The following is a 288,358-nucleotide window of genomic DNA, read 5'->3' on the forward strand; positions in this document are numbered from 1 at the left end:
GACCCTCCTGCCTCCCTCTTAACCCTTGTGATTACATTGGATAATTCAGAATAATCTCCCCATCTCAAGAACCTTATTCACATTTGCAAAGTTACCTTTTGCCATGTAAAGTACCATGTCTATGAGTTTGTAGAATTAGGACATGGACATCTTTGGGAGGCCATTATTCAGCCTACTATAATTAAATTCATATATGATTTTCTCAGTCACTGGCAAATTTACAAATGCCCACTAGACCTTTTCTTCTAATTTCCCCTTCCAAGTTACTTGATTTAACAGAAAGGGTGGCTGGATCTTTATCACCTCCTTTTATAATAAACAGGTAAATAATAAGTAAACTGCTTTCCTGAGTTCTATGAGCCCCTCTAGCAAATAAATCAAACCAGAGGAGGGGATTATTGGAAACTTGGATTGATAACTGGTGGGTCAGAAACAGGTGACAGCCTGAACTTGCAGAGGCATCTGAAGTGGGAGAAGAGGGTAGCCTTGTAGGATTGAGCCCTTCATCTGTGGGATCTGAAGCTATTGCCATGCAGATAATGTAATAGTTAAATTGTAGGGTGTGCAGCTGGTGTCACAGAGAATACTTAGTGTAGGAAAAACCCCAAACATCTGGTGTCAGGATCACTGTAAGTGTGGTAATTGTGTGACGGCCAAGGTGCAGGACAAAGGGGTAGGTGAATGAATCCTTCCTACACCAGGTCTTCTTGTGTTTTACTGATCAAGTCAAACTGTTCCTAGGAATTTTTTTTTTTTCCAGGTCCTGGCAATAGATCACATGTCATTTATCACTTTGGCCATAATATTTTCTTGGTTCTCCAAGTTATTGTTGCTGTTGTTTCCTTTTCAAATTCATACTTAACCAAAGCACCCTCCATCCAGGACTAGTTCTAAGTGATGCACCCTAAACCCCACTCACTGCCCACTTCGCACTGACTAGAAATCTCTTCCAAGAGCTTTAGCTGGAGTCATTTCCATGCTAAAGGCCCCACCCCAATTCCCATACCAGTTACTCCACTAGGCAAAAATTGGATCTTATCAAAATCTTACTGCCTGGCATGTGGTATATTAAACGGATATAAAAACTACACCTTGTAGAAGTAACCACTTCTCTGAAGGACCCATCTTATAGGCAACACACGACCTGCAGTGACACTCATTCTGGCCATTCCCCACTTTACTGCCACTAACAGCTCTCCCATCGCAAGAAGTCACCAAGTGTGGCGCCTTATCTTTTTTCTGGGAGATAAATAATTCCTATCAACATTACAAAGTTAAGTGTTAATCGGGAGGAAATAAAAGAGAGAAACTGAATTCTGAGAGCCTCCAGAAAGCTGTATCATATTGCTAAAGAGCTAAATGGTGATTCTCAGGGGAGCAGAAGGTATGGGGAAATGAGAAGGAGAAAGGGAGTGCAAAGAAAGGAGCTTTTGATATATGTCTTGATGGCGTAGCATGTGTGATGAGTTTTCCTTTTTTGGCCATCCTTCCAGTTAGTGGGAATTAGTCTCAATTTTGTTAAGAGTCATCTGTCAATGGTTGTGTTAATTTTTATCTTTTTCTGTGTCTTCATAGGGATGAGGGCTACTATTCAGACGACATTTTAAACAAAAGTTCTCACAGTTTCTTTCTCTTGTAGGAGACAAGAAAGGACTGAGGAGGAAGGGGAGATGGAAGATCAAGGGGAAGAAACACCGACCTTCAAGATGGTGGAAGAGTAAGACGTGGAGATCACCTTCCTCCCCAAAAATACATCAGAAATACATCTACACATGGAACAACTCCTACAGAACACCTACTGAACTCTGGCAGAAGACCTCAGACTTCCCAAAAGGCAAGAAACTCCCCCACGTACCTGGGCAGGGCAAAAGAAAAAAGAAAAAACAAAGACAAAAGAATAGGGACAGGACCTGCACCTTTGGGAGGGAGCAGTGAAGGAGGAAGTTTCCACACACTAGGAAGCCCCTTCACTGGAGGAGATGGATGGTGGTGGTGGTGGGGGGAAGCTTTGGAACCACAGAGGAGAGCACAGCAACAGGAGTGCAGAGGGCGAAGCAGAGAGATTCCTGCACAGAGGATCAGTGCTGAACAGCACTCACCAGCCTGAGAGGCTTGTCTGCTCACCCGCCGGGAAGGGTGGGGGCTGGGAGCAGAGGCTCAGGCTTCGGAGTTCAGATCCCAGGGAGAGGACTGGGGTTGGATGTGTGAAGACAGCCTGAAGGGGGGCTAGTGGACCACGGCTAGCCGGGAGGAAGTCCGGGAAAAAGTCTGGAACTGCCTAAGAGGCAAGAGACTGTTGTTCCGGGATGTGGAAGGAGAGGGGATTCAGATCACCACCTAAACGAGCTTCAGAGATGGGCGTGAGCCGTGGCTATCAGTGAGGACACTAGAGACGGGTATGAAATGCTAAGGCTGCTACTGCAGCCACCAAGAAGCCTGTGTGCAAGCACAATTCACTATCCATACCTCACCTCCCGGGAGCCTGTGCAGCCCACCACTGCCAGGGTCCCGTGATCCAGGGACAACTTCCCCAGGAGAACACACAGCATGCCTCAGGCTGGTGCAATGTCATGCCAGCCTCTGCCGCCGCAGGCTCACCCCGCATTCTGTACCCCTCTGTCCCCCCAGCCTGAGTGAGTCAGAGCCCCCTAATCAGCTGCTACTTTAACCCTGTCCTGTCTGGGTGGGAACAGATGCCCTCAGGTGACCTACACGCAGAGACAGGGCCAAATCCAAAGCTGAGCTCCAGGAGCTGTGTGTACAAAGAAGAGAAAGGGAAATTTCTCCCAACAGCCTCAGGAGCAGCGTATTAAATCTCCACAATCAACTTGATGTACCCTGCCTCTGTGGAATACCTGAATAGACAACGAATCATCCCAAAATTGAGGCAGTGGACTTTGGGAGCAACTGTAGACTTGGGTTTGCTTTCTGCATCTAATTTGTTTCTGGTTTTATGTTTATCTTAGTTTAGTATTTAGGGTTTATTATCATTGGTAGATTTGTTTATTGATTTGGTTGCTCTCTTCCTCTTTTATTTTTAATATATATATATATATTTCCTTTTTCTCTTTTTGTGAGTGTGTATGTGTATGCTTCTTTGAGTGACTTTGTCTGTATAGCTTTCCTTTTACCATTTGTCCTAGGGTCCTGTCTGTCCATTTTTTTGGGGGGGGGCGTTCTGTTTTTTTGTTTGCTTGCTTTTTTTAGTACACTTTTTAGCACTTGTTTTCATTGGAGGATTTGTTTTTTGGTTTGGTTGCTCTCTTCTTTCTTTCTATGTTTTTCTTCTTCTTTTTATTACTATTCAACATACTTTTTTTAATAATTATTTTTTATTTTAATAACCTCTCTTTCTTTCTTTCTCTCTCCCTCTCTCTCTTTCTTTCTCTCTCCCTTTCTTTCTTTCTTTCTTTCTCCATTTTCTTCTGAACCATGTAGCTAATAGGGTCTTGGTGCTCCAGGTGGAAGTCAGGCCTGTGTCTCTGAGGTGGGAGAGCTGAGTTCAGGACACTGGTCCACCAGAGACCTCCTGCCTCCATGTTATATCAAATGGAGAAAGCTCTTCCAGAGATCTGGATCTCAACGCTAAGAGCCAGCTTCGCTCAACGACCAGCAAGCTCCAGTACTGGACACCCTATGCCAAACAACTAGCAACACAGGAACACAACCCCACCCATTAGCAGAGAAGCTGCCTAAAATCATAATAAGGTCACAGACACACCAAAACACACCCCCGGACATGGTCCTGCACACAAGAAAGACAAGATCCAGCCTCATCCACCAGAACACAGGTACTAGCCCCATCCACCAGGAAGTCTTCACAACCCACTGAACCAACTGTACCCACTGGGGGAAGACAACAAAAATAATGGGAACTAAGAACCTGCAGCCTGCTAAAAGGAGATCCAAAGCACAGTAAGTTAAACACAATGAGAAGACAGAGAAACACACAGCAGATGAAGGAGCAAGGTAAAAACACACCAGACCAAAAAAATGAAGAGGAAATAGGCAGTCTACCTGAAAAAGAATTCAGAGTAATGATAGTAAAGGCGATCCAAAATCTTGGAAATAGAATGTAGAAAATACAAGAAACATTTAACAAAGACCTAGAAGAACTAAAGAGCAAACAAACAATGATGAACAACAGAATAAATGAAATTAAAAATTCTCTAGAAGGAATCAATAGCAGAATAATGAGGCAGAAGAACGGATAAGTGAAATGGAAGATAAAACAGTGGAAATAACTAGTGCAGAGCAGAATAAAGAAAAAAGAATGAAAAGAATTGAGGAGAGTCTCAGAGACATCTGGGACAACATTAATGCATCAACATTCAAATTATAGGAGTCCCAGAAGAAAAACAGAAAAAGAAAGGGACTGAGAAAATATTTGAAGAGATTATAGTTGAAAACTTCCCTAATATGGGAAAGGAAATGCTCAATCAAGTCCAGGAAGCATAGAGAGTCCCATACAGGATAAATCCAAGGAGAAACATGCCAAGACACATATTAATCAAACTATCAAAAATTAAATACAAGGAAAAAATATTAAAAGCAGCAAGGGAAAAACAACAAATGACATACAAGGGAATCCCCATAAGGTTAAAAGCTGATCTTTCAGCAGAAACTCTACAAGCCAGAAGGGAGTGGCAGGACATATTTAAAGTGATGAAAGGGAAAAACCTACAACCAAGATTACTCTACCCAGCAAGGATCTCATTCAGATACAACAGAGAAATTAAAACCTTTACAGACAAGCAAAAGCTAAGAGAATTCAGCACAACCAAACGAACTTTACAACATATGCTAAAGGAACTTCTCTAGGCAGGAAACACAAGAGAAGGAAAAGATCTACAATAACAAACCAAAAACAATTAAGAAAATGGTAATAGGAACATACATATCGATAACTACCTTAAATGTAACTGGATTAAATGCTCCAACCAAAAGACAGAGACTGACTGAATGGAAACAAAAACACCACCCGTATATATGCTGTCTACAAGAGACCCACTTCAGACCTAGGGACTATACAGACTGAAGGTAAGGGGATGGAAAAAGGTATTCCATGCAAATGGAAATCAAAAGAAAGCTGGAGTAGCAATTCTCATATCAGACAAAACAGACTTTAAAACAAAGACTATTACAAGAGATAAAGAAGGACACTACATAATGATCAAGGGATCAATGCAAGAAGAAGGTATATAACAATTGTAAATATTTATGCACCCAACGTAGGAGCACCTCAATACATAAGGGAAATGCTAAGAGCCATAAAAGGGAAAATCAACAGTAACACATTAACAGTAGGGGACTTTAACTCTGCACTTTCACCAATGGACAGATCATCCAAAATGAAAATAGATAAGGAAACACAAGCTTTAAATGATACATTAAACAAGATGGACTTAATTGATATTTATAGGACATTCCATCCAAAAGCAACAGAATACACTTTCTTCTCAAGTGCTCCTGGAACATTCTCCAGGATAGATCATATCTTGGGTCTCAAATCAAGCCTTGTTAAATTTCAGAAAATTAAAATTGTATCAAGTATCTTTTCCGACCACAATGCTATGAGACTAGATATCAATTACAGGAAAAGATCTGTAAAAAATACAAACACATGGAGGCTAAACAATACACTATTTAATAACCAAGAGATCACTGAAGAAATCAAAGAAGAAATCAAAAATAACTATAAACAAATGACAATGAAAACCCAGTTACCCAAAACCTATGGGATGCAGCAAAAGCAGTTCTAATAGAGAAGTTTATAGCAATACAATCCTACCTCAAGAAACAAGAAATATCTCAAATAAACAACCTAACCTTACACCTAAAGCAATTAGAGAAAGAAGAACAAAAATCCCCAAAGTTAGCAGAAGGAAAGAAATCATAAAGATCAGATCAGAAATAAATGAAAAAGAAATGAAGGACACAATAGCAAAAATCAATGAAACTAAAAGCTGGTTCTTTGAGAAGATAAACAAAATGGATAATCCATTATGCAGACTCATCAAGAAAAAAAGGGAGAAGACTCAAATCAATAGAATTAGAAACGAAAAAGGAGAAGTATCATATGACACTGCAGATATACAAAGGATCATGAGAGATTGCTACAAGCAACTATATGCCAATAAAATGGACAACCTGGAAGAAACGAACAAATTCTTAGAAAAGCACAACCTTCCGAGACTGAACCAGGAAGAAATAGAAAATATGAACAGACCAATCACAAGCACTGAAATTGAGACTGTGATTGAAAATCTTCCAACAAACAAAAGCCCAGGACCAGATGGCTTCACAGGCAAATTCCATCAAACATTTAGAGAAGAGCTAACACCTATCCTTCTCAAACTCTTCCAAAATATAGCAGAGGGAGGAACACTCCCAAACTCATTTTACAAGGCCACCATCACCCTGATACCAAAACCAAAGATGTCACCAAGAAAGAAAACTACAGGCCAATATCACTGATGAGCATAGAGGCAAAAATCTTCAACAAAATACTAGCAAACAGAGTCCAATAGCACATTAAAATGATCATACAACATGATCAAGTGGGGTTTATCTCATGAAGGCAAGGATTCTTCAATATACTCAAATCAATCAATGTGATACACCATATTAACAAATTGAAGGAGAAAAACCATATGATCATCTCAATAGATGCAGAAAAAGCTTTTGACAAAATTCAACACCCATTCATGATAAAAACCCTCCAGAAAGTAGGCATAGTAAGCATATGTTGAACTTACCTCAACATAATAAAGACCATATACGAAAAGCCCACAGCCAACATTGTTCTCAATGGTGAAAAACTGAAACCATTTCCACTAAGATCAGGAACAAGACAAGGTTGTCCACTCTCACCACTATAATTCAACATAGTTTTGGAAGTCTTAGCCACAGCAATCAGAGAAGAAAAAGAAATAAAAGGAATCCAAATCGGAAAAGAAGAAGTAAAGCTGTCACTGTTTGCAGATGACATGATACTATACATAGAGAATCCTAAAGATGCTACCAGAAAACTACTAGAGCTAATCAAAGAATTTGGTAAAGTAGTAGGATACAAAATTAATGCACAGAAATCTCTTGCATTCCTATACACTAATGATGAAAAATCTGATAGAGAAATTAAGGAAACACTCCCATTTACCATTGCAACAAAAGAATAAAATACCTAGGAATAAACCTACCTAAGGAGACAAAAGACCTGTATGTAGAAAACTATAAGACACCGATGAAAGAAATTAAAGATGATACAAATAGATGGAGAGATATACCATGTTCTTGGGTTGGAAGAATCAACATTGTGAAAATGACTATACTACCGAAAGCAATCTACTGATTCAATGCAATCCCTATGAAACTACAAATGGCATTTTTCACAGAACTAGAACAAAAAATTTCACAATTTGTATGGAAACACAAAAGACCCCGAATAGCCAAAGCAATCTTGAGAACGAAAAATGGAGCTGGGGGAATCAGGCTCCCTGACTTCAGACTATATTACAAAGCTACAGTCATCAAGACAGTATGGTACTGGCAGAAAAACAGAAATATAGATCAATGGAACAGGATAGAAAGCCCAGAGATAAACCCACGGACAAATGGTCACCTTATTTTTGATAAAGGAGGCAAGAATATACACTGGAGTAAAGACAGCCTCTTCAATAAGTGGTACTGGGAAAACTGGACAGCTACATGTAAAATAATGAAATTAGAATACTCTCTAACACCATACACAAAAATAAACTCAAAATGGGTTAAAGACCTAAATGTAAGACCAGACACTAAAAAATTCCTAGAGGAAAACATAGGAAGAACAGTCTATGGTGTAAATCACAGCAGGATCCTTTTTGACCCACCTCCTAGAGAAATGGAAATAAAAATAAAAATAAACAAATGGGGCCTAATGAAACTTGAAAGCTTTTGTGCAACAAAGGAAACCATAAACAAGATGAAAAGACAACCCTCAGAATGGGAGAAAATATTTGCAAATGAAGAAACCGACAAAGGATGATCTCCAAAATTAACAAGTAGCTCATGCAGCTCAATATCAAAAAAACAAACAACCCAATCCAAAAATGGGCTGAAAACCTGAATAGATATTTCTCCAAAGAAGATATACAGATTGCCAACACACACATGAAAGAATTCTCAACATCACTAATCATTAGAGAAATACAAATCAAAATTATAATGAGCTATCACATCACAGCAGTCAGAATGGCCATCATCAAAAATTCTACAAACAATAAATGCTGGAGAGGGTGTGGAGGAAAGGGAACCCTTTTGCACTGTTGGTGAGAATGTAAATTGATACAGTCACTATGGAGAACAGTATGGAGGTTCCCTAAAAAATGAAAATAGAACTACCATACAACCCAGCAATCCCACTACTGGGCATATACCCTGAGAAAACCATAATTCAAAAAGAGTCGTACCACAATGTGCATCGCAGCTCTATTTACAATAAGCAGGAAACAACCTATGTGTCCATCGACAGATGAATGGATAAAGAAGATGTGGCACATATATACAATGGAATATTACTCAGCCATGAAAAGAAATGAAATTGAATTATTTGTAGTGAGGTGGATGAACCTAGAGTCTGTCATACAGAGTGAAGTCAGAAAGAGGAAAACAAATACATTATGCTAACATATATATATGGAATCTAAAAAAAAAAAAAAATGGTTCTGAAGAACCTAGGAGCAGGACAAGAATAAAGATCCAGACGTAGAGAATGGACTTGTGGATTTGAGGACATGGGGAGGGGAATGGTAAGTTGTGGCGAAGTGAGAGAGTGGCATGGACTTATATATACTACCAAAAGTAAAATAGATAGCTAGTGGGAAGCAGCCGCATAGCACAGGGAGATCAGCTCAGTGCTTTTTGGCCACTTAGAGGGGACGGACAGGGAGGGTGGGAGGGAAACATAAGAGGGAGGAGCTATGGGGACATATGTATATGTCTAGTTGTTTCACTTTGTTATAAAGCAGAAATTAACACCATTGTAAAACAATTATACTCCAATAAAGATGTTAAAAAAATTTTTAAAAAGAGGAAGAAACACATTGCAGCAAGCGTACTTTGAGGAATCGTGGATGTTGGGTCTTACGTGACTTAGCATGAAGACACACCTCAAAGAAAAAGACTGCTTTGGTTACTGCATATTTCCAAATTTATTTGTAAAGTCTGTAACATCATTCATTTATTTATAGCCTTCGGGTTTGCTAAGTGTTTTCTGGCCATCAGCCTGCCTTCCTTTCTAGGTCAGAATCCTTTTCTCCACAACTTAACTTACCTATTCCCAATGAGTCTATTCTCTCCTTCAACTGGATTCTTCTTCCCTGGACCTCATTATCAAGACCTTTTTTTTTTTTTTTTTTGTCTTTCCTACAGTGACAGATTCTAAGTGCCTCCTCCTTATTTCCCAGTCATTTCTAACTGACTCATCCCTGAGCACTTGATGCTCTCCATATTGTCCCTGAAGCCCCGAAGAAGATCATCCTGCTGTCACCTCTAGCTCTAGGAAAAGCTTTTTTCTTGCTCTTCATTCTTATTCCTACCCTGTTTAATCAGGCAGCTTCCAGCCAACTCCTGGCTACAAGATGCACGCATCAAAAGCTCTTCCAATTACCCTTTCAAAATTTAGTTCGCTTATATTGCTTGGGGTTGCTTTGTTTTGTTTTCCTCCAATAAATATAGAACATGCAGGGGAGGGTGATGTATTTATTTGCCACGTTCTTCTTACAGTTTTGGTTAAATTATTCTGTCTACAAGGGAAGAAAATTGCTTAACCTTCCCTCTCTAAGCCTCTTGGCTATTGAGAGCCTGGACCTTCAGAGTCTCTGTTAGATTGGCCTCAAGTGCCTAATTCTGGCTTCTCACAAGCCCCGGGTATTTAGCTCCTGCTTTCCTCAGCTTCTCTTTCTCTTGGACTCTTTTCTTCCCTGAAGAGCAGGATACAATCACCACATCTCTCTCAGTGGACTTCTAGATTCTCTACTTTTATTTAATGGTTTCATGAAGAAGCAATGAGGATTGCACTTCTTTGCAAAAGTTGACACCCAGGGCATGTTTACAATATGTTTAGAACATCTTGTTTCCATTAAACAGATATATAGCATCTTCATAAGAGCTACCACAAGTTTCACCTCTTTCTTAGATGGTAGAGAGTTGTTTTGTTCACATGGTATTGTAAATCTTAGTTTCTGGAAGTCAAGTCTCCTTAGTTCTGGCCTGGGGAATAAAGTCTGCCTAAACAGGCATGTTACTTGCTGAATTAAACTACCTGGACCCAAGCCTAAAACAGAATTCTAGGTCTGGCAAGATTCATACATATTTCTATCTAGAAACGGTCCTAATTTTCTATTCAGGAGCCAATTCCTAGATCATGTACTCTGATTTCACTATATGGAAGGCACTTCCCTACAGCCTTCAAAGATTCTCCTCCTGAGCTCCAGATAAATATACAATAACATTCTTTTTTTTTTTTTTTTTCAAACTTCAAGACTTTGCAGAGTCAGGGATGGGCAGACTGCAGACTACCCTTGAGGGAATGTAGGTTCCTCCCACCCCAGACTAATATTTCCTCAATAGATATGACCAGGAGAAGTGGAGGCAGATTTGAAGATTTTGTCCCCCAGAGCTGATGTTACCCAAAAATTAGAAAATCACCCTTCTCACATCTTCTGCAGTCATCTGAATTGGCTTCTGAACTTTAAAAGAGATTTTTGGAAATCAACATGGAGTTAATTCATTCATTTAAACAGATATATATTGGGCATCTACTCTGACAGGCATGATCTAGGTACCAGGCACATGATGGTAACAGCAGGCAGAGCCTTGCTCTTGTTCCTTAAGAAGGAGATATACAGTTAACATATTTTTAAATGTTTCATTAAATATAATAAGCACTATACAGCATTATACATAATAGCCAAAAATGGGAAACAATCTAAATTATTATCAACTGGTGAATAGAAAATCAAACTGTGGTAGATCCATACAATGAAATAGTATTTGGCAATAAAAAAGGATGAAGTCATAACACATATGGATGGACTTTGAAAACATTATGCTAAATGAAAGAAACTAAACATAAAGAACCACATATTATATGAATCCATTTATATGAAATGTCCACAAAGGGTCTATAGAGACAGTAAGTAGATTAGTGGTTGTTTGAGCCTGGGGCGGTGGGGGTGAGGATGGGGATGAGGAATGACTCCAGGTGGGCATGAGAGAAATATCCTAAAATTGAATTGTGGTGATGGTTGTACAACTCTCTAAGTTTATTTAAAATAGAAAACATTGAACATATGCTTAAAATAGGTGAATTCCTTGGTATATAAATAATACCTCAATAAAGCTGTTTAAAAATGTTTAAAAATTAATTGGGCCAATAAACTCCAGAAATGATTAGTTAAAAATAATTATTATTGCTCTAAAGGAATTAAGGAAGGGAGAGTGATAAATAAATACTGTGCATACATATGTTTCTCCTTAAATAAGGTGGCCAGTGTGGGTTTTGCTGAGGTAACAATATTTAATGGGAAATCTGAAGAGTGAGAAGGAGCCAACCACAAGAAACACTGATTGGAGAGACTCCTAGTGAGAAGGAACAGCTTGTACCAAGGTCCTGGGGTGGGAAAAACTTTGGTCTGAAGTTCATGTGGGTGGGAACAATGTTGTACAGGGCCATGAGATCCATGTTATAAGCCTAGATTCTATTCTTAGTGTAATTTCAACCCCCTGCAGAGTCTGGAGAACAGAGCAGTATGCTTCATTTTTTTTTTTTTTTTTTAGATTAACCTGAGATTGAATAGGGTAAGAGAGAAAGTGGGAAAATCAGATCAGATGCTGTTCCATAGGCCAGTAGGGAAACAATCATGTCTTGGATGAAGATGAAGATGGACAGAAATAGATGCATGTTATTTGTATGCTTGAGGTAGATCCAACCGTAGTTGCTTTAAAATTTGGGTTTTGAAGAGTGAGGTAGAGAGAGGAATCAAAGATGACGCCCACATTCTAGTTAGAGAATTCACTATCAACTTACTAAAATGAGAAAGTTGGAGGTAGGAACAGATTTGGGAGGCAGAGAATCAAGAGTTCCATTTTGGACGCATTATGTTTAAAGTGCTTCTGAACACAGGAGGAGTGGTGGAGAAGGCAACCGAAATATAGGTTTGCAAAGGAGACTGAAGTGTGGTGACCAGAGAGGCCAAAGAATACTCGGCAGGTGTGATATCACAGAATCTTATGAAAGGGAGACTTTTGAGAAAGCAAGAGCAGACAACAATGTTGGGTACTATGAGTATGGGCAAAGTGGAGGTCCATGAGCCTAACAAAAGCAGTCTCTGTAGAGATGATGGTAGAAGCCATACCAGAATCAGTTGAGACCTGAAGGGAGTGAGGATGTGGGGGTTGTATACGTAGATGATTCAAAATACTTGGACATGAATGGGAGATAAGGATATGACATTCCTTTTAAGGAAATGCAGATCAAGGGAATGTTAGTATACCTGTTAAGTTTACTTTTGGCTCCAAATGTTAGAAAGCCCCAAAACAACCACTTAAACTAGATGTCTATTTTTCTCCCTCATTAAATTAGGCAGTAAGAAGCTCTGGGCTGCTCTGGTGTCTCCTCAAACGTCAGGGGTCCAGATCCTTCTACCATATAGCTATGTCAACATCAGCATGGGAGGGAGTGAGGAAATCCTCAGGTCCTCCCATTCTGAGGATGTTTCTTGCATCTGCTTACTCATTTAAATGGCCACACCTAAGTGCAAGAGTCTGGGGGATGTCTGTTTCAGGTGTTTATGGGCTCAGCTAAAAGCATAAGTTCTTTACTCAAGGGAGAAGGGGACAGTGGATATTGAAGATCAGCTATCATCCTTTACCAGAGATATGGTTTAATTTTTGTTAGTTTGTTTGCTTGCTTTTTTTTGTTTAGGTGTTTATAACTGTGTAAAAAATTAATAAACAGAAACCTCAATTAAATAGAGTTGGAAGACCAGAAGGGGGAGCTTTCATGCCCTGTGGTAATAGCAGAGCCCAACAGAAAAGAAAGAAAGACTTCTCTTCTTCCTGGCAAGGGCTCCACCAATGAAAAGTCATGGACACTCTTTATTATAGCCCTCTCAACTTCGTTCTCCTCTCTAGGAAAGCCTTCTCCTTCTCTTACTGTGTAGGGGATGTAGCTCGCCATGGTTGCAGAGCCTGAATTGCAATTCTCCGCTGATCCCAATAAACCCAATCTTTGCTGGAGAAATATCTGGTGGTCTATTTGTTTCAGGTCAACAACTGTTTAGTTTGTAAACTGATCCAGTAAAGGAGTGCTGGATGCAGATCAATGGACCAAGGACCACAAAATCCTTGAAAGGGATGAGGGGATAGGATTCAGAACCCAGGTCAAAATGCTGGCCTTTGAAAACAGAAGGCACCTTTCATTGGTTGCAATTTTGAAGGGAAAAGATGAGACAGTGCAGATGTAGGTGAGTTTTAATACTGAAAATTATGTAAAAGATGAGAAATTCCTTACTGATGGCATCTACTTTCCAGGTGACATTTGAAGCAAGGTCAGCTTAAACTGGAAGTTTCAGGAGAGAAGAGAAGGCATGGAATTGTTTCCTGCCTTTGAGATCTAACTTAGCAGGCAGACTCAATAGAGCCTCAGGGCAGCGGTAAGAGCCCATCTGAGGCTTGGGATTTTATTCTTAGAGTAAAACCAAGGTGAGCTAGGCAGGGTCAGACCACATTAGCCAAGTGAAGCTGCTGGCACAGGTGTGGAGAAGGCAGATTAATACAAGGTGGGGGTTTGGCAAGGCAAGTACTAAGAGGTTAGAGAGCGGGAAGTTGTTACAGAAACTTGGAAGGAAGTGATTCTAATGATCATCAGCATTATCATCATCAATCAGGTCCAATAACAGCTATTTATTTATTTAATGCCTAATTTGCATAGAGCACTTTTAATTATAAGGATTGATATTTTGTAGCATCTCTGTGTTTTTCATAAAAACTATTTTTTTTTAACTTTCAATGGTTCAGAGGATGTTTTCTGTATGTATGGAATTGTTCCTAGTTTAAGTCCATTTCCCAAATTGTTATTACTATTACCTCTGAGGAAAAACAGTCCTGCAATTTCCTCATAGATCATTTTATACTCTCCTCATCTTCGACCTTCCTCCTTTGTAGAACAAACGATTCTCTAAACATGTCTCAATGTTCCATCACATAAATCATTTGGATTCCTTTTATCTGAACCCTCTCCAAGTTCTCCATCCCCTTTTGAAATGTAGGACCAAAGGCAAATGCAGAGGTTTGACTCTCCAAAGGGCCATGGTGGAGGTTTCATTTTATAAGGTGTCATGAAAAGAAAGATGGAGAAAGTGAAAAGGCTGCTCTGAAATCTGGCATGTTCCAGTCTTGGTGCAGGTTGGGTGGCCCTTAACAAGCTGCTTGAGGGTTAATTTGTGTTTCCAGTGGCAACTCTGCTCTTGAAGGCATTTTCCTAGGAGACTAAATTCCCAGGCCAACACACCTAGATGAAAATGCCATTATTGGTACCAAAATACACTCAGTGCTGCGTTGTTGGATTTTAGATTTACATTAAGAACCAAGGTTAAAAGTAAACTTCTGGGAGAACTTAACAATTCCCTTTGACATTATTCAATGGAAAAAACTATCTAAACGTGACTTACACTCAAGTTGTAATATGAAGACAGTAGGTAAACTGAAAGGGACAGGGGACAATTCCTGGCCCTTAATCACCTTATTCCAAGAGTGGTCTGCCATGGTATCTTGGACTTCTTTCTGTTTTAACTACTGCTACTACTATACTCTTCCTCATCAATTTCCTGGGAACGGTAAGAACTACTGAAACCTGTTGCTGGTTTGTTTGGTTATCATTTCTGTCATTGGGATACAATTATATTTCAAACTATTTCTGTTGGAAGAGTATCTCAAATTTCCAATGTGATTTTGTATCAAAACTGCTAATTTCCAGAACGTGTGCTTAACTGATGGTCTTCTGCAAAAGGTGGAAAACAAGTTCTTGGTTACAAGCTCAGGTTGACTGTCACCACGTTGTACAGAAGAGATGGTAGGACGAGCTCCCTGTGACACAAATCCACAAGCCCCTCCACACAAAGTCACAGGGACATGGAAGGGACCCAGGCTGCAGATCGCCTTTTCCTGGGGATCGTAAAAAAAGTAAATAAAATATGCACGTGTATGTGAAATATGTGTGTTTGTATATGTGCATGCATGTATATATATGTGTATAGAGACATGCAGCTATAATTTGTATAAATGCATATATATGTATAAGTACATGAATATATATGAATATACAATATATATAAATACATTCATACATATTATATTTATATAAATTTAAAATGCCTCTTGATTTACCATTTGATTAAAGTTTAGAGGCACTACCTATCTTAACTTCTGCATTAACTGTCCCCAAAGCAAATGAAAAGTAATATCCATAATACCCATTTCTTTAAAGGAAAAACAAGAGCCTTTTGCCATTTATTCTAAAACACTAATTTATCACCAAAGTTGTAGTCTTAAACTCACCAATATCTTTTCTACTGTACTTTTCAACAGATGATTTCTGGTACATTTGCAAAATGTCACAGATTCCCAGGTCGTGTCCCAAATGATCAGGGCACTTGCGGTACCTGGTATTTGGTTCCTAAACCCTGCTCTCCGGACTAGATGGAGTGTGTGAAGAAAAGGATGTCTCTATTTGCCTTTGTCTTTAAGAAAGTGAGTAATTGTCTCTCTCCTTGCCTAGTCCCTCCATGGAGAATTTACTGGCCCAAATTTTTAAAAAAGTTCCTACCACACTCCCATTTTCTGTAAGTGCAATTAGTTGCAGGTACAAAATTTGGAGCAAAGAGGCCTCTCGTGGCCTGTTGTGCCTGCAGTTATCCAACTGTGGCTGCAGTTTTTCAGTGCACAACTGATTGCACCCACGAAAAGAAAGGCTAAACTCTGAAAATGGGTCCCTTTAAGACAGTTGGGGGATTGCGTGCCTCTGGTTGGCAAATTGCAATCTTTTATAGAGGCACGGCCATCGCTCTGGCTCACACCGCAAATCTGAAATCCAGGTTAGGCATCTCGGTTGAGGGAGAAGCCCCCCAGGAAAGCAGGTGCAGAGCCCTTCCCCACTCCACCTTGACCTCGGTTGCACCTTGAGCTCCCGGTGGGCATTAGTGTATTCAGCATTCTGGCCTCCATCCCCTGCTTAGTTCACTAGTCACTCTCCAAAAGGGTTTGAAGAGAGAAACTCAGTCACACTGTCAATAGAACACACTTAACCAACTCTAAATTTGCTTTAAAGAGACAGATATGAAGATTGACTTTTGCAAAGTGACTCACTCCACCGTGCGTCAAAAGATGTCCGTGTGCTCCCACCTGTTATTAACTGTGGCACTGAGTCCATAAGAAAGGGTTTTGAAGGAATTCCAGTGTGAATCCGCTAATTCAATAATCCGATAACATAAATTCGAGTAATGGATATTAATACTATGTTCAAAACACACCCACAACTTTCATCTCTCTCTTTCTCAAACAGACAGAGCATGCGTTGTGAGAGGCTCCTGATGAAATAATAAAACCCAATTCCCATCTAGAAAAAAGAATCATTATAGGAGGATGCTAATTTACTTTATATGACCTTCAATTGATTATTCTGTGGCTGCTACACAAATATCACAGGAGCTATTGATCGTAAAACCTACCAAATAGATCTCTAATAGCTTTTACTGGGCAAAAATAATTATGCTTGCACTATGGTCAAACACACATAAACCAATGTGGAGGTATTAATGTATGGTATTATTACCCATCTGTCTACGAGGTATGGAAAAGACCCTTCATGGGAACACACTATGTCTAAGCCTCATGAAAGCTCAATATCCAAGCCAACAATTACAGCCAGTTACACTGAAAAATTGATTACCGTAACTAAAAGCCAGAGCTGGAAAGCAGAGGCTGCAGCTTGCTTAATAAAAGTAAAAGAATAACGAGAGAAATCCTAATTGAGGAGAAATCCTGCTGCAGTGGCTGTGTGGACGCAGAAATTGAATTTCACTCTGCTGTTGGCAGCAGAGGAACTTTTCGGAGTCAAGAGCTTTCTATCCAGCCCAGATCAAGATCAATGATCAACACCTGTAAAAGGTCAGTGTGTCTAATCAAAGAACAGATCATCTATCTCTCAAGGAAAAGTGTACAACATAATCCAGCAATGCTGCACTGCTGGCCACGGAGAGCACAAAAAGTCCAGGGAAAGAGAAACTCTAGTTCCACTTTGGTGAACAGTAAGGATTCTCTGATCATACAGAATGTGGATCTAGACGTTGGAGGGCGATCTAGGGTGGCTCAAGGTGGTCCTAAAGCAGATGAATAAAAGCCACAAACTGCAGGTGCAACTTTCTGGGAAAAATATTTTAGACTTCAGAATTCCTCAGCAAGTCTATCACATGCCCTCCATCCCTCTCCACCCCAGCCAGTATTTTATATAATAATGAAAACATAAAAATATCAATAGCAAAAACCCCCTGCTCTCAAGGTATTAAAATGAGGAATGATACATTTTTAGTACCTAGAATGAACAGACCAGAATGTGAATAGGAGTGAGTGATGGATAAGGAAAAACTATACTCAGTATCTTGTAATAACCTATAATGGAAGAGAATGTAAAAAAGAATATATATATATATATATACACAACTGAATGACTTTACTGTATGCCTGAAACTAACACAATATTGTAAATCAACTATATTTCAATAAAAATTTTTTTAAATTCACAAAGACAAGAGACAGAGACTTTGTTTACCCAATGTGGGTTCTGTGCTGTGTTTGGGGGGGAGAGTAAAGGATGAAGGAGAGGGGACACTTGTATCCCATGAAACAGAACAGAATAATACCCCATGAATCCCATTCATATATCCCGTAAAACAGAACAAAATTGGAATGTGCAGCTGGAGGACTGTGCATTCCAATGACTGGAAAGATTTTCCAAAGTACTTCTGTCCAGACCCCACCCTAGACCAAGAGAATCAGAATGTTGCTCTGGGCACTGTTATTTTCTTAAACCCCCCCAGGTGAGTCTCCTGAGAAGCCAGATTTGAGAAGCACTAACTTTGAGGAGAGACCCTTCCTAGCCCTGGGAGGTCTCTAACAAATGGCAAACCTGGAACTACCCATGTGCACCTTCCCCCTGCAGCGATATGGCTCAAACGTTTGTTTCTCTTCCTTTTTGGCATTATCAGTTCCAGTTGTTAAAGGCAGGAAAGCTGGAGTCACTGCTCTCTCTCTTTTTTGTGATTTATGATTCAGAAACAAGACAGGGGTGGAGGGTTGGGGGATGATGCTTGCTGCTGTGGTTGCTGGGATTTTTTGTTTTTGTTTTTTTTAGGAAATATGCTTTTTCTGAGAAACCTCGAAGCCTTGAAGCCACCAGCAGCACTGTCTGTTTTGTTCCAAGGCCTTGTCTGGGCGTAACTGACAACTGTATAGACACTCTTGGAACATATAAGGGAGGGGAGGGTGTCGGAAGCTGCCTTCACAGAACAGCCTAGGAACTCAGAACTACAAAGGCAAGGTGCTTGCAATACAATTAGTTTGAGTATTTGGAAAAGATTTCCTGTGATTTGAGGTTCAGCTCTTTTTCTGAATTGTTGCAATCTGTTCTCATGGCCCTTAAGATCTAGGTTAGGTTTTGTTTGGGGTAGTTTTTGCACCCTATGGAGACTAGTTATTAGTGCTTTGTTAATACTGTTCACTTAGGTCTTGGGGGAATATTGCCTGAAGCGTGCAAGAGACCATGTCGAGTTCAGACTTGACTGGCAAACTTCATACTATCACAGAAACAGACCAGAGGCAACGAATTCTATCACTTAAATGTGTTCTTCACTTACACTTGCCTCCCAAAGTTAAGCATCATAATTCTTCCAGTTTTTAGAGACTAAACCCAGTGAGGGCCCGTGGGTCCACAAACACAATCCAAAGCAGCGTGTGCATTAAGGGAAAACGAATCCCCCAGCGATCCTGCCGCCCCCCTGGCCGCCAGCGGCGGGCTCAGAGCACACACCGTCCATGTCACCTGAGCGTACCTGTCCGGTTCTGGCCTTGGAGAAAGCAAGGGCTCGCAAAGGCACCTCCAGCCCCGCAAGGCTCGAGGAGGAGAGCGGAGGGATGAGGAGGGATGCGGCGGGCGGTCCCGCAGGTGCGGCCCCACCTGCTGCCTGATTGGCCGAGGCGGCAAGCTCGGCGGCAGGGGGGTGGATGATGGACGGCCTGTCTCCCAGCCGGGGTCCGAGCGGCGGGGCGCCGGGAATGTAAATACGCGCGCTCTCCGCGCCGGCCGGCACCGAGCCGGGAGAGCAAGACGCAGGCACAAAAGGACCCGGCTTGGAATGTTTAGGTTTTGAAGATGAGTTTCTATTCTATCTCTGTGGGAGAAAGCAAAACGCACTCTGGCAAAGTGGAGGGCGAAGAACCTCGCATAATTTAGGACTGATGTTTGACAAATCATTTCGCCATCAAAACATCCCTAAACCTCCCCTTCCCAAACTGCAAACGGTTTCCAAGTCCTGTTTTTGTGGTATGTGAATGATGCCCTATCAGGATCTGAGGAACAGTATGAAATCAGACCTGAACAGTTGCATCCTCTTATCTCAGGAAATATTAAAATCATTGAAAATAGGTTTAAAAACATGGGGGGGGGGGCAATGTACTTTAGATGCTCTCTGCAGCATACAAATATGACAATTGGATATTATATGCTTAACAAAACTTTATTTCAAAAAGAATAAAATGAGATAGAAAGATGTGTTCTAGAGATATCGTTTCCACATTAGAATGTGTAAAATTTTCATAATTTGACTGGCTCTTACGTGTTTAAAAGTCATGAGCAATTTGAATGTTTTGTTTATCCTTGCAAAAAGATGACAGAGCGTGGTTTTGGTAATTTGATTTAAGAAGTGTCCTTTTTAAAACTTATTAGGCTAAGAGCAGGGATTGAAGCAGGCAGACGGATAACAGGAAAAAAAAATATGTCCTGAAGCATCATGGAAATGGGGCTGGTAGAGAGCTATTGTATCATCCAGGCTCTTCTTTGGCAACTGAAGGACGACGTGTCGGTTCACCGTGAGTATTTCGTCCTGTACAAGCTGCCGAGCCGAAGGTAATACATCTCATGTCAGGGAATAAGGCAGTCCCGGCTGAACGCTGATGCAGTCACTTCTGAGAACAATATAGTTGGAGAGTTTGGAGAATATAGTGGCTTTTTTTTTTTTTTTTTAATATGTGAGGGAAATATTATTCTTGTCTAATTGTGCTTTAGAATATAAACCACCCCCCTCTGCTTCGCCACTATCACCACCAAGAAAATGAAAGCCACGTTTAAAATAGCAGTAAGTGAGACTGAATCATGTCAGAAAGATGTGCTTTATCTCATTGTGTTGAAAAGTGAGCAGGGGGAGAAAGAACTTAGCCACATGCATTTCTCTTTTAAGTACTATATTTTAATACTATAAGTTTAGAAAACAGAAAAATTTAAAGGAACATAATAAATCATCAGGCTAATACTGATAGCATATACAAAAAAAGAAAAGAAGCAAATAAATAAGTACACACATAAATTCATGCATGTTTCTTTTTTGAATTCTTTTTGGATGCTTAAATACTTTTATAAAGGAGGAAGTACGTTTGAATCCTGTGGGATTGTTTCATATAATATTATGTCAAAATAATTTTTAATATTAGTAGAGAATAGCCCTATTCATCAATTTTAATAATAACATAATATTTCATGGAGTGTATATAAAATTTGCTTAAACATTTCCCCATTGTTGGATATTCAGGTTGCTTCTACATTTCAGTAAAGTAAATACTACAGTAAGGGACATCTTAAGGCAAAATTTACATGTTTGAAATTATTGATTTCAAATAAATTTTTAAATGGAACAAATAGACCATGCTTTATGGACATTTTGATAGTTTTGTAATAGTTTCCAAGCTACTTTACCAAAAAAAAAAAAAAAAAAAAGTTATAGCCTTCCATCCTACCAATAGGAAAATATTAGGTCACATATTTTACAGTATACTCAGTGTTACTGAGAATATTAATTTAAATATTTGGTAATTAATAGATGAAAATTATTTCTTTTTTGATTATTAATAAAGTCCTTTTGTTCCTTTTTAAAAAATTATTTTTGCTTCCCTTCTTTTGAATTTTTGGTTCCCTTTTTATTTCATTATTGAGGTAGCCCTGAAGCCCTTCACATATAAAAATAAAATATAACATTTTTATAAATCACTCTTTCATGATGTTAATTTTGAACTAAGGTGGTAACCCCTGGTTAAGATAATCATAGCACAATAATCACAGCAAGAAATCCTGGACAAAATTGGGCCAGGGTGCAGTTTGACATGATCTATTGAATTTAGGTTTCCAGCAGGCTTCTGCTATCCCTTCATGGTGGCACGTAAAATGATATTATCATCTGTGAAATTGCCCCGGAAACTTTAGGTACTTTATAGCAAATAGTATCCTCTCATTAGGAAACCCAGGCTCATTGATCTTTGTACTGCCTTTCTTTCTAGCCTGAAAATTTGTGTTGTTTTCTTAAACTGTGATGTGATTGTTTAAAAATGCCTTCATGCATTCCGGCACCTTCTGCAAGTGCACCAGTGCCCAGTAAATAAAGTAGCAGCCCATGTCCCTTTTAGCAAAAGCTATATATCTGTTCAGACTTGTAATTTGCTCCGTTTATATCCTTTGCCCTTGAACTCTGGTTATTAACGCAATGTTTCTCCAAATGATGCCATATACCTCTGCTCTGAGCACATCCACGGTGACACCCCGCAAACATTCCAAGGGCCAGGGCCAGCTGCGGAAGGGAAGAAACGACGACGGCTGAATTGTGGGAGTTACAGCGCATTACTCAACACGGAGCGGCTGTAAAACTATGACTGTTAATATTCAAATTGCGACAAGGCCATAGCCAGCCTTAGCTAATATTCCGAGGTCTGGTTGAAAAGCAATTTACCAAAGTAACTTTGATTAGAAAAGAAACAGCCAGAACGCTTCTCCAAGAAATGAACTAAAAACCCTTCAAAGGATTTGAGGCAGGTGTTCTAATTATACATCTAAAAAATTATTTGTAGTGGGTTTGGGGAGGGGAACTGTTCAGTTATGAAATGCAAATCGTATGTGTAGTGGAACTATAGACCAAATTCCTTTGTGTAAACTGTAATGAAATATACCAATTTTTTTGTTATAAGTAGTTTGCATCATAGATCTTATATAAGACAAGGGAGCATTGACTGGGTTTAATACTGTCTTCGTTTAAAAAATAAAAATTTGCTAACTAATATTGTGTGAAAGTTTGGACAGGGAGTGGGACCAATCTCCCTCTACAATATCTGTAAAGGGAATATACTGATTAACAAAATTAATAATTTAGGTATGATTGCAGAGACTGTGCAAAACCTACTTTGCAATGGAAATTGTTCCCCCACATTTTAGAAAAGGGTATTTACAAAAAGGTCCCTTTCTTTTGAAATGAGAAAGTCATACATATACAGTAACATGCCCAAGACAGAGCTTGTCCATGTTTGTCTATTTTGAAATTATATTTGTTTCAAAATAATGTTTTTAAAAAGTTTATTTTCTCAAAGCTCTTTATTTGAATAGATTTTAATAGATTCATATTGAAATGACTTTACTGCAAAAGTCCTTTTTCTTCTTTTTCTTGGCGTTATACCTGGAAGCAAATTGTTCATAGCAATGAGAATTAATTTGTATACCTCCTCCCCAAAATCCTAGGCTATGCATAATGCAGTCCACGCAAAAAATGTTGATGGGAATGAGAAAATAATATACCATCCAATATCGAATTTCATGCTGAAACATAGGCTGCCTGAAACATCTGGGCACACGTCTGTATTTTAGTGCTCTATGTGCCTTCAGAAAGGAGTAAGGAAAGAAAAACTTCTAACTACACCAATTGACAACACTACTAATTCTTTTAGACACAAAACATGATCTGAATATATTTGCATATCCAAATACACATGTGTGATTATAGCCAATAGAAAATAAATAAGCTATAGGTTCCCAGGAACACCAAACACACTCTTAATATATTAGCTGCTCCCGTTTTGGTATTATTCCCAGAGGAAAAGGAATTCTAGGTTCCAAGTAAGATGTATTAAGAATACTTTGGAAAAGTCTTTTCATGAATATAGAGCTGTCCATTTTCATCCTATTCTCACTCTAATCAACTGCACCTAAATTGAAGGAGATCTCTTACCTTTAATTAAAGAGACTGATCTAGTGATCTTAACTTGAGAACATGGTTTGTCTAAGGAACATAAAAATATAAATAAGGGAATTTTAGCATTTTTCTGAGAATTTTAGAATATCGTACTTACTGAATGAGCAGACTCATGAGGCAGACACCTTGGTTACATCATTCATCTCTGAATGCCCATGTGATGAGTACTTGATGAACGGTCCCCAGTCTGGTTTTTGAATTAAATGCATAAATGCAGCATTTGGAATGTACATCAAATGGAAATTATGAACTTTATAATATTAAGTGATTTTAATTAAATTAGATCTTGTGTTATGGTTTGCTACTGTTAAAACCTCAAGGTGTTTCTTTGTATATATTTCATTCAGAAAATTATGATTCCATTGTGCTAGTAAAACCAAGTTTGAAGAGCCTGGCTCACATGCTTTTCTGCATCGTCAGGGCTAACTGACTGCTAAAATGCACATGAGACCTAAAAACATGTACTGTGTTAGATGTAAATTCTATATAAATTTCAAACGGAAGTTATATTATACAGACCATGTATTTTGTTGTTGATAGAATGATAGCATAGCTTATTAAGAATTCTTTCAAGACATTATCGAATGTCGTGAAATTTGGTTATTTTCTACAGACTAAACTTCGGATTTTCTAACTTGCTCTCCTAAATACAATGCATTTATATACAATGCAGATTATATGTAGTATAGTTATACCAACAATAGTTTCAAACATCTAATTCCAAAATATTAAGAATGACCAGCCCTGATTCTACCCTTCATCTCATTTCCCTTTTCCTAAAGGCAACTACCTCCAACATTTCTATTGTATTTCTTCAGAATTCACTTCCATATCCGTAAGTAACATGTTTGTATTGCTACTTCTTTTTTTTTTTTTTTTTTTTTTTTTTTTTAGTTAAAATCCATCACTTTACAAATTTACAAACTGACATGTGATGAGAACTTTTAAGATCTACTCTCTTAAACATTTTTTTAAATACCTACTCTCTTAGGAACTTTCAAACATTCAATACAGAATTGTTAACTATCACCACGCTGTGCATTACATCCCCACCACACACTTTTTGACATTTATTACTATCTTTTTTATTGTCATTCTAGTAGGTGTGAAACTATATCACACTTGAGAACTTTATTTTTCTAATGATTAATGATATTGAGAAACTTATCCTGAACATATCATATATGTTGTATCATATATGACATACGATATATACACACACATATTTGTCAGTATTTTTGTAGCATCTGTTCACATCTTTTGCCCATGTTTTATTGAATTGTTTTTTTGTTTTTTTTTTTCCACACACACACCCTGTATTTTATTTTTACAAGAGATAAATAGACTGACACCAAGCATTGTACATGGATGACCACAACAAAAGCAACAATGATTGCAATTACCAAACATGAAACACACTTATACTATGTCATAATATTGACATTCAGTCCAGTAATCCTCCACTGTAACAGCTCCTTTACTTTGCAGTGAAAATTGATTTGTATATTCTTTGCCTCTGAGTCCTTGTGGGATTTTTTTTTTTTTTAATTCAGACAGAAAGTCACAAAAATTATACTCATCCTCATCAGTTCACTCAGTCCCATGTAATTAATTTCTTTTTTTTTCATCTTGATCTTTTGTTAGCACTTTTATGAGTTCATCAGTTTTTCATTAGAGTTCTGAAAATGCTTATTCATTCAGTTCAGCAGTACAGTCAGTTACCAGAAACCTGTACTTGTCAGAGTCTTTTCCATGAATTTCTTGAAGATGAAACCCTTTTATAGGAACATATTTGCAAAATCATCAGAGTACACCCAGAACTGTCTGTAAATGACAAAAGACTTAAAAATGACCATTGTTAAAGATTTGATGAAAGTTCATAATAATGCAGTTGACAAGAAAATTAGTTATTTCTGAGATATACATTTCAAAGTAATAACTAGGATTATTACTTATAACATTATACCAGAACATATAAGATTTTTAGACGTTTCCTGTAATGTCTGAAACATTTATATTAACATATTTCCATACATATTTCCATACAAATACAAATATAAGATTTTTAGAAATTTCATGTAATGTCTGAAACATTTATATTAACATATTTCCATACATATTTCCATACAAATACAAATATAAGATTTTTAGAAATTTCATGTAATGTCTGAAACATTTATATTAACATATTTCCATACATATTTCCATACAAATACAAATATAAGATTTTTAGAAATTTCATGTAATGTCTGAAACATTTATATTAACATATTTCCATACAAATAACCCAATGAAAGTTTAGTATTAGTTGTTTTGTTTGTTTTTTTATACTGCAGGTACTTATTAGGCATCAGTTTTATACACATCAGTGTATACATGTCAATCCCAATCGCCCAATTCAGCACACCACCATCCCCACCTCATCGCAGTTTTCCCCCCTTGGTGTCCATATGTCCATTCTCTACATCTGTGTCTCAACTTCTGCCCTGCAAACTGGCTCATCTGTACCATTTTTCTAGGTTCCACATACATGCATTAATATACGATATTTGTTTTTCTCTTTCTGACTTACTTCACTCTGTATGACAGTCTCTAGATCCATCCACTTCTCAACAAATGACTCAATTTCGTTCCTTTTTATGGCTGAGTAATATTCCATTGTATATATGTACCACAACTTCTTTATCCATTCGTCTGTTGATGGGCATTTAGGTTGCTTCCATGACCTGGCTATTGTAAATAGTGCTGCAATGAACATTCGGGTGCACGTGTCTTTTTGAATTACGGTTTTCTCTGGGTATATGCCCAGTAGTGGGATTGCTGGGTCATATGGTAATTCTATTTTTAGTTTTTTAAGGAACCTCCATATTGTTCTCCATAGTGGCTGTATCAATTTACATTCCCACCAACAGTGCAAGAGGGTTCCCTTTTCTCCACACCCTCTCCAGCATTTGTTGTTTGTAGATTTTATGATGATGCCCATTCTAACAGGAGTGAGGTGATACCTCATTGTAGTTTTGATTTGCATTTCTCTAATAATTAGTGATGTTGAGCATCTTTTCATGTGCTTCGTGGCCGTCTGTATGTCTTCTTTGGAGAAATGTCTATTTAGGTCTTCTGCCCATTTTTGGATTGGGGTGTTTGTTTCTTTGATATTGAGCTGAATGAGCTGTTTATATATTTTGGAGATTAATCCTTTGTCCGTTGATTCATTTGCAAATATTTTCTCCCATTCTGAGGGTTGTCTTTTCGTCTTGTTTATGGTTTCCTTTGCTGTGCAAAAGCTTTGAAGTTTCATTAGGTCCCACTTGTTTATTTTTGTTTTTATTTCCATTACTCTAGTAGGTGGATCGAAAAAGATCTTGCTGTGATTTATGTCAAAGAGTGTTCTTCCTATGTTTTCCTCTAAGAGTTTTATAGTGGCCAATCTTATATTTAGGTCTCTAATCCATTTTGAGTTTATTTTTGTGTATGGTGTTAGGGAGTATTCTAATTTCATTCTTTTACATGTGGCTGTCCAGTTTTCCCAACACCACTTATTGAAGAGACTGTCTTTTCTCCATTGTATATCTTTGCCTCCTTTGTCATAGATTAGTTGACCATAGGTGCGTGGGTTAATCTCTGGGCTTTCTATCTTGTTCCATTGATCTATGTTTCTGTTTTTGTGCCAGTACCATATTGTCTTGATTACTGTAGCTTTGTAGTATAGTCTGAAGTCAGGGAGTCTGATTCCTCCAGCTCCATTTTTTTGCCTCAAGACTGCTTTGTCTATTCGGGGTCTTTTGTGTCTCCATACAAATTTTAAGATGATTTGTTCTAGCTCCGTAAAAAATGCCATTGGTAATTTGATAGGGATTGCATTGAATCTGTAGATTGCTTTGGGTAGTATACTCATTTTCACAATGTTGATTCTTCCAATCCAAGAACATGGTATATCTCTCCATCTGTTGGTATCATCTTTAATTTCTTTCATCAGTGTCTTATAGTTTTCTGCATACAGGTCTTTTGTCTCCCTAGGTAGGTTTATTCCTAGGTATTTTATTCTTTTTGTTGCAATGGTAAATGGGAGTGTTTCCATAATTTCTCTTTCAGATTTTTCATCATTAGTGTATAGGAATGCAAGAGATTTTTGTGCATTAATTTTGTAACCTGCAACTTTACCATATTCATTAATTAGCTCTAGCAGTTTTCTGGTGGCAGTTTTAGGATTCTCTATGTATAGTATCATGTCATCCACAAACAGTGACAGTTTTACTTCTTCTTTTCCAATTTGTATTCCTTTTATTTCTTTTTCTTCTCTGATTGCCGTGGCTAGGACTTCCAGAACTATGTTGAATAATAGTGGTGAGAGTGGACATCCTTGTCTCGTTCCTGATCTTAGAGGAAATGCTTTCAGTTTTTCACCATTGAGAATGATGTTTGCTGTGGGTTTGTCATATATGGCCTTTATTATGTTGAGGTAGGTTCCCTCTATGCCCACTTTCTGGAGAGTTTTTATCATAAATGGGTGTTGAATTTTGTCAAAAGCTTTTTCTGCATCTATTGAGATGATCATATGGTTTTTCTTCTTCAATTTGTTAATATGGTGTATCACATTGATTGATTTGCGTATATTGAAGAATCCTTGCATCCCTGGGATAAATCCCACTTGATCGTGGTGTATGATCCTTTTAATGTGTTGTTGGATTCTGTTTGCTAGTATTTTGTTGAGGATTTTTGCATCTATATTCATCAGTGATATTGGTCTGTAATTTTCTTTTTTTGTAGTGTCTTTGTCTGGTTTTGGTATCAGGGTGATGGTGGCCTCATAGAATGCGTTTGGGAGAGTTCCTTCCTCTGCAATTTTTTGGAAGAGTTTGAGAAGGATGGGTGTTAGCTCTTCTCTAAATGTTTGATAGAATTCACCTGTGAAGCCATCTGGTCCTGGACTTTTGTTTGTTGGAAGATTTTTAATCACAGTTTCAATTTCATTACTTGTGATTGGTCTGTTGATATTTTCTGTTTCTTCCTGATTCAGTCTTGGAAGGTTATACCTTTCTAAGAATTTGTCCATTTCTTCCAGGTTGTCCATTTTATTGGCATAAAGTTGCTTGTAGTAGTCTCTTAGGATGTTTTGTATTTCTGTGGTGTCTGTTGTAACTTCTCCTTTTTCATTTCTGATTTTATTGATTTGAGTCCTCTCCCTCTTTTTCTTGATGAGTCTGGCTAATGGCTTATCAATTTTGTTTATCTTCTCAAAGAACCAACTTTTAGTTTTATTGATCTTTGCTATTGTTTTCTTTGTTTCTATTTCATTTATTTCTGCTCTGATCTTTATGATTTCTTTCCTTCTGCTAACTTTGGGTTTTGTTTGTTCTTCTTTCTCTAGTTTCTTTAGGTGTAATGTTAGATTGTTTACTTGAGATTTTTCTTGTTTCTTTAGGTAGGCTTGTATAGCTATAAACTTCCCTCTTAGAACCGCTTTTGCTGCATCCCATAGGTTTTGGGTCGTCGTGTTTTCATTGTCATTTGTCTCAAGGTATTTTTTTATTTCCTGTTTGATTTCTTCAGTGATCTCTTGGTTATTTAGTAACGTATTGTTTAGCCTCCATGTGTTTGTCTTTTTTACGTTTTTTTCCCTGTAATTCATTTCTAATCTCATAGCGTTGTGGTCAGAAAAGATGCTTGATATGATTTCAATTTTCTTAAATTTACTGAGGCTTGATTTGTGACCCAAGAAGTGATCTATCCTGGAGAATGTTCCGTGTGCACTTGAGAAGAACGTGTAATCTGCCGTTTTTGGATGGAATGTCCTATATATATCAATTAAATCTATCTGGTCTATTGTGTCATTTAAAGCTTCTGTTTCCTTATTTATTTTCATTTTGGATGATCTGTCCATTGGTGTAAGTGAGGTGTTAAAGTCCCCCACTATTATTGTGTTACTGTCGATTTCCTCTTTTATAGCTGTTAGCAGATGCCTTATGTATTGAGGTGCTCCTATGTTGGGTGCATATATATTTATAATTGTTATATCTTCTTCTTGGATTGATCCCTGGATCATTATGTAGTGTCCTTCCTTGTCTCTTGTAACATTCTTTATTTTAAAGTCTATTTTATCTGATATGAGTATAGCTACTCCAGCTTTCTTTTGATTTCCATTTGCATGGAATATCTTTTTCCATCCCCTCACTTTCAGTCTGTATGTATCCCTAGGTCTGAAGTGGGTCTCTTGTAGACAGCATATATATGGGTCTTGTTTTTGTATCCATTCAGCCAGTCTATGTCTTTTGGTTGGGGCATTTAATCCATTCACGTTTAAGGTAATTATCGATATGTATGTTCCTATGACCATTTTCTTAATTGTTTTGGGTTTGTTTTTGTAGGTCCTTTTCTTCTCTTGTGTTTCCCACTTAGAGAAGTTCCTTTAGCATTTGTTGTAGAGCTGGTTTGGTGGTGCTGAATTCTCTTAGCTTTTGCTTGTCTGTAAAGCTTTTGATTTCTCCATCAAATCTAAATGAGATCCTTGCTGGGTAGAGTAATCTTGGTTGTAGGTTCTTCCCTTTCATCACTTTAAGTATTTCATGCCACTCCCTTCTGGCTTGCAGAGTTTCTGCTGAGAAATCAGCTGTTAACCTTATGGGAGTTCCCTTGTATGTTATTTGTCGTTTTTCCCTTGCTGCTTTCAGTAATTTTTCTTTGTCTTTAATTTTTGCCACTTTGATTACTATGTGTCTCGGTGTGTTTCTCCTTGGGTTTATTCTGTATGGGACTCTCTGCGCTTCCTGGACTTGGGTGGCTATTTCCTTTCCCATGTTAGGGAAGTTTTCGACTATAATCTCTTCAAATATTTTCTCTGGTCCTTTCTCTCTCTCTTCTCCTTCTGGGACCCCTATAATGCGAATGTTGTTGCGTTTAATGTTGTCCCAGAGGTCTCTTAGGCTGTCTTCATTTCTTTTCATTCTTTTTTCTTTAGTCTGTTCCGCAGCAGTGAATTTCACCATTCTGTCTTCCAGGTCACTTATCCGTTCTTCTGCCTCAGTTATTCTGCTATTGATTCCTTCTAGTGTAGTTTTCATTTCAGTTATTGTATTGGTCATCTCTGTTTGTTTGTTCTTTAATTCTTCTAGGTCTTTGTTAATCATTTCTTGCATCTTCTCAATCTTTGCCTCCATTCTTATTCCGAGGTCCTGGATCATCTTCACTATCATTATTCTGAATTCTTTTTCTGGAAGGTTGCCTATCTCCACTTCATCTAGTTGTTTTTCTGGGGTTTTTTCTTGTTCCTTCATCTGGTACATAGCCCTCTGCCTTTTCATCTTCTCTGTCTTTCTGTAACTGTGGTTTTTGGTCCACAGGCTGCAGGATTGTAGTTTTTCTTGCTTCTGTTGTCTGCCCTCTGGTGGTTGAGGCTATCTAAGAGGCTTGATGGGAGTCTCTGGTGGTGGGTAGAGCTGACTGTTGCTGTGGCGGTCAGAGCTCAGTAAAACCTTAATCCACTTGACTGTTGATGGGTGGGGCTGGGTTCCCTCCCTGTTGCTGTGGCGATCAGAGCTCAGTAAAACCTTAATCCACTTGACTGTTGATGGGTGGGGCTGGGTTCCCTCCCTGTTGGTTGTTTTGCCTGAGGCAACCCAACACTGGAGCCTACCTGTGCTCTTTGGTGGGGTTAATGGCAGACTCTGGAAGGGCTCACACCAAGGAGAACTTCCCAGGACCTCTGCTGCCAGTGTCCTTATCCCCACGGTGAAACAGAGCCACCACTCGCCTCTGCAGGAGACCCCCCAACACCAGCAGGTACGTCTGGTTCAGTCTCCCCCAGGGTCACTGCTCCTTCCCCTGGGTCCCGATGCACACATTACTTTGTGTGTGCCCTCCAAGAGTGGGGTCTCTGTTTCCCCCAGTCCTGTCACAGTCCTGCAATCAATTCCCACTAGACTTCAAAGTCTGATTCTCTAGGAATTCCTCCTCCCTTTGCCGGACCCCCAGGTTGGGAAGCCTGACGTGGGGCTCAGAACCTTCACTCCAGTGGGTGGAGTTCTGTGGTATAAGTGTTCACCAGTCTGTGAGTCATGCACCCAGCAGTTATGGGATTTGATTTTACTCTGATTGCGCCCCTCCTACCGTCTCACTGTGGCTTCTCCTCTGTCCTTGGACGTGGGGTATCCTCCTTGGTGAAGTCCAGGGTCTTCCTGTCAATGATTGTCCAGCAGACAGTTGTGATTCTGGTGCTCTCGCAAGAGGGAGTGAGAGCACGTCCTTCTACTCCGCCATCTTGGTTAATCTCCTGTATTGCTACTTCTTAACAACTTCTTCCTGTTCTTCTCCTTCTTAGTATTATTTTAATTTGGGGCATTATCTATGGATTTTACACAAAAGAATATCACGATTTGTCTTTCTTTACTACCCCTGTCCCCAACTATACTCAGGTTCTTAATATTCTTAATGCAGTTAATGTTGCATTTTTTATTAATGTTCAGTGTGTAATATCACTAATAAATTCTACTGAGGGCTGTGCTGGGGAATAAAAAAACCTTTTCTTGAACATTTTCTGTTTTTCCTAGAGTGAATAATTGCTTTGTTTTTAATTTAGTTTAGTTTAGTTGTTGTTTGTTGTTGTTGTTTTGTTTTTTTTTTTCTTTTACTTACTTTCTAGGTAGTTGCCACTAAGTCGTCACTAAATTCTCTGGCAATCTCTGAATCTCCTCTCAAGACATTTATAGACTTCAGTTACTCTGTCTATGCTTTTACTCTGGAAACTTCTACCTCCCTCTAGACCAGCTGCCCTTGTTATCTGGGCACAGCTGTCATTCTGGGCTCTCCCTTCATAACTATCCAGTTGTGAGATGCTTCACCTGTCTCTTATGCTGGGTCTCCTATTTTCTGTATCTCTTTTCTTTCTTTTTCTTGGTTTAGTCTCATATATGTGGAGCACATCCTCCCTATGGCTCGCTATAAAGAGATGGGGGAAACTTTGCAGTCTAAAATTATTCTTGTTTTATACACCCTGTTAACTAGTAGTCTGCTTGGACTAGAATTCTAGGGTGGAAAATCTTTTCCTTTCCAGTTTTACAGATATCTTTATTGAGAAGCCAATTTGGGGTTATTTTTTAAAAAAATACAAATAGATGATAAGGTAATTAAGATAATCTATTAAAATGAAAATGAAAGACATAACCTCCTATAGAAGAGTTTTATTATTTTATTTGTGATTATAAAGCATTTTGTAGTTTTTGAAACTTTTTACTTAGAAATATTAAAGTACTATAGTGTATAATTTTCCACCCTTCTAGAAGATTCTAATTATGTGTACCACATGTCCTAGTGTTTGCTTAACATCACTTTAATATTTATATTCTTATTACTCAGCCATAAAAAGAAACAAAATTGAGTTATTTGTAGTGAAGTGGATGGAGTTAAGAGTCTGTCATACAGAGTGAAGTAAGTCAGAAAGAGAAAAACAAATACAGTATGCTAACACATATATATGGAATCTAAGGAAAAAAAAAAAAAAAGGTCATGAAGAGCCTAGTGGCAAGACAGGAATAAAGACACAGACCTACTAGAGAATGGACTTGAGGATATGGGGAGGGGGAAGGGTAAGCTGTGACAAAGTGAGAGAGTGGCATGGACATATATACACTACCAAACGTAAAATAGGTAGCTAGTGGAAAGCAGCCGCATAGCACAGGGAGATGAGCTCGTGAACACTTAGAGGGGTGGGATAGGGAGGGTAGGAGGGAGGGAGATGCAAGAGGGAAGAGATATGGGAACATATGTATATGTATAACTGATTCACTTTGTTATAAAGCAGAAACTAACACACCATTGTAAAGCAATTATACTCCAATAAAGATGTTAAAAAATATATTTATATTGTTTAAATGCTATTTTTTGAAGTAACATGTTATTAATTATTTCAACAATTGATTATTCCCAACATTAGTAGAGAATGTCTGACTATAAAGTGAAATAGGCAGAATGTATGACGCAAAATTGAGTTCCACATTGGCCAACAAAGCAAAAGGTGCCACACATTAAAGAAGACTAATTTCTATTATGAGGTTATTGAAAAGTGAAAATTAAAATAGGAGAAATAGATTATAGAAGAGTTATATTCAACGAGGTAAGATTTAATTAAAGTAAGTTATTCTGAATTCTACTTACATTTGCAAACTTTAATAAACTGAGTGCTAGGCCTTAAACACACTTTCTTAAAGCCTTAAAATAAAACACTACTTAGCATCGAAATATTGCAGGGACTATTCTTCTGAATATGTGATTCTCTGCATTTTACTTGAATATACATTCTACCTTTACAGTGATTTATTGAATCAACTTCCATAAATTCTAATTAATGGGAAAACTGGTAGATATCTAAGAATGCTCTATAAAATCACTTTTCCCAAGAATTGTACACAGTGAAGTTAAAATGAGAGTGGATATAAAATAAGATTTTAAAAATATTACCAACTTTAATATCATTCTCACAAGCCTCACAAGTCCAGTGCAATTTATTTCAGGCCTGTGAAGGTCAATACGAAATGACAGATTGAAATACTGTACGTGACTTGCAAAAGTCATTTTTGGGCAAGCTGTTTTCCAAGACTTAAATTAAATTAAAGCTTACCTTGCACCAAACACTTTTATTTTAACTGGATTGTGGCCTCATTTTCAAAGATGATCACTTTTATCCCTGGTTGTTAAATAGATATTACCACTGTGAAAATGAGCTTGATGGCATGTGGCAAATACTGATTAAGTGCAGGGCCTGTTCCTTGAAGAAATGATTTTTTTATCATTGGAAATAAAATGCCAATGGTTTTTTTTTTTCTCATAATTTGCAACATCTTCCTGAGGTTGTAACTGATAGAAGGAGTGTGTCCCAGTGTTTATTAACACAAGATTTGAGCCAGACATAGCTAGGTTCAAATCCCATGTCTGCCACTTATTAGAAGACTACTTAACCTATCTGTGGTCACCGGTTACCTCACATGTGAAGTGGGGAAAATCAATGGTGTTTGTCAGAATTCAACAAGGTATGTAGCACAGAGCCTGGCACAGAGGAAGCATACACATAATCTAAGAGTCGTTGTTGCTGTTGATGATTTTATTGTTGGTCTCACATCTGCATTATTATTATTTTTATTATATTTTTTATTATTAACTTTTCTACCAACTGGCATTATAATTTTAGTGCTCTGGGTTTTGTATACTGATGATATTAGAGATGAAGATCCTGAAATGACATATTTTTAACCAGATCAAACTGGTTCTCTATGCATGAGTTTCTAGCATGTTGACCATTCTAGAGCCCTTGTCACCTGATGGTGGATACCTTGAAACTTTGCAAATCTCGCTGCTAAGAGCTTTCTCTGGATGAATGTGATTTAGAGATGAGCTCTTGCCTGTTACACTTCTTGGTTAATTCTGCTTCTCCACTTTTCTTTTTAGGGTCTGCCTTCATGGCTCACGAGGAGAAATCAACCAGACAAGGGCTGCAGCCCTATCTGGCCATAGTGACTCCTTAAGGCAGACCCCTGGTACTGTTAGGGTCCTTTTCATAGGTCTCATCATTGCATGAGTCATGAGATGGATGAGCCGAGTTGACTTAATCAGTGTTGCCTAGTTTAACCTCATTTCTTCAGGCTGGGTCTAAGCTTATTAGGCACAAACTAAAAGGAAATTTTGGTCACATTTTATTAAACACTGTTTATTAAACATTTTATTAAACACTAGTTTTCAGAATAAAGAAATTTTCATTAACAATCTCTAAAAGTGACCAGTGAGATTTCTTGTTTTTAAGATTTTGGTTTTTTAAGTGCCACCATGAACTCATAGAAATATATTTGATGTTTTTAATCCAGTTATCAGATACCAAAAAAACCCATATTTATTACTAAGCATAACACGTAAACACACATAATACAAACATACATTTTGTTGAATTTTAAGGCATACACTCTCGTGTATAACTTGGCTAATCACTCCAGATGTCTTCCACAGGTCCTGTGTCTATGAAGACTAACCAAGAGTTATATTTATATTTATTAAAGTAGAAAGAAAAGCTATGTAATTTGGGCCTTCAAACCTTCAGGTCCAGATATTCGAGTGAATCTTCAGTAGTCTGAAGGTGGACAGAGATGGGCACAGCAGGCCCAGTGTCCAAATAATTGCCGGCAAAGTCTTTACCCTGTAGAAGGAACATAGGCCAGAAGAGAAGCTAAACCAGCCACTGGCTAGGAGTGGGGACCAACTTGCCCTTTCTGCCCAAGTTCTGGAGGAGACTATTTCAAAATAACAGTGATAGTAGATAATAGTTTTAAAAAATTAAAGACAATTTTTTGGAGCAGTTTTAGGAAGGTTGAAAGGAACGTACAGAGATTCCCCATATACCCCTGGCCCCATACATGCATGCCTTCCCCCATTACCAACATTACTCACCAGAATGGTACTTTTTTTTTTTTACTGAGGATTACTCTACATTGACACATTGTAATTACCGAAAGTTCATTATTTATCTTAGGGCTCATTCACTCTTCATAATGTACACTCTATGAGTTTGGATAAATCTATAATGACACATATTCATTGTTGTAACATCATACAGAGTATTTTCACTGCCCCCAACTCCTCTATGCTTTGCCAATTCATCTTTCTCACCCATGCCTACCCCTAGCAACCACTGATCTTTTTATTGTCTTCATTGTTTCGCCCTTTCTAGAATATCATAGTTGGAGTCATACGGTATGTAGCCTTTTCAGATTGGCTTCTTTCATTTAGTAATATGCATTTAAACTTCTCCCATATGTTTTCATAATTTAATGTCATTTCTTTTTAGTGCTGAATAATGTTCCACTCTCTGGATATATCACAGTTTATATATCCATTTGCCTACTGAGGGACATCATAGTTGGGGTGGCTTTGGCAATTTTTTAAAATAAGACACAATAAATTTTCCTGCATCAATTGACTCTTCCTTTCATGAAAGATTTTTCTGTAGCGTGCAATGCTGTTTGATAGCATTTTACCTACAGTAGAATTTCCATGAAAATTGGAGTCAATCCTTTCAAACTCCGCTGCTGCTTTATCAACTAAGTTTATATAATATTCTAAATCCTTTGTTGTCGTTTCATCAATCTTCACATCATCTTCACTAGGAGTAGACTCCATCTCAAGAAACCACTTTCTTTGCTCATCCATAAGAAGCAACTTATCTGTGCAAATTTTATCATGAAATTGCAGCAATTCAGTCACATCTTCAGGCTCCACTTCTAATTCTAGTTCCCTTGCTATTTCTACCACATCTGCACTAAAATCTTAAACCCCTCAAAATCATCCATGAAGGTGGGCATCAACGTATTCCATACTCTTGTGTATGTTGATATTTTGACCTCTTCCCATGAATCACAAATGTTCTTAGTGGCAACTAGAATGGTGAATCCTTTCCAAAAGGTTTTAAATTGACTTTGCTCAGATCCATCAGAGGAATCACTATCTATGGGAGTTATGGCCTTACAAAATGTATTTCTTAAATAATAAAACTTTAAAGTCAAAATGACTCCTTGATGCATAGGCTGCAGAATGGATGTTGTGTTAGCAGGCATGAAAACAACATTAATCTCTTTGTACATCTCCATCAGGGCTCTTGGGAAAATAGGTGAATTGTCAATGAGCACTAATACCTTGAGAGGAATCTTTTTTTTTTTTTTTTTTATGAGTGGTAGATCTCAATAATAGGCTTAAAGTATTCAGTAAACCGTTTTGTAAACAGATGTGCTGTCATCCAGGTTTTGTTGTTCCATTTATAGAGCACAAGCAGAATAATTTAACATAATACTTAAGGGCCCTAGAATTTTCAGAATGGTAAATGAGCATTGACTTCAACTTTGTTGCCAGCTGCAGTAGACCCTAACAGGAGAGTCAGCCTGTCCTTTGAAGTTTGAATCCAGCACTGACTTCTCCTCTTTAGCTATGGAAGTCCTAGATGGCGCCTTCTTCCAATAGAAGGCTGTTTTGTCTACATAGAAAATCTGTTGTTTAGTGTAGCCACCTTCCTTAATTACCTTAGCTAGATCTTCTGGATAACTTGCAGCAGCTTCTACATCAGCACTTGCTGCTTCACCTTGTTCTTTTATATTATAAAGACAGCTTCTTTCCTAAACCTCATGAACCAACCTCTGCTAGCTTCAAACTTTGCTTCTGTGGCTTCCTCACCTCTCTTAGCATTCACAGAATTGAGGAGAGTTAAGGCCTTGCTATGGATTAGGCTTTGGCTGAAGGGAATGTTGTAGCTGGTTTGATATTCTATCCAGACAACTAAAGCTTTATCCATATCAGCAATAAGTCTGTGTGCTTTCTTATCATTCATGTATTCACTGGACTTATACTTTTAATTTCCTACCTGACTATCGTGGCTTTCTATATGCCTTCCTCACTAAGCTTAATCATTTCTAGCTTTTGATATAAAATGAGAGACATGTGACTGTTCCTTTCACTTGAATATTTAGAGGCCATTGTAGGGGTATTAATTGGCCTGAAATTGGTTTCAATATTGTTGTGTCTCAGGGTACAGGGATGCCCAAGGAGAGAGAGAGAGATGGGGGAGCAGCCAGTTGGTGGAGCAGTCAGAACACAGACAACATTTATCTATTAAGTTCCCAGTCTTATATGGGCATGGTTTGTGGCACCCCAAAGCAATTACAATAGTAACATCAAAGATCACTGATCACAGGGGCTTCCCTGGTGGCGCAGTGGCTAAGAATCCGCCTGCCAATGCAGGGGACACAGGTTTGAGCCCTGGTCTGGGAGGATCCCACATGCCGTGGAACAACTGGGCCTGTGAGCCACAACTATTGAGCCTGCACGTCTGGAGCCTGTGCTCCGCAACAAGAGAGGCCGCGATAGTGAGAGGCCTGCGCACCGTGATGAAGAGTGGCCCCCGCTTGCCACAACTAGAGAAAGCCCTCGCACAGAAACGAAGACCCAACACAGCCAAAAATAAATAAAACAAAAAAGACCACTGATCGCAGATAACCATAACAAATATGATAATAATGAAAAAGTTTGAAACATTGCAAGAATTACCAAAATTTGACACAGAGACACAAAAGTGAGTAAATGCTGTTGGAAAAATGGTGCTGATAAATTTGCTTGATGCCGGTTATCACAGTCTTCAATTTGTAAAAGATGTAATATCTGCAAAGCGCAATAAAGTGAACATGGACTATCTCTCTGTTTATATAATTTTTCTTTGATTTTGTTCATCAGACTTTTGTAGTTTTCCTCGTAGAGGTCATGAACATATTTTATTAGAATTACGCCTAAGTATTTCATCTTTCGGGGTGCTAATGTAAATGGTATTGTGTTTTTAACTTCAAATTCCAGTTATTCATTGTTTGTATATAAGAAATCAATTGAAATTTGTATATTAATCTTATATCCTACAATATTGTTTTAATCACTTATTAGTTCTAGGTGTTTCTGTTTTTGTCAGTTCTTTCAGAGTTTCTACATAAATGATCATGTGATCTGTAAACAAAACCAATTTTTGTCTTCCTTCCCAATCTGTGTATTTTTTACTTCCTTTTCTTGCCTTATGAAATTAGCAAGGACTTCTAGTGGGATGTTGAATAGTGGTGGTAAGCAGGGCCATCTTTGACTTGTACATGATCTTAGTAGGAAAGTTTTGAGTTTCTCAACATTAAGTATAATGTTAGCTGAGGTTTTTTTTCAGATAAACTTTATCAAGTTGAGAAAGTTCCTCTCCATTCCTAGTTTAGAGTTTTTATCATAAATGGGTTAGATTTTGTCCAATGCTTTTTCTGCATCTATTGATATTATCATGTGATTTTTTCTTTTTTATCCCACTTGTATGATTAATAGTTTTTTAAAAATTTTTACAGCTTGCTCCTACATTTTACCTTTCTTTCCTATGTCACTGAGATACAATTGACATGTTACTTTGTGTACGTTTAAGGTGTACAATGTGATGATTTGAAATGTATCTTGCAAAATGATTACCACAATATGGTTAGTTAACACATCCATTGCCTCACATAATTACAATTTTGTGTGTGTGTGTGTGTGTGACAAGAACACATAAAGATTGACTCTCTTAGCAATTTCCCAGCATGTAATACAGTATTGATAACTATAGTTTCCATGCTGTACATTCAATCCCAAGAATTTATTCATCTTGCAATTGGAAGTTACACTTTGACCAACATCTCTCCACCACCCACCCCTGCAACCACTGACAACCAGTAGTCTACTCTGTTTCTATAAGTTTGACTTTCTATTTTAGAGTCCATGTATAAGAAAAATTATACAGAATTTGTGTTTCTCTGTCTTATTTTATTTAGCATAATTCTCTCAAGGTTCATCCAGGTCATTGTAAATGACAGGATTTCTTTCTTTCTTTATTTTTTTTAATGCCTGAACACTATTCCATTACATATATAATGGAATATTATTCCATATATATACATATATATATTTATATATGCTGGATCATAGGATAGTTCTATTTCTAATTGTGTGAGGAAACTCCATACTGTTTTTCATAGTGGCTGCACCAGTTTACTTTCCCACTAACAGTGCACTAGGTTCCTCTTTTATGCACATCCTCACTAACATTTATCTCTTTTTTTACAATAGCCATTCTTACAGGTGTGAGGGAATATCTTACCGTGGATTTGATTTGTATTTCCATAATGATTAGTAATTTTGAATGCCTTTTCATGTATTTGTTGGCTATTTGCCTGTCTTTGGAAAAATGTCTATTCAAGTCCTCTGCTCATTTTTTAATCAGGTTAATTTTTTTTTTTTTTTTTTTTTTTTTTTTGCTATTGAGTTTTATGAGTTCCTTACACATTTGGGATATTAACATCTTATCTAATATATGGCTTACAAATATTTTCTCCCATTCAGTAGGTTTCTTCTTCATTCTGTTGATTGTTTATTTTGCTGTAGAGAAACTTTTTAGTTTGATGTAGTCCCACTTGTTTAAATTTGCCATTTTTGATTGTGCTTTTGGTGTTATATCTAAAAACTCATTGTCAACATCAATGTAAAGGAGCTTATCCATTTTTTCTTTCAGGATTTTTACAGTTTCAGATTATATATTTTAGTCTCTAACCCATTTTAAGTTAATTCTTGTGAGTGATGTAAGATAGGGATCCAATTTCATTCTTTTGCATGTGAATACCTAGTTTTCCCAGCATCGCCTCTTGAAGAGATTGTCTTTTCCCCCTTGAGTATTCTTGGCTCCCTTTTCAAATATTAGTTGACTGTGTATTTGTGGATTTATTTCTGTGCTATCTATTCTATTCAACTGTTCTATGTGTGTGTGTTTTATGCCAGTACCATACTTTTGATTTGATTTCTATTGCTTTGTAGTATAGTTTGAAAACAGGAAGTGGGATGCCTCCATCTTTGTTCTTTTTTCTCAAAATTGTTTTGGGTATTCAGGGTCTTTTGTGGTTCCATATGAATTTTAGGATTGTTTTTTCCTATTTCTGTGAAAATAAGAAATACCTTTTCATTTGTTTCTTCTTTAGTTTCTTTCATCAGTGTTTTATAGTTTTCAGTGTACAGGTCTTTCACCTCCTTGGTTAAGTTTATTCCTATGTATTTTATTGTTTTTTATGCTATTATAAATTGGATTGTTTTTTCTTTCAGATATTTCATTGTTAATTATAGAAATGCAACTGATTTTTGAATGTTGATTTTGCATCCTTCAACTACTGAAATCATTTATTAGTTCTAAAAATTTTTTGGTGGAATCTTTAGGGTTTCTACATATATAAGATCATGCCATCCACAGATAGAGACAATTTTAATTCTTCCTTTCTGATTTGGGTGTTTTTCTTCCTTTTTCTTGCCTAAGTGGTCTGGCTTGGACTTCCATTCCTACTATGTTGAGTAGGAATGGTGAGAGTGGGCTCCCATGTCTTATGCTTGATTTTAGAAGAAAAGCTTTCAGCTTTTCACCATTGATTTTGTTATTTATGGGTTTGTCATATACAGACTTTATATGCTCACATATATCCTTCTGTTCCCAATTTTTAAGAGCTTTTATAATGGAAGGGTGTTGAATTTTGTCCAATGCTTTTTCCTGCATCTACTGAGAGGATCATATGATTTTTATTCCTCATTCTATTAATGTGGAAAATTACCTTTATTGATTTGCATATATTGAACCAAACTTGCATCCCAGGGATCAATCCCACTTAACCATGGTGTATGTTCCTTTTAATGTGCTGTTGAATTTGATTTGCTAAAATTTTATTCAGAATGTTTTCATTCATATTTTTTAGGGATTTTGGCCTAAAAATCCAAAATTGTTTCTTGTAATGTGCTTACCTGGCTTTGCTGTCAGGGTAAAGCTGGCCTCATAAAATAAATTCAAAAGTGTTCTGGCCTCTTCAATTTTTTGTTATGATTTGATTAAAATTGATGTTAATTCTTCTTTAGAATAGAATTCACCAGGGAAACCATCTGGTTCTGGACTTTTCTTGGGAGGTTTTTTTTTTTTTTTTATAAATTTATTTATCTTATTTATTTATTATTTTTGGCTGTGTTGGGTCTTCGTTGCTGCGCACGGGCTTTCTCTAGTTGCAGCGAGCAGGGGCCACTCTTCCTTGCGGTGAATGGGCTTCTCAATACAGTGGCCTCTCCCGTTGTGGAGCACGGGCTCTAGGCGGGCGGGCTTCAGTAGTTGTGGCTCGTGGGCTTCAGTAGTTGTGGCTCATGGGCTCTAGAGCGCAGGCTCAGTAGTTGTGGCACACAGGCCTAGTTGCTCCGTAGCATGTGGGATCCTCCTGGACCAGGGCTCAAACCCGTGTCCCCTGCATTGGCAGGCAGACTCCTTACCACTGCACCACCAGGGAAGCCCTCTTGGGAGGTTTTTGATTACTCAAACTCTTTGGTCTTTATTGATCTATTTAGATTTTCTGTTTCTCCTTGATTCAGCCTTGGGAGGTTGTATACTATAGGAATTTATTAATTTCTTCTAGGTTATCTAATTTGTTGGCATATAATTGTTCATAATAGCTTCTTATGATCCTTTGTATTTCTGTGGTCAGTTGTAATCTCTCTTGTTTTATTTATAATTTTATTTGAGTCTTCTCTCTTTATTCTTGGTTAGTCTAGCTAAAGGTTAGTCAATATTCTTTACCTTTCAAAAAAACTAATTTAGTTTCCTTGATTTTTTCTATTGTCTTTCTAGTCTTCATTTCTTTATTTGTGCTGTAATCTTTATTATTTCCTTCCTTTTGCTAATTTTCATCTTAGTTTGGTTATTTTGTAATTTCTTGAGGTGTAAAGTTGTTTATATGAAATTTTACTCTTTTTAAAATTTAAGTATATACCTCTATATACTTGTTAGCTTTTGTACAGCTTTTGCTGCACCACATAAGTTTTTATGTTGTGTTTTCATTTTTAGTACGGTCAAGATACTTTTTGATTTTTCTTTTGACTTCTTCTTTGGCCTATTGGCTGTTAAGGAGTACATTGCTTAATTTACATGCATTATGAGTATTTCAGTTTTCCTTCTGTTTTTGATTTCTAGTTTCATATTTTTGTGGTCAGACTAGATACTAAATTTGATTTCAGTCTTCTTAAATTTAGTAGGACTTGCTTTGTGTTCCAACATATGATCTATCCTGGAGACTGTTCTCTGTGAGTTTGAGAAGAATGTGTATTCTGGTGCTAGTGGATGTAATGTGTTGTATAGATCTATTAGGTACATTTGTTCTATAGTATTATTCAAGTCCTCTGCTTCCTTATTAATTTTCTGTCTGGATGATCTACCCAATGTTGAAAGTGAGGTATTGAGGTCCCCTACTATTATTGTATTAGTATTGTATTGAAGTTCCCTACTATTATTGTATAGACAGAAATACAAGAAAAGGACTCCCTTTGGTTCTATTAATATTTGCTTTAAATATTTAGGTATTCCAATGTTGGGTCCATATATATTTACTATTGCTATCTGATTAGTAGTTTTTAAATGGCCTTACTTGCCAAATTAGAATGTTGACAGTCAACTGTGTGCCAATTACTAATTATTTTTGTCTTTCTTATTGTTATAACTGATCCATTAAATCCAACGTCTGAGTCCCACTGACTAAAAATATATTTATAGCCCTCCTGCTAAATGGTAGATGCCATATTTTGAGCTGAAATCAAACTCAGGACAAAACCAAGGAAACATTCTCTGCCCCATAGGTCAACTCCTTGAGGGCAAGGCAAAAGATTTCTTTAGTTTTCTCTCCTCTATTCATTGTACCTTGCACATAGTGGGTGATGAAGAAGCATATTTTGAATGGGTTAACAAATAAAGCTGTGTCACATTCTTATGCTTATATGGTAACTATGATTATCAATCCACTAAGCTGATCAACAAAAATTTCTATAAAAAAATAAAGAGAAGATGTTCTAACGGTTAAGCAGTTACCTTTATAGGCATATGAGATAGAAAAGAAGGAGGGGGAAGGAAAGAGGCTTCCTCCTTACCAGTTCTTGAGCTTGGAGAAGTCATTTAATATCATATAAGAGAACAGACTGGCCTTATACTTCTCAAAATGTCACCTTTGAGGATTAAGACATATGTGGAAACATTTGGGCAACTGTCAATGCCAGACATCAGTAATCCTTCAAATGTTAGCAGCATGCCCCTGGGTACCTTGCTTTAATCACCTTCCCATCTTCCCTTCCCACTTTCAGTTCAACAAAACCTCCCTCTCCAAAAACACACACATATACAACTTTATTGAAAGAAATTATAGATAACATGGCAGACAGATGATAGTTATTATTTTTGAATAGGTCAAATTGTTCAGACCTTTCGTAGTGTGGGCAATGCAGTGTAGGCAGCCATATGCCATGATCTTCTATCTTATAAGTCTTGGAGTTGTAGTTCAAGATGACTAAAGGAACTCTCTTGTATTCATATTTGGGTAAGGCTGTCTCTACATATAAAAGCTTTAACCTGAATTGATGCAAATTAAATGCATTATATAAACCCCTGATTCAATTAAGTAATCAAAAATGTCTTCATACCTAAATGTTCTCTCTTTATCCCCTAATAAACTCCTACTTCTCTTTGAAAATTCACTGTGAGAAAATATTTGGAATGATTTGAGACAAAACACTAACATTCTAGTATACAAAGGGTTCTTACAAATCAGTAAGAAATTCCATAGAAGAAAGAGCAAAACATGAACAGTGAATTCTCAGGAAAAATAAACAGTAAATGTATGAAACAGTAACATAACATAATTATAAAACAACATGTTTATGAAACACTTGTCATAGACAAAAGCAAATAAAGAAACTAATCAATTTTTGTTCCCAATATTGACAATAATTACCAAAATATTAATAAGCAGAGTTTGGCAAGGATACATGGTCATATATTGTTGATAGGGATTGGCAGGAAGTTTTGTACTCTCAAATGTGAATGGACCCAGCAATCTCACTTCTAGAAATTTGTTGTAAAGAACTACTACCATGGGCACAGAAACATTTGTTCATGGGTATATTCAAAGTAGATTTGTCAGTAATAGTGAAACACTACAAATAGCCTCAATGTCCAATCACTTAGATAATTTATTACCTAAGTTTTGATGTGCCTGTACCATAGGACTCTAGGCATCCCTTAAAAATGCCTGGCATGGAAAGACCTCCAAGATATGTTAAGTGGAAAAAAAGACAAAAGTCAGCAAGCAATGAAAGTATGCTTATATGCAAAGAAGACTATATAGATAAATGTATATATAAATTTACCAAAGAGCACTTGGAAGGATGTATAGCAAATTGTAGAAAGCTGATATTTCTAGGGGTCAGAGGAGAAGGGGGGCATAGGGAGTCTGTGAAAGGTGAAAGGAGAGCCTCACATAAGTGTTATCCTGATTATTTTAATCTTATAAAGATAGAAACTATTCAGATATTTATAATAAAAAATAAACAACAAAAAAGTTATTTTAGTTCAATGTAATGAATTGTATCAGAGAGGTATGTTATCCTTTTAATGATGTGTAGTAGCTCTTCATATATTCTGGATAATAATACTTAGTTTAATATATTAAATTCTTCCAAACTGGAACTTGCTTTTTGTTTATGGAGTCTTTTCTTATCCATAAATGTATTATCTTTATATTGTCATTATGATAGTCTCCTAAGTTTTCTGGTACACTTCATGTACATGTAAAACTGTAAAAATAGTACAGAACTTTATTCTAATATTTCTAATATTTTTATAGTTTCAAATGAATGTACTTCTTTAGTACACCTAAATTTTTTTTTTTCTGCTGTGAAGTAGAGGGTTACCTTGAATTTTGTTTTTCCTTAAGGATCTAATCAATCATCCAATTCAAAATTTATTAAATGGTTTTCCTTTTCCCATTAATTTAAAATGTAAATTTTTTCATAAATAAATTATCATCTGCACATGGGTCTGTTTTTCATATTTTCTCTTCCACTGATATATTTTTCTATTACTTTGCGAGTACCGCAGTTTTATTATAAGTTTGCAGTATGTTTGGCAATCTAATAGAGTAAGGTCCCATTGATGTTCTTGTTTGCTAAATTTTCGTGACTATTTTTGTATATTTTCTCTTAGCATCAACATGTCATGTGCCATTAAATGTTGAACTGCAATTTTGATTTGAGTTATATTTAACCTATAAATACATTTAGGAAAATTATATCTTTATAATATTGAATTTTTCTATGTTAAATGTATGTCAAATACATCTCCACTTTCCATTTAATTAGATATTCTTTTATGTTATCAGGTAAAATTTCTTTTTATTGTTTTGTTCACGTAAGTACTTACTCTTTCTAATTAATGTTTTTCCTAGGTATTTTATGTTTTTTATTAATGTTGTGAATGATATGTTTGATTTCGATTATATTTTCTAATTGATTGTACCTGTCTCAAGAAAGCATGATCTTGTACCTGGTCACCATTTTATAGATAATATTATTCTCACTACTAGCTTTCTTATTCTTTTCTTAAATTTCTAGATAAATAATCATAGTGTCTCTAAATCATGACCCTTCTCTCTTTTCCATTTTACTATTTACTTCTCTCATTTTTTTCCCTCATTTTATTTCATTAACCAGAATCTCTAATACAGGGCTAAATAGCAGTAATGATAGTCAGTCTCCCTTTATTTTTTTGAGAGCTCTGATGGGAATGATTCTAATATTCCAGCAGTAAGTGTGACATGGACTATACATTTCTGGTAGATACCATAATTCAGATTGAGGCTTTTATTCTCTATTTTAGCTTATTTAGTGTTGTCATTGTTGTCATGTGCTTTTCATTTAAATCATGAATGGCCTTTATACAGCAGCATCATAATGTATCAGTTCAGAGAGCAAGTTTCAGAGTCAGAATTCTGCATTTCCTGCATCACTCCACCATTTAACTTTCCTTTGCCACAATTTTTCATCTGAAAAGAGGGAGAAATAATAAGATCTCCTCCACTAGGTTATTTTAAAGATAAAATGAGTTCATTAATGTTAAAGAACTTAAAATAGTGCTTGGTACTCAATGAGTAATTTATAGCACTCAATGAGTTAGTAGTATTGCACTCAATAAGTTATTTATTATTATTATTGTCATCATTATTATTACTATTATAGACCTGTTCATTTGATTTTCACATTTGTTTCATATCGTAACTTATATTAATACATTTCTTGATGTTGCACCACCTTTGCATTTCTGAGATATACCCTGTCATGATTCATTTAACGTAGTGTGGAATTGTATTCACTAATATTTTCATCTGTGTATAACAGATACTTTGGTCTATAGTTTTCTTGCTTTGTGAGTGAGTGAGTTTGTGTGTGTGTGTGTGTTTGTGATCTTTATACAGTTTTGTTGTAAGATTGTACTAGCATCATCTAATCAGTTAGGAAGATGTCCACATTATTTTGTGCATTGGGACACTTTCTATAATACAGATCCTTACATAAAGGGTCTATAGAATTCATACTAAAAAGCCTGGACTTGCTTTTAGGGATAGAGCTCTGACAAGACTTTCATATTTTTCAGTGACTGCTGATGTATTCAAGTTTCCATTTTCTTGGAGAATCTTGATACTGTGCATTTTTCTAGAATTTTTTTTCTATGATTTCTATTTTGGCATGAAGGAGTACATAGTATACTCATACAATTATTTCAAAATTTCCTCCATATCTACAGAAACTTTTATTTCTTATTTTAATTCTTTTTTGCTGTTTTTTTAAAATTCTTGGTGGAAATGGCAGCTATTTGTCTATTTTCTTGGTATTGCTGAGACTAGTGTTTAGATGTATTGCCATCTGTTTTATTTCTTAATTTAATGTAACTTATGCTTGTATTATTATTTATTCATTCTGTCCACTTTTGGGGAGTTTATAGTTGTTTACAGTTATTGAAGAGTATGCTTAGACCATGAATGTTTAAACTTTCCTGTTGTCCAATGTTTCATCATTTCTCTAATCACTCATGAGTGATTTTTGCAATGAGCCTGAATTGAGTTCCCAATAAATGTGTATTGAAATTGTTTTCCTGAAATACGAGAGGCACTGGGGATATCTTCCAGGTACAATCTGGTAAGGAAGTAGATTTTAGAAAGGAAGAATGTGGGAAAACAATCAAGGACACTCGCAGAAAAGGAAAGAAGGAAAAAGGAAGGAAAGAGGGAAGGAAGAAAGGGACGGAAAAAGAAGAAAGGAAGACTAATTACATTAGAGCGAAATAGAGACTCCTTAACGATATGCACAAGGTACTATGAAATGACAAATCTGTAACCTAGGGACAGTAGTAATTGCTCTGCTTATCTCAAAGTATTATTATAAGAAATGAGTGAATTAATATATGAGAAAGCTTTTGGAAAATCTGTACAGAAAGATTAAGTACAATAGGTCAGGTGGGTGGGATAAATACTAGATTTCCACATGCCATCAAAAATATTACCATTCTTGACATCAGTTTCATCCCTAATTATGTAACATACTTTTTAAAAATGTCATCCGGGAAATGTATACTTACCTAGTACCTAATGATTCACCTGTATATGTCTCTTCTTCTATTGAATTCTGGACTCTAAAATATTTTTCTCTACTATAAAATATTACTTCCATCTGTATCACAATCACTTAGTTACCTATTTCCTCAAGTAATCCTCTTCAAGTTAACACCAAGTTAGGTTATACTCAGTCTTATCCTGATGGTACCATTAAGGAACACCCCATGGTCACATGGGTAGCATTGACCCATGTGACCATAAGTCTCACACAAAGGGACATAATCTCTTTGGGGGACATTTTCAGAATTTAGGGAATGTGTGGCTTGCAGTAGCCCCTGGTCATTCTGCTTCTGACCCACATGCATTGAAGGACATCCACTTTCCTCTGCCTCCCTTCCCAAGTCCCTCCCCCATGTTATGACATATAATTTGATAGTTGCTACTTTGGGAACATGGTTGTAAAGAGGTAATATAGTCTAGACTTTGGATAATATATTCAGGTAACTAACCAATCAAGATCTCTAAGGTGTTCAAACAAATTCTTCTTTTTTAAACTATGTCCTGTGACCTTCTGGGAATATCCAGTTGCTTCTTGTGGAGACATCAGTTCTTCAATGTGATTTGCAATTGTATGAAGAGTGAAATATCAGGAAGTATGAATATAAGACAGGTATTGCTGTCTATAAAGTCACTCTTTCCTCCCTCTTCTTTTAAAGAATCATCTTCTTTGTAGAGACAGATATTGCCCTGTCCTGATCATGTGGTTCCAGAAGGTGCTTCCAGTCAAACTGCTCTCCTGACCAAAAAGGTAAAATTCTGATCCACACTGGGTAAATCAGAGCATCTCACTTCTTTTGTCAAAACAATTGGCTCAAGAGGGTTGTTGTAGGCAGAACCATGCCTTCCAAAGATGTTCACATCCTGATCCTCAGAATCTGTGCATATATTATGTTACATGGCAAAGGGGGACTAAGGAGCCAGTTGGAATTAAGGTTGCTAATCAGCTGACCTCAAAGTAGAGAGAATATCCTGGATTACCTGGGTGGACACAGTGCAATCACAAGGGTACATAAAAGAGGAAGAGAGAGGCAGAAGAGAAGGTCAGTGGGATGTGTTATGAGAACTCAACTCACCGTTGCTGGCTTCGGGAAGGAGTATGAACAAAGGAATGCAAGTCGTCTCTAGAAGCTGAAAACAGCAAAAAAAAAAAAAAAAAAAAGAAAGAAAAAAGAATTTTCCTCTAGAGCCTCCAGAAGGGAATTCAACTTTGCCAGCAGGTTGAATTTGGCTCAAAAAAGACCCATTTCAGACTTCTGACCTCCAGAACTACAAGGTAGTAATTTTGTATTACTTAAGCCACTAAGTTTGTGGTAATTTGTTATAGCAGCAATAGGAAACAAATACAAGGATGTTTATGTAAACCAAGCTGGGCCAAAAAAGATATTTTCCCAAGGAATTTTTAAGGTGTAGCCAGTGAGTAAAGTACAAAGTTGGGGAGATGTGAATCTGGAACTGCCAGGGCACCCTATGAGAAAGCTCGTTTGCAAGAATAAACTGAGAAGAACGGAGATAAAGGATGAAAATATCCTCCTCAACTCTCCTCTCCCCAGAATTGTGTTCTGCGGGACAATATACTCTCCTTTCTTGTATGCTAGTTTCAACTGGGGTATTCTGTAGCTTGCAATTTGTCACTTAAGAAGTCTTGAGGAGCATGGGGCCAAATGTTTATATGGGAGAGGTTTCCATCAAGCACAGTTCCAGAAGGAATGAGACCACTACACAGCTCAGAGCACCTTCAAGGAAGATATTTCCTACACATGATTGTAACAATTTTTTTAAAAATAGAAAACTATGTATGAGGCTCCTGGTCTTCTCCAAGCCCACCCCTCTCCAGTGTTCCTTGAGTAGCTCAACTCTTGGCTCATTAAGCATTGAGATATTCGAAATGCACATTTATGTATCACATAAACATGTGTAACAGGATCACCTAGTTTCTCACAAAATACCCCTTATGAAAGTTCATATACTTATTTTATTTTTATGTTAATTTATTTGATTTTTCTCATGGGCCTTCCTTCCTCTGCTTGATGGAGGGGAAAGAGACCTACACTGGAGAACAATCTGGTGATGTCAATTTAACAGCATAATTTGAACAGTTTTTTTAGACAATGTAATCTCCTTTAGATAAAATGTCCAGTCATTTGGAGATAAACCCATCCTCCTTTCTCTTCTCTGAGTTGTTGTCTGAACACTTCTTCTGTCCTCAGGGTTCAAGGAGAGATGAGGTCCCTGAGTCCTCAGTGTATCTCTGGCCTCTCCCACCAGGTTGCTGCTCTGGGCTGTTTCCTGCATAGGTGACCCTCAGCATGAAGGTACATGCCTTGGCTGCACCCTTTGTCTGATCTAACTTACAGTCTGTCTCATTCAACCTCGTCAGGCCCACTGGTGCTCCCCAATCAGCCTCACGTCATCCCTCTCACAGTGTAGCTGGCTCTTCTGAGTCACCATCACAAAATTCATCTGACCCTGCTTCTGGGCTGTGCACTTGATGGCTTGTACTTTGGAGTCACGTTGCCTCAGGTCCCAGCATGCCCCATGGTAAGCTGATTATCCCTCACTTAGTCTCCAGGAAGCACATGAGTGTTCCTCTAAATTAGGTCCATTCCAGGTGTATGGGAAGGTAGCATAGGAAAAGCAAACTATGCCCTTCATCTCTCTAACTCTGCAACCACCCAGCTTACCGTGGAATGGCAGCCCCCAAGATGCTGTGTATGAAGGCTCTGAATAACCTCTTACCAGGTCCCAACCATTGAGTTGGATAAAGGACCTCTGTCTATGATATTCCTATCAATCCATCATATAAACTTCCTTTTTTTGGCTTAAACTTAGAAGAAGGAAAATTAGGATATCTATGACTGATCTCCTTTCCCTCTGACCTCTCCCATCTTTTCTCCCTTGCCTTACAGGGTCAGACTTAATTAACGTCCCTCATGAAATTTTCTCCTGCATCCAGATTCCAGCCTCAGGCCTAAATTGTTACCTGAGGAGGGGTGGAGATGGGAGAAGAGGGAAACTAGTAGACTTTTCAAAATGTTTCACTAGCTATGCATATTTACAGTAGAATTTTATTTTATATTCACAGAAGAAATTGCATTCAATTATAAAGCACCCAGGATAAGGAGAAGAGAGTGATCCTTCTTCTTGTAAATAGCCATAAAACATACCATTTAGCATTGTTTTCAATGTTCTCTCACTTTGTTAACACGTGACCATAGTGCTAGTCATGTGATTACAAAGCACTCACAACAGGGTAATTAAAGCATCTTACACTTTCCGAGTGTGGAGATTCCGAGGGGAATCTAATTTTCTTGGACTTCAAGTGCCATGGAGTGGTCAGGAATATAGGAAGTTGGTTCTCCAGGGAGAATTGTTTTCCACGTCTTCCGAACATGAAAGGGAACAGAAAATTAATCAAGACAGTGACATTTTAAAAAGGGAGCTTTATAGAAAGTAGAGAAAGAACATGCATTGATGCTTTAATAAAAGTGTTGGGAAGCATGCTGGAGCCCCCCAAACTATGGCTCAGAATGGATGTTTCAAACACTCAATGACATACTGACAGATAAATAAGCACAAGGATAGCTCAGTAACAGTATGATTCATGTGTCTATCTTCTCTGGGTATCCAGAGATCCTATACGTGTATTGTCGGCAATTTACAGGGAACAGGATCTGAAGCTTAGAAGGAAAAAATAAAAGCTCTGAGGTCTACCTTTGAGAGCAGATGTTGAACAGATGTAAAAATTGCACCATAAGTTCTACCTTCTTAAGGTCATTTTCCTTTTCACCTTTTTCCCCATTTTGGGGGCTTTTTTGTTTTGTTTTATTTGTTTTTTACATATGAAGTTGTTTTATTAGAGACCTTTTGGGCTTATCCAACTCTGCTGCAGAGTAAGCCTGCTGCCACAGCTTTTTTTCCCGCAAGACCTCCTCAGGAGTCTGAACCAATGGCATACAGTAAGGAGCCCTTATCTGTGCCTTATTTCTCATTTGGTGCAAGTCAGACTTCACTTGATGATGTTGACTTTCTCAGGATAGGGTCAAGGCAGTTTACTAAGGATGCCCTTAGTGCAAAATCTCATATAGACACTTCTACTAAGGGAAGCTGACACTCAGTGCACACTGGGCATCCGTGCATGACTTTCTCCTAGTGCCTTTATGGAGTCTGCAACATCTGGCATGGAAGCCACAAACCAGTTGCCTGAAATGTGCAATCAAACTGGACTGTGCAAGGCAGAGCCAGAATCCCAGCTCCCAAACGCAGCAGAGAACTGAAAACAGAGGAGTGCTTGAAAACATGGGTCTGGAACTGCACCCCTACTCTGCCACTTTAGCAAGTTACTTATTCCCTGAGACTTCAGTTTCCTTATCTGGAAAATGTGGAGAATAACCTCACACTGTCAGGATTAAATGATATAATATATACAAATCAGAGTTGGCAACTCTTATAATGTCTAGTAACAACCCTGACATCTATTACTTGTATGAACTTGCCAGTTCTTCTTTGACTTTCAGTTGGAATTTATGTATTTAGCAGATAAAAATCCAGGGGGTCCAGTTAAATCTTGAATTTCAGATAAGCAACAAATAATTTTTTCAGGATAGAAAACGCCCCATGAAATATTGGGATATAACTTATGCTAAAAAATTATTCATTGTTTACTGAATACTTGTCTGATACAGGAGAATATTCATGTTTACTCACCATATTAGAGGGTGATGGTGAGGATGACATGAAAAAAAATATACATGCAAAAGTTTTGTAAATCGTAACATGTGATTCAGACACGAGGGAATGCTCTGATGATTAGTGTGGATTTTGGAGTCATCACCAATTCAGGAGCAGGTTGAGGGATGCACAGTGAAAGTCAATGAGAGGAGATTCTGTAAGTTATAGACCAGTTAACCTGTTCACCTCTTCTCAGGGGCCAAGAACCTCTGAGTTACTTGCAACAGACTGCTTTTACTCATTACTATGCATGTGTGGATCTCACTGGTAAGGAATTTTTGTACTTGGATTGAGGAGGGAAGAGGAGGGGTATGAAGAGGATTGTGCAGGGGGCTGCCAACCTTTATACAGGGAGGGTTATTTCCTTTTTAATTAAATTTCTAGACATGCAATTTGCCTTTTCCTACGTATTCGGTTTTTCATCAGCTTTTTCCTCGTAGAGTGGCAAATCACGAACAGCTTATTTCAGGAACAATCACAGGAGGGGCCATTTGGGTGCCCACTCATGCCAAAGCTGCATTTTAAGCATAACCACTCCTTCAACAGAGAATTCCAAGTGAAAAGTCAAGGTTCTAAAAATACTCAAGGAGATTTAAACTCTCCCATGTAAGGTGCATTTAGGAAATGGAAGCACTCAAATGCTTTCATTTTCAAAGAAAAGAACATAAGGTCTTTTCCATCCCTTCTCATGGGCCAAAACTAGACCGCAGAATGAAATGGGTTCCTGCATAACTCAGGCAATTTCTCAAGATATCATAAACAAAGGAGAGAATGTGACTTGTACCATTGTAATGCCCAATTTACTAGCTAATTCTGTCCCTTTCATAAAATGAATAACTCATAAGTCAAAAACTTAGTGAGATCAGTTATTCGGTAGGATGTAGTTAAAGGAAGTCTCAGTCATACACCAAATAAACAAACAATGTTGATTTTTAAACCAGTTTTGCCAGCTTCCTATAGACACTGTCTCATAGCTAGGAGATACGTGGACTAAGTAACTAGAACAACCAACTTGGCAATTTCCTACAAGATAGAGAGAAATAAATCTCTGAGGACCTTTGGCCTTTGACGCTGGAATGCAAACGCTTTGGGAGAAAAGAAACGTATGGTGAGCACGAGCTCCAAAGCCTGCGGACCATGCCATGAAAGTCCCTCCCTTGAATGAAATTGCTAATTTCCCCACTGGGAGCGGGGGAGGGGAGGGGCTGATTTTCAGCTGGCAGGCACAACAGACAGGATAAGACTCTTTGTGTTTAGACACTCGGCCATCGCATTTTATGGACACAAATTGAAGATAAGATCTAGTGATGGAGTCTCCGGCCACAGCTTGAGACCAGCCCATCAATGTCAGGTTTCGTTAAGTACCTGATGCCGACACTTGGCAGCACTTCCGGTGGAAAGATGTTCTGGCAGGGTCAGTGTCTCCAGTGAAGTTCAGACTCTCATTTGCCATAAATGAAGAAGATGGGAAGCGAGCTGTGAGATTTTTAGACTAATATTTAGATCACTGCAATTTATCTCATCTTAAGGATCAAGCTGATTGAACGCGAGCCGAGTTTGAGCTGGACTGTGTTTACAGGGCCTCCTTCCTCGGAGCTAGATGTTTAAAGAAAGAAGAAAAGCGAGAGCTGGGATTTCCGGCTGACCTTGGAACCAAAAATGGCCAATCCCAATAACAATAATAGCAAGAATAAACAAGCATGAATATTGCAATGTACTCTCTCCAGTGCTGAGAAAAATTAATTTCCTATTTGAGTCCCATTCACATAAATACTCATGATGATGTATTTAAATCCAGACTCTGTTAAATCCTAAGCCCACAGTACCTGAGCCAACAGCCTGAGTCTTGCATTTAATCGGTTACTGTAATAAACATATAAAAATTTTTTTTTTCATGAGAGGACAGAGCAGTGGCAACATAAAAGGACATCAAATGACACATCCTCCATCTCCCAGCAAATAAAAAAGCCATCAGCTCATAACAAGGCGGTGATAAAAGGTGCTGAGGCCAGTAAGATTAAGACTTTGTAATAAGGTTCGGGCGCCAAAACTGACAGCCATTTTCTTTTATATTTATCATGTCCTCACATTGGGGTGAGAAGCCATGGCTGTCCCATTGCTGGCTAGAATTTATAGCAGCTCCATTATTAGGAGATTGCAGTGAAATGGGGTAGAGGTATGGTTTTCTGAGAATGTTACGATAGCCTCCTACATTATACACTTGACAGGTTTGTCAGCTCTTAGTAACAAGCCTTGTAAAGTACTTTAATATCATTAGCACTATTTTCTTAATGTGTCTGTTCTCCTTGCAGCCTGAAAATATCATATATCATAGGCCGGAGGGTAGCCTGAACTGCTATCTCCCCTTTTCTGGCTTCTTAAATGTGATTTTATAGTAACACATAGAGTTGATATTTTAATCAAAATAATGTAGTCATTTTCCTTTATTGATTATCAAGTAAATATGTATAAATATGTAGTTAGGGGTGGGCAACCCTTTTAGAGGATATTGAAAACATATAATGAATGGCTTTCTGGGCTAATCTTGCTGCCTGCTTACTTCCGCTATGCTATGTGCCCAGAGGTTTTCCATTCTGCTCTCCTTGCCCAAAGATCTCTGGAGTTTACACATGGGAAAGAGGGACATGGGTCAGAATCAAAACCCTGGAAGAATGTTCCAGGTAGGCAAGGCCTAAATTAGTTGCCTTTGAAATGTCTGTACATACACGCCTTCCTTTGTGCAAACTAGCATAAATTACAATATATTCTGTAGCTAATGGTGCATTTCCAAAGGACCCACATTTATTTTGAAGTACAGAAATCCTGTAAGGCTTTTTCTTCCTTTCCGCGATGAGATATTGACTTACGTATGCCTATCAACAATGCTAATGAAAACCCAAAGACTCAACACTGCAAGAGTTTTATGTGTTTTAAATTTCAAAAATAAACATGTATTACTTGGTGAATGTAATAAAATTATAAACTTGGTTTAGGTCTCATGTTTAAACAGGACATACGTCTTAATAGGGGTCGTGTTTATTCTTAACACTGTAAATTTCCTCATATATGACCTTTATCATAAAATTTCAATTACTGTCAACAATAGCCTTAAATCGATACCAAAACTAAGGATGGACACACACATACACACACGATATCAAGGGAGTTTTATTATCTCCAGTAGGACCTCAAATTGTTCTATGACTTAAAAGAAGGTTAAAGTCAAATACACAGTTCAGTTCCGTGCCAGAGCTCAGAACAAAACATCAGCCTTGTGTGGGCAGTATCGATATCATGTAATTTACTACACATTGCCAAAAATGTGTAGTCAACTAGTTACTGGATGTGTGCCCTACCCCCCTACCACCACTACCTCAAATGGGAAATGAAGGATATATACAAAGGAATATTACTCAGCCATACAAAAGAACAAAATAATGCCATTTGCAGCAACATGGATGCAACTAGAGATTATCATACTGAATGAAGTAAATCAGAAAGTAAAAGACAAATACCATATGGTATCACTTATATGTGGAATCTAAAATATGGCACAAATGAACCTATCTGTGAAACAGAATCACAGACATAGAGAACAGACTGGTGGCTGCCAAGGGGAGGGGCTTTGGGGAGGGATGGAGTGGGAGGTTGTGGTTAGCAGATGTAAGCATTTATTAATAGAATGGGTAAACAACAAGGTCCTACTCTATAGCACAGGGAATTATATTCAATATCCTATGATAAACCATAATGGAAAAGAATATTAAAAAAGAATGTATATATATATATATATATATATATATATATATATATGTATAACTTAATCACTTTGCTGTACAGCAGTAATTAACACAACATTGTAAATCAACTATACTTCAATCAAAATATTTTAAAAATGTAAAAAAAAAAAAGAAGAAATGAAGGGATCTGTGGAGTACTTTCCTTTCAGTCAAAATCACTGCACCTAGCTCAGAGCCTAGCACTTAGTAGGTAATCAAAAAATATTGGTTGGAAGAGTGCATAATGAATCTATAATTTCTTCCACCTTACGGTGAGTTTTCTATTGGCCCATGGCCATCAACATGGGTTACTTGCAAGAAAAAAAAAGTATGTATCAGATGAGAGGAGCCATGACAGTTGGATCTGAGATTAATTTAGTCCATGCTTTTCTTTACTAACTTATGTAATTGCTTCTGCGTTTACAGCAAGACCATATGCAGATGCTTTCAGGCAACAGGGGAAAAAAATTTGTCTATTGACAAATAGACACCACTGGGTAATCCAAAATGCTTGTTAACAAATTATTTGCATGCATCTAAAATATTTACTTTTAACTGTTCAAAAACATGATTCCGAGAATAAACAATCCAAAAGAATTTAGACTTTTATCTCCAACTCCACTTATGGCCTTTATGTCCCTTCATTGTACGAATATCCCAACATATATTTCACAAAGTGGAATGGTTAGGTTAAATTTTGTCAAGTTAATTTTTTTTTTTCATTTTTATTAGGAGTACTTCCTTAAATTCTATATTCCCATTGCATTTGCCTAATTTAGGTGAGAAGAAGACAAGTCATACATTGTACCATCTCTCTACTCACCTGAACAAGAAGACAGGGCAGGGTCAACCCCATATTTCTGTCTATTTTTATAGTCAGTATAATAATTGCCTGTGATGGATTATTTATATAGTAACTAAGGTTGATTTTTCTTAGAAAGGAAATGATTAAATCGTGTATTTTTCAGTGGGGTCTGGTCACCACATGAGGACCTAACCTAACCTTTTTTAAGTATCTTATGCCTCTTTGTCTGAAGAAAAACAATTAATTTGATGTGCTGAGAAGTTGTCCTGTGAAAATGTTATTGCTCACACAGTCTCATTAATATGAATATGTTTTTAATATCTGTTGATATGTGACTGTTCCCCATCAGTCACGTGACTGGCTATAAAATCATTTAGTGTATTTATTGCTAGAAATCATTAAGAACTAGACTCATTTAAGTCTGTACATTTACTAAGCTTACAACATTTGATCCTATCAGAGAAAATATCTTTTGATTAAGTCTTTATGTGTAAAACAGCAGAGTAATTAGTCAAAATCATTGACTAAGGATTTATGGACAGTCATTCATGTGTCTAAACAACTCTGTAGCTTCTCTGTACTTTTGTATTGACATTCAAAGACAATATTATAATACTTAGGCCTAAAAGGAAATTTCAGCATCACCTGGTTGGTCTTCCTGAATCACTAAAGCAAGAAACAGCAAATCCAAATTTTACTGTTTGAGCTCTCCTTTCCTTGACATACACACTGGACAAGTGTTGTCATATTTCTTTTTCCCCAGGTCCAGATGAGGGAAAGGTGGGCCCTTGATCAGCTCTCTGTATGTCTGCTGTTATCATTTATCTCCCCACCTCCATGTTTGAGGTCCCAGAGGCTGTATGACATTTCATTTGCTCAGAGCATTCTGGGCAGAGTCCTGGCCAAGCATCTTGACTCAGTTTTTAGTGTTCCACAGCAAACACTAATATTAAGTTAACTAGCTAAGAACATTTTAGTTAAATGCAATTATACTCATAAGACTTTAAGACAACTGATTGTAAAATCAAAATGTCACCTTCATGATTCAATGTCCCTAGATTGAATTGTTTTTCAGTGAATATGCTCACTATTTTGACTTGGTGAGTGGATGTTTCATTCACTGTTGAATGGACAATATGTTGATGTAACCATTTTGGAAAACATTTTGACATTATCAGGTAATGTGGAAATACGTGTACCTTCCAACATAGTTATTTGACTTCTAGATGTATACCTTCAGAAATTCTTATAAATGTGCTTAGCAGTACTCAAACTAGCCTAAAACTGGAAACAACCCAAATTTTCATCAATGGTAGAATTAAAAAATAAATTGCGACATGCTCATACAATGGAAACTATACACTGGAATAAAATAAATGAACAGCTATGTGTATGACCATCAGTGAACCTCAAAAGTTAATGCTGAGTGAAAGCACAAAGACAGAGAAATATATACACATATGATTCCATTTCCATAAAAAAATTTAAAAATCAAATAAATCTCATACTGATTAGGGATTCATATGAAGGTGAAAACACTTTAAAGGAAAAGGAGAGAATTATTACACAAAATTCAGGATAGGGGCATGATAAGTAGATGGGCTAAGGAATGGGTATATGATGGAAGAGGGTAAAGAGGGGTAAAGATACTCCTTACTGCTCTGGTCATGTAATACTTCTTAACCTTGGAAGGTAGGTACAAGTGTGTTTTTTAAAAACACCAATTATTTAAAATGTACACTTCTAAATTATGCATCTTTTGAACATAAATTTCAAAACTCAAAATAGTAACAGTAGATAAATAAAAGGAGAGGAGAGGTTGGAGGTGGCTTCAAATACACCTCTGTTTCTTTCTCTTGCTTTCACTTAAAAAAAAAGACTCTGACACAACCATTGAGTTGTCCTTGGTGTAGGTAAAAATGGGTGGCGCCCCTCTAACTTGTGCATTATATGTCACAAACAGCAATATATTCTGTAGCGTATCAGCTTTAAATCAAAGCTAGACAGAGATTATTTAATATACATGAGAGTTATATGAGATCTCGTGTGTTCTGTATAATACTCTCCATATACGTTTAATAGTTAACAATATGCCTGAGGATTATGATTTTAAATCAATTATTCAGACGTTGAAGTTAGCCAAGTGCAGTCCATTAAAATGCCCATTGTTTTATGTTCCTGTCTCTTTTTAAAACAATTTTCAAAGACTAAATCAGACACTTTAACCACTATCATCCCATTTCCCCCAGATGTGTTCATGATGTAACTTGAAAGTCACCATTGTTGTATAATTTTAGGAGATTTAGATAAATCATACTCTCACATGTTAAAATTGTAAATACTGTTTGAATAGTTTTTACCATTATCTTATTGTCCAACAGGAAATAGAAGGAGGTGACAGACACTCCATAATGTTTGCTGAACAACTCACAGAGAACAATGAAGGGCACACAGAGCATAATATCTCCTTTTGTCCTCTCTCAATAACTCTATAAGTTTCATACTACATTAATTATCCCCTTCTTACAGAGGAGAAGACTGATGCACAGGAAATATAAAGACTTGGCCAAAATAAGTGGCTATGCTCAGGTTTGAACTGTGGGTGGTTTGTCCTCTCTACCATGCTGATAAATTGCCCTCCATCCCATGTGAATGGGCAAGATTATTACTCCAATTTTGTACATGTTATGTATGTACGTATATGGGAAAAGGTCTACACAATGTTTAGTGTAGTTTGTATCCATCATTAAATTATTTTGCAAATTCTCATTATGAGTAACATTTACTATAGATAAATTATGCCCACATCAGGCAAATAATATTGACATCTTTTTAAGTTAAAGGCATCAAAGAGTTTTTAATAGAAACTGTAAAATATTTCCTTTAAAACATTTTTTAATCTCCCACTGCCTGAGTGAGACTGACATCTCTAGGAGATGATTGTCACATGCATATTTCCATTTTTCAGCACCCTTCGTGATCACACCAGGCTGGTAATTAGTAAGATAAAAATTGCTATTGGATAATGCACCATTTCAACTGTCATCCTGCTGGATTGGGGGAAAAAGTGATTCTGTAAAATGAGAGCCCAATGGTGAGGTTGTATTGACTTTTATGTCATGTTTGTTTCACTTTACTAGTCAAAACAAGTTTCCCAGCTCTTCCTGGCCCAGAAGGTTCCGTTTGCTTTATGAAAATGAAGCTGTCTTGTTTTCTGGTTCATAAATCATTGTCAAGCGGAGCTAGATAACAGAAACAAGTTCAGATTCCAAAATGATTATCCTTAGAGATGATATATTAAATACACAGAATTCAACTTGATTTTCATAAGCCATGTTGACTTTGCAGAACTAAGGCTACAGGGGAAAATTATCTCATAGGAGGAGGTGTGAGAGCTTGCAAAATCTAACCAGGTGGGAATGATGGGGGAGGGAAGGAAGCGCATCTTCATGTACAAAGACATTTGTGCTTTCTCCCATTTTCTCTCCATTATTTCCCTGCTGTCATTCCTTTAAGCATCTGGGTGCCTATTTCTTTTATTTCTTTTATTAACAATATAGGAAACATCTTTAGAAAAGAAGAGACTCCTTTTTTCCTCCATTATCTGCCACTTCTTTTTCATCCTCTTCTCTGAATAGAATGATATTTTGTAAAATGCTTCTTCTACCTCTTTATATTGAAATTACCCTGGTTGATACCCTTTATATTGAATTACCAAAGGTTTGAGTTGTACCTTTGGGGTATCATAGCCCTTGCAGGAGAGGTTTTCTAATCTCTCATCAGAGCCAAATCAGGGGCTGTGGAAGTGGAATCTGGAAAAAGAAATCACAGTGGAATCAGAAAGAATCACAGAAATGCCCAGAGATTGAGTGTCCCTGTGACAACTCACAAAGCATGTGTCTTGTACATACCTTGTCCTGAATGTGCTGAGGCTGACTTTTCCTCTGAATGAAGAGTTCAGACCTCCAAGCAAACTCAAGTGCCTTTCACTGAGAAAGAGAAATATTTCTTCTGTGTGAAATGTGTTTTACCTCCCATGTGACTTCGCAGTTCCTATTGGAGCTTCAAATCTCATTACGTGTCCCTCCCTGAGAACGCTTTCTCTCCCCCGCCCCAGCCACAATCCGGGGTCCTGTTTCTCTGGGCGTTCCCTCAGAGCACTCCCTTCACTGCTCCCCCTTCATACTTATTACGGGATGATCAAGAATTCACTACATTATTACTTTTTAAACTGTTTGTTCACACACCATGTAGTAGGTTTGCATTACATTTTTGGAGACAGAGAATAAAGAGAAAGAGACATGTACATGAAGCTATTCCAAATCCTGCATAAAACTTGATCTAGCAGGGGATTTGGGTGGAAATTCAAGTTGTAGTCAAGATTTAATTCTCTCAATTAGGTTTTCTTGCTCAGAACAGAAGGCAACATTCTCCAAAGAGCAAAATAACAGAAAACTGTCATGTATTTCCTGTATTATGAAAAAGAACTTTCTCTGCCTACCAAGACAAATCTTTGATTTTCTTAAGATAAGACATAGCTAGGAAAGGAGATTAGCTCTGCCACCAGGCCCATAAATACTACAAACCTCCATATTGGGGTTCAGGGACCACCCCTAGGAAGTTCTAATTTTGTATTACCTGGCTTATCTGATTGCTTTATTCTTTATTTACATATCTAGTATTTTTACTATTTATAGAGCAGGAAAGCAAAGTAAGGAATTGGAAAGTTATTTTAAAACTATGCTAAGTGCATATTGACTAGCTGGGATCTTCACCTCAAGGTGTATTCTCAACAATAGGCTTGGAAACCTATAACATAGAGGTAATTATCTCAATTCATCACTTCAGTGAACTTGCAAAAAAAAAAAAAAGAAAAAAGAAAAACAGCATTTTATAAGCTAATGGCAAAATGTCCACTTGAACTTGAACTTTGAGTCTTCCAAGACACTTAAAATTTCCAGGCAGTTGGTTAACACATATGGAATTTGCACATTTTATAAATATTTAGACATTTGTAAATACAATCTTGTTTTATACACCACTGTTGAATAGCACGGGTGCTTTGCTCTTTAGGAAGAGTGTTCTATGGAACAATCAATAGCAAAACCCTGCATGGTTTATTTTCTATTATGTATACCTTACAGGTCATTGAGTCAAGTACTGTGGCAGGATTTCTAAAAGCCTGGTGATTTTTAGGAAAGATCATCAATAACATATGTAGCTGAGCAAGCTAAAATAATTACAATCAAATTTCATGCTTCAGGGCATAAACTGATTTCCTGCAAGGGTCAGGAAGGAATTATGCTGCCTTCACCAATGTGGACTGCATCGGGTAACTGACTCACCTACTTTTGTTTGGTTTTGCCCTTTTTTTTTCTGAAACAAATATACTGATCAGTTTTCTGAAGACTTTAGCTCTGGTTAGTCCATGCCCCTCCTCAGTTGCATTATACCAGATTTGCTTTCTTTATGATATCTAGGAATTTTTCTCTGGAAATAGCCGCAGGATGGAGCCCTGGTTGGGAAATGTTGTCTATAAAATGTAAATGTCCCTTTTTGGACCTATTTTTAAAAGTTGAAGCTCTAGAAGGAGAAAATCGAATGGAGAAGAAAGCAAAATAATATGATTTGGGATTTCAAGCACGCAGTCTTCACACATTTTCTGTTGGAGATCCTCTAAACCCATCTACTTCCGGTACTAGGTTTTATTCATCTTGCTTCTTTTCTCTACCTAACTTTGGCCACTGGCTCTCCCTCATTCAAAAATCTCAATCAAAACATGCATTTTCACTTCTCTGAACAGCTTCAGCATCGGGAACAAGAGATTCTAACTTTTGTCATCATATTTTGGATTGGGGGGAGATGAGGTGGGGAAGAGGAGGGGAGAGAAGCAAATGGTTATCCTCAGGCGATGATTTTACCACAAACTTAGCACAGAGGCCTTTGAGCTAATTATGTTCTATATATCTGAGCCAACTAGCAGAGCTTCAAGCTGACACTAGGATACATCTGGGCCTGATAATAATTGCAAATACTCAGGGCACACTTTAAAAAAGAGCTTATGTTACAATGTGAAACAGCATGTTTTACAGTCCTCAGAATAGTCAGATAAATAAAACAGCTCTGAGTCCAGAGCTCTGCGGCGGGGTGGGGGAATGTATTTTGTAACATTTCATTCAGAGCAGAAAAATTTCCCCACTGACAAGGGAACATTTGACCCGAAGAAAATGTTAAGTTCTACCCGCAGCTGTTTGAGGTAAAGGGAGAAAGAAGACCAGGCTGCCTTCAGTGATGTGGGCTATAAGATTACAATCACCTTGCATTCAGAGAGACAGTTTTGGAGATTTGGGTCTGATTTGAGAGTGTCAAGGAGAATTTATAAAAAGCACCTTTTGCACATACATCCAAGGAGAGAGAGTAGGAAGGAAGAACCTGCACATTTCTTGGATGTATTGAGCATAAATGCTGAAAGAATAATTTGAGTTAATTTGTTAATTTTGGGGGCAGGTTTAATGTGTTGAACACAGCTAGGTGACTTTCCAAAATAATCATTCATGCTTTGGGGCAATGGTGGACAGAGGGAGCAGAAAAGGAAAACAATTCCCAAAGTCAGAGTTTTGTGTAAGACAGTAACAATTGTCAGTTTCCACTGGGCATGAAGCTCCCATGCAGTTCTATCTGCTAACACACACTGTATGTCTGCAGCCGTCTTATTTCCTCCTATGGAGACTTGCGAGATCATAAAAGAGAGGGAGATCACTCACTTTAATCTGGTAATTTCCCTGTTCCTTAAATTCACATTTTTTTAAGTGTAGCTTTGACACATTAGTATTTAATATTCTTGCCCTTCCATTTAGTACATGGTTTTGTGACACAAATACACCTACCCACACTACTCATGCTCTTCATCTCATGCCCCTACTCTTCCAGAATACTTTTATTTAAAAACTGCCTATCGTAACCATAACTTTATTACAGAGGGAACAAAATAATATGAGATCTTCCGTTTGTAGAGCACTTTGGATTTTACTGGTTAGCACATCTCTTCTTTCTTCATTCTCAAACATCATGAGAGGGAGGGATTTAGCCCCCATTTGACAGATGTAGCAACTGAGGCTCAGAGACAGGTATTAAGTTGTCCCAAATTCCACATCAGTAAGCATCAGAGCTCTTGCTCAAGTCCACGACTCACTGGAGTCTATAACTAAATTAAGCGCCTTCAGCGGTTGTATTATCATTCAACTGCATAGCAATTTCAATTTCAAAAGCACTTTTCTTTTCTTTCCTACAACATCTCCTTTAATAAATAAATTCAAAGAACCCACCCATTTTAAAATCACTCTCAATTTAGAGGCATAGGGAAGTAATTAAATTTCTTAATGAAGATAAAGTAACAAATGTAATATGAATGTGGTATTCCTTTTCGGTATAGTCTCTTACATCTATGGGTATTAAATACACCTCTGAACATGTGTTATTTTAATGATTACATGCCATATCTCCCAACTTGTTCTCTCGAGGAAGAAAATAAACACAGATTTTCTTGAATATAATTAATGTGTTTCAAGACCACACCACATTTTCCTGAATCCCCCAACTCACTCAATTTTAAGGCCATCTCTCCTAAGACAAAAAAAACACCCTTTTTTGGTAAGTCTTAGGAAGGTGTTTTTTTTGTTTATTTGTGGGGGGGAAATCAGTTTCTCTGGAAAGCCAGCTCCTGTGTTCTCAAGGGTTATAAAAATGGGAATCATTTTTATTGGCAATCCACTGGAATAGTGCTGAGACAAATGGAAACTTGAAGATAAGGATCCTCAGAGGTGAGAACATACAGCTGTTGGGAATTGCGAGAGAATCTGACCAATAAAGGAAGTCACTATTTTTCCAGGCCTAAAGTGAGTTATAGGGCGAGACGGGTGTTGTATATTTATGTAAGCCAGCAGCAGGGAGTTTAAGCGGCTGTATATTGCTGAAAGAGCATCATTCACATTCAGGCTGAGACAAAACGTGGAAATGAAGTAACATCCTGGCTGAAGAAGGCCTCACGACAGAATAATAACATTTCAGAGAGGGGGGCCGTGTGCGAGGCTGTGGGTAGGACTCAAAATGAGGAAATGATCAAGATGCCTTGTCAGGCCTTCAAAAAAACAGTTACACACACACACACACACACACACACACACACTCAGGATTAAGGCCTGGCCAAGCGTCCTTGGGAAGGAAGGTCATTTATCTTTCACAGAAACTCGTACAATCACTTGCAACCTTCATCAGTATAGTCAGCAAGATAGCTTTGCCAAAAGTACTAGAAAAAATATATATCAATACACATATTACAGTTGAGACCCCTTTTGGTGTTTATTATTATCATACACTCTTGCCTCCTATATCAGCGTGGATACTAATTCAGGACAATATTTGAAGGACTAAAGCGGTTCTGGCAGCTCAAGAGATTCAAGGGAAGGGAGTGGGCGGGGAGGAGGGAGAAACTGTCTTATCTCCTGTGTTTATTCATTGTGTCCTTTTGTTTAGAGGAAGTTGCAAGTAGAATAAAAGGGTCTTGAAATTACACTCCTCTAATGACAAATGGTGAGAGGGAAAGAGAGACAATCCATTTCAGAAAGATGATCAAAAGAAGAGGGAAAAAAACCAGAGTTTTAACATTAAAAAAATATACACAGCTCGTCTGTGGGACTCTTTGAAAATGCTGTCTTCTGTTTAGTAGAAATCATCTTGGGTGCACCCAAAAGCTAATTAAGATGTTGTCAGAAATTTTAATGGTGGATTGTGGTAAATATTTCAGAAACTTTAGTCATATTAGCAAAAAACACAATGTGAAATAAGAATCTCCAGTCACACAGAGAGATTTTAGTTAATACTAAATTAGAATGGTTACTAAAATTGAGTCACTGGGATGAAAATAGTATATTTTATCCTTGAGGTTTATTTATTTTTGAAACGGATATGACAATTACGAAAAACTCAAGTAAAATCAAAAGGCTTTCTATAAAAATGTTTATGTGGGGTGCCACAGACTAGAGTTTTCCTTATTAGGACAAAGTGCAGTGAGATGTCAAAATGATTTTATGCTAGGAAAACATAATTTAAAACATAAAACACATATTTAAACCTTCAGAATATTTGGTTAAGTTTTAATAGCGGAATTACAAAATGAATAGACTTGCCTCTATTTTTCCTCTGCCGTTTTACAAGTGAATATTAAACTGCCATTAAAAAACAGTGATTGAAATGATTTAATTTCCTTCATTGACCCTTCTTTAAAAGTATTATTCCTCACTGGTTCAATCATGCCTGACAAGTTTGCACAATCAACCCCAATATTATTAGGACATGGTATTTAGTAACCTTTTCAAGAGCCAACGTCAAGGAAGACTAAGAATGAGTATAGGGCTCTTCTCCCTATAAAATGGTCAATTGCAAACAGGAACAGTTCATACATTTGTAGGTGAACTCACCAAACACAGAGCTGAAGCCAAAGATTTCTAGGAATGACAACTTCAGCACCTCCGTGAAATGATTCTACTTGCCAATTTCCTATTTTTCCACTGGGGACATCTTAAGGGTTGGGGTCATGCAAATTCATTCCTGGCTTCTGAAGCATCAGGTAATGGCCACCGCCAAAGGCAGGATTCCAAAACCATTAGCCCACTGGTCTGCTCCTATATGGGAAAACCTAGTATTTCAACCATACCCACCCCCATCTCCAGGCACACCTGCCTAGTACTAAAAATGCATTGGTGGGGAACACACTGAAATAGGTCACTCACTGAAGCATATCCTAGAAGTGCTTGAAAAAAAAATGCCATTTGCACACAGGTTGAGCTCCACTGAGAAAAATAATATCTTAAATACAGATTGTTCAGAGTCTCCAGTCCTGAGTTTTATATATATATATAACCTATCTGTGCAGAATTTCTTGAACTAAGAATTATTGGTCACACCTGCAGCAGCTCATATAAAAAGCAATAGTGGCAGGGGAAAAAAAAATTCTTCCTTTCTTTGGTTTCTCCCTTAAACATTTGAGGACTGTAAGGAAACATCAGTACAGTTGCAGGCATCCGTGTGTTGTGATGTGTTGAAAAAAAAACCTCCATTTAAACACGGATTTTAACCTTTCCACCTTAGCCTCTTACATTTTCTTTCCTTCTACTCAAAGCATTTAGGTAAATTAGGATGAGGTCCCTCCATAAAAATGCAAGGGGATCAGTTAAACTTTCATCTCTAATTTATTCATGAAGGAGCGAGGTCTTGCCTGGTCGTGCTGTGCATCATTCTGTCAGAATGACTTTCTCTCTTGTTGAGAAGGGAGATGGAAGGACAGGAAATCGGAGGCTTTGGCTTTGCTAGTAATTGCTGTGAGAATAAAAATGCTGGTGCCTTCTTGCTCGGTGAAGTGAATGTGAGTAAAAGTTTCAAAAATGAGGACCAGAACTGAATGAGCATCTATATGTGTGTGAGTATACCAATAAAAAAAAAGTATTATACATATAAATATTTATATATTATAAATACATAATAAATAACATATAAATTTTATCTAATACATGTATAATATTAAAAAAATTCATTCCATCTATCTGAACCGATTTATTTATCATCATTGTATAGGTGCACCATCATTTCAATGTACACGTGGGTACAAAGTATTTACAACAATGGAAAATACACCTGAATTAAATTTCCTAAATCATACCATTTCCAGATCTACTGGATTTTTGTACTTACAACTTTGTGTAAGCTTGATACCGTGGACTGTCCACTTCGACAATTATTGTTCTCATAAAGATTAAGCTCTCCATTGCCCTCTGTGTGCAAACAAATCCATGTGTATAGGCCCTAGGCATCCTTGAATATGTGCAAGTTCAGAAGATTTATCAGTCTTTTAAGAAATTCGTCATTTTCTCTTTCAAGTTTAGCTGTGGTTTAATACATTTAATGTTCTCTCTTTAAAGTTCCTCATCTTTTTTTTCTTCTTAAATCATTTCCTGATTTTTATTGTTTTTTCTCCTTTCCTCCACTTTCAAATATATTTCACATTTGGAGGCTTGTCGGAAAGGAGCAGAATCGTAATGTGAAAGACCTTATTCTAGTTGATGAATAGGTTCCTCGGTTTTGCCATTCCCACCCCAGCATTCAAAAATTATCATCTTTTATACATGTGAAAAAGGGAGGGGTTGGGATTTGGCATTAGTTCTTTTAGTCGTCAGGAAATTACAAAATGTACACTTGCGAAGTAAGCAATTTTTGCCGTCTGCCTGAACATCCATCTTTTTAATGAGCCTTGTTTATAACCTGACGCTATGTTTCTAGTCACCTACCCTGTTTACGTCTTTGGCCCCTTTAATTAAGAGAAGAACCAGTTAAAAGAAAGTAAGAAGAAATATTAATATGATCTGATTAATTCAGCTAGCAGGAGGTTATGGGGTATCGAGGTTATTATAACCTATAAAGGCAATGTGAATAAAGCTGTATTCATTTGTAATTTTATTAGGTGGAGCAAATTAGTGAGTCTGCATAGCAGTGACAAAAGACTGGTTCCTATTCTCCCTTACCCCCTACTGCAAGGGCCAGGTGCCCAAAGTTAGGCTCCATATTAGGCAAATGAGATCTGATAAATCTCAGCTGCACATCTAATGAGAGCCTCCAGAGCTGGTGCTGTGCTAATTTGGAAAGATTAGCTAGGATGTTTGTGTATGGCTAGTTAAAGTCCAATAGAATAAAAGTAAGACACAGAGAAAAGGAAGCAAAACCTAGAAAGGGTTAAATACAGTAAGACAATGGTCCTCTAGAAAAGGTAAGGCCAGAAGTGATAATGGGCAAACTATTAGAAACAAACTATCAAGGGAAGTTTGAGGGGTGAAGTAAAAATTCTATTTTAAAAGAAATCTCAGAGCTAACTAGTCCCTTTATAGATAAAAAAAGCAATAAGGTCCACCCGTGTGGGCTGCTTTTCACCTCCTGGAACTTTCCCACTCCAGTTTCTCTGACATCTACCTACCTTTTGTCTACTTTCAAGGAGTCAAAGGAAATTGCAGAGTTTTTTTTCCAGCAAAGATGTGGGGTGCCCTGATAAGTTAAGGAGAATTCAAAGTAAAAGAAAGTAGGGGGAGTTTTTAATACAAAGATTTCAATATCCATCAAGGGAACATTCCCATGGGCTGGTCTGTGGATTTTGAAAAAAGGCTTCATTATTCCGGAATCCTGACTAGATAAATTTGCTTGGGCCTCCAGTGTACAAATTATAGTTTCTCTTGTCTTGCTTGATCTCATCAATTCTTCTAAACTCTAATTTCAGACTAATCTGGTATTTGTTCTGGCTTGACTTGGCAACTCCTGCCCATGGCTCCTATCCTTACCGGGTCTTTGCCTGACTTCTCTGTTACAATTTTAACACTGAAAATTTGGAGGGTCTCACATTCCACTGTAGTCCAGAAATAGATACCTATTTAGACATGAGTAAATTCTATTCTATTCCAACACTTGAAATATATTGTGAAAATTCTTAGTCTGATATATACCCTGAACATAGACTCCTGAAGGACCCATCTGAGCTGTTAACCAACTCCAAGGTAGAAAATTAGTTCTTTACCATTAGTAGGGCAGTCTATTGAGTACACTCTTAAAAGGAGAAAAATCATAAATTGGATAATAGCAGCAATGTAGTCAAAATAGATGACTTCAGAAACCCAATGGAAAAATGGACATGCCTCTTAAAAAGGCATTCCAATGGCCAAAATTATTTAAATGCTTTAAATTATATTAGGAACAAGCATAAAATAAGTTAAAAATTAAATAATAAAAAATAAACTCTCCCTAGTTGAGTAGAGAAATGACTTCTCAAGGAAAAAAAAAGAAAGAAAGAAAGAAAAAAAAAAAAAACAACTCTTACTGGGAATCAATGAAAACAGCATTATTTTGGACTTAAGTTTTCTCTTACTTCCAAGTATAACGTAACATAAAAATCCTAAAAATGTGAATAAATAAATAAATCATTTAAGCAGTGCTCTATCCTTACTCTAAATCTGTCTCTAAAATTTCAAAAATTTATGTAAAAAAATCAATGTATATGAATGTGGGAGGAGACTCCCATTGTGAACGTGTTTAAATACCTCCCAAAGTCATTGGAATTTTTCCTCCTGAGCGATAATCTCCTTATTTAAAATTGCCTTGGCCACATTTTCAATGGAAAATGTTCATGGGAATTCTTAATATTTACACAAAATGTAAATTGCCCTTTGATCCCCTTAATCAGCTCTTTGCTTCCACGGGTCAGATAGGAAATGGTTAAAAATCTCTGTAACAGCAGAAATGATGCATCATTCAGATGCAGCTAATACCATCATAGTAGAGACTCAGGGAATATCTACTGAGTCAAATAAGTCAAGTAAGTGTTCAAGCGTATATAACACACAGGTTGAGAAAACGATCGTTGGTTTTTCAATCAGAATCCATTCTTCCTTCATTATTGGTGCCACCGCACTAAGAACATTTGGTTCATTATGAATGGCAGGGGTTTAGAGCATGTCCCCTGATCAGAATCCCAGCTCGGCCACCATATGCTGTGTGTCCTTAGGCAACTAACTTAACCTCTCTTTGCCTTAGTTTCCTCATGTGTACAAGGGGGAAAATAAGAGTACTGCTTAGCTCTTGAAATTATTTTGAGAATTAAATGGTTTAGTACATATAAATCTCTTAGAAAAGTATTTAACATATGGTGATACTCCATAAACCTCAGCTCTAATTATTATTTTACCTTTTATTTGGGATAGTTTTTGGCAGTCTCTCCTTCATCCATTACCCGTTTGAAGGCAGGAATACTTTTATTCAACTCCTTGACACCTCAGTACCAAGCACAAAAGCTCTACCTAAAGAGAGGGACTCAAGACATGACAACGTCTTCTGACTAGAACATTCCTTTCACTCTTAGTGCTTTGGATTTCTCTCTTAATCATCTGTTTTTTGTTTTCAACAACAACAATAAAGCATCAGATAACTATCATACAAAGCCACATGGAGGTTTGACTGGTAAGAGCCACATATTATGATAATGATAAAACATATACTTTATGTCATTATCTATTGGCTAACATACGGGTCTATGAACATATATGACCTTATTACTTGTCTCAAAAAAATTCAGTTGTTGGTGTTAGGATACTGGAAGAAGCAGAGATTTTAGAAAACTGGCTCTGTTACCTTCTAAGCTACTTTTCACATCTATTCAATGATAACATCCACTTCATGGGATTGTGGTGAGTCTAGGTGAGATAATATGTAAAGTACCTGGTACTCAATAAATGATAGCCGTTGTTACAAACACTGCAGAAAATTTTACCTCAGATGGTTCTCATGGGAATGAAAGACTTAGAGGAACCATCAGTGGATAATAGTTGTGTTTATAGTTGGTGATAGCGCTTGGATAAGAAGGATTCTGAGTCTGAGCCCGCACTCAGGGAAATAGTCCCTGATCCATGAACATACCTGCCTTGTGCACTATATGGGGAGGGTGGGCACCATGCAGGGGTCCAAGGCAGGTGTCTTTCTAAAAAATCTGCCCGTGGATTCTTTTGGGAGGTTGATGGAGCCTGTGACTCTGTCTCAGAAAAAAGTGATCTTAAAAAAGGATACAAAATGCATTTTAAAAAACAATCATTAAAATGTTAAAAAGATAAACTCATCATACCATAATATACATGTTTCTTTGTTAGGATAGTAAATAATGAGATCTAGTGACAGGTCTCATACCTACCATCTACCATCGTTCAAAGATGTATTGAGCGGGAATTCCCTGGCGGTCCAGTGGTTAGCACTCCTCTCTTTCACTTGCTGAGGTCCGGGATTCAATTCCTGGTAGGGGAACTAAGATCCTGCAAGCCAGCAGCAGCCAAATTAAAAAAAAAAAAAAAAAAGTTAAAAAAACCCACTTATTTATTTAAAAAAAACACAAAGAAGTATTGAGCATACATGATATTGTGAGTTATCTGTGACACATGTAATATAGTAGGAACATATCTGTGATATCTCTTGGTGACACTTCACAGGTATTGTTAGTGCTGTTATGATGTTTTATCCACATTCATAGTGAAAGGGAATGCTACCTTTCAGTTAGAAATCAGTGAAAATAAAGATGCAACTTTTGTCCATGCAATTTCATAGGCCCCTTGCTCTAGAAGCCCAAATGAAGAATGACTGTGCTTAGAACCCCAAGTTGAAACCCCTGGTCTAAAACCTAGAAATTTCTTTTCATGGAATCAGCTTGGCATACTGTGTTTTTCCATAATCACCTCTCTATTTGCCCTTCAGCATATATACACTCATTTTATGAAGTTTGTAAAGACACTGAGTCCAAGTCTTAGAAATGGTTAGAATATTTAAATTGTTCTTCCTACCTAGACACAGGTTGATATAATTATTATAGTGTTTATGTTTCTAGCGGGTTGAACTATCTTGGTATAAATGCTGGAATTTTTAAATGATAGTCAAGTTTGAAGATAGATGCAAGTGTCATATTAAGCTATGACTCTATTTTAAGCAATGAAATTCTTTAAGAACAGTTATAAAACAGGGAGTACCTTACATCTTGGGAAACGTCATATCCAATTATGCAGGGTGATAAGATTAACATAAACTTTGGACAATCATGCAGACTGTGGGATACTTAATTCCACCTAAACCTTAAAGCTTTTTGACATTGACCCCATATTCTCAGATAAATGTAATAATTCATTCTCCTAGATACAAAATGATTCTTCCTTCTGTTGCACTAAAAGCCCAGAGAGTATGTATATATATATATATAGCTGGGTATACCAAAACCATTTGGGACAGGTTGATGGGTATCTGTCAAAAGGTAAACACAATTTAGAGTAGGAATCCATTATAAAGACAGGATACCAGTCTAAACTGTTTTACATATTTACAAATATTTTGCATGTTATTAGCTCCCCATGAAAGTTCCATGTCCAGGGGATAGTGTTAAAATAAAATTTTTATTCATTGCCTACACATCTTCTTGCTGATTGAGAAAGAATTCAGTATGGGAGTCTGTGAAACTTGACCTTTCATAAGCAGACACACTGTCGTTCTTCCTTGCTTGTTTATATTTGTAGTACTAAAAAGATTAATTGACTGTTCAATGAATTATCACTTTACAGATCGGGTTAGTCTCTTAAACCACCAATCACCCTGTTAACATGTAGCTACAAATGAATTGTTTTCAATAGGATGAACATTATCCCCTATGTAGGTGTGGCAATTAGATTATTGATTTTAGGTAAATGTCTAGTTAATTATGCAATAGGCTTCATTTTGTCTGTTAATTAAGCTACTGCTCTTTTAAGTCAATAAACTATAGCCTCAGGAGAAATAAGAAGTTTCCCATTAGAAGAGTCCAGGTACTTCCCCAAAAAAGGGACAGAATAGAGGGACCCCTCTTCTTCCTTCAAAGCAAAGACCCAAATGAAGAACAATTTTTAAGAGTGAATTGTATTTCCAGTTCATTCATGGTCCATTTCTATAATCAAGATTAAATGGAAATCTGAATAGAAATACTTGAAGAGAAACCAGTTTTCTCTTTTTGTAAAAAACTCTGCCAAAAAGAAAATCAACTATCTCTGTCTTACTTCGTATCACAATGACCAGCTTTAACCTGCCTTTCACCCAGAATCCAACTCCTTCCAAAATGCTGTCATTATACTTGTCATTTAACTGTTAATCACTGACCTGACCTAGTAGGGTGAAAGGAATTGTCCTGGGAACAGAGCCGCAATGCAACTCAGAATATTCACAACAACACTCCTTACCCTGCTTCCTTTCTTCTGACCAAAGATTGATCCATAAATGTTGACTTTTGTCCTACTCTACTTAGGGATTGTTAGTTTTTTATCTGTTTCCCTTTTGGAGGGAGGGTTAGGGAAGGGTGGAAGGTGGGCCTCTACTTGTTTGCCTAAACACCTGGAATCTAAACTTGCCATGCCCCTCACCCTGATTTTATAGCTTGGTGAGACTTCTGACCAGTTAATTGATCCCAGACTCTGCTGTCTATTCTGTCTTCAGTACCAATGTCACAACCATGTCGTCCCTTGCAAATCTGATAATGTTTTGTACATAATAGAGGCACAATATTAATTGAATTAATGAATGGAAATTGTGTATTTGGTAAAGCCCTGGTTAAATTCTATGCAGGAAAGTCACTAGCTTCCAGACAATAATGAATTGATTCTTCTCTTTGCTTAGGCACTGACTGAAGGGTAGCCCACAGAAATAATAATGACAATGATAATAATTAATATTTATTGAGTGCTTACTAATTGAATATTCCAGACATCATTCTAAGATAAATGGTGTGCATTATCTCACTTATTCCTCACAAGAGTACTTTTCAATACATACTTTATTATCCTCATTTTAGAGATGGAGAAACTGAGGCATGGAACACAATGTCAGATACTAAGTGATGGAACTAGGATTCAAACCTAGGAAATATGACTACAGAACCTGTGCTTTTAACAACAACCCAGGCACCAGGGATCACTCAATAGACAAAATGATTGACCAGAGCCAAACGATGAAGAGTATATCCAACTCGTCCTCTTGACCTGAAAATTTTTGGTAAAAATAATAACCAATATTTAATAAGAACTTATTCCATTGGCTCAGTTTCAGAGTGGCCAGGCAGACTGTCATTTTAACAGTCACAGCTCGACCAGTCAAGAAGGCATTGGAGTCTATGAAACAGATTGGGTGATGGACAAAGGAACACTTGTGAGTCCAATATTATCATCCTTCTTTCTGCTAATGATTTTAATACTAGATACTAGAATAACGCATGAATAAGATTTCTTTTGTCCTGACCAAATTACTTGTTCATAGCATAGAAGTATCTACAGACAAAGTATACACATTATACCTTTATTTGAATATTCCCCAATTAGTTTACAATAAGTTTGGACATAGTCCTACTGACCACAGAATGACTCTTGCTGCTTCTTCAAAACTAGGATATTTCCTTTTATGGTGAAAGTTATAATTAGCTGAAGAATCCTAAACTGTACTTGTTAAAAATAATCCCCATATAAGAAACCTGGTAAAAGTTATGCTGGTGTTTGCACAAAGCCAGTTATACATAATTTTCTGAAGCTGTTTTCAATCATGCAAATGATTTTTTCCTTTGCAATATGCTAATGCAATCTGATTTATTTCAGTTGTAAAAGTTAATTACAATGTGTTTGTGAGTCCCTAAAGATGATGTATTAAATGTTTATAACCAGGATTATTAAAATGTCCTGTCTCGATTACAGAGCTTCTCTTTCAAACACTAGAACTAATTGTAGCCTTAAATCACAACAACCTCACCGTTAAAATTAACACAAGGGCAACATTGCATAATTTTAATTAATTTTAATTTGGCCAAAGCAAATTAATTTTTGTTTTCTAGAAGGACAGCTAAACTCTTTTGTAGCCTGCTTCCACTGAACATGGAGTTCATAAACGTCTTTTCTTCCTAGCATTTTCATTCCTCTGAGGATTGTACCATGGGACTGAATCCTTGTTTATATTTTGGTTTCAATTTGCATATATGGTTCTCTCCTCTCCTCTTGGCATTTCAGTAAGAAAATGAAACCAGAGTGAAATGTACACAGTTCTATGATCAGGGAGACAAATTTTTCACCGTGAGTTTCATAATCGTAACCCAGGTCTTCGCAGATAATGATGTTCCGAGCACAGGAGAGGTGTACTCTGACACTTCTATCTTTAGCACCTATTAAAAAGCTGCCAACACCTCTTTCAAAGTTTGCAAAACAATTTTCTAAGGAATGTCTACTTAGAAGACATTCTATCTTGATTCTTTCCTCCTCCCTGTGCTTAACATGTATGCCAACATCAATGATTTCACATGAATAATTAATACTAAATCTTCCATTGTTATGTCAGCCTGTGCTGGACTTGAAGCATAGTAACAAACAGGCTAAAATTCTATTTATTTCTTAAACTGGCACATCCTTTCCAGAAAAGCTTCACCTCTAGTTCCCATTTCTTTAAATAAGATGTCCATTCTCTGTATTCAAACGAGAGTTGTTTTTAAATAGGGATACCCAGGATAAAAACCTTGAAAATATACCTTAAAAAGTCAACATGGCCTCCTGAAATATAGAAAATCAGTGAAAAAAACTATGTAGGATCTCAGTGCTTTATCTTACTGGTCATAAGTTATAAATGTTTTAAAGAACTGGATAATTATTTCTTGTCTCGATTTACATGTAAATATTTTGGGAAAATGTGAGTATATATTTTTGCTAAATTTTAATCTGCATATACTTATAGGCATTGCTTATGCACTTGATAAACTGAAATCTTAGAAACAACCTCATTTTATGGCCCAAATTTAATAATCATTAAAAAAAAAGTCTAGGATAAAAAAGTCAATTTATACCATGTAAGTAAAGCCTAAACTTATCAAATAATTATTGTTCAGAGCAACATATTGTCTTTAACAGTGAAAGAGGATACTGTTAATAATTACATGTGAATATTATGTATAAAACTGGAATCTCCTGGGAAAAGCAAAATATTTTTTCACCCTCCAAATAGGGAAATCAAGTTGATGTCTTACTGGTTGTGCATTCAGTTTATCACAACGTCTCCCCTCTCTTCCCTCTTTCTAGGGATGGGTCTCTGGAAACCACATTTATACTGCATGATCCAAACCTAGATATGGTGACTGGATGAAGGCGGGGGGTGGGGGGGACAGATGGATGCTTGATTAAATTAGATCTATATAAGTTTGCCTTAAGTTTAATTAAGCATGAGAAACTTGGGTTAAACTTTGGGTGTGGCTAAATCAGCCTTAGGCAAAACTGAGAGTTGTAGGGTGTCCTGTTTTAGCCTATGTTTTAGCCTATGTAAATACATCTATTTTATACAATAAAGTTGTACATTTCAGTCAAGGATCAGGTCATAGAATATACGATCAGTTTCAATTTTTTAAAAAACTAAGATGAATATCTATATGTAAAAATAAAATTCTATTCATAAAACCATGAAAGAAAATTTTAAGTGTTTGCTTGTTTAAAAACAGTAATATGGCTAAAATTATTTTATTGACAACTTACAAATATTCAGTACAAAACATTTTCAGTTTAAATTAATGACTTTGAAAACATATCTAAGAGAAAATATATAATCTTTTGAAGAATAGATTATTTTAAAATTGTAAATTTTCCAGCTAGAAAATTTTATTTTTATCTTGAGTTGAAAGTGCACTGATAACACAGAAATAGTAATTTTTTCTTTTCTTTGTAAGTGAATATTTACAGTGGACTTTAGGACCTTTTGTATTTCTACTTGCTCCTAGAATTATATGAGTGTGAGAAGGGAAGAATTTTACTGGTGATCCTGAGTAGCTGTTTTTATACGTGAATGTCTCCCATGCTTATGAACTCTTTGTGGGAAGAGAAATTATTTTATTCATCTTTGTATCTCCAAGCTTTTAGCATAAATATAAGTACATATTAAATAGTCAACATACTGATATGAACAGAAATGACTGAGGAGAGTGGGTGTAGGCTACAAAAAAAGTTAGACCAGAGCTATAGTAGTCACATTCTTACTGGTAAAACAAGCAAATAAACAAAAATAAGACAAATCTTAGATTCTTAACCTAATCCCTAGAAACTCTCGGCTTATCATTGGGGAGGTTTCTCTGGTACTCATATAAAAAGGAAATTCAGTCAGTGAGAATTACTGAGTGAGAGTAATAGAAGATGCTCAGGCTTATAAGAAAGGCTCAGGGTGGCGGGGAACTTTATTACCTCATTTTTTAATGCCTAGATTTCACCATTTATTCTGAGAATTATGCTGTGGAGAGAAAGTATAAATAAAAAGGTATTTTTTAGAACATATCAATTTTGAAGAACTGATTATATTTTACTGCATTCTTTGTTCCTTCTAAAACTACCAGTCATGGTATGCATATGATATACTAGGAGGGCTTAGGTTGTCACCTACTGGGGGGGATTTGCTCACTAACTTTAAAGATCACAGTCACTGGCCTATGTGTGCCAAACACTTAATGATTACCATTTACTAGTAAGAGATCTCAGCCTATTATGGACTGAGTGTCTTCTGCTCTCTCTAGTGAAAGGACATTGGTAGGAAAAATGAACATACTTCTTGAAGTAGACACCTATGGATTGGAGAAATCTCACTTTGGCTAAAAATGCCAAAAATGATACAAAATTCTTTAAGTACTGCCAGATTACTGACTTTCATTCCAAGGCTTGTGGTGGATGACTGGTTTAAACATAGATAATTTTACTGTGGCAAAGGAAGCTATCTTGAGACCACAGAATTCACCTTATCCTAGAAAAAACTTATGGTGCATGAGAAGATGTCTCCTTAGAAGCAATTGCATTTTATAGTATTAGATAAGGTAAATATTTTCCTAATGGGGTTTGATAATAGCTGTCAAAAATTTAGGGTCAATCACATAAAGTGGCTAAATGAGCAAAAATAAATAAGACCCATCTACATCTATATGCTGTCTACAAACTCACTACAGTAAGGACACACACAGACCAAAAGTGAGGGGATAGAAAAAGACATTTCATGTAAATGGAAACCAAAATAAAGCTGAGGTAACTATACTTATTTCAGAAAAATAGACTTTAAAACAAAGATTATAAGAAAAGACAAAAAGGGCATTACATAATGATAAAGGGGTCAATCCAACAAGAGGATATAACATTGTAAATATTTATGCACCCAACATAAGAACACCTAAATATATAAAAGAAATCTTAACAGATGTAAAAGGACAAAAATACAGTAGTATAATAATATTAGGGAATTTAATACCCCACTTACATCAATGGATAAATCATCCAAATAGATAGAAAACCAATAAGGAAACATGTGCCTTAAACAAAACATTGGAATAGAGTGACTTAATAGATATATAAAGAAGATTTCATCTAAAAGTAGCAGAATATGTATTCTTCTCAATGCACATGGAGGATTCTCCAAGATAGATCATATGTTAGGCCACAAAAGAAGTCTTAATAAATTTTAAAAGATTGAAATCATATAAAGCATCTTTTCCTATGAAAATGGTATAAAACTAGAAATCAACTCCAGAAAGAAAACTGGAAAAAAATCACAAATATATGGAGATTAAACAACATGCTACTGAACAACCAATGGGTCAATGAAAATATCAAAGGAGAAACAGAAAATTCCTTGAGACAAACTAATATGGAAATACAACATATCAAAACTTATGAGATGTAGCAAAATCAGTTCTAAGTGGGAAATTCATAGTGATATTTGCCTTTTGCAAGGAAAAAGAAAAATCTTAAATAAACAATCTAACTTTACACCTCAGGGGACTAGGAAAAGCAGAATAAAAAAGCCCAAAGTTAGTAGAAGGAAGGAAATAGCAAGGTTCAGAACAGATATAAATGAAATAGAGACTAAAAAGAAAATAGAAAAGATCAATGAAAAGCTGGCTCTTCATAAAGATAAAGAAAATTGATAAATCTTTTAGCTAGACTTACTAAGAAAAAAGAGAGAGAGTTCAAAAAAATAAAATCAGAAATGAAAGAAGAGACATTACAACTGAGACCACAGAAATACGTAAGCTCCTAAGAGATGACTATGAACAATAATACACCAACAAATTAAACAACCTAGAAAAAAAGGATGAATTCCTAGAAACATACGACCTTCCAAGACTGAATCATGAAGAAATACAAAATCTAAATATACCAATTACTAGTGAGGAGAGTGAATAAGTAATCAAAAACCTTCCTAAATACAAAAGTCCAAGACAAGATGGCTTTACTGGTGAATTCTACCAAACATTTAAAGAATTAATACCAAAAAAATTGTAAAGAGGCAATACTTCTAAACTCATTTTACAAGGCCAGGATTACCCTGATACCAAAATACCAAACAAGGATACCACAACAAAACAGCCTCATTTACAATTGCATCCAAAAGAAAAAAAAAAAACCTAGGAATATATTTAACCAACGAGGTGAAAGGGTGAAAGGCCTTTAAACTGAAAACTATAAGACATTGATGAAAGAAATTGAAGAAGACAAAAATAAATGGAAAGATATTTTGTGCTCATGGATTGGAAGAATTAATATTGTTAAAATATCCATACTACAAAAAGCAATTTACAAATCAAATGCAATTCATATCAAAATTCCAGTGGCATTTTTTACAGAACTAGAACAAACAATCCTAAAATTCATATGGAATCACAAAGGACACCAAATGGCCAAAACAATCTTGAGAAAGGAAAGCTGGAGACATTGCACTCCCTGATTTTGAACAATATTACAAAGCTATGTAATCAAAACAATAAGTCACTTACATAAAAACGGACACATAGATCAATGAAACAGAATAGATAGCCCAGAAGTAAACTCCCTCATATATGGTCAGTTAATTTAAGGCAAAGTTGGCAAGAATATAAAATGAGTAAACAGTCTGGTGTTGTGAAAACTGGACAGCAACATGTAAGAGAATGAAATTATACAACTATCTTACACCATATACAAAAATTAACTCAAAATGGATTAAATATTTGAATGTAAGACCTGAAACCATAGAATTCCTACAAGAAAACATAGGCAGTAAGCTCCCTGACATCAATCTTGGTGATGAATTTTTGGACCTTAATCTAAAAGTAAAGGCATCAAAGGCAAAAATAAGTGGAACTACATAAAAATAAACAACTTCTGCACAGCAAAGGAAATCATCAATGAAATAAAAAATCAATCTACTGAATGGGAGAAAACATTTGCAAATCCTATATCTGATAAGTAGGTAATATCCAAAATATACAAACAACTAGTGTAACTCAATAGGAAAAACAAACAATTAGGTTAAAAATGGGCAGAGGATCTGAATACACATTTTTTTCTAAAAGGACATATAGAGAGCCAACATGAAAAGATGCTCAACATCATTAATCATCAGGCAAATGCAAATCAAAACCACAATGAGATATCACCTCACACCTGTTAGAGTAACTTTTATCAAAAAGACAAGAATTAGCAAGTGTTGGTGAGGATGTGGAGAAAAGTGAATGCTTGTATATTGTTGGTCGGAATGTAAATTGATTCAGCCACTATGGAAAACAGTATGGAGGATCTTAAAGAAATTAAAAATAGAACTATCATATGATCCAGCAATCTCACTTCTGTATATATATCCAAAAGAAATGAAATCACTATCTTAAAGATGCATCTGCACCCCATGTTCGTTGTACCATTATTCACAATAATCAAAACTTGGAAGCAACTGAAGTGTTCATCAACAAGTGAATAGAGATTGAAATGTAATAATGTATAAATACACACACACAAGAGTATTATTGTCGTATAAAGGAAGGAAATCCTACCATCTGCAACAACATAGATTAGCCTAAGGGCATTATGCTACAGAAGTAAGTCAGACAGAGAAAGAAAGATACTGTATAATCTCACTTATACATGGAATCTAAAAAAGCCAAACTCATGGAAACAGAGAGTAAAATGGTGATAGCCAGGAGCTGGGGGCTGGAGAAAATGAAGAGATGCTTGTCAAAGGGTATTGCAGCACTGTTTACAATAGCCAAGACATGGAAACAATGTAAATATCCATCTATAGATGAATGGATAAAGAAGATGTGGTACGTATATACAGTGGAATATTACTCAGCCATTAAAAAGAATGAAATAATGCCATTGACAGCAACATGGATGGACCTGGAGATTATCATACTAAGTGAAGCAAGTCAGTCAGAGAAAGACAAATATCATATGACATTGCTTATATGTGGAATCTAAAAAAAAATGATACAAATGAACTTATTTATAAGACAGAAACAGACTCAAAGACTTAGTAAACGAACTTATGGTTACCAAAGGGGAATGTGGGGGGAGGGATAAAAATGGGAGTTTGGGATTGATATATACACACTACTGTATTTAAAATAGATAACTAGCAAGGACCTACTGTATGGCACAGGGAATTCTGTTCAACATTCTGTAATAACCTAAATGGGAAAAGAATTTGAAAAAGAATAGATACATGTATATGTATAACTGAATCACATTACTGTACACATGAAACTAACACAGCAATGTTAATTAACTATACTCCAATATAAAATAAAAATTTAAAATAAATAAATAAATAAATTTTAAAAAGGGTACAAAATAAGTTCTGATGAATCTAATGTACAGCATGGTGACTAGAGTTAACAATACTGCATTGTGTACTTGAAAGTTGCTAAGAAAATAGATCTTAAATGTTCTCAACACATACACAAACACACACAAACACACACACTAAAGTAACTATGTGAGGTGATACATATGGTAACTAAACTTATTGTGGTCATAATTTCACAAAATATATGTACATAAAATTATCACCTTGTACACCTTTAAACTTACACAATGTTATATGTCAATTATATATCAGTAAAGCTGGAAAAATATATATCACAGACCTAACTATAAAACCAAAAACTATAAAACTTACATAAGAAGTTATAAGAGATAATTTTTGTGGCTTTGGGATAGGCAAAGCATTCCTAGAACACAAAAAAGCAGGAAACAAGAAAACATTGATAATTGTACTTCAAAATTATAAAGTTTTGCTTTTTAAAGATACTGTTATTAAAATGAAAAGATAAGCAATACTCTAACATAAAATATTTACAAAACACAGATGTGATAAATAACTAGTATCCAAAATTTTTTATAAAGAACTCTCACACTTGATAAGAAAATAATCCAATATAAAAATGGGTCAAAGATTTGAGCAAACACTTTGTGGAAGGAGATAAAGGTAGCAACAAGCACCAGAAAAACTATTCAACATCATTAGTCATTAGGAAAATGAAAATTAAATCCACAATGAGATATTGGTACACATTCATTATAATGGTTTAAAAAAATGACAATACTATGTGCTGACAAGAATATGTGGCAATTGAGACTCTCATACATTGTGGGAATGCAAAATAAATCTGCTATTTTAGCAAACACTTCTGCAATTTCTTACCATGTGACCCAGAAATCTCTCCAACTAGGTTTTTACCCATGAAAAACTAAAACATATATCCACACAAATGGCTGTACATGAATGTATATAAAAATTTCAATGATAATTACTCAAAACTGAAACAATCCATCTACTAGTGAATGAAGTAACAAATTCTGGTAAATTCATAGTATAAAATAGTAGTCAATAATAATAAGAAATAAACTACTGATACATTCAACAATATGAATGAATCTCAAAAGCATTATACTAAGTGAGAGAATATGTTTACCAAGACACTAGTCATATTAATTCATAACAGCAAAAAACAAAACAAAACAAAAAAGGCTTAAAACCTAAAGATAGCCTGATAGACTTATCAGCAGGAGAAAGGATAACAAATTGTGTTATACTTACATGATGAATTATTATATGGGAATAAAAATACTGATATATACAATAATATATGTGAATGTTAAAAACATCATGTTAAGTGAAAGAAGCCAGAAACAAAAGAGTACAAACTGTATGATTCCATTTAGATGAAATTCAAGAACCAACACAACCAAATAGGGTGACAGAAATTAGAATAGGGGAAGTTCATGCCTGAGAAAGGGTTTGAGAGAACTTTCCAGAGTGAAGAAATTGGTCTATATCTTGAATTAGGAAGTAGTTACAAGTGCATATATTGGCAACAAATAATTGAGTTATGCAATTAAGATCTTTTGACTTTACTCAATGAAATTTGTGTCTCAGTTGAAATAGATATAGAGCACCTTGGTGAAATTGATGTTTCTACAGAGGGGACAGGAAAAGTACAGTTGAGCCTGGAGCATCTTCCAATGTCAGAAAATAAGGAAATGCTTAAGAAGCAAAAGGATGGGACTGAGAGATGTCATAGGGACACAGACGCCAACCTGAGAGAGTTTCCAATGGCTGAAGCTGGAACAATTTGTTGCATAACAAACGAAATACAACATTTGTTACATGTAGAATTTTAATTATTACTCAGCTTATATTTTCTAATTGCCATTTTGTGTTTACTCATGGCATAGAAGTGTATTTCCTGGTGTTAAACATATGGGAGTTTCAAAGTTTTTCTTTGTTGTTGTTGTTATTGACTTCAGCGTAATAACACTATGTCCAGAGACTATATTCCATAATTAATTTTTTTAAATTTTGTTGAAGCTTACATTACAGTGCACAATATGGACAAATTTTGTCAAAATTTTGGCAAAATCTTCAATAATGTAACACTTTCTACATTCTCACTGATTCTTTTTGTTGCCTACTTCTGTTATTAGTTAATAAAAGAGATTTATTAAATTCACTTACTATGATTCTGGATTTTTAAAATTTCTCACTGTGGTTCTGACAGTTTTTGCTTTAGATTGTTATATCATCCCATTTAAATGATAACCCATTTAATCGACACTTTTATTATCATAACTTATCCTTCTTAATCTGCATTAGTACTTTTTTGTAAAGTCTACTTTGTCTAATATAAATATGGCATGACAATTTTCTTTTAGTTAGTGTTTGCATTGTACATCTTTTTTCCATCCTTTTCCTTTAAGTATTTCTATATCCTTATGCTTTAGATGTCTTTTCCACACAGCACAGAATTTGTTTTTTAGTTTTTTTGGCAGTCCAGCAACCTTTGTATTTCAATCAAATAATTTAGTCAATTTATATATTATATATTTTCTGATATATTTGAGATTAAATGTATCATCTTAATAATTCCATGTTCCTTTTTCTCTACTCTCATGTTTTTATTTTGATTAGTTATTTTTTATTAATCCAAATTTTTTCTCATTACCTTGCAAATTATACCTTTTACTATTTTTTTATAGTCGCCATGGAAATCACACTATGATTGTTTGAGTTTTCAAAATCAAATGTGAGTTCTTATTACCCACTTACAGGGCAATACAAGGAACTTACATCATTGTACCTCCTAATTTTTATGTCACTATTTTTGTGCATTTTTTCCCACATTGAAAGATCTATTTTAAATTAATTTTTATTGGAATATAGTTGTTTTACAATGTTGTGTTAGTTTCTGCTGTATAGCAAAGTGAATCAGCTATGCGTATACATATATCCCCTCTTTTTTGGATTTCCTTCCCATTTAGGTCACCACAATGCACTGAGTAGAGATCCCTGTGCTATACAATTTGTTTTCATTAGCTATCTATTAGTAGTGTGTATATGTCAATCCCAGTCTCCCTGTTCATCCAACTCCCCTTTCCCCCCTTGTGTCCATACATTTGTTTTCTACATCTGTGTCTCTGTTTCTGCATTGCAAAAACTCATCTGTATCATTTTTCTAGATTCCACATATAAACAATATTATATGATATTTGTTTTTCTCTCTCTGACTTACTTCACTCTGTATGACAGTCTCTAGGCCCAACCACATCTCTGCAAATGGCACAATTTTATTCCTTTTTATGGCTGAGTAATATTCCATCGTATATATGTACCACTTCTTCTTTATCCATTCCTTGGTTGATCGGCATTTAATGTTTGCTTCCATGTCTTGGCTACTGTAAATAGCGCTGCAATGAACATTGGGGTGCATGAATATTTTTGAATTATGGTTTTCTCTGAGTATAGGCCCAGGAATGGGTTTGCTGGGTCATATGGTGGTTCTACTTTTAGTTTTTTAAGGAACCTCCATACTGTTCTCCATAGTTCCTGTATCAATTTACATTCCCAACAACAGTGTAAGAGAGTTCCCATTTCTCCACACCACCTCCAGCATTTATCATTTCTAGATTTTTTGATGATGGACATTCTGACCAGTGTGAAGTGATAACTCATAGTAGTTTTGTTTTGTGCTTTTCTAATAATTAGTGATGTTGAGCATCTTTTCACATGTCCCTTGGCCACCTGTATGTCTTCTTCAGAGAAATGTCTATTTAGGTCTTCTGCCCATTTTTTGATTAGGTTATTTGTTTTTTAGATATTGAGCTGCATGAGCTGCTTGTATATTTTTGAGATTAATCCCGTATCAGTTATTTCATTTGCAAATATTTTCTCCCATTCTGAAGGTTGTCTTTTCTTCTTGTTTATGGTTTCCTTTGTTGTGCAAAAGCTTTTAAGTTTAATTAGGTCTGATTTATTTTTGGTTTTATTTTCATTACTCTAGAAGGTGGGTCAAAAAAGATCTTGCTGCAACTTATGTCAAAGAGTGCTCTGCCTATGTTTTGCTCTAAGAGTTTTATAGTGTCAGGCCTTACATTTAGGTCTTTAATCCATTTTGAGTTTATTTTTGTGTATGGTGTTAGGGAGTGTTCTAATTGCATTCTTTTACATATAGCTGTCCAGTTTTCCCAGTACCACTTATTGAAGAGACTGTCTTTGCTCCACTGTATATCTTTGCCTCCTTTGTCATAGATTAGGTGACCATAGGTGCATGGGTTTATCTCTGGGCTTTCTATCCTGTTCCATTGATCTATATTTCTATTTTTGTGCCAGTGCCATACTGTCTTGATTACTGTAGGTTTGTAGTATAGTCTGAAGTCAGGGAGCCTGATTCCTTCAGCTTCATTTTTTCCTCAATATTGCTTTGGCTATTCAGGGTCTTTTGTGTTTCCATACAAATTGTAAAATTTTTTGTTTTAATTCTGTGAAAAATGCTATTGTAATTTGATAGGGATTGCATTAAATCTGTAGATTGCTTTGTGTAGTACATTCATTTTCACGATATTGGTCCAATCCAAGAATATGGTATATCTCTCCATCTGTTTGTGTCATCTTTGCTTTCTTTCATCAGTATCTTATAGTTTTCTGTGTACAGGTCTTTTGCCTCCTTAGGTAGGTTTACTTCTAGGTATTTTATTCTTTTTGTTGCAATGGTAAATGGGATTGTTTCCTTAATTCCTCTTTCTGACCTTTCGTTTTTAGTGTATAGAAATGCAAGAGATTTCTGTGCATTAATTTTGTATCCTGCAACTTTACCAAATTCGTTGATTAGTTCTAGTAGTTTTCTGGTGGTGTCTTTAGGATTTTCTATGTACAGTATCCTGTCATCTGCAAACAGTGACAGTTTTACTTCTTTTCCAATTTGGATTCCTTTTATTTCTTTTTCTTCTCTAATTGCTGTGGCTAAGACTTCCAAAACTATGTTGAATAATAGTGGTGAGAGTATGGCATCCTTGTCTTGTTCCTGACCTTAGAGGAAATGCCTTCATTTTTTCACTATTGAGAATGATGTTTGCTGTGAGTTTGTCGTATATGGCCTTTATATATTTTTGTGTATTTTAATAATTTATATTTTTAAAACCTTAAGCTATTACAATTATTATTGTTAAATATATACTATAATTATTTTTATTTGCCTACCACCTTACCATTTTGCTACTGCTTTTTGTTTCTTTCTGCATTTCTGCAATTGCATATGTAATCTTTTTCTTTCTACATTAAGAATATCCTATACCATTTATCTGATTATACTAATATTATAGCAAATAGTATCTTTTACATATTATCTGTTTACACTAATATTATAGCAAATATTATATTAAAATTCTGTATTATATTATCCTTTCTGAGTATTAAAAATTCTCCTTCATTATTTCTTCAACTCGTTGTTATGACCCATTCTAATCTCACATATTCTATAACTTTTTTTTTACTGTATTCTCTAAATATCTCACTATTCCTTAGTTTATAACTTTTTCTTTCTCTGTTCTTAATCTGCATATGCCCTTTCAAAGAAATATCCAGTTCATAAATTCTTTCTTTAGCTGTGTCCCATTTCCTCTTAAACCAATCATGTTATTAATCTAATTTATATTTTTCATTTGGTTCTTTTTATAATTTTCAGTTCTTTGCTTACGTGTTCCATTATGTCTTTTATCTCCTTGAACATAGTAAATATAGTTAGTTTAAACTGTATGCTTCATAATATCAATACCTGGAATACCTGTAACGTGGTTTTAATTGCCAGTTGTTTTTGACTTTTTTCTCATATTGCATTGTTCCTCTATGTACCTGTTAATTTATTACATTTTTAATAGTGTATTGGACATTTGATAGAGTTCTGGTTCTGGGCTCACTCCAGATTTAGCCATTTGAATGATCCCCTGCCCCTGGACATAGCATTTGATTATTTAACAATGAAACATAAACCAAGTAGAACTAACCATAATTTTTCCCAAGTGTTTTTTTCCCCAAAATATATTAAGGAAGACCTCTTCTTTTCTAATGGGGTGGTTTAGTAGAGTGGAATTTTGCGCCAGGATTCTTGAAAACATCTTGTTACCACATCAAGAGATTCTATCTGAGAAATGAGACAAGCATAATTAATCAAGTTCATGAAATTAAGAGACTCATACAGTCCTGATCATATCCTGTTAAACAATAGCTTGAGAGCCAGATCTGTATCAACCATTCACATTCCCATTTGCATGGCTCAATAAATTCCGTTTTCAGTTTAGATACTTTTATATTGGGTTTTTGTCACTTCCAATTAAAAAAATTATCTCACTAATTTGTTGAATTAATTCAGACATAAGGGGAGGCTTGGTGGTTGTAAAAAAGAGCTGGAGAAGTTTGACTGAAGGCAAGAAGACAAGATAGAAGACTATTAATATAAAAATAGTGAAATTCTATACCAATGGCAATGGAAATGGAGGTAGAAATGGGGTATAGATTGGAAAGATATATACTAGTAAGTGTAGAGAAGTGACATGTTAGATGTGAAAACTTCTTTGTGATATTTTATCTATTACAGAATCTCTGGAAGTGAAGGACAGCACATTCTTATGACTTTTATATACTTGTTTGAAATCAAACTGTGTACAAATATACTATCTTAATTCAAAATATTTAACCTCTGGATACATTACTTGCTTTAGCAATTTTAGTTTTACCTTTTGCACATTGCTTTATCTGGGTTATAAAATATGTGTATTGCCCAAGAAACAAAGAGACTTTCAATCCCAATCCCAGGAGATGTGACAATTCCATTTATCTTCGTCTTTGCAAGTGATGGTATAAATATAATTTGCATTGTTCTACAGAAACTATTTCAGTTTAAAAAAATATGCAATCAACTGCCTTCCTTTCTAGTTTAATGTACGTGAGACCAGGGAGACCTTTCCAAAAAAAGGTTGTAAAATACTTAGATAATAGATAAGGACTATTCTGCCCAAACTGGAATATATGCAAAGGAGGAGATGATAGACATCTCGCTGGAGCCTAATGTTTCTAGGTAAACATTTCTGGTCAGGATGATTTTAAAACACATATCTGCTTTCCTGTGTTTCTTCTATTCACATTATTGTTGAATCCAACTCTAAAATTGGAATTTGTGGCAAAGTTGAGACTTGTCCTCCATGAAGGGTTATCAAGGCCATAATATGCAGTTTTCCTCTTTCCTGAACCTTAATTGTACTTGTAATCTCACCATTTACTTTGAATTGTGAGAAGTAGGGGAGAAAAGAGCAATCAGAAAAGTGAGTCGGGTTGTGAAACGTGGAATTGTTATGTCATAACTTCAAGATTTCTCATCGGAAAATCTCTTTCCCAGCTATGGGAAAAAAATAAAGATTACTTAGAAAAATGAGAAGGAATGAGACACTTCTCCGCTCATTCTCTCACATTTTTGCAATAGAAGAAGCAAAGAACTCCCATGTCAAGATGAATCACCCGACTGGAATTCACACATCACATAAGATGAGGGGGCTATCTGTCTTTTCAAGCTACAAAATGCCAGAATCAAATGTTACAATTATAGCACATTTCCTAAAAGGCAACTTAAAGTCAGTTCCATCCCACTCACTCTTTCCAAATCCTGGTTTGTGTCTTGTCACCTATACTATAAACAAAGCAGTAGCATTCATAGAGATAAATAGAGAGATGTGTGGGGACAAAGCCAGGGAACTTGTTGGGAAAAGAAAAGACAGAGAAAGCCTGGGTGCTTGAAGCCAAGAATGAAACACTTACAATCATGTACTCTGAGATGTGGGAAGACTGGTCAAATCTTGTTAAAGAGAGTTAAGTTTAAATGTAATTCTATCAACACTGATACTGAGAGAATCCCAAAGTCATATGACTGATTCTACTAGGTGTTTCATCAATGGTTATGCTATCTAGACCACAGGAAAAATCTAAAAATTACATCTGGCAAGAATATAGGAAATCCCCAGGGAGTCTGTGTTTGGGTACACATTTAACTAGCAGGTGTCTCCACATTTGCATTCAGTAACACTTAACTCCAAGTGTTTTATGCTAAGAGAACATGTATGTGGATCCTAGTACATATAATAAATTTTTGACTGCCTGGTAATTATTTCAATTTTAGGCATGTTTTTTCTTATTACCGATGTGATAAATGTACAGGTTTGAAAATTTAGAAAACGCAAATGCACACACACACAAACACACATACATAGAGAAATATGAAGAAGACTCCAATGGTATTATTCATTGTTTTTGTTTTTTCTTTAATCAATCTTTTTTTAAAAAAATTTGATTCATTTTTGCTATATCCAAACTCGAAGTATTTTAAGCCTAGCTTTGGGAGAGGGATTGCTGAATGGAGTAATGAATGTGAATCAAGCATTAAAAAGAGGAGGAAAGGGAGAATGTATTTTCAAAATAAGTTATCTGTTAAATGAAGAAAAATTAGTGAAAAGATTACAAGAAGCCAGCAAGATTTTTGGCTTTATATAATTAGATTATTTAAATCTTCAAGAGAGTTTTAATACATCTAAGTTTTCCTTATATCTGAATTTATTTTTGTCTTACATATTTAGAACTTTTATTTGAGTTCTGTACTTAGCCTCTAATTGGAGCCTACATTGCAGGTGGAAAAAAGGCATTTGAAAGATAACAGGAATCATCAAGTGCAAGTGGCTGAATCTGACTGAATTGTAGGGCACTTTGGGGAACTGGTGGGAGTTTAAACTGGAAAGGTAGAGAGCTGTGTTTAAATCCAGGGGGAGCTTGTAAATTATGCTGAAAGTACGGACACTATGTTGAAGCTGATGAAGAGCTGTTGAAGGGATTCATTCAAGTGGAGGACTGACATGCATGTTTGTTGTTAAAAGCATACCCTGAGTGCCAAGTGAATAACACACTAGAAGAATGGACCTAGTCAAGGGATATTAGTTGTAAAGGTTTAGACTCCCATTCCTCCAACATCACCGTGCACATCAAAGATGTAGACCTGCATCACAACAGTAGTAAAGATGAAAGGTAGGAGACGGGCCGGAGGGAAAGTTGGCAATAGAAATAATAGGACTTGGTAACTATTGGAAGATGGAGAGGAAGGAGATGGAAAAAAAATCTCAGCCAATAGCCAGGCTCTGGCTTCATATCTGGAAACAGTGATACAAATCTTTCAAAGAAAGCAGCCACGGGAAAAGATTTTGTGGTGAGGAGATGATGACTTCAGCTTTGGATAAGATTTTTAGGTACTCATGGGACTTCTGGGGGCAGTAGTGGTTTTAAATATAGAATTGGATTTCTGGACAGTTATTTAATAATAGATAACACTTATTAGATGTTAAGTTCCAGAAATTTCTAAGTGTTTTACATATTTTAACTCAATTCATCTCCAAAACAATTGAATTAAACCCATTTTAAGATGATTAAAAGTCAAACAGAGAGGTCAAAAGACTTCCTGATGGTTGCAAGTCTAGGAAGTAGTGAAGCCATATGGCAAATCCAATAATTTGGCTCTTGAAGCTGCATTTTTAACCACTACAGTATTGTTGCTGGAGGAAAAAGAAAATTAGAGTTATCAGCAGGATGACTCCAAGGAGCTGAAATTCTCGTAGAATATAAAATAGACATTAATAGAGGAAAAGAAAAAGAAAAACTTAAAAAGAAGAAGGAGAAATACAGAATTCACAGGAACATCAGCAAATTAAAAAATGAGAACAAATAAGAGGAATTCAAGAAGTAGATGGAGAAAGAACAGTCTGGAAGTTGGGAGGAGAAACAAAGAGGTACCACATCATGAAAACCTAAGAGGAGAAAAAGTGGGTGACATTTTGAGAACAAGAGAAGTCAAAAAAAACAGGAGTGGAAACTTACTCCATGTATTTGAAGTCTAGGTTGACTTGTCAGAGCAGTTTCAGTGTAGTGACAGGATGCTTGGTTAGATTTAGTGGGTCATGGACTTAGGAGGAAATGTTGACTCCTTTTTTAAAAAGTGTGACTAGGAAGTGAAAGAGAATGTGTAATCATTTCTTTAGGGTATCATGGGGTGGAATAAGATTTTATTTACATCATTGTTTAAAGTATAACCATAATGTTAGCATAACTCTAGGTTGGAAAGAAAGAGAATGTTTAGGATAAGGGAGAGGGAAACATTCATTTATGGAATTGTTGCAAGAAAGGGAACACTTTCCAGGGTCCAAGTGTGGGCTCTTGTCTAACGCTTGGAAATAAATTGTGCCAGAAGACACACTGTATGGTCAGGCCACTCAAGATGGTTGTTCTCTTTCTCTCTGTACATCTCCTGACCAACCAGTGCCTGCTTCACCTACACCCTACTCACCAGACTGACCTTCCGATGTACTTGCCCTAGGACCCAACCAATGATAGCTTATCAGAGGGGTGGTGGCGAGCGAGCACCTATACTCATTTCCCTGGCAACTAATGAGCCCACCTGACATCAATTCCTCTATAACTGGTAATCTCCCCTTCCCCAGGAGCGAAGACTGCCACTATGTCCTGCCTGCTGTCTGTAGCACACGGTGGAATGTCTCTCCAGGACCTTGCTTCAGATGCATAAGCTTCCCCAGCCATTAAACGATTGACATCTCTGTTGCTGACTCTGGGCTCTTTCTTTGGTCTTGAAGCTGGGCAAGCACAGGGCTTGTAGGCCTGTGGGGTGCAGCCCAACACACATGTACTGACAAAGCAAAAGACTTTATTGGGAAGGGGCACCTGTGCGGAGAGCAGCAGAGTAAGGGAACCCAGGAGAACTGCTCTGCCGCGTGGCTCACAGTCTCAGGTTTTATGGTAATGGGGTTAGTTTCTGAGTTGTCTCTGGCCAATCACTTTGCTTGGCCCACAGTCTGACTCAGGGTCCTTCTTGGTGGCATGCACATCTCTCAGCCAAGATGGCTTCCAGCACGAAAGATTCTGGGACATTGGTAGGACAATAGTATGGGCTGGAGTCTCCTCCCTCCTTTTGGCCCCTCCAGAATTCTTTCCGTTAGTTTTCAGTGGCAACACCACATTCCTTATCAGGACCTCTTGTTGTGAGACAACTCATTTAAGTAGTTATTATTGTGCCTGGCCAAGGCAGGTGGTTTTGGTCAATGGTTCCCTAACAGAATGAGTTTTCAAAAAGAACAGAGGCCATAGGCTCCAAAGTGAAAAATGGAAGATCAGCTTTGAGAAGAGGTGATAGTTCCTCTTTCTTTGGGATGGAAAGTGAGAGGAATGGGCTTTGTAGGTATAACAGCAGGCAATTAAAGTTCAAGCCTGAAATATCCTATATTCTCCCAAAAGTAGGAGATGAGACTACTTGCTACAAGAAAGACAAGAAGAAAAGGGAGATTTGAAGAGGCTGACTGCAAAACTAGGCAGCACCCTGTGGGCCTTTCCTGGGTACAAAAGCTTTTCCATGTCCCCCATTTCTTGTTTGTAGGAAAAAGACTCTCAGCCTCTGAGACCTTCCCTGAGTTCCAAAGGGCAGATTCAAACAGTTACTAATTAAAGGATTGAGAGAATGCAGAAACCAAGGAAAAGTAGTCAAGAAACAAGAGTACAGTGATGGGCCAGTGTCCTGGTTCCTCCTCAAGAGATATACATAAAAGTCTGATACAGATCTCTGAGTTTTTCTACAGGAACTAAAGCCCCCACCCAGGTGGAAGATGGTAACTTCAGGCTGAACACAAGCATGTGGACCCCAGACTGGCTGGAACTATAAAGCTGATGATTGAGATTCCAGGAATACCACTCTCTTACCTACAACCAACCAATCAGAGGAAAGTCACACACCCTGCAGCCCTCTCCCCAAATTTTGCCTATAAAAACTCTTCCCTGAAAACCATCAGGGGGTTTGGGCTTTTTGAGCATGAGCTGCCCATTCTCCTTGCTTGGCCTTTGCAATAAACCTTTCTCTGCTCCAAACTTCGAGATTTTGGTTTGTTCAGTATCACTGTGCATTGGGTACATGAACTTGTGTTCGACAACAATTGTATAAATTTTCTAGGGCTGCCCTAACAAAGTACCACAGACTGGGTGGTTGAAAAAGCAGAAATTAATTTTCTTACAGTTCTCGATGCTAGAAGTCTGAGACCAAAGTATTGGCAGTGTTGGTTTCTTCTAAGGTCTTTCCCCTTGACTTGTAAATGGATACCTTCTCCCTAGGTCCCCACATGGCCTACCCTCTGTGTGGATCTGTGTCTAAATTTCCTCTATTTACAAAAACACTGGTCATATTTGATTTGAGCTTACCCTCATGACCCCATTTTAGCTTAATTACCTCCTTAAAGGCCCTATCTTAGAATACAGTTAAATATAGTTGCATTTTGAGGCACTGGGGGGTAGGACTTCAACATATGAATTTTGAGGGGACACAATTCAGTCCATGATACAGATAAAACTTTGGAATAATTGCTGTTAAGAAGGGAGAGAGGACTCAGTACACTTATATAGATAATCGAGTGCTACAGAATCTAGTTGTATTGAAAAGTCACAAATTTGCAGTGGGACACAGGCATCCATAACTGGTCCACCGATGTGGGTATGTTAAGTGGGTATTGTGGTGAGACAATGTGTTAAAAGAGCCAAAGGACTGAGGAAATGCACTTCTTAAGTCAGGCTAGCTATGAAAGCAAGTGAAGAAAGATGGAAGAGACCAAAAGAAATTCAAAAAAATGAGGTTCTAAGGAACTCAGTATTGTGTGCAGATCGAATAGGAATGGAAGATCTAGAAAGCTGTAATTACCAGAGTTTGTGGTCAGGGAATGGGATAGTTATGTTTTAATGGGTAGCATAGTTCCTGATAGTGATAAGTCAAAGTTAAGGTCATCACATTATATAATAGAGGTGAGGGTGACTGGTATTGAAATCAAGAGCTATGAGTCAAGATATGAACTGTGTCATTCCCATGGACATTGAAGGTTTCTAGGATAAAAGTGAGATGAGGGGTGGAAAATGTGTGTCAGAATTCTCTGTGAATAGGAAGGAGAGACAAGGTTGGTAGTTAACTATTTAACATGAGCCTCGAAAAAGAGAACTTTGGGCCCCTGTAAATATGAACATCAGGGTGAATAAAGAGTAGGCCCAGCTCCTTGGATGTTGAGTTTGGCCAGCCTGTTCTCTCTATCAGGGACCACCCCAATGATGTGGCTATTTACTGCAGCCCTTTAAGAATTTAAGAATTGGGTTAGGTATAACCTCATCTCCAGCCTCTGGTATACTGGTGAGGAGCTTAAGCTCTGGAATCAGACTGTGCAAGTTCAAATACGGCCACTATCATTATAGATTATCCGACCCAGGACAAGTTACCTGACCTTTGTGAACCTCCATTTCCTTGTCTGTAAAATGGAAGCAGTATTAGTCATTTCTATTTTATTTCAGAAGGTTTTGAAGATTAAATAAGATGACTGATATAAAGCATACAGATGAGCACTGGGTCTGCAATAGGTACACAATCTATTTTAGCTATTGTTATTTAAAAGCCTTCTTCAAATTTTACACCATTCATCATCCATTTTAGCCCCTTATCACATTGTAGGCCAATTGTTTGTTTGAACCTCTGTCTCTCTTTTAAGCTGGGAGCTCATTTGGGCACCTGGACTGCTCATCTGGATAAAGCTACTACCTGCTGCATAGTAGGGCAGTTTGGGGAATAAATTAATGATCAAATGAGAGATTTTTTTCAGTACTTGCATGAATGACATAATAATGTTAGGGAAAGTGATTCTTAGCTTTCTCGGTCCACTTCTTCAACCAAGAGTCATATTTTCTAAGCCTTATTTTAAATGGGGTCTAATTTCTACAAGAGAACAGTAACAAACATATATTCTAGAAATTGTTCATTTTTAAAAATCCTTAGATTTATAAACATTAGACAGCATTGGCTATACATTTTTTTAAACATCTTTATTGGAGTATAATTGCTTTACAATGTTGTGTTAGTTTCTGCTGTAAAACAAAGTGAATCAGCTGTACGTATACATATATCCCCATATCCCCTCCCTCTTGTATCTCCCTCGCACCCTCCCTATCCCACCCCTCTAGGTGGTCACAAAGCACCGAGTTGATCTCCCTGTGCTATTCAGCTGCTTCTCATTAGCTATCTATTTTACATTTGGTAGTGTATATATGTCAATGCTACTCTCTCACTTTGTCCCAGCTTACCCTTCCCCCTCCCTGTGTCCTCAAGTCCAGTCTCTAATTCTGCGTCTTTATTCCTGTCCTGCCCCTAGGTTTGTCAGAACCATGTTTGTTTGTTTGTTTGTTTTAGATTCCATACATATGTGTTAGCATATGGTATTTGTTTTTCTCTTTCTAACTTACTTCACTCTGTATGACAGACTCTAGGTCCATCCACCTCACTACAAACAACTCAACTTCGTTTCTTTTTATGGCTGAGTAATATTCCATTGTGCATATGTGCCACATCTTCTTTATCCATTCATCTGTCGATGGACACTTGGGTTGCTTCCATGTCCTGGCTATTGTAAATAGAGCTGCAGTGAACATTGTGGTACATGACTCTCTTTGAATTATTGTTTTCTCAGGGTATATGCCCAGTAGTGGGATTGCTGGGTCATATGGTAACTCTATTTTTAGTTTTTTGGGAACCTCCATACTATTCTCCATAGTGGCTGTATCAATTTACATTTCTACCAACAGTACAAGAGGGTTCCCTTTTTCTACACCTTCTCCAGCATTTGTTGTTTGTGGATTTTTTGATGATGGCCATTCTGACCGGTGTGAGGTAATACCTCATTGTAATTTTGATTTGCATTTGTCTGATGATTAGTGATGTTGAACATCCTTTCATGTGTTTGTTGGCAATCTGTATAACTTCTTTGGTGAAATGTCTATTTAGGTCTTCTGTAGTTATATTACTTTATCATCAAAAAATATAATCAGAGGCTATATTGATCATTGATTGCTATGGAACAATGACCACAAAATTGTGGAGGATACAATAAGTATTTATTTTCTTTTGTGTCTGTAATTCTGCTGAGGGGATCAGTTGGGCCACTCTGCTTCAAGCAGTAGATCCAGCTGGGCTTGGCTTCCCACCCGGTTATGGCTTAGGCTCTACTCAGCTCCATATATAAACCTTCTGGGGCCCAAGAGGAAGAGGCAGAAACTGCCTGGAGGAAGCTCTTCTTATGGTGTGTAGCAAAAATGCAAGCAGGCGAGCCCAAGGACAGGAACACAATTCAATCCCCTGCTTGTGTTGAACCTAGTAATTTGTAAGGAAGTCATATGGTCACATTCAAAGTCAGGGGTGGAGAAGCACACCCTACTTCTGTGGAAGGGACTGCACACTTACTTGGCGAAGGGTATGGACAGAAGGAGGGCAAGGGGATTGGGGTTAATCCTTCAATCTGTCCCAGAAACAAATAGTGAGTTACTAATAGATGCTAGCTCCACAAAGAAATATTTGATAACATTTTCTCTAATACAAGATAATAAGATAGGATAATATTTAACTATGTTTAAAATCATAAAGGACTTTTAAGTCAGAAATAACCAAAGATGAAATGCATTGGACCTCTCAATCCTCAAAGCCCCATCCAGTGCTGAAGTACCAGATTCTATGGTGACCCTCCTTAATCCACATTGGACCCAACCTGCCATGCTCAAATGTCTCAGTGAGTCCAGTGATCAAAACAAATCCTGCTTGCCAGATATACTATTAATGTTCAAGTAACATCAACCAAATTAATTTGTTCAAGTAAATCAACCAATTTTATTTAGCACTTAACACTTTCTGAGTTAAGGAGACAGAAATTTGAATAAGCCGGATTGAAAAGGAAGTATTGCACAGTGGAAAGGAAGGTGAGGCTTGGACCCCAAAAGCACTGGCTGTAATATTTATCACTGTGCCACCCTGGGCATTTACCTTCTGACAAGGCAAGGCATTTAACCTCTTTAAGTTCCCTCATCTTTAATATAAGGGATCAGCCATATGAAAAGCTTTCTTAGTACAAGTCTGAATTACAAATAAATACATTTATTTGCAAATAAAATAATTATGAATGCAATACAAATACATATAAATAAAATTGTTGTTATCACATGGAAATGATAATAATACCTTTTATACAAGATCAGTTTAAATTTTATAAATATATAAACTTTAGGAGTCCAGCATATTGTGGGTGCACAAAAAGGAGTGGTTCCTTTTGACAGCCTTTCCCTTTAAATACATAACTGAAAAACTAAAGCTGACGTGCCCTGACCAAAAGTTACATTTTTCTCTCCTAATTATTCAGAGAAAAGGAAATTCCCTTTTTATATATTTATGCCTTTCCAAGTCCAAACTGGCAAAAAACGTATTCTGAAAAAACAAAAATGTGCATGTTTTTGCACTTTAAAAGGCAAAAGACCGACAACTGAACTTCCCTCTGGGGAGGAAAATTTTGATGATATCCATCCCCATTTGTCAGAAATGTTAAGATTTCTAGGGAAGTAGCAGGAACAGGCCTAGGGTGTTGTAAAGGGGCCCCAGGGAATGTGTGGGACACTGAGAGCCTGAATTGCCACTCTAACCCAGAGGACGAGTTAGAGCAGTGACTTTTGGCCTCCTTTGAACTGGGACATCCTAATGGTACTGGGTTGATTGATTTTTCGACAAGCTCCTTTAAAGTTACCATAGGTCGCCTGTCTATTGTTTTTAAGCAAGTGAATAAAAATTAGCTGTACTTTGTAAAAGTTCTCAAGGTAATCAACAACCATGTCTCTTCCTTTTTAGAGATAACTGTAGCTGCTCTGCCACAAGGGAGTCAAATAATAACAAAGCTGTTTTACTGATGCCTACCCTATTTTAGGTACCATATGTTTATTATAAACTAGGTGCTAGTTTCCTCATCTTTAATGGGAGATAAGACACTCAGGTTAGCAGCTACACGCACAAAGTCAATCCCTCAGTAGGTAGGTAGTAGGCTGGGATTTAAACCCAGGTCGGTGGATTGTAGATGAGTCCTTTTTCCACCTGCCCATGCTGTGAGTGGTATGTGGAAGGCATGTTAATGAGACAAGTGGCAAAATGAAGCAAAGTGAATTTGCATGAAAAGGACAATGGTATTTCCATCTTATTCCAGACTATCAAAAACAAAAAGGCTCCTTCTGAATGCCACTTTTTTCTTAGCTGTAATGGGGATACTTAATTCCCAATGTGGCTTGGAGCCCTAATTGGTATAATGTATGTAAGACCCAGCACAGTTCCTGGTACACTGTAGGCAGATGATAAGCATGATGGTGTTATTGACGATGACAACCATGATGATGGTATGAACACTTGTTGGCATAGAAGTGGTTTCTATAGTTCTGAATTGGGATCTACTCAACTTTTTGACATGCTTTACACAATGAATTGATAAATTGAAAGTGGGTGGTGCCACAGGCAAAGTTTTCACTATTTTTTGTTGCTGTTGAATTAGTCAGATCATCATTTCTATTCTTCACTCCACATGCACCATGTACTTTATAGTCCATGGTGCCTAGACCAGCAAACTCACCAGCTGTGTGGAGAAATACAACTAATTGGGTCTACCAGCTCTGAAATCTTACTGGAACCAGCTGGATTGCCCAAGGTTTCTAGCCTCAGGACTGGTGAGACCAAATGCTAAGGTAACCTGGATCTTTTGGGGGTGTTACAAAGACTCTGTTTCAGGTGTCACCTGGCTATTTAATTTTTTTTTTAAGTATACAGTCCTTTATGAATCCATACCCCAATTTATTTTCTGCATGTCATTTTTTTTTTAAATAAAAGAGAGAAAGCATATGGTTTGAATCATATTTTATAGTTCTTTTATTTGAATTTGGAAATACATGCGTATTCACACAGTAGTATCTCAACAACTAGAAAATGCATGTTAAGCATGATTGTATGGAAAGTTCCTCAGCTCAAATAAATCATTGTACTTGATGCTGGCTTGAACTAGCCTCTGCTACTGCTACCTGGTGGAAAATATTCTCTCTAAAACTTACATTTTCATTTTTTTTAATTGAAAAAGAAATCAGTGCATTTTTTTTCAGAAATTAAATAAATGAATATTTGATTTCTCTCTCACCTCAGAGAAATTAGATGACATCTTATTCTCATTATTCCAAATTAATTCTGTCACCAATGCTATGAAAACCGGGACTGTCTCTACACCAAAGTTGCCATTTGTGTTCATTTCAGAACTTGCTTGAACTAAAAAAGCTCCCAGGACTGCTTTTTCTGAACATCATTGTAGAGATTTCCTGGGGTTCCATAGCAGCTTGCCGACTTGCAGTAATGAGTGGAGGCTGATGGGGATAAAGAGTAGTGGCAGCTCTCAGATCTTCTGGAAGAACTTAGATTCTCTCTTTCACTTGGAACTTAAGTTGGTTATCTCAGTTCTGTCAAGTTTCAGGCTGCAGTATATCATAAGTTTATATACAAATGGAAAAAGCCTCATAATATTATTCATATCCTATTACTGATAATAGCTATTGTTTATTGAGCTTCTACTCTGTGCAGGACCCCATACTAAACGTTCTATGCGTTTCCTCACTAAAGCCTTGGAACAGAGCACGAGAGAAATCTCACTGGCTCCATTTTACAAATGAATTAGCTTAAGCTCAGTAAGGAAAAACAATTCACTTGGGATCATCATTTAGCAAGGATTCAAACCTTGGAAGATCTGACCACCTAATTTTGCCCATCCATGTCTCTCTGAGTCCAGATAACTAGAAGTTTGACACACTGTGGCAAGTACATACATGTGGAAAAGGAAGATTCTTTTCTTTTACTCCTTTCTAAACAAAAATTTTACCAAAGACCACACAATTTGGTCAAACAAGATATGATAGCTAAAATGGTGTTTCTCCTAATCAATGGTCTGATGATCTGCCCACTTAATTAGCGTCAGTTCAAGGTAGGGTTGGATGGTGTATGTCAATGATCTCTGTAGAAAGAAGCATATAGTTGCTGAAAAATACTCGTGGCCAGTTTAGTTAATTCATAGCAAGATGAGCTGATTTTAAATTGAATTAAGGAGTCATTCTTTGTTGTTAAAACTTTATTTTTCTTCTCCAGTAGCTGACTATGGATACAGTCTTTCTCCACTGTTTCAAGTTAGTTCTGAAATGGACACAAAACTTATCTTCTGGTGTGTGGACTGTCCCAGTTTTCATAGTATGAGTGACAGAAAGTAGCCATTTGAGAATAGACCTCTTAAATATATCTAGCAGAAAAGTAGAAAATGTGCAAAGAAAAAGGAACTCTGGCTCACTTTTGGATGACACCTCTGCCTTATGCCCTGAGTTTTCTGGAGTCTTAACCCTGGAGGCTCCTAACATAGTTCTGTGTTTTAATTTGTCCCTCTGGATACTGATTCACTAGGCCGGAATTCAGCGTTCTCTTGAAAGCTAGATCAAGGGATTACACACAAGAAATTAGCAGAGCAATCAACAGGCAAGAGGGTACTCATTTAATAAATGCCAACCTTTATTTTTCTAACAGGCCTAGAAAACAATTACCCAGTGGCTAGCTACCATTTGATTAAATTGCCTCTAATGATTCTGAGAGTGGAGATATGATTAAACAGCTAGTGGGTGATGGGCAGTGAGGCCCTGTGGACCTGGTTGTCTACATATTTATTGATATATTGGCTTCAAGAAGGTGGGTTTCCTGACAATTTGTGGCATCTCGATTCTGTGCCACAAAATTGGAAACTAGGATCTATAAAAGACCTTATCAAAACCAGGACATTTTTATATCTTCCTTCTGTATGTTTTGCAAATTAGTGGACCTGAGGGGAAAATATTCAATTTACTCGAAGAACTTTACTAGTTGTAGACATTGCACATGCAAAACTCGGACCAGATAATTACTCTCAACTTCAGAACTGGAAGGGTCAAACTTGAAGGGGCAGAAGGGAAAGCTCAGTAAGAAGTCTGTTCATATTTGCTGATGCAAGTTGGATAAGCACACGGAGAATCTAACACCTGCACTGGGAATTACACAGGTATGCAAATACACCCAGGTAGCTTTTATACATGGAGATTCTATAGTTAATCACAAAGCATCTCAGTGAAAATGCATTATTTGATCAAGATAAATAACTTGACCACCTACAGTTAACTGATCTATTACCAAGATGTATATTCCCCCAAAACAAATTTATTTTCTCCACGGTGAGAAGAAGGAACATAAACTTGGGTATAAACTCAAGAGCCTGGAAATGTAGTCTCTTCTTTGTTTTCTGTTTATCATATAATACATGATTATGGTAAGTAATTTTCCCTCTTTGAATAATTTCAATTTTCTGATCTGTAAAATAGGTCTAATATGGTACCAGCCGGGAGGTCATAAAATGTATAGTTTCAGCATTGCTTGCAACTCCTTTTATGAGTAGAGACAATTCTTTCAACTCCTCTAGCCTTTATTTTCTCATCTGTACAATTGAGGGGATGGTGGGGTTGGAACTCAAGGGCTCTCAGCCTGGACTCTTTGAACTCTGAGGAGAGAATTTAGAAGACCTTTGAACCCACTACTTGAACCCAGCAGTGCTATGTCAAAGCTGTGGCTGACTGTGGCTCTGAGCAATTCTCCCTGGGAAAAAGGTCCATTGTTTTCACTGAGTTCTAAAAGGAATCTCTGTCCCCCCAAATGTGTACACCACTTAACTAAATGTCTCTACAATTTCTTTTTCTACTAATAGAATTTGATGGTTCTTGAACGCTAAGTAATAAGATATTTGGATATAGCATTAAAATATTGCCACTACTTGTTTCCTGAAATTTCAAGTGATTTGAAGATGAGCTAATTATTTTTTTAAGCTTTCTTAATCAAAAGACCCTACATAATTGAAGGAACTATGGAAAGACCATCTTGGGATCTGTGGATCCCTGATAATAGATGTAAATTTCTCTCTCTCTCTCTGTGTGTGTGTGTGTGTGTGTGTGCATGGGCACTTTCTAGGAGAATCAGTAGCTTTCATCATATTCCTGTATCCTCGGTCATAAAAAGGGGAATAACCACTGAGTTAGCAATTGGAATTTACCCCAAATATTTTCACCTGGGTGATCAGGTAACAAGAAATCATTTTGACCATTGCTACTTGATTGGTTATTTTAACTGGTAGGCAGATATGCTGCATTTCAGGAACAGAGCCATTCACTGTAAGGTGAGCTGACAAATATAAATGCTTAAGAAATTCAAATTTCTTCCAGCTTCCCTCCTTCTTTCTTTTACCCTCCCATTTTCTCCTTATTCGTCAGTCAAAGCCCTAAAGAGTAGGGTCATTGATTCAAACATTTTGAATATTTTTATACTGTTTCTACCCCTGAAACAATTATTCTTACAGCTAAAATTACTTTGCTGTTGTTGAAAACAATTTAGTATTAATAATCAAGAGCTTTAAAATATCCATAGCCTTCGGCCAAGTAATTACATTCTTAGGTGTCTATCCTAAGGAATAATCTAAAATATAGATAGGAGAGATGTTATTTTTTAAAGTTTTCCTTGTAACATAATTTATTAAATCAGATAAAGAAATATATTGGAATATAAAGTATTGAGTAAATAAATTATGGTATATCCACGTAATGCTGTATTATGCAGCGATTAAATTTAAGTACAGTAAGTCCCACACATATGAACGAGTTCCATTCTGAGAGCACATTCGTAAGTCCAATTTGTTCCTAAGTCCAACAAAGTTCGCCTAGGTGCCTAACTAACACAATCGGCTATATAGTACTGTACTGTAATAGGTTTATAATACTTTTCACACAGAAAAATACATAAAAAATAAACACAAAAAATAAAGACAATGTTTTTAATCTTAAAGTACAGTACCTTGACAAGTAAGTAGTACAGTACAACATCTGGCATACAGGGGCTGGCATCGAGTGAACAGGAAAGAAGAGTTACTGATTGGAGGAGGGAGAGGAGGTGGGAGATGGGAGAGCAGAAGGATCATCAGCAATAGGAGGTGGAGGGCAAGCTGCAATTTCACTCACACCTGACGTTGATGGCACAGGTTCTGGTTCCTTGCTGGATTCACGTTCGCATCTTTGAAAGTTTGCGACTTGAAGGTTCGTATGTAGGGGATTTATTGTATGTTTCAGGGCCTATATTGTGATAGTGATTGTAAAAATTAGGAAACAAAATTTTGTAGTCTGTACCTGAAAAGCTGACAATAGAGGTTATAATCAGGTACTGGAATAAAGAATAATTTATTATCTTTCTTATAATTTTCTATTTTTATCCATTTTTACAATGATTATACATTACTATAAATATAAATTTATAAGTTTTTTCTTGAACCTTTACAAGGCTAATATATCACACAATTTTACAATGATAATGTAACATATATATGTTATTATATTATTCTGTACATAAGTACAGAAATGTGTAGATAAAATATACATTTCAGTCTCTCCGATTTTCAGTTTTCCTGTATGTTTAAGTGATTTTGAAATGATGGATACATTTTCAAGTAAGTTTATAATTGGTTCTCCTGGCTAAGTTCTAAGCTTACTTGATGACACAACTCTTTTTCTTCTTTTTCCTTTTGCTTCTTATGTGACATAAAGTTCTGGCATTGCTTATTTTGGTCATATAGACTGTATATTCCACAAGATTTTAAGTGTATATCTTTGAAGAGGGAGATACAAATGCATTTACTTAACGTCATGGGATCTGGAAAGGCAAAAGTGTCCACAAATATGCTGGCCCAATTTTTCAGCCTTGTGGGACAGTGATGATCTTGCAGATAGAGAAAGCCACAGTCAATCTTGTGACCTCATCTGAGCCATGTTCAAACTCAAAATCCTTTAAGTCGCTCTTAATGAAACTCCAGCTCTCTTGAATTTTCAATAGTAACTTACTGGTCTTTGAACATCATAGATTCCTGCTGTGAAATTTTGAAAGCCATTATTATACACGCAGTATTTAAGGGGAAATGAAATCCTGCCTTGTTGGTTATACCATAGAGGGCAATTGCAAAGACATGGCCTGACGAAGCACACATTCATTGGAACTAGTATTTTATCCCTTTGCAGTTGGTACCTCAGATAATAGAATATTCCCTTGCATTGTCACTGGGATATTTTCATTTCTCACTGGCTATTTCATGCCATCCTGAGCATTTAGCCTAACACCAATACCAGAGTGTCAGATGAGGGATGTCTTCCTATCACTGAACAAAACTATTTGAGATTTCTATGGGTTGAGGACATCAGTAGACAGCTGGGAAGTATTTTGGTCAAGGAGAAAAATGACATGTTTCTGAACCAGAATGATAGATTGGGAGCTTGCTGATCTTTGTTCATAACTCTTTTCTGGGAGGAAAAAAAAAAAAAAAAAGAATTCCCAACCAATTGCCACAACTAGCTAAAAATGAACCCGATGGGCTGTTCTCCCACATTGAATTTACAGGGTAATGATAATCCCAGTTAATTGTAAAAACACATTTAAAAATCCAATTTCTCTGTTCAAAAGGCTATAGAGATTGCGTATCAAAAATTTTCTGATACATAAGTACCAAATATACGGTTGTAACAAAATTCTTGCACTAGGTTAACTACACAATTTGCTAATAACATTGGATGATACAATTCATGAACATCACTGGCAGGCTGGATTTTGGCATGTGTACAAAGGTTTTATTAACACATATTGCCAATGGAACATGCCTTGCTTACTCAGGACCAGGCAGCCATGTTTTATAGTCCTCCCTTGACTTCGTGCATTCTTTCTGAAAATGATCTTACAGATCATGAAATCTTTCTCTCTCTCTCTCTCTCTGTCTTTTAGCCAGACTTCGTTTGGGTTCCCCTATGTGTCAAATAGAAACAACCACAAAATTTATTTTATTTTACTCTGTTAAAATATGTATTCATAGAACTTGTCAATTTCTCTGAATGCCTCTGTAATCTCTCACCATAGACCATAGTTAAGTTGGAGTGATGACCAGATCAGAAACTGTGGTGTGATACAAGTTTGAATAGTGACTTCAAGGAGCAGTAGAAATGCATCTTGAACTTTCTTGAGTGATCGTCACTCTGAGAGTAGGGCTCTCTAGAGCATGGCTGGTTCATCTCTGAGCATGCACAAGTGTGTAGGATGATCTTTTGCTGGATAAAATTCTTTTTCCTACTTATTTTTAGCTCATCCTTTTAAAATGTATATATTTATGTATGTTTTATAATATACATGTATATAATTTACAAATAAATACATATTATGGGTAATCTTTAAAAAAAATTTACTGATGGGATCTCAATAATAAAAGTTTAGATAATATGGTCTGTGATTTGAAATGGTTTCATTTTCCTATCTCAATCTATATTTATTGACTATCAATGTCAGGGAATTATATTTCTTAATTTAATTAACTGAATGTAAACTGAATATTTTTTAATTAACTGAGTGTAACTGAATGTTTTCAAATGAGCATTTCTTCTCCCTGTGTCAAGCTGAGAAACAGCATTGTAGCTGACACAAGCCAGTAGCCTCAGGTTGTCTTTTCTTAGAAGAAACATTGTTCATACCTACTGTGGTCAGGATCCATTTTTCCAGGCAGGAGAGCTGATAGAACAGAGCACACCTGTGAGCAGCAACACTGTGCCAACTCAACTAATGTGCCAACAGTCTGCTTTAGAAAAACCCAGCAACGGCCAACATGTGGATGTCCAAGGGAGCAAATGGAGCTTGTTATCGCCAGAATTGGGAAGCAGAGCTCCTAAAGGTACAATGACAAGCATAGAATTTGGGCTGCAGATCCTGGGGATTCATCCATGCAACAGTACTTCTCCAAAAGTCAAGTTAGAAAGCCAATGCCTATTTTGGAAGGAGGGAGGATCCAGAACACTAAGGCAGGGGCTCTGGCCAAAAATGAAAACCCAACTGGAAGTGGAGAACAGGCAAAATATTAGCATTCTTACCTATATCCATCATTCCTACATGTTGAAATATGTTTAGTGCTTCCGTGTTCCAGGAATCTAGCTTGGTATGCATAGTGTGGGGAGCAAAAATGAACACATTTCCTCCTATCTCAGAGTTTACTTCTTACAGGAAACTCAGGAATTAATAAACTATTTATACAAATAAACTGAGGATGAAGTGAACTAATTCTGTAAGGACATGTAATAAAGAAAACTGGCCCATAACTTTTTGTTGGGGAAGGGTGCTGGGACTTCATAACCCTACATCAGCATTTTAATGTCACGGAATTTGTGAAATAGTATGACACCAGCTGCAAAAAAATGTGACTCTAAGTCATGATACCATACATTCTGTGATTACATAATAATTGCGATATGTGTGAAAGAGAGAGACAGAGAGAGAGAGAGAGAGGAAATATACAAAACAAATAAAGGCCACAAGAACTATTTAGAAGAACCCAACATTGATCATGTATTCAACAAATTAAATATATTTCAGCATTGAAAACAAAGATGCATTTCCTCTTCTAAGGAAGCTTACCTCATAGTGAGTTAGACAAGAAACAAACAAGCACTATGACTCTCAATTGTGATAAGTGCTCTGAAGAACATAAACAAGGTGATATTGGTGAATGGACCTGGAGAGTCAAAGCTGCTTGGAATCAGGAGATCAAGGAAGGTCTCTCTAAGGAAGTCACATTTGACCTGAGACCTAAGAGATAAGAAGGACTGAGGTGCCAAAGTGTTAGGGGGAGAAGGTTCCAAGCAGAGCAATTGCAATTGACTACAACATCCCTAAGGTAGGAACAATCTTGGCTTGGAGAATAGATATCTAAGTGATCTATATCTCTTCTCTGTACCATTTGTTCCCTTCACCTCTATCCCTTCTTTCCTAGGTTTGGAGGAAAGACAAAAGATGAGGGAGGTAGAGACACCAATGCTGGCGGGACAGCATCCACCAGCCTAGGGCTCCATCAACTCCCAGGAACAAAGAATATGACTGATCCATGAGTGAGGTCAAAATCGAACCTATAAATGAGTGATCAACTGGCTTTATTTTCAGAGAGTCAGAGAGCCAAGAAAAGCATCCCAAACTGAAAGCTGTTCTGACCAGTTGGAAGAGCCATCTCTGGAACAACATCATGTCTAGCCTGGATGTCATGTCTAGTTTGATCAGGAGGAAGTCACAACAAGAGTATTTAGAAACCATCACTTCCCAAGGAGAACAAATCCAATGAAAGCATACTGCCAACCAAGGGCAGAATAAGCTAACTGACTGAAGGTGAATGTGCCAATGAAGGCTCTCTGAGGAATAAGAGGAGAGGAGTAGAGGGAATTTCATGTCAGCAGCTTTTGAACCACATAAAATCAGGCATTCAATTTTTTTTTAACATCTTTATTGGAGTATAATTGCTTTACAATGGTGTGTTAGTTTCTGCTTTATAACAAAGAGAATCAGTTATACATATACATATGTTCCCATATCTCTTCCCTCTTGCGTCTCCCTCCCTCCCACCCTCCCTATCCCACCATTCTAGGTGGTCACAAACCACTGAGCTGATCTCCCTGTGCTATGCAGCTAAGAGCCCTCAGTTTATCCCAGCGTTTGCTACATCCACTTGTGTAATTCCAAAGGATGCTACATCCATCACTAAGAGAAATGCTGAGTTTTTGATAACTGGAGAAGGATTGCTGGTTTCTTCAAAGTGCAAAGCTGTGAAACCCCAAAGGGTTTTATCCCTTTCAAGTCCCTACTGACAAGCAACATGAGGAGTATAGAAATAGTTTAAAATGTGCATGTGACAAAACCTCATCTTGGAGTGATACACTTCACACACACAATTCAGTGGAAAGTTTTTTCCCAAATTCCTCTTCTTCCCACAACCTCTTCATAATTTGCCATTAATATCTGATCTTTTCCTTTTTGCATTTCCTTTGATCCTCCCCTACTACTAATTTGTAGGGAGGGATAACATCATTAAGTCCTAAACAGTCCTGTTCTTGCTTCCTGTGTGTATGCGTGCATGAGTGTGCCTGTGTGTGTGCACAGGAACTTAGATGTCAGAGAGACAGGTTCAAATCCAGGCTCAGCCACAAGATGAGTATTAGAATTTGGGTAAGGACTGAACTTTTATGACTGACAGTTTCCTCTCAAATAAAAGAGTGAAAATAATATTCTTTCCAAAGCTTTTTGGGAAGCAGAGAAATTATCAATTTAAAGGGACTAACATGGACCAAAACTCAAGAACAAGGCAAAATAATCTAAGGCTTTAGTTATATTGTTTAATTTGACAATTAAAGGAGATGTGTAATCTAAAATTTTACATAAATCTGGAGTTTTATCTTACTTTACTTTTTTGTTTTCTTTGGGATCAAACATCCACATAACTGTTGAGACATCAAAGCCTCCCAGTGCCAGAAGACTGGAAAATTGTGTTCCTTAGGTACACATTCCCAGAGCTTTGGATTTTGTAGACAAATAAGGCTTCCAAAGGTAAAATTAAATCTGGCATTCCAGGAATATACAAAAATAGGACATTCTAGTGCTCTGTGTCATTCAAAAAATTTGCATCTTAATTATATGGTTTTCATACCCAATTATAATTGTTCTGGTTTAGAAGATGCAATCATGACAGAGATGGATCCCAAAGGCAAATCTTATAACCCACAGGGTCCCAGTATAAACATTCTTTGCTAGGGAGGAGAGATTAGCATTCATATTCAGGCAAGGAAATCTGTTCCAAATGTTCAAAACTTATCTTTGGAACCTCATTGACCCAGTATGAGAAGTTTGTGATGCAAGGATTCAGAAGGGGATTAAAAAAAAAAAAAAGAACAAAGGGGCTTCTCACTTTAACCAGTCATTTCTCTTCTTGTTCACAGGAACTTCCTGTTGTTTTCCACACAAATTAGATAGCCATCTACATATCTTTACCTGTTTCTATACATGTATACTGAAAACATTTTCCCTTCAGAAATGCATCTGCCACAGGCAAAACTATATAAATCCAGATCTACTTGGGTTAGGAGGTTGGCTCTAGTAGGAAAGGTGAATAGGTTCCAATTTAATTCTGCTTACATTGAATGAGTATACCCAGGCCCCTGGTAAGGACTAAGGCATGTAGGACATGAAATGTAGGAAGTAGATCCCAAGTTTGGAGACACAGTCCAGTGAAAACAATAGGGTATTGGAATTCTTAGTCCTGCGTTTAGATCCTGATGGATTGCTCTGCCATTTGAAAGCTAAGTTACAATGTGTCTCTATGCCTTAGTGGTCTTATCTTCAAAATGGAAGGATGACAATCCAACACTATTGAAGAGTGGCTCATAAGAGATGGCTGTAGGTCCCTGTCACCTGGCACGGGCCATGTGACTGAAGCTCCTCACCAAAAGACACTTCTCTCTGGAATTGCCAGAAATCTTAGGACATGAGCAAGCCCAGTCCCTTAGAGATTATCAGGGGAAGCTGCAGCTGAGTAAAGCATACACAACTCATAAGCAGAGCTGGTAGGTTCTGCTGAAGATGGCACTTGGATGATTTCCTCAGGGATCCCTCCCATGGCAATAACTTGACTAGGCTTCTGCTCCTTTTATTCCTTTCTGATCTGAAGTTCATCAGACTTCCTTTCAAATTTTTGAAAGAACCATACCTTTTCAGTAGATTTAATTCTGCTTGAGTTAACTTAAGTAAATTTCTGTTATTTGAATTCAAGAACCCTGACTAGAAGTTACATAGCTACATAAATATTGGGGACTTACCCTTTTCCAGACTCTGTTCCAAGTGCTTGACAAATATCATCTCAGATAACCTTCATGACAACCTTACAGGAAGGCATCATTATTGCTTCCTTGGCAGATGAGGAATTTAGACCTCAGCAATGCTGAGTAACTTGAATGGTCACCAAGATGATAGAAAATGGTAGAGAAAGCCTTCAAACCCAGGTATTTGACTCCAAAACCTGTGTGCTTGAACAGTACTGTGTTTCTCCCCCCAGCGGTGTCAGATGTGATTCTCTCTCAAAATCACATAATACAACAGTGAAACCTGGATTTGATGTCAGAATTACCCAACATCAAATCTCGTGGCTTCTTCTATAACAAAAGTCAACAAAGGAGCTCTTGGTCTCATGCAGTCATATAACACAAGTTGGCTCATAAATCCTTTTGATTAGAACTTACAGACATTACATATTTTGGAGTCATTCTGTAGATAAACATATACTTTACAGATCTACTTATTAATTCTGAGAGATCATAATCACAATGATTTGACTTGGTGGGAAAAAAGTAAAATCATAATGTGCTATATTCTCCAAGACATTATAAGAAATGCTAAGATGCTAATTAGTAGTAATCATCAATAAATAGAAATACCCTAACTGTTCATATGGATGAACCTGTTCATATGGAAACATTAGGGAACAAGGACCTCAATTCTACTATGAAGAGTTGAAATAAAATTACCTCTAGGTTCCCTTTCATCACTAATGTTTCATTAGTCTACATGCATACCATTGTCTTAGTTTCAACCTGGCCTGGTCAATAGCAGCAATTTTCTCAATTTTAAGGGATGAATCTTCAACCTAAAGATGTGGTTATGTGAACCAGGAGAAAAACAAGAGGCTGGAAGAAACAAATTAATTCAGAATTTGCATTCTGCAGTGTCCACTAATAATGTGCAAATGAGCACAGAGAGATTCTATTTTGTTCTCTTTGGTATCCTCAGTATCTATAACAACCTCTTGTACAAAGTAGGTGATAAATGACTAAAATAAGCATCGGATGAATTAATAAAGCATTATTCCATCCTTTCCTCCTCAGTTTAATCCACTTGCTAAAATTTCTCTCTTTTAGTTCTTTCTTTCCTTGACCCCTAGGGATTATTGAAACAATCTATTGAAAGTATCCTCATGGATGAGAGAGTGAAAGGGTAGAACACCATACTCAGTTTAGGGTGAGAAATGTAGTAACCAAAATCACTAAACATTACTAATAGTAACAACGCCTTATATTTATATAGTACTTTGTAACACTTTTTCAAAACTTATTTGATTCTCATAATCACCCATGATTTTAAAGATGAGGAAATTAAGATGTAGCAGCCAAAGTGCCTCATCTAGTTAGGAAGTGGTGGATGTCACAACTTCAAGTCCAATACCCTTTTCCAATGCATTCCTCTCTGAACTGGGGAAAGTTAGCAGAGCCTTCCTATTAAAATAGGAAAGAGATGTGTTCTAAAGCTGACACTTGAAAAACTATAGTGTTCAAAAATGGTCTATAGGAGTCAACTAAAGAGACTTAAGTTAGATTCGGGTAATAAACCTCAACATGGAGTTGCTCTCTATCTCCTTGAGGAAGCTCTAAAACCATGACCTCCTTCATGTCCATTAAGATTTTTCAGGTTCAGTCTGGAGGATAACTTTGATAATTCAGTGACATATTCTAATTATTCATTCACTCATTGAATACACAGTTATTCAGCACTTATTGGAAGACAAGCATTCCTGGCATGGAGGTCTGTCACTATAAGATTATCTCCAAGTGTAAGAGACTGTTGGACTAGACAAAAGATGAGTGCAATCATGGTATTATTGAATCTTGTCATGTTGGATGAAGGGTCTGAGCTTACTATAGAGTCCTATGATACACTGGGATCCTTTCCTGAAGTAATAACTATACCTTAGGCATAAAAATAAATGTAGTCAGTGAAGTATTGGTATATGTTCTCATGGTAGTCTTGCTCATTGCTGGCCTCCTGAGGGTATACAGCACACCGTTCACCTCTGGTAACCCATGGTCATGTTAAATGCTTAGCACCTAGTACATGCTCAAGTGATGCTTGTCAAATGTATGACAAAGAGCATTGCAACTCAGCTCTGCAGAAGAAAATGATGCTGGGCTTTAAGAGATATTGAGCGTCTTTGTATGGACACCACCAGGGAGGAACCATGGGTGAGTCTGATGTGGTTCTCTAACTTGGGGGACATTATACATTCATGGATATGTATGAAAGCAGAAAAAAAGTGCTAGATATATATATATGTGATAATTAACCTACTGTCAATAGCATATATAGATAACAAGAATTATTTAGGCAATAATATTAGAATGTATTTTATAAACATATTATGTATGCAGAAAATAAAAACAGGAATATAGGAGTATGTGCTTTCAGATTCCAAGTGACTAAGCATCATACAGATATAGCCTAATATTTAAAAATTCATCTTTCCTTCATCATTCATGTATTCAACAGTATCTGTTGAGATTCTATTGCGAGCCAGGACTGTGCTATATTCTAGAGGTTCAGACAGAACTGAACCAGAACCACAGTGCCTGCCTTCTTCTTCCTTAAAGTTTAGTGATGACAATAAGTATTGAGCCAATGATATTACAAAAAAATGCATAATTACTAATTGCAATAGGGGCCATAAAGCAAAAGAAAAGGATGGAATAGCAGATAAAGGATAAAAACTCATATAAGTGGGAGAGGAAGTTTCCCTGGGTGCATGCTGTCAGAGCTAGGGCCAGGAGAGTACATTCAAGCTCTCCAGGGGTAGAAATGCGGAGAGAAATCATTCCTGGAAAAAGCAGCAGAATGTGCAAAGGCCCTGAGTGGAAAAGAGCTAAGCAAATTTGAGGATCAGAAAGAAGAGCAGGAGGCAGGAATGTACAAAGAGATGAGGCAAGTGGTCCAGATTGTGTAAATGTGGACAGAAATAGGGGAGCTCAGTGATTAAATGGACTTGTTTCATTCATTCATTCACTTGTGAATGTACTTAAAACCAGTAACTTTTCTAGTGTCAAGTATCTGAAAACCATACAAGCCAGAGGGATATATTATTTATATTAGTAATCTTAGAGAAAAGGGAACTCTCCTACATGTTTGTTGGGAATGTAAATTGGTACAGCCACTATGGAAAGCAGTATGGAAGTTTCTCAAAATACTAAAAATAGACTTACCATATGAGCCAATAATCCCACTCCTGGGCATGTATCCAGAAAAGACAAAAGCTCTAATTCAAAGAGATACATGCACCCCAATTTTCATAGTGACACAATTTACAATAGCCAAGACATGGAAGCAACCTAGGTGTCCATCAATAGATGAATACGTAAAGAAGATGTGGTATATATATACAATGGAATATTACTCAGCCATAAAAAAGAGTGAAATAATGCCATTTGCAGCAACATGGATGCACCTAAATATTATCATACTAAGTGAAGTAAGTCAGACAGAGAAAGAGAAATATTATATGACATCACTTATATGTGGAATCTGAAAAATAGTGCAAATGAACTTATTTACAAAACAGAAACAGACTCACAGACATAGAAAACAAACTAATGGGTACTAAAGGGGAGGGGAGGAGGGATAAATTGGAAGTATAGGATTAACAGATGTAAACTACCATATAAAAAATAGATAAACAACAAGGATTTAGTGTATAGTACAGGGAACTATATTCAATATCTTGTAGTAAACTATAATGGAAAAGAATCAAAAAAAATATATAGATATATACATATATATGTATATTTAAATCACTTTGCTGTACACCTGAAACTAACACAACACTGTAAATCAACTATACTTCAATTTAAAAAAAGAAGAAGAGAACAAGGTGGTGTCTTTCCAGTTTGGGGGTTTATGCTGAAATGAACAGTTTGTAATTACAAACTGAAAAACAAAACAAAACTCTTTTCCTTTCTCAAAGCCTGGGCATGACCCAGGTCCCCACCTGAGGAGACTGGAACCACTGAACTTCCATCATGATGGTTTTGTGGTCTTCAGAGTGGCTGAGCTCCAAATACGGAGGGAGAAAAATGCTTCTCCCTTCTGCGTGTGACTAAATTCTCCACGTATCTCTGTCTGGCTTATAAATATCGCAGGCAGTCAGCGAGTTACTGCCTGGTTGAATGATCCCCTTTACAAGCCTCTTTCTAGGTTTTCGAGTAAAGGTTCCCCTTATTAATTTTACCAGCCAGCATTCACTTAGCATTTGCTTTGAGGCATAATTGACAAGCAGGGTGACACCCGCCTGAGAGAGAGCCATAAATCAGAAATAATTCCCAAAATTGGCTGAGGGGCTGAAGTGTTGAATAGGCAAATACAGGTAAAAATCTTTTTATTAGGGCTGACAGGGACAGCAAATGTCAGCGAAGTGTTTCCTAATGTACCAGGCGAGATTAATTTGGGGGTCCTTCCTGAGCCGACAGTGTGTTGTGTGCTCTCTAACAAGACACCTCTCAGGGCTCTGAAGGAGGGGAGTGGTGGGGTTGTAACAGAAGAAGGAGCCAAGTCTTGGAAGGCAGGGAGCTCCAATTCTGCAGTATCACCCTCCTTCTGGAAAAATCACTCTTCTGCCTTACACTATATTTGCATTTTACATCTTTAGTGGGAAAGAGCTGTAAGTCATGATCCAAAGAACTTGGCAGGATAATGAAACCAAACAACATGTCCAAAAGGAAAGAAATAATCCACTGCATGATAACTGAAGAAAGAGTTGCATGAAAAATGGGGACTTGGAAAGGTTGGACTGAACATGTATACAATTTCCTCCATTCAAAAATAATAGTATGAATTAAATTCACATCTTGGGAATGTGAATAATGCCTTGGGGAAAAAAGGATAATGCCGTTTTTTCCCCTTCTATTTCAGTTTCATGGGGATTCAAGAATAAGCCCCCTCCAACCCAACTTCATGGACCTTCATTAAAGGGACAAAATTTGGTCATTTCGTAAACTGTCTACACAGATGCTTGTTCTGTAAATTAACAACAACAACAAAAAAATTGCACTGCTTTTAGACAAATTCCAGATATCTATTTAAAGATGTTTTCTAACTTATAGCTGACAGCAGCAAGATGAAAAAATAGAAAATAAGATGAAAATTATACACTGGGAAAAATTATATACCAGTTCATTCCGGGAAGTCTACACGTAGCAAAATTTTAATCCCATCCTGGAAGGTTCCCCTCCTAACAGTTCATAAAAGAGATCAGGCTAGTGAATTTAATCCGTAGATGTAGTTAAGAAGGCATATTTTTAGAAAATTAAGGAATGAAGATATTTACTAGCCAGCATCAGGAACATAACACTTCTGAGGGCCACTTTATTGGACAAGCAAAAATTATCCATATTAAAAAAATGCTGAGCAGCTACTAAGATTAGGCATCAATTCTATGCCAAACACTGTACTAGGCACCTTTCCTATTTAGTCTTCACAAACCCTGCAAGGCAGTAATTAGTATTAAATTCAGTGCAAGCAACAGAAGCTCAAAATAATAGTGATTTAAATAAGACAGGATGGTATTTCTTTGAAATAAAAATATGTAAAAGGCAAGCAGCTCAGTATTGCCACTGAGACTCTGCTCCTCAAAATCCCACCAGATGAGTAGCCTTTCCACCCATGTGAACCTCACCCCCGTGAGGGTGTGGTCCTCTCTCCTTCACGGTCCAAGATGGCAGGTCTAGCATCTCATGTACCTCCTGGGTGCCAAGATGAGCAAAAAATGAAGAAAGGCAAGGACGTGTGTCAGCTCTCTTCAGAAAGTTTCTGGCAAGTAGTTTCATGACATTTATATCTCATTCATCTGAAGTTAACTGCAAGAGAGTGTGGGAATTGTAGCTTTTATTCTGGGCAGCCATGCACCCAGCGAATACCAGGGTTCCTCTGATTATAGAAGAAGACAAAAATGAATAGAGGGAGACAATGAACAATCTCTGGCATAATATTGTTTTTCCCTGTTTTACAGGTTAGAAAACAGAATCTAAGGAAGGTAAAATAACTTTCCCTAAATTAAAAAAAAAAAAAAAAAAGCTAGTAAGCAATTTTAGAGCCTGCATTCTTCTCATTTTGCCATAAGGCATAAAAAGGATAAAACCAACCCAATTAAATTTTTTACACTGCCAATTAAATTCAGTCCAATCCAACTAATTCTAAAAGCTCATATCTTGCTCTCACCATAAGTAAGAAACTATTTTAGGCATAAAGCACTGTGCTGGCTATGAGAGGATTTATGGAACAGAAATGTGAATGGAAATATAGACATGCTATATCTTTTTAGTACGTCTATAGATGGCAATGTGGATGAAAACATAGATACAGGCAAAATCAGAGGTTGATTCTTGGGGAAGCTGAGGAAGCTTAAGTCTCAGGACCTCTTACTTGCTTCAGCCTTCGAAAGCCCAAGGAGGGGTCCCAGCGCTGCATGACATGGTCATCTGATTTTGTGCAGAAGATATTTTAAACATAATGGCTTAAGATTTCTGTCTCTTTCTTTTTGGCTTCATCTTTTTCACATTTTTGGGTAGAACACTGCAGTGGCCCCAGTCTTTTTCGGGACCTACCTTAGAGGATGAATTGAGAATCTATTTAGTCTGGATTTATGAAGATCTATTTACGTGGTTCACTGTTATTTCTATGCACAATTTATTATTAGCAATTCTGGGGTAGGAATGTCTTCAAGTACACTCTGACAAGTACACTTTTACAAATAATCAAAAGTAATGAATAACATCAATACACTGGGGGAAAAAAAATCAGTATTAGGTGATTTGACATAAACCATTCATATTGAAAGAGCTACAAATATCACTTACCTAGAAGGAAGCAAACTGGTTAATGAGTGATGTTGAAGAGTGTTTCACTCCTCAGGAAAAATTGAAATGCCCTGAAATCTTAAAGCTCATATATAAAAAGACTTGAGAAAGATTTTCCCATGTTTGACAATAATTCTACATTTTACATGAAAATTGCCATTAATGAGATTTGTGAATTTTTAAATATTTTTCCAAACGTTCAATAGTTTAAAACCTATAGTTTAATTTTCACCATGTTAAAAAGAAAAACTACATTTTTTCCAAATTTCTCTATAGAATGAGATATTATGAAATTAGTTATGTGAAGAGGCACTCAAAGAGTATGTAGAAAAAAATTTAAGGGAAAATATTACAGAGATGCCAGACTGTTAACTTGAAAATTTATTATGGTAATAATCTGGATTTTGTGATATTTGTGGCATTTGTTAAGCTTTTTAAATTTGCAATTTGTTGTGCTTCTTTTTTTGTTTTAAATAAATGTTGCACTTAATACCTGATGCTGTATATTATTAATATTTTTTTCTTAAAAAGGACAGTCAACATTGTGTAAGCTTCAAGGTTAATAAAACTGGTCCACTATGGGTATAATTACAAGTCAGAATGTGACTCTCAGGGCCTTCGATAGCTACAGAGCAGGATGAGGATTTGCAAGTTTGGAGGATTTGGGGCAGTAATAAATTTCATTCTATGGAGATAAGAGATGGAAGAGAATATGTGGAGAAGAGAAGACTGGAACCTGTAAGACTGAGCTAAAGTGAGATGGGGAAGACCTGAGTTCTGAGAGCCTGAGAAAAAAAAAAAAAATTCAGGAAGACATATTGTGAAGGGATCTAGAGACTACACTGCTGTGCCTTGCTCAGTATAAACCTCTTCCCCATCTTTCTTGCAATTCTTTTTCTAAAAATTAATTAATTAATTAATTAATTAATTAAATTTTTGGCTGTGTTGGGTCTTCGTTGCTGCATGTGGGCTTTCTCTAGTTGTGGCGAGCAGGGGCTACTCTTCATTGTGGTGCACGGGCTTCTCATTGCAGTGGCTTCTCTTGTTGCGGAGCACGGGTTCTAGGCACGCGGTCTTCAGTAGCTGTGACACGCAGGCTCAGTAGTTGTGGCTTGCAGGCTCAGTAGTTGTGGTGCACGGGCTCAGTAGTTGTGGTGCACGGGCTTAGTTGCTCCATGGCATATGTGATCTTCCTGGACCAGGGCTCCAACTGTGTCCTCTACATTGGCAGGCATATTCTTAACCACTGCACCACCAGAGAAGTCCCTGCAATTCTTCATTAAAATAAAAATAAATGTGGCTCACCAATGCTGTGGTGCAAGTGGACACTTTGATGAAATACAAAGGGACAAAAATAAGCAGAATCTTCAAGTTTGGTCCCTTGATAAAACTGAGAAAGAAGGAAGCCCTAGATAAAGCAGAATCAAAATCCATGTTATAGAAATGGAAAGGAAGGAAATTTGAGGGATGTGGAATAAGCTATATAGAGGAGATGATATTTCTTTCTGCCCTAAAACTTTCTTTGATAGAAATAAAGACTCAAACAAACCAAAGGAGTTTATATAAGAGGATGCAAGACATGCTTATTTCTACATGCTGCTTTCTGTTTTAGGAAAAATTAAACTCTATCATTTAGGTCTGTCAATCTGACCTCTTTACTTAGGTTTTAATCAATACTATAGTTTACTTTGACATTTTTGTACATAGCAGCATCTTAAAATTTATTTTCCTGTTATTCAGAAAATATTGCTATTATATAGAAATACCATTAATTTTTATATATTGACCTGGCATCCTGTAATATTATGTAATTAATTCAAGGATTTGTGTTTTATTTTTTGTGGTGTCCTTAGGATTTTCTATGTAATAATTTTGTTTCCTATGAATAATGTTCTTTTAAATATGTATGCCATTTTTCCTTTTTATTGCACTTGCTCAACCTTTAGGAAAAATGAAATAAAATAGGACTTCTTACTGATGTCTTGATCTCAGTTGAAAATATTAAATGTACCACAATTAAATAAAAACTTTTCATAGCTATCCCTTTATTAGATTGAGAATATTCCTAGTTTTCTGTGAGTTTTTATCATGAATGACTGTTGAATTTTGACAAGTGATTTTTTCTGCATTTATGAAGTGAATTTAACTTCTGAATGTTGAACCAACCTTGCCTTCCTGGGGCAAATCATATTTAGACAGAATATATTTTTAAGTATTATTGTATTCTATTTCTCAATACTTTGGAGTCAGGGTTATGCTGAACTCATAAACCAAATTAAGATGGCTTCCTTCCTTCTTATTTTATGAAAAACATTGTATTAATTGGTGACATTGTATTAATTGGTGACATTGGTATTAATTTTTCTTTAAATCTTTGAAAGAAGTTAAAATTGAAGACATCTGGGTCTGGAGATATTTTTTGCTTGTTTCTTTGTTTTGGGGGTAGGGGAATGAGAAACTTTTAAATTTTATATTTAACATTTTAATAAATATAGAGTTTTATGGACTATTTTTGTTCTTTAAAATATATGTTGAAATCCTAACCCTTATTGTGTCTATATTTAAACATGGTGCCTCTAGGAAGTAATTAAGGTTAAATGAGGTCATAAAGATGGGGTCCTGATCTGATAGCATTAGTGCCTTTATGAGAGACACCCAAGTGCCTAATAAAGTCCATGTGATGCCATAGCAGGAAGACAGCCATCTGCAAGCTAGGAAGGGAATCCTTACCAGAAACTAAGCTAGCTGACACTTTGGTTATGGACTTTTAGCCTCCAGAACTGTAAGAAAATAAATTTCTATTTTTTACTCCAGCCATCTGCAGTATTTTGTTATGGCAGCATGAGCTGGCTAACACATAGGAATATGCAAATTTTCATTTTCTTCTTATTGACAATTTGGAAATTCATATTTTTTAAAGTAAATTGTCAATTTTGCCTAGGCTATTAAATTTATTGGCAAAAAAATTTAAAATATCCTATTATTTTCCTTTTAATTTCTAGATGTTCCATAGTGATGCCCTTCTTTATTTTTCTTGATATTGATAATTAGAATTGTCTCTCTTTTTACTTGATCAATCTAGCAAGCTGTTTATCAATTTTATTCTTTTTGAAGAGCTACTCATAATTTTGATGATTTTCTTTATTGTTTCTGTTTTCTATTTCATTGATTTCTGATTTGATCTTTTATTGCTTTACTTCTACTCTCTTGGGATTTACTTTATTCTCTCTCTAGTTTCTTAAAGTGGAATTTTATTTTATTTTTTTAATAAATTTATTTATTTTATTTTTGGCTGTGTTGGTTCTTCGTTACTGCATGCAGGCTTTCCCCTAGTTGTGGCAAGCGGGGGCTACTCTTCGCTGTGGCGCACAGGCTTCTCATTGCGCTGGCTTCTCTTATTGTGGAGCATGGTCTCTAGGTGCGCGGGCTTCAGTAGTGCAGGCTCCGTAGTTGTGGCTTGTGGGCTCTAGAGCGCAGGCTCAGTAGTTGTGGCGTATGGGCTTAGTTGCTCCATGGCATGTGGGATCTTCCTGGACCAGGGCTCAAGCCTGTGTCCCCTGAATTGGCAGGCGGATTCTTAACCACTGCACCATCAGGAAAGCCCAAAGTGGAAGTTTAGATTATAAATATTTTTAATTTACTCTTTTTACTTTTAAGCATTTAAAAGTATAAATTTCCCCTAAGAGCTGCTTTAGCTACATCCCACAAATTTTGATATGTTATATTTTTATTTATCATTCAGTTAGAATAATTTCTAATTACACTTGTGGTATTTTACTTGACCCCTGAGTTATTTAGAAGTCTATTATTTAACTTCCATATGTTTTAGGTTTTCTTATCTATTTTATTGTTTCTGACTTCTAATGTAATTTCATTGATGTCAGAGGAAATAGTTTACAAGATTTCAACTTTTTTAATCTATTGAAATTTACTTTATAGCCCAGCATGTGATGTAACTTGTTGAACACTCTCTGTATAATCGAAAAAAATATCAACATGTATTTACAGTTACTGGTGTAATGTTCTATAAATGTCAATTAGGTCAAGTTATTGATAGCATTGTTCAAATCTTGTATATATGTAATGATTTTTTGTTCAGTTTTTCTATCAATTACTGATAGAGATATATTGAAATCTCCAAATATGACTCTGAATTTATCTAGTTCTCCTTTTAGGTCTATTTTTTTCTTCATTTACTTTGAAACTGTGATTACATGAGTATATGTTTCAGACATGAAACATGAGTGTATGTTTTACCTTTGTGAATACTTTTTTTTTTTTTTAATTGGAGTATAATTGCCTTACAATGTTGTGTTAGTTTCTGCTGTACAGTAAAGTAAATCAGCTGTATGTATACATATATCGCCTCCCTCTTGGACCTCCTCCCCACCATCCCACCCATTCAGGTCATCACAGAGCACGAAGCTGAGCTCACTGTTCTATACAGCAGGTTCCCACTAGCTATCTATTTTACACATGGTAGTGTATTTATGTCAAACCTAATCTCCCAATTCATCCCACCCTCCCCTTCCCCCCATGTCCACATGTCCATTCTCTATGTTTGCATTTCTATTCCTACCTTGCAAATATGTTCATCTGTACCATTTTTCTAGATAAGCATTGATGCTTTTTTCATTATTAAATGACCCAATTTATTTCTGGTAATAATATTCCTTGTTTTCATTCTACTGTGTTTGATATTAATAAAATTATACAAGCTTTCTCATAATTACTCTTCCCATGGCATATTTTTCCCCATTTTTTTACTTTCAATCTATCTGTAATTTTATATGTAAAGTGCATCTCTTGTAAGGAGCATCTCATTCAGTCTTATTTTGTATCCATTCTGAATTTAAAATTTTTTACATGGAATGTGTTACACCTATTTACATTTAATATACTTAACTATATGTCTAAATTTAAGTCAAACATTTTTCTTCTGTTTTCCTATTTGTTCCATTTTTTGTTGTTTCTTTGTTTCTCTGTTCTTGTTTTCACTTTAGATTAATATAGAAATTTAAAATATCCCATTCTATCTCTTCTATTGATTTTTTAGCTATACTTCTTTGTATTATTGTTTTTGTGGTTGCATTTGAGTTTTACAGTATGCTTTCTTAATTTATCACATTCAATCTTGAGTTAGCTTTGTACCATTCTGTGTATAATGAAGTAACCATATAACTGTGTAACTTTATTTATACTTTCTCCTACCTTTTGTGATATTTTTATCATACTGTAATTTTAAATATTAAAACCTCATAATACATTGTTATGATTTTTTTCTTTAACTAGTCTTTTAAAGAGTTTTTGACTTTTAAAGAACTTAAGAAAGTAAAGGAAGTAGTATTTATATTTACCATTTCTCTAAGGTCCAGAGGACTGTGAGACCACAGACATGAGGCTACATGAAGGTAAGACCCCAGTTAAATATCAGGATACAGATCCTGACAAATGTGACACTGTGAGCTGGTGAAATCTTTCTGCTTTTACTCCCAACCTCTGCTTAATTGTCTACATTCCCCTGTAAGGGAAAACTTGACTGAGAGGATTCTCTCTGCCTTTGGGCTTCTCCAGATCAGTCTGTCATGGCATCCCATAGGTTCATCAAAAAATCTGGTTTGTTTCTTCTTGTCTAAGTAAATACTGTCCTTTCTGAAAGATTTGTTCCTCAGACCACCAGCCCAACACCTTCAGCAATTGATCCAAGGTTTGAGTTTGTCCTATATTTTTCATTTACTTAGAAAAGTTTTGTCTTTCCAGAGTTTAGTTCTTTTGAATTTCATTGTGTCCACAGATCTTTGATGATATTTTTAAAAAGTATGTGTTGTTTGTTGTTGTCTTTTAATTGTTGTTCATTTGGTGATTTCTTGTTATTTTCTTGGGAGTTAAAGTATTTCATTTCTTTCTGTATCCTAAGCAAAAGTGGGAGATTCTAGATTGTCTCACTCTTTTCTTCCTTCGTTCGTTCTTTGATTCCTTCCTCCCTTCCTTCCTTCCTTTCCTTCTTAATATATAAAATAGATTTCTCTGCACCCCATGATTCACAATTCAAGATTAACCAATGCTTTAAAGCTCAGTTTAAGGTTCCCTTCTCCGTGAAAATCTTTTGCAAATATACACATACATGTCCACCTCTGACAGAATCTTATTTAGCAGCGTCATCATTCTTTTGGCATTTATGTAGACTGTTTTTCATGGTTAATTATTTTTCAAGAGTTTTTTAATTAAGAGTTCTTAGTCAAGAAGTGTTCCCGTCCCAACAGAGTTCTACTTCCTTGAACGTAGGGGCCATGCTTTTTGTTTGTTCGTTCGTTGTTGTTGTTATTTTATTTTTTTAATTCATTGCAGCTCAAGAGCCAGCAGAGTAACCATGAATTTGTTTGAAGATAACAGTACCCATTATCATGACAACAATTCTCTTGCCTGAGATTGCAGGAAATAAGAGATATGAAGTTGTCTTTTCCACATAATAAATCTTCGTTGGCACAATAAAAGATGTAATGAAGCACTCTCCAAATACACATATGCTTACTGTGTATACATTATTATAACATAAACATGAGTATCTTTAATCATAAAGTCAGGATGTCTGACTCTGACAAATATAAATATACTCAAATGTGTAGATAACCTTATATGCTGTGACCATTTATTTTATTCTGGGTACAAGTGTTTAATATAGGCTTTAAGAATTTACAGATTATGATAAAAAACATAAAATTATGGTGAAAAATATATTTAGGAACTTAAATTTAGGAAATTTAGGAAATTAAATTAATTTAGGAAATTAAATCCTCATTATAAACATATTAAGAAAAATTTTAGTGATGAAAATATTGTTTAAAAATTCAGAACACAATTCAGTGTGTCTTTCTTTGAAAACAAATCTCTACTTCTCAGATGCCCCTCCTTTTGGTATCCAGCATACTTGTAATGATTCTTCTTCAAATTCAGAAGTATTATGAAAACATTGTTTATGAGAATGATGTTCATGAATGATGGCCATAAATTAGAACATTATGTTACATTCTTAATATGTATAGTTACACAGGCATTACTTGAGAAATGTAGAGCAGAATTTTGAGTTAAGAGATAGTATTTTATATAGCAAAATTATCTACAGATGCTATATAAAAATTACTTAGTGCAATAGAGGGGGCAAAATACAGAGAAAATTACTTGAGTGGATACATAATCAAAGGCCATTAACTGGGATTTGCATCCTGGCAAATTTTTGACAGTCAAGATTTATAATCCAAGTTTCTGGTGGTCATTTTCCATGTCATGATTAAAACTTTGGATAAGTCACCTTAAGGTGGGGTAGCTTCATGGCTTACTTTTACTTCAGAGATTCACCAGGCCCTACGTCTTGTTCATTTCCCTTGTACTCTAGAGTGTCCCTGGATTTGTTCCCCTGTAGAGAGTGTCCTCCTTCATCATTCTCTTTCTCTCATGTCTCCCTATTTGGTTCTTTAAGGTAAAAAAGAACAGAAAGTTGTGAGACTCATAAAAGACTCAAAAAGGCAAATTTATTGGTTAAACATTGGGCTTAAAGAGTCTGCTCCTAAAGAAAGTTAAAGAATTTTAATTAGAGTTTGAAAAACAAACCCAAGAAATTCACTCACCACACTGAAAATAAGTAAAAGTAAAATCTTTCATTTATGTCTTTCACATTACATTGCGCAATGTTACTTAAGGACATGAGGAATATCTTACTCATGCTTGCATCTCCAGTAGCTCACCAAGGTCATGGCTAAATACTGGCTAAATTAACTAAAACAAAACAAAACAAAAAGGGAAGGAAGGAGGCAAAGTTAATTTAATTTAATGATAAATTAAACAACTTGGATTTTAAAATCATTTTAGTCTGAATCCTAGGACAAAACAATCATATATTTAATTTAAAATGTTTATTGATTTTTTTTTCAATTTATCACTCACCCTTTTACAAACTCTTTCAGATCTTGGTTGAATCTCTCACTTATTTGACTTGTCTCATATGTGAATTTTCCTGTACTCTTTAGGTACAAATCTACAAACATTGTATGGATTGAATACTGACTGGCATTTGTTTCTCCTTAGAAGCTGCCAATCATTGCCTCCCCACATACTCCCTCCTCTCAGGGAGTCCATCTTCATCCAGGGACTCTCCCAGGTAGTTGGTCTTACTCATCCATGTTTATTCTAGGAAACAGAAACCTCATCCAAACTGGTTAAATGATAACAGAAATGTCCAAAAGTAGAGTAGACTTTAAAGTTAGTTAGAAATCTCAGTGATGACACTACAGAACCTCTTATCTGTTTGATCTGATTTATGTAGAATCAGCTTCCTCCATGATTTCAAGATGGCAGTCAAGAACTCTTAGAGAAATATACTTTTTCTTCTACAGTGAGAGAGAGAGAGAGAGAAATCTGGATTTGAGTTGATTCAAAAACAAGAGAGAAGTTAGGAAGTTGAAAGAGTAAGTATGGACAAAACTTTTGAAGAGTTTTCTCTAAAGGGAACAGAGTAATAGAGTGATAATTGGAGGGAGATGTGGAGTAAAGGGGGAATAAGAGAGTGTGTGGGATATTAAAATTATGATGATGGTGGTGATGATTTTTCCAGAAGGTTGGGCCAAAAATAACTGTTTGAGCATGTTTTTCCATGTTTACTCACCATTTGTATCTCTTTTTCTGTGATGTACTTGTTCTTTGCCTATTTTAGTAGGTTATATGTCTTCACATATTCTTGATTCTAAGTCTTTTTTCCTACATATATTGCAGATATTTCCCCAAAACTGTCACAATTTTAAACTGGTATGTTACTGCAGAAGAGGTTCAAGAATGAAATCAAATGGTTATCCTCTGAGAGGATTCAAACCTGGTCTAGAATTTATAATATATTTTAAACATTATGATACTAAAACTTTGCAGAACACCATTCAAATGTCTTAAATATTAGAACACTAAAATACTAGCCACTATTTGTTAAGGGTATCACTAATACCAGGCACTGTGCTTAAAAGTTGCATATGTGACCTTATGTAATTTTCATAATCCTGTGAATTAAATACGGTAATTTGTATTTCACTGATGAAAAATTGAGCTTCAGAGTGTTTAAGTTCATCACCTAAGGTTACATATTATTGACAGGAAAGAGTCCAAATTTGAACCCTGGTCTGACTCCAAATCACTATTCTAAACCTTTTAAGGTAACTTCCAAAATCAATTGATCATTAGAATTTAAATTGACCTTGAAGATCTCTTAACACAACTACCTGAAGAGGCAGTATAGGGTGGATGTTAAAAGTGTGGAGCTGAATCTTGGCTATGCCTTTTAGTAGCAATTTTCTGGGGCTTCATTTTTCTTATCTGTATGAAAAGAAGAATATCATCAATCTCTTACTGTAGTTATTGGGATATATTTGATGATAAAGAAGCATTGGCATACAGTAAGAACTCAGTAACTATCACCTATTATTATTATTACTATGATTATTATTACTTTTTCTCCCCACCTGACACCCAAATCTCTTTGTCAATAGGTCCAACAAATGATTACCCAGTCCTGAGAGATTAATCTCTCCTGCTAAAGTTAACTCATACCTCTTATAGAGGTCTGTTCTATTTTTGGAAAGTTCTAGTTATTAGAATGTTCTTTCTTATAATCAGATGAAAGTTGCCCTTCTTGAAATTGTTTTAACAAGACTTTCTAGAATTACATACAACAGAAAACTAAACTTTTGAAGATCATTATTATTATGTCTCTGTAAGTTGTCTACTAACCAAGAAAAAAGTCATCAATGTTCCTCTTAAACTTCTGAACAGAACCCTCTTCTATAGGTGTGACTGAGACAGCCACAGGTAAGCAGGATTATTTTCTTCCCTGCTTTGAGTCCTCTATTATGTGGCCATGCCCACTTTGCTTACTTATGCAGCCATATTGTACAGCTGACACATATGCTACTTGGACTCATACTATCCTGATTTAACTGAGGTTTTAGACTCAAATGTAGAGTTTATATTTGACTGAAAAACTCAAGTACCTGGAGTAAGTGGCTGTTTCCGAGATATTGTTTCCCTATTCTTATAGTATACTTAATTTCTCAAATATAATATAAATCAAATGTTTAAACTGGTGCTTAATAACAAAAACCATGGAACTATTCCTTAATAGCTTTTTAAAAGAGGATTTTCATTAATTCCATCTACTTCTTTAGAATTGTCACCTGTGCACACACTACATATGAAACTGCAATATCATTTGATTATATCTACATACTGCCATGTTTCTAGAAACTGCTTGATTTCATTTCTTATTTCTTCCCATTAGCCTAATAAATAATCATGAACAGTCCTTCCTCCTCCTCCTCCTCCTCCTTCCTCATTCTCCCTATGCCTTACATGTACCATAAAATTCATTCTACTTGACCTTGCTATGTAAGGAGTTGCCTGATTCCTGTTTCTACTTCCTTCCCTTTCTCCCTTCCTTCCTTCTTTCCTTCCTTCCTTCCTTCCATCCTTTCTTTTTTTTTTCTATAAATCTTGGTTTAAATGAGGTCAGAGACTTTTTTTGTTATATGGGGCAATTAATATGTGAGAGAGGAAAACGTAGAGGAAGGTGTTGGCACATGACATGGTAGATAATTCAACCCAAGTCATCATCCCACAGCATGAATAATGAAAAACTCACCCTCCTGGCACTACTTAATAAACTGTATCTTCTAAGTATTTACAAGTCAATAGTCAGTCATGCATCCCTATATCTTATTGTCATTGTTAGTTTTTTAGTATTCACATACCATTCCTCTTCTAACAAAAATACTTTTAGATGCTTGCACTAAAAGAATTATGCAATCTGACTGAACCATTGTCACAGAATCAATATAAAATCAAGTGATGGGGAAAGATGTTGTTCAAAGATACATGTACAATTGCATTAATAACATCAATAGCTGCTTTTCCTTCTTCTTCAAACACTTCCACTTATCCTACGAGAATTCCCACTCTGTCTAGAAAATTTTCCTCTATCTCTGCTTGTCAGAAAATTTTCTCCTTCCTTGACTTTACTCAGTGGTTTTCAACTGAGAGTTCACGTTAAAATCATAGAGAGAGCTAGGGAAAACCTGACATCCTGTAATCCACCTCAATCCAATTGAATCAATTTGTAGAAAGGAACTGGTCCTTGAGGATACCGCTCCCTCTGCAGCCCCCAAAAGAAAAGGATGATTTATACTTATTTCCCAAATTCTTCAGGGTCAGAACTGTGGTCACTATTCTTGATCCCCATTATCTCTTTTGACAATAATTTCCTTGTGCTTTTATAAAAATTCTTGCACTGATTCTGCATCCTCTCCTCTTTTATCTACAGATGTCTTTATCTTGTCCTCTAATTCATAAAGATTTTGGAATCTGGCTCATAGGTTTTCTTTCCAGCCCTAATCTTATTATCATTCTCAAAAATATAGTGTGATGAATATAATAACAGGTTCTGGAACCTGGGTTGGAGTCCCAGCTCTGTCATTAGTAATCGTGTTGCCATGGGAAGATTATTTAAACTCTCTTCGCCATGCGGTGGAGAAGGTACTAGGAGTGAGTGGTACCTCTCAGTGTTAGGATTCAGTGAGCCACCATGTTTGTTTCTCTGGGTTATCGCCCATATTATGCTTTGCTTGCATGATAGTTATAAACCTCTCATTGACACCCTATCAGAATTCTCACCCCTCCTCTAGTCAACTACCTTTCAGTTATCTTTCACAAATACAAATCTAATCATGTGACTTCCTTACTAAAATTCCCCTACCTTACTATTGCCTGTAACATACAATATAATTTTCTATGAGCAGCATATAAACCATTCACTGAGCTGGTTTCCAACAAATCTTCCTATTGTGTCTTCCTTCACTTAACGCTTTCCCCCTTTTCCTTCTTTCTCACTCTGGTCACGTATATTATGGATTCCATAGATATAGCTTCATGTTTTTATCCAGTATACACTGATCAAACTTGAAATATGTGGGCATGTTTCCTTGGATATGTTTTGCAAGCTTTCTAAGCTTTAATATCCTCAGCTATAAAATTAGAATAATAATAATACTTACCTTGAGAGATTCTGTAAGCATTAGATGTATTTACAGATCCATACACATTTACATACATACATGAATATTTACAGAAACATATCCAGATACGTTTACAGGAGACATATACCCATGATATGGGCTGAAAAAATATCAGTAGCTGCTTTGAATTTTGTCATCAATATTGTTGCTTTTATTCTTATTATTAGTAATGTCATTATTGTAGCTCCTCTGTAAAGCTTGTTCTGTGTCCCCTTCTACTTATTCTCTGGGTCCCCCAACACTTCATATCTATGGCTATGATAACTTTTTGTCCCCTGGGTTGTGACTGCTGTGTTTTATAACCACCATTCCACTAACATAGGATCATTTTGAGAGTACATCCCATCCAGGATCTGCTCCTTGGAAAGAAAATAGTCCCTTGATCAGATTCACCAAGTGCTCACTTCAAAGAATTGTATACACCTCAGGGTCATCAGGAAGAGTGTGAATTACCTGACACTGGAGAACCTGACACTGACAGGCTTTCTGCTGTGGCTCAGCTTTCTGTAAAAACAGGAAAACTGCCTCCTGAAAAGGTCGATGCCCCTTCTTTGTGCAACCCTCCCACTGCATGCAAACCTCCCTAATTTTGCCATATCCAAAGGTTTCTTTCTTCTAAACTCTCCCAAACTGTGTTTATTTCTCATTGAAAACCTCTCTCCCTGCCCCTCTTTGTCTCTCTCTTTCTCTTCCTGCCTCTGTCTCTCTCTAGTTTTTCTCTCTTTTCCCCCTCCCCCCTCACTTCCGTCAGTTTTGACCTCTTCTATATCGTCATCTCAACACTCAGGGGGTCCCTGTCTCCTCCTCATCCTGCACTGGTAGTCAGACCACCTCTCTCTTCTCACTCATTCTCTGCCTGATAATAGTCCAGCAGTGAAGATCTGATTTAGAATCCATACATTAGAAAAGGCATGAAAAAATAAATGCATGGATTTTTATCCCTGGCGCATGACAATTACTGCAAGTCATTTCCACGCATAGAGAAGAAAAACAAGCATGTTATAGCTTGGGAAAGCCAGTGTCCATACAGCCTTGAGAGGCCAGGGTTCCCGACCTGTCCTGAGAAGGTTTTATCAGGGGGCTCGGTCAGACCCACTAAAGGGCAATTTCTCTTTCTTAGTATTAACCCTCAGCTGGGAGTTAGTTCAGGCAAGGCCTTGCTCTTCACAAACACTCCAGGATAAGGTGATAAGAAGATTACAAGTAAAGCCTCTTTTTAGCTATTCTACATCTCCTGTCAGACAGAGCAAGTTAAATTACAGCGCAGGCCACAAATACATTGATCATCCACTCGGCTTGTACTACCCAGGGTTTTAAAGAACCATGCCGAGGATAAGTGAAGTCATCTCAGCCAGGTTTATTTTATCAAGGAGGGTTAACCAAGTTCAAAGAGGTGAAGGACTGGGAGGGGTTCCTAACTCCCCAATGCTGAGTTCGATTTATGTGTGATCTTCATCAGTGAATATTTCCTTACGGCTCAGGAGAGGTGTTGAGAGAACACACGGATGATGCCATAGCCCCTCCGGTTAAATGGCTTACATGTGTCTCTATCAGTCCCCGGCCCCTCCCTCGGCTTGGAAAGCCAGGCTCAAAACACAGAGAACATTGCTAAAAATGGCATTTATCCTATTTAGAGTTTGTATATCAGTGTTCAAGATGCAACATCAGTTAAGTCTTATTACATTTTAGGGACCTTGTTCTGATTTATGCATAAGATATAAAGTTAGTTTTTGTCTGTTTGTTTATTTGGACAAGATGCTCTCTTGTAAAAAGCTTCAATTACCTTCGTTCAGCTTATAAAACCTACCATGTAGTTTAACAAAGATATAAATTCTTTGAATGGCTTTGAGAGTTCAGTCTTCATAGAAATACCATAGGCCATTTTGAGGCTAAAACAGAAAAAAAAGATAAATTATTAGAAACACTTAAAAATTCTATGCATGACACTCTTCTTTATTAAAAAGACCCATTGTAAATTGGAAAGTTCCGAAGTCTTTGTGGTGAGGGAGAATGAATTATAATGACATCACTGGGTCGTGAACTAGGCCCACTGGCTACTTTCCAGAATGAAATTGACTAGGAGAGATCAGATGAGCCCATTTGTAACCATCCGAGATGCAGCCAGGGAATCGAGGTTCCAGCCCCCTATTTAGGACACACTTCCTCTTCCTCTTCGTCATCAAATACCATTGCAATTTCCCAGGCAAGGTTTCTAGCTTAGCAGTGTATTTCCATTCATATTCTAAAGAACACCCTGAAAGTTCTTTGTACTCATTTTCAGTGAAAGGCCTCATGAAAAATATTAACATGTCAACATCTGGCTGACACCTTTGGTACATTTTCATCATGTTGCTGATGGGAAGCATTTTGCCTTCAAATAAGCATAATTTTCCAGTCTTTTCCATCTCTTTTTTTGTCCCTCTCCCAGCGTAATAAATGGTGTCTGAAGCCTAAGAGAAACTCATTTCTGTTAACAGATCATTTGTAAACCTTTAAGGGCAGCTGGTGAGAAAGGGGCATTTTTTTCTTCTGTCTTAACTTTCCTGGTTGTCTCTCTAAATGCAAAATGACACCTCATTCAAAGCTTTCTGGTGTCATCTTAATCTCCCTTATTTTACACTTTCTACCTTTTTGATATTGCTATAGACTACATGGAGGCTTTTTACCTAATACTGTAATACCTATTATCTGAGGCATTTAGGTATATAGGCTCTTGCCAGCTAAGAATAATGCAGATCAATTGGATGTTAGCAGTCCAATAAAGTCAGATAGTATATATATTTTTTCAGCATAGAAAAAAAGATATCTACCTACCTGACCTTAAAGCCAGCACATTTCAATATTAATATATTTTATGCATGCACGTGATAATGTTTTACCATTCTTATGGATATGTAGGGAAGTCTCATTTTTCTCAGTGGAGGATTATTACCTACTCTGAGGGGGCTATGATTATAGATACTTGCTAAGACAAGAATAATTGACCATAAAAAACCTTTCATATTCCCACAATTATTTTTGCATTGACTAAAAGTGTCAAGAAAATCTGATTTTATTAGTTGGCCCCTAATTTGGACTCCACTTAATTTTTTATCTGGCTTTTTCCCCCAATATGTTTTTAGTCTGGGAGAGTTGGCAATTGTACAAAAGAACAATTTGTTACAGAACCTTTACTGAATGGAAGTTTTATAATCCAAGCATAACATCAAGTATCAAATAAAATAAAAATGTATGAGATCAGCAAAGGGGACATGCTCCAAGGTAAGGAACTGATCTAGGGCCTAGGAAAAAAGAAGTTTAAATCAGAATTTGACAGCTCAGCTATGAAGTAAGGCTGTGGAACAAAGGGTCAGATGCAGCTTTGACCCCTCATTCCCCTCCACCCACCAAGAGATCAGATCCCGTCAGCACTGAGCCTATTTCCAGTAAGAAGCAAGGAGCGGAATTGTGCTTGTTAGGAAGCAGTGTGGACATATCTAAAGGACACTGGAGGGGAAGAGGGAGGAAGTATATTGCCTCTTCAGGAGGCAGGGGATGCTGTGGATGGGAGGAGTAGCAGTGACACGGTACCCACTTGACTCTCAAAAACAAAATCCACCCTGGTTACCACAGTGCTTCTTTTCATGACTTTCTCTTCAAAATATTAGAAACAAGGACAAATCAGTGATCACAAGTGGACATCGTGGTCAAAAGCATGACTGCTTCTGAAAAGAACTCAGATGAAGAGGAGGACAAGTGTTACACTGTCACTGTTAATGGGTGGAGGACCTTGGCAACTCCTTCCTAGGACTAGCATTCTGATTTTGGAGATCCTAGAGGCATAGAGGCATTGGCTTTTCAGGTAGTAGAGGATGCAGTGGACAGGAAAAGTGGAAGTGACATGGCATCCATTTTACCCTTGCAAATAAATCCTTCCTGGTTTTCATATACATATGGGTGGGTGTAGACTTTACTTTATGACTAATCTAACTCTATAAGACTTAAATTTTTATATTTTCCTGAAATCAGTAAGCATGGTATACAACTGAAAATGAGACTCATGGGTACCCCACACTCTCAAGTCACCAGTGAGCCAACTACAGTTGGGGCCAGACATTTCCCCCAGGTGATGTGAGTGGAATCTGCTACCATCAACCATACCTCATTCAACTCAACCTCACACCTCATTCCCAGTCTACTGATGGAGGAAATCATGGAGCAGAAAATCTCTCAGCTCTGTGAAGAGTGCAGGCTCATAGGGAGAGGCTATTTTCTCCCCATTCCTAAAATAACTGGTTGCAGGATGGGAGATTCAAGGGGATAACTTGTAGAACCTGTAGGTGCCTGTGAGAAAGGGAACTGACTTATTATGCTTTAGCTGTGTGTTTGCTGGAACCAAGAAACCATAGCATATCCTAATGCTGCCGTGACCAGGTGGAAGAATACGGTGAAGGAGATTCTGTGTGACCTAAACAAGTGCCTACTTGTGTTTTAGGGCAAAATGCCCATAGAGACTGGACTCAAAGTTGGTCAAAAGAGGTCTTCAAAGGGAGGAAGTCTACTAGGAAGGAGATTAAAGAGGCTAGGAGAGTGGGGCTTGCTGGAACTGTGATGCAGTGTGCCTGGGAAGAAGACAGAGCCACTGCCCCCACCCTAAGTGGCCTTCCTGCCCCCAGAGAGTGAAAAGAGGACTCAGTGGTTCCATCTCCAAGTGAGCAAGCACTGAAACTAAAGAGGGGTCAGGAGACTTAGGGCTGCCCAGGAGGCTAATTGGCCAATGGAGAAGCAGGCTAAGAACTTCTGGGGACATCAAGGGAACAGGTAAGTTCTTCAGAAAGATGCTCTGAGGTTAAACTACACATCTCAGGGAGAAAGAGTGCATCATGAGTGGTGGTTACTAGTTGCAAAGAGAATCACTAAAGCCAAGGACCCTGCCCCAATCTGACTTTTCTACCTATTTAGATAAATTCTTCCTCCTTTAACTTCTTCCCCACTATCCTCCATCTAACACCAGAAAGTCAATCAAGGACAGGGGAAGTGAAATATGCATTTCATTCTTCTTGATCAGGTCAGATCAGGAAGGCCAGAAGAGCTTGACTAAGAAGAGGGAGAATAATGAGAGTGCCAAGGAAAATGCTTGCCTCCGTTTTCCAATCCAAGCAGCCATGATCAAGTCTGTCATGGGGTCAGCTGGGGGAAAGAGGAGAAGAAATTTGAATCCAATATGAGATTTTAGTTTTAAAATAGGCTAAACGGAGTTTTAATATCTGAGAAGGAAAGTTATAGAGGCCTGCCAAGTTATTTTTAAAGAATGGAAAAGGGATGTTTTGGCATAGCATGGTTGAAGATCAGGATTAGAAAACAAAGTAAAACAACAACAAAAAGGACCCATTTTGTTTCTTACCCAATTTAAGGTTATTTGATAAACCAGTTTTACTGCTAAGGCGTTCATTATACTCTCTGTCTATCTGACCAAAATAATCACCTTCTGACCTGCTTAATAATTTAACATAAGCAACAGGAACACCTAAAGAGATTGTTAAGGGGTTATCTGTCATATAAGTAGCTGTTGATGATTCCAAAGCAAACCATGACTGCTTTGTCAAATTTAATTACATACGTAGGAAGAAAGTTCCTTGCTTCCCTAGAACCTTATTTATTTGGGAGCATTCACTGCCATTTCTGGCAGCCACTTCCAATCGTAAGGTTTCATTTGAGAGAGACAATTGTAAGAACCATTTATAAATAAACACATACCACTGATTTCACCCTCAGAAGAGATAAGAAATACCTTACTTTATGCATCCCACTGTCGCTTTTGGTACCTCAGGGAATGAAAAGACAACATAGTGATTTCATCTTATATTATTGAAGGAATAAACATATAAAATAGATACTGCAGGTTAATTAGCAGAAGTTTCCTATGGTGATTCATCATTTCATTTTCAAGACTCCACAAATTTGGTGGGTATAAACACAGCAACTATAATGAAAGAACAAGGGGCTGTCCGTTTAATATTACAGAACAATTGGTTATACTGGTAGCCATCAACCAACCACTTTTATTTTCCATCTATTTCTTACTGAACTCAACCCTGAGCTCACAGTCCAGAGCAGCTTTCATTTCCATTTCTGTGTAGAGGGCTCTACTTACTTTGGCTCGTGGGCTCAGGCACCTAGACCAGCCTGGATTCCTGAAATGAAGGCATCCGTGGCTTCCCTAGTCTTTGGCTTGTATTCATTTAGTATTTCGAAAGATGAACATGATTTTGATGTACTGTGCCCTGTATCTTATCCTTTGAGTCATCTTTTTCTCACTCTTTGACCTGGATGCTTGACTTCTTTTGTCCTAAATCACAGCCTCAAGACTGGACCATAACAAAACAGAGTAAAGTGACTGTAGTTTTCACTGCACAGCATAGCACGGTAAGTCATCTTCAACAGATCCTACAGGAAACATTCCTAATAGCTCAAATATCCTGAAGTTAATTCACTTGCAGAGTCATTTCATCCTCTTTCAGTTGACCTCAGTGACAACTAGACTAATGTCAGGAAGACACCTTGTTCACCTCTCCTTCCTCCTAGGAAGCCATCACCTGATAGAGCCCATAGGTTGGAGAAGATACCATGTAGTTATAACCAAAAGTGTTATTAACCTTGACCAAGAGTGAGAACCATAGAGTCCCAGACTCAGACTTTAGAGCTGGATAGACTGGGCTCCAAATCCTGGCTCTACCTTTTTCCAATGTGTAGACTTAGGCAAGTCACTTAAAGTCTCTGTACCTTCTTTGTAAAATGGAAAAAATAATATTTCCTCAATCAAGTGGATTAATGAGGTGACATAGAGCATAAAAGCCCAGGTTAGATAGCAAACTGCTCTCGATTCATGTCCAGGGTCACCACTAATCAGGTGTGATCCACGGGCATTGAGTTCTCTATATTTCAGTTTCATCATCTATTTAATGAGGATGCTAACAGTAACCAAGTCATTGAAACGCTTTGGATATGAATTTAGTTACTATTGACAAAGTGTTTAGAAAGTGCCTGGCCATGGTTAATGCTCAATAAGTGTAAGCCATTATGAATGATATTATTGTAATATACTATTACTTGTATCACTACCCATAATAATCAAAATAATGAGGTGAATATTAAGAATCTTCTTAGCAGGCTTGACTTGGAGCCAACCAAAAGTCATTAGTTTACTGAAGGGGGTCTAAAACCAAAAGACTGAGAAACAAAATGTCCCTAAATTGTCCCCATAACCACTCAAGATCCCAGCCACTTTCCATCTCTGCTGGGAACTTAGCAAATCACATCTTATGGGGGTTTCTTGTCGGGCCCCAGCCTCTGCCTGAGGAGCTCTAAGTTGGGTGAGTAGTAAAGAGGAGATACCTCTTTTTTTCTATTCTAGAAGAATCAGTGGTGTTAGAAGAAATCCGTTGCTTTAATAGCAGGAGCAAAACCAGTTCAGCCAAGTTTCCTGGGTGATGGGGAAGGTGTAGCACATCTACCAATGCTTACTACACATCAAGCTGTATAAGAAAAAGACAAGCCTCTTTTCACCCATGTGAAGTCCATAGATAAAATGACCAAGAACCCCACCATGATTGAGAGAGTGAATGTGAAATACACTGGCTTTCATTCTTCAAAAAATAAAAAAAAAAAGAAAACATACATATATATAGTTTTAAGTTGAAGGCACTGTGGAGAATACCAGGCTAAAGCAGTCTCTGGTTTCTCTAGTGTGTAATGAAAGTAAAATAAGTACACAAACATCTCTAATGCAAAGCAGGAAGTAGTAAATGTCAAAGAAATCCACAGATGTGGCGCAATTAAAGTGCTAAGGCAGTAGAGAGGGCTTCCTGTATAAGGGACCAGACAGAGCTCTGCATCAGAAGTGACATTTGAATAACTTTTAGGTTCTGTTAAGGACTCTTATGCCAACCACCAACCCCTACCCCACCACCAATGGACCAAGCATTAACCCATGCCCTGAATGTCCCTTTTCCTTTCTCTGCCTGGCAATCATGTACTCATCTTATAAGACCCACCTCAAGGTTTATTCCTCTGATGCACCTCTCCAAATAGATTTGGCCCTCCCTTATTTGGGGACACACACAACTTTGTGTCCACTTCTCTTCCTTTGACATTTTAACTCATTACTCTGCTACACTTCCAGTCTTTCAATCCTCAGTGCCCAGGGATACAAAACTTTGTGGAATGATTGAACTTTAGTTTTTATAATGAAGAAACTTCCTGAAGAAAATGAAGCTTCCTGCCATCTATGAAAAGGAAAAGCATGGAAGAAAGGAGCTCCTGGTGTGTGATTGCTTGATGATACATGATTTGATTTAATCGTCATGATCTAAATATTCCCAGTTAACATCATTATGTCCTTTGGCTCTTGTGGAAACTGAGGTTCAGAGAAATTCAAGGACTTATCCAAAGTCACAGAGCTGTTAAACTGAGTAGCTGGGATTCGAACCCAGGTGGTTTCCTTCACTGTGTGATGTTCTCGAATGAGGAGATACATCAGCAGAGTGACATAGATGCATCACCTCTGAGGGTTACTCGATATGAAAAAGTCAATAGTCACTTTGACAAACTCTAAAATGGGTGCTTCCTACCACTCCCCAAACCACCATGGAGTTTGCTCTTTAAAAAAATTTTGCCTACCTGGAATAAATGCATCTGTTCCTGAGAAAGGGAAATCAGGGTTGTTGTTTTTTTCTTGCCCTCTTCCTCCATCTCTTCTTCAGTTTCTATCTCTCTCTCTCCCTCTCTCTCTCTCTCTCTCTTCTTGATGTAGAGGAGGATTAACTCCCTCAGGTGAAGATGGTGGTGATGAGAATGATGATGATGATGATGATGATGATGATGATGATGATGATGGTGATTGGGTCAAGCTTATGCTAGGATACTGGTTTATTCCCTAAAGGGTCTGCCCTGGGCTTTGGTTGCTAGGATGGTACAAGATTGAAATTTAATTTCAATTTTTTGATATCATAGGAAATAAAACAAGCTGACTATTTTGTTTAAAAATTGTTTCTATAAGGAAAAATCAGAAATGAACAAAATGATTTACGTGCAAAATTAGACATCGTTTATAATTTTTAAAACTAGAAAAACTAAAGAACTAGAAAAAATTCAGTGTTCAATGATAAGAGTTTAATAAATTAATATAATCTATACATATGGAATATTCTATATTTATTCAAAATATGTTTACAAAGAGAACATGAGATAAAATGTTGTGATATGTTATTAACTCAGACATCAGATTACAAAAAATATCTAATTTTAATTAGATAAACACTATATATATATGTATATATTTGAAGAAAAAGATAATTAGAAAAACATTAACAGTAGCTAGCTCTGTCTGACTGTATAACTGGTGATTCCTTTACAGTTTCCTAATTCTACCAGTAACATGGAATTCTTTTGTAATCAGGAAATAAATTCAGGTTTGATAAATGCTTGTCAAGTGCATGGAATTTCATCTTGCAATTCCTCCTAGGAAAAAAAAAACTTTTTAATATTTTTTTGGCATTTATTGCTTCATCCCAAACACTGTTTCCAGGAAGGAATCTCTGTCATCCTGTAGCTAGTGTTTATTCATACCTCTTCACTCTTGCACCCATCAGTCTGCCTTCCAAAAAACATCCTTGATACAGTTCAGTGCATTGAGAAGAAAGTAAGCTTCAGAACGAGGCAGATCTGAGTCTGAATCCATTTTCCCGTATTTCTTAGCTGTGTAATCTTCAGAAAACTCTACTTTCTCTGAGTTTCAGCTCCAGGATTTGGTGAGAATTAAATAGGATTGCATATGCAGAGCAACCAACACAGGCCCTAGAATACAATACATTAGTCACTAACACAGGTCATTACTTCCTTCTGCCTCTCCTTCTTTCTGCACCTCTCCAAACTTACTGATTTTTCAAGTTCCATCTCCCATTCTAGTTCAAAATCCTTCATGACCCTCCCTGGGCAGCATGGTGTCAATTTCTAATTATGTTTTCTGGACAACTCACTTGGCACTTACACACAGATTCATGCACTTAGTGAGTACACGGCAGGTCTCACCACCCAAATAGAAGAAGCAACCCACTCATTGCATCTAAGGCTCTCATTTATTATAAGCTTTCAATCAGCAGCTTACGATGCAGAGCTGAATCTTATCAAGTTGAGTTTTGAATGCTAAAGTAAACTTATGAGTCATAATATGTAATAGAATAGTAAAAACTGCAGTCTGCAGTCATGTTTCTTCTTGTTTCACCTGGAACAGGCTGAAAAGCTATCAGTGGCCCATGGGTGGTACCTGGTGTCTGGATCTGAGTTGTCAAGATAGGATGTCACCATCCAGAGAGACAAGAGGCCTCAAAAAGCCCAGGAATAGTCCTGATTCTTGTCAGACTGTGGAAAAGTGCTAAGAACATAAATTGGTGAGAGCATTTGATAAGGTAAAGTGAAGTATTTGGGTCCTACAGCCATAATTTCTTCTCTTACAAGTCCGCCAGTCAAGTAGATTACTTGGGAGCTTGGTTTCTACGGTAAGGAAGCAGAAGAAAGAGAGAAGAACAGAGGCACACAATAATATCTGTCTAAGGTGTGTTTCTATTAGTACTTTTCTGTCTAAAATTATTGACATGCCAAATCTAATGATTAAATCCCAAGCTTTAGGTCCAAATGCCTGAAATGCCCTTATTTTACTTCTAAGAAGTTACTAGTTCTTTTATTCTCATACACTTACTTGTCTTCCAAGCAGTGAACAACATAAAGCTATTTTTATATTTGATAATTTGAAGCCATCACTTAATAATATATCTTTAATATAACATTCTTCTCAGAGATCCTTTCAAAGTCTTATTTTTCTTTCAAAGTCTTATTTTTTATATTCAGGAGAAAACAAACTATATTTACCTCTTCCTGGTGGCATCTAGAATGTAAATAGGAATAAATATATAGGTAGGAATCATGTGTTGTGCTGTCAGTTGAGTCTGATTTTTTTCTTCAAAAATTGAAATAAAAATGCACTAAGCGGTGCATTGGAAGAATCCCTTTTTATTACATTGTCCCCATGAATGAAAGTTGAATTGTTTGGCCTCAGTTAATTTTCTAGGAAACTTGCAAATGAAGAGGAAGGCAAGCTTTTAAGAAACTTTTGGTCATAAACATAAGATTTTGATGCCAGAGAGTAATTAGTGCTTTGTTCCTCTTTTGAATAGCAAGGGAGGGAAGGTTTTTTGGCTCTCTCTCATTCAATTCTATTGACCTGCCAAAATTTTATAGAATTTAGTAACATCTATTATTTCTTTTTACATATAGTTATCCCTGTCCCTTACTTGTATTATTGCCTGTTTCTTCTTTGCTTTTTTTATTTTGCATGTCATAAAAATGCTGAATTTGTACAACTTTCAGGTAATTATTTTTATGAGCTCACTGCAGGTTATCTTCAGTGCCATCACAAAGCCTTCCAGTGGTCAATGAATCATACAGAATATTTCATGATTCCTCATGCAGGATTGCTGCAGAAGCATAGATCAGTCCGTAGAAATACTTTTAAAAGTTGGGAGCAAAGAGCGTTCTTATAACATTGTTTTTCTAATTATAAAAGCAGTACACACATTGTGAAATACTTAGAAAGTAGAAAAAAAAGCGGAAAAAAGTAATTAACCTCATAAATATTTTTAACATTTTAATTTATATCTTTCTGTTATATATGCTAACATGCACAAATGTAGAGTTTTGTACTCTGATTTATTTTCACTTACATCAGAAAGAAAATATTTTCCCTTGTCACCAAAGAATTTTCAAAATTATTTAAGAATTACTTCTATATCATTGTCTGAATAAACTATAATTTAAATTGATATTGACTTTTAGACTATTTTGGGTTTTTACCTGAAAAAAAGCCTAACATAGGAAAATAGAGAGACATGATTTTATGCAGTTTAATTTGGTCTGGTTACACAAATTCTCCTTCCCCCACCCCATGCCTGAGTCACACATAATTAAGATTCTCTTCTAAATTCAATGAGTTTAAAAAGTTTAATGAGCCTTTTCTGAAATAACAAAAGATAAGATTCAAGTTAAAGAAAAGCACCTTATTCACAGGAGATGATAGTTAAATGGTAAACAACAGCTGTCACTAAACTGAGAGCAGCTAGGAAGGGTCTGTCTTTCTAGCAGATGATTCACAAACTTGAACTAGAACTTCTGAACTCTAGAACAGGGGGTTCTGTGGCAAACTATGGCCCAAGGGCCAAATCCAGGCCCATGGCTGCTTTTGTATTACCCATAAGACAAGAATAGTTTTCACATTTGTAAATGGTTGAAAAAAATCTAAAGAAGAATGATATTTTGGGAGGCATGAAAATTATATGAAATTCATATTTTCATGTTCATAATAAAGTTTTATTGACATAGAGTCAATACTCATTTGTTTAAATATTTCATTGGCTGTTTCACACTATTAACAGCAAAGATCAGTAGTTTCTGAACAAAACACAAAACTATTTACTATCTGGTCTTTTACAGAACAAGTTTTCAGAAAAAAGAGTCCTGCTCTAAATGATCATCAGGTTTTGAGTAAAGTAGCATTAGAAAAGTCTAGGTTCATTTTCTTTCCTCCCTCACTCTGAATCCCTTTCCTTTTACTTAGCAGTATTATTTGCTCCCATCAGGGAAATAAGGATTGTCAGTATTCATTTGCTATCAGAGTTGCCTTTGAACTTCAGGAAAGCCGCCATCTTGTTTTTGTTCACTTCTCTAAAGCTTAGTGTCTGCCACATGAAACACAAGTAAGTTCTTTAAACTTCTTGTTATCTTGAGACAGGGCAAGACCTTTACCCAATTTATTTAGTTATGGAGGAGAAGAATGAAAGATTGGGTCCTAAGTGTTATTCAATGGCATGACATGGTTTTCCCTGGAAAGCAGCCAGTACTGATGCTTATGAGGTGTTTGTCTGATGAACTGTACCCCTGTGACACTAAGCAGAGCCTGGAGGAGGTGGCAGTCCATCTTTCTAACTCAGGTTTGACTTACAAATCAGAAGAATGTGCAAGGTCCATGGAAGCCAGACCCACCCCTGAGACAGTCTAACAAGGGGGCAATAACCCCTGCTTGTTGAATAACCGTTTGGAAGGTGGGATGATTTGGATTGTTGTTGAAGTGTATTATAAGACTTTCGCGAGAGCAAAATAGACCCTAGGTAACTGCTGTCTGTGATGTTTGCTTTAGTAACAGGAAGTATGGGAAATAATTATTAGCCAATGTCTATAGGTTACAGAGAAACTTTCTACATAAAGGAAGCCATATGTTGAATGTATGGAAACTTCCAACACAGCTGACATAAACAGAAAAAAAAATAACAAAAATGTTGGGAGGTTGAGAGGAAGGGAACACTGTGTCAAAATGCCTCCAGGATAAAATTCCACATTCAGAAAAATAAGATGAGCCCAAATATTTGATAATGAAATTCTCTTATAATAGGATTTTATTATTTCAGAAATCTGGATGTACCACGAGTTACTTCCTGCTACCCCAACTGTCCTCAACTTCAGTTTTACAGTCAGATTGGAATTGTACATGCTCTGTACAAATTCATGAGGCTCTAAGAACTGATTTTCGTCTGGCCATGAAAACAAACTCTACAAGAGTGTTTGACAGTGTTTACAATAAGTAAAATTCTGGGTATCTGAGGTCAGTATGAAATGTAATGACTTTGCAAAGACACAATTGCCTTGTATGTGTTACTACATTAAATTTAAGTGACATTTTAGTTTTTCCAATTAAAAAAGTAGTATATTTATTATAAAAAAATTTAAAAAAAAAGAAATTTTAAATGAAACCTCCATAATCTCTCTACCCAAAGACAACTTTCTTAAGGAGTGCTTCCTTTCAGTCTTTTGCTGTGATATTTTTTCACTGTTCTAATTATACTCAAAGTTCAGTGTAGTCTCTTGCTTTTTCACTTAACTGCATAACATAATTTCCATATAAGACATTTACAGTTATCTTGAAAAAGCCTTAGGGATGGATAGGTAACCTATTAGAATGTTTGGATATTAAGAATAAAATTAGGGGCTTCCCTGGTGGCGCAGTGGTTGAGAGTCTGCCTGCCAATGCAGGGGACGCGGGTTCGAGCCCTGGTCTGGGAGGATCCCACATGCCGCGGAGCGACTGGGCCCGTGAGCCACAATTACTGAGCCTGCGCGTCTGGAGCCTGTGCTCCGCAACAGGAGAGGCCGCGATGGTGAGAGGCCCGCGCACCACGATGAAGAGTGGTCCTCACTTGCCACAACTAGAGAAAGCCCTCGCACAGAAGCGAAGACTCAGCACAGTCATAAATAAATAAATAAATAAATAAATAAAAGAACGTGAATTTCTTTAAAAAAAAAAAAGAATAAAATTAAATTCAATACCCCAAATGCACATTTTCTGTAATCACAGAAGAAGCAAAACTTTTGTAACTTTCTTTTTATCTCATGAATTCTTTTTTGGCCAAGATCTTACAGTCTGGGTGAAGACCAAAACAAAACAAAAAAAAAGTGGGGGAGGAATAGGATGGGGAGAAACCAAAAAAAAAAAAAAAAAAAAAAAAGGCAAGAAAAAATGAGAAGGAAGAGCCAGAGAATTGAAAAGAAAATATGCCATTCCCGAAATACATCTGGTCCTGCTGAGAGTAATAGTGTTTGTGTAAATGTGTAGACAACTCCCTAAGCTGAATTTTTTAAAAGCCTACCTCTTTGATACTTATTGCATTAATCCCATGATCCACACAATTGACATTCAATAAAGAAAAGTGGACCCAGAACAGAATTCATTTTTTAAAATACTTAAGTCTTTTAAGTTAATTTTGTATTTCACGTTTTCCCTTCTTATTTCAATATAGGCAAATTAGATATGGAAACAAGGCCATGCCAGAGTGGCATGGCTGGTATTGACCTGGCGGGGAGCCGTCTCCTTGCAATGGGTCACACAGCGTGGCTGTGGCCAGTCTCAGGAGCAGCACAAAAGTCATAGGATCTGATGCCAGAAGGCAGAATTCCTTACACTCCAATTCCTTACACTCCAATTACTTACTTACTCTCCAATTCCTTACACTGCCCAAAACAAGTTTTTCCTTGAGGTCTTCTTTTTGTGAAATCTCTGTACTAGGGCTGTGTGTGTCCATGATACAAAACCCCAATGCCACTTGCCCTCTTCACGGGAACCAGGAGAGAAAGTAATCCGAGCTTTTCTTGGTCTACCTCAACACTGAGACATCATAACATTGAAGTGTAGATTTATAGCATGCTTTATGTATATTTTCTTAGTCCCAGGGCCCCCCTTTTCACAGATACATACACAACATGTCATGTAGAAAATATAAATCGTTGATGGTATAGGCACTTTCTTCCTTTTTAAACCTTTCCAAAGGTCTTTTTGTTAAATACACCCAGATGCCGTTTGACAGATGAGGGGCTAATTGCTCTGTGAATTACCTCTATCGATTCCTGTTTCATGTTGAGCCAAACAAACAAAAGATATTAATGCTTTGAAAAAAATGAATGATGACCTTTCTCTGCAAACACAGCTTGCGGTCTCTGATTATTGGTGATTCCAGAGAGCAGCGGTCAATGGCAATAGCTGTAACGCTATGATCACTATAATAAGCTTGCCTGACCTTCTCTGCCATGTTAAGTGGTTTAAATTTATTTGCCCAACAACAGAAGAGCTTTCATTTAAAGTCACAGAACATTCAATTCAATTTAAAGACGTAGTGTCTTCTTTCCTCTCCTTCCTTTCCTGTCCACTTCCCCACTTCAAACACCTCCATCCCAAGTTTCTGAATTGTTTTGCCACTGCAGAATAACCACTTTACTTGTGAAACCCATTCCTTCAGCTCTTTTTGGAATCTGGATGCCATTTTCTCTTTTCACTTGTTCTTTCTTAAGACGCTAGAACATTTTGTTTCTGTCTCTGTGTAAGTTCAGTTTTGTGGATCAGGTTTGGTGTTCTAGATAATATGAGCTGTATAAGAAATCAAAAATGCATATTATCTAGAACATCAAACCTGTATACTGTATAGCACGGAACTCTACTCAATATTCTGTAATAACCTATATGGGAAAAGAATCTGAAAAAGAATGGATATATGTATATGTATAAATGAATCACTTTGCTATACACTTGAAACTAAAACAACACTGTAAATCAACTATACTCCAATAAAAATCTTTAAAAAAAATTCAAAGGTAGAGAATTGGTAAAGATGAATGCCTTTAATACACAAAATCTGAACTTCATAGGTAAGGAAATTTTGGGCTGTGTTAAATGACAATAAGGATATAATCAAAGGAAAAAACAGAATGAATGAATAGTGATGCTGGGTAATAATTCTAAGAAAACCAAGAAAATTGTTGCTCAAATAAATATTTAGAAACATTCTCATTTAAGAAAAAGAAAAAAAAAGGGGCTTCCCTGGTGGCACAGTGGTTGAGAATCTGCCTGCCAATGCAGGGGACACGGGTTCGAGCCCTGGTCTGGGAAGATCCCACATGCCGCGGAGCGACTATGCCCGTCAGCGACTATGCCCGTGAGCCACAATTGCTGAGCCTGCGCGTCTGGAGCCTGTGCTCCGCAACAAGAGAGGCCACGATAGTGAGAGGCCCGCGCACCGTGGTGAAGAGTGGCCCCCACTTGCCGCAACTAGAGAAAGCCCTCACACAGAAATGAAGACCCAACACAACAGTAAATAAATTAAAAAAAAAAAAAAAAGACCTGTCAAAAGCTGAAAACTTTAAAAAAAAAAAAGAAAAAGAATGCAAGAGGGTGTAGTCCTAAGCTCACTAGCCTGGGAGCCAAGAGATCCAGTTCCATTTTTGTCCTTAATTAATGAGAATTTGAATCAGCCTTTTTTGTTTTTTACCCCCAGAGCATGCTCATCCAACTTGGTAAATGTGGAGGACAGGGCCCAGTGACCTCAGAGCTTCTTTTCAATTGAAACATACTAATTTTCAAGATATCTCTACTTAAAAAAAAAAAAAAGAAAAAAACCAAAAAACTCTTTCATGTAAATAGCAAAGTTGTAACTTGGCAGTTAAGAAAACATGTTTGTGGCGCCTTTAAGGACTTCCTGAGCTTTTGTCAACAAAACTTCATAATAGTGAACATGAGTAAACCGCAAATGGCTAAAGCCTTGAATGGTTAGGAAGTGGATGCAACCCCCCTTGGTTTAGGTGGAAATCTCTTGAAAAGGGTACCCCTGACACTTCCACCAGTTTCCTGGTAAGAGACAAGCCAAAAATACCAAGGAAGTAGTTCTCCTTAGAATAGTTTGGTCCCTGTGCTATAAGATTAAAGCAGGAAGCAAAGAGAAAAACACCACAAATAATCAAAAGGCTTCCTGCCTAAGTCTGACATTCTCAAGAAGTGAGGTCTGAATTTAGATAGAGAACTGGGTGATTTTTAAGGTGACTTTCCTTAAACATTGTCTCCTCAAGACAGTGACCAATAAAATCACCGAGCCATTCTTGAGCTATACCTGAGTTTGCCATGTTAAGAACCTCATGGAGTATAAGAAAATGCGAGATATGGTTCCTGACCATGTCAGATTCCTTGCTCTGCCCTCGAAGCACCAGGATCTTTCTCAGCAATAGGATATTTGCAAATGCTGTGTGCTTTCTCAACATAGAATGCCTTTCCATACTTCTACCCTTCAAAATCCAAACCTAGGGGCTTCCTAATCCCTACTTACTGTTTAAAATTTTTCTAGGCTTATCTCTCCTCTGCCAGAATGCCTTCCATAGCACACTATGGGATTCATCATAGCACTGAGAATATACTTCCATCTCAGCACTTTGCAAATCTATATGATTTGCTACTCCTTTGTCTCATTCCCCTAGAAGTTCACCCTTTGTGTCTCAGGCTGTTGCCACAGAAGTTGGGTCTTATTAGGTGTCCAACTGATGCTGGAGGATGGATAAGTGAGGGAACGAATGAGTCCTACTGTATCAGATAACTATTGCTGTAAAACAAACCACTCTAAAAGGCAGTGGCTTTAGACAGCCATTGTTTATTATCACTTGTGAAGCTGTAGGTCACCTGGCGCTTGGTTGATCAAAAAGCCGAGCTTGGCTGGGATGACTCAGCTGGGATGACTCCATTATCTATGTTTTTCAGTTTCCTCCTGGAACCTGGTATGTGCTCCTCAAGGCCACAGCAGAAGCACAAGAAGGAAAGCAGAAACTCCCAAAGCCTGTTGAGGCATAATATCATTTCCACCTTGTTCTTTTGGCCACAGCAAGCCACATGAGGAACCTAAGTCAAAGGACAAGTCAATATACTCTTCTCCTTTAGTCACATGACAAAGTCACATATTAAAGGGTATGGGTACAAAGAGAGATGAAAAATCAGTCTCAGTCATGAATCCAAACCCATTAAGAAGGAAATACTGACAACCATATTAAGATAGGAATAGAAAATTAGTTACTCATCATTAAAGCTATTTGGCCAAACTCCAGTGTCATCTCCTTTATTCTCATATCACCAGCCCATAGCCCAACCATTTAATGACCTATGTGGTCCATAAATGTTTACCAAATTAGATTGGATCATAGATAGTAAATAGAATAATCAGAATTGGAAGAATCCTGATATCTTCATTTTTAATATTTTTTTTAATTAAAGAAAATAGGTATGGTGGTCAGATGTGTTACGAACACAAAACAAAAAGCTTTAAGCACAAGATGTTTGTCCTTTATGAATGAAGACACTTTTACACCATATTTCACTATGGAGGTTGGTTTAAAAACGTTCAAGGCCCTAATAGTAGCTCACACAATAACCTTCTTTTCACTTTTGAACAAGCTTGGAGAAATATCTTGTAGGCATTGCTGGGGCTTCTTCTTTAGAGAGTTTCCGCTCAATTCACTGCGTTGGTGTTAAACCTCTAATGTCCAGGCGTTGATTTACTAGGAAGAGCATAGTTCACTTAAAAGCAGAAAAAGCCCTGGCAGTAATCAAGCCCTGTGAATTCCTGGCCCTTTTCCTTGAAGGCCCAGTGGGGCCCACTCAACTGGGCCAACCCCACACCATGCACACTGGATTGGTGGTCCTCTTATCATAGAAAATTCCACCAGAGCAGCCAAAAAATACAAAAGGAAGCACACAAGAAAAAAAAAAAAGTGAAAATAATATACAGGCCTGTGGATTGAGTTTTATGAAAAGAAAAAATAAGGAGGGGAATTTTTCTTAGCTCTTTTTCAAAGTTCATTGGACAAGAAATAATGGGACAAATGGCTTATCAAATATAATAGCTTTACTGTTTTTAATGACACTACGAGGACAGCTTTAAAATGTCTCTCCTCATTTTCCCCTATAATCAGATCATTTAAATGTGACTATTTGATAAATAGAATCATACATTTTCCCACAATTTTGCATTTCATTTCCTATGCTGAAGAGTTTGTATTTATTAAAGGTATGCAGATCCAAGTATTCCCAGCATTTCTTTCTTGCTTGACTTTAGTTTGTAAAAATGTATGGTATCAGAACCCTGCCCTATAGCTGAGAAACATGAAGTTCCTGGAGGAAACAGGATTCTTATGGTTGTTGTTTTTTAAACCCACCAACATTTCAGAATCTAGTCCTTCCAGTTTCAGAAAAGATGAATGAAAGAAGAGAATGTGCTTTCTTGCTTTGCCCTGCCCAGTCTCCTGGATTTGTCTGTGTGTTTCAGTATGTAGAGTCTTCTTTACATGGGAGCAGCTCCAGCGTTTTAATTTCTCCACATTTCTGCTTATAATTCCTCTCCATTTTCTGCTGAGAGAACTTTTAAGTAATCAGCTGAGAGAGAGGGTAAATGTCGAATCCTGATACCATTTGAGCAAAGGAACTGTGACAGAGTTCTCATGGCCATCAGTAAAATTCTGTCCAATGTGAGCCTGCACCTAGGAAATGCAAAAATCCCTAATAAATGTCAGACAGGGCTCAACTTCTTATCTGTTGTCTACGAAATGTTAGAAAAGAAATGAGTTTGTTGCTAGGAATTGATATGACACAACGTTCTCATTCATTCTTTTCTGTTCTATCATTTACTCTAATGCTGGGTAAGACACTCGTTGAAAATGTGGGCAGGGGACAGGGAATTGCCAGAAATGGGAAACCATGCTGCTTTACAAATATTCACAGCTGCAGCTTTCTGTAGCCACGCTCCATTTTTCAGTGGACTTTAAAAAGACAAATTCATGTTATTTTGCCATAAAAGGGAATCAGTTCTTAAGTCCAGCTTCCCAAAGACCTCAGACACGAAATTACCACAGCACTCCCTAAGGTCCAGAGTACAGAATTTTCCTCCCCTCCCACATGCCTATCCCTAAGAAAAGAGTTTTCCCACTAGATAAAATAATTAAAAGCATTCTCAGAATAGAAAACAAAACATGTATGGCTTGGACATGAGCCTATTTTCAGGCATAATCAATTTATTGCATATTTACAGTTTGGTATTCCAACAGCTGTGAAACTATTATATGTGGGATTTAATGTCTTAGAGGAATCAATAAATAAAGTGTACAAGAGTAGGTGTGTGTGTGTGTGTGTTTTGTTGTTCTGCCTACCTCTGATTTGTAAACCAACTTCACGGAGAATCCTTAAAAGGCACGATACACCAGCCCATGTGAAGTCATGGGTTATCTCTGAGCTGGAAACTGGTTTTTTAAATCCTGTCTAGGTAAATTACCTTTCCAGTGCAGGGTATTTCCTTTTAGGAGATTCCTTGGGGAGGGCCTCCAGGGAACTGAGTAACTTTTTAATGGTTCACTCAGATTAAGAGGAAGGAAATGTGAACTCCTCTCGGGGGAGGCACCACACTCTAGGCTGTCTGCATCCTGTAATTCTTCCCAAGTCTGTGAATCATACTTTTAAGACGCCTTTTCAAGGGCATTTGCCTTCCTTTAAGAGAAGGCCAACACAGAAAAGACAAGGTTTAAAATAGGTCTCAATCAAGATTTAGCCATAAAAACAATTGCCTGATTCTCCCCGTGTCTGTCCAGAGAAGGACTCTCTGCATCCTTTACCTGCATGCCGCCCCTCACCTTGCACAGTACTTGACTGGATTGCTTTTACACTTATTTTGCTTTCAGAATTAAGATGATTTCTAATATCATCTAAGAGTCTTTGAGTTATAATTCTGGACCATGTTGTCCATTACAACCAGCCTCTGAGACTGATTTCACTTATGCTGTAAGAATTTGAAGAAATGAGCTATCATAAGAAGCTTTTTCCGAGTATTTTTAGATAGAAATCTTGCTTTTAAAACCATGTCTTTATTTAATAAAATATCTTGTATGTAGGCAAATATAGACTATGTTTGCACCTTTTCCCAAAAAGCATGAACACTTCTGAAAATAGTGTTGGCACTGGGTAGATTTGAACAGGGATTGAAGCATGAGATCATTCAAAATTTCTGTACAAGAATGAAGTAACAAGAGCATATTTCTAAAAGGCAATATCAATTGTATTACAGTATCAATAGTATTGCAATATCAGTTACTCAGTGAATAAACTATATTTTATTGATCATATACTAAACAGCAACTTCTAATTTTTTAAGCTACTACAGAGAATGGAAAAGCCCTATAAAAATATGCAAAAGGACAAATGTGCAATGACAAGGTATATTCATGTGAACCCTAATGTAAACTATAGACTTTGGGTGATAATGATGTGTCAACATAGGTTCATCGATTGTGACTAATGTATCACTCTGGTGGGGATTTTGGTAGTGAGGGAGGCTAGGCATGTGTGGAAAATCTCTGTACATCCCACCCAATGTTTCTGTAAACTTAAAACTACTCTAAAAATATTAAAATCTTTAAAAAAAATCCAAAATTAAATTCAAATTATATTAACAGAATGCTCTGTGTTGATTTGTATAGATCTCCTATACAATCCCCTGTTTGTGATTTCTTAATTTAAGAGTCTCTAGGAAATCAACATTTATTTATTTGTGTGTGTGTGTGTGTGTTTTGTTGGCTGCCTCTCTATGGGAGCCAACTGGTACTGACTTGAACTCATATGTTGCAAAATGTAACCTGGGCTGAATAAGGTCTATGTAGTCTTTATGTCCATTTAGTGTGAATGTTCATATGTGTTTTTGCAGACATATTCATGTATGCCACTCCAGACCCCACTGGTGATGGGGGGTAATGTATGGATATATGCACCATGTTACTTCCAAAAATCCTAACAGTTCTGACTTATGAAACACATTTTACCCTAAGACTTTTGAACAGGAGATTGTGGACAAAATACATTGAAAGACAGAAAGTAGGAAAGGAAGAAAAGAGCAGAAAAGGGAACAGTTGAGTTCTATTTTATCCCTTCCCTGATTTTTTGGGAGATTTGAGTCCTAGGTGTCCATGCAGATCTCCCTTATTATAATGGTCACTTTTTATTGAAATTTATTGTATGGTTCATTGTTTTAGAATAAAAGGACAACAAATATGTCTGAAAGCCAAGTGTACATTCAATTTTAGCAAACTTAGGCCCAAGGAAATAGCCCAACTAATCATGTCTTCTGGGTTTAAATTTTAAACATTAAACTTATGTTCCTATGCATGTACCTCAACATGTTAAGATCCCATTAAAATAAAGAAGCCAGACACTTAACTGTGTGTTGAAGGTTTCCAAACCATACTGCCGGCCAATAGATGGAGGTCCAAGTAACATTACACCTTTAACTCTGAAAGAATATCCTAGATAAGTAGTCATTCAAACATGAAGTGCGACTGGTTAAGTTTAACTTTTAGAAATATTTTCTTTTCTCTCCTTTTGGTTCCTTTGCCCCAGTCTTCAGTTTAAATATCTCCTGTTTTTCTTTGCCAACTATTGGATTCTTCCATATACTTGCATACACTCCATACACACTGAACAATGCTTGAGGGGTGAGGGAGTTTTCTTAATTATCCAGTCTTATCCAATGCAAGACAAAGGGCATTTTGCATTTAACAACGTGCTGAAAAAATATATAATATTTTTAAAGACACTAGATTTTTCTTACCAATCTAGATTTTTAAAGAAATTTAATTTTTTATTTACCTAATCATACTGAATAATGCAATTAGTACTTTTTTTGAACATAAGAAACACAGCAATATGAGCAAAGATATTGAAAGATGAAGTGGTAGATTTTATTTCTTTGAATCGGTGGTTGTTTGAGATGGCAAAACTGAGAGATAGCCTTCTCCATCCATGATAACTTCCGTGTGTTGTGGTTTTTGACATAAACCCGAGTGTTTATGTGGTGGGAACATGATGGGAGAAAGAATTTAGACAAGTTCCCTCCCAGCCATCCTGAATCTCAGTGTCCTTCTCTGTAAGGTGGTAGTAACAATAGCTCCCTAACAGAATTAATGGGAAGATGATAGGAAATTTATCAGGCAAATTTCCTGGAGATCTCCATCTCTGGTAGCCTCTGCACAATAGAAATTGCAAGGTTAGCAGAGGCCAAAATTCTCCACCATCAGTTAATTTCATCAAATGTTACTATGTTAATTTTCTTTACAGACATTATTACTGACAGGTTAGTCCTTTCAGAGGGCCTAAATCAGCTGCTAGGGAGACAGTTCTGAATAAAGCAATGTTGAAGGCTTTGAAGTGTTTGGGTGTAGGAAAATTGTCTTCCTCATAAAATGTTGAATGCCTAATTCTGTGTGAAAGAGTAAAAAACGTGAGGCTTAGGACTGAAAGCATAAATTACGAGTTTGTTGTTGAAAAGGAAGGAGGGAAGGAAGAAAGGAAGGAAGGAAGATCAAGGAAAGACATTCCAGTCTCCAAATCCTCATTAAATTTTTTCCCGATGCTTGAGAATTGAAAAAAAGACATCACAGGCAGATTCTAATATTCTAAAACTGCAATCCAATTGCATAAAAGCATAAATTTAAATCTAAATCATTTGGGACAAAATATTTAAATATCCTCTATTTTTGTTTAGCGCTGATATCTATAAAAATCAGTTCTGTTACACAGATCTATATTATAGAGATTATATATACAAATATTTTATTACTTATGCATAAAACATGATTTGTTGGGGGATATAAACTATGGCTTTCTCAGGTATCACTGCTACTTGATTGTTCTGAGTATTGGCTTTCTGACAGGGTTTGGAATGAAGCCATTTTTATTAATTTAGTTATTTTTGCTGATATAAAAGGCCGTCTATCATGTTAATGATGTATTGGTCTGCAGTCCCACCGAACAATAATTACAGAATGTTCCTAATAGTAAATCATTTGTCACAATCACAGCTCAGTACAACAACCTTTTGTTGAGCAGTGGAAGACATTATCCCAATAGCAATATACCTTTATGTGGACCCATTAGAGAAAGCTAACACCCAGTGCCCTGCAAATCCCTGAGTTCCAAGTCTGAAATGACCTCCCCAAAATCTCAGCTTGGGGATGTGCACATGCCCTGCTGAATTTCCTGCAGTGTCAGCCTATCTGATTAGATGGAACCAAAACATTCTGCTGAGGACGGAATAGGCTAGGTTCCAAAAGAATCTAAAAAAAAAAAAAAGCTCTCCTCTGAAAAAGTGGCAAAGCAAAATGATCAGAAAGGGGAAAATGTTAAAGATTTTACTAAACTCTATTTTTAGGAAGAGCTGGACAAAGAAAGCTTCCAATATCCCACCCTGCCCCATCCCCCCCCCCCAAAAAAATTAGAATTAACAAGAAGGCATCAATATCTAAATTAAGTGAAAGTCACATCATAAAAATGATTAGGCTCTGTTTTGTAAAGAGTCACAACTTGATTTCAGTTATTGTTAAACAATATTTGTAAATAATAAAAGCAAATATTATTGAGTATTTCTACCTGCAGGAACTCTCGGTTTTGTTGCTGCTATTCCTTTTTTTCTCTCTCTTTTTTAAGAAGACTTGATTTTTTTACAGTAGTTTTAGGCTCCCAGCGAAATTGAGAGGAAGGTACAGAGACTCCCCATACACCCGCACCTCACACGTGCACAGCCTCTCCCCACTATCAATAGCCTCCACATTTGTTACAATTAATGAACCTACATTGACATATAATCATCACCCAGAGGACACCGCTTGCATCAGGACTTCTTTTAAGCAAAAACTTTGAGATGAGCTCCATTTTAGAAATGAGGACACAGAGGCACAGAAGAGTAAAGTCAGCTGTAAACTGTGGAGGGAAAAAAGGGGGATTTCTGAGATTTTGCCAATTTCAAATCCTACCCCGATTGATTAACCACTGCTCATTATTGAGGTAACAGTGAAATAAACAGACATCATTTGTCCAGCACCCATACATTTATTGATTTTTGCCAAGGTGATGTCAACCACGCTTGTTGGGCAACAGTATCCGCCTTTCATAGACAAAGTAACCAAACCTCAGAGGAGAGGAAGCCAGGATTTCAATCAAGGTGCTTTGACATGAACCTGCACTATGTCATACTGCCTCTGTCCCGGGGATTCTGCAGGAAAAGCTGCCATGGAGCTGCTGACAAATAATTGAGTCATGGCTTGCTTTGCTGGAGTGACTGTGGTTTTTATAACATTGATACCCAAACCAGAAATCCACAGATTTTATTTTAAAAAAAACAAAAAACTTTAAAGTAGATTTCTATTTTTAATTTTTCTAAATATGTGGATTTTTGGTTAGAAATTTTATTGAGGATGGAATGGAATGAGTGTATACATAGGAAGAGATTCTAAAATACTTATTCACTAAGCCTGGTGATTTGAAAATAGCCTAGCCTCAAAGTCAATTAAAACATAAAGGGTACAGTTTGGGGCAGGGTGAGCCATAGCTGTGAAATGCCTCTAAAAGACCACATAACAGAATAAAGAGGTTTTCCTTAAGCATCAACAATGGAAATTGTTCTAGAAGTGTACACAGAGGAAGATGGTAAGGAGTGTAAAGCCCATGCTTTCCAATTCTCTTTGGGTTTTAAAAAACCTCTAATAGAGCTCTTTGCCCCAAAAGTGAATTTGTGAGGCTCAAATTAGCATTAAATGGAATAATTTGCATGTACCCTCTCCCTTCAGATGTTTACCATGTTTTTTAATATCTAGAATTCTGTTAAAGGTATCTGAGGATTCAGCAAGAATGTCTTGCTTTGGATTTTCAGTATCAAATTCCAAATAATGATTACTTAGTATAGTAAAATGCATATTCCTATAAATTTTTGACAGCCACTGGTAACAGTGAAGAAGTCCTTGGGTGAAGCTTGAAGGCCAGTATCAAAGGACACCAGGGGACCAGAAGGATGGGTTTTGCCAAGCCTTGCATCCCTTTTCCTCCTGTTCACTTGACAGCGTGCCTACAGAACTTACAGCATCTTCTCTAAGGAACCCGGTTCAAACACACAGGCATCCTTGATACGGGTACCGCTTTTCCAAAGAGGAGAAGGTCCCTTAAAAAAATCAGAAGGCTTCCTCTTGCCCCAACCCCGATGTCCCCTACCCCTATGTTCTGTCCAGAAGAAAAATCCCTCAGCCGCAATGGTTGTTTTTATTAAATTCTCCTCAATAAAAAGCTCAGGCAGGATTTATTAGGTACTCAGGGCGGACGTTTAGTATTTCGCCAGTTATTAAGTGAAAATCAATAGAAAGCAAAGAAAATGGAACTCACTGCGCTGTTAGCGCACCGTTGTCGCCCAGATATTATGTCGGCTGTCTCGTAGATTCATGACAGACGAAAGAGGCCGGGAGAGAACTTTCTGCTTACATTGCACGCGCCAAAGTGGGGTTATTCATTAGAGCAGGCAGCCGGCCAGATGGATTTCCAGTTCAGGTTTACCATTTATCTTTAAAACGCCTGTATCGAGTGAGAAAGAACACTGATATTATGTGATATCAATGGCAGGTTTATGTATCTAAATCAGGATTTATTGTTATTTTGTTCCAAAGACCTTTTTTTCTCAAGAAATACCATTTCACTGGAAGAAAATAATAGCTAAAACCTTGTCAAAGATAACCTTTCATGCTGTCCGCGCACCACTAGCTGTAAAACAAATAGAACCCGGTATATAAATAGTTTTAACCACATCCTTACAAATCATTTCTTCTGAATCTATTCCCCCCATTTCAATATGTGTGTATGTGTGTGTGTTTAAATACCGCAAACATGATTGTTGGTCATTTGATGTTTTCTTTGACAGGAGTTTAAATAATGCTAGCAATTGTTTGAGTCGTGTTTAAAAGGTTTAGCAGGTTTATGTCCTTTGGTGGAATGCTACTTTTTCAAAAAGCATGCTTTGGAAAAGCAAAGTGGGTCTGCTCTTATTCTTTTCTTCCCCCGCCTTAGAATAAGCTTTAGAGTCAAAAACACTGATCACTTTTTTTTTCAAATTATTTCAGGGTCTTCAAAAGCAGGGATGTGTTTTCCTTTCACTTGAATGGATTTTTTCGATAGCCTCTGGGTTTTCGATTCCTTCTCATTTAAACGCTAGTTTATAGCCAACCTGATCAGGTTGGATCTTCTGTCAGTCTTGCTAAGTAACTAAGCTGGCCAAATGCCAGGGTGAACCACTGTACTTTCTTTATAAATTGCTCGGAAGAAAGAATATAATCCATGTATTTGTAAAGTGTCATTAGTGGCACGATGATGAGGAGGAAAAACTGATATCTGGGTTTTGATTGAAGCAGTTGCTAATAGGAACTTGTGAACATATTTTTAAGCCTCCTTAGTTTTACTCTTTTTTTTTTTTTTTTTCCTTTATGTTTGGGAAAAGAGACTGCAAATTTAGCTCTATGTAGACCAATATTAGACAGTAGCCAAATACAGATGGTTACTTAAAGATCAAAATGCACTTAAGTGACACCAACTTAGAATAATTCTCTAAACATCAACTAAAGCTTTCTGCTACTGTTGAACAAAAGTGATGTTATATTACAGACTAAAAAAAAAAAAAAAAAAAAAAAAAATAGAAGTATAAAAAAGGATTAAGAGATATTTAATTTTACTGATCTTCTTTATCGAACCAGGTGAATTCATCAATTTTTACTAGAAATCCCTTCTTGTATTTTCCTATTTAGACATGGGCACTGGTTTTTCTCTTTTTAAATGTGCCAACAAGCCAAACGGCATTTGCAACATAGATGCTATCCTCAAATAAAAACATGGGAGGGTCTTTCTACTTTCCCTGTTTCTTTAGAGGGGTCATGCTTAACTTTTCCTGTGCATATAAATGTCTGTATGTATTTATGTGTATGTGTCTGGACCTGTTGATGGGGAGTCAATACAGAGCAATGTGGTTAAGAAGTGGGCTTGAGAACTACATTGCATAAGTTCAAATCCCATCTCTGTCATTCACTGGCCATATGATTTGGGCAAGTTGTTATAGACTTGTACCTCAATTTTCTCATCTGTATAATGAACATAATAATCTTATACATTTCTAACCAGGAATAAATGGGTCAATATATGCAAACTTCATAGGTATTACTTGCCTAATATTAAATCTTCTGAATGTACAAAATCCAGAACATAAAGTTTCCCATTTTAATACTTTAGTTTTTTAACAAAATAGAATGTAGTCTCACTGGGGACTCAATGAATCCTCCATTTTACTATTTACCCATGTATTTGGACTCTGCAGAAAGATACAAAGTCTTAAGTTTCAGTCGTAATGAGAAGCCCACTTAACCAAAATTTTGTATTAAATACATTTGCTTTAAAAGAAGCTTTTTTGGTGGTATCAACATTCAATCTGAAATAATAACAACGATAATGATAATAGTCAATGAGGATAACTAAAATACCTGATTTCCTGGTAGCTGTAGTGATACAGTAATCATGAGGCTTAATGTCTGAGTGGGGACCTACTTATAGATACTGTCTTAATTTGTTGAAAACAATGTCTGGTTATTTCATTATCTAACAATTGACATCAGTAACACATGCAGCTATGAGAAAGAACTGATACCTCTAATTAATATGACTTGGGCAGTCAGAAAACGAAAACATTGGAGCCAAGAAAAATCAAAGTCAATGACTCGGATCCCTTGCTCCTGTGCATCATGTCACTTGAACACTTGCCAAGACTGCTTTACTTTGACTTTACAGAGTTAACCCACTAGCCTTTCATCTTGCTTCCCCTCTGAACTTTAGGTTTCTTAATTGTACAGCGGGTATACTCTGCCTTCTTTCTTCTCACTCCAGTGGAGAGCTGAAGGAAGAGAGCGGAAAGCACTTATTAGAAGAAAACAGGGCTTCCCTGGTGGCGCGGTGGTTGAGAATCTGCCTGCCGGTGCGGGGGACACGGGTTCGAGCCCTGGTCTGGGAGGATCCCACATGCCGCGGAGCAACTGGGCCCGTGAGCCATAATTGCTGAGCCTGCGCGTCTGGAGCCTGTGCTCCGCAACAAGAGAGGCCGCGATGGTGAGAGGCCCGCGCACTGCGATGAAGAGCGGTCCCCACTTGCCACAACTGGAGAAAGCCCTCGCACAGAGACGAAGACCCAACACAGCCATAAATAAATAAATAAATAAAATTAAAAAAAAAGAATCTGAATTTCCTTTAAAAAAAAAAAAAAAAAAAAAACAACACTTTCTATAGTCAGCCTGGTGGGAAAATTGGTACAATTTTAAAACACAGTGCTGTTATGAAAGAGGAACTATTGTCTACTTTCATGCCTGTCCCTGGGTACTCCACATTCTTTCAGCAAAATTGTGTGGGCATTAACAACAGGAGGTGCACAGTGTAAGTTCTGCAATGAGGCTGCCTGGCCTAGCATCCACTCTTCTTCAAGATCTGCAAGACCTGAGCTAGTGATTTACCTCTCTGTGCCTCAGGCTCTTCATTTACCCTGTTGAGATAACAACTAGTCCCCACTTACGTACTGAGAAAAATAGTACTTTTGTATTAGGTGAGGTCATACATGTAGATTACATAGAGTGGCACCTAGTAAATACTCAATGAATACTTTTGTTACGATTTGTTCTCTAAGGGGGCAATAGGATGCTGGTCAATACTCTGATAAGTCCCTGACCTCACTGAGTTCATGGTTGATCAGGAAATTCAGATAAGCACCCAGGCAACTTTCATATGGTAGGATATTGGAGAGGACAACCTAACTGTTCTTTAAGGCTCTGGGTGGGGGTAGGAAAGACTTCCTTGTGGAGGTGATATCTAAGCTGAAAAGTTAATGAAGTCGTAAGGTAGTGATCTTCTGATCACTGTAGACCTGTGATGTCCAAGGGAGATCTCTGCAGGGATGGAATGATCAATAGTGGAACCATTCAAGATGGTGGCCACTAGCCACATAAAATGATTGAGTGCTAGAAATGTGCCGAGTGCACACTCCATTTTCACTGTCATTTAATTTTAATTTTTTTTAATTTCAATAGTCACTTGTGCCTAGTGGCTAAAGTACTGGGCAGCATAGCTCTAGACAGAGGGGAAAACATATGTGAAGGTCCAGAGGTGAGGGAGTTCTTAAACATTGAAGACCTGATGTTTTGAAGAGCAGATTCATGAAGGATGAGATCTTTGGAAATTAGCAGAGGCAATGCACGGCTTACTGAAAAGTTCAAGCTTCCACTGAGGGCCATGGAAAGCCATTGAAATGACAGTAAGAAGGACAGAGATGTGATCAGATTGGCATTTTAGTAAAACCACTTCAGCTGCTGTTAGTATAATAGCTAGAACAATTAACATTTTATAGTTAAACTTTTCTGATAACCCGACCTCATTTACTCTTCCAATAAACTATATGAGATAGATCTATAACATCTCCTTTTATACATCTTTACTTACCTGTCTTCAGCTTAGCAACTTATGTTCATACCACGACGCCCTCCCAGAAGACAGACTTGATAAGAGTAAAACATTCACATGATATTTGTGCACAAATTCAGGCATGAGAATGTTTGATGCATCAATTTGGAAATGGCACCAGTTTACTTCCGAAGAAATAGTTAAGAATCTTTTTCCTAAATGTGACCTGCTTTGGAGGTGCAAATCCATCATCTGCCCGTGGACCCACGGGCTGCCCACCACTCCTGGAACATGAATTATCTCCTCCAGCTGTTGGTGGTGAGAGGGCTCAGCTTTCCCGTGCACACGGGAGCCGTGGTGATGATGGAGCAGCCTCGCCTTGCTTCACGAGCATTTCCTTTCACTCACACATCCATCTCCATCCTCTCCTCCCAGACAAGTTGAAAAGAGAACCCGGCCTAGACAAGGCTAGCCAAGGCCATATGCTGACAGCCCATGCTGACCTGACTCTCCATGTCAGGTCTGCGAAGATAAAAGATGGCGCCCTTCCAAGTGGAAATGAGGAAGGAGCACAGCCTTCCCAGGCTGAAACCACCTTCTTCCCGTCACACACACACACACACACACACACACACACACACACGAAACTTTCATTCAGCAATTCTTTCAGTTAAAACATTTCAAAAACACACTAACATCTAATTTTATTAGATCGAGTCATTTTCTCTCTCTCTCTTTTAAGGAGGATTATTCATAAAATCATCCTTCCTTAAAAAAAAAAAAAAAAGACAGGGAATGTAAATGCTGCACTAATTTAATTACACACTGGCTCTGTAAGACACTAATGTAAATATTCTGGTGAGGAGGCCTAAGACACTTGAAGTAATTACTTAAGGACTCCCTTTCAAAGAATCTCTCCCTTTTTTATTAAATGCCTTTTAACATTAGCACTTTCTTCCTGACAAATTAAATGAAATTTCATTACTCTCCCTGACTTAATGGCATGAGGCTCCTGCCGAGGTGTGAGTTAACCCTCCCTGGACAGCTGACAAGGAAGCCTCCATTCAGTCAAAACGCCAGTGTCCTAACACACAAGAGAAAGAAGGCCCCGAAGAATCCTTTGTGTTTTCAGCAGAGCATCCAGAATCCTTCATCTCTTCGATGTTTTTTCAGCTGTGAGCCTTACAAAAATCTAAAAAAAACAGTAATATTGCTGTTTCCCAGTCTCCTCAAGTTCACAGCAAAAAAATTAAAAAATTAAAATAAAAATAATATCATCAACTGAGACCCCACGATGGCCATATCAAGGGCAATAACAATAGCAAACAGTTACAGATTATTTATTAAATACCTTCCAAGCAATTTACCTCTTTTAATTCATTTAAGCCCTCACAAAAATACTATAAGGTAAATACTGGTTTAACCCACTATCTGAAAGTAGAGCATTCCTATGAAAACTTTTGTAGACTGAAATAGTGTAAACTGAAGAGGCAATTACCTTAGGACATGACTTGCTAACGGATGTACAAAATACATCGAGATAAAGCCCAGATGCTCACAGACACAGTTCAAAGCTACGGAGCCTGGATGCTGAGATGCTGAGTGTAGTTCCTGGGGAAGGAGCTTGGGGGAGCTGTTCTCTCTAACCAGGGTGTGGGCTGCCTCTAGAAGGGCTCTCTCTGCAAAACAAATGCTGAATACTAATTTCACTCTTTGTCTTTTTTTTCCTAAAAGCAAAAATTCTCTTCAAATTTCTTTCAGTTAGCGAAAACAGATAACTCGTGAAGTCTTTCATAAAAGTGAAATGGTGTAAAGCAAACTTTCAAAACTCGGGGAATACCAAAACTATTAATATTCCCACTCTAAATTGAGGAAATGAATGTCCAGAGCGGTTAAGCAACTGACCTGGGGTCACAGAGCTAACAAGCAGCAGAACTGACATTCAACCCAATTGTGCAGCAGACATCACACACTTTTGCACATACAGCTATCAACCCTGGACAGACTCAGAATTATTCCCATATCTCTTTTTACTTTTGTGCAAACTGAGAATCATATGTTACACAACAGCCCCAAGATCCTGCATTGCATCTCTATCCAGGAGCTCATCCCAGCCGTGTCTTCAAAACAACTGAGCTTCAAAATTAAGTTTCCAAAAGGTGAGACCTGGAAAAATTTACTTCTAGACCTGCTTTATTGAACCTGTGAAGGAAAAAAATATATACTAATTTAATCTTGAAAGAAAATAAAGGAACCATTACTTATAAGATTGAATTTATTCTTAATAGTTTAGGAATCAAGTTATAAAAGTTTAAGAAAATACAGAATAACTACTCAGGAACTATGGGCTGAGGTCCTTATCCTACAGGTTTCCATATGAACCGAGCATAAATCCATGTCCATTTTTCTTGAAGTAGTCAAGAAAGCTTTTACAAAACAAATCCTGCCAAAATTGTTCTGTTTTGAGAGATACAGTGTGGTTGAGAATATGCCAGAGAAAAAATATTGAGATAAGGTTGACACTCATGAGAATGGCTTGGGGATGGGCTGCCTAATGGGTATCCCCAGCATTTTTTTTTTTTTTTTTGTATCTTTTTCAGAAGAAATGGTCCTATTTTCTGTCCACCAAGTTTTGCATCTAATATTTTTGAAGACTACTTGTTACTCTTTGCTTAGACCTATCTTTCCTTCTCACTCTCATTTTGGGTTTAATTTTATCCTATCCTCCATAGTTTCAGAATGTTCTGTGTACTGCATAGGTTCATGATGAAAGAACATTCTATCTGGTCAACTTGCATTTCAAGAGACAGGGCCAACTTTTAATGAGAACACATTACGATTTTGCTTCCCTTTTCTCTATGTGACCCAGTGATATTTCTCTTTGGCTGAAACTTTTCTCGAAGCACAAGCCCTTTTCCTGTCCATGTTACCAGTAGCTCGAACTTCCCAATGTCATGTCCCATCTTCCCAAAAGGGTGTCCTTTCTAAGACCTCAGACCATGTGGAAGAAAAATAATCAGCTCCAAGTTCAGAAGACAAATGTTACAAGGGGGATTTTTTTTCCCTCCTCTTGGTTGTTCTTAAACATATGTAGTTTTAGGGATCAGTATGTCACTGTTTTGAAAGAAGCAAGGACTTGAATTTATTTTGGTGCAGTTATCAGATTTTGAGGAGCTGGATCATTTGTTTTCCTCTTGTGAGGTCCAGGTAAAACTTCATTCCCTCCATGGCCGGGTGCTTCTGACAAACAAAAATCAAGGACCCAAAATAAGTATTTTATCTAAAAAATGTGAGCTATCCCAAAACAAACATGAAAAAGCACAGCTGCCAAATTCCACAAGTAAAAAAGAGTTGAAGGTTGAGACAGCTCAGGATCTCGCTGGGGAGTAACGGGTGAAGTTTGGCCAGCTGCCCTTAAGGCCTTCAGGGACACTCAATCCAATTGCCATGTCTTAGCGGATGTGAATTTCAAGGTTACACCTGGGTGTTCAAGGGCAGGGCCAAGTGTAATCGGCACTTAGATCATAGATTAATCTTATTTGCCATCTATTAGGTTTGATTCCTCTTCCCTCTCTCCCTCCCTAAAGCCAGGATTATTGTGATAGTTTAAGATAATGGATTCTAACGGAAGAAAGGTCATGCAGGCATGGAGATTTGGAACCTTAAGATAATATGATTAATCTAAAAGCTTCTTTCTCAAAGGGGAGGGAGGGCGGCACTCTTCATATGTCTGATTGAGAGAGGAGAGCTGAAAGACCAAGAAAGAGCAACAGAAAAGGGGAGTGCAAAGGAACTGAGTCCTTGTCAACAACTGCAATTAATTATCATTGTCAGGATGATCTTTCATTAGTTTTCACACTAATAAGATAGATTTGCCTCATGCCTGAAGCTGATAAAACCTTATTGGCAATGTTGATAAGACTATGTCAGTGTGGAGGGGCATTCATGGGCATCTTCATCTTATTTTATTTTTCTAATTTTCCAAAACTAAATGACTCAGTGGATATTGCTAAACGTAACTAGATCTAGGTGCTGGGACCCTAAGGTGCAGGGACCCTAAGGTGCAGGAAAAGTCCTTAACACAGCGCTTAGCATAATCTAAGCAGTAAGTAAATGTTAACCATGGTTATAAATGCTACAAACACAGGCATGAATGTTATATATTTTAAAGTACTCAGTTTACTCCTATCCCTTTTAGTTATTTCCAGGTAACCCTAGCCAACCAACATGGAGCGATCCATAGAAAGAAATTAAGGCTGATTATATTTATTTATTAACTATGATGAATCAAGATTCTAGGCTTCTAACCATTATTCTTGGTACATCTGGAAAAAAAAATGAAACTTAAATGTGGGTTCTCTACTGTTATGTTTTTCCATTCTTCTAGGAGAACCTGTTTTGTTTTACTCTTTAGTTATTGTAAGTGCTAAATAGTTTTCATCATTGTGGGTCACTGTTATTTTGGGGTTATTTAAATGTATAGAAACATTTGCATATCCTTTTGTTTTATGTATATATATAAATGTGTATAAATATATATATTTGCTTGATATACACATATTATAATGTTATATAACATTATATAACATTATAATATGTGTATATCAAGCAAATATGTATATTTATACACATTATATTATATACATATGTGTATATCAAGCAAATATATATATATTTTATATATATATTATATGTATATATGACCTAAAATCATTTCCATTAAATTCAACTTACCCTTTTTTCCTCACTTCTTTTAACTAAATAAAAATGTGCTCTTGGATTTTTTAAGGCAAACAGCAGAAGAGAGGAATAGCCCTCCAGTATAGCTGACTCCCTCCCAAAAGCTCAGATTTGTAGCCTTAGGGGAAGAAATATGAGATTTTAATTTGTAATTTCATAAAGTTTCTTTCTTTTAAAAAATGGATCTCCCTTGATTCCTTCACAAGGAATAAAAGCAGGCCATGTGTTGTTTCCTTAACCAAGATGATGGGCAGAATAGAGAGGAGTCCATTCCTGGACATAGGGAACCCAATGCAAGGAAGGCATGCAGGGCGGCAGCACAGTTAACATGTGAGCCACGGATGCTTCATACAACATGTGAGATAATAATAGACGTCCGTCAACATCTGTTGAGATTCTCAAGACTCCACACAGTATTAAAGCTGTAGGAAATAATTACTTCTCAGTACAAATCCTGCAGCCTCACATGAGAACCAGCTGCAATATGAGTGAAAATGCTTGTGTTCAAATCGGATTCACCGGCAATCGCTTCAAGATGAAGTACAGAGAAGCTAGAATAAATTGATGTTGAACATACGGAAAAGTAAAACACATCCCTCTGGGTGAAACTTCCTTTTTCTGAAATTTTGAAACTTCTCAGTAGATAAAATGCTGTAATTCATGGACTTCCCGACTGGAAAATGTAGTAGTCACTAATTCATTCTGAAGCTAAGGAGGTGGAGAAAAACATACTTGTAATTTCTGGAACAACAACAAAAAATTACCTTCCATCCTCTAAAACTAAATTTTGATTTAAAAAAAAAATTGACTTTCAAAAATGTGTAAAATGGAGCATTGGGGAGTTAAGGCAAAATGTGTGGATTCAAATGCTGACTCAGGGAAATTAGTCAATTCATGACCGTTTGTTTAAACTGGCTAAGATTGAAATGTTCCAGGTTCGCCTGTGATATCAGTTCTTCAGTGTTTTGTTTCATTTCAGTGTGTAATAATTGGAAAGAGAAACAAACAATGTGAGCCCTAACCTGTTCCCTTTTTCTGAGGAACCACCACAAAATACACCAAAACAAAAGTGAAGCAAATACCGGCTTTGACTGCTCAGTTTATTCTGATCTAGAGGGTGTTCCAAGAGAACTGGCTGGGTTCTGGTCTGTAATACTCCTTCCTACTCTAATCTCACTCCCACATTCTGATCTTCCTTATCCTCAGAAAGAGGTGTTGGCATTCGGTAACCCCCATACCTCACAGCTTTAACTAATATATGATGTGTTTATTCTTCCCAGGCCACAGGCCATATCACTCTCAAATGACTGACAACAACTCTGAAATGAAGTGGGCCCAAAGTGGGCTCTAATAGGTATGGGAAGCCTCTCTAGTCAAACATAAAGCAAATTAATGTGCGCCCCTCCTGCACCTTCAGTCTGGAAATGTCATAAAGTAATAAGCAGGGAGCCCCTCTCAATGTGGAGGGCTGGATTTCAATCAATTTACATATTAAAGGGACAGGCCACATTTCATTCGCTCTAATATCAAAGGCGTAAGTTTCTAAATTCTAAGGTGTATTTTTTTCTAAAGTGGTCCTGACTGTAGACTGAATGCACGGATGAGTAATGACACAAATGCAATTATGTATCTATCTCATTCACTGTCTTTTAGTTGTAAAGAAGAAAATCAAGAAAAGATTTAAGAATAATTTGTATGGCTATGTGTTACCATTATTTATATGATGTCAGAATGTGTGTGTGTTAACAAAGTGGTGTAGAAAAATAGACTAAAGAAAATACAGAGAGCTACAATATAAATTGATAATACATTTTAAAATGTTCCTATAATTTCAATTTTACCCCTTTCCACCATTGCTGGGGAAAGTGGTCAAAAAAAAAAGGAAGTGATAGACTTAATGATTGATATGCTTGAGAAGATTGACAAAAGCAGACTCATAATTTTTATCAATCTTTGAATCCTTAATATCCTAAAATATCTGGTCTAAAATTGTATCACAAAGCCACCTACTCTGTGATTAGATGGCTGTAGATTGTAAGAGACTTCTTATGCCTGATTTCCAACTTGCTTTAGTAAATTCCTTTGTTCTTCATTTATGTTTGATATGACTTTCCTACGATGTTAGTCATCAGACTAACCAAGTAAGTTATTAGTGTGTAAAGAGAAAACATGCATACATGCATTCTATCTCCCCTCTCTCAGACACACACACACACACACACACATACACACACACAATGTGATTTTTGGTTATCTCTTCTGAAAGAAAAAAGAAAAACCCTGAGCGGACAACTTAAAATTGCTAAAACAAATGAGCACACAACAACATTTGTTGTTATTTTGTTTTTCAGTTGCTGCTAGGATGTCCTAGAAGAATTATTTATTTCAAATGTTTTGAGTCAGTTTACAAATAAAGTGCAATGTAAGCTTTCTTATGAGTGAAAATAAGCCAATTTATCTCTTATTAAAGAAACTGAGAAGGGTTTGCAAACGCTGATCATTTTAAGGAAGGAAAAAAAAGAGCTAGGAAACAGATTCTCTTAAAAATTTTTTAAAGTTTTGTAACTTATCCCTAGAAGTTTTCATTATTTAGGATTTTTTTTCCTTATTCTTTCTTTTCTTTCCTTTTTGTTTCCTCCAGTTTGTTCCAAATGAACGGAATTAAAATGCAGCTTCTAAGAAAACCTATCTAAACCCAAAGCCAAAGAGTCGCATCAAAATATGAAAGCAAAACAAAACTGCACCTGGCATAGAACATATTTTATTAAAGGATTATGCATATTTTCTTAATTTTTCCTCTCTTTTAGATTATGAGATTTACAGGTAAACTTAAAAGTTATGTGATTACTGTTTGTAAAATTCAAAGCAAACTTCCTCTTCTTTCTGACGTTTTCGAAACTAAAAGATTTTACTATTGTGTGTTCATTTTATGTGCGTAAATGTGTGTGTATGTGTGCGTGTGTTTAGACCGGCAATAATTTTGATCCCTGGAACCTAGTACATTCTTTCTTGTGTAGTAAGATAATTCAATATTCTGCTAATTACAGAGCCAAGATCAAAAATACACATTTAAAATAGTGTACTCTATAAAATAGATTGAGATTTTCTTTATAGAAATTAAAATAGAAATAGCTTGCTTCCACATGCCGTAATAATGAAACTCTGCTGCTCTTTGGGTCACAATTTTTGTGTTTTCATTAATATTATTAATTTTGTATTTATTTCATAAAGCATTTCTGCTTTTATATTTTATAAGAACGTTCCATGTTAAAAAAAAAGTGTTTATTTAAGATCTTAATAAAAACTTGGCCTGACAAAGGGAACATGTGTTAAATGTTTATGCCTTTAAAAAAAATTGTCTTGTTTGTGAAAATCTTAAAAATTTAGAACACCAAATTGTTTAATGCAGCATTACTGAAGCTTATCTACAACAATATTTTATGATATGTATGGTCGCTTAACATCTTGCATTATATACATGTGGTTCCAAAAAGTTCTAATTAGATGAATCCTAGTATCGATATTTGAAAAGAAACTGGTAAGGCTTTGCCAATTAATAGAAATAAAAGCCTGAAGCTGGACACTCGGCAACCTTAAAAGTCAGAAGATCTTTCTACCTTCAAGCCCCACACAGAGAAAAAAGAGCAGAATCAAAGATGGCCTTTCAGAAGGGAGAAAAACCACATATGTTACAGAACATGTTATTTTTTAATGCATTTTAAACTGAAGTATATCCAAAAATGCAATCAGAAAGTGTGGATGACATACATTATGTGGGAGACAATCATGAGTATTTTGGGGGGTAAATTATACCTACCATTATTTCTGTGGACACACAAATGGAAGATTAGCTTTTAATAAAGAGACACAACATTTTAAGTGTACAGCTTTTAAAAATCAGTCTCTCTTTGCAAGTAAAGCTTTATTACTTTTGAGTTCTTGACAGGCACTTGAAGAAAGGTCACATAATAAACTGTGCTTATTTCTCATTGCAGAAAAACAATAAGTCATGTCTGCATCCATTATTTACCAAATTGTCTTCATTTTTCTTCACCTGCTGGGTTTTCAGGAAGAAAGACAAATAATATTATAAAGCTAGTCTAGATATTTTCACAATTATCCAGAAATATGATAGTGAGCAAGTCTTCCAGAGGTGAAGAGAGTAAAGGAAAGAATTTGTTATCCAAGTCATTTACTAGAAATATATTAAAGGCTATTTTCACAGAAAAGATACATCTGAAATCAGGAATATATGAATTGGGAAAAAAACGTTTTAATAGAAAGTGATACAAAAAATTTCATTATACTATTTTCTTTCAAAGAAATTATATTTTTTATAGGTAAATGCTAAGTACCTTCTTTTTCAATTTTTTTCTCCCTTCCCTGCTCTGTCTTTGATAGTTACTGGCTTGATTAAACTCCTCAATAGAGCAAAGAAATATTTTTAAATGTGTTAGCATAGAAAATAAGGTATTTTAATGTGTTTCCTTAACAATCAGAATATCTTAGTGGTTAAGAGCCTATTCTCAAGCGCCAGACTGCAAATCCGTGCTCTGATCCATGCATGCACTGAACTGGTCATTTAACTTCCCTGTGCCTCAGTGCTCCTGTACAAGTAAAATGGTGGTATTGTTGTTTATAGTCTCTGCTCTTAAGTAAATTGCCCAAGATTATATAATAAGAAGGCTGAAGCTAGGATTTGAACATAGACAATTTAGATTCAGCATCTATGCTCTTAACCAAAATCTAGTATGCCCTATATTTCTTCAACTACAGGAAGGAACTTCAGAAGACAATCTTGTGTCCTGTCCTGCCACCCTAATGTTATTTTCTTCAGTGAGTCCAACCTAGCTTAGTCAAAGTGTCTTATCACAAACTGGATTCCACAGAACTCAAATTAAGAGGACATGCAAACTCAGGAATGTAGAGAATCCATACTCTGCCATAGTCAAGAAGACAATCTGTGGAGAAAGAGAACAGAACAGATGGAGAGATCTGCAAACATAGAGACACATAAGCCTCCTACGAATGGAACAAGAGTGTCCTGGCTTCCTGAGAGCCTTCCAGGCTTTATCATGCCCTTGGTCAGCAAGAACATTTGGCGGGTCTGTGTGTGTGTGTGTGTGTGTGTGTGTGTGTGTGTGTGTGTGTTGGGGAAGGTCATGAGATTTAAGCCAGTTTGAGAGAGTTTTTATTCTTCATACACATAAAATTCTTAAAGCATATTAGTAATATACTTTGTTATTTTAATTGAATTTTGGTATTTATTATTTTTTTATGGTTTCCCAATGCACATGGCATTAGCTTAACATTTTCTAGCCTCTTCTTTCAGGTTCATTATTACGTGGCCCCAAAACAACCATGGCCCCACTTCCTGCCACTCTTCCTCCTTTTGGGGCTCCAGCACCTTTGCCTCTGCTCAGCTGTTTCTTCGACCTTCATTCCCTGTTCCTAGATTTTCTAGGCCATCTCCTACTCAACTCAAAATTCAACAAAATATCCCCTCCTCTGCAATGTCTTTCTAAACAATTTGGGAAGGATTAATCATTTCTTGTTCTTATTCTCACAATATTTTATTTGTATTTTAATATAATATATGATGTTATCATTAGAGGTTAAAGTGTTTCCCTTCCAAGGGCAGAGACATATCTTTTTAACTCTATGACTTAAGATGGTGCCTGGGGCAAAATAGGTGCTCAAAAGAAACAAAATCTGTTTTAGTGCAACTGAACTTGGCAAACCTCATAGGACACTTATTTATGTATATATGAAATTTTGTGAATTCTACAAAGTACGTCATCCAGAAGTAGTATAAATACATATATTATATGAAATCTATATAGCATATGGTACTTACAATAATCAACAAATATAGTAGTTAATGAAAATGGAGAAATATATTAAAATGAAGTTTCTTAAAAACTAAAAGGCAGGGGGATAGCTTCAAGATGGTGGAGGAGTAAGACATGGAGATCACCTTCCTCCCCACAAATACATCAAAAATACATCTACATGAGGAACAGCTCCTACAGAATACCTACTGAATACTGGCAGAAGACCTCAGACTTCCCAAAAGGCAAGAAACTCCCCACATACCTGGGCAGAGCAAAAGAAATAAGAAAAAACAGAGACAAAAGAATAGGGATGGGACCTGCACCTCTGGGAGGGAGCTGTGAAGGAGGAAAAGCTTCCACATACTAGGAAGCCCCTTCACTGGTGGAGATGGGGTGGCGGAGGGGGGAAGCTTCGGAGTCACAGAGGAGAGTGCAGCAACAGGGATGCAGAGGGCAAAGCAGAGAGATTCTGGCAGAGAGGATTGGTGCTGACCAGCACCCACCAGCCTGAGAGCCTTGTCTGCTCACCTGCTAGGGTGGGTGGGGGCTGGGAGCTGAGGCTCCGATCCCAGGGAGAGGAGTGGGGTTGGCTGCGTGAACACAGTCTGAAGGTGGCTAGTGCACCACAGCTAGCTGGGAGGGAGACCAGGAAAATGTCTAGAACTGCCTAAGAGGCAAAAGACCATTGTTTCAGAGTGCGCAAGGAGAGGGCATTCAGAGCACCACCTAAACGAGCTTCAGAGATGGGCATGAGCCACGACTATCAGCACAGACACCAGAGATGGGCATGAGACGCTTAGGCTGCTACTGCAGTCCCCAAGAAGCCTGTGTGCAAGCACAGGTAACTATCTACACCTCCCCTCCAGGTAGCCTGTGCAGCCCGCCACTGCCAGGGTCCCGTGATCCAGGGACAGCGTCCCCGGGAGAACACACAGCACACCTCAGGTTGTTGAAACGTCATGCTGGGTTCTGCTGCCGCAGGCTCACCCCACATTCCGTACCCCTCCCTCCCTCCGCTCTGAGTCAGCCAGAGCCCCCTAATCAGCTGCTACTTTAACTCCGTCCTGTCTGGGTGGGGAACAGCTGCCCTCAGGCGACCTACAAGCAGAGGTGGGGTCAAAACCAAAGCTGAACCCCAGGAGCTGTGCGAACAAAGAGGATAAAGGGAAATCTCTCCATGCAGCCTCAGAAGCAGCGGATTAAATCTCCACAATCAAACTGATGTACCCTGCAACTGTAGAATACCTGAATAGACAACGAATCATCCCAAAATTGACGTGGTGGACTTTGGGATCAACTGTAGACTTGGGGTTTGCTTTCTGCATCTAATTTGTTTCTGGTTTTATGTTTATCTTAGTTTAGTATTTAGAGCTTATTATCATTGGTAGATTTGTTTACTGATTTGGTTGCTCTCTTCCTTTCTTTTTAATATATATTATTTTTTTCCTTTTTCTCTTTTTGTGAGTGTGTATGCATATGCTTCTTTGTGTGATTTTGTTTGTATAGCTTTGCTTTTGCCATTTGTACAAGGGTTCTGACTCTCTGTTTTATATTTGTTTTGTTTGGTTTTGTATAGTTTTTAGCACTTATTATCATTGGTGGATTTGTATTTTGGATTGGTTGCTCTCTTCTTTCTCTCTTTCTTTTTTTAAATAAATTTTTATTTTTGATAATTTTTTTCTATTTTATTAACTTTATTTTATTTTATTTATTTAGTTTTTCTTTCTTTCTTTCCCTTTTTTCCCTCCCTTTTCTTCTGAGCCGTGTGGCTGACAGGGTCTTGGTGCTCTGGCCGGGTGTCTGCCCTGAGCCTCTGAGGTGGGAGAGCCGAGTTCAAGACATTGATCCACCAAAGACCAACTGGCCCCATGTAATATCAAACACCAAAAGGTCTCTCAGAGATCTCCATCTCAATGTTAAGGCCAGCAAGCTACAGTGCTGGACACCCTATGCCAAACAACTAGCAAGACAGGAGCACAGCCCCACCCATTAACAGAGAGACTTCTTAAATCATAATAAGTTCACAGACACCCCAAAACACACGACCAGATGCAGTCCTAGCCACCAGAAAGACAAGATCCAGCCTCATCCACCAGAACACAGGCACCAGTCCCCTCCACCAGGAAACCTACACAACCCACTGAACCAACCTTAGCCAATGCGGGCAAACACCAAAAACAATGGGAACTACGAACCTGCAGCCTGCAAAAAGGAGACCCCAAACACAGTAATTTAAGCAAAATGAGAAGACAGAGAAACACACAGCAGATGAAGGAGCAAGGTAAAAACCCACCAGACCAAACAATGAAGAGGAAATAGGCAGTCTACCTGAAAAAGAATTCAGAGTAATGATAGTAAAGATGATCCAACATCTTGGAAATATAATGGAGAAATTACAAGAAACATTTAATGAGGACCTAGAAGAACTAGAGAGCAAACAAACAATGATGAATAACACAATAAATGAAATTAAAAATTCTCTAGAAGGAATCAATAGCAGAATAACTGAGGCAGAAGAATGGATAAGTGGCCAGGAAGATAAAATAGTGGAAATAACTACTGCAGAGCAGAATAAAGAAATAAGAATGAAAAGAATTGAGGACAGTCTCAGAGACCACTGGGACAAAGTTAAAAGTACCAACATTCGAATTATAGGGGTCCCAGAAGAAGAAGAGAAAAAGAAGGGAACTGAGAAGATATTTGAAGAGATTATAGTTGAAAACTTCCTTAATATGGGAAATGAAATAGTCAATCAAGTTCAGGAAGCACAGAGAGTCGCATACAGGATAAATCAAAGGAGAAACATGCCAAGACACATATTAATCAAACTATCAAATATTAAATACAAAGAAAAAATATTAAAAGCAGCAAGGGAAAAACAACAAATAACATACAAGGGAATCCCCATAAGGTTAAAAGCTGATCTTTCAGCAGAAACTCTACAAGCCAGAAGGGAGTGGCAGGACATATTTAAAGTGATCAAAGGGAAAAACCTACAACCAAGATTACTCTACCCAGTGAGGATCTCATTCAGATTCGATGGAGAAATTAAAACCTTTACAGACAAGCAAAAGCTAAGAGAATTCAGCACCACCAAAACAGCTTTACAACAAATGCTAAAGGAACTTCTCTAGGCAGAGAACACAAGAGAAGGAAAAGACGTACAATAACAAACCCAAAACAATTAAGAAAATGGTAATAGGAACATACATATTGACAACTACGTTAAATGTAAATGGATTAAATGTTCCAACCAAAAGACATAGACTGCCTGAACGGTTACAAAAACAAGACCTATATATATGCTGTCTACAAGAGACCCACTTCAGACCTAGGGACACATACAGACTAAAAGTGAGGGAATGGAAAAAGATATTCCATTCAAATGGAAATCAAAAGAAAGCTGGAGTAGCAAGTCTCATGTCAGACAAAACAGACTTTAAAATAAAGGCTATTAAAAGAGACAAAGAAGGACACTACATAATGATCAAGGGGTCAATCCAAGAAGAAGATATAACAATTGTAAATATTTATGCATCCAACGTAGGAGCACCTCAAAACGTAAGGCAAATGCTAGCAGCCATAAAAGGGGAAATCAACAGTAACACAATCACTACTAGATAACCAAGAAATCACTGAAGAAATCAAAGAGGGGATCAAAAAATACCTAGAAACAAATGACAATGAAAACACGATGACCCAAAACCTATGGGATGCAGCAAAAGCAGTTGTAAGAGGGAAGTTTATAGCAATACAATCCTCCCTCAAGAAACAAGAAACATCTCAAATAACCTAACCTTACACCAAAAGCAATTAGAGAAAGAAGAACAAAAAATCCCCAAAGTTAGCAGAAGGAAAGAAATCATAAAGATCAGATAAGAAATAAATGAAAAAGAAATGTAGAAAACAATAACAAAGATCAATAAAACTAAAAGCTGGTTCTTTGAGAAGATAAACAAAATTGATAAACCATTGGCCAGACTCATCAATAAAAAAAAAGGGAGAAGACTCAAACCAATAGAGTTAGAAATGGAAAAGGAGAAGTAACAAGTGACACTGCAGAAATACAAAGGATCATGAGAGACTACTACAAGCAACTATATGTCAATAAAATGGACAACCTGGAAGAAATGCACAAATTCTTAGAAAAGCACAACCTTCCAAGACTGAACCAGGAAGAAATAGAAAATATAAACAGACCAATCACAAGCAGTGAAATTGAAAATGTGATTAAAAATCTTCCAGCAAACAAAAGCCCAGGACCAGATGGCTTCACAGGTGAATTCTCACAAACATTTACAGAAGCACTGACACCTTGCCTTCTCAAACTCTTCCCAAATATAGCAGAAGGAGGAACACTCCCAAACTCATTCTACGAGGCCACCATCACCCTGATACCAAAACCAGACAAAGATGTCACAAAAAAGAAAACTATAGACCAATATCACTGATGAATATAGATGTAAAAATCCTCAACAAAATACTAACAAACAGAATCCAACAGGACATTAAAAATATCATGCACCATTATCAAGTGGAGTTTATCCCAGGAATGCAAGTATTCTTCAATATATGCAAATCAATCAATGTGATACACCATATTAACAAATTGAAGAAGAAACACCATATGATCATCTCAATAGATGCAGAAAAAGTTTTTGACAAAATTCAACACCCATTTATGGTAAAAACCCTCCAGAAAGTAGGCATAGAGGGAACTTACCTCAACATAATAAAGGCCATACATGACAAACCCACAGCCAACATCACTCTCAATGGTGAAAAACTGAAACCATTTCCACTAAGATCAGGTACAAGACAAGGCTGCCCACTCTCACCAATATTATTCAACATAGTTTTGGAAGTTTTAGCCACAGCAATCAGAGAAGAAGAAGAAATAAAAGGAATCTAAATTGGAAAAGAAGAAGTAAAACTGTCACTGTTTGCAGATGACATGATACTCTATGTAGAAAATCCTAAAGATGCCACCAGAAAACTACAAAAGCTAATCAATGGATTTGGTAAAGTAGCAGGATACAAAATTAATGCACCAAAATCCTTGTGTTCCTATACACTATTGATGAAAAATCTGAAAGAGAAATTAAGGAAACACTCCCATTTACCATTGCAACAAAAATAATAAAATACCTAGGGAAAAAACTACCTAAGGAGACAAAAGAGCTGTAAGCAGAAAAGTATAAGACACTGATGAAAGAAATTAAAGATGGTACAAACAGATGGAGAGATATAACATGTTCTTGTACTGGAAGAATCAACATTGTGCAAATGACTATTCTACCCAAAGCAATCTACAGATTGAATGCAATACCTATCAAACTACCAATGGCATTGTTCACAGAACTAGAATAAAAAAATTCACAATTTGGATGGAAACACAAAAGACTCTGAATAGCCAAAGCAATCTTGAGAAACAAAAACAGAGCTGGAGGAATCAGCCTCCCTGACTTCAGACTATACTACAAATCTACAGTAATCAAGACAGTATGGTACTGGCACAAAAACAGAAATATAGATCAATGGAACAGGATAGAAAGCCCAGAGATAAACCCACACACATATGGTCACCTTATCTTTAATAAAGGAGACAAGAATATAGAATGGAGAAAAGACAGCCTCTTCAATAAGTGGTGCTGAGAAAACTGGACAGCTACATGTAAAAGAATGAAATTAGAACACTCCCTAACACCATACAGAAAAATAAACTCAAAATGGATTAGAGACCTAAATGTAAGGCCATACACTATAAAACTCTTAGAGGAAAACATAGAACACTCTGTGACATACATCACAGCATGATCCATTTTGACCCACCTCCTAGAGAAATGGAAATAAAAACAAAAATATACAAATGGCACCTAATGAAAGTTAAAAGTTTTACACAACAAAGGAAACCATAAACAAGGCAAAAAGACAACACTCAGAATGGGAGAAAATATTTGCAAACGAAGCAACTGGCAAAGGATTAATCTCCAAAATATACAGGCAGCTCATGCAGCTCAATATCAAAAATGAAACAACCTAATCCAAAAATGGGCAGAAGATCTAAATAGACATTTCTTCAAAGAAGATATACAGATTGCCAACAAACGCATGAAAGGGTGCTCAACATCTCTAATCATTAGAGAAATGCAAATCAAACGTACAATGAGATATCAACTCACACCGATCAGAATGTCCATCATCAATAACTCTACAAACAATAAATGCTGGAGAGAGTGTGGAGAAAAGGGAACCCTCTTGCACTGTTGGTGGGAATGTAAATTGATATTATGGAGAACAGTGTGGAGGATCCTTAAAAAACTAAAAAGAGAACTATCATACGACCCAGCAATCCCACTACTGGGCATATACCCTGAGAAAACCATAATTCAAAAAGAGTCATGTACCGCAATGTTCATTACAGCTCTATTTACAATAGCCAGGACATGGAAGCAACCTAAGTGTCCATTGACAGAGGAATGGATAAAGAAGATGTGGCACATATATACAATGGAATATTATTCAACCATAAAAAGAAACCATATTGAGTTACTTGTCTTGAGGTGGATGGACCTAGAGACTGTCATACAAAGTAAAGTAAGTCAGAAAGAGAAAAACAAATACCGTATGCTAACACGTGTATATGGAGTCTAAAAAAAGAAAAGAAAAATGGTTCTGAAGAACCTAGGGGCCAGACAGGAATAAAGATGCAGACGTAGAGAATGGACTTATGAATGGGGGAGGGGGAAGTATAAGGTGGGACGAAGTGAGAAAGTGGCATGGACATATATACATTACCAAATGTAAATAGATAGCTAGCGGGAAGCAGCCACATAGCACAGGGAGATCAGCTCGGTGCTTTGTGACCACCTAGAGGGGTGGGATAGGGAGTGTGGGAGGGAGATGCAAGAGGGAAGACATATGGAGATATATGTATATGTATAGCTGATTCACTTTGTTATAAAGTAGAAACTAACACACCATTGTAAAGCAATTATACTCTAATAAAGATGTTAAATTTTTTTTTAAATAAATAAAAAGAAAAACTAAAGGCAGACTACTGTTTTCTTTCCTTTTTCATTATAAAAGTAAAATATTAATTTAAAATAAACAGCATAAAAGTTTAACATTTTGAACTAGAATTTTGAACTAGACATTCAAATCAGAAGATGGGTTCATTCTTCTTACTATTAAGAAATGTGCATATTTGTGTGTGTGTGTGTGTGTGTGTGTACTAAGGTTTTAAAATAAAAAGTGTACATTATTTTCCTCAGTTCAAGCAAAAATATTCTTAAGGACTTACTTTTACATATTTTATTATAATGAACACAGTGTATTCGATAATTTTTTATATAGTTATAGTTATATTTATAATTTTACTATAACATATATAATACATAATATATGATAAAATATAAATAAACATAATAAAATAATATATAATAATAAAGTAAAAATATTATATATATAATATATTTCATTATTGGATACACATTCTAGTAAAAAACTCATTTTCCATTAGTGCTTCTTCTATCTGCCTTTTCCTCACAAGTGAGAACATCACAGAACATTCCAGACTAGCAGCCAGGAAATCTAGGCCTGGCCCATCAGCCCACTTGAGTCTGCAACACAGGTCTCCTCTTAGCTCTTCCCTACTTAAGTCTGAATGTTGTAGTGAAGCTAAAATAGGATAATGTGCATGCTAGTGTCTTGAAAATTATAAAGCACTATATAAATGTAAGATATTATTGTAAAAGGATGTTTAAAAATATAGCATAAAAAGACTTGTTATAAAAATAAAAGTGACTCTAGTCACTTATTTTTATGAGGTACTTTTCTCTCTTTGGAAAAATATAATTTACTAATTCGAGAGAGAGCTATTAATTTCTCAGTCTTTCACAGCCATTAAAGAAAGGATGATGAGTTCAATTCAGCTTACAAATGGAGTGGGCATACTGCAGGGCAATGCTACTCTCATGTTACATATAAATGAAATTAAATTAAATTAATGAAAAGGGAAGAAAAGCATGTGTAGATAAACAACTAACTCATCCCCTCTGAGGCCCAATCAATGTCTGAAATGAGGCACCAGTTAAAATATATTCACTTTTGCACATCTCTTTCCCATGCTTCTTCAGATTTCACTTGGAAATTATTTCTAAAATACTATTAATAAAAATAATATCTGTATGGCACCTCTAACACTTATGAAAAAATTATCAGGTTTTAAATTCAATGGGGCTTAGTGAGCCTCTATGTATCTACAATGAAATATCAAAGGAATACTTAATGATTTTGTACAATGTTTCCAGAATCCACTGCACAAATCTCTCAATGTCAGAAAGTCATCTTAAATGGTAAATGGTGGAAAACTGAACTCATGTCAATAGATAAGGATATTCTCCATACTTTGATTTTTGACTGTTATATCAAACTTCTTTGGATTTTTTAATAATTTCTAATACAATGATCGATCAAAAGTGTAGAGTGTAAGAAAAGGAAAGTAATTCTCTAAAGGGCATGAAGCTTCATTTGTTCTGTAAGTTATCATCTGATTCAACCTTCCTGATGATTAGTAATAATCTGCTGCTGACAGCACATCCTGTTGGGTTATCGAAGAGGGAGATCCCTGAGTGATCTTAGGGAAATTTGTGAACCTCTTTATGACACAGTTTCTGTATTAGCAAAATGGGGACAGATACTTACTTTTCAAGCTCTTTGTAATGCTTAAAAAGGTTAATTGTTATAAACCAAATTACATAAACTTTAATAAATGTAAGTTTTATTAATATGCCATGATGTCATTGTAAATATACATAAAATGACATATTCATTGGGGAGTGGGTGTACTTGTGGCATGCCATAGGACTCTCTATACATAGCTATTTTGTCATGTTTTTATTGATAACTTGTAAGAAGGTAAAGGACACATGAATATAATCTACTAATGACATAAACATAAGGATATCAGAAGTTAGATAGCTGTACTGATACCCAAAATGAACTTAAATTAAGAAGATGAAACTTACAAACATGTAGGGCTTGTAGAGAAGCTTCCTAGTGCATCTAAACACATGACAATAAACAAATGACTCATTCAGAAGCACCAAGGCATCCATTCTCTTCAGTCCATCAGCCACACCAGGACAACACTGCAACCTTCTCATTGCAGCTGAGGAGAATCAAACTTTTACATTCATCTTGTTTAGCTGAATTAATTTTATTGAAAGGAGACACTCTGCCATTGCTTATGAGGTACAATAAAATCTTGCACTTGTTATGGACTCTTGAATCCGAATGCTATTGTTGGGTCAACACTTACTGAACATTTCATAATTTGGGGGGAATTTTTATGTGTGCATTATCTCAGACATATAGTATTTAACTTAATTTTAAAAAAGAAAAAAATGGGCTTAAAGACTTAAAATCTCTTAACCAAGATCACAAGGCTAGTAAATTATAATACTGTAGTTATTGTGAGTCATTTGATGAGAAAGCCCAGTCTTTAAGTTGTGCTGCAGACCTGATGCTGTATCTTCCCCATGCAACTTTTCCCTCTCTCCCTCCCTCTCTCTCTCTCACTCTCTCTCTCCTGTGACTGGCCACTTCATATTTAACAGAAATTAATCTGCAGTTTCATGGCATAACATGTTCATGACCAGCACAGTTTTCAGATATGGATATTACCTCTAAATTCTGCTGAGGAATGAACTGGTATTAAGTCCTCCTTGTCTTTTCTGAAGATAAACCTAATTTCTTGAAATGGACCATTTTCACTTAACTTTCATATAATCTGCTTGGAGCATCTACTGAAAATAGTCTCTAAGCATAAGTTGCTGATTAGAGTCTTAGAAATAATTGAAAAATATTATGACTGAGTAAACCTTTACTTTTCAACAAACTTCATATACTCTTAGTTGTCCATGTTTCTTTCTATTCCTAATATTTTTTTATTACAGAAATGGAAAAATCTCCCTGTATAAAAACATGCAGGCCATGTCAGTGAGAAAGACTGCCAGTCTCTACATTGTTTAGTTTTAGCATGAGAAAAATCATTTAGTTTAGTGGTTTTGTTTTTAAATCTGATAACACTTTTAAGCTATTATAACTTGTTTTTTATTTCATTTCATTTAGTATTCTGTTTTATTCACCCAATTGTCTAAGGCTTTCAGCAATGTGCCAGCTTAAAAATGCATATAGGAAACAAAATGGTACCCTAGGAATCTCCAAGCTTTTGTTCCCCCAAAAGAAACATTAAAAAAAAAGCAGAAACTGTCTGAACCAACTTTGTCAAAACTCTATAAAACAATCACAGGCTTAGAGCAACCAAGTGAACAGCCAATCAAGAAAAAGTCATCTTTAAATGGTAGGAAAACTTTGTGGCATTCTAATTCATCCTTGCCCCTATTCTCTCCCTGACACAGCAGTAGTCCTGGTTTTGAAGTGGTAGCAACCTGGTTCCCAGTTCCCTCCCTTGAACCAGAGGAAGCAACATAGATCTTATCTGCAAGTAATTGTGGACATCTGTTCTAATCTGTTTGGGGGATAGCCAAAAGACTAACATGAGGTGCTCATCTCTAATTTGCCTAATTCAGAATTCAGGCAGGAAAACAGCAGGCATTATTTGTAAAAACTACAAAGTGACAACAGACCCACAGACCCCTGGAGCAAGGGATTATGAATGGACTATACAATAACCATCTATCTAAAGCTGGAAGGAGAAGCTGGAGTGAAATTAGGAAAATTAAAACGTTCAAAAGCAACCATGTTTAAAAAAGGAATTTAGAAGGCTGAGCACATATCCAGGCAAGATGCTTACTCAAAAAAGTCCTGTGAAGACCTAAGCTTTCACCTTGGGCTGATCCCTAGATTTAGAGCAGGCCTAAGAAAGTGTTGATGAAGTGCCCCAGAACAGTCAATCTGTAAAGACTGGAAGAGATCCTGGCATTCAAGGAAATTTCTATCAAAACATTAGCTGAACATAAGACAATAAAACAGAGACTTTAGTGATCATATAGGACATGAAATAGTCTTTGAAAAAATAATTTGGAAAAGTGTCAAACAAATAGACTACTACAGCCTTCAACAATCAAACATACACACACAAACATACACACACAAAACAAAAACAGCAATTTCTGAGGAAGGCAGAGATCTGATTTCCAGAGTTACCACATTATACTTGTCAAATGTTCAATTTTCAACAAAAATCACAGGCATACAAAGAAACAGGAAAACATGGCCCATTCAAAGGAACAAAATTAATTGACAGAGCCTGTCTCCAAAGAAGTTCAGATATTAGAATGACTAGACAAAGATTTTAAAATAAGTGTTAAAATATGCTCAAATAGTTAATGAAAACTATAGTCAAGGAACTAAAGGAAATGAGAAAAAAACAATACACAAATGAAATTAGAATATCAATAAGGAGTTAGAAATTATTAAAAAATAACCAAGTAAAAATTCTGGAGCTGAAGAAGACAATAACTAAAATGAAAAATTTACTAGTTTCAACAGCAGATTTGAGCAGTCAGAAGAGAGAATCAGTGAACTTGAAGACAGAGCTGAAATTATCAAGTCTGAGGATCAGAAAGTAAAAGAATCATCATCAACATGATTTTGAGGCATCATCAAGTAGGCCAAAATAGGCACTATGCAAGTCCCAGGAATAGAAGAGGAATTGACAGAAATATTATTTGAAAAAATAATGTTTGAAAACTTACCAAACTTGATGAAATGCATGAATCTACAAATCTAAGAAGCTCAATGAACTCCATGTAGGATCAACTTACTAGACACAGAGAAACATAGTCAAACTGTCAAAAGACAAAGACAAAAAATGTATATATATATTGAAAGCAACAAGAAAAGAGTGACTCATCACATACTATATCCAACAAAATAGGCTTGCAAAAATGAGAGGAAACCTAAGATATTTTGTGATAAACAAAAATCACAGGGAGTTTACTACCACTTAAATCTGCCCTACAGAATGAAGTAAGTCAGAAAGAGAAAAACAAATGTTGTATATTAATGCATATATGTGGAATCTAGAAAAATGGTATAGATGACCTTATTTGCAAAGCAGAAATAGAGGCACAGACATAGAGAACAAATGTATGGATACCAAGGGGGAAAGGGGTGGGGTAGGAGGAATTGGGAGATTGGGATTGACACATATACACTATCGATACTATGTATAAAATAGACAACTGATGGGAACATACTGTATAACACAGGGAACTCTACTTAATGCACTGTCGTGTCCTAAATGGGAGGGGAATCCAAAAGGGAGGGGATATACGTATAGGTATGGCTGATTCATTTTGCTGTGCACTAGAAGCTAACATAATATTGTAAAGCAATTATACTCCAATAAAAATTAATTAATAAGGTAAAAAGAAATGGAACAGACCAGTAAAATTACACTTGTGTGCTGCTTCAAGTACATAGCAGGATGGGTGAAATATATTCTGTCACTAGATTTTGATATTAAAGATGTTTTCATTAAAGCCAAAAAAAAAAAAAAAGAAATTCTAAAGGGAGTTCTTCAGGTCAAAATGAAATGAGTCCAAACAGTAACTCAAAGCTTTATGAAGATATAAAAATCTCTGATAAAATAGTTATATGGGTCAATATAAAAACAAGTATTATTATAACTCTGGTTTGTAACTCCTCTTTTTATTTAATATAGAAAATAAAAGACAAAACCACAAAGAAAATATCTATAGAATATATACACACAAAAAAACAATGGGAAGGGAATCTACACAAGCCATTACAAAAAAACAACTAAACACAAAAGAAAGTAGTAATGGAGTAAAAGGGACAAAAAAAAAAAAAACTATAAAACATGCAGAAAACAAATAAAGAGGCAGAAGTAAGTCCTCTCTTATATAATTTAAATGTAAATGGATTAAACTCTCCACTCAAAAGGCAGAAATTGGTAGAATGGATTAAAAAACAAAACAAGATCCAATGACATGTGGTTTAAAACTGACTCATTTTAGATCTAAAGACACAAAAGGGATAAAAGTGAAAGGGTGGAAAAGAATTTCCAGGCAAATAGTAACAAAAAGAGAACTGTGGTGGCTATACTAATATCAAACAAAATAGACTCTAAACCAAAAACTATTCTAAGAGACAAAGAGGAAAATTACATAATGATAAAAGGGTCAAGTCATTATGAAGGTATATCAAGTATAAGTGTATATGCATAGAGCCCCAAAAGCTATGAAGCAAACATTGGCAGAATTGAAGAGAGAAACAGACAATTCTACAATAATAGTTTGAGAATTCTACACTCTATGTTCAACAGGTATCCTCTTTTCCCAATTGCTGATTATGTAAACTCACCTACATTTTCCATCCCTATCCTTCCCACTTTCCTTTTGTTATCATTGAGAAATGTTCCCTTCTCTTATCACATATTTGTGAATTGTCCAGTTTTCCTTTTCTATTGCTTTCTAGTTTCATTCCATTGTGATTAAAAAAGATACATTGTATGATAGCAATCTCTTTAAATTTATTAAGATTTGTTTTGTGACCTAAACTATGGTCTATAGTGTAGAATGTTCCATGTGCACTTGAGAAAACGATGTATTCTGCTCTCTTTGGATCAAGTGTACTATATATGTCTGTTAAGTCTAATTGGTTTATAACATTGTTCAAGGCCTTTATTTCCTTACAGATTTCTGTTGGAAAAATATAATAAAGTAAAAATCCAATCAAATTTCACATCCTCCTCCAGATTTCCTTCCCTTTAAATCCAATCCATGAAAAGATAGGAATACAAAATATAAGTGAGTTTATGTAATTGGTAATGAGGAAAAGAAGACATTTCTTTGTAAAGCTCATTTTCCTGAAGAGGATGTGAAGATATCTTCTGAAGGTGAGAAAGAAGTTGGGGTGGTACAGATGCTAGAGGAGAGAGGAAAAAGTCTGCAAGAGCTGTGGAGTGTGAGAGCAAGATTTGACCAGTGTTGAGAGTAATTGGAAGTTAGGATGTGTTGCCTTGATTCTAAGATACCAGAATGCAATCTAATGTCCTGTAGGCCTCTAATAAATCACTTAGAGGAGATTCTCCTAGATGAATTATGGCACTCTATCCAACTTATTTTATACTATCATAAACTTTGACAAAATTTTAGGTACCTTAAAATATCAAGCATTTTAAAAAATTTAATTATCCTATTTCTCTAAAAGTCCAAAGATCACAAAACAGATTTAAACATTATTAAGAACATAAAAAATATATGTTCATATACCTGGAATCATTTAGTTAATAATAAATTTAGCTAGGGGTTTCCTGGCACACAAAGTAAAAGGGATGCATGTTGACATACAGATTTCTTATTACCATTGTAAAGGAAATCACCTAAGAAAACATTTATTTTTTTGGTGCTAAATGTCTAGCACAAAAAGTATCATATAAATTTTCATCTAAAGGACATTAAGTAATATAGTGGGCAATATCTTCAACTTTGAACTTCCAAAAGCATGGAACATTCTTTAAAACGACGTTTCCTATAATATCCTTCAGTGAAAGCTGAGAGCATAATGTTAAATCTCAACTCAGAGAAGGCATTGCTCTGGAAAATTAAGATGGTTTTGTTCTTGTGATCTGATGATTTTCTTTAATCTGAGAATAAAATTTGTGGATTCTAGAGGAGCGGAGGGATGATTTATTTGTGTCTTCAACAGCTACTCTGAAGCACCACGTGTCTCAAGCTAGTCTTCAACAAGAGTTAGTGTAAGATCAATTCCTAGTTGAATATTCTAATGGGGGCCTATGTAAATATTAGACAACCTTCCAGGTCACTAAATGTGATCTTCATTTGTGCTTATTCTGCTATTTGCTCATTGAATCAAAAATGTATTACTATAATTATTAGTATTATTGGTAATAATAATAATTTTATGATTGGAATTTTCATTTCCAAAATCTTTAATTTTCTTTTAGTGGATTACATAGCTTCTTACATATCTTTTAGGATTTTAATTGTCCTTATTTTAATATGTTGATTTTGTTGCTCTATTAACTCTCTGTTTCCCAAAGTATACTTTGTGGTGGTAGGTATCTTTCATGTCTTTGCTCAGTTGTGTGTGTTTCTTGGACATAATGCACACACTTATATATCTAATTACAGAGGCTTTCCTCCAGTAATGGTGTAGACACACATACCATGAGTTGCCTGATGAGGAGAAAACACTAGTATTGAAGGCTTCGTCTTCTGAGTATGGGTCTTCTTTCAGTCTGGGTGTCCTCATACTCTTGTTTCTCGATGGCTTCAGAAAGATTAGAGTAGGCTTGGTTCCCTGAATCCTCCTGATGTGGTAACCAAAGTGCTACTCCATGGGATGTCCCTTCTGCCATCTCTTTTTGGAGTAACCCAGGAGATATGCCACCTTCTATAGTCGTTTCCTGATAGATTTCTGGTTCTCACCTCCTTCCTTATTCCAATTTCACATGCCTTTCATCTTTGAGATTTCTTTTTAATTTCTGATGTAATATGTTTCCCTTTTTTTAGGCGGAGTTAATTTTTTTTTAATATTTATTTTCTGCAATTAATAGTTATTGGGGACAGAACAGGATGGGAATATTTCCTCATGTGCTCAGTCTGCCATATTATTCAAATCCCTCATGATTCCGGTGGGGTTTAGAATACTAAACAAATAAACACTTAAATAACTCCCTGAGAAGATATTCCTTATAAATGGAAATACCAAAATCTGATTTTAAACATGACCAGCTTTTGCTTACAGAATAATATAAAGGATTTCCTCTATTGATCCACGAAGCTGAAAATGAACAAACCTAACATTTAAATTATGATTTTCCATTGCTGAGATGTCTCTTTCATAGCTCATTGAGTATTTTGTAGAGTATAGCTGCCTGCACAGAAAATCCTCATTCAGTGATTTTTATATGGATCTTTCCATTTAGAAAAATAGTCATCAAATGTTTTTATATTCAAACCTGACAATTAAGTTTTATTTTTTAGATAATCTAAATTCTTTTTCTCTTTTACAGTACTTCTCATAACAATAAGGCTTACAGTAATTTAACCAGGATTTTACATTTGTAAACTGTAAAATGCTGTTAAGAAATGACACGCCATTTTAGTTTTATAGCCCACACACAAAATTTGATCAAATAGTTGTTTGATCATTTCCAATGCTTAAGAAAAAATAGGCAAATTCTTTCCTTTCACAGATAATATGGAAATACTTATTTAAGACATAAGCAGTTTTCAAACATTTCCAGTAACATCTGGGTCACCACACCCACAATATAAAACAAGAGGCTATAGTGTGACCCTCTTCCTGTCCACTATCCCAGGGGTCGGTAACTTGGTTTCATTCATTTTTTTCCTCTAATCTTTCTCTAATAAGTTCATTTTAAGCACACTTACATTCACATGCACATTGAGGAAAATGATGTCAATCACTTAATGCCATTTTCTTTTCTTTCTTTTTTTTTTTCTGGTAAAAAAAGATCAGAAGCCAGAATAAAGATTATTCATGAGACAGATATCATGTTAAATAGGAATGTATGCTTTCAATATGAATAATGGTCTCTAAAGCTGAAAAAAAAAGTGCCTGCTTTCAAATACAGGTGACCTAATCAGCACTTTATAAATGATTAGGGGAGCTCAGTTTCTTCTTCTGGAAAATGGAATTGATAATATTAAATATTTGGTGAAGGGCTATTTGGATGTGGAACTGCATAAATTATATCTGTGATATTGGTATCTGATAATTGCATTTCCAATAGGAATTACAATTAAGACCCTTGCAATATGACATACTTTTGATCATTTTAATTTCCTTTGTGATTGCAGAGAATGATAATTCTTTGGGGGACTTGACTCCAATTTTCATGTTACAAAAGAAAAGTCTGGATAATGGAATAATGCAAAGATGAAGGAAGTCTTGATCTCCAATCTCTTACTTCTACCATTCCCATTTCTGCAGTGGGATGCCACCTGTGTTCTGCTCATTATAAAACTTTTAGCAAGTGGCTAATGAAATGCAAAGCTTTCTATAAGAACAGGACTAGCCTTCCTATCAAATCATCTAAAATATTTATTTGCCTTCTTGAATAATTGATAGGGGCATCAGCTCTCCCGGTCAATTGATTTATTAAGGGACTGTTTGGAATTAAACAGCTTAAAAATATTAGATTTAGCAGTGATCTTGCTTGTTAGCATATTCATTTACCTACGGGAGCCCCCATTAGATATTGTTAATACATGACGTTTCCAGTCACGGCCTGGATCTCCTCAAATTGCATTAATGCCAAGCTGTTTAGCCACAGAATAACAGATTTGATTGAGTGCTTGGGTTTGGTGTAATTAGATTTTCCTAGAAAAGGGGGGACTACTTTAATGCCATGTGCATTAAACTAGATATGTCATCAGCATTACTGTAATTGGCGAACAGGAATGCTGGAGACCTGGCTGCATCTGAATGTTTGTGTTTATGGCTCACCCGTCGTCCATTCTCATAGATGGCACATAATAGCCATGCTTACTTACATATGCATGACCCTGAAAGAAAAAGAAGGAACTGACCTCTTCAATAAGCATCTCTTTTGAAAAAGGTGGAAAATTCTATCCTGAGTAATGGGATCAATTTTTTGTTTGCTAAAACTGCCAATTATTTCTCTTACTGAAAAGGTCATGTGGTTGGTTAATCAATGATGAAAATAGTATGTGAATGTATGTGGGTATATTCATGTATTTGATTTGCATTTCACTCTGAAACTATCTGCTTCAGTTTCAAACTGCTATTCTGATTAAAGGCCACAACCACACTAGAAGAATTCTTGTTCACCAATGCTTTCTCCTAGGAATTACATCTTCTTATTAACAGAGGTACAGGTATAGGAAATCAAATTATTTCTGATCACTTTTCTCTAATGGAGCTGATTCATGTTAGGTTCAAACAACACTAACTTTGCCTATCAAGGAACAATGAGCCCCTATACGACAATCTGCAGAGTGGGATAATTTAGGAGCATGGATTAAGTTGGTGTTACACCATTTGGGAAGTAGCCGATCTTTCTTTTCCATTTCCATTTCTATTTACTTTCTCTCTTCTCTGGGTTTAAGGTGCCCTTGGATTACATCTTAGTTGTCCACAACTTAACCTGGAATGCTGCACTTGGTTTTGCATTCCTCTTTCTCTGAATCACATCTTAAATTAAAAAAAAATATACTGGCCTTCTCCATTTCCTTAGGTTTTTGATCACACAAAAAACATAACACTGTTTCATTTGAAGTTACATACATATTAATACATAGTAACCAAATGTATATGTCACTCTGTAATTTACAAGGTTATCTCATTTACTGCTATCACTTCTATATTTGGTTAAAGAATCTGAACATTGGGAAGATCAGTCTAGTTCTCTAAATTCACTCAGCTAATAGGATTAGAATCAGCCTCTGAATCATTTCAATCTTCACGCTCTTGAGGAAACCACACAACTCAGACTGGGACTTGAATCCACTGTCTTTTAAATGAAATCACACACCTGGTCTCAGGACTTAATGAAGCTCAGGCTCTTTATGTCACGTTGCAGAAATAATTCAGTGAGGTGCAAAGTGATAGATAAGAAGTGAATTTATTTAGAGATACACATTCCATAGACAGAATGCAGTCCAACTCAAAAGGTGAGAGCAGCCCCAGGGCATGGGGTCATCTTGGAAGGTGAAAGCGGCCATGGGAGAAACACACTCCACAGACAGAGCGTGGGCCATCTCAGAAGGCAAGAGGCCCCAAAATACTGAGTGTTTAGTTTTTATGGGCTGGGTAATTTCATAGGCTAATGAGTGGGAAGATTATTTCAACTATTTTGGAGAAGAGGTGAGGATTTCCAAGAATTGGGCCACCACCCAATTTTATGGTCAGTTTCAGAACTGTCATGGCATCTGTGGGTGTGTCATTTAGCTAATACATTACAATGAGTGTATAATGAGGCTCAATGTCTACTGGAAGTCAAACCTTGCACTATCTTGGGCCTAATCAGTTTTAACCAGTTATGCCATATCTTCAATGGCTATGTCATTCTTTTAAAGGTTGTCCCCTGTCCCCTTCCCCTCTGTTTCATTTCCACTAAAATATACTGTCTCCTTAATGATGTTGACAGTCAGCAAGTACTTTTTGAAGATAGCTCCTTAATCCAAAAGAAGAACTCAGACTGGGTTAATTTGGGGTGGGGGGTGGGGAAGATAGGCTGATATTAAGTGGCTGGTGTGTTAGATTGAGTTTGAGGGTAAAGGGGCATTTAGAGAAGGGATCATCCCAAGTGGGTTCTTTTGATATGTGGGGGGAAAGGTGTTACTTAGAAAGCTTAGTAAATGGCCTGGTGCCCTTTTCATTCTGTATTAGTAACGGTGACTCTCTTAACATCAGAAGTTGTTGATAGGGTTGCCGAATAGTGACAACTCCAAATGTCTATATAGGAGGGAATTAGAGTAGAAATCATTAGAAGGAGTCTTGTTTTGAAGCTAAGTTTACATAGCAAGCACCCTGCTTTTACTTGCAAGCACCCTGCTTTTACTTGGATTGGGGACCTATGCAAATTACATGGCAGAGTAATGCCATCCCCACCCCTGATCATACCTACACTTTGAGAGAGGAGGAAGTTTAGCAAGATGGAAAAAGTCTTCTCAATCTACTTCCATTGACCATTTGCAGAACTGAGATTATCCTATTTGGTTGTAAACAGCATTAAGATAAACATATTTGCCAATGGTGTCTTCACTAAATTTGTGATAGAATTCTAGATCTCCAAAAGGAATTCTCAAAAACAAAATGCTTCCTAAAATATTTTTAAAACCTTATAAACAATGAGTTACATCAGCAATTATCCATGAATAAATTCAAAAGCAAATGGGGGTAAAGAGGTGTTGGAGTCTATTTTACTCCATTATGTTATCACCTTATGATAGTTTCAAACTTATTTACCAGTTTCTGAAAAATATAATCTTAATGAGATACATTCTCCCTAATAATGGCTGTGTAGTGGGTTTGTATATTAATACAGAGACCAATGGAGATGTGACTTCCTAGAAAGGCAGTTTTTGGGGAATTAGAAGCCAGAACTGATATAATCTACTTTATTTTCTTGAATACAATAAATACATACATATGCACATTTATAAATATATATAATATACACTATGCAAAATATGACAAATGTATACTATATACATATAATATACTACACATAATACTATTATTGTATGTAAAGGAAAGCAATGACTTTCTGTAATGAGACTGTAAACTGGCTTCCTAAGACTGATAAGAGGCAGCCCTGAACTATTGTGAGTATTGTGGGAAATAGTTCATAGTTCAAAAAGGCGGCTAATTTTCAGGGTAGTATTTACTTGAGACAATTCTGCAATGTTTATTTTATGTAAATATAAAAATATTCTTAACATTCTCTAGAAATGTTATCATACCATCTCCCTCTCTCTCTCTCCGCCCCCCCACCCCACCACGCATGTGTACACACACATACACACACACAGAGACACACACACAGCCAGTTTCCTGAGCTGTGACCAGAGCAGCTCCCTTCCGCAGCATAGCATTCGGCCTTGCCCCCCCACAGTGCCTTGGTTCAGGTTTGGGGAGGGTCAGGATAGGTGCTCACCCCTGTTCTAGCCAAAGGAGAGTTCATTCAGTGGGCAGATCATCAGGGAACCCTCCAGACACTGAGTGCCCCCACCCCCCGCATGAAGGTTGCAATCCATTGGAGGTAGGGGTGGGAGTGGGGCCTTCTTCATGTATTAGGTTACTGTGACCTCAGACAGGGGACTTCCAGGTCCTACGTCAAGCCCTGTAGTTTCAATTTTCACTGGGTCCAGCCAACACCATAGCCAGTCCCACACATACATGCTCGCATAAAAGCTCAAAGCAATTGCTGCCATCAAACGTTGGCCTCACCAGCTCCAAGTGCTTCCATAATTATTGATGCTCTAACCATCGCTTCCAACAGACACAAACAAACTTTTGACTTAAACAATAAACTTTATAATGGTTCAGAGATTTGCCTACGTTTACAGAATTTTCTTAATACTTCTGTTGTTAACAGGGAAGTGATTAAATGCTTGTCAAAAATCCCTAGAGACAGTGAGTTAGTAAGGTCATTAAACACTTTCCTAGGACTCAAGTTTCCTCATTGACCAAAATGGATACCAATGATTGTTAATGACTGAGAAAATATTTAACATTTTTATGAATATTATTTCCCCTCCTCCTCCCTCCGTCCCCCTTCTCCACTCTGTCCTCCTTCTTCTTCTTCCTATTATTATTATTGCTATTACTATTATCATTGCATCACACTAACAATTCTTGATCAAATAAATCAAGATCCCTGCATTCACTCATACCACCACTGCCTACATCACCTCCTGAGTATAATAGGGTCGACTATCCATAAATACACTTAAACTCTTCTTTTTCTCATTTTTTCCCATTTTGGGCTTTTTTACCTCTTTATTTCCTCTTCCCCTAGCCTGTCTGGTTTCCAGCACTCAGAGCCATCTCTGAACAATGTTAGCATTGCTGTAGGGGCCACAAATGTGAGGATACTATGCACCACTGATTTTGACAATTCCTCCAAAAAGAATTTGAGTTGTTATTAATAAAACTCCTGTTTTTAGAGACATTTGGGAGGGAATCTATGCAAATATTTGGTAATTTCCTTTGAGGATTATCATATACCTATGTGAAAACATTAAGTCTTTGAGGTGTTTTTTTTTTTTTTTTCCTTTGGATTAAAAACTCCTACTTCCTTGACTCTTCACAAGTAAACTTGAACCATCCCACTCTGAACCAGGTTAAGAGTGACACCCCCAGCTGGGTGGTCTAGGGCTAGTTACAGTCTCCTCCAGAGGCTGGCCAGAGCGCAGTAACTCCTCATGAATCCACCAGCCTATCCAGATTCACATTTCTGATTCATGGTCAGCTTGTCAGTGACTATGAGCCCTAGATTCCATATTTGTGGAGTTCATCGCTTTTTCTTCTGTGATGTGTGACCCTGCACTCAGAAGACTTCATTTTGCTTGTTTCTGACCATTTCTCCAAGTTGTCAAGAGTGTTTTTGAATTATACTCCTGTATTCTAGAGTTCCAGTTAGCTTTCTCTCTTTGGTTCAAAGCACAAGCACAATGAGTATTCCCCATGTAAAAACATTTTGATGTTTTTTTTTTAATGCAAACCAAGTATATTTTCAATTATTTTGGTTACAGTGTTGTAAAAAGATTAAAAAACAGGATAGATAGATCTTATATATAGTATGTATGTATGTATGTATATATATATATATATATATATATATATATATATAGTATCTATCTGTATCTGTAAATAGATGGATTGATATGAATGTATACTTGTGCATGTGGAATTTATTCTTCTGGCTTAAGAAGGCAACTTGATGAAGTGACATACTTCTGCTAAACAGCACATCTCAAGGTTTGTTATGCTGCTTCTGATTTATCCCACCTATTTGAAGAATTGAGTTTACGTTATACGTATTATTGAACCAGACAAATAAGGTGTGGATGTTGAATTGAACAAACTCCTGCTTATATTCATGGCTGGATATTTTATTTAGGAAAGCAATTCTCATCACACATCCAAAAAGAAAAATAAAAGTGAGGGAAATTAAGATCCTAAAATATTCATTTTATTTTTCAGGAAAACATAGCACATCACCTTCAAGGAACATGAATCCTTCTCTCTCCCTAACTTCTCACTCCACTCCCACTAGATCTCAGCTTTGGCCATACTGAGTTTTTTCCCCCTTGGTTTCTTTGTGTGTGTTTGTGTGTGCATGTGTGTGTGTGTGCGTGTAGAGAGGAGCAGCCATGTGTCTGAGGTAGCGACAACAGTCAGCGGAGCCAGAGCCTTAATCACTGTTTACTGATTTAGTCCATTTTACTAGCAGGCAGTGCTTTTCCTGAGAGCTGTTTTCCTGGCGGGGTGCAAGACTGCTTTCGGGGGGAAAAGGGCGTGTCTCCGTGCTGCCTCGCTCACCATCCCTGGCACGGTCCTGCCACCACTGGCAGGGCCTTGCACCAAGGCAATGGGCTGGCATGTCAGCCTCTGCTTCTGACGGTGCTCATCTGGTGGCGGTGTTAATGAGAGCTGGAGAAAAGCAGAAGGGAGGGCACAAAGGACCCAACAGGGCATCAAAACAATACCTATGGCAGCCAGCACCAACACATTTCACACTGCGTCTCCACTCATGGGGTGAAAAGAATTGAAAATGACAAATCGAGGATTTTACCTTCCCCTCTGAAAGGCTTTTTTGTTTGGTTTGTTTACACTGCTCTGGGGTTGCCTGGCTCTTATTGTTGTTGCTGTCTTTCCGTTCGGCGTTTTCGTACAATTGTGGATGTGTTACACTTAAAATAATGGATGAGACATGAAAAAGAAAGAAGGTCCCTTAGAAATTGCTGGTATTTCTTGAATAGGTTTTCATCACCTTCAATATTCCCCCTCCCTGTTCCCCTGTTTGTTGTGATCAAGCCCTGAACTTCTCCATCGATGGACAAATCCAGATAATTGCGGAGGTGGGTGGGATGACCTGTGAAATTAGGGCTGCAGGTAAAAAGAGAATTGGGTGGTGGAGGCTTTGAAAACACTCTGACGGTATTTATGTTGGTGTGTGGACATCGACGGTATCCCTGAGCTCTTTTATGAAACTACTCCCAGTATCAATCAAATGGCTGCAATTCATCCCCATTCACACGTGTCCTCTTTGAATCTGTTCAGGATGAGGGGACCAATCAGTGATCAGATGTTGGGGTCTTCATTGGTCTTAGGCCTGGGAAAATTCAAGGGCATTCATTGAAGCCAGGGATGGGACCCAGGGCTTTATCTAAAGAGGGGTATGCCAGCCTCATGAAGTTCACGGTTACAATAATTACCCCAAATGAAAATGTTCTGTCCCTCTCGGGCTCTTTGCTCCTCTGCTGTCGAGTCCAGATGCTTTGGGGGTGGTTTCCAGTCCTGTGTTGCCTGCATTTATTTACTTGAAGGACCTATTTATTCATCCCAAATAAAATGTTCAGCAGGAGGTTGCAAAGCCATCAGTGGGGATCAATGGTGGTGATTGAGTGCCTTGAAACTTCCTAACCTGGCATCTTCATTTTTCCCCCTGTCCAGGCGGCCTTTTCTCACAAGCACTGGACCTACTGTCACACCCAGTCCCCACTCACTGTCCTCTTTCTCCCCAGGTGCAGTAGGCCCATTTCCCCTTTCCAATAAACAGTTGCCTTGGCCACCTGAGAATTATCTCTACAATCCCTCTGTCTCCTGTTAACTCATAGGACTCAAGGATACTTGGGAATGATGTGAATGTCTATGGAGCATCTTGAAAACATTTGATGTAAACTGCACTTGCTCTCTTTAAAGCATTTCATGCATTCTTACAGCATCAGCTTAAGAAAGCATGCCACTTTTAATTCGTTAGTGTTTATCACAACCTATGCTAGTGATGTATTCCTTTCCAGCCTTAATAAAAAGCCCTCTGATTTCTATCTTACCATCATTATTCATATTAATAATGATGTAAATAAAATATTCCTAATGCCTTTATAAATAGCCATCAAGTGATGTTATTTCTAAGGATTATGTTTTGGAGAATCAGAGACACGTCTGACAAAGTAAGGTCTCTATAGTCTTGCTTCAGCTAGACTAATCACTACCTTTGCCTGTGTAACTCACCAGAGACGTTGTTACAGATGTTGACTACTTTGCTTGAAAATTCAAAGAAATAGCTGATCTAAAACAAACAAGAAACATATCTCAAAAGTAGACTTATTTCTCTAAATGAAGCATAGCAGTGTCATGACACCACTCTGTATTTTTGTAGGAGTAAATGATCACAAGGATGCCCTCATCTTCACAAATATCCACAAAATTATCTCATTTAAAGTTTTTATTTTCTCCTTTTCTACCCAAGGTAGATAATAAATATATGATGTGGAGGGGAGAGAGAGAGAGAGAAACAGAGAGAGAGAGAAAAGGAAAAAAGATAAAGTGAGAAAAAGAAAGGAAGAGAGAGATCACCTTTAAGTCTTTTCTTTTCTCTTTCTTTCAAATGACACAATAGAATTTTTTTTTCCTAAAGTTGTATTAGGGATTCACTTAAGCAGAAATGAACTGTAATATGCAAATAGTTCTAATTGGACTGCTAATAGAGCGTGTCTCTGTTGTTTTTTTGTAGGGAGTTTTATGCCTATGTAATCAGTGCAGACAGCCGTTAAGTAAATGAAGAGGCAACTAACAATGTCAGAAAAGAGACCGGGCGGTTCCGGCTGACACTACCCTAATCTTCCAGGACCCATTAAATGGCAGTTTCAACGCATTACCTACCATAACATCCTTGAATATCACTGATTTTATTTGCAGTATCAAACATTCCATTTCATGCCCCATTAACAGTGGGAGCCTGAGCTTTTTGACGCAGCTAAACATTTTACTAACTACCTGGACTAAGTAACCAATTAACTTTTGGAGACAATACGGCCAATTAAGCGCGAAAAGGTAAGGCTGTCATCCCCCACGAAAATTGAATTTCCTTTTCCTGATGGCACTTATTGTCGCCGCTCAATTGTTAATGGGGATTCAGTCCCTATTAAAGTATGAAGGCAAAGCCGAATGGGAAAGTTCAGAGGACTTAGTTCCTAAAGAATAGGTCACCAAGTGTCCCAAATGGCCACTAATTCAGTTAACTTTTCTTCATGCCAGATTACTTATTTGATGTGACTGGAGCAGGGCTCTCATATGACATTCTGTGATAGTACATTGCACAATCTGGTAGCTTCCAAGGAACCCACAGGCCCAGGGCTGTAGTTTGGGACGTTATATGGAGGTTTGGGGGGGAAAACAAACCTGTTTTTTGTTTTTTTGTTATTTTTTTTTATAGCAGAAGTGTCGGTGTCAGAAAAGATATTGCCCTGGTTATCACCACCTTGGACTCTTCAGAAATAGAAACAAACCCTTGTATGGAAAGGTGTGCTCCAAATTAACCCTCTGTGGTTTGGGAAGTGATTTTCTAAATGGCAGACTAGGTCGCTGGTGGTGATTCTGCTTGGAGGATTTGACTCTAGTTAACTGGAATGGTGCACAAGTAATGAACTTGGATATCACATTTTGAAAGCTTGACGCAAATTTTATCCCTCTGGTAGGAGGCTTTTATCTTTGGAGGTGCAAAAGAAAATTTGTCCTGTAGGGAATCTTCCATAGACCTTGTATGAGTGAAAAACATGAAGCTTCTATTAAGAGTCATAACCCAAATGTTGGACAGAGATTCATGTATCTGGTTCTGGTGTTTTTGTTTGTTTGTTTTGTTTTTTAAGAACCAGATTACATCAACTTTGTGAAAATGTAACTGTTCTAAATGTGAAGAAAAATCAAGGATTTTGAAAAATGGGGAAAGAAGAGAATTCCAACAATGATTAGTTGAATCTCACTGGGTTATGAAAAATGTAAGGCTTGGATATTTAATGTTGGCAATCATTCCTAGAGCAATACAATTCTGTGACATTTGTTTAAAGCCTTTTCACCTACATTTGAAATCAGATTTGAGCCTGAAAACTCATAGGCAAAGCAGTGATCTGAATTGTGCTCAGAATTATTAATTTCCCATATTGTTTCAATGGTAAAGGTTTTTGGTTCCCATAGAACAGCTGTTGAATTGCCATGGGGGGAAAATACATGGATTCCATTGTTATATTAATATTCTAGATTCATAATTTTTTAATTTTGTTTCTGCAGTGATAGGAAGCAGGAACAAAAAGGATTAATGTTATATCCTTTCAAGTTTAAGTGCCTTTTGAAGAACCTGATAAGAATTGTTGCTTCCAAAGAAGATTTAAATAAGAAATGGTTCTTCTATATTAGCCTGGATCAATTAATAACATTGATCGAAATTTCCTTTTGAGCTTTTTCTTGGATTTTAATGATCTTTTCTCAAAAGACGCCATTTTCTTTACAGAAGTGATTGCTGTGGGCTATTTACTTTAGCCATTTTCCCATGACAGTGGATGATTTTAAAATGATTACAGTAGTTTGAACTTCCTGTTATTTAAGATAGAGGAGTAAAACCAGATCTCAAATGCTTCCCACTCCCACCCTCCAACGTTGCCACAGGAGAAGAATGAAAACAAACAAGCAATGACAAAATTCCGTCAGCAGCACTCACACTGTGGAAAGGGCTGGTGGCCAGAAGCACCCAAAAATCCACATCAGTAAGTGAAGGGGGCAGGAGACATTTTAGGAAGCACCAAAGCTTCCCAGGCTGCTCAACATCCTCTGGAGCCAGGATGCCCTATGGAGCTTCATACAGAGAGACATTGTAGGAGACTCAGGGGCTGTTCCTTCCAGCCCTCTTCACGGTTAAGGGAGAAGCCAAATTTCATCTCTTGGATTTATGAGGAGTGAAAACTTCAGAAGAAAGTGAATAATCCATGTTTTCTCTGATGCAAATAATTCTTTAGGACCCCATACTGTGTCTCTCCTACTAGAAGGAAGATACATCATTGAGACACCAACCTTGATATTGGACCTTTAACAAGCAGAGAGGGCAGATACCAGGTGCCGCAACCAAGGTTACGTAGAGATTCCATCTCCAATTCTCCGGCTACAGAAAATCCAGCCCTCAAACTAAATCTCTCAGGGGAGGATATGTGGAGCGTTGAGGGTAGAGGGTGTGGGTGGAGGGAGCGGGAAGGAGGATACTGCATAATTATATGGAAAAGCAAAAACAAAAAGATAAACAAAAGTAGGATTCTGGAACTTCCTTTCTCTATACCAAATATATATATATATATATATATATATATATATATATATATATATATATATATACACACACACATATATACATATACATATATATATATATAAATAAGATTTAAAAGTTTCTAAATTAGGATTCATCAATCATTAAATAAACCATTTAGAAGAAAGCATGGGTAAATTTGGTTTTCATCTTGGAGTGAGTAAGTCTTTCTAATAAACAAAACGATATTATGAGATAAGGTAGATACACTTGACTAAAAGTATTCCGGATAACAACAGCAAAAACAAATACCACAATTTTTTTTTTTTTTTTTAAGATTTTTAGAAATTTCATGTAATGTCTGAAACATTTATATTAACATATTTCCATACATATTTCCATACAAATACAAATATAAGATTTTTAGAAATTTCATGTAATGTCTGAAACATTTATATTAACATATTTCCATACATATTTCCATACAAATACAAATATAAGATTTTTAGAAATTTCATGTACTGTCTGAAACATTTATATTAACATATTTCCATACATATTTCCATACAAATACAAATATAAGATTTTTAGAAATTTCATGTAATGTCTGAAACATTTATATTAACATATTTCCATACAAATAACCCAATGAAAGTTTAGTATTAGTTGTTTTGTTTGTTTTTTTATACTGCAGGTTCTTATTAGGCATCAGTTTTATACACATCAGTGTATACATGTCAATCCCAATCGCCCAATTCAGCACATCACCATCCCCACCTCATCGCAGTTTTCCCCCCTTGGTGTCCATATGTCCATTCTCTACATCTGTGTCTCAACTTCTGCCCTGCAAACTGGCTCATCTGTACCATTTTTCTACGTTCCACATACATGCATTAACATACGATATTTGTTTTTCTCTTTCTGACTTACTTCACTCTGTATGACAGTCTCTAGATCCATCCACTTCTCAACAAATGACTCAATTTCGTTCCTTTTTATGGCTGAATAATATTCCATCGTATATATGTACCACAACTTCTTTATCCATTCGTCTGTTGATGGGCATTTAGGTTGCTTCCATGACCTGGCTATTGTAAATAGTGCTGCAATGAACATTCGGGTGCACGTGTCTTTTTGAATTACGGTTTTCTCTGGGTATATGCCCAGTAGTGGGATTGCTGGGTCATATGGTAATTCTATTTTTAGTTTTTTAAGGAACCTCCATATTGTTCTCCATAGTGGCTGTATCAATTTACATTCCCACCAACAGTGCAAGAGGGTTCCCTTTTCTCCACACCCTCTCCAGCATTTGTTGTTTGTAGATTTTCTGATGATGCCCATTCTAACAGGAGTGAGGTGATACCTCATTGTAGTTTTGATTTGCATTTCTCTAATAATTAGTGATGTTGAGCATCTTTTCATGTGCTTCGTGGCCGTCTGTATGTCTTCTTTGGAGAAATGTCTATTTAGGTCTTCTGCCCATTTTTGGATTGGGGTGTTTGTTTCTTTGATATTGAGCTGAATGAGCTGTTTATATATTTTGGAGATTAATCCTTTGTCCGTTGATTCATTTGCAAATATTTTCTCCCATTCTGAGGGTTGTCTTTTCGTCTTGTTTATGGTTTCCTTTGCTGTGCAAAAGCTTTGAAGTTTCATTAGGTCCCACTTGTTTATTTTTGTTTTTATTTCCATTACTCTAGGAGGTGGATCGAAAAAGATCTTGCTGTGATTTATGTCAAAGAGTGTTCTTCCTATGTTTTCCTCTAAGAGTTTTATAGTGTCCAGTCTTATATTTAGGTCTCTAATCCATTTTGAGTTTATTTTTGTGTATGGTGTTAGGGAGTATTCTAATTTCATTCTTTTACATGTGGCTGTCCAGTTTTCCCAGCACCACTTATTGAAGAGACTGTCTTTTCTCCATTGTATATCTTTGCCTCCTTTGTCAGAGATTAGTTGACCATAGGTGCGTGGGTTAATCTCTGGGCTTTCTATCTTGTTCCATTGATCTATGTTTCTGTTTTTGTGCCAGTACCATATTGTCTTGATTACTGTAGCTTTGTAGTATAGTCTGAAGTCAGGGAGTCTGATTCCTCCAGCTCCATTTTTTTGCCTCAAGACTGCTTTGGCTATTCGGGGTCTTTTGTGTCTCCATGCAAATTTTAAGATGATTTGTTCTAGCTCCGTAAAAAATGCCATTGGTAATTTGATAGGGATTGCATTGAATCTGTAGATTGCTTTGGGTAGTATACTCATTTTCACAATGTTGATTCTTCCAATCCAAGAACATGGTATATCTCTCCATCTGTTGGTATCATCTTTAATTTCTTTCATCAGTGTCTTATAGTTTTCTGCATACAGGTCTTTTGTCTCCCTAGGTAGGTTTATTCCTAGGTATTTTATTCTTTTTGTTGCAATGGTAAATGGGAGTGTTTCCATAATTTCTCTTTCAGATTTTTCATCATTAGTGTATAGGAATGCAAGAGATTTCTGTGCATTAATTTTGTAACCTGCAACTTTACCATATTCATTAATTAGCTCTAGCAGTTTTCTGGTGGCAGTTTTAGGATTCTCTATGTATAGTATCATGTCATCCGCAAACAGTGACAGTTTTACTTCTTCTTTTCCAATTTGTATTCCTTTTATTTCTTTTTCTTCTCTGATTGCCGTGGCTAGGACTTCCAGAACTATGTTGAATAATAGTGGTGAGAGTGGACATCCTTGTCTCGTTCCTGATCTTAGAGGAAATGCTTTCAGTTTTTCACCATTGAGAATGATGTTTGCTGTGGGTTTGTCATATATGGCCTTTATTATGTTGAGGTAGGTTCCCTCTATGCCCACTTTCTGGAGAGTTTTTATCATAAATGGGTGTTGAATTTTGTCAAAAGCTTTTTCTGCATCTATTGAGATGATCATATGGTTTTTATTCTTCAATTTGTTAATATGGTGTATCACATTGATTGATTTGCGTATATTGAAGAATCCTTGCATCCCTGGGATAAATCCCACTTGATCGTGGTGTATGATCCTTTTAATGTGTTGTTGGATTCTGTTTGCTAGTATTTTGTTGAGGATTTTTACATCTATATTAATCAGTGATATTGGTCTGTAATTTTCTTTTTTTGTAGTGTCTTTGTCTGGTTTTGGTATCAGGGTGATGGTGGCCTCATAGAATGAGTTTGGGAGAGTTCCTTCCTCTGCAATTTTTTGGAAGAGTTTGAGAAGGATGGGTGTTAGCTCTTCTCTAAATGTTTGATAGAATTCACCTGTGAAGCCATCTGGTCCTGGACTTTTGTTTGTTGGAAGATTTTTAATCACAGTTTCAATTTCATTACTTGTGATTGGTCTGTTGATATTTTCTGTTTCTTCCTGGTTCAGTCTTGGAAGGTTATACCTTTCTAAGAATTTGTCCATTTCTTCCAGGTTGTCCATTTTATTGGCATAAAGTTGCTTGTAGTAGTCTCTTAGGATGTTTTGTATTTCTGCGGTGTCTGTTGTAACTTCTCCTTTTTCATTTCTGATTTTATTGATTTGAGTCCTCTCCCTCTTTTTCTTGATGAGTCTGGCTAATGGCTTATCAATTTTGTTTATCTTCTCAAAGAACCAACTTTTAGTTTTATTGATCTTTGCTATTGTTTTCTTTGTTTGTATTTCATTTATTTCTGCTCTGATCTTTATGATTTCTTTCCTTCTGCTAACTTTGGGTTTTGTTTGTTCTTCTTTCTCTAGTTTCTTTAGGTGTAAAGTTAGATTGTTTACTTGAGATTTTTCTTGTTTCTTTCGGTAGGCTTGTATAGCTATAAACTTCCCTCTTAGAACCGCTTTTGCTGCATCCCATAGGTTTTGGGTCGTCGTGTTTTCATTGTCATTTGTCTCTAGGTATTTTTTTATTTCCTGTTTGATTTCTTCAGTGATCTCTTGGTTATTTAGTAACGTATTGTTTAGCCTCCATGTGTTTGTCTTTTTTACGTTTTTTTCCCTGTAATTCATTTCTAATCTCATAGCGTTGTGGTCAGAAAAGATGCTTGATATGATTTCAATTTTCTTAAATTTACTGAGGCTTGATTTGTGACCCAAGATGTGATCTATCCTGGAGAATGTTCCGTGTGCACTTGAGAAGAACGTGTAATCTGCCGTTTTTGGATGGAATGTCCTATATATATCAATTAAATCTATCTGGTCTATTGTGTCATTTAAAGCTTCTGTTTCCTTATTTATTTTCATTTTGGATGATCTGTCCATTGGTGTAAGTGAGGTGTTAAAGTCCCCCACTATTATTGTGTTACTGTCGATTTCCTCTTTTATAGCTGTTAGCAGTTGCCTTATGTATTGAGGTGCTCCTATGTTGGGTGCATATATATTTATAATTGTTATATCTTCTTCTTGGATTGATCCCTGGATCATTATGTAGTGTCCTTCCTTGTCTCTTGTAACATTCTTTATTTTAAAGTCTATTTTATCTGATATGAGTATAGCTACTCCAGCTTTCTTTTGATTTCCATTTGCATGGAATATCTTTTTCCATCCCCTCACTTTCAGTCTGTATGTGTCCCTAGGTCTGAAGTGGGTCTCTTGTAGACAGCATATATATGGGTCTTGTTTTTGTATCCATTCAGCCAGTCTATGTCTTTTGGTTGGGGCATTTAATCCATTCACGTTTAAGGTAATTATCGATATGTATGTTCCTATGACCATTTTCTTAATTGTTTTGGGTTTGTTTTTGTAGGTCCTTTTCTTCTCTTGTGTTTCCCACTTAGAGAAGTTCCTTTAGCATTTGTTGTAGAGCTGGTTTGGTGGTGCTGAATTCTCTTAGCTTTTGCTTGTCTGTAAAGCTTTTGATTTCTCCATCAAATCTAAATGAGATCCTTGCTGGGTAGAGTAATCTTGGTTGTAGGTTCTTCCCTTTCATCACTTTAAGTATTTCATGCCACTCCCTTCTGGCTTGCAGAGTTTCTGCTGAGAAATCAGCTGTTAACCTTATGGGGGTTCCCTTGTATGTTACCACAATTTTTAAAAGGCTATATATCAAAGCCAACCTAGGAAATAATGTGTTTCATCATTGGACAAAGGTCTATTTTTTCATTAATAAAAGCTCAAACAAATCGATTAAAAAATAGAAATTTTCTGGCAATTTACTGTTAATGAGAGTAATAACCTTATGGGGATATTTGGCTTATTTGACTGTTTTCTTCTTTATATTTCTTACTAGAAACTATCAAGGCTGCTTTTTAAAAAAAATAATAGCTTTTTTTTCTTGCTACCTATGTGTTTATACATCAGGGAAAATTTAGAAAACACAGCCTTTTCCTACCATCAAAACCCAATATCATTTGTCCCTATGGATGTTCCTTGAAGGCCTAATGTGCCCAACACTGCAATGAAACACACACACAGCTCTTCCCTCAAGAAACTTACATTTTAATAAGGGATATATATTCTAGGAGATGGCACACGTGATAACAGGGTGCAATTAATAATCCATTAAGGGTACTTGCAAGGTTACAATGACAAGATATAAATGAGATGTCTAATCATGTTTGGACTTGGATTAATATTTAGCTTTTTGAAATAATAGTTTTCCAATAAATAAAGTAATATAGTTCTCATTTACAAAATTTTGAAAGCACACAAGTCAAAAAATGTTCAGTTTTAAACAGTTTTATATCTTGCTCTTGCTGTGAATCTTTAAAAAAAAGGAATGTAGGTAAAGGGCTGAGCGATCAGTAAAGGCTCAGTACTAATATGACAACTACAATTAATTTCATTTTTAACACATTATATCATGAACATTTCCTCATAGCAGTAAATCATCCTTGAAAGCATACTACACATGATTCAGTAATAGAATATAACTTATTTGAACAGCTCCTGGTTGCTAGACAGTCATTTTGAACTTTATCTTTTTACATGCATGAGACTTTTTTTAGCTGTGGCTTACAACAAGATAGTTAAAGAAATCTTACATAGTGCCTCTTTAATGTGGCTGTTCTGCTTCTAAGAAGGGAACTCAAGAGATGGAGGTGGCTAATGGTAGAACTGAGAGAGTCTGCACCGGCCCCAAGGTCTGGTTCATATGCTTCCCCTTGACTTTCCAAACAAGCTTGATCCACTTGTGGCTCTCAGATTCTCTTATGCATATTTTGCAGATGGGAAAACATGCATTATAAAAATAATGTGAGAAAGTGCTGTTAAACCTGAATGCTTTAAAATCATAGTTTTCTTTTCTTTTTTTTATTGAGGAAGTTTGGACTGGCAGCAGTATGCAATTAAGAGATAAGAGATGCATCTGATAAAATAGATAACTAATTAAGAACCTGCTGTATAAGAAAAAAATAAATAAAATAAAATTCAAAAAAGAAAAAAAGAAGAGATGAGTCTGAAAGGCCTTTCCAGAAATGACTATCACCATATAGGCGTAAAGTGGTGCAGGCTTGATGTGATATGAACACAGTGGGCATAAAAAGGCAGATGGGTGTGAAGGAACATCACGTGGGACTCAGTGACTGGCTGGGGCATGAAGGGAAACTTCAAAAGGGACACTTGGATTTCAGATCTGGGTAAGTTTATAATGTAATCATAACAGGTACGGATCAATGGGAAAGGGAAGATGGATTAACGAAGCATGTGACGGCAAACACGACGTTAACTGTTCAGAGAAGTTGATGAGTTACAATCTAATGTAAGAGGTCTTGAGTCTCCAAGATTTTTAAGTCCCAAAGTTGAAGAAATATGACAATTTGTGACGGAAGACTCTAGAGGGTCTTAGATGCCAACCAGCAGGCTTCTAGTCTCCATCAGGAGTAAAATGACTAGGCTTAGAGCACGTCCAAAACTGTGGAAATGGATAGAAGAGTTGATATAAACAGAGCCATGGGAGTGCTGAGAACTGGACAAGCCCTAGACTTTCCAGGGAAGAGCAGAATACAGGGTGATTCAAAGTTCTGAGGGTGGGGGTAGGGTTATAGGATCACAGACAAAATGGGGGAATTGGGAGAGAGAGACATTCTCTGCTAAGGGACTGAATTCATTCAAAGTCACTTAGATTGTAATAATGAGGTTCATTTAAGACCTGGGTCTTGCTGAAATAATATGGTTAAAGCCATGAAACATTAAGATTGTACTTGCCATAACAGAACCTGTTTGGACTATTATTAACCTAATCTCATAAGTGCACATAATACCCAAGCAAGCAAACCAAAGCTTTGAATTTGGTTTACACTAATAGTAAGACTATCTCGTGGGCTTTTCACTGGGATTCTCTATACCATTAAGCAATTACTAGTGGCTAGAACACTAGCCCACATGTCACTATTTCTGGTTAGGGGATTTTCTTGCCTGCCTGACTAAATCTTCCAATTAAATGCAATGGTACTACATTCATTTCAGTCCTTCATTTACAATGCACAGTGGAAAGTATTGTTACTTTAAGTAAATAGTTTTATGAGCTGTTGAACCACACACATAGCATTGCTGAGTTCCAACATTCCACCAATAAGAGGATATCCTTGTGTAACGAGTAAAAGGTAAGACCTGAAGACAAAGAGAAGTCTTTTTTATTTATATAATAGTGACATCTTTATCAACAAAGTTACCCAACCAATGACACCTTCCAACTATTTCTTTGTGTTCATCTCTGTTAATTTCAGCAACAGCATTATATATAAATTTGTTCTATTGAAAGTTTTATTTAAATTTAAAGCCCACCACTGGACAAAGGAGCATAGTTACATTTCATTCTACAGGGTTCATCATAAACAAATTTCAAAGTTCTAAACAAAGTCATGAGGGTGATGATGATGATGATAATTTATAATTATGTTTTTGTGGAGATGAAAGTAGAAAAAAATAACTGGATTTTTTTCAAAACCAGATCCATGCTTGAAAACAAATGTATTTATTGGTAGCGTCAATATGTGAATCATTTTTGATTATTTACAGTGAGGATCTTTTTTTCCATAACATTATAATGATATATAAGATCAATATATAACTTTTCCTCAAATCTCAGAAAACCAGTCCTGAGAGATCAACTCTGAAACACAGGGTAGTAATTAAGCATGCAGACTATTACAGTCGTAACATCTGAATTCATGACATGATTCTAGCACCAACTAGCTTTGTAACCCTGAGAAATGTACTTATCTTGCCAATGCCTCAGATTTATCTGTAGGAAGAGAATGGTAAGAGTACTTACCACACAGCTACTGTGAGAATTAAATGAGATCCTAAATTAAAGAGCTTACCATATTAGTTTAATCATTTATAAGCAAGTGCATTTTTTGAACCCTAGGGACTATAATAATGGTATAAGATAATGAATATATAAATATTCAAGAGGAGTTAGATAAAATCATAGATAATGGTAGATCCTCATTGTTTTACTAAAATGGAGTCAAATATGTATTTCTAGATTTTAGTGATATAATCATGGAAGTTACTGGAATGGCCAAGAAAATGCCTCTTGGTACTACAACCTGCGATGAACAATGTACTTGAAGACCCATTAATATCATCCAGAAGGACCTGTCTTAGCTACTTGTAGAAATATTTATTCATCAAAATTGCATTTGATGAGTATGTAATTTGTTTATATATGCAAAATATCCTTCGTGCCCTCACCTCTGTACTAAGAATGCTAAGTGTCTCCAAAACTCTCTTCTTATTGTAAATGGACAAAAATATTTTCTCTGTCTTTTAACTTGACAATTTAATAATATTAAGAGTGTGGGTAAAATTTCTGGTATTTTCAAATTTTGATAATGTAAGTGATACCCTGCTTGTTAAAAATTAAATATATTCCAAATTTTTTATTGTTATTTATCTGACTCCTCTAGAATTCTGTGTTAGGCTACCACTTTCTCTTTTAGATTACCTCTAAGAGTCACTGTTCTGGCTGTAAAAATAAAAAGATGGAAGCAAGGGGAGAGAGAGAAAAATTCAACCAAAAATATTTCTTGAGCTTACAGACAGTTTTTCTTACAGTTAACTATTCTATTCAGACACACCAAATCAATACAATTAGCCACAGTGAACTCATAATTTTGCTCTTCCTTCTTTTTAGTATCCAACAGTTTAAATTTTCAGAGATGTTTTCTCTGCTCTACAACTTTTTTTTTTTTTGGTTTAATCTTTGACTTAAAGTCTTAGTCTTGCTTTTCAAAGTCAAGAGTGATGTTCAGTGATAAAAGTTTTGGGAGTTTAATAAGATAAGAGTAACACTATTTCCCATTATGAAGTTTTATAACTGTTTCTTCCTACTTCTTTCCCAAACTAAAAGCCTTATTCTTTCCCTTAGAGCCTGGCCAGAATGGGAAACTGCCAGGCCCAAATCCCCACATACAGAAGCATTAGGCATTGACCCCGTGGCTTCCTAATAGATCCACAAAGTGCTTTTTCCTGGAAATCATCCGATGAGTAGTTCAGTGCTATTGTATATCTTGTTAGAGCAGCAGAAGTGCCACAAAATGAACTAAAATCTCCCCGCAGAGTTGCTGCATCATATGCTGAGAACTGCATCAAAGTTCATCATATTCTGAACTTTCCACACATTTGTGTTACGGTCTTAGGTAGCCGTGGTTAAGTCTGTACAAGGGTTAAATGAGAAATATGGGTCTGCTGTGAAGTGTCTTTGGGGAGTGACAAAGCTCTGGGTATAACAGGGTGGGAGAGGAGGAATTCCCTCTCAGCCCTTTCCAGCCCTTTCCAGTTGTATCACAGACAGAAGGAATAACGCAAAAGGTCTCAGATACTGACCTTTCTTCAGCCTCACAGCCTTGGGGAGGGCTATTGACCCTCTCCACCTTGGCATTGACTCCTATGTAAAATGAGGACCTTTCCATATGATGGAGTTTACTGTGATGGCTAAATACTGCAGCTAAGAAGGAAGACTGCTCATTTGTTGTAACTATACAGTTTCCTATCTATCTATCTACCTATCTATTTATCTACCATCGATAGCAACACATTTTTTTCCTGACTTAAAATATTTAATTGGTAATCTCTCCACTCTTTTTTTGATGGGGGGGAGGCAGATTGTCAGACTTTGGATTTCATCCTAAGACCAATAAAGTTATTGCTTCATACATATTTCTAGAATTATCATTTTAAAAACTGCTTTATTGAGATGTAAAATGCCCATAATTAAATGCAAATTTTGATACATTTTGATATACATATATATCTGTGAAACCATCACCACAGTCAAGGTAGTAAATATATCTAATCATCCCCAAAAGTTTACTTGTACCCCCATCCTCAAGCAACCAGTGATTTGTTTTCTGTCATTATAGGTTAATTTACATTTTCTAGGGAATTATATCAATAAAATCATTCAATATGTGTCCCCTTTTCTCTGGATTAGTTCACTCAGAACAATTACTTTGAGGTTGTTGCATGTGTCAATAGTTCATTCCTTTTTATTGCTGAGTACTAATCCATTTTATAGAAACACTAAAATTTATTTATGTAATTCCATATCTATAGGCATTTGGGTTGTTTCCACATTTGGCCTAATATAAATAAAGATGCTATTTTGCATTTGTAAAGAGGCCTTTTTATGGACTTTTACCTTTATTTCTCTTGGGTAAACACCTCGGAATGGAATGGCTAGATCATATGGTAGATGAATATTCAACTTTTGAAGAAAACGTAACTGTTTTCCAAAGTGGTTGTACCATTTTATACTCCCACCAGGAATGTATAAGCGTTGCAGTTACTCCATATCCCCACAAACACTTCATATGATCAAATGCCTTTGCCCCCTGATTTTAGGCATTTGAATTGGTATGTAGTGGTATTTCATTGTTTTAATTTTATATTCCTAATGACTAATGATGTCAAATACTTAATATGCTCATTTGCCATCTGTATATTTTCTTTGAAGTGTTGGTTCACCTCTTTTGCTCATTTTTTAACCAGTTGTTTATATTTCGAACCTTGAAAATTCTTTTTATATTTTAGAAATAAGTCTTTTACTAGTCTGTGGCTCATCTTTTTAATTTCTTAAAAGTGTATTTGTAAGAACAGAAGTTTTAAATTTTGATGAAGTTAAATTACCTTTTTTGTCTTCTTTATGGATCATGCTTTTTTGGTCATTCCTAAGAAATCATTTCTAATCCAAGGTCACAAAGGTTTTCTCTCTCTTCTCTTCTCAGGCCTCCTGAAGTCTCTGAACCACCTATGATGGCCATTAGTTGCTGAAGGGCTTCTGATACAAGAAACTACCCCTCTTGGCTTCATGCTATGCACCATTAAAATAACAATTGCTGGCTTCACACTGGGCTCTCCTGGATATGGAAGCCCTCACAGACTCTGAGCCTATGACCCTCCATATTCAGTTGCCCATTATGACTTGGATCATGGAAACTGCACCCCACAAACTTGGCATGGCTATCAAGGCCCCCTCAAGATAGGATGGAGCGACTTGTGGGTCCTCTGGCATATTCCACCTGTAGGAGCAGGTGGCTTCCACTGTCCTCAGTCCCTTGCCAGATGTCATGGTGCTGGAGGAGCTCACCCCTCCACCAGACTCCTTGGCTACCAGAGAAACCCCTTGGGATTAATGGAGCTAAGAGCAGTAAGAGTTCTTAGACTATGCAATTGGCACTATTAGCCATTGCTTGTGATGGAGGACAGTGAAATGTTGTTGTTTTCCCTTACTTAGCCCAGATATCCCTGATAAAGGGTGGGACCCAGAGGTCAACACACTTGATCAGGTTCAGGCTGTCATTTTCATACTTGATGCCCTGGCCAAAAAATGACCCCATCTTCACACTTATTATAAACTATTGGGCCATTACCTAAAGATTGTCCCTTTCAAGGGAAAGGACTATGTGAATCTTGCCTCACAGATTCCCAAAATATAAAGCAAATCCACACATGTCTCTACGTATTCTAAGGTCACAATACAAGGCCTTGTCAGGACACTTCTTGTTCCCTTCAGGGTTATTGACATTACTGGTTGTAACCAAGACCCACATTCCACTTTTCAAAATACACAATGCTGGGTTCTTGGAAAAAGCATTCAAAACTTTTATACCCCTAATATGTCTCAAATAGCTGGTTTAATGGAGAGACTCCTCAAAAACTCCTTTTCAAATTCCAGCACATACTCTGCTGGGACCCATTAGCCATAGACTGTCCCATGGGCCAAGCAGCTGCTCATTTTATATAGGAACCATTTGCAACGAAACTTCCACCAAAAAACTAAAACAAAATCCCTGTCAAGTGCTGCTGCATACCATTCTGGTATGGCTGCTGGTCTTCTTACTCCTGGTGTGGGTGTTTCATGGGTTTACATCTGGAGTCCCAAACTTTCCAAATAAGCTATTGTTTCAAATAAGCATGGCGAAGGCTGTGACCCACATCAACCCAAGTGAGTATCTACTTAAAAATGAATACTCTAGTCCCACATTCCAAATGGAATCTCCCTGGACTAAAAGCTCACCACTGGCCATGACATTGCTTCAGATGACATCATCCCAACCCAAGATCTCACCACTGGGGATGACTCTATCCTCTGCACTTCATCTTGGATGCTAAAACAGCTGTCTCAGAGATACTCATCAGCTGCCTCTTCTAAGGCATAAATTGGACACAGGACATTTTTGCTTTTCTTCCTTTGATATTTTAGGATTCTGTTATATTTCTGAGCTTGCTACTTCCTGAGCCGATAATCCTGGGTACGCCTTGTTCTCTGCGAAAATGTACACCCTACACTCCCAAGTCTAAGGGAACATCTGGTAGAGGTTACTACTGTCTGTACTATTCTAAAAATTAATGGAGATTATTGCTTTCCCTAAGAGGTATCTGCCTCATATCAGGCAAACCCTCAATCTCCTGGGAGAGGTCCACTCATTCCCCAGTGCCCTTTCCTACTGTTCTCCACTGTGACCTCCTGTCCTGCATTTCCAACCATAGCCCCCTCCTTCCCCTTTGTTACATGCAAACTTCACTAATCTTTATACATATTTCACTAATTTATCAATTCATACCCTTCAAGAACATAACTTGCCAGACCTGCCACCTTAACCTAGGTATATTTCTAACACACTTTCCAAATCCACCAAAATATCGTTAGAGGTAAAAATTCCAAATCTATTTTCCTAGTTAAGGCCCGATAAATGGAAAGCTTAGTTATGGGATGGCCTATAAGGACTTTTTATTCTTCCACTTGTGTTTCTCCTTTCTATGCTCATAATAAAATGTCTTCTGTGCTGTTTAGGGCAATACTTATTGCCCTAGTCTCTAAACATCTCCATTATTATCAACCCAAAGAGGCCTTATCATGATATAAAAATATCAGAGGACCAACAGTGTTAATTAAATATTTTAAAATTTTCTATATTTCATGATGTTTTGACATCATTGTTTCAGGGGGCTTGCTGGCAGGGAAAAGCCTGCCGCTCCCAGGCCTTGCTAATTACTAGAGGTGGTGAGTCTGCCTTTCATATGCAAACCAACAAATCTTGAGTCCATATATTCCCATTCATCTCCTTTTCTAATGCACATACCAAACAGCTATTTCTCCTCCCCTAAATCAAACCAGGGCCAGGCACCAGATCACCAGCAACAGCCCCTATGCCCCAAAGCCTGGCAGAACTGTTCAAACTAGTGAATCCTAAAATGTTTGCCCTGTTCTGCCTCGCCTTTCCTATAAAAACACAATAAAGGGTCTGACCCTAGGCTTTTCAGTTGCTCCTTTCTACCTCCTGACTGACAGTGGTGCTTCCCCCTGTGGCCCTGCATGGCACGTTGTGCCCCTCATTTCTAAGAGAACTGTAGCACTAAACTTTTCTTTCAATACTGTTGATCTCTCTGTTATGACTTAATCACCTTTATAAATTTGACCCAGGCATAAATCACTGAAGGACTTCCTTTAAGTGTTTCAGCTTTTCTGCTCTTGATTGTCTTTTGTTCACATTTTTTTTTGCAAATATAATTTCCATGTGTATACAATTTAATATTGATAGGTTCCAACCCCCTGCCACAGCCATACCCTTACTTGCATTATTACAAAAGAACTCTGTTGTCAACCTTATCTTTGCTCCTTTGTATGTAACTACATAACATTTTCTTTTTCTTTCTTTCTTTCTTTCTTTTTTTTAAAACCTCTGGCTGCTTTTAACACTTTCCTTATATCACTGGTTTTGAAAAATTTGATTATTACTAAGTGTCTTGATGTACTTTTCTTCATGTTTCTTGTCTATGGGCTTTATTGAATGTTTTGGATTTGTGAGTTTACAGTTTTCATCAAATTTGGAAAATTGCTGGTCATTATTTACTGAAATATTTTTAATTTTATTTACTCATCTCCTTCAGGGACTCTAATCACATGTACATTGGGCCACTTGAAGTTGTCATTCAGCTCACTGGCCCTTTTTTTAAATGAAAATTTTAGATTCCTTTTCTGGTATAAACAGGATCTTTTCAGTTATTTCCTTGTTGCAAAATTTTCCCCCACCTCACAATGTTTTTGTAATTTCTGTATTACCCTATTCAATTTTTGCTGTTACACTCAGAGACAGAAAGCTCAAGGACACTTTTTTCTTGCATCTGTGGTGAAAGTCTTAGCAAGCAGACAGAAAGTACTCTAGGTCTATCAAATAAAAGCATTTCTTTTTTAATTTTGAAAATCGTTTTTCTCTGTGTGTTTTATTTTGGAGTGTTTCTATTGCAAATATTAAAATTTGCTATTTTTTTTCCTCTACAATGTCTAATATGCAGTTAATTTCACTGCTATGGACTGAATGATGTCCAACATTTATAAGTTGAAACCCTAACCCCCAAAGTGATGGTATTAGGAAGTGGGGTCTTTGGGAGGTAATTAGATTTAAATAAGGTCATGCTGGTGGCAATAATCTCACAATGGGATTAGTGCCCTTATAAGAAGAGACCAGAGATCTAGTTCTCTCTCTCCATCATGTGAGGATACAGCCAGAAGACTGATGTCTGCAAACCAGAAAGAGGGTCCTCACCAGGCACTGAATCTGCTGGCACTTTGATTTCAGTCTTGCTAGCCTCTAGAACTGTGAGAAATAAATATATACTGTATAAGCCACCTAATCTATGGTAATTTGTTATAGCAGTCCAAATTAAGACACCCATCCAATGTGTATTTTATCTCAGACATTGCAGAATTATTCTTTAGAATTTAGATTTGGTTTTTTTTTTCTTAATATCTCCATGTTAATACTTATGCTTTGAACATATAGAATATGCGTAATTGATTTCATTAAATTTGTTATATTTAATTTATATTATAGTATATTTAATTATAATTTAAGAATAATTGTTTTAATGTGTATGTCTGAAAATTTTAAAATCCATGTGAGTTCTGGATTGGTTTTAATTGACTGATTTTTCTCATGAAAATGGTTCCTATTTTCCAGCTTGCTTGCATTCCTTTTAATCTTTGATTAAATGCCGGACATTTTACCTTGTTCGGTGCTGGGTAATTTTGTATTCCTGTAAATATTCTTGAGCTCTGTTCTAGGACGCAGTTAAGTTACTTGGAAACAGTTTGACCTTTTTATGTCTTCCTTTTCATATTTGTCAGCCAAGGCCAGAGAATGGTCTAGGGCCAATTATTCCTGACTACTGAGGCAAGACTCTTCTAAGTACTCTATCTAATAATTAATGAATTAGGAAGTTTTCCAGCCTGACAATATGAAGCAAGAACTATTTCCAACACTGTGTGATGTTGGATACTGTTTCCTCTAATCTTTTCAGGTGGTTCTTTCCCTAGCATTGGGTAGTTTCCTCACACATATGCTGATCAGTATTCTGCTAAATGCTCAACTGGAGCCCTCCACAGATCCCTGGAATTCTCTTTGATTAGCTCTCTACATTATAGTTCCTATACTGTGAACTCTCTACACATTAGTCCCTCCAGACCTTCATCACTTTGTCCTCAGCTCAGGAAGTCAGCCATGCTCTGCCTGTCTACCCACTAGTGTACCACAGCCTGGAAACTCCCTCAATGCAGTAAGCTGAGTTAGTAGAAGGATGCACTGTTTTGTTTCCTATCTCTTAGTCATTATTGTTCTTCTTTCTGACATCCGATATCATGGAAACCATTGTTTTTTTCTCTTTTGTCTGGATTTTTGGGGTGTTTCAGGCTAGAAAGTAAATCTGTTTCCTGTTACTTTCTCTTGGTTAGAAGCAAAAGTCTTTTCTTACCTTCCTGCTAGCACAACTCATACTAATGATCCTCTTTAGATACAATTGCCGCATTATCTCTCTTCTTTTCTCTTGCTTTAATTATACCACCACCTTCTTTTATGGAATTCCATCAAATACTGTAAGTCCTGTACATATGAATGAGCTGCATTCCAAGAGTGCATTCATAAGTCCAATTTATTAGTAAGTCCAACAAAATTTAGCCTAGGTACCCAACTAACACAATCAGCTATATAGTACTGTACTATAATAGGTTTATACTTTTCACACAAATAATAAATAAAAAAACAAATGAACACAAAAAATAAAGAAAACATTTTTAATCTTACAGTACAGTACCTTGAAAATTTCAGTAGTACACTACAACAGCTGGCATACCAGGGTGAACAGGCAAGAACATCAAGTGAACAGGCAAGAAGAGTTACTGACTGGAGGAGGGAGAGGAGGTGGGAGATGGGAGAGCTGAAGGATCATCAGCAATAGGAGATGGAGGGCAAGCTGCAAATCCACTCATGCCTGACATTGATGGCACAGGTTCAGGTTCCTTGCTAGATTCAATTCTATCTACACTCTTGACAAAACCATCCAATGACGTCTGGGTAGTAGCTCTTTTTTTCTCATCATAAATGACACGGTAGCACTGGATCGAGTTCTGAACTGCTGCTGCAACCTTTGTGTACCGTTCTATGTTCGGGTCCTGTGCCTCAAAAACTAACAGTGCCTCTTCAAATAAAGACATTCCCCTTGCCATTTCCTGCAACATGAACCTCTGCGGTTCTTCAGTTACTTCTTCCTCTTGTTGCTCTTTGTGCTTTCTCTGGGCCTCTGCTTTTTTCTCATCACTGCTGCTTTTACACTTTCTTCCGGACATCCTGGGCTTGAAATAAAGACACTGTACTACTGTACTCTATACAGTACTGTACAATAAAGCACACAAAATCACAACCACTTGTAGAAGATGCACACACGTGACAATGTACTCCAGACATGTGAACTAACTTTACGTGATTGGACATGCGAATGCACATTCGTATCTTTGAAAATTTGCAACTTGAAGGTTCATATGTAGGGGACTTCCTGTACAATGTTCTGTCTTTAATTTCCATGTGTTTAAACCAATTTACCTTTTCTTTCCTTGTCATTTTCTTCCTTTACCTTCAAGAGTAAAATTTTTACTTATCTAGTTCCAATTCCCTACTTTTCTTATTACTTACCCAGTTGACAAGTTAATGCATCGATTAAGACAGTCCCTTCTGCATTTATTCTCTGTGTGCATGCACAAAGGAGAGCATATATGTACTTGATATAAAGTTATGTGATCCAACATAAATACCTGCTGTTTCTACTACATGCATCATACTACCTAAGAGGATGACTAGCATGCAGGTGCCATCTTTTAGGAATTTAGTCATGTGAGACATGACAACCCTTCATGTTTCTTCATATTTCTGACATGATGTTAATTTTTTATAATTCCTATAGTAATATATATACAAAATAGTAATTTAATATAGCAAATAAATATAGTATTATAGTATAGATGCACGAGGTAGGAAAGTTACTTTTAAAATTAGAAATTGCTAGAATTAAATGATATAATTTATGAGTACCTAGTAGATTAGTTAAATCATGACATATCCATAAAGTGGAATGGTTTAGAGATTTATAATAATATTAGATTAAAAAATTTTAATGACGTGGAAAAGTGCCCATGATATTGTTGAGCAAAAAATATTGTTAAATTGCTTATATGATATTATTGATACATATTGATATGTCATTGTCATAGAAAATTCTGGAGGAAATACTAAAAGTTAAAATTTTAATGATGGTTAATAGTAAATTTACAGGAGATTTTCTTTTCTGTTATTCTCACATGAGTGTTTTCAACTTTAACAAATAAAACAAAAATACTTTTATTATTACTTCTTTGGTAGAAAAAATAATGACAAAAATTTAACTAAAATTGTTAGTACAGGTCTGCTACAAAGTAAGCATTGAATAATTTTAATTGTCTTGTCTCATCTTTTTAATATCCTCCTCTCTTCCACTATGTTAGTTGTTGCTTTATTACATGCTGCCTTTATTTTTAAGCATTGGCTATGTACATATCTTGAACAATGAAGAAGATTATAAACTACTTGAGCACAAGGTCATAGTCTTCCTACTATTCTTTTTTTTTTTTTTTATAAATTTATTTATGTTTTATTTATTTTTTGGCTGCGCTGGGTCTTCGTTGCTGCGTGCGGGCTTTCTCTAGTTGCGGGGAGGGAGGGCTACTCTTTGTTGCTGTGCACAGGCTTCTCATTGCGGTGGCTTCTCTTGTTGCAGAGCACGGGTTCTAGGCTTGTGGGCTTCAGTAGTTGTGGCGCATGGGCTCAGTAATTGTGGCTCATGGGCTCCAGAGCGCAGGCTCAGTAGTTGCAGCGCACGGGCTTAGTTGCTCCATGGCATGTGGGATCTTCCTGGAGCAGGGCTCGAACCCATGTCCCCTGCATTGGCAGGCGTATTCTGAACCACTGTGCCACCAGGAAAGCCCCCTTCCTACTATTCTTGACTTCAACTAATACAGTGCTGGACTTCTCATATGAATAAAATATATATTTATTGATTATTTGGGGTTGTTTTTCTTATTTTGTCTTTAATTCTCTTTTATATTAAGTACTGTGGATCAAACAAGAAACTGAATTTCTTCAGTATTTTATAACTTTAGAAAGATGGGAAAATTTATAATGATACTTTTTGAATTTAACCACATTTCAGAAAGTTGTGAAAACCTCCCAATTGGGAGTGAATTACTTTTGATTATATGTGATTTATTTATGTTTTTCTTCCTTTTTTTCACAAGTCATTGGATTTGTGTTTGAAGTCATTCCAAGGATAAGGCTTTTTTTTAATCTATTGACAAAATTTAATTTCTGCCTGCCATAATCCAGATGAAGAGAGGGATAACACATGAGGAACTTGCTGCTTCATGCAACAATTTCATTCTGCAGCCTAAAAGCGTTACTAACCTCTGCAACACTTAATTAATTGAAATGACTCCAGTGGTGGGATTCTGTGATGAAGAGGTTCCTGGTAGTTACACGTGATTCAATCTTAAATTTAGTTAAAACAGAAGGATACTTAAATATACATCAATGAATGAAAAATGAAGACTCTGTTGAATTTACTCAGTCATTTGCCTCCTTTTTTCTTCTTCTACTGTAGCTTGTTTTTCCTTTGAGATTTTAATTAATTAATTAATCTAGCTATTTATTTATTTATTTTGCTAAATGAACATTCTAAATACTTTTGGTTAGTATACATAAAGTACCAAATGTTGATGAATCTTTGCTATAAGATAATACATTTTCAGTTAACAAAATACCAAAATGCATATCCAATTCATTTCATTAAAATGGTGTCATTTGGATCAACACCAGACAGGTCTGATACATATGGCTATTGAGGGGACATCCATATCACTGATAAGGATTTCTCATTTAACTAGCTCTGTCCACTAAAGAATAAACCCATTTACCACATATTTTTATCTAGTTCATCAAGACCCCTAGAAATTAGACTAGATCTAGTGCAACAAAAGTTAGCAAAATAGTCTTAGCCTTTGAAATCTTACCATAGCACCTGAAGAAAAAATGACTAAAGATGGAACCACAGTGGTATTTGTATATATTTTTGGTAACGTCTCTTTTCTCTTCCCCTGAATTTTTATTTCTGTATCGATAGCTGCAGTTGAGGCCCCTATTAATTGCACAGTATCTCCTGACTTCTTTCCTTTTCCAGGACTTGTACTGCTTTCCTCCTGATTAGTTTTCCTAAAACACACCTCACACAAACCTCAGTAAATATTTATTGCTTTGGGATAAATTCTGAAGAACTTAACCAACCAGTTAAGGCCTTCTCTCCTCTCCCCCAATCTTTAATTTGTATCCAACACTTCTCATTCCAATCAATTTGGTAAACTGTCTCCTTGGCACAAATATTCCTCAGGTGCTTAAAAGTAGTTGGAAATCATGCTGGTCCTGGAATTGTATACTTGAAAAAAAATAAATAAATAAAACTCCTTGCCTTCAAGGAACTCAAAAAGATAAGAAGTAAAACAGTGGATTGTTTCAGCACAGTTGGTAAGTTCTCTGGGTGAAGAATGAATGCAGCACACTGTCAAAGCTCAGAAAAGGGGCAAATAAGTGAGATATTGGCAGTGGCAGTACATATAAAATCTGACAAGATTTTGTCATTTTTCTTGATCAATGAAAGATGTATGTTATAACACATACATGAAGATGGGTGTAAACTCTTGGCTCTGAAGGCAGACTTGACTCTTCAGGCATGTAGAAGACATCATAGTTTGTAAACTCATAAACATGAAACAGCCTTTTTGTGTTCTCTTCTAATTGTGAGTATTTTGTTGAATCTAGAAGGTAAATCAGGGTCATAGAATTCCTATGGATTCCCCTTCCTGCCCTCAGAAACCCTAAAACGAGTGGCATAGTACTAAAAAATTAACAAAAGAAAAAAAAATGGAGAAAAAGCAGCCAGGGGAGAAAAAGCAGTGAAAAAATTAAAAAATTCCATCTTCCTGAATTCAGTAAGGAAAGTATCTCCTTATATCTGTCACTCATATTTTTTAGAGTGCTTTCCGCACTCTGATTTCAAATGAGCACACAAAATGGACAAGGCTTTATGACCCATTTTTTTTACATGAAGAAATAGGGTAATCAGACATGGTCAAGGGCACCCAACATGAGTATCCAAACAAGCTTCACACTCAAATTTTCCTGTCAGGGACCCAGTATTTTTCTCTTGCATCCACAGGTATGATTGGAGAGGCTAGATTGGACAGTGTAGCTATAAAGTTCCAAGATTCAGTGGTCATACTTTCATTAACATAAAGTTCAACCCATATTTGAGATGCAAAATAAAAGGCACGTGGGACTTAGAATTCAAATTTTTATAGCTGACTAAATTTATATAATTAATGTGGTCTAGATTTGAGACATAGATTCAGTTGCCTGGAAAGAAGTTTGGAATATCAAGATTGATGGTCTCAATGGGTTTTAGATCTATCTCTGCATTTATCTCTATCTGTATATATTTAACAAACATCAATGCAAAGTACGACTGTGTTCCATTTTATTTGGTCTCTAATATGCGGTTGTATTCAGCCAAGACACAGAATCTGAAGCCAATAATAGCCCTTGCTTTCTGGCAACAGTTGTCCCAGACAATGGAGTCAAATAATGGTGCTCGTTGAGAGCCATGTAAGTGCCTTTCAGTGACTGAGCTGCTCAGAAGAAAGGCAACTATGAGAGGGAACTAGCAGAGCAAAGCAAAAGTGCTTCTCAAAGACCTTAGAGTTGATTTGTTTTGTTTTTAATTCAAATAATGTTCACATATTATACTAAATGAAGTGGTAAGCAATTATAATTAAGAGATGATCAATATATTCCAACCATTCTGATACAAGGGCCATTTTGAATGGTTTAAGTAATTTTTAGTATTATAAAATTAATATGACAGCATTACAGAAACTTTGAGAAGCCAAGATTTTTTTTTTTTATTGGACCATTAACTCACCAACACAGTCACTATTCATTTGTGTTTATCATCTGAAATATGTTTTATCATAAGCATATGTATTTTATAATTGCAATCTTAGTGTATATACAACTTCATACTGTACTTTTTTCATATTTAATTATACAAGCACATTTTGAAAAATGATAAATTGTTTTCCTAATTACATATTTAAATGCTGCATGATATTTACTTTATTCAACCCATTTTGTTGGATTTAGGATTGCAGGCATCAGTTTTTGGTTTTGTCACTGTTTTTTTTTAAATAATACCATTGTATTGTTCACACAGGTTTTATCCAAATTCGTGGGTAGCTCCTCAGGATAGACTCTCAGAAATATATGTTTTCTGCCAAAGGGTCTGAATGTTTTACAAACTTTTTAAAATATATATTGCCAAAACGATGCCTGAAAAGAGTTGTTGGTTTAGAATGTATTTTTATGTGTGTTGTTTACTTATAGTACAAATGTTTCACAGCAAAATTCCAGAAAAATGGAAATTAAAACCATTATCAAAGCTAACTTACAAAAGTAGCAAAGATAGAGAAGAAATAAATATGCGACAAAATAAAACAAAGTTGGTTTACCAGAAAGCAAGAAAATGATCAATGACTACTGTAGTTAGGTCAAAAGCACTCAAAGATCTATCCTGAAGAGGGTAACGATGGGACAATTTGAGAGATTATCATACTAAGTGAAGTAGGTCAAACAGAGAAAGACAAATATCATATGATATCACTTATATGTGGAATCTAAAAAAAAGATGCAAATGAATTTATTTACAAAACAGAAACAGACTCACAGACTTCGAAAACAAACCTATGGTTACCAAAGGGGAAAAGTTGTGGGGAGGGATAAATTAGGAGTTTGGGATTAACATATACACACTACTATATATAAAATAGATAATCAACAAGGACCTACTGTAAAGCACAGGGAACTTGACTCAATATTCTGTAATAACCTATATGGGAAAAGAATCTGAAAAAGATGGATATATGTATATGTATAACTGAGTCACTTTGCTGTACACCTAAAACTAACAGAACACTGTAAATCAACTATACTTTAATATAAAGTAAAAATTAAATTTAAAAAAAAATTAAAAAAAGGAAGTGCAATTTTTTTCAGGTCCTTCCCTGGATCAAGATACGGTCTGGGGGGTCACCCACTTCATTTCTTTATCATGTCTCCTTTTGACCTCTGACACTTTCCATGTGCCCTGGCCAGTAATTGCAAGACTTGTCTTTAAAATAAAAATAAATAAATTGATTAAAAAATCTTTTGAGAACTTAGAATTTGGTACACAAAAGTCCCTTTAGAAATTTGAAAATGTAGGGCCGGGCAATAGTTGTCTTGAGAAGGAATAGCTTTTTATCATCTGAGATAAACACCATTGGTTGCCTTAGATTGTCTCTCCTAGTTAATCTGATTTGCCCAGGACTTTATTATGTTGCATCGTATAATAAAGAACTATGCTTAGCAGCATGATATCAGTATCTTCTCCTAAGGAATCCAACTTGCTCTGGACTTGTCCTAGTGACACTGGAGAGTATTCTTGCCAGGTCCTCCTCTCTGTGCTGTACTCCTGGTTTGTTCACCAGAATCTCAGAGAGATGCTAAAGACTGTAGGACCTGCTGAGCTGGCATGTGTGGTGCTCAAACTTTAGTGTGATCAGAATCAGCTAGAGGTCTTATTAGAACACAGAGTGTTAGACCTCATGCCCAGAGATTCTGGTTCAGTAGAAATGGGGTGACCTAGAAAGCCTGTTGGGGAGAGTGTAGCTCCCTGACAAGATGAGGTTAATTTGTGCATACTTGTGCAAATCCTCCCATATAGGAGTGTGCATTTCTAACAAGTTCCCAGGGGATGCTGTCAGTCCTGGGACCATACTCTAAGCACCAACAATGGAGTGGAACAAATAGCCTAAGTCAAACAAACTTGAGTTCACACTCATACTCCACCAATTACAATTTACATGATCTGAGCTTCCAATTTCCAAGTGCAAAGGGGTGCAAACTTTGTTGAGAATCTTATGAAGAGTCAATGGAATGAAGTTTCTAAATCTCATGGCTGTCTGAGAGCAATTAATACTTCTGCCCGCCTGTTGACCTTGCAGCCAACCTGCGGCTACAGTGGACATGATCTGCTGAATTCAGTCTGAAATTGGAACATTTATGATGACCTTACATTATAATCTGAGTTTAATTTGCTTTTCTAAAAACAGATAGCCCAGAAGTGGAGTCAAATCCTCATCCATACCAACTTCCAGGGTCACTCCCTCCAAGGCCTCACCTCCTGAAACTCAGGCCAAGTTCATGTTTCCAGGGATTTCTAAAAAAACCTCCAAGTATTCCCCCAAATGCAGAGACACAAGTTCTAGTTTAAGGAACCCATGTGGACACTTGCAAGTCTCTTAATTGAGCACAGGCAGCTGACATTTGGCCATTGCGTTATAATGTAGGGTAAGCAGTGGTCACTTCCCGTAACATTTGGTCTTGAAATCAAGGGCAATAAAACTGTCCTCTTGCCTACATGCCTTTTATGTCTTTCAGTGAGTCTTAGAATTTCAGGTCCAATAGCACGTTGGTTTTTCAAAAATATTGTTGAATCATCCACTAAGCTCAAACAATAACATGTTTGCAATAACACATCATCCTTCTCCACTTTCAAAACCCTCCTCCATACCCACCTGTTCTTCAAAGCACTTCCTCGTGCAATAATCACCTAACCCTCTGTGTACAACTACCCTGCATCCATCTCTATTGTTCTGGCCTGTGCCGTCCCATATCACGTCTTTCATCTGGAAGTTCCCTGTTGAGAGATTTTGTTCTTTGGGCACATTATAATGCCCCTTACGTAGCTTGGGGCACATTGCTTCTGTGGAGAATAACAGTGATCTTAATAAGAACCAACAGTAAATAACAAACACAACAATAGATACAATATTGTACGACAATGCAGATCACTAAATCAGCTTGGCAATCATAGCCCTTCGGGACTGTTCCAAAACACTTTGTGAGAAATGGCAACAATGGACTCTCCGCAGGCTTTCCACTGGGCCTGTACGAGGGGTCCCCGACCCAGTCGGTGATGTGGCAGAAATGCTTGACTCTGCAGAAGACAAATGCAAGGCCACACTCTGTGTTTGGAAACGCTCTGGACTCGGTGCTATAAATAATAATAAAGATAAATAATAAAAAAAGTGAAATGTTTTAAATGAAAGGTGATGCACCATGAACTTAACACACTGGCCCTTTAGCCTTTCTGTTAACAAGGTAATCTGATTGCCATTGATTTTTTTCACCTCTGTTACTAAGGTGATGAAATGGTGTCCACACAGATGTATTGAATCAGATACTAAACAAAGAGCAACATAAAGAACAATTATCAGCAACCTTGCTTTCAGCCTGCTGATTATGACATTACTGGAAAGACAAGGTCTGGGTGACTTAAAAAATAAAGCAGTGGGAGGGGTGTAGATAAAAGGGATGAATGCAGGTAAGTTTCTTCTGAATAGATGAGTGTTAATTTCAGAAGAATTTAACAAGGAGTTCTTTCTCTGCTCCATAGCTTTAAAAGGGGCCATTTCTACCTCTGCAGTTTACTGATAGGTATTCTAGTGTGATCTAATTAACATGGAGAAAATAGCATGGTAGAGATGAGTCACTAACAGACATGTTTTTGCTGTATAGATTGTGGCTGGGTATTGTGCAGAAAGAATCGCTTATCGGCCTGTTGGGGAATCTCCAAGGAGCCCCGAAGAGTGAGGTAAGACCCTAAAATACTCTGAGAGAAAGGCCACACTTCTGACCTGTCAATAACCTCATAGATGGTTTGTGATGAATGATTAAGAGACCTGGCTTGAAATGTGGGACAAGAATGAAATGAATTTATGAATGCTGACTTCATGGCTTATGCTGAATTAGTTTCCTCACTGCAAATATTTCCAGGTTTTATTGTTTGTTGCATTTTCCTTAGCCTAGTTGCTCAAGTCCATGGTAAGGATATGTAAGCAATTTTTATACCTTTGAGCATATGCTTTTGCTTAAATAAGAATGCCTTTGTTATCTTATGACCTTTGATGACGTATGTTTCTATGGCAATATCTCATCATGGCATTTTCTCAAGGGCAGTGCTCCAAATCTTCTGCCCTGCCCAACATTGGCAGCCATTGCTAATTGACTGTGAAAGTGGAAAATGCAGTGGTGTGAAGAGATCTCTTTTTGGAAACTCCAGTCCAGTTTGGGAAAGGTAGTCAACTGAGGCAAAACAAGTTCAACCATGCTATCAGCCCATATGGTGGTTCTAAAACCATGTAGAATACCTCGCAAAGGAAATGACAGGTCACCACAATTGACGATGATAATTTCAATGAAAGGATTGAATGCCTCAATGAAAATAGTAAAATTAGAATTGTTGGCCCTCACACATCATTCTTTTCAGCCTCTCCCAGGTAAGAGTCTTGTAGAAATCAGGCTTAACAATAGGGAAAAATGTAAAAAGAGGTATAAGAAGTCAGATGATAAACTCCAAATAGGGTAAGGAGTAAAGAGGAAAACTGGAGAAATAAAAAACATAGATAATTTGTAAGGTCAGGGTAAAAGCAGAAAACCCTTCTCACATTTGACATTTTTTTTTTTTTTTCTGTATAATGCACCAAAAAGGTAAACGTACCTTGCCCTTACTTGTAATGCATTCAGGTGCAGCCATTACTGTAGAGGGGGAAAGGTTTTTGGAAGAGCAGTCGTTCTCAAACTGGAGCATGTATCACCTTCCTTTGCAGGGCTTGTTAAAGGGATTGCTGGATCCCATTCCCAGATGTTTAGATTTGCATTTCTATCAAGGTCTCAGATGGGACCAATACTGCTGGTTGTATAAATATCTTTGGGGTATCCGTGAGCATTAATACTTTTCTCAGGGGAAATGTCTTTGAGGTCTATCAATCTGGTAGATGTCCAAACAGCAGAGGTTTGCTTTAAAATATCAGTGTTACCACTTTCTAGCTTGTGAACTTGTATAAGTAACTAATATTAAATCTGTGTCCTCATCTGCAAAATTCAAATACTTTCCATGCAAATTAAATGAGATAATTTAGGTAAAGCACTGTACCTTGAATCTAGCAAATGTATAAGATATACTTCCTTTACTATTCTTTCTTTGATTGAATTGCAGGTGTCTAGCTCTTAGGGAGGAACTGGAGTCCAAGGGAAAGAACTGATATTCATGGTTTCCATCACAATACAGAAGAAAATGACTCATTTCAGAAGTGTTAATAAAAATTATTCCATTGGCTAGAGCTTCTCCTGGGAAATTGTGGGTGGCCAGAGGGATTCAGAAGGGTAAGGAACTCCAATAAGAATTAGTAGGCTAAATATAGTTAAGATTAATGGCTGTGTTCTACTTAAAATACTTACTACATTGATGACATTAATGATAACACATGTGCTTTTATTTCTCAAGGGGAATTTTAACCTATTTTGGATGTTTAAGAGCCACATGATTTTAAGATCAGCAGTTACAAACCTCAAATAAACATGGTAGGGCAGGGGCAAGACAAGATGCTTTGATCCAATGCTGTTTGGATTATAAGTTGGCTCAACTAATATGGCAATTTATGTCAGAAGTCTTACAAAATTCACACATTATGACTCAGAGATTTCAGCTTGAGAAATACAGCATAAGGGAAATCATAAACATAGAAGAAAACAAGATTACATGTAAAGGTAATCATTAAGACATTATTAGTATTATCCAAAAAAGAATGCTGAATGAAAAAGAGATGGTTAATCCAAGTACAACACATGTTAAGTAAGAAAAACAAAATGTAAACTACATTTGGAATAAGATCACAACTATGAAGAGAGATAGAAGAATTGGCTTTTATTCCTAGGCTTTTATCACTGACGAGGAGTAGGATCTTGAGTCAGTTGTTCTTAACTGGAGATGATTTTGCTGCACAGGGACCTTTGGCAATGCCTAGAGACATTTTGATGGTCGCAACTGGGGAGGGAGTGCTACTGGCATTTAGTGGGCTTGAGATGTTGCTACACATCCGCATGCGCAGGACAGCCCCTTCAACAAAGAATTATTTAGCTCAAAAGGTCAATAGGGCTGAGGTTGAGAAACTCTGCCTTAAACAAATTCCATAACTTCTCTAAATGTGTTTTTATATTTAAATCTAAGAATCAAAACCAATAATACCTACTGAATAGGATTGTTTGGGGAATTAAATGAGATGATCTATGAAGAAAATCTGGTCTGGCTTTTTTGTCAATTTCTAGTGCAAGTTGATATGATTTATCTATTACTACTCATTGCCATTTTTAGGAAAAGAAAAAGGAATGTAGAAACTAAATGAATTTTGTCCTTCCTTCAACTTTTCAATTTTTCCAAACTTACTCCAATGAGCAGAGAGAAATTAGTTTTAATTAATTTTTAAAGTTTTAATAAAATGCAATTAAATTATTTTAATTAATTAATTTTAATTAATTAATTTATTAATATAATTAATTTTTATAAATGGCAAAATATTTAAAATGTTCTCAAAAGAGGACTTTATTGTAAAGATAATAACCATATGTATGTTTTATTATTATTAAGGAGGTGGGGAATTTGAGGACTTGTATGATAAAGCAAACTTATCAAATATCTTTTTCATTTTGGAAATCATCCAGTTGTTACAGTATAGCCAGTGAAGTCTGCCAGCATCTCATACTCAACTAACAGGATTTGTTTTCAAGTCAAACTTCGAGATAATGAAGGTTCTGAGCATGCCAAAGAAACACTGTTAGGTACAATTTTACGCAAAAGCATTCCTGTTACAAGATTAGTGATTGGTTAATAGTTGAAAAAAGATAAAGTCCACTTTACTGAGGGCTTGCAATGTTTGGGGAGGCCAGATTTGGGAAAAAAGTAAGTAGTACTTATCATTATAATTTTACCTATCTATCTATCTGTCTGTCTATCTATTTCGAAGAGAGATGAGGGAAGAGACATAGAGAAAAAGTCTTTCAATCTTCTTGATTCTAATGCTACAGCGTCAGATTATTGCTAAGAATGGAATTGTAGGGGAGAAAAATAATTTTCCCTTTACCCTTTTGAGTTCTCAGCTGAGACCCCTGTTATAAAAGACAGATTAACAAGAGAAAAGCAAACAGAAGTTTAGTAGCATGTATACTTCATGTACACATGGGAGATACCCAGGAAAAATAACACAAAGAAGTGGCTTTGAATTCAGAATTAAACACTATCTTGTCGGGAAAGAGGAGGGGGCTCTCTTAGGGGAGAGTAAATGCCTTTTAGGAAAGACGGATGAGCCCTTAGAAGAATAGATGGGAGGTATGATAGTTTGTGACAAAGAGTGTCTGGGTGTGACATGGATTTCCAGTCTCTTCCCCTGTAAGAAGTCAATTCTCCCTGGTTGGTGAAACGTCAGGGATGGGATTTATGACAATTGAGTTCCTTTTGGAGAATCTGTCCATAGGTAGAGAAGGGAGTTAAGAGAAAGCCTCTCTTTGCATTGGCTTTTTTCAGGTGCCTACAGCTTAAACTAATCAATATATCAAAGGACATATTTTGGGGTGGCATATTCTGTAGCCTTCAGAATCCTGACATATCCTCTGTTTATCCAGTCAGCTGTGCTTCTAATGAAGCTAAGGCCATGGTAACAGCCCCATGAGGTTGGCTGGTAGTGACCATAGTTAAGATTTGAGCTATGAATGAAAAAAATCCAGCAAGTGAATTCTAACTCTGGAAAGTAAGTAGGCAGGGTGATAAGAGGGTCTGAGGATTATTTCAAGGAAAGAATCCTCCAAATTATAAAGAAGTGGGCTTGAGAGACTTGGAGGATATATATGGAACTGGCAAGTGTGCATTAGACCAAGCTGTGTACCTGCTCTCCCCAACCATCTTGTATACACCTGAAGGACCAGCTCAGAATGAAATACACTGATACGGCTTCTTATGTGCATATATTATGCCTATGTGTATTTCCACGTTTGATTTCTTCTGTGTTAGTTATAGAAGAGGTGGGAAGAAATATTTGTAAACAATTATTCTTTTGGTATTTAAAGTGGGCTTAAAAAAGCAAACAACATACAGGTTTAAAGAAATTGTGCTTATAGGAGTTTCAGACCACTTTTGCCAAGCCAACCAGGTCTGATACTTTGGACAGGGTTAGGAGAAGTACTTGAACTTTTGGATGGCTATCCAATTCAAACCTTCAGCCTGAGGGAAGCTCCTTACTAAATGTTAGTGTTAGAAACTGCTTGTCTTACAATGGCCTTCGTTAAGAAAGCTCTGGGAAAATGCAGGTCTAAACTGGGAAAGGCTTTTCTCCTTTTTTAAGCAAATAAAACCCCAGAATGGATTTTCTTTCCAAGATGTGTTTTTGTTTTATCACAATGACCTTTCTAAGAAAAGATGAAGCCAGCCTCAGGTAAAAAGAAATGGCCACATTTCATCCACAGTTAGCCTTCATGACCCTTGAACTTGGTTTTTCATCTGAACCTCTTTTCATGCACCATTTCTCCTGGTGTCTGATAAGGGACACACAAATGCTTGAGCAAGGCCAGATTGGAACTTTGACTTTCATAAAATAGCCAGTAAACAAATCCTGTCCCACTTTAATTGATGTTATTCCTGTGTTTTCTTTTTAATACCGCAAGGCACTGATAAGTTATAGAATTCAGAGCAGTAAAATGGAGCCATTAAATGAGGCCCCATTACCAGTTGGTATTGTATAGTTACCATCTATGGTATTATATGTCTTTATATATAATGTATAGGTATATAAATACACATGACCACACACTTCTGGATGTTTACACACACAAGCTCTATCGTCTCATCTTTTTTTTTTTTTTTTTCCATATCTCTAACACAAAAGTCAAGGGGTTTGGGAGCACGCACAAAAAAAGAGATTTCTAAGAGAGCAGGCGATTGGGCCGGGGTCATTCGAAAGGGTAATTATTGTTAAATGTCAGGTTAACTCTGAAGGCCTCAGCTCATCCAACTGAGAGCAGATTAGCCCAGATGGAGACATTTTCAACACGGTGCTGTCTGACCAATCAGAGAGAGCTGGGATTAGCCAAATACCTTCTCTCATCTGCTTGCTCACAGAAAGGTCAGTTTCTGCTCATTGCTTCTCTTTTAAGATGTGCTTTTTTTTATTTATGGCAGCCGTGTGCAGGAAATCAGGTCCCTTTTATCAGTGAATTAAATATTCAACATCTAAAACCCACTTTTTAAGAGTCAACTTCATTCACTTTCAAGACCACTTTTATCTTTTTTTAAGTGCTGAAGATATACTGGGCGCGAGTACACAGCACATATTTCACCCCCAGACCTCCCACTAAGCTGGAGGTCTGCCTGTTGTGTTTTGCGTATTTTTTGAAAGCTTACTTGTTTCATTTCATGCATTTTCTTCTTTAAGAGTGCTGGTTTACGTTTCCTATCTTTTTCTTCATAAAAAGAAGAGTGGAAAATGAAACTAACCCTGGGGTGCTCTAAAAGATAATCTGTTTTTATGTACAGCTTTTTCTCCCCTTAAGCAACGTAAATGAGCACATGCATAAAATCAGTGACAAAATGAACAGTAAGGAAAACAAAGATCATGGACTTGTGATTCTCCAAACTGCATGTGTATGTGTATATGTGCATATGCGTGCACACGCACACACACAAACAATCTGTAACTTATCCACAGGAGGCCCATGGATATTTACTGAATGTATTATTTAATATATTCATGTATGAATATGTGTGTATTAGGAGAAATATGTGGTACTACTTCTATAAGCCTCTTAAAATGTAGTTATTTTCTCATTTTAGAATACAATCCATGTGAGATGCTGGAACACTCATCTTCTGAAGAATTTGTTATAAAAGACGAATAAATATATTGTGAGGAAACCCTTGCCTTGCTGCAAACATGAACCTGTTTTCATTATGCTGCTTCCGTACTGTGGGGGTTTAATTCACCCCTGTCCCAACTCCTCCCATTGTTTTTATGAAAGTAAAGATATTTTTAACAAGAAGACAAAAATGATAGGCAAAACGGAGTCTCTTATCTAGAAAATTTACTACAATATTACACAACATAGTTGCTTAAACAAATATTAGGATAAGATGCAGAAGGCAATCATTAATAATGATTAATTTCTTTTAAGAATATCTGCTCTAGTTAGGCTGCATTAAGCATTTATTCTATAGTAATACACAAGGAAACATTTCAGAAAACTAGGACCCAGCACCCAGATCTTGGTTTTTAATACCATTTTCCAATAAAAGGAACCAGGGCTCCTTGGAGAAATGATTGATTCCACAGTGAGCCTCAAGTGCTAGAAAGGAAGTATTCAAAAAATAAAAATAAAAAATAAAAACCACATTGTGTCAAAGGGACACAAGAGTCAATGGAAAGAGCACCCAGTGGCCAAAGCTGGAACAATTTGACCAAGAAGATAGATAAAGTAATACTGAATTATAACTCAAAGTATAAAATGAATATCCATGAGCCTATACTAACTGATATAAATAAGTTATTGAATAAAGAAACAGATGGGAGAGAATTAGACAAATCTCCCATGCAGAAGAATTTCACAAAATTTATGTAGCTACTTTGCCCTCAAGTGGGGGAACTTAACTCCTCATCCGTAGGTGTGGGCTATACATAGTGACTTACTTCTGTAAGCACAGTATGGAAAGGGTAGAAAATGAGTAACTTTACAGTAGAGAGGCTTGACAAACACTATGTCAGCCGTGTGATCAAGGTCAATATCAACAGTGATAAGTCATGTTGATAGTATGTACCCTGGATATGATGTTATGAGAATGGCACGTAACCTCTGTGTCCTTCCTCGAAAAACCACATAACCCCAGTTTAGTTATGAGAAAAAAAAGCACGAAACAAATCCTAACTGAGGAAAATTCTACAAAATACCTGACTTGTAGTCTCCAAAACTTTCAAGGTCATCAAAAGCAAGGAAAATCTGAAAAGCTGTCCCAGCCAGAAGAAACAGGTAGAGGCATGACAACTGAATGTCATGTGGTGTCCTGGATGGGGTCCTACAGTAGAACAAGGACATTAAGGAAAAAAATGGGGAAATACAAATAAAGTGTAGACTTTAGTTAATAAAAATAGATTAATATTGGTTCATTAATTGTGACAAAGATACTATACAAATGTAAGGTGTTAAAAATAGGAAAAACTGAATGTGAGGTAATGAGAACTCTCTATACTCCCTTCATCATAATTCTGTAAAGCTAAACCTACTAAAATATAAAGTGTATTAAACAAAACCTAGGTTAACATCTTGAAAAATAAACTCAAATCATATCAAATGTTTAAATGTTTCAGTATTTTCAAAATACTAAAATGTTCAAATTGCATTGGGATGAAATGGCTTAAAAGTGTCCTTGAAAGAAAAATGGAGGGTTGGTGAGCAACTTCAAGAATTCAAAGATGGAAATATGACAATGCTTTTAAATATCAACCCATAAATCTTAAACCCCTTTTTAGGCAAACTCACTCAAAGTCCAAATAATGTTTTTCTTCAAAAATGACCATTCTAACTAATATGGCCCACTCTTACCCTGCTCCCATGAATTGGCTTTCTCTCCCCTTCCGCTCTGGATTTGGACCTGAATTTTGACCTCCATGGTCTTCAGTGGCGAACCCTAGGAAATGCAGAAAGAGTTAATAGAAATACAAACATTACCTGTTCAATGCTAGCTGCTAACCCTTTTCCAGCTTATTCCACTATTGGCACTAATAGTATAGATTACATTCTGCCAGGAGACCATTCAGATAATGCAAATAACATAACAATAAAACATTCCACCAGATTTTGCCTCGATTATCTAAATAGTACAGGCAGAAACATATTAGATTCAGTGGATATGAATATTTATATCAATGCTTTAGCCCCTCAAGGATATACATAACTTTCATATCAAACTTCAACCAGTTATTTCTCATTTCATTATTAAAAATTGTGCTTCCAATTGCTACACTTGCCTAACTACTAATTATGTATTTTTGATGAACTGCACATGTAATTTTCTAAATATCTTCAGGTTGTTGATTGTTCAGACTGGTCAAATGTGCATAAATTTTAATGTCCATAAGACAAATTTATTTCTAACTCTAAATAGTAAGCAGATATATTGGGTCTTTAAGTTATGCTGTGATTTGGAGCTAAAATACATCTGGCTGTTTTTGTTTATTGGAAGGAGATGAGCTTTGTTACCAATTTAACATCTACAGATTAAATCACAAAATGACCATGATGGTAGGAAACGTAACAGTCTTTAAGACTTTTCTTTTAATGGTGTTTGAGTAGTGGTAGAAAAACAAAATCTGAGACTGGAGGTTTACTTATACAATCCCTGTAAGAGAGCTGGTTAGTTTAGTTTCACAAAAGAAATAGAAAATTTCTGAGATTGCCCATTGCTCTCTTGTAGCAAAATAAAGCCACAGAGAAATATCTTTTAAGGCAATAAAAGGAAGGTGTCTTCTAGTGCAGACATATTTCAATTGTTATTGTTTTCTGAACTGACTGGATGATACTGGATAATAATGGAGATATTTTTGACAGTCTCTTATTTATGTGTCTCTGGATGAGTTTGTGTATGAATGTGGGTAAGCTTCAGTGCTGCACAAATCAGAGTAATATTTAAGGTTAATATGGCTGAAATGAATTTGTTTACTCCCTAAATGCATTGATTTCTAGATTCCTCTAAAACAACTTTAGATTGTACACCCACCATAGAGAGCTTATTTACATATGAAGCAGGATATACATGCAAAAAAAAAAAAGAGTTATAAAACCAAGATTCTGGAGGAAGAGTTGAGACTAGTTTGTTTTTGGAGCCACCCAAGTTGTAGATTTTGAGGAAAAAATCATGTAAATTTACTGCAGAAATAACTTAATAAATAAAATGTTTGAATAGTTGACCTTCTGGTGCAAATATCAATGGAGGTGAATTCACTTAATAGGGGGATAGAATTTCTGTGGGACTTTACTTAAGATGGTATATTTTGCAACCTGGGTTTAAAGTAACAATCTGTGAAACTAAAGTATAATGGACATTGATTGATTTTGACTTGTATAGCTACACTATTATTATTATTTTTTAACAGTGCTTTTTTTTTTAATATTACTTTATTAATTTATTTATTTTTATTTTATGGCTGTGTTGGGTCTTCGTTTCTGTGCGAGGGCTTCCCCAGTTGCGGCAAGCGGGGGCCACTCTTCATCGCGGTGCGCGGGCCTCCCACCATCGCGGCCTCTCTCGTTGCGGAGCACAAGCTCCAGACGCGCAGGCTCAGCAATTGTGGCTCACGGGCCCAGTTGCTCCGCGGCATGTGGGATCCTCCCAGACCAGGGCTCGAACCCGTGTCCCCTGCATTGGCAGGCAGACTTCCAACCACTGCGCCATCAGGGAAGCCCCTACACTATTATTTTGATTTTATAAATTCACATGAATTTACATGTGTTTGATCCAGATCAGGCTCTACATCTGGCCCCAAAAGTTTATTGAGCACATACTACATGCCAAACCACTTGTATGATCTGAAGAAACAGAAAAACCCGTTTTGCCTTTAAGAGGCTCAGAGCATATTCTGTGTTTTTGTAGCATTTATAACAGTTGAAATTTTTTCAATAATTGCTTAATTTTTCATAGAATACTTGCCTATCCCTATAAATTATATGCTCCCAGAGAGCAGAGTTCACTCTATTTTATTTCCAATGCCTAGCAGAGTTTCTGGCACATAGTAAATGTTTAAGAAGTATTTGTCTGAATATAAAAGAATAAATAAATGGGAAACATTGCTAGCTGTGAACACAAAATACAATCTCCTTTCTTCTTTCTTATTATCAAAGTGATGATAGTAATTCATCTGAAAAATACCTGTTTCAGCCTTCCTTCCTTCCTTCCTGTTTCAGCCTCCAGGTAGGTGTGGGGCTTCTTGGAAAGTTTCTTTGCTCCTTTTTTACCCTACCAGTTCCTGCTCTTGCTTCAAGTTTAGAACTAGAGCAGCCAGGCTGGCTTGATAACCCACCAACCTGGAAGCTGTATGATGAAAGGCGGTCTTTAGGGATGATCAAGCAAAAAGACAGGTATGGAGCCCAGGCTTCTGACAGTAACGTGGTACCCCAAACCAGCAACTGAAGGGCCACTTTCCAGACTTCTTTAGCATAATAGAAAAATAAACTTCTATCTTATTTAAATTACTGCTCTTTCCTACCTCTGGTGCTAGTAGCCTAACACAAGTTTTCTACTTGGTTTAGACCATTATGAGTTTCTATTGCCAGTAGTTGGCATTATGTGGCAGACAAGCTAATCCCATTAAGACTAGTATGTTATTTCTTTTCCTCACAATTGAAGATTTTTTGATTGGGTTAAATAAGTGGTTTTCCACTGAAGGTGATTCTGTCTCCCCAGGATATCTGACAATGTCTGGAGACATTGTGGTTGCCACAACTGGGGACAGGGGGTTGTTTGTCCTGGTATCCACTGGGTAAGGGCCAGGCATGCTACTGCAGTGCCTAGGACAGAACCCCAAGACTGAAAATTATCTGGACCAAAATGTTAATAGTGTCGAGGTTAAGAAACCCTGGGTTAAATCTTTTATTAATTAAGTTGTTTAGACAGACACCTAACCATTAACTGTTGATTAGTGTTATTTTTTTTTAACGTGAGCCTATTTGTTGACTTTACCTGCACATAAAATGGTCATTTTTCCTCAAATCAGGAAGTAAAGTTAATTAAATAAAGGTATATTCTATTTGATTAGATGGGGGAGTGGGTAATGTACAAAGTATTGACCTGATGAATTCTCCTACATAAAAGTAATGTGATGAAGCATGAGAAAGTGGCAAGTAATTAAATGGGTCAATGTGATAGACACAACAGTTAAGAAAACTGTGCTGCAGAGTGAACTAAAGATGGTTATGCAGCTCGGTGGACTTTTGTTTGGAAATAAAGGTATAGTTAAGTTGGAAATTGAGACATTGGTATAAGATCCTTTCTATGAGAAAGTGGGCAAAATTGAAAAAAGTCTTTGTAAGAATCTCCGTTTCTAAGACTTCCTCATTTTCATCTTGGATCCAAAGATGAAAACAAGGAAAGAAGAAAAGAGGGAAGGAAGGAAGGAAGGAAGAAAAGAAGGGAACTAGAAAGAGTGGAAGGCAGGAAAGAAACAAGTACTGGGCACCAAAAAGCAGCTGAACCTATAAGTGATGAATTAAAACTAACCAAAATTAAACTAAGTAAAAACAACATATACAAAACCCACTTGAAGTATGGAATGGCTCTGTACTTGCCAGCAAAGTAAAACCTCAACTAGCATTAAACAGTTAATATTTATAGGTAACTTTATAATCATTGCTATCAGCAGAAAAAAGCTACAATAATCCCATTGCCATCACTTTAACCAAAGCCTGTGTCGTAAACCTTGTAATTTTCTGCTGTCATGCTCAACCACTTTCAACACATTTAAATTAGAAAGGACTATGCTAATTTTGCTTCATAGCCAGGGTCATTGTTTTAGGACATAATTATCTCTTTTTTTCCTCATTTGTTTTATTCTCCAGTGTTGTTTAAATTCAGTCTTGGTTATCCCATGTCCTTTTAAGCCTGAGCCATCTCTAGCCCCAACCCTACTGGAAATATTCCTTTCATCTTCCTTAGCTATAAAGAGTTTAGATGTCCTTTTCCAACAGCCATGTTATTGCTCTGTGATCTTCCTGAAGAATAGTGTGTGAGTCTAAGTTGTTGAGTTAACTCTATATTTAATTAAAAAGGGCTGCCCTTTTTTCCCCTTATATTAATGCTTAACATACCATAGAATTGACTCAAAGAAAAGTAATAAAAGAATGGCCATTGAAACATTTGAAAAGAGATGGGTTGTGGGGGAAGCATCATTGCTTCTTTTAAATACTTGAAAGAGAGAAGAGACTTGATTGATCTAGAGGAAGTAAACTGGGACAAGTGAGTAGAAATGACAGGGAAGGAGATTTGGGCTCCAAACAACATAGAATTTTCCAGCAGTTGAAGTGGAGTGGGTTTCCTTATGAAGTGGTGAGTTCCTGAGTTAGAAGTGTTCACCCTGAGGTGAGGGACACCCAAACTGAGAGGGAAGGGGGAAGGTAGGTTTCCTTCTTTGTATAGCACAGAGATGTTTTCCCCTAACAAACTATGTCAAAGTAAAATGGATACAACTAGATAGTATTCATCTGGTAAAAAGAGTAAAAGATGCATGAAGGAATAAATAATATTTTGCTGGCTGATTGTGTAGGTATCTTCTCAATGTTTTTGTAGTGGATGTGGGAGAAAAGATGAATCTTTAAATGCTCAAGCATCTGAGAAATCTATACCATTGAAATTCACCTCTGTTTATCCAGTGTCCTTCAAATTCTTCCTAATGATCTGTGGTGTCACTACACTAAGGCATCCTAAGCTACCTTTCTCCTGACAAGGTAGTAGTCACCAGGAGCTTAATTCTTCTTCCCTCCAGCAGTAAGAAGAGTTTATTAATTACATTGCTTTAAAATGCTGAAGGGTTGACCCATGGAGTGTCATAAGTTAATCATTGATATTCATGTTCAAGACAATCGCCATGCTTTAAGCCCAACCATCAGAAGTCCAAGTCCAAGTGTTAAGTTCTCTACTATTTAAAATGCTGTCACCAAAGAAAGAGGGGGGATAATGTTGGGGGACATGCCCATGGTATTCCTGCTAAGAGCTCCCACTTTTCAGCAAGGCTTGCACCTGTTTCCAGCATGCATTTGAATGCAGCAGCAGTTGGAGTTGAAGGTCAGGGTGACAGATGTAAGACTAGAAACCACTGATCAGTCACTGAGGTCTCAGTTCCATCACTGTATGGCCCTGAATATGCTAGCATCTGCAACTTGTTATGTCAGGGTATCCAAAGAGAGATCTGGCAAGAGAAAATTCAGCTCACTCCTAAGACCAACAGATTTGAGTAGGTTCTTATCTTTTAAAATGCATTAAAACTGTTTTCAGGTAAATTTCATAATCCAAAACAATACCCATTATACATACAGCAGCAGCATGCCTACATACACATTGATATGCAATTATTTAGTGCAATCTGCATCTCCACTATGGAGATACTTTAGTTTTGGTTAGTATAATGCACTTAAGAAAAGTGGAGACATTTTCTGGAACTCTTGAAATGAGGACTTTATGCCTGTAGATATTGGCACATATGACACATTAACAAAGAAGACATGTGTGCACTCGGCGGATTTATTTAGGAAAGATAAGATCAGTTTTTTTCAAGCTCTATCATTATAAGTTCACTCAGTACACCTCAGTTTCCTCACCTGTATAATGGGGGTGAGAATGTTGTCTTCTACTTCTCAAGAGCATTTTAAAGATTTATGAGATCAGTTTTCTCAAGTATTATGAACTCCTTGGGAAAAGGTACTATGAAAAATAAAGCATCATTATTCATTTTCTGGGACAGGACCCTTGTGGGGGGGGGGTCCCTGAAAAAGAACAAATAGAGTCATTTTTACTGGAGACAAGAGAGAAATGTTCTCATCTGAAATTCCAAATTCAGCGAAAAACAACATTGCTGTAAAACTAGTCAGGTTCAGTCTTTAAAACACTCTTTGCATTCCTGCACTTTTTCCCTTCTATTTGGTCTCTTGGATCTATTTGGTCTCCTGGTCTTCCCTTCTGTTTGGACTTCCTAGATTTGTAGGTCTACCTACAGATTATAAAATCAACTCTGTAGGTAACTCTGTGTGTGTGTGTGTGTGTGTGTGTGTGTGTGAGAGAGAGAGAGAGAGAGAGAGAGAGAGAGAAACAGAGAGACAGAGACAGAGAGAGACAGAGAAAAGAGAATTAAAAGGTTTTACACTGCTGAATACTTATTTATAATAGCTCCTGGTTCAGCCTAGTTGGTTGTCTACTTAAAATTCAAAAGAAGTGGTTTGATTTGGATGACTTTACTTTTTCTCATCTTCTTCTTTTGTTGTTTTAATTTAAATTCACGTAAATTAAATAAAATGAAAAATTGTGTTTCTTATTTGAATTAGCCACGTTTTAAGTACTTGAGAGCCACGGGTGGCTAGTGGCCACATAAGGGATAGCACGGATACAGAACACTTCCATCATTTGCAGAAAGAAAAGGTATAGGGACAACCAGGCAATCATCCTTATTAAATATATTTCCGTTCATGGCAATGGACCAAAATTGTATGGAAATAAACACTTTTTGTTTGATATGATTTCAGGCCACCCAGTGGCAAGTACTTTACAAAGAAAATTCAGATTTGCAAAGGAAAAAAAATTTTTTGAATGATTCTTATGTTCATCCCTTCCCATGAAAAAACACCAAAGGTTGACGAAAAGGCTTTCCTGGGACTCTCCTTGGTGAATTGGCACTTTCTCTTTTTCTCTTTACCTCACTATCTAACTGCTTAAGTCTGAAGCCTCAATTGTAACTCACCTTTGACCTGAAATGAGAAAAAGAAACATTAAGTGTTCTTTTTATTTGACGTTACAAGTACTGTACTGCCCCTTGGTTATTATCCAATCATGTAATAGAGCCTTCAATGTCTGGTTTTCTTTCTTCATTTAAAGGATCTGAACACTGGACAACTTGACAGTTCTGAGCTTGGAACTGTCCTGTTTAACCATAGGGTGGTCTGGTCCCCAGCTCTCTTCTCCTGTGGCTGGAAACCAGTAGAGATGTTTTATAGACTTTGAACTCTGCATGGAGCCTAATAGGATATTGATAGCAATAGTCTGACTCTGTGTGCCCCCCTCCTGCTTGGAGGAAGGAGCTCGCCAGCATCATTCACAGTTGGCAGCCTCACAGCCAGGACCCAGCTGTCTTGAGTAAGCCACTTTTCTCTCCTCCTTCCCTGGACTCACAGGTCTTGTCATCACTGTTTGCTGCTTTCCCAGTGTTCCTCCAGCAGCGCTAGACGCCGGTGGGCATGTCAGGATTCAGATATCCTGCCCAGTTCTAGAAATCGCAGAATTTAAAGATTAGAATCAACCACAGGGATCACCTAATCCCTTGTTAAAGTGTGGGCCTTGGACCAACAGCATCAGCAAGATCTGGGAGCTTGTTAGAAATGCTTACACTTGGGTCTCATCCCAGACCTAGGAAATTACTCTCTGCTTTTTCTCAAGATCTCCAGGTGATTCATAAGCACATAATAGTTTGAGAAGCACTGACCTAATTCCACATGTCTCCTGATTTAAGAATTTTTATTAATTATTTAAGATGTAAATGATTTAAGAATTAATTAATTTATTCTAGACAAAGAAATTACCTGGAGTTTTAAAAATTCTGGTTCTGGGGCAGAGCCTGGGCATCAGCCCCCCATGTGGTTCCCATGTGAACCCAGAATGGAGAAGCATGGATGGCTCTAAAGCAGTGGTTCTCAAAGTCGGGTCCCTGGAGCAGCAACCCCAGTATTACTTGTTAAAATGCGAATTCTCAGGCTATATCCTAGACATTCTAAAGCAGAAACTCTAGGATTGGAGCCCAGAAGTCTGTGTATGGACAAGTCCTCCAGGTTGTTCTGATGCAAGTTCTATAGCTACAGGTTTAAAGAATAAGGATGTCATAACCCTCATCCCTGAAAGATGGATCTAGACCTGTACTGTTGTGGTTTGTTTCATTTAAATTCGTGTAAATTAAATAAAATTAAAAATTGTGTTTCTCATTTGAACTAGCCATGTTTTAAGCACTTGAGAGCCACAGGTGGCCAGTGGCCACATAAGGGATAGCACGGATACAGAACATTTCCATCATTTGCAGAAAATTATCCTGGACAGTGCTGATCTAGATTTTGGACTAGAGGGAGACAGATATTAATATTAATAACAATTAATAATAACAACAACAATAGTGACAAAATAACAATTCTCATATGTTAACTGATTACTATTTTCCAGGCATTGAGCTAAGACATCAAGTGATTTCTCTTTTTTCCTTACAGATTGCCAAATTATTGTTTAATTACTGTGTTTGAGTCTAGGGAGGATTTTGGTGTGGTGAAGGGACAAGGAAGAAGAACAGGGAAAACAGAAGCAAGAGGAAGAGTTTTTTTCTCCAACAAAAGACTTCATTTGAGGAACTAGATGGACTCTAATGCAAGAGAACCATTGATGGAACTCAAAGAACATGTCAACACGTAAGGGAGATAAGCCAGTAAGATATCACCACTAGAGCTTTTTCCCTCTCTCCTAGGCTAGAACATACGACGTCAGGCTAGGATCTAAGGGCAGTTACATTGTCCATTTGGAGTTCTGTTGGCTGGATGTTTTTGTAGCTTTGCATCCAAGATTGAATCTTTTCTCAGGCAATCTCCTGGAACAGACGTATCATTGGTCTTATCAGCCAATGACTACAGAATAAGATTGCCCACCCATTGTGCTCAACATTTGATTGCACAAAACTACCTACGTAATTGCTGGATGTTAACTCCCCTCCATTTGTTCCTTGCTCCTTCTGCAGGCTCCCCTGTGACTGACTGCCTCCCCATGTCCTGAGACCTTTCCACTCCCCCCTCCTCCCCTTTCCACCACTTTCCAGTTTTTGGTAAGCAGGCAGGTAGTGTGTGCTCTCTGGAACCCGCTAGGGCTGAGGATGCAACTGTGAACATGGCGGCCCTTTCTTTCACTCATGGAGCTTACTCTCTACTGATGACCCCTCAGAGTTCAGAGTACAGCTTATCTCCTCTCTGGCCTCTGAGAAGGTACGCATACTCTTTTCCTGAATTTCCCACATCATGTTGGAGACTTGATCAGACTTTTTCAAGCATTTTGCTAAAATCCTGAGGGTATGGAGATCCTCACACCCTAGAAATCACAACTATTGCTGGAGGTGATAATGCACTTGGGCTTCTGCTGGGACACAGCTTTATCAGAACCTTTGATTTATTTACTAACCAGTTTTGAAGCACTGAAGCTTCCCCAAGGAACAAAAGGTAAATTGAAAAGTCTCATCAAAGGGGCCCCTCCCATTACAAATAGAGGATCTGTCTGAAAGGCAAATTCCAGTCTCCACCAGAAGACAGAAACTGCTTGAAACCTCCCAGGGTGCACTTTTCCCAGCTTCCAAAAATTAAGGTTTGGTCTTGATTACACTAGCATTTTATCTTTTCCCTTCCACTTGCCAACCTTTCCCCCTCCATTTTTTCCACTCTTCACAGTGAGAGGTAAACAAAAATACACAGAGGGAGGGTGTCCAGGGGTAAGACAGCCTGGGGGTTCTCAGGAGAAACTTTAACTATTACTTCTACTTTTGAACATAAGTCAAAGCCTCCACCCCCACCATTTGATGTACATTTTCTCTTCTGTTCAATGTGCCCATATTTGGAGTGCTTAGTAACAGACTCAGAGAAGTTTCAAGCCGAAAGGAATTTAGAGTTCATCTAGCCTAGTGGATTTTTCAAATATATTTTAATGGCAAAAATCCCTATTTAAACAAAACCTTACACAGAAGTCCAATAGACGAAACAGAAGTAAACCGTGCTTCTCAGGTTGAAACAAGGAGGGCCTGTGGGACCCTCCCCCTCCCCCTTGGGATGGGCTATTGATCTCTGTTTGAAATCATTTATCTGGCTCCGCCCTTCAATTTACAGAGGGAGAATCTAAAGCCAAGAGAAGGTAAACAATTTTCAGGAGATAAGATTTTGGTGAGCTTAAAACTGATACCCAAGCCCTTTGGTTATCCCTTCTGCTTTCATTGTGTTACCCCGTGATGCTTTTAATAGAATGGTCGTTCAATTCCTCAGTCAGAAGCCCTCATGAATGAACAGTGCCTTAGCTAGGAAGCTGATCACATCATTCTTCTGCTTAAAATCGTCAATTGGTTTCTTACATAACTCAAAATAAAATCCAAAGTCCTTACGATAGCCTCTAAGGCTTCCCATTATCTCTCCTCTCACTCCCTCTCTGACTTAATTCTTTTTTTTTTTTTTTTTCTGACTTAATTCTTAATTCTCTCCACGAATCTTACTTTACTCCAGCCACACCGGCCTCCTTGATTTACTCAGATACATCATGAATACTCCTACCATCATGAATACATGTTGTTCACCCAGCTTGGAAATCTCTCCCTGAAGACATCACATGGCTTGCTCCCTCATTTCCCTTAGAACTTTGCTCAGATATCACTTCCTCAGTGAAGCCATCCCTTTATTAATTGTGCCAGCTGGTCTCCAAAGATGGGCCCCCAAGGAACAATACCTTCTATTATTCATGCTTTGTATATTCCTCTTCCCTTTTATCTGAGGGGCCCCGTGACTTGCTTTTGACCAATAGAATGTGGGGGAAGTGATGCTTCATGTCTTTCAAGACAAGATCATAAGAAGCTTGGCAGTTTTCATCTGGATTTCTTACAATAATTGCTGTAAGGAAGCTGGCTAACATATAGGAAGCCTGATTATCTGAGCCCACTATTCTGTGAGGAAGCCCAGGAGAGCCACATGGAAAAGTCATGTGGAGGCAGAGAGACGCCTGGGTGAACCCTCTAACAGCCCAGGGATGTAAAGAAGTGAAGAAGATATCTTGAACAACATGGAGCTCATCGAATGCTTTGGATGACTCCAATTCTGGTTGCCAAATGAATACAACTGCGTGAAGATCCCAATTGAGAACTGCCTAGCTGAGGCCAGTCAAGTTACAGAATCATGAGAAATAACCTATTTTTTTAGCCAATAGGTTTTATGATGTTCCATTGTACAGCAGTAGATATTAGTAAAGGAAATCAATGTAAGTTGCACCTCTCCTTTGCTCCTATATACCTAGTGGCACTCTATATCCTCCTTCCCTTGCTTTATTTTCCTCTATAGCTCTCTCATCACCATCTGGCTTACTGTGCACTTATCTCTTTGTTATTGTCTCCTTAACCCCCTAAATAAAAACTCTGGGAAGGCAGGAACTTTGCCTTGTTCACTACTATATCTCTCATGCCTGGAACATGTCATAAACTAGGCACTCAATAAATATGTGTTGAATGAATGAATATATTTATTTTAATCTATTTTTCTAAGTTTGTTTTTTCTAAGTATAACAAGCCCATAAAATGAAAGGACTGAAATTATTTAAAGTACTCTCATGACTATGGACTCCCATCTTATGGACACAACATCTGAAGTGGACTCAAATGCTTCAGTCTTCCCCTTCTCATAAGCTTTGGTCTTAATACATACTGACTCAGAGGGAAAGGTACTAGAAAGAAGAGGAGTCAAGCAAAGCTCCAGACAAAACCCAAAAGGAGATGATTATCAAAATCAAGTCAAACCCTGATGAGGAGTTCTTGTCAGGAGACAAAATGGTAACCACCTCTCCCTTCACTCATTTCTGGAAGGGCTTGACATCCCCGTGCGTTCCACAAACATTTGTAGAATGCCTGCTCTCTCTTGGGCTCTCTCTTGGGCTCTCTCTCTCTCTTGCATTGCAAGTACAGAGACTCAAGGTTGTATCCTCTACTTTCAGTGCAGGGAGAATGAAGAGAGAGAGAGAAAATGAAGATAATGAAGAAAAACACTCTAAACTTTGATATAAAATGTTTAAAGTCATTGAAAAGTTTGAAAGCGAGAAGTTTCATTTGTGTTGAAATATAGTTCATGCTATCTTTTCTCATTTCAACACCTTTGTGGAGAAATGAAGATTATAAAGATGCTTCTGCTATTAGCTTTGTTTACTTTTTTTCTCTTGGTACTTTTGGAGAAAGGAGGAAGGGACTGCTTGTGTATCTTTAAGCAAAAGAATGACCTCATGGTCTTTATAAAAACAGTTCTGTTGATATGAACCAAAAGAAATATGATTTCACTGGCTTGGCCCGTGTTACACCCATGAAAACCCATGAGCAGTATAATGATGTCACCAGCACACAAAGTAACTCCACAGCTCTTCAGCATTCTTCATGTGTGTGAGTAATGTCTCTGTGATCCTAGTTATTTTACTAGTTAGAAATGACATGGTTTACCAGTAATGCCCACTGCCTTCCACTTCCTGCTCTTGAGAACAGGATAGATCAGTAAGCAATGACTCAGCTGCAGCTGCCAAGAAATGCATCCCACTCCTAACCCCTCACCTACAGCCCCACCCCCAATTGTACCCTGAGCTAGGGAACAGGCAGTGATTGAACAGGTGTTTTTCCTTCTTCCTGGGACTGAAAAGGTTGAATGAGGAACAGAGTTCTGTACTTCTATCCCTCACCTTCTTATGGTAATTAGTGGGAAAATCACCCATGAAATGGGAATGAATACAGTCTGCAGTTTTTTCCCCTCTATCCCACAATGGAAACAGGTGTTTATTTCACCCACATTGGGCACCACCTATGTTGGCTGTGAGTTAACAATGCTCAACTCCTTGGTGACTTGGATGATCTGGATTAGTGCACTGGGCAGGGAGGAATCTGCCCATGGGCTGGGTAGCCAAGGACTGGGCTCTAGAGTCTCAGAGGGAAATTTACACCATACAGATCAATGCCCAGATGAACCCTTAACAAGCAGTTGCAAATACAGGATAAATGGGAGGCTGGATGCACTTTCTAGGGATCTCCTATCTGAACTTCTCTACTGCCTACTCTAAAGCCATATTTCTTTGCAGGGATGCATCAAGACCACCCATTGATTCATTTCCTGTCCTTGAGATGTTTATGATCCCTCAACTGTGGAGAGAGAGAAAGAAACAGAGACAGAGAGAGAATGAAACAGAGGGGCTACCCAGAGACGCAGCAGGGGAATTTTTTATTGCTTAAAATAGGGAGATGATGCTGATTTTTATTTTAACTTTGTGCGGCTCTCGTTTCACCTGGTGCTGCCTTCCCTGTGTTTGAATAAGAAGGCTGGAGGGATTCTCTCCTCTGGGTGTTACTGCCCCATGGGCTGGGGCTTCCTGCTTGCTTTTAACCTCAATGGGTTAACTTCATAAAGCAGCAGCTCTTTATTCAAGCCTGAGATTTCCCATCATACTTTAGGACCAGCGAACCGTCCATTCTTTGATGGCACCTTTTGGCTCCACAATAGAAGCCAATTTGTTAGACTTCTTTACAGGTCAGGGGCTGCATGAAGATGTGGAGGGCACAGCAGTGGGCACTGGAAAATGAAGCTGTATTCGCTTGGCAAATTATACGTCTGCTGCACTTTATGGGCTCTGATTTCCTTTCCTCTCCTTTTCCCTCACTCTTGCTGCCCCCTCCCCATTTCCTTGCCTTTTCTTGAAACTGAGGAAGCATGTATGTGAGATATCGCCACATATCCAGTTAATGTAGGTTAATAGATTGATTCCAGTGACACGGATCATAATGAACAGTAAATTGTTTTATCTCTTAAGTCTTATTTGGTCAGCCAGGAAAACATATGAGGTAATATGGCTTGGACTAAATGGACCGTATAATAGATCTCCTTCTAAAGAATAAGGACAGGGGTGACAGCGCCTCTTATGATTAATGAAAATAATAATGGTCCTGAAATTGAAATTTTTCTAATTTTTTTTTTCCTTCTCCTCTCTTGGCTGCCACCAAAAACTTCAGCCAGGAGATGATTTGTGTACAATAACTGGCTCTGACTTCTTCCTGGGCTAAAATACATACTTGTAAGGTGGGGGGAAAAGGAGAAGGAAGCAAAGGCATAAATTGGTTTCTAGACTTCTGTGTGTGCCACGTGGAGGGGAAGGAGGGCATTCATGTAAATTTCTTTTCCATGGGGTTCTGATGTAAAGACTTCATATAGAGCATGAATGTCTTTGGCATCTGATGTGTTATAGGTCAATCTGATTATTTACTTGGAATCAAGCCTATTCTGTCTTTAGATTTACTTTTAAATCATCTCATTTCCCCTTTTCCCTCTTCCATTTTTTTTTCCCCTTGGGCCAAGGAGTTTTGTTTTCTTCTATATCTCTGCCAAGACCTATATCTTCTCACTAGTTACCAGAAAAAAAACAAACGCATGTCTCAGTTTTTCACACAGTAGTCCTTTGAGACTATTTGTAAAGAAAAGGAAAGGAGGAGAATTTTGATTAATCATCAACTGACACAATGGCATTACCACTTTGGAAGGAAAAAAGTAGCAACAAGTTACGATCCTTTGTTCTGTCCCAGGAGGCTCATTCTACTTGCAAATGATGGTGGATCATGGGGGGATCACAGTGCAATTAGGGAAGACTCATGATCCTTGGGATAGGATGAGAAGAAGAAATAAGGGGATCTAGAGAAAGGAATAAGAGCCTTCAGCTTCCACTTGAATAAGGACCATTACCTTCCAGGCATTTTTTCCACATCACAGGCCACATATCATTTGGACAGCAGCCTGAGAAACGTATTCATGCTGCTTGGGATAAAAGTGGCCTACATAACTGAGGCAACCCATCTTTCTCTCAGATTCTTTCCAAATTCTGTACAAATTGATTTCTCAAGAATTTGTCTTGCACAGTCTTAAGTAGTTGCTTCTAGGTGTTCTTCATGGCAATACAATATTTTCTATCTGGTTTTGGCCAAAGCAAAATAGACAATTGTGGAATAAGACAGCACCAACACATAATCTTTGATGGCAAATGGTTGGGCAAATTTTGTTTACCTATGTAGAACACAATTAAGAGACTATCATTCATCGAACATAGACAATTATTTATTGACACTTTAATATCAAACTTTCTCCAAAGAATTCTCCAAATTATTTCATTGAAATTTTTACTTTTCAACCTGTTATCATGACAAGATGTGAAAACAAAGTCCTCATTCACCTATAAATTAAAAATAATAACAAAAATTAAAACTGTAAATAATATACAGTTAATATATTTATAATTTTGAAAAACAAATTATAAAAAATATATGACATGATTCTGTTTTGTATTTATAAGTTTATATATAAATTTACATATAATTATATATGTATATATATATATGTTTATGTTTTATCACACTATGAATAAGTGAATGACCAAATGTTTTACTTTTGTCACCTTCAAAGACGTGAAATATTAGAAATTGAAATAAGGGAAAGATTAGAGATATTTTGGTAAATTTTTATGTCATAATAAGCAATCATAACTTTTAAAATAAAATAGAAAACTATCTACATCTTGTCTCCCATTGCTTTGCAAAAGTGAACAATAAAAAAAAAAAAAAGAACCTTTTAAACAGTGTTTGAAAAGTGCTTACTTTTTCAGACCAGTTTATAAAATTTTCCTTCCCAAGGCATTTCTTGATATTCAAAGATTGTCAAGTAATAAGTGGTTCATTAAAATGATAATACGAACACATTGTGGTTACGAAATGTATTTGATCTAAACGTTAGGAATGGGATAATCCATCAAACACTCTATTTTGCTTTTTATATCTATTATTGCATTTTATTTTTTTGTTCGTCTCTATAAAAATATTATTTGAGATTTTTATTCTTAATATTTTTCTTTACCAAAAAAGGGTTTTTAATTAAACTTTATTATTTTGCAGATAAAATCCATACTTCCTGAATTTGAAAAAAAACCCAGAAAAACAAATTTCACTTAAAATACTAAATACGTTTAACAGGAAGTGACTCTTGTAACTAAAATGACTGCTAAGGATGCATTCATGAATATTTTGTATATTTTTTGAAATTAAAATTCACTCATATTGGCCTGAAATGCTTAGTGTTCAGCTTCCTTGAAACTATAATGATAGCTACCCTATTTGAGAAATCAGGGTTTCATGCCAAGAGTTAGGAAGAAGTCTTAAGTTAAAAGGTTTGAAATCTTCAGATTGAGATGCAATATTACAAATATGCCTAATCTCAAGTAGAGATGGTAGAATTTTTTATGATCCATAATGTTTCATGACATTGAACAGTATGGAACACATCTCAGCCCAGAAGTCATTACACAACACCTATGTACATCCATACTATACATCAAAAGTAGGTTGAGGGGTAGACTCCATCCATTTAGTTCATACTCTTAGGAGGCACTAATGGAACATCCAAATAAGCCTAAAATTGCTTATTCAATTGAGATAAATACTTTCTTCATTTTTTGTTATCAAATTGAACTGTTCATATTAGCTTTTAATTAAGCATCTATTTCTTGATGTGTACAAATCTTTCTAAACTAGATTTTCAAAAATTTATTTGGTGAATTTCAGGAAATCCAGAGGGTTGAGTTTTGAGGGAGAGGTGGGGAAGAAGGGACAGATATCTTGGTCCTCCTAAATTTGAATGGAGACCTCAAGGGGTTCAATTTCTGCTGTGTTCCTGCTTTCAAACTTGAAACTATTTAATGACTATTCTCTTTTATGTTGGCTTTCTCCACATAGTAATGCAGTATTTATTTTTAATTACCCAAAGTATATAGGAAAAAGAGGAAGGAGATTGTACAAAAAGATGTTCAAGGTAGCATTATTTATCATGGCATTGGTAAAACATCCAAATCCAGAGGATTTGATCAACCAAATTTGTTATGTCCATATGAGAGAATATTAGATATCTATCTATATCTATCTATGATATTTAATAAGAAAGAGAATAAAAGAGATAAATAAAAGCATACATGTACTTAATTTCAATCTTGTAAAAAACAAACACAGAGAATAAGAACTAAAAAAAGAGTAATCATCCCCAGCTGTTAGGGTTAAGATATCATGTTTTTCTTTTTGAAATACATTTCTGCATCCTACAAAATTTTGGCACGCACCTACTACTTTTATAAATTAAAAAAAAAAAGCTAATTTTTACGCTGTACTAGATAGAGTTTTAAATTCTTTACATTAACCCATTTAATTCTTATAACTACCCTTTGAGATAAATATCATTTTTACCCCATTTTATAAATGAGATAATTAATTCTTACAGAGGTTAAGTCATTTGCTCAAGGTCATAGAGCTGCTACATGATGGTGCCAGGATTTGATCCCTGGCTGCCTGACTCCAAAGTCCATGCTTTTAATACACTTTCTTAATAAAACAGGTTGTCCGAACAGCAATTTGTGGTTACATAGTTCTTTAACCTAACTGTTATTATCCAGGAGGATAGCATTAACCAAGGCAAACCCAAGTATAAAATATCTAAATCTGAATAACAACAAGCACACTAACATATTGCTGATGTCAGGGTTCAGAGTTGTTTAACTGCATATAATTGAATTTTCTTTATTCTAATTGTAGAGTTTGTAACAAGTTTCATAGGCAGTTTTGACCTTCTGTTTTCATGCACAATGAGGGCATGATATTAAAGCCTGGCCTCTTGCAGTTATGTCTATACTTTACCAAATAAAGAGTTCTGGTTTAATAGATCAATGTAGATAAACTAAATATTCCAGAAGTCCAAAGGAAACAATTTCTTAGCTAATGTCCTAAGCTGATTACATAGTTGTTGTATCTCAGTTGTTGTATCTTCAGTTTGAAATCTGTAGGGTTATGAAAAAAAAAAAATTACCTGATTTAAATATGTTTGCTCTTATGAAAAAAAAAGATTGGTTTAAAGAACAAAGTTTTGCCATATAGGAAAGTAACTGCATGAGCCAGTAGGCCCGCTGTTTCCTCGTGGCAGCAACTCTTAGAGCTCTAAATTTCTAAAATTAAATATGCCCACAAGAAAATTTACTCCACCATCTAGGGTTCTAAGAAAAATAGAACAGGGAATAATTGCAAATCAGGCTGTCATCTGCTACATAACCCAAGGCTTTGCTCTTACATGTTCCCTTCCCTAACCAGTGTCCCTGCTCACCCATCTCTTTGTTGAAACTTTGATCAACAAATGTCCATGAAAATCTCCTGAGCCCTAAGTGTTCTGGATAATTCTCAAGGCTTTGACCCAGTCTTGCTTCCCAAGTACCTGCCTGGTGGATGGGAAAAAGGAACTCAGCCTGTTCTTTTGTCTTTCTTTCATTTCTCACAGTCAGTTCATTCCACTGTAGGTTATTTGTTCTCACTTCTGCCCTCCTCATCTCATTTCTTCCCTATTCCTCTCTAGATCATGCTCATTTACACCTCTGTCCCATTTTTCTTCCTCTTGGGGAGAAAAAGCAAGTATTAAAAAATAAACTTGTTATGTCTGATGAGCACAAATACAGTTCTCTTCTGTATCAGTGAAAAAGAAAGCCATGAATCTTAAAATTAAGCTAATCCTGAATGAGTGTCTGCAAGCATCGAAGCGCTTATAAATGTCCTGAAAGAGCCCTTCAAAATCTCCATAAAACATTTCTCCTTTCTAATTCTACTTATTTTCTCTAAATACCAAGTACATACATCACTACATAAATATTTCTTATTATACATGTTTTATGAATGGTGCGGCAAAATTGCTCAGATTCTTAACCAGTTTAAAGGTCTTGTTTTGAGTTACGCTGGGAGCTAGGTAGCATCTCAGCATTTTTCTATGCAATTCTCTGTTCTAGATTTCAAAGATGCAGATGAATTGTTTGAGGACTTCCTAAATCTTCAGCAATAAACTCCCCGCTTTATGACACTTTCATCCTGGTTCTGGTAGAGAACGTACGTCTTTACATATTTGCAGATTCACTTGCGAAACTTAAGATTAGACTTCGGGAGCTTTGTGTTAATTAAAAAAGGGAAATCAATGAGTCTGTGAATCCACCTTTTCCTGGGGTTGATTAAAATCCAAGAAGAAATTAAGACCAAGTTAAACAGAAAAACTACAGAGGTGGGAGAAATATTTACCGCATATACAGAAATCTCTCTCAAGCACATACAAAATACATGATTTTTTTTTGTTTTCTTGAAGAAAAAAAGATATTAAAAAATCCAGTGACTGATTTTGCCTCTTGAACCAAATCAAATATTTTCTTGTCAGAGTGCTCATAACTGCAGCCTGCAGAGGTCATGGCCTTAACTTTCTCCTTCAGATGGTCTGTGAGTGGAATGTCCTTACGATTAAGGCTCCTTTTGTTTTCCTTGGGAGGGTTTTGCTTACCCTGGCCGAGCGCCTGAGACGCACCAAGGTTCTCTAGACTCTGTTTATTAGATTTTTATCTTCTTATCAGAGTCTTCCTTCTTAAATCATGTCAGCATTTTACCACTCTTCAGGGATTCCTGGTGTTTTATTGTCTATGAACTGCTTGGAGGGTGGTCAGGGAGGGAGCTAGCCTAACAAATACAACATTTATATAATAGTAGGAGTAAGGAGGATGTTCCATGCTCTTATTATTCCCACACTCACCCGTGTTTCCTCTCTCCCAGACTGTGAGCCCCTGGGAAACCCATTGCCTGCTCGGCCCATGCTTATTTGTCAACGGAATGACACAGCTCCTCTGTGGACAGCCTGCTTCTCTGTCATTTTGAGTGGCTCTTTAAACCCCTATGTGCTTGCTTAAGCCATTTTCAATCATCCAGAGAGACCATTGGGTGAGTGGGTGATTGCTTTGAACCTAAGAATGTTATTGGGTTTTAGTCACAGATGGAATCTGGATGGAGGTCCATCTCTCTCCTGTTCCTGCCCTTTCTGTCCACATTGAACTGAGACTTTAAAACAACCTCATGTGAAAGTATCTAAACTTTATAGTCTAAGTAGGAAAAATTGCCCAGCTTTCAGCTTTTGCCAAGGGTGGGGTTTTATGGGACAGTGGAGGGAGGTGGCGGGAAAGCAGGAAACCCAGAGAAAGGCTCACTGTTGGGAAAGTGAATCATCCCCTTTCCCTTTCATGGAGTACCCACATGACTCAGAGTATTTTTTTAAAATGATGCTCATAGTATTATTTTTTTAACCCTAAGTTGATCTGTCTTGTCACAGGTTTTTTTGTTTGTTTGTTTTTTGTTTTTTGAAAATACAAGCTTTAACCAATAAGGTTAACTAGAAAAAAAAAAATCTTGGCAGAGAAAAGATCCATATCTTTTCATTGAGGTCATAAAGCATGTTTACTGTATTTTTGCATATGGCTTTCAGAATTGGTTAAAATCTGTAAGACTATTAGAATAAAACATTAGCTTCTAAAGAGGGTCTAAGGCAGCAGATTACACTGATATGCAAATTCTCTTGGAGATGGACTTTTATTTCTTTCCCATACACTCATATTAGGTGAGAATTTGATCAACACCGGGGTGGTGGCAGCAGAGGGGTGGAAATACAGTCATCAAAGACAATTCATGTGTTTTCTAATGTTCATCCACCCTTTCAAAAAATATTTATTGCACACTTACCTGCATGAGGCATTGTTTATCTTGGAATCCCTCATCCAATGGGACATTGGAATAACTGCCGGGTGCACACACGGTGATTATACGTATTCTCATCTCACCTTGCTGTGCCTGTGAACAAAAAATTCTCTTTCCAGAGATAAGTAGCTATTTTATTCGTACCCTTTGGTGAGACTTCAGGGTATGTGCTGCATTCCATGGTAAGGAAAGTGTAAATTCTATGGAGAATCAAGTAGGTTGTTGTTTTTTTTTTTCTTTCTAATGAATCTTCAATGACTATTTTTTTTTTTTCCTTAAGAGCATTTTCCCAACTTATTAAAGCAATAAGTTCCTGTGGAAAAGTGCTTAACATAACAGTTTCGTGGCCAGTTTTCCCTTCCAGCTGATAACATCATAGCGAAGGAGGAGCGCAAGGCCTGGAAACTTGGGACTAAATGCTACTAACATGTTTTTTAAGATAAAAATGAATAGCGATGAAAGATGTTTGGAATTGTATCATGAAGACTTATGTCCACTTTTCAACTGAGTCTACTTAATTTTTTTTTCTCAATTCACTTTTCATTCCAACTCAAATTTGAGGCACTCAGTCTGTTGACTAATCACATACTCAGACTTCTTTTGTATGCTTTTCTATGGTTTGAGTATTCCAACTATTTAGGATTTCCCTTATTTCTTCAACATCATCATAGTTTTCACCTTCATAATTGATTTACCTTTTACGGAAAAAATATAATTATAAATAAAAGCCTGGTCTTCTGTGGAATGTAACACATAATTGCTAATATGATACAATGAAACAGGCATTAGGACTACTGGTCTCTACAAAGCCTAAGCTTCTGGGCTTTCTAAAACTAGTGAAATTATATTAGTTATCTCATTGTTGGTGCCATAATAATAATCTTTCAGAGTAACTATGGTTGATACAAGGTCATTCATTCATTCATCATTCATTCAGCTAACATTTATATATTAATTAGCAATTATCTTCCAGACCTCATGTTAGGTATTAGAGGAAGGATTAAACATTATGATTTTTTTTTGTTGTTGTTATAAGCCCCTCCTTGAATGTCTTTTGAGTTTCATTGAACTGTAAACAAATATTTATGATATAGTAGATAAGTGCTATTGGCATCACAAAGGACAGAACCACTGATTGCTTGGAGGAGATCCAGCCAAATTCTGAGTTAGATCTCTAAGGAAAAGGATGAATTTGGAGGATGGATTTTTAATGCAGGGAGAGAAGTGTCAAGCAAGGACAAAGAAAAGAGCATAAACCTATATCACCTGGAGGAAAACACCATTCCTTGTCTAGGGGCACATAGGAGGGAGTGATTGGGGTTGATATTCAAAGTTAGAATAGGATTTACTGATGAAAGCCTTCTGTGCCATACTAAGGAGCTTTGTGATGTCTGCCCCATACCCTGCCTGCTCCTTAATGGAAAGAAAATTAATTTTCAGACAATATGTGGTCAATTAGCCTTATTAGTCCTAGCTTAAGTAGTATTAGCCTTATTAACTGCAAACATTTTAGTGTTTTTTGTGAGTTCAGCAGAGACATTATAATGTCCATTTTACCTGTGACTATTTTGTCAAACCATTCATCTGTATTATAAGAATTATACAGTGAGCATTCCACTTCTACAACCAATTATAAAGATCACATTAACCTTATGTCCCGGACACAGATATTCTGGCAAGGTTTTAAAATATTCACTTCTTGGAACAATAATTTACTCTAAACTCATGAGAAAACAAAAACAACAATAAAAACAAAGATGACATAGTGAACAGATCATGAAGGTCTAATTTTCTATTTCAGAAATGAGAGATGAGATCTACCATCTCTACATCACTGAGATTTACCAGTGGCAGGAAATAAGAATACATAAATAGAATCAGAGATGTATTTATGTATAAGTCTTTAAAGCTAATTCTACAGCTTTATAAGAATACCCACTTGTTCCAAGAAATATAACCCACAAAATCCTCTAAAAAGTGTGGTACATTTAAGGTTATCCAACCTATAGTAAAGTTCTTGTCCCTGTTAAGAAACAGAAACAATTTGCCTCATAAGTTGCTGTGTATGTGTGTGTGATCTTACAACATGTGATTTTTTTTGTATTTATTTTATATATTTAAACAGTAATTTTCCTTTGAAACCACAGGTGGACCCACACTCTAATTATTATTTTAGGAGTTAAAAATAAAATGTAATATTTTAGGTGGTATGAAAAAAAACTATAATACAGAAGCAACTTAAGACTCAGAAAACAATGCAGAATGCAGTGCACTGAGACAGGGGTTCTGAAGAAAAACAGCTCAGGGCATGAACATCCAGGTTTTGAAATATCAGATAGATTTCAGCCATGCCTGAAAGCCACAGAAATGCTTTGGTGACATGAAGTTGTTCACATGTGTTATGAATGCAGCTAACTTGCAAAGTATTATGATTCTAAGTGAGATTAAGAAAAATAAAAATGTACAGTCAACTAGAAATACAATTCTTTTAAAATTTACAACAAAAAGTTAGTGATGACAGGCTGTCCCTTGAGACACTAAATTCAAGGGGACCTTAAGTTTATTTTATAGTTCAAGGTAACAGAAATCTCCTAAGCTGCAGTTTCATAATTTTACAGCTCTACTTTTATAACTTTTCTGCCAAAATCTTCAAAGAGCCATATCTTTCTGTTTTTACTGCACAGATAATTATGCAAACTTGGTTAAATGACTCTCCTCAAAAATAGAATCTATTTGGAGAGAAGACTTTATGGAAAGGCAAATGGAATAACTAGTGTTGTTGATTAGACCTACTGCAGTCAAATTCTACATTTAAACTAGTTTCCAAGTGATCACACAATTTATCTTCAGGTTAAATAATGTATGTGCCTTATCTCTTGTCTTTTTTTTTTCTTTCTCCCCCATTTCCACCTCTTTCCCAGAAATTCCATATCTCCCACACTCACTCCTTCAGACACACACACACACACACACACACACACACACACACACCATTCCACACACATATATACAAACACAAACTAACATCCACACCACTCTATAACACACCTTACCACCCCTATCTTTTTTACTTATTTTTTATTAGTTTCTCTGCTCCTGAAGGATTATGGCAATGGCTATAGATAGAGTTTGGAACTTGGAAGTATGTAGAGCAGGAAATCATGAAAGAAAGAGAGAAAAGATGAAGAATGAAATTATGGACAACATGTGTCATGTAACTCTCCTTCCTTTCCTTCCAGGCTTGATGCTTTCACAAAGGCCAGCAAAGTTTTATCTGACTTAGGAACATATCCACAGAGAGATTCATGCCAAGCACTCCCTTAGCCCAGCTTTGAAACCAAAGCAAAGGTAATATGATGAGGAGAGGAGAGGATGCATAGACTAAGGACCATGTGTAGAAACCAGTTTAATTGTAACTTCTCTACAAGATGGCACATTGGAGCTTCCCTAATGAGTGTTTTGTTGTTGTCATTGTTGTTAATTCTAGACTTAAAAAACATAGAGACTAAAGGAGACAGATAACTAGTATGAGTGTCAACTGACACATGCTTTATTTTATAAAGCAAATTGATAACCTGTATCAGAAGTGTCTAAAGTATCATGCCCACTGTACCAGTAATTCTAGTTTTAGAACACTTTTAAAATACTTCCTTTAAACCAAACAAGTTACCTAAAGCAAAGAAATAGTTTCATGCCTGAAGTCCCATAGTGATCAACGTCATGTTATTTATAGTGGCAAAAATCTGGGTATGAAAAATTATCTCACAAGGAAATGGTTAGTAAATTATGAAACAATCTCATAGTGGAATGATAAATTAAATTTGTTAATGAATTGTTTTTAGTTTTTAGGGAAACTATACATGATATATTGGCAAATGATAAAGCAGAATTCAAAATTCTATACTGAATGATAACAATGATGAAACAAAAGCTAAATAAATAAATAAAGTTAATAAATTTTAAAGATTGATACAAAAATCATCTGTAAGTAATATGGTTGTGGATCATTTTTCTTGGGTACTTTTAAGTTTCCAAATTTTTCACAATAAAAATGTGATTTTATAATAAAAATAAATGAAATAATGTTTTGTTTTAAAAATGTAATGTCACTGATTAGCTGTATTTAATTAGCTTTATCAGTTTCCATTTTCCTAGTGGTTTTATTATTTAAATTATATGGAGTGGAATTCTCTGAGATGATACAGGTGCTCTTGATACACTTAAAAAAAACATATTTCCTAAAAAGTCTAGATGTTAGGAGAAAGTAGAGCAAGTATATTTAAATCTTGTGAATATTTAAGCTAATACCAGTTTCTCATAGTTGGCATCTAATTCCTAGAAAATGTGGGATGTTTCCATTACTATTCAGACAATCTGGAATATTACCAAAGTTACCCAAACTTCAATACTAGTAGAAAATTAAAGTGAACTATTATTTATGTTTGCATCAAATTTGAAATATGGAAAATGAGGATGGATTAATCATCTATTTGTAAATCGCTGAAATGAACACAAATTTCTATTTCAGTGATTGGGGGAAGCAAATATTTATTAAGTGCCTGATGTTCCAGAACATGTTAGAGCTGATTTAAATTTAGAGACTGTAGCCCAGAGATAAAGAGTGCAGTTTCTGGAGTGATACAAATGGGTTTAATTCTCATTAGTACTTACAGTATGACCTTGGGTAATATTGGGTTGGCCAAAAAGTTCGCTCAGGTTTTTCCATAAGATGGTGCATGTATCCAATACATGTATCCAAATATCAGATTCCTCATCTACAAAATGGGCATAACAATGGCAGGGATAGCATTTGAGACTGAGGAAGCCATTTTTTAAAATTAAAAAGAAATTTTTTTTATTGTGATAAAAGTCACATAATATAAAACATACTATTTTAACCATATTTAACTGTACATTTCAGTGGCACTAAGTACATTCACATTGTTGTACAACTCTCACCATCATCCATCTCCCGAATTTTTCACCTTCCTAAAATGAAACTCTGTCCCCATTAAACACTAAGCCCCCAATCTCCCTCCCCGCTGCCCCCCAGCCCCTGTCATCTACCAATTTACTTTCTGACTTTATGAATTTGACTATTCTAGGTACCTTGTATAAGTGGAATCAAACAGTATTTGTCTGCACCTACTGTGTATTGGAATGCATTTTTAAGGTTAACAATATATGTCCTACAAACAGAGGAAACCATTTTTGCAAAGCTTCCTTAGAAACACAGTGTGGCCTGTACATCAACCTGTGAATTATCCAGTGAGTCTGGAGGTTAGGGTACAGGTGGGAACAGAAGACACAGGTAGGTGAGGTTCAGTACTCCAGGTGCCAGAAAGCATTGGATTTCATGCCTACAGGTTTTGCCTTTATCCTGAGGGCAATAGGGAGCCATTGACTGAAGGGGGTGAAAAGGAATAAGCTTCTTAGCATTTCTGGAATTCCAGGACAGGGTGTTCAGAACTGCACTGCCTGAATGGCCAGTAACTCATGCATCTTGTCCTCGGTCATAGTAGCATAGCATGGGATGGTTTATAAAAGGTACAGAAAGTCTTCAAGGCAGCCTTGTCTGACCTCCTGGGTGTTGGTGGGAGGGGAGAAGGGTTCTATCCCTGGCTTAAGGTTTCCTGAGGAGGGCGGCCCCAGTGACAAAACTATCCAGTCCTCTCCCTCAATCCCTCCTCCCCAGGGGTGGAGCAGATATATGGTGGATGGATTTGGAAGGAGGAACTGAGCCCACATGGTTTAGCTGCTTTTCTCCCTGTCCTCAAAGGATGTAGTCTCTTAAACTTGCAGTTGGCTTAGCAAAGAAGCCAACTTGCCCCTTACCAGGAATGCCCTGGTTTCTAGGGCTGTCTGTCACAGGGTGATAAATTGAATTCAAGAGTACTACATGGGAAAAACTACTTGACTACCAGACCTAAAGCAATACTCCCCAGCCCAACCTAATAACCATCATATTTTGATCTCCAATTACACAAAATTCCTATCTTTTTCAGCTAGCTCAGAATTATGTCATTGTATTTCAATGGACAAGATAGAATTCATTTTCCATCTAAATCCATACAATAATGAGCTGTGCTAACATACGGTTCTTCTGAATATAGGAAAATAATAGTGGGCAGAGCTATCTTGTTCCTGCATGCCATTATAATGCTGTCAATTTGTGGACTTCCCTGGTGGCTCAGTGGTTAAGAATCTGCCTACCAATACAGGGAACACGGGTTCAAGCCCTGGTCCAGGAAGATTCCACATGCTGCAGAGCAATTAAACTCATGAGCCATAACCACTGAGCCCAAGTGCCACAACTACTGAAGCCCGTGTGCCTAGAGCCTGTGTTCCGCAACAAGAGAAGCCACCGCAGTGAGAAGCCCACGCACTGCAACGAAGAGTAGCCCCTGCTAGCCACAGCTAGAGAGAGCCTGCACGCAGCAACGAAGACCCAACGCAGCCAAATATAAATAAATAAATTTATAAATAAATAAAATAATAAAAAATTAAAAATAAAATGCTGTCAATTTGTAACCACAGGAATGCTAAAAGACCCTGATGTCATCAGACAGTATGCTAGCGTCAGCCAAGGAAACTCACAATTTTGGCCATAATGGCCACAGTGTGTTTGCTGCTGCAGAAAGATAAGCTGGGGCTTATGGAATTTTCACTAATATAATTATGCTGCTTGCTATGAATTAATACCCAGTGGATGAACAAAAGATCAAGTTACTTTGCCAAATTCGTAATCAACAATGAAAAAGTTACCACTATTTTGAGATGGTTACCAAAGTTGATTGGCAAAGCATGACATTAGTTCTTAATATTTTTTCAACCATATCGCATTTCACCCATAGATGAAGGCAATGTCCATTTCATGAAGTTATGTTGCAATCCTCATAATAAGGAATTTAGGGGTCATTTAGAGAATTGAAAATCACTGAAATGAGTTTGTTGTGTAAAATTCATTTAGCAGCATTGTAGGAATAAATGAACTGAACAAATCACTTCTAGAACAGGATACTTACACCAAATTTCTAAACTATTTGAAGCTGTCACATTGAATTTCTATGCTAAACAGCAAACAACCAAACCAACCAGTAAGATTTCAATGACTAAGGAACAGGCACTTTCTAATTTCCTAACCTTACACGAGAGATTCCTTCTTTTATCACATCAATGGGTTTTATATTTCTGTGACATGATGAAGCACATTAAGTTGTCAGTCATTACGTTCCTGGCTTCAATCCACCAAAATTGGGGAGAAAAAATTCTATTCCATTTTTCTGCCTGCTTTGCTTGGGGATTTCTGAAAAAAATCAATTGGTCTTCTATCAAGAAACACAATAATACACGTACACATACTTTACATGTACACATACATACATGCACAAGAAAAGACACATTTTTAAAGAAATAGCCAGACAAATTATCTTTTCCCCATCTCTATCAGTTGTTTAATTTTACCATTACAAGACTATAACACTTCATAATAAAAACAATCTTAAGCAGTTGCAACAAATGGGGATACCTAAAATAGTATAACACTGTGTTTCAGTAATTCATCAAGGGTATGATTAATTCAATAGTGGCAATACCAAAATAAAATGAGTAACAATTACTCTTTTATTGCAAATACAATTGGTTGTCTATCATCCTTATTAATTATGGTTATTATATTATAATACGAATATTTGATGGGGCCTAGATGGTTAGACAGTAAGCTGTACTCTTTCCCTCATTCAAATACAGCTGCTTTCTTTCTCTCACAGATAACATCCATAGAGGTTAGCTCTACAAAAGGCTTTTGTATACCTCTTTTGCGATCAATAAATTTGCTTACAAGTAGAAAATTTGTCATTACTATACACACAGTCCACACATTTTGGACAAATTTATTGTATTCTTTACATTTCCCCCAAATTATGACCCCTCTTCCCTATAATTTTGTACATTCTGTTCCCTCACCCTAAAACACTCTTCCTTCTATCTATTTCTTTTTGGCTAGATAACTCTTATTCTATCTTTAGACAGTAGCTGAGATATTACTTTCTCTCCTTTCAATAGACTGCATTAATTTGCCCTCATATTTGGTCTCACAACATCACTGTTGTGGAACTTGCACAGCAATTGTAGTTTTTTGTTGTTGGTTGTGGTACTCATATTGAATCATTACCCTTCTTGGAAGGAGAAAACCCTTATCATGGTTTTCTTAGCACATGTAACAGCTCTTATCAGTCTCCCCTATGTCCAGGGCCTTTGACTACTTATTCATCCCAGCTAACACTGGAAAGACCAGTTCTATGAGGACTCCACTCAGGATTACAGAGGCACAGCGCTACAGCACCTGTTTTTTTACTCATTCTTTTCCAAGGCTTCGTGATTGAGGCTGAGGCATGTGCAGTCCAGAAGGCAAGTGAATTAGTCCTCTGTGTGGCAAGCCTTGGACCAATAGGAGACCAGAGCAAGTGGATAACGTCTTATTCCTTCCTCCTTCAGAATGGACTGTCACGAGGCACAGCCATTTATATGATCTCTTGGAAAGTGGTTATGCAAGATCTGTTATAATGTGGTAACCGGCTCAGTAAGAAACCTCAGATGGGCTCTTCCTTTTTCCCTTCCCTGTTCCCTTTTTCCCTCCCTTTTGCTTTTCTGGGATTGTACTCCCTAACAGAGAAGTAGCACACAAGCTGTTGTCTGAGGCTTTTCCTCCTGGTGAACCCAGAGTAAGACAGACACTAACACATAATAGTTGTTTAATAAATAATTAAATTAATAAGAACTTTTGGAATAAAAAATGTTAAAGACATGCACTCTTAAATATTTTCTGCCAGTTCAGAATCTTATACATATTGGGAGAAAACCAATTCAGACTTAGAGTTAGCTAACATCAAATCTATAATTGTTAGAACTACATTTCATGAGAGTACCATATAGCTACAAATAGTGTTTTCTCCACTGGTGATTTACACAGCAAAAGTAGTTTACTCTGAACTCCCTCTGATATTTTCCCAAAAGGCTTGAAGTGCTATTTAGCATAACACTTGGATATCACACATATGATAGAGAGAAGTTATTGGCAAGAGAAGGGGCTGGGAGACAAATAACCAAGTTTTAGTCCCATGTCAACCTGCTACCAGCATGAACTTAAGTCAACAGAATATTTTGAAATGTGGTGTCCTCACCTACAAATCGAGAAACCCAGCTATACTGTGTACTTATGAACTAAATGCACTACCAAAATCCCAAGTCTGGGGTGAGAAGGGGAAAAACACAGAATAAGAGTGACTGAGCTATAAATTTCCAAGAGGAGTAGTCAGATGAGAGAATGGTTACAAAGCATTACAAATTGGCCTCACCAATCTGTAGATCTTTACCGGGAAATATCAGATAAGAAGATGACACTGGTTCCTTTCAGATTCAACATTCCACAATTCATTGGAATACTTCAAAAAAAGTACTGTTTACAGACATACTTCAGAGATATTGTAGGTTCAGACTACAAAAACAAAGTGAGTCACATATTTTTTGTTTTCCCAGTGCATATAAAAGTTAGGTTTACACTATATTGTAGTCTATTAAGTGTGTAATATTAGCATGTCTAAAAAATATACGTACCTTACTTAAAATATTTTATTGATAAAAATATTAACCATCATCTGACCCTGAGCAAGTCATAATCATTTTGTGGTGGAGGATTTTGCCTCATTGTTGATGGCTGCAGACTGATCAGGGTGGTGGTTGCTAAAGGTTAGGGTGGCTTGGAAATTCCTTAAAATAAGAGGAAAATGAAGTTTGCCACATAAACTGACTCTTCCTTTCATGAATTATTTCTCTGCAGCATGCAATGCTGTTTAATAATATTTCCCCCGCAGTGTAACTTCTTTCAAAATTGGACTCAATCCTCTCAACCATGCTGCTGCTTTATCAACTAAGTTTATGTAATATTCTAAATCATTTTTTGTCATTTCAACAATCTTCACAGCATATTCACGAGGAGTAGTTTCCATCTCAAGAAACCACTTCCTTTGCTCATCCAGTAAGAAGCAACTCCTCATCTGTTAACATTTTATCGTGAGATTTTAGCAATTCAGTCACTTCTTCTACTTCCAGTTCTCTTGCTATTTCCACCACATCTGCAGTTATTTCCTCCATTGATGTCTGGAAACTTTCAACATTATCTATGAGGGTTGGAATCAACTTCTCCCAAATTCCTGTGAATGTTGATATTTTGACCTCTTCCCATGAATCATGAATGTTCTTAATGGCATCTAGAATGGTGAGTCCTTCTCAGAAAGTTTTCGATTTACTTTGCCCAGATCCATCAGAGGAATCACTGTGGCTGTCACAGCCTTACAAACTGTATTTCTTAAATAATAAGACTTGAAAGTCAAAATCACTCCTTGATCCATAGGTTGCAAATGGATCTTGTGTTAACAGGCATGAAACGACAACATTAATCTCACTCTACATCTCCATCAGAGACCTTGGGTGACTAAGAGTGCATCGTCAGTGAGCAGTAATATTTTGAAAGGAATCTTTTTTCTGAGCAGTATATCTCAGGAATGGGCTTAAAATGTTCAGTAAACCATATTGTAAACATACGTGCTAGTGTCCAGGTTTCCACTTATGGACCATAGGCAGAGTAAATTTAGCATAATACTTAAGGGCCCTAGGATTTTCAGAATAGTAAATGAGACTTGGCTTCAATTTAAAGTCACCAGAGTGACTGACAAGAGTCAGCCTGTCCTTTGAAGCTTTAAAACGAGGCATAGACTTCTCCTCTCTAGCTATGAAAGACCTAAATCACATCTTCTTTCAAAGTAAGGTTGTTTCTTCTACATTGAAAATCTGTTGTTTAGAGAAGCCACCTTCATTAATGATCTTAGTTAGAACTTCTAGATAAGTTGCTGCAGCTTCTATATCAGCAGTTGCCGCTTCACCTTGCACTTTCATGTTATAGTGACAGTATCTTTCCTGACACCTTATGAACAAACCTCTGCGAGCTTCACACTTTTCTCCTGTAGCTTCCTCACCTCTCTCAGCCTTCAAAGAATTGAAGAGAATTACAGCCTTGCTCTGGATTAGGCTTTGGCTTAAGGGGATGTTGTGGCTGGTTTGTTCTTTTATCCAGACCACTCTAATTGTCTCCATATCAACAATAAGGCTATTTTGCTTTCTTATCATTAGTGTTTTCACTGGAGTAGCACTCTTAATTTTCTTCAAGAACTTTTCCTTTACATTCACAACTTGGCTAACAGTTTGGTGCAAGAAACCTTGCTTTTGGTGTATCCCAGCTTTCAACATGCCTCCCTCACTAAACTTAATGATTTCTAACTTTTGATTTAAAGTAAGAGGCATGCAAATTTTCCTTTCATTTGAACACTTAGATGCCATTGTAGGGTTATTAATTGGCCTAATTTCAATACTGTTGTGTTTCAAGGTACAGGGAGAGATGGAGGAATGTCTAGTTGATGGAGCAGTCAGAACACACACAACATTTATTAATTAAGTTTGAAGTCTTACATGGGTGCAGTTCATGGCGCCCCAATACAATTACAATAGTAATATCAAAGATCACTGATTACAGATCATCATAACAAATATAACAATAAAGAAAAAGTTTGGACTATTGTAAGAATTCCTAAAATGTGACACAGAGACACAAAGTGAGCAAATGCTGTTGGAAAAATGGTGCTGATAAACTTGCTGGTTGTATGGTTGCCACAAACCTTCAATTTGTAAAAAATGCAATTATTTGCAAGCATAATAAAGCAAAGTTCAATAAAATAAGGTATGCCTGTACCTTAGTTGGAGAGAGTCAATTTATATAAGTAAAAATAATTTTTAAGGGTTATGTGAATAAGTGCAGAAAGGAAACAAAGTGAATGGACAAAGGTGAAGAGAATGCAAACCAAAAAAGTCTAGTATACCACAAAGACTGTTTCAAATGCTTAGCACACAATCAAATACACACACAACACACACAGACACACACACACACACACACACACACATTCTTATAAGAGTTGATGTTCTTATCAAGCCCTTGTAAGAGGAGAAACCTCAAAAGATGGTTGGGACAGGAGATTAGACACTGTAGAAAAGAAAATTTTAAAATTGGAGGGTAGAAAGAAAAATATCACAGAGACATAAAGTGATAGAAATTATGGATGAGAGACTAAGAGGCTCTGAGGATAGAAACAGAAAGTCTAATGTACATTTAAGAGGAGTCCCAGCAGTAGAAAGTAGAGAGAAGAGTGGAAACTCAATATTCAAAGAGATAAAAGATGAGAAATTTCCAGAAAAGAGAAAGAATTCAAGTATTAAAAAGTCCTTCTAAGTACTAATTAGGATAAATTTAATGAAGTCCACACCCATGCATTTTATATAAACTTTGCAAAATCTCAAGGGTGAAGAAAATGGCAGATCACTTACAAAGGCATGACAATCAGATCAACAGCAAACTTTGAGTATGTCCTTAGTTGTTAAGGTGGGCTAAAGTCACTGTGGATCAGATTTTTGTTAAGTGGGAATATAGCTTCTTCATGCAATAGAAGGGTTATATTAGGAGTTAGAGACCCTGTGGTCTAGTTTCAATTCAGCCCCTAATTGAGATCAGCACTCCCAGTCCTGTTTCTATGTTTGTTTTCTAGAGAATATGAATGAGATGTTGGGAGTCATGGATCCTGCAATTTGGTGGTTTCCTGGACTCTTCCTTTGGTGTGTGTCTTTCTCACTTCACACCCTCAGCCTCCCTGATATTTATCAAAAGCACCTTAATGGTCTCATGTCTTCCATTCACATCCTTAAAGAGCTCCAGGCTCTTTGCTGTGTCTTTTCCATGTCTGGGCCATGGGGGAAATAAATGAACCACACACACACATAGATAAACACATACAGATAAAACTAATTCTAAAGTCAAAAGGATTTGGTGTGTTCAAAACTTGATATAAGTGTGTATGAATGCATTATTAATTTATGGAATTTTTTCTGGTGAAAGCATCTATAGATTTCATCAGCCAGTCAAGGCAATATATTGGTTTATATCCAAATATATACAGTATCCAAAGTATCTCTACTTGAACAGCTAATGGATAATTTTACAATTAATTTTTACAATTTTTATTTACTATTTCTCAAATGTAATCAGAATATCCAGTTTCCTACATATTTTGTTACAGTATAAATATCATCTAAATTTTAGTATTAATGAAAAGCTCATCCTGAGCAGGAAATGTTTCACATTTTTCTTTCTTTACCTACACTAGAAATCTCCAGCTTTAATAAAAAAGGAGCTTAAATGAAGAGGAGCTGTTGGTTAGTTTCACAGAATAACAGCCACTGTTATTTTTTAAAATATCAAACCATTAAAAAAAAAATCCAATTAAATAAATGGGGATACTTTAAGTTTTAATTAAGTAAGATATTGTTGCAGGAATTTTAAAACTCTTACATCAGTATATTATGAAAATCCATGAAGTCTGCAGAATCATGCAGTCTCACTCTGGAAAAGTTACACAGCAGGAAACCAGATATTTTGGACACCAGTATTCAAACAGCTGCTGTGAGTCTTACAACTTCTCAACAAGAGCTTTGTAACGTACCTTAGAGTCATAGTCTTCTTGTTTTCCTAAACAACTTGCATGTGAAGAAAGTAAGAAAATCAGCCTCTCACAGGCATTGTCAACTGTTGGCTTGTTTGTTTAAACCTGCTTTCTGGGATTAGCTCTATCTTACTTTGTGCATTTTGGGCTGAAGGTTAGACAAGGGTCAAGTAGGAGATTTCAACACATCTAATAGAGGTTTGTTCTTCATGAGAAGAGAAAAGCCTTTCCATAGTCGAGCCCAACACCCCCCATCTTAAACTCTTGGTACTATTTGTATGTGTAAGAAGGCTCAGGGCAGCACAGGGCAATTTTAAACCCTACTGCACAAATCCATAACATTCATCATTATCTATCTTTGAGAACTATTAAATGGCCTCAAAGCTCACTGTTCATATATGGCCATTGCATTGACATTGACCAGGTCACATTGGATTGTATTAGTGGATTAGAAACCAAGTGAAGACTTTTTTTTTTTTACAGAAATTATCACAGCTAAATATTTGTGAAAGTGAAACAAAAGGGTAGTTTTAGATATTTAAAAGCTGTATTTACTCTCTATTCTTTAAAAAAAAATTCTGCAATGAATATTTTTTCACAGATGAATGTTCATTCTTTAAACACATTACTCTTTGTTTATGGGAGTAGATCCCAGTTTCAAGTACTTTTATAAAACTCCAAGAATGGTACTAAAAGTTCCAACTACCTTAATGACATCATTGTTTTCACAAGTGTATTTCAGCAGAGAGAGAGAAAGAAGAAGAAGAAGAAGAAGGAGAAGAAAGTGGAATGGGAGATGGGAAAAGGGTGGCGAGATGTCCCCTTTCCTCATCCATAAGCTTTTGCATTGACCTCTACCCCTGTCTCCCTGTCTTGGTTAGGAGACTTCTTCTCAATATCCACTGCATATTTTTTAACAGTGCACTTATCACTCTATATTTAATCATCTGTTTCTTTGCCTGTATTCCTTTCTAGGCTGTAGTCAACTTCTGTCTCATTTGCCTCTATGTCCCTAAAGCTTGACACAATTTTGAGAACAGAGTATGTGCTCAATAAATGTTAAACAAGTAATAAAATGAGCACTGAAGTCACACCTACATTTCTACTGATGTAGAAAGATGAACCCTTCACCATGCTACACACATTTACAAATATATAATATTCAGTGTCCATACAACTGAATTTCACATATTTAACTAGTTGTGTTGTCTTTTAGACAAAACTCTCCAGTCCATCAACTGTGTCATGGTTGAGTGCTGCCTGACACTGCTTTTGTAACTTCTGTTACTTCTCCTGAATTATGCAAGCCATCTTAAACACCTGGAAATAAAATCTTTATATTCTTTTTTGCACCCCTTATACTAGAGCCATAAAGGAAAGAGGAAACTATTTTAAAATAATGCAATAATATCATCAGTAAGGTCAAACTGCATCCTGTGGACTAAATGGATGGTAAATAAAAAGCAAGGTAGCCACTGAAGTTGTCCAAGCCCCAATACAGAAAGAAAACAAGACAAATATATTCGAATTACATGACAAGTCAAATTTAATGTAACTGTATTATAATTTCATAATTAAGCATTTTCTTTTACATTACTTTCTAATTAAATCCCAAAGCCTATCACATTTTAAATAATCTTCCACCAATGTTCCATAGTATGGAAGCCGGCATTAGCAAACAGCTCATAATGTTATTAACCTCTTGCATCCTGTGTTTTAATTTAAGGTTGAAATGACCATATGTAAAACCGCACATTGAATTTTTCTCACACACTGTGATTTTAGGAGATAATCATTTGGAATTAACCATGTAATTAAGGTTACAGCAGGCATCTCATTCTATTAAAGAACAGTTACAAAAAGTGACTCAAATGAAATATGAAACATGGTGGGTATGAGTCTATGGTTTTTACTTTAGAATATTATCACCTTCTTACCTTATATTGTCAATAAATAATATTCTTGTTTCATAATACTTCTTTATTTGTCAGTCATTTCCCATCTTTTGAAGCAGAATTAATTGTTTCAACGATATGGAGCGCTGATCTTTCATTTCTTAGCCTTTCTTACCTTGGTCTTGATTTTACTTTTAAATTTCACATTTTCTCTTCTCGACGTTCTTCTTTGATTCCTAAATATCTAAATCAGAATAGAAGACAATTCATTTACCTGTGATATTTTAAACACCCTAGACTCATCACCCTCATTGTATTTCACAAACATCTCTTTTTGCAGCCTCCCTCTTGCCAAGTCAGATCCTGCCTCTGCTCCCTGCGACTTCCCAACCTGAAATAGCCTACTCACTACCCTATATCCCTTCAAAGCTTACTGCCTTTTAGTGTCTGCTCTTGTCCTTTTTTACTTCTTGAAAACTTCTTCAAGAAAAACCATCATCAGTAATATATGTCTTCCTAGGTTAATATGCAATTTTCCACAAGGTTCCCATTTACCAATTGTTGATAGGCTCTATTTCTTGGCTCACTCATTATTTGCTGGTTATTCAAAGTGGCTCTCCAATGAGCTCATAACAGAGGTTGCAGACACTTTCCGTAAATATTTTAGATGTGGCAGTTGTCTCTGTTGCAACTATTGAACACTGTTATTGTAGGGTGAAAGCAACCCTATGTAAATGAATGGGAATGGGTGTGTTCCAATAAAACTTTACTAACACTGACATTCAAACGTTATGCAATTTTCACATGACATAAAACAGTCTTGTTTCGAATTTTTTTCAACCATGTAAAAATATAAAACTATTCTTAGCTCGCAGACCACGCAAAAACAGGTGGTAGGCTGAATTTGGCCCACAGGCTATCATTTACTGACCCCAGGACCATAAACTTCTTGGAGGCAGAAACAGGTCTTGTAATTTTGTGTGTCTTCCATGGTAACAATAACGGTAACAGTCTTCTAGAGCCCAACAGTTGCTCATCTTTCACATAGCTTAAATCTTAAGTTGTTCACCATTCACTCACAATTTTAGACATCCAATTTGGGAACATTAGAAGGGCATGTAAGAACTCATAAAGAGAGAAGGAGGGATTTTAGAGGTTGAAATTCCCAAGGAAGACAGAAGCAAAGCCTCAACTTCCCTTGTGACTTCACGGAGTTATCTGGATGTCTGTGTTCAAACACAGTATTTCTTTGAACTAAGCAGACTCTTGGAAAGGGCAGAAGGCAGGCTCAAAGCTGCAGATGCCATTTTGAATGCAAGCTTCATATGGTCTCCGTGGGAGTCTGTAAAACCCAGCGCTCTGCTCTGTGGGAGTTCCTCCCTTTTAGCGTGATGGCTCTGTATTTAATTACACTGTATATTTTCTTCTTTAGTGCTGTGATACAGAAAGACAGAGATGCAGAGAGAGGAAGAGATAGAGAGAGAAAAGCTGTGCTCCAGCCCTGTAGATAAGGGACACATCCTCAACATCCAAACCACGGAGCACACTTAGATACTCCCCCTCGACATTATTTATCTAGAAGGCTCTCTTTGAGTTATAGTACCAAAGGGGGGAAATACTCATTTAATGAAGAGAGAGTTTGGTCCAGTTTAAAAGCCATAATTTTGTATGCATGTCAGAAAAGCACATAATCTTAACAATAAATTCCCCCAGCCAGAGTGAAGGCCCACTTGCCACTGGAATCTGTTTTTCTTTTTAATATAATGAGGCAACATCTCTTTCCTTGGAGAGGAGAGTTCAATAGTTTAATTTTTGTTAACTGAGATCCCTTGTACGAAGGTAAATTGCATTGCCTTTTCTATTACTAGCTCTGTTAATTGTCAAGCAATCAGAGTTTATGCACTCATCCAAGACAACAGAGAATTTCCCATAATGTTACAAAATAAAACCTGACAAAGCACAATAATCTTTAGTTTATTGATGTGCTACCAGGCTGTTGAAAGCATCAGATCAGTAATGTGCTTTGGTTAGGAAATTGGGGTCTGGGGAGAAATATTGGGAGTAACAGAGAGAACATCAGGGCTTGCCGAAAAAATATATTAGGAGTTAAAAGGGGGAAAAAAAATGTTTGTGGTGGGATTTTAGAGTTTATGAAATAAACACTGAGAACTTGTAAGGATTCTGAAGGAAAACACATCTGTGGTGGACAGATGAACTTTGGCCCCAGTGGCCAAATGAGATTTATTTTTTTTGGTGGGGGGAGGTACCACATATCATAATATAAATAACACACACAAATGCCAGACTTCCAGAAAAAAATACACTCTGAAGATATTTATTACAAATAATGAGATTTAATGGTTTAATGAAAAAATTAGGTGGCCAGAATAGCAAAGCTGAATCTAGATTTGGCTAAAAATGTTAAAATAAGGGCTGGATAAAACATCCCAGGTATTTTTCCAGTCTCCTTAGAAATCTGAACTTCCAATGTTGAGAAAAATAATTCAACATTGCTTTGAGGACTTTTAAGACCTGTGAAATCTATTTTTGGAGGATGATTGCCATCTCCTCGTGCTCTTCCCTGGGCTATTCTGTTCTATGTCCGTTAAGGGATCTTGCCTTGGGCGTGCCATGCCAGACACCCTGCAGAACTTGCGAACCCTCTGGCTGGGTTAGTAACAGCAAAAGGCTGATGGTCTTGCCACCTTTCAGGCTGTGCTTCCTCCTAAGTGCTTGGAGGGCTTGAATTTCTGTTTTGATAATTTGACTTTTATAGCCAGATTGACTCTGGGAATTAAGATTTGAGCCACTGTATTAAATTGTTCCCTCAGATTGGGATTTTAGCTCTAAGAAGCTAAATATTTTGCTTACTTATTGACAGAGAACGAATTTTGGAAGCAGCCTTACCTTAATATTGTAAATACTTGAACTTAATTTAGGAGTCAAAAGAAGATAATGTAAAAGACCTCCAATAAATGAAATAAAAATGGCAATGAAGCAACTATCCTCGCAACCCCAAATCCAAGCTAAATAAAGGCAAAAAGGATTATAAACTTTTGATTTGACAGCTTGATATGAAACCAAAAAATAAAAGGTTGGGTTGAGTGTAAGAGTTTGTGAGTATGTATGGGAGATAGGTGTGTGTGCGTGTGTGTGTGTGCGTGTGTGTGAAAGAGAGAGAGAAAGCAAGAGAATAAGGGATTGAGATTCTCTACCTTGCAATAAAAGATGGCAAGGTGATAAATTAGTGCTCTCAACTGAAATTGATTACTTTGTGTTCCCATCCAGTTCATATGGCAGCCACACAGATGCTCTGAAACACCTTAATGACACATTGGAGAAAACTTCTCAAGTGGGCCTTGTGCAGTGTTCTTTCCCTTCCTCCCCACATTGGCTCTGGGAGTGAACCGCTGTGAATGCTGCATACATTAGGGGAAGTGCCGTGCAAACATCCCTTGACTCCCTCCTGCATGGAGATGTCTTTATTTTGTATATCAGGAATCCTTTAGACAATCCTAGAAGCCTAAATGCTAAAATGACAAATGTAAGTGATTTTGTCTTTTTGTTGCTTGGATATATCTATCCCCAGCTCTCTGGAGAGGCAGCACATATAGTAGTAAAAAGATGAAACAGCATCAAGCCACCTAGAGGCAATTTTATCCAAGCCTGCCCAGCAAAGCAAAGCAACGTTATGAGCCTTATTGCCATAATTGTAGATTAAATGAAACTGCCTAGCTTACTCCCGGAGATTAAAAGGAACAAGTTACCAATATACTTGAATTAAAGGAGTACTCCACAAGATGGAATCATTTCAATCAATTCTTCAGTTTTAAATAATTTAAGAAATCTCTTTATGGTAAAATTCCTCGTGGGATATATTGATAACTGCTGAAATGTAATCAGTTCCATTCCATTGCAGTTGTTGAGGATAGCTGATGATCTAAGAAATGTCAAAAATATTCAGAAATATATATATATATATATATATATATATATATATATATATTCCAGAGTTTTCAATAAATATTAATTCCCAGTTACTATAAGAATTGTTATAAGTACAGGATAAAATTGAAAAGTAATGTTTTATCATTTGAGGATTTTACAGCTTTGAAAGGAGACCCAGATATCAATACTTAGGTATGTAACTGGATCTACGGAGCACTGAAAAAATTGAACAAATATTTTATGAGTTATTCATACGTTCATTTTCTATTGGCTTAATAATCTGTATCTACATTGAATAATTTTATATGCTAAATAATTCTGAATCTGTATTAATTATTTTTTTAGGGTTCTATAGAATCTAAAGCTCATTTTCACTTGGTATTTCTTAAACATTGAGCAGTTGCCACAAAAGGACTGTAGTCAATACAGGACACTTTAATGACCAATAGATGCAGGTAATGGTACCAGTTCATTTTTATACAGATAAAGCATATAGCTTACTCCCCAAAGGAGTACAAAAGCCCTCAAGCCCCTATCAAGGATGCTCTGCTACCAAGAGAACACTCTCTCCAACAGGAACCTGTCTTTCTCCTGGAGACACTCAGAGCTCTCATTCTCAGAAAGGGCCTTTCCTCTCTTGGCATTTTCCCCAAATTTTCTTAGCACTAGTTCTGTCACTTCCTGCTCACCTGCTGTGAGAAACAGTCCTCAGAACATTCCTGAGTGTGAGACCAGGTGAAATGGTCAGTGTCTTGATGACACCATCTTCTCGCCCAGCTGGACCAGAAGCATCCCTTATTCCTACTGCAAATATTGTACAGTATTTACCCTATTGATGTCCACATAAGCAAGTGATCGAGAAATATGTATATTTCCCAAAGAAAATCTTGAACTATGTGTTGGCAAAATCACGAGTTGCTTGCAAAGTAAGGGTAGTCTCTTATTAAGTAAAGTGGTTTTAAAGCTTTTCCCGGCCTTATTCCTCACCATTTAAAGAAATCACTGCTTGAGGTTGTAATTTTTTAAAGCTACACTGTTAATATCTCTCATACAGGGGATCTGCAAGTTTTAAAAGCCCTAATTAAACAGACAAAATCTCCCCAAATGTAAAAGTATTGATTATTGTCAGAGATTATATATCAGATATTTGATTAGCTTAACAAAAGCAACAGGAACGTGGTTAATTCTACATATTTTGTTTTTCAAACTAGTTCTTCAAATAGGATCCCAGTTGATCTTCTCAAGGCAAACAGACTAGTACATTCCCTATATAAAGTCACTGAAATGGCGAGAGCTCAAACAACTTGCCCAAAGTGACTGGTAACTGTGTCTGGCCAAGTACAACTAGACTGAAATGTGAGGGATGGAGAGGCGGGAAATTTGGCTGTGGTGCAACCAGTGTCGCCAAGAGAGCTTTACAACCTGACACTGTAGCAGAACAAGTAAAACTGGAACCTATGTAATACAATTTACACAGAGCTGTTTTCAAGTAATTCTGACAGTGTCAGGACATTTCTCAACTTCCATGCTTTGCTCCTTATGGGAAGTTGGGGGTCACATGGAACCTCCAAGCTCGCTGGTGTATCTCTTAGTGCCAGAATAAGGCATTAAGCCTCTGGCTCCCAGGATGTCACTGCTGTTAACCAAACACACCTTTGAAGGTTTGTGAGGGAAGGTGGGAAGATGACTGATGGGGAAAAAGGAACATATCTTTGTACCTCCATCTCATTCTGTTGATTGAAACCGGTGCACCCAGTTGTGCCTGAATCATCATATGCTGAAAGACAGTTGTCAGATTTTTTTTCTTAGCAATGGAACTTTTCATAATTGAAATCTTACACTGAGTGCCTCTTTTATTAACAGACAAATGCTGAGCTTCCCTGAATGAAAACTCCTTCTTGTTCCATTTTAGTGCCTGTTGAGGTACTCCCTCAGAACCCTAGAACTCTGGAGAACTTAGTCTGAATATAATTTTCCTAAACAACTGAATTAGAAACACAAATCGTTGAGCAGAGGCCTCTTCCTAACTGTATGTTAATTGTGAGTTGATTCCATCTTCCTTGTTTCATTCACTCCCTTCCAGATATTTCTCCCTGTGAATCCAACCTAAAACTCTTTCTTAAGATTTGATTAAATATTTTCTCATAATATTGATAGAATTCTCTAGCAAGCTCCTTTTACCTTCATCTACTTCATCCTTTAAGAATACCCTTCCCATTCAGTAATTATGTATTGAGTACCTTCTATATGCCAGGTACTGGGAAACCTGAGGATTTGTGTCTGGATGTCAGAAGATTCAATTCCATTGTAAGGAATTCTGCCTTAATTTGTCCTCTACTTAACAAACCTCAAAATTTTCAAAGATATTTAACCAAAAATGGAGAAAACCAAGTAGACAGGAAGACTTGTTACTTCCATGTGCATCTTCAATGTAAAAGTAAAAGTACAGTTAAGATAAGTGGGAAGTCGCATACAATTACACTCACGGAAGTGTAAGCAGACTTTGTAAAATAGTTGTTGCCTTTCCTTGTATTGAATAAAATAATACACTATTTGAATGTTCTATTACCTATCCTTAACTGAAACATACAGTGCCTGTCCTATTTCTTCAAAAAGCTTGTTAATATGCAATCACCTAGTACAACTGCTAAGTTTTTAAAGGTCACCCATGTTTTATTCATAAAGGGTGGTTTTCTGGAGGGGAAAAAGGTTACAATGTCATGTAATACCATATTCTGATGCAGGCTTTGCTTTCCAAGGTATGTTCTAATGGATCAGATGGGGGAAAGGGTGAGACTTTTAGGAGATAGAAGTGAATTGTTTCAGAGATATCCATAAAACTTCATTTAGAACCAAGAAAACATTCAAACGGGGGGGGGGGGGAGACTTATTCTACTTTTTAACTCTTAAGTAAGTATGGCATCCTGTTCTATTTATGTTCACAACCATTCAGTTTTCCCCTAAGGCCAGCTACATGAAAGTAAATGTTTTCCAGCCCCCTTGAAGTGAAGCGGCCATATAGCTAGTTCTAGCCAATGAAATGTGAGTAAAATTGAGTAGAACCGTTTGTCACTTGCAAACTGCACCATTTAATTATGCTGTTTGAACCACCAGCTTCCTCTTCTTCTATCATGGTGACTTGTGAGGACATATTTTAAATGCATAGATTAGGGTTTATATCGCTGAGTTACTGTGATCAGGGTGTATCACTTTTTATACATGTTAATCCAATTTTTCAAGGTCATAAAAACTTTCTACGGACAGAGAATAAAAAATAACTCAGGTATTTGTTTCCTAGGCCAAAGCTCTTTGTATAGCAGATAGCCTGTATTTTAAGAGGAAGTATTAGTAGCTGGTATTTCTATCCTTGGAAATATTATCTTTCTACTACTTTAATCTGCAATTTTATGTAGAAGACAATGAAACTAGCACCTCTCAGTATTTTTCCTAAATTTCTTGAAGTATCTTAAATTCAAACACAAAATCACAACATCACTCTCTCCTTCTAGGGGCCCTGCCTTATTCCTTATCACACCCTCCACAATGTGAAACACATTTCTTTGTATTAGAGCTCAATAAATGTTTGACTTTCACTGAATGAAAATGTAATTTCTGTTTTTTTTAACCTTGATTAATTTGCACTATATCTTTCTAAACACAAGAATTAAAAACCTCAAGGTCATCTTTGATTTCTCCCTCTTCCTCAACACAAAGAGCCAAATGGCTACCAAGGTCTATCATGCCATTTTCACTCTGTCTCCAAAATCTCTCTTCTCTTTTCCAGACCACTACTTCAGCCCCTTATCTCTCTTACCTATCTTTCTCATTTTAATCTCTGACTATTCCAACTTCTATACTGATCCTAGAATTAAATCATATTTCTTGGTTTCTTCTCTATCTTATTTGTACTTCTCTCTTAAAATTTTCCTCCTAGTCATAAAGGACAGTTTTTCTGGAGAGAGAGACAGAGACACAGTGTACTATATTGGTTAAGAGATGGGTCTTGGAGCTCAACAGATCAGGGTTTGCATTTGGAAATATGGCTCTGCAGTACAGTAATGGCTACATGCCTTTTGGTTAATCAGTTAGGATTTCTGGACTTCACTTTAATCATATATACAGTTGGGGCCTGACCTTAGCAGTTACCTTTTCTGTGTTCTAAGAGGTCTCCTAATAAAATCTACTTCTTCACAAACACACATACACATCCACACATACACATACAACATTGATGAGAAATGTAAAAATTATTGAATATTTCTTAGGGAAGGTGAAGGAAATGTCCTACCACTTTCATTTCTATCACTGTCCACTCACGTGTCTCTGCTCTCTTATTTATTCTGTTCTGAGTTTTCACTCTGTGTTTCAAATTCTTTGTCTTCTTCTTTATGCAGAGTGAATTAGTAACCATAATTTACTTGGAAGTTCACTCATAACTTCAAACAGTTTATAGAAGTGCATTTTCCAAACATATGTATTGCTCAACCAAGAGTGATTCTCATTTAGTGCATTCTTCCCATCATAAACATGGGATAATATCACTGACCTCACATTTTGTGAGTATGTAATGGTTCAATGTATGTAAATGATTCGGACAGAACCTATCACATCTGAGCACTCAATAAACATTGGATATCAGTATCATTAATGTAGAGATATGGGTGGCCTGTTTGGTCTGCTATTGGTGCATGACAATCACTACTGTTGCTTCTGGGACCTATATGAATCGGGGTAAACAAGGATGGCTTAACACAGTAAAGATTAATTGTAACTCAAGTCATATTCTGATTCTGCCAAGTTACAGGCCTCTTGAGAGCTCTCCTTTGAGCAATAACCCAGGAACCCCGGGTCCTTCCACCTTGTGCTTTCATGGAAGGAAAAGAGGAGCTGTATGGTCAGGAATAAGAGTCATACATCACTTCTGCCAACATTCCATTGGCTGGAATCAGTCATATAACTGCAAGGTAGTCTGAAAAATATCATTGTTTTGTGCTGGGTGAGGAAATGAGATTAGTAATTCAAACCTTGCCGTAGGATCTGTTTTGATTCTAAAGTAAAAATTCCAACTAAGCAAATCTCAAGATAATATATATGAGTAATATTTTAATTAATATTTGGTAAACAATTAAATTAAAATGAGATTTACTGACATGATCAGAGATGAGACACAACTTCACTCTACCATTTTGTGCCTCCCCATTTGTAGTGGGCTGACAGTAAGATGGTCCCCAATAATTCATTCTTACCTCCTGAGATTCACCTCCTCCTTGCATAATTCTCTCCCCTCAAGCGTGGCCTGGGCTAGTGATGGTTTCTAACAAATCCAATACCACAAATGTGATAGGATTTCATGTCTGTGCTTAGATTACAAAAGATGGAACATACTTGTTGCTATCAGACTCTATTGCCTTCTGGATTTGCGTGCTTTAATAAAGTAAGCAGTCATATTGTAGAAGCCCCTAATCCCCTGTGGCAAGGAAGTGAGGACCTTGGTCAAACAGCTCTCCAGAATCTGAATGATGCCAATAATCTTTTTTTTTTTTTGAATTTTTGAATTTTATTTTATTTATTTTTTATACAGCAGGTTCTTATTGGTTATCTATTTTATACATATTAGTATATATATCTGCCAATAATCTGAGTGAACTAAGAAAGTACTCATTTCTCTGAAGTAGGGCTTTCAGATGAGATGTCAGCCCCAGCTGACCCTTGATTACAGCTTAGTGAGATACACTGAAATAGAGGACCCACCCAGGTAAGCCATATCTAAGCACCTGACTCACCGAAGTTGTGGGATAAAAATATGTGTTATTTATATATTTTTATGTGAGTCAATTTGTTGTTGTTATCATACAAATATATTTACTATGCATACACCAGTGAAACCATGACCACAATCAAGGTTGTTTGAAATCATTAAGTTTGTGATAATTTGTTACATGATAATAGATAACTAATATACCATTCTAGTTAGTGTTAAGATTGCTTAGCTTTTACATATCTGTATATAAATCTTCCTATATACATATATATATATATTCTAGTTTGAACTCAACAGTTTTAGAATTTATCCATAATTTATATAGAGAAATAGAGGTTTACAGATTATCAGGAAGCACTCATTAGGAAACTTGAACCGGTATGAGTCACCATGGATGCTAAAAAACACAGGTTTATGGTAAAATAGAGAAATGGACAAAGTTAAGTTTCGATTAAAACAACTTAAAATCTGTAAATATTAGTAGTATTAAACAAGAAAGATGAAGCTTGGTCAAGTTTAGGAAAACTGTGAAATATTAATAAAACACTCTGAAGGTTGAGATGCATGTTTGTTTTTCCTAAAAGCAGCTTAAAAAACAAGCCAAACAGTTTTGGTAGGTCTTTTTTTTTTTAATCTGCATATATTTTAACCAAAGTCACATATTCCTGCAGTTTGTATATAAACAAATCAGATGCATTGTCTTGAAAATAACCCCTTCCCACACTGCTCCCCTTCTCACTCTTCTAAAAGGTTCAGATAGACACCCTTCATTATATCATAGGTCAGGAGGTAAAACTTAAACTGTAGGGAAGTTGTACAAGATAGAGCCTGCCAAATGAAAAAATAAAATAAAACACATTGATTTGGGGGCTTGCTTTTATTTGTAAATGTTGTTGCTTTTATATTTTAAGAGTATATTGTAATGAATAATGATTTAATTATAACTTGGAGGCCTCCACAATGGATACAATTTTAAAATGCAACAAATGGATTAAATGGCCTGTGTTTGTGTGTGTATAATACTCATTACGTGTCTCTGTGTGAAAAGCACAGTAAGATCAGTGATTTGATCCCTGAAATGTTGATACTGAAATGTTCAACTTGACCTCATTCTATTTTTTTCTCCTTAGAACAAAAAGAAAGTGCCAAAAAAATTTAAATTGAAGCTTGGGAAGTTTCAAGATTTTTCTTTGGCCTTATTAACAAGAGACAGAGATGTCAAATTGGCTATTTTCAAGTTTAATAGTGGAATCCACCACCAAAATTACCCATATTTCAATTCTTGACACATGTAGATAATAACAAAAGGGCCAATTTTAACCAGAACATCTAATTCTGTAGCAAGTAGGTACTCTTAAACTGCTTTTATGTACACTTTGGTGTGTAAAGGTCTTTTCCTGTTTAAATTGAGAAGAGGAAGAAGCTCTCCAATCCACAAGTACTCAAATAACTAGATCTAGAATTCTTGGTTTGATGAGTTCAAACTCCAAACTAAAAATGCAAATGTACCCGAGAGAGTTATGTGTTGATACATTCATCCTTAAATTGATGAGTTTAATCTAAGATGTATTTCTGCCCAGTTTAGATGAGATAGGGAGGTCTGAGAAAGATGAAGTTTTGGATGGAGTGGGATTGGAAGGCCATGACGCTTTAGAAGTAAGGAGTCCCACCCAATGTGCGCTGCAGTGAGAGGCTTGGAATAGTTTCAAAGCATAAGAATAGCAAAGAAGATCTGAGAACAGGCACTGGTGCATGTTTACACCTTGGAATCGGCAGTTGCAGTCTTCCCAGGAAAAGAAACAAAAGTGAAGTGGTGATGGTAGTGGTGGTGGTGGTGGTGTGTGTCCAAATTAAACTTCCCTGTATTTTCAAATGAAATTCAAAGTAAAATATTATTTTATGTATGTAGGTATATAAATATACTATTATTTATATATTATTATAATTACTATAATTATATTAGTTATGTATTATATTTTGGAAATTATATATTAATATATGATAAAATGTATTATATATAATACTAGTTTTATTATTATAGTTAATATAATTATATTAGTTATATATTACGTTTAAGAGATTATACATATTAATATATAATGATTAGATGCATATAATCTCCTAAAATTCAAAAAGCTTCTACCTTGATAGATTTTCTGATTGCAAAATTCTTGGTAAGATTTGTAAAGCTGACTTTTCTCTCGTCCCTGTTTTGCTAGTGCTCAAAGCATATGCTTTGGCCAACTCTGCGTACAAACATATTATTGTTTCCAGTCTTCACAAGTAAAACCTTAAACAAGTTTTCCTGACAATTTGTTAGGCCTTCCGATTACCATTTTAGTCTTCTTTACTTTGCATGTTCTTTAAAATGTAGTCTATAAAAAACAAACCCATTTCTTCACCAAATATTCAAGCAAATTCACAAATTCACTCTTTTCAAACAAACTTCATCCTCTACAACAGGGGTCCCCAACCCTCGGGCTGCAGACCAGTACTGGTCTGCGGCCTGTTAGGAACTGGGCAGCACAGCAGGAGGTGAGTGGCGGGTGAGTGAGGGAAGCTCCATCTGCCATTCCCCATCGCTCCCCCTCACTTGCATTATTGCCTGAGCCATCCCTGCACCCTGTCCGTGGAAAAATTGCCTTCCATGAGACACTGGTGCCAAAAATGTTGGGGACCGCTGCCTTACAACTTCCCCACCATAGAGGGTTGCCAGATAAAATATACGAGATCCAGTTGAATTTGAATTTCAGATAAACAACAAATACCTTTTTAGCATAAGGACATGCCAAATATTTGCTAAATCTGGCAACCCTGCCACCTCACACCTGAAAGTATCTGTTGCTGGTCCTTCTGACTATCCCACCCAATGACATGACCAGACAATGACCTTGAAGACAATGAACATGACATAGAACCTGGACTCCCGTCTGTTTTACCTGGTGACTTTGGAGACAACCAATATTTCTAAACAAACTGGTGGAACACCATCTATGGGCTCAGTAAATGCTTGGCACTGGGCTAGGGGCTGGGCACAGCAAAATTAACAAAGCAGTGTTTTGCAAAAGACCCCGAATAGCCAAAGCAACCTTGAGAACGAAAAATGGAGCTGGAGGAATCAGGCTCCCTGACTTCAGACTATATTACAAAGCTACAGTAATCAAGACAGTTTGGTACCGACACAAAAACAGAAATATAGATCAATGGAACAGGATAGAAAGCCCAGAGATAAACCCACGCACATATGGTCACCTTATCTTTGATAAAGGAGGCAAGCATATACAGTGGAGAAAAGACAGTCTCTTCAATAAGTGGTGCTGGGAAAATTGGACAGGTACATGTAAAAGTATGAAATTGGAACACTCCCTTACACCATACACAAAAATAAACTCAAAATGGATTAAAGACCTAAGTGTAAAGACAGACACTATCAAACTCTTAGAGGAAAACATAGGCAGAACACTCTATGACATAAATCGCAGCAAGATCCTTTTTGACCCAGCTCCTAGAGAAATGGAAATAAAAACACAAATAAACAAATGGGACCTAATGAAACTTAAAAGCTTTTGCACAGCAAAGGAAACCATAAACAAGACCAAAAGACAACCCTCAGAATGGGAGAAAATATTTGCAAATGAAGCAACTGACAAAGGATTAATCTCCAAGATTTACAAGCAGCTCATGCAGCTCAATAACAAAAAAACAAACAACCCAATCCAAAAATGGGCAGAAGACCTAAATAGACATTTCTCCAAAGAAGATATACAGATGGCCAACAGACACATGAAAGAATGCTCAACATCCTTAATCATTAGAGAAATGCAAATCAAAACTACAATGAGGTATCATCTCACACCGGTCAGAATGGCCATCATCAAAAAATCTAGAAACAATAAATGCTGGAGAGGGTGTGGAGAAAAGGGAACACTCTTGCACTGTTGGTGGGAATGTAAATTGATACAGCCACTATGGACAACAGTATGGAGGTTCCTTAAAAAACTAAAAATAGAACTACCATATGACCCAGCAATCCCACTACTGGGCATATACCCTGAGAAAACCATAATTCAAAAAGAGTCATGTACCAAAATGTTCATTGCAGCTCTATTTACAATAGCCAGGACATGGAAGCAACCTAAAAGTCCATTGACAGATGAATGTATAAAGAAGATGTGGCACATATATACAATGGAATATTACTCAGCCATAAAAAGAAATGAAATGGAGATATTTGTCATGAGGTGGATGGAGTTGGAGTCTGTCATACAGAGTGAAGTAAGTCAGAAAGAGAAAAACAAATACAGTATGCTAACACATATATATGGAATCTAAGGAAAAAAAAAAAAGTCATGAAGAACCTAGTGGCAAGACGGGAATAAAGTCACAGACCTACTAGAGAATGGACTTGAGGATATGGGGAGGGGGAGGGGTGAGATGTGACAGGATGAGAGAGTGGCATGGACATATATACACTACCAAATGTAAAATAGATAGCTAGTGGGAAGCAGCCGCATAGCACAGGAAAATCAGCTCTGTGCTTTGTCACCACCTAGAGGGGTGGGATAGGGAGGGTGGGAGGGAGGGAGTTGCAAGAGGGAAGAGATATGGGAACATATGTGCATGTATAACTGATTCACTTTGTTATAAAGCAGAAACTGACACACCATCGTAAAGCAATTATACTTCAATAAAGATGTTAAAAAAATAAAAAATAAAATAAAAGACAAAAACAAAAACAAAAAAAAAACCAAAGCAGTGTTTTGGACTACAAAAAAGAATGTCAATCTTTATTTTCAAGCAATGGAGATTTATTTTTCTCAAGGAAAGCTTAAAATTGAGGTGCACTACATACAGTATATAAAACCAGAACTGCTGTGATGGAGAGCAGACTTGACTGCACTTTGTTGAAGACTGGCAGTCTCCAATGACCTAGAGGAACATCTAGGTCTCCAACCCATACAGCAAAAATCCACTGCTGAAATCCACCATCTTCAGCATAATGCTGCTAACAATAGAAAACACTGAAGACAAACGAAAAGGGAAGAGTCATATTCCCGATGTTTGAGCCTCTTTTGCCACTTTCTGGGTTAAAGGTCAACATAGTTTACTTCAGCATGTATGTCATCTAAAGAAAAGTTTTTGTTCTGTTTTATTTTTTTTCTCTCTCTCTCTTCCTGTTTGGCAATCTAAGGAATTCGTTTGGCTGTTCAATGGTTTACTATGCAGAAAATACTCATGGCCTGGATTTGGTAAAAGAGTCCTTCTGAGGCCATCCTTGGAAAAAAAAATAATATCTGTTGGCAGATAGAATACCAGTGTAAAACATCTTAATATGGTTGGCTAGGTGTGTAAATTCCCTGAAGGTATATAACCTAAGGTATGTTATTTTAAGAAAGAAGGCATCTAATGGGCCACTGGGAGAGATATTTTGTTTTGGCCAGGCTTCACTGGGGACGATTTTTCAACCTCACTGGGCTAAAGCAAAGCGAAAAGCCACTTACTCAATGATCTGCCTGTGTTTGTGTTGGTGTTTTATTATTACCACTTTATTCAAGCCTGAGGAGCGTGACTCTGAATTGTAAGGGAATGAAGCCACTCTTTACCTTTTAAAAGTAGCAAGGGCCTTGAAGTTATTAAACCAATGAGGAAACAGTTTGTTCCAGGGTTTAGACTCCAAGTGCAGTGCACATACTAAATAAATCTCAGCATAAATAAGGTTTTAAATCCATGCATTCATTAAGACTGTTTACCAGCAGTGACATTTCTTCGACCTCTCTTGGAGTTTCTCTTTTGCCCTTTTAGTTGAGACCTTGACACCAGGAGAAAATATAGAGTGAGTAGTCTCTACTCTTTACAGCAGCCTCCTTTTATACCAGTGGGATTTGGCAAGTCTCAGGAATATGTGGGTAAAAACAAAGGGTTAGAGGAGGGGGAAATCGAGAAGTTTGGGGAAGGAAATGTTTTACTGCACTCTGTGTTTATTTGTCACACGACAGTATCACCACTTTGCCTGTATATAAACTTCAGCCACCTAAGTTGGAAAGAACTTTCCTCACTCAGCCCCATTCTCAGGTCGCATTATTTTACACCTGTCAAAGGTACATTTATTTTACTGAAAACTCAGTAAGTCAGTGTCAGAGTGTCTCTTCCATTTTTACAAATGGAATCATATATCAACTTTCAATTACCAGGGATATCTGGTAGAAGAGAAGGATTCACAGGTTGATCTTGAATCTTAATTTGGCCGTGGTTTCAGCCTTCTCTTCTTCAGAATGATTACCAGTGAGTAGCTAGAAGTCTAAAATGTGATTGAACTGTGTAATAATAGTATTAATATTAATAATATGACTTTATGGCTTTCAAAGTGTTTTCACATTCATCATCTCATTTGGTTTTCATAAACTCTCTGTGGTGGAGATAGAAAGTGTGTGCTCTTCTCCCTCTTTAAAGATGAGGAAACAGAGAATGAAATTTAGATCACTTGCCCATGTACTTGGTTAGTTAGTGGCTCTGACTCTCTCTCTCTACTATATGATATTAGAAAGGCCACGATTTTACAATTATAATATCACTGTTATCTGTACATCTCTATTTGATGAGCTGACAATGCCCTAATGAAGGATATAATTAAGGATGTAAAGAGAGCAAACCTAGTTTTTACAAGGTGTCTTTAAATTTCCCTAGGACTCCTTCCCATGATCTTGGGAATTCAATTTTGTAGATTTCATGCTCATTGACTGAATCTCTGAAGCCCACCTTCCCCTTACCCTATCTCTTTGTATGTGATTGTCTTGTTCTAATGAGAACAGTAAGCCTAGTTTGATACTGTGAACAAGCTGAAATATAAGGCATCATTTCCCATGAAAACTGGGATAGCAAAACTATGGTTCAAATGAAGTTTTCCTATTGATCTTGTGTATTGTTCTAGCCTGTGCTGTAAGTTTTATAATCTAGAGTCAAGCATATGATCTAGGAATTGAAAAGTTCTTCAGAGGATCACATATCCTGACTGAGATCTTTTCACTTCTTCTACCATTTTTAAATAAAAGAAGACATTTTTGAGGCACGAGACACTGAATCTAACATTCATTTATCCTCTTATCATCTCCTTAGTTTCTTCCTGCTCAAGATTCCAAAAAAACAACTTCTATCCCTACGGCTGGCAGAAGATGAGAAGCAGAGAAAAATGAAATGGAAAGATTGGTCAGACAGTACTTGTCTTTATTGTATTATTTTTTCTTGAAACGAATTATGTTACTTTGAGAAGGAAAAGCTAATCAAACACTCTGTGAATCTTTACTTGGTGTCAAGTTTTGCTTAAAGCCAAAATATAAGGCAGGGCTTAAGTAAAATCTTATTAGTTTTCTTTATGTTAGGAACAAGTTCAAACTCTATTATGTGGTCATTTTTCTATTAGATTATTTCCATAGAATACATTCCTCCTTTCAAGTAAAATGTAGATATTCTGATTTAGAAACAGTAAGTTTGATTTTCCCTTTTAAAATAGAACTAAATTTTAATTTGAAGGAACATGGAAATTGATATTGTCAAAAATGCGAGCAGCCCCACTCTCCAATTTATACTATCGTCATTTATACAAATGGCCAATAAACACATGAAAAGATGCTTAACATCGTTAGTGATTAAGGAAATGCAAATCAAAACACAAATAAGATACTCTTTCACACCCACTAAGATGGTATAATCAAAAAGTCAGAGAGTAACAAGAGTTGTTCAGGATGTGGACAAATTAGAAAATACACACACATTCCTGATGGGAATGTAAAATGGTGTCCCCAATTTGGAAAACAATCTGGCAGTTTCTTAAAAGGTTAAACATGAGTTACCCTTGACTCAGAAATCCACAACTAGGTATATACCCAAGAAAAATGAAAACATATGTTCACATGAACATTTATACATGAATGTCCATAAAATAATTATTCCTAATTACCAAAAGGTAGAAACAACCCAGAAGTCCTTCAGTTGATGACTAGACAAACGAATGTGATATGTTTAAACAATGGAATATTATTTGACCATAAAAAAGGAATGATGTACTGATACATGCTACAATGTGGATAAACCTTGCAAACGTTGTGCTAAAGTTGGCAATGTCTACTAAAATAATGTTCTAGGTTAAAATACTTTTTGAGTTGTGCTATGACTGTTCTAGAAAGTTATGTCACTGAAACATTTTGTGAAAAGAGTGGCCCATAATTTAATCAGCATCAGAAAACCTGACTGTTCTTGGAAATTTGCAGTTTACACGAGCCTAGTAAAGACTTTGAGAAGTCCTACAAGAAGATAACTTGTTGAACTTTGCTTTTTCCATTGATTCCCAAACTTATTTGATCATGAAGTTTTTGTATCATCCTTTAAAATTAATGCTTCCTGGAAAACACTATTATGCAGAGAAGAACTTGGAGGCATTGCACACCAATTTCCCATCTAGAACAGACTCGGAACAGTTCCTAAGGAAGACGCTGGTTCCTCTGGGTTGAGGTGGGGAAAAACATCTGCCATATGACAAAAGGGCTCTCACATCTTGCTGCCCAGAATCAGTTATCAAAGCATTATTAAGCTCTTTTAATTAGCTCCACATATATCTGCACCCCAGATTCTTGCTAAAGATTACTACCTTCAGGCTCTCTGCTCTTTTAGCCATATCAGATATCTAAATGTGAGATGCAATACTCACAAGGCTCATGTGTAACACAGATCAAAGACGACAGTTCTCTGTGTTGGGAATGGGAGCATGTATTCCCCACCCTCTGGATTTCAATCACCACCACCTCCTCCTGCCCACCAGAATGATCACCTCTATGTAGTTTGATCTGAACGTCAGTTTTCTAAATTCTACTCTTCGTAAATGAAAGATCATAAGAGGGCTACATTTTTTCCTGCGATATTTTACCTCTTCATAGACTTCCTTTTACTGTATTTTACATAGGCGTTAGGTCACTGGTCTACTTCAAGGACTGTTAGAAGAATTTTCACATCCAACTGAATATTTTAATTATTGGATGGATGTTGGCAAGCTTCCCATTCATCAAACAGTACAAGGTTCTCTAAGTGAAAATCCATGGGAAAAATTTTCCTCTCATCTCAATATCTGGAAAACCTCTCTTGTTTGATTTTAACATATGATCTATTACCCAGTAAGTCTTTATAACTGAATGTGTTTCCTTCTTTGCTTTCATCACTGAGAAGTAAGTCAGAAGGCAAAAGTTTGATTTACTTCCATAAACTTTACAACACCCTGTAGAAGGTATACCTTGTTTGGTAATTTTATCCTGCTCTAACTTTTTCCATTATCTACTTTTTTCTTTAACAGGAGTCCCTCCATCATTTGTTTATATCCTGTATTTACACACACACACATGTATATATGTACACATAAACATAGACCTATATGTAAAATACTTATGAACAATCACAAATCCTTTGTGAAATGTGGTGGCACAGAAATAAAGATACAGTGTTTGTGTGTGCATG

The sequence above is a fragment of the Balaenoptera acutorostrata genome, chromosome 3, assembly GCF_949987535.1.
Source record: "Balaenoptera acutorostrata chromosome 3, mBalAcu1.1, whole genome shotgun sequence".
NCBI classification, from domain to species: Eukaryota; Metazoa; Chordata; class Mammalia; order Artiodactyla; family Balaenopteridae; genus Balaenoptera; species Balaenoptera acutorostrata.